Genomic DNA, 251,417 nt, shown 5'->3' with positions numbered 1-251,417 from the left:
GCTCAGCCACCACTCACCTCCTGCTGTGCAGCCCAGTTCCTAACAAGCCACCAACCAGTACCAGTCCATGGCCTGGTACCAGTTGGGGACCGCAGGCTGGGACTATGCCCAGCTTAGTTGTTTTTTTTTTTTTCCCCCCTCAGAGTCTCGCTATTGCCCCAGCTGGTCTCAAACTCCTGGCTCAAGCAATCCTCCTGCCTCAGCCTCCCAAAGTGCTAGGATTATAGGCAAGAGCCACAGTACCCAGCCTTCTCTCCATTTCTGTTTACGCAGAAGGTTCTGATCTGTCAGCCAAAGCCCCTGGGTACAAATAAGGTAGCTGGTGGGCCCAGCATTAGTACTAATAAAATATAGAAATCTCCTCTTCAGGATTCAAAGTCCTTATTCAGGCCAATAGGCTGGTCTGATTTCAGATAAAGTATTCCAAGTGCTGTACTTAGGCTCTGAGAAAGCATTTGTAGGGTCCATTTCTGCCCGGGCCCATTTTCATGCTTGGAGTCAGATTCCTAACCCTCCAAATACACACTCTGTATCACCTACCAGATATGGCTCTGTAATTTCCCTTCCATACACTTAGGAATATCATTATCAAAATTAAAAGACAAAGACATATATAGAGAAAATATTTGCAACATATATAACAAAACTTATTTGCCATGATAAATATAAAAAACTCATACAAATAAATAGGCCAAAAATATGAATAGGTAATTCACAGAAAAAGAAACATAAAAAACCAATATATGCAAAAATTTACTAATAACAAAATATAAATTAAAAAATAATTCTTTTTTTGGAAAATAACTGCTATTAAAACCTATTTCTTTCATTTTTTTAACCTATGAATTAGCAAAACTAAAAATATTGATACTACCCTAGCATAGGTATGGGGAAAAGTATAGGGCTGTATACTTTTACTAGAATACAAGCTGGCATACTTTTTGAACAGCAATTTGACAATACTTATTTAAATTTTAAAGATGTATATTCTTTGACTTAGCAATTCCACTTGTAGAAATCTACTCCACTGAAATACATAAGTATAAAAATATACACGTATAAGCATATTTTCTGCAATATTGTCCATAATAAGAAATTAAAAGTTATCTATCATCTACCAAGAAAAAAACTTAAATTATCATAATCCTTACAGGAGAATACTTTGCAGCTGTTGGAAAGAATATTTAGGTATTTTGATGTACTGATGTGGAAGCTATCTATATAATATAGGGACAAGTAAAAAAAAAACCTATAGTAAAAGGAGCTTTTTAAATACTGTAAGCAAAAAAAATAGAACTATATGTGTTCATATGTTATAATGTACATTATATGTTTATGACTGAACATGCAAAGTATGAAGAACAGAAAGAAGATGTTAACAGTGGTTCCTGTCTGGAGTATGATAAGAGGAGCTTTTCATATTTTACATTACTCATTTAATGATATTGTTGTACACTGAGCTGTGTTCCTCTACCGTCCCCATTCCTATGTTGAAGCCCTAACCCCTACTGTGACTATATTTGGAGATATGACTTTTATGGAGGTAATTAAGGTTAAATGAAGTCATAAGGGTGGGGCCTTAACTTGATAGAACTGGAATCTGGAGGCTTATAAGAAGAGGAAGAAATACTAGAGTTCAGGCTCTCTCCACACACAGGTGCATGGGAGCACACAGAGAAAAGGTCATGTCACAGCCGCCATCTGCAAGCCAGGAAGAGAGGCCTCACCAGAGCTCTGCTAGCACCTTGATCTTGGACTTCTAGTTTCCAGAACTGTGAGAAAATTAATGTCTGCACTTTAAGCCGCCCAGTCTATGACATCTTGTAATGGCAGCCTGAACAGACTGATACAAATATTAATATACACAGATTTTTATACTCCTATCCTTGGATATTCTTTGTTGGGATGGGCACACTTTTTTTTAGTAGATGCTTTGAAATGCCCACTTTAGGACACAATCTGAACCCCAAAGGCAGGAACTTTTCCCTTAATATGTCCATCAGGGCTAGGTTACAGATAACAGAAATCACTTATTAATGAGGATAATTAACACCAACTCCTGCAACAGACAAATCTTAGTGTCTTTACACCGCAAAGATTTACTTCTTGCTGATGTTACATGTCTAATGTGTTTTGGCAGAGGATCCTATACTACAGAGACACTCAGGGACCCAGGCGGACTGAGGGTTGACCCTCTTGCTACATCACTCTCTCAACATGTGGCCTCCGGGTTTGTCAAAGCGTGGGAACAGAGCTTTGAGGGTTGAGCAAGGCTTTTCCTTGACTCAACCCAGAGAGAATGCATGTCACCTCTGGTCACAGTTATTGCTGAACTAGTCACATGGCCCCAACTAAACTACAAAGGAGACTGGGAAATATGGAGACCCATATGAATATTTGATGAATTATTAAATATATCTGTCATACTCTTTGTTATGAGTTGGTCTATGGCTCTCCAAAAAGATATGTTGAAACCCTAACCCCCAGTATCTCAGAATGTGACCTTATTTGTCAGGAAGGTCTTGACAGAGGTAATCCAGGTGAAATGAGGTCATTAGAGTCAGCCCTAATCCAACATGACTGGTGTTTTTATCAAGCAGGAAATTTAGACACAGAGATAGGCATGGACAGAGAGAAAATGATGTGAACACACACGTGAAGATGCATACAGGGACTGGAGTGATGCTGCCACCAACCATGAAATGCTTGGGGTCACCAAAAGCTAGGACAGAGGCATGGAACAGATTCTCTCTTATAGCCCTCAAAAGAAACTAATCCTGCTGATGCCATGATTGTGGATTTCTAGCCTCCAGAACTAGAAGACAAGAAATTTCTGTTGTTCTAAACCAACCAGGCTGTGGCACTTTGTTGTGGCATTCAGTCCCGGGAAACAAATACATTCCTCTATTAAGTTGATTCAGAAAGAGATCTAATACAGGGAATGAGATGCTTACAAATCTGATGGAAGGACTGGGCAAACAAGCTTTAGGCTAAACATCCAAGAATTACTCCCAGAACAATGTCACAAAATTGGTGCACCAGGAGTGACTGATATGTTTGCCAGAATCAGCCGCTGGCTCTCAGGCTCTCTTCATCTCAGCCACTGGGAATCAGGAAAACATCATGGGAACCATTAACTCTAGAACCGTGTTTATGCCTACCACAATCTTGCACAAGCAAAATGGATGCGTAATTGTGTAACTCCTCTGTCCTTTAACAATTTAATGTAGAATTTGAGCCTGGAGGGGATATATCTATTTTATAAAACTACAATTATATCTGGGACATATAGTTGCAAAAATATTAGGGAAATGTAGTTTTTAGCTTCAGAAGCAAAGTAAAGCCCATACACAGGAAGTTGAAGTCCATTTTGATCACTATTTTATGGTCTCTTTCTTGAACATCCTTTTTTTTTTTTTTTTTTGAGACAGAGTCTCACTCTGTTGCTCGGGCTAGAGTGCCGTGGTGTCAGCCTAGCTTACAGCAACCTCAAACTCCTGGGCACAAGCGATCCTTCTGCCTCAGCCTCCTGAATAGCTGGGACTACAGGCATGCACCACCATGCCCAGCTAATTTTTTTTTTCTATATATTTTTAGTTGGCCAATTAATTTATTTCTATTTTTAGTAGAGACAGGGGTCTTGCTCTTGCTCAGGCTGGTTTCGAACTCCTGACCTTGAGCAATCCACCCTCCTCAGCCTCCCAGAGTGCTAGGATTACAGGCATGAGCCACTGCACCCGGCCCCAATCTATCATTTCAAAGAGTTAGAGCTTGCCACATGTTTTGATGGTGGGAGAATTAAAAGAAGGGCCACGTTACATTGGGGTGTCGGTGTGGATGTAGAGCACAGGGAAGAAAGCAAGGAGGCTGGATCTCAACTCCTAAGTTCTTTTGGCCTTTACGGTTCTTAATTGTGTTGTCACACTGCCCTCTAATGGGCTGTCAGTATCTCTCCAGATTCAATTTCTGGCTTCTGAACCATCTGGCTGACTCCACCATCTGCAGACAATTTCCTGCACCTGCTAACAGAGTATGTTAGGCTCGAGGCCTAGGGAGTAGCAAATTGATTAAATCTGTTTACTTTATTATCTTTGCAAAACTCGGGCAGTTTCCAAAATATGACAAAGAGGCTTCCCCATCAGAGTAATATATTTTATATTAATATTAGATCAGCACTCACTGCTATGATTTGAAGGCATGGATAATGATAATGGCAGCTTGGCTATGATTGGTGATCAAACGTTGGCATAAGATGATATTGGACACATGCTATAAAAATAGTCTAATTACCCTTTTCGATAACTATTAATTTCTAGTTATTAATTTAATTCAAAATAAACTTTCTCTCATTAGGGATTTTAAGTGAGAACAAAGCTAGCCTACTCTCTGGCTAAGTAATTTGGCAGCTACTCTGGTGAGGAGTGCTATGCCAAGGCAGCTTCTTGTGTGTTGGCTGGTTTTGATTGCAAATCCTGGTTGCAATTGAATCAATTAAGAGCTGCTTAAATCCTTGTTATGCCAGACTTTCCAAATAAAAGAAAGGGAAATGCAAGTCCAGTACACTGGTATTATGTAACAAGCATCCTAGTAGGTAGCTGGGAAAACCAGCTAAATAAGACCGCCACTTCTGTCCTTAGTGAGCTCACTATTGACAGAGGGGGCAGGGCATGTATGTTACTGTCATGTCTACAGCTCCCCCTTGGCTTCCAGCAAAATATAGTGGCTGGCTAAGATCAAGATACCTAATAAGGCTGGGTGTGGTGTCTCACACCTGTAATCCCAGCCACTTGAGAGGCTGAGGTGGGAGGATCACTCGAGTCCAGGAGTTTGAGACCAGCCTGGGTAACGTAGACCCTGTTTCAAAAAAAAAACCAAAAAACAAAAACCCTAATAAGTACTTCATAAATATACGTTGACTAAATGAGGAAATGAAAAAAGAAACAGGGCAATATGTGTAGAGATTGCAAGTATGGCAAATGGCCTCTTTTTTTTTTTTTTCCTGAGATGGGGTCTCACTCTGTTGCTCAGGCTGGAGTGCAGTGGTGTGATCATATTTCACTGCAGCCATGAACTCCTGGGCTCAATGATTCTTCTGCCTAAGCCTCCTATGTAGCTGGGACTATAGGCATATACCACCATGCCCAGCTAATTTTTCTCTTATTTTTTGTAGTAATGGGGTCTCGGTATGTTGCCTGGGCTGGTCTCAAACTCCTGGGCTCAAGTGATCCTCCAGTTTCAGTCTCCCTAGTAGCTGGGACTATAGGCACCACCACTAGTCTAGAAGAGTTTCTGAAAACCCCTTTTGAGATAATACCTGATAGTGGCTTACTGTGATTCCATAGCGATTCGCTGAGGAACACATTATCCTGTTTTAATGGGGAAACACTTATTGGCTAAATGGCTTTCCCACAAGCAAGTGTTCTGAACTTAAAATGTGAAAACCCAAATTGGTTTGCTTTATTTCTCTCCAGTGAAACATATTGTGCATAGAGTATCCTGCCTTATGTTTTTAAAAAAGTTATCAAATTAGAGCCACTCTTTTTCAAGGCCTTATCATTTCCTGTTTCTTTTCCTCTGTGCCCGATTAACTCAATGCTGTAAGAGTCTATAGATAGCTACTGGACAATCCTGCTTTAACCTGATAGGTGGTGGTAGTGATAGGAAGACTTTTGAGCACTGGCCATGTGATTCTTTCTCCTTCTGCTAGGAAAAGATGCACATTAATACAAGGCTCTGGATGATTCATCCTAAGAGATAACATAATTTCCATGGAAATATATGTCATGCAAAATTCTTAACATTTCACTTTCTGGAATAAATATATGCTTGCCCTTCTAATTTTGCCATTAGCAAATAAGAAAAGATCATGTCTATTGTTGCTACAAATAAGGAAAAAACAGTTGTAGTTGCCCTAGGGCACCTGGACCCTTTAAAGTAGTTACTGGTTATGCCTGTGAAGGTTCACCATGAGCCCAATCCCTCTTTTTGTCTGCCTTTCTTGTTGGAAAGAGCAGAGACTACTCATTAATTTTCTATTAATATTTAGAAGAGAACAAAGCTCCATCAACAGAGGGGTGAGAAGCAAGTGGGTAATATCTCACCATCGTGTAATATTATCTGTGGTAGAAAATAAGAGACTTGGAATTGAACTGTTTGTTTTTTGGAGATCTGGCTTTCTTTTCTATTTTATCTCTGAAATTTTGTCTCTGAAATTTTTGTTTTTAAAAATAATCAAAAGAGAAGGGGGTGTTCACAAAACTTGACAAGATGTGAAAATACCACCATTGGATCTTCGGGTTTTAGCTTATTTCATTCATATTTCATTCATTTGTTCAAAAATATTTATTAAGTGCCTAATATTTGTCCTGCTGAACAAATCAAGTCATTCCAGGGCTGCTGTGCACAGCTGTGCAGGTGAATGGTACCCACTGGAGCTGTGTAGTACACAACTTCCACTACTGTAGGTGGTCCTTGTCCTCATGGAGATTACACCTAGTAACTTCTAGGAGGTCTTTCTTCTCTTTTTTCTTTTCTTTTTTTTTTTGAGACAGAGTCTCGCTTTGTTGCCCAGGCTAGAGTGAGTGCCGTGGCGTCAGCCTAGCTCACAGCAACCTCAAACTCCTGGGCTCGAGTGATCCTTCTGCCTCAGCCTCCCGGGTAGCTGGGACTACAGGCATGCGCCACCATGCCCGGCTAATTTTTTATATATATATATCAGTTGGCCAATTAATTTCTTTCTATTTATAGTAGAGACGGGGTCTCACTCTTGCTCAGGCTGGTTTCGAACTCCTGACCTTGAGCAATCCGCCCGCCTCGGCCTCCCAAGAGCTAGGATTACAGGCGTGAGCCACTGCGCCCGGCCTAGGAGGTCTTTCTTGAACTTCTACCCCTCCCCCTCAGACTGGAAAAAAGTACTCCTATTATGCACTCCATAATACAGTCACAGCACCTACCCATTTATTTATAATGGCGACATCATCTGTCTCTTGTGTTAGATTATAAATTCTAGAGGGGACTGAGATTGTGACCATCTTGTTTGTTGTTTTCTAGGGTCTCCTTAGACCCTACATCAGTGATTAAAAGAGTCAAAAAATCCCTGTCCTCTAGGAGCTGATAATCTAGCAAGAAGAGAGAGTCCACAAATTCAATACTAGTGTGTTAGGAGGTAAGTGCTATGGAGAAAAATAAAGGCGGGAAGGGGACTTCCCCCTCATTTGCTCTAGGTCTTTGCTCAGATGTCACCATTTTTACTTTGAGATAGGAAATCTTTGAAGGTTTGGAGTAGAGAAGAGATATTATTTGTCTAAAAAGAAAAACAACATTTAGAAATAGAATACTTAGCAAAAAACAAGTAAGACAGTTATCAGATCTCTCTTTTGCCAGAATTAGGCCATAGCAAATAAAGGCTTATAAGGAATGTAGAGAATAAGGGCTCAGCCCTTCCCCTCTAAAACTCCAACACTGTACAATTTTTTCTGAACACTTTTTTTTTTTTAAACATAAATCCTGGACAATCTGCGTGTTCTAATTTGTGCTGGCTATGTAGTTTTGCAAATAGCAACCCATACATTCTAGTATCAGGGTACAGACCTTTTGCAACCAGCTGGGTGTCTGTGGCCATGTTATTCTTTGATTAAGCTTTTCCAACCTGTCCTTTTTTAAAAAGCTCCTCATAAGGAAATGACACTGGATAATCAAGAGAAATATCGCTGCACTTAACACATAATTACACCCGGCATTTTCAAATCCATCATATTTTGAGGACAAGCATGAGTGTATTTCTCCTATCCTACTCTCCTGGCCTCAATCCTAGCCTTTGGACAGGAGGCGGGGAAACATCCCCGCCCCATGCACCCCTCCATCCTTGCTCCCGGCCCGCCCGTGCCGCGCAGCCTTCTGGAAGCCGTAGGCAAGCGCGTCCCCCATGCCAGAACTACAACTCCCAGCAGGCTTTGTTCTTTCCCGCCCCCCTCATGGCGCATGGCCTGCCGGGAGGGGGCAGGTAGCGGGCGGGTCGGGTCCAATGGGTGCCGGCTCCCGAGGAGAGGGCGGAGGAGAGGAGGAAGGAGGCGAATTCTGGGCCCCGGCCCCATTCATTGCGGCGGCCGGGCGGGCGGGGGTCCCGTGTTTTCTGAGTCATGGAGGCGCTAATTCCTGTCATCAACAAGCTCCAGGACGTCTTCAACACCGTGGGCGCCGACATCATCCAGCTGCCTCAGATCGTCGTGGTGGGGACGCAGGTGAGAGACGAGGGCGGCGTTCGCCCAGGCCAGAGCCCGGGACGCAGGCCTGGTGTGGGCTGCAGTGCCCTCTTCTGGGTCAGCCTTGGCGGCCTGTGGGGGCAGGACCCTGCTGGGGCCCCGGGGCTCTCCCGGCTCCGCCGCGCCTGCCCGCCCGGGGCTGCGTTGCACCAAGGCGGAGAATCCGGGGCCCGGCCGAGCGGCGAGGGGCGGAGCCGGCGCGGCAGGCCCGGCGGGCCCCGGGGGCTGGGAGTGGGAAGGATCGGTCGGCGGGCGGAACTGGAGTCCGCTGGGACCGGGCGCGGCGTGGTCCTCGGGCTGCTGCTTCCAAGGGCACCTGGGGGACGCGCGGGGTACCGGGGCCGCGCTGGGCTCGTGGTGGGCTGGCTGGCCGGGTCTCGGCTGGCTTCTGCGCGGCGGGGTGTTTTATTTCCCTCTTTGCCTTGATCAAGGGCTGCAGAGTCGGTTTTGGAACCGCGCCGTCTAGGCTGAGAGACCACTGCTGTGCATTGCCAGAGTGTTTTCCTGCGGTATAACCCCTCCAGGTTTCGAGAACGCCGAAGCAGTGTTAAAAATAATAATAATAATAATAATAAATTCCCATGTGTACCTGGAGTTCTGTAGATATTAGGAAGGAATATCTAATTTTCGGCGTAGGCTGTAGTTTTTGTCTTCCACAGTTTTGTGATCGTGACCTAAATTGGGCATCAGGTTCTGTGGCCTTCTCATATTGGGTCTCATAGATAACCTCATAAATTTTTATGTGCATAAATGTCGAGATAATAAATGAGTGACAGAACTGTTAAGGTTCATTTTCTCTCCTGCTTTTCGTGACTGAAGAGGAGTCATAGGATTTTTATTAATATTAGAGTTCAGGGAAGCACATTTTGGAGATTACTTTAACATATCGATTTTAAGTGCTTTCATTTCTTAATAGTATCTTTTCTTTCAGAAGGTGGTGGTTTCCCTATCATTTTCTATGAGGTGCATTGCTACATCTTGCTACAAAATAAAAATGTAGGGTGTAAATGTTATAAGAAGGAGCTTACTGTTCAAAGTATTAGTGGATATCCAAACACTGCAAACCTTGTAAACCATAGACACCTGTACTTTTTTTGGCTTTTAAATAGTTAAAGCAATAAGTTATTTTAGAAACAAATTTCCTTGGTCTGCTGTAGGATTGGTACCAATAGTGTATTCTGTTATTTGTAACAATATTTGTAATGATTGGAGACTCAGAATCAAATATAATAAATTATGAGCAATATTTTTATTGAGCATATTTTGTTCAGTCTGGGGCATGTAATTGGTGCTCCATAAATATTTTGAATGAATAAATATTGCTCACTCAAACTAGGTAATATTTTAGAACACTGGGACTTTTATCATCACAACTGATCTGTTTTTGTAAATAGAAATAGAGGAGATAATATACATTAAATCATCTTTGTAGTAATTTGCAAGTGTTGCCTAGTTGCAGACCAGAAACTTTCCATATATGTTATAAAGAAATTCTCAGTGCTTTTTGAGCATGAAGCAGTACAGGAATCAGGGCTATAGTGTGTCAGCATAAATAGTTTAAGAAAGATTTTTCTTAAACAAAATAGTTTATTTCAGTCATTAGACCTGTTAGTTGGCAAAATAGAGCCAGGGGAGAAAAGTAAAGATTCCATCCTTCTGAAAGCCATTAACATGTGCTAATAAAAACCATCCTAGTAGTGACAGTTATATGCCACGTTTGCATGTTGTTTGAAATTTCTCAAGGGATCAGTTTTTTGACTTGATTTAACGAGAGTTATCTCCAGTCCATGTCCTTATAATTAAATAGCTGAAATTCAGCCCTTTATTTTTCAAGCACAGAAAAAATAAAGACTAGAAACAATTTCCTTTTTCCCATATTTTCCTCAATGCATTGAAAAAAAAATCTACTTTGAATACTACACAGTTACTTTGGAATGTCTGCCGTTTTTATTCTTTTGATGTTGTGTAACACCTCACATTTATATTTAATAGAGTAGTGTATAGTGAATGAGTTCCAGATATGCAAGTGTTTTGTACTTAGTTCTGACTAGTAAACTCAGTAATGGTCTTCATAATACAAGTGTAGTCTCTATCTTACACATTATGTATACCTAAAGTGGTGGCCCATCCTATCTTGTCGAACTTTTTAGAACAGTGATTCTTGAACTTGAGTGTGTATAAGAATCACTTTGGAAATAAACTTTTCTGGGTCCTATCCCCAGAGATTTTGATTTTATAAGTCTGAGGTGGGCAAGGCACCATAGGTGATTCTGATGCAGATGGTTCATAGTTTGTAATTTGAAAAGTACACTAGTCAGTCATTGGATTTTAAAATGTACGATACTGGGAAAAGCAGGTATAATTCAGGAAAGTTGAATCTACGGCATACCACTATCCAGTACCATGTTGATTTAGTGGCATTCTTGCTGTAAAATATCACTTCCCAGGCAACCTGTGCCAATCCCTAAATGTTTTAAACTTGATTTCTTAAATTGCCCAAATAATACTTATTTGGAGGCTAGGGACTTGGAGGAGTTAAGGAGAAGGAATCATGTTTACAGCTGTCAGTTATTTACATTTTTTATGATTTAGCTAAATAAATTGCTTTCCTCTTTCTCTAGCTGAGATCGTCTGTGTGAAAAGAACAGAGAATGGGGAGAGAGAAGGTTGATACTTTTAGACCCTGGTGTACTTTGCAGGTGGAGAAGGAGATAAGACTTAAAACAACTTTTGTGACTCAACTTGGGAAATTTAATCACTATTTCTTAAGTTGAGAATTGGAAAGGGGAGCCCTCCAGGTATGTAATCCAAACCATCCGATATAGGCATCCCAATGCAGATGACATTAACCTGAGACTCTGGCTTAGTGTTGCTAGTAATGTACTTTTCACTTTGCCTTTTATTTCAGTGATTTCCGCACTCTATCTTCTGGCAAATGTAAAAGGAAAAGCAATTTGGATTTTAATGACCAATTTGCAAACCAACTTGTTTTTTATTTTACATTTAAAAAATTCAAATATAACAAATATTTTGTTCATGTAACAAAATTCACCATTGTAAAGTGTACAATTCAGTGGTTTTTAGTATATTCACAAGATTGTGCAACCATCATCACTATGTAATTCCAGAATGTTTTCATTACTCCCCCCAAAAACCTCATACTCACTAGCAGTCACTTCCCCATTTGCTCTCTCCCAGTCCCTGGCAGTCACTAATCTACTTTCTTTCTCTATAGATTTGCTTATTGGTCATTTCGTATTAATGGAATCATGCTGTCTGTGGTCTTTTGTATCTGGCTTCTTTTGCTCAACATAATGTTTTTTTAGCTTCATCCAGCATGTAGCATGGCTGAATAATATTCCATTGTATAGATATACCACAGTTTGTTTATCCATTCATCAATTGATGGACATTTGGGTTGTTTCTGCTTTTTGGTATAATGAATAATGCTGCTGTGAACATTTGTTTACTAGCTTTTGTGTGAATTTTATGTGTTTTCAGTTCTCTTGGGGATATACCTAGGAGTGCAGTGGCTGGGTCATCTGATAATCTTATGTTTAACTTTTTGAAAAATTGCCAACATGTTTTCCACAGTTTTCCAACATTTTACATTCCCTTTGGTAGTGTACGAGGGTTCCAGTTTCTGCATACCCTTACCAGTAGTTGTTATTTATTTATTTATTCACTTGTAAAGCCTTAAATCATTCTGGAATTTTTTATTTGAAAAAAGGCACCGTTATATCCCTATCCCATTTCCTTTTCCTACCACTGACTCTTTTCATAGTTTGATGCCTCTTTTTTTCCCATGAGCACTGCTATCTGCATTTTAGCATTTACTGATTATAGTTTTATTCCTTGTGATGCATTGTTTTCTTGTGAGTGTTCTTAGATAAACTTACTCCCTTTCTTTTTTTCTGTAGTTTCTTAGTATAGATCATGAGCTGCTTTTTTTTAATTAAAAATATTGAGGTGAAATTTACATAACATAAAATTAATCATTTAAAAGTATACAATTCAGTGGCATTTAGTACATTCATAATGTGAAACCACCACCTCTATCTAGGTCTAAAACATTTTCATTACAAAAGAAAACTCTGTACCCATTAGGCAGTCACGCCCCATTCTTCCAGTCCCTCAGCCCATAGCAACCACCAATCTACTTTCTTTGTCTATAATTTTAAATGTTCTGGATTTCATAGAAGTAGAATCATACAATACATGATGATTTATGTCAGGCTTCTTTCACTTAGCATAACATGGTTGATTCACATTGTAGCATGGTACCAGGACTTCATTTAATGGCTGAGTAATATTCCATTACATGTATAAACCACATTTTGTTTATTCAGTCATCCACTGATGGGTAATTGAGTTATTTCTTCCTTTTTTGCTATTGTGAATAGTGCTGCTTTGAACAGTTGCATACAGGTATTTGTTTGAGTACCTATTGTCAGTTCTTTTGGTATATGCCTAGGAGTAAAAGAGCTAGGTTCTGTGTTAATTCTGTGTAACTTTTTGAAGAACCACCAAACTTTTCCACGGCACCTGCCCCATTTTACAGTTCCCACCAGCAATATACAAGGGTTTTGGTTTTCCTATATCCTTGTCAACCTTTGTTAAATCATGTGTCTTTTTTTTTTTTTTTTTTTTTATTTTTCTTTTCCACCCAAGTGTACAAGGCATCTCCACCCAAGTGTACAAGGCACATGTGTCTTTTTGATTATCATCATCCTAATGGCTGTGAAGTGGAATCTCATTGTGTTTTTTTTTTTTTTTTTTTTTGAGACAGAGTCTTGCTTTGTTGCCCAGGCTAGAGTGAGTGCCGTCGCATCAGCCTAGCTCACAGCAACCTCAAACTCCTGGGCTCGAGCGATCCTTCTGTCTCAGCCTCCCGAGTAGCTGGGACTACAAGCATGCGCCACCATGCCTGGCTAATTTTTATATATATATATCAGTTGGCCAATTAGTTTCTTTCTATTTATAGTAGAGACGGGGTCTCGCTCTTGCTCAGGCTGGTTTTGAACTCCTGACCTCGAGCAATCCGCCCGCCTCGGCCTCCCAGAGAGCTAGGATTACAGGCGTGAGCCACCGCGCCGGCCTCATTGTGGTTTTGCTTTGCATTTCCCTAATGATAATGATGTTGAACATCTTTTCATGTGCTTGTTGCAGTTGTTGTCTCTTTATTTTGAGTTGTAAGAGTTTTTTATATATTCTGGATACTAGACCCTTAACAAAACCTGATTTACAAATATTTTCTCCCATTCTGAACCTTGACTTTTCACTTTTTATTTATTTATTTTTTTAAGACAGAGTCTCTCCCTGTTGCTTGGGCTAGAGTGAATTGGTGTCATCATAGCTCACTGCAGCCTTATACTCGTGGGCTAAAGTGACCCTCTTGCTTCAGCACCCCCCGAGTAGCTGGGACTACAGGCTAATTTTCTCTTTTTTTTGGAGAGATGGGGTCTCACTCTTGTTTCAGAGCTGGTCTCAAACTACTGGCCTCAAGAAGTCCTCCCACCTTGGCCTCCCAAAGTGCTAGGATTATAGGAGTGAGCCACCATGCGCAGCATGTCTTTTCACTTTCTTGATACTGACGCACAAAAGTTTTTAATTCTGATCAAGTCCAATTTATCTCTCTATATTTTTTGTTGCTTGTGCTTTTGATATCTAAGGTATCACCAAATCTAAGGTCATGAAGTTTTATTATTTCATATTTTTTTCTAAGGATTTTATAGTTTTAGCTCTTACATTTAGTCTTTGATTCTTTTGAGTAAATTTTTGTATGGTATGAGGTAGGGGTCCAACTTCTTTCTTTTGCATATTCCTATCCAGTTGACCTAGCACCATTTATTGAAGAGCCTCTTCTTTCCCCATTGAATAGTCTTGGCACTATTGTTGAAAATCAGTTGACCATATAGATGTATGGGTTTATTTCTGGGCTCTCAGTTCTTTTCCATATGTCTATCCTTATGCCAATACCACACTGCTTTGATTACTGTAGCTTTGTAGTGTGCATATATATATATATATATATATATATTTTTTTTTTTTTTTGAGACAGAGTCTCACTTTGTTGCCTAGGCTAGAGTGAGTGCCGAGGCATCAGCCTAGCTCACAGCAACCTCAAACTCCTGGGCTCAAGCGATCCTTCTGCCTCAGCCTCCTGATTATCTGGGATTACAGGCATGCACCACCATGCCCGGCTAATTTTTTCTATATATATTAGTTGGCCAATTAATTTCTTTCTATTTATAGTAGAGACAGAGTCTTGCTCTTGCTCAGGCTGGTTTCAAACTCCTGACCTCGAGCAATCCGCCCACCTCAGCCTCCCAGAGTGCTAGGATTACAGGCGTGAGCCACCGCGCCCGGCTTGTAGTATATTTTGAAACTGAAAAGTGTGAATCTCCCAACTTTGTTCTATTTTTTTCAAGATTGTTTTGACTGTTTAGTGTCCCTTGCCATTCCATATGAAGTTTAGATTTGGCTTTTCCTTTTCTGTAAACAAGACCCTTGGGATTTTGATAGGGATTAGATTGAGTTTGTAGATTACTTTGGAGAGTATTGTCATCCTAACAATACTAAGACATGAATTTTTTGGTTGACAAGTTTTTTCTTTCAGCACTTTAAGCCATCCTTACTGCCTCTGGCCCCCATGGTTTCTGATGAGAAATCATTTGTATCTATTGTTAATCTTATTGAGGATCCCTTGTACATGACAAGTTGCTTTTCTGCTTCTCTCTTGCCTCTTTCAACATTTGCTTTTGTCTTTCATCAGATTGATCATAATTTGTCTCAATGTGGACCTCTTTGTGTTTATCCTGCTTTGAGTTCATTGAGCATCTTGGATGTGTAGATTTATGTCACTTACCTCATATTTCTCTGTTTTTATGGAAACAGTGGGAATTTTTATGGATATTACTTTTGCTGTTAAAGTTCATGGCCTTATCAGATATCTAAATCTCTTACTCTTTTCTTTGATCCAGAGAGCACTGTTCATATAGTTTTATAACCAAGAAAAAATTCCTCCTTAAGTATGGCTAGGTCTGTAACATTTTAGAATGTTTGGATTCTGGTTGATATGTTAATATTTTTGAGTTATATGTTCAGTATAAGAACCACATTTTAAACTGGGCAAGGTGGCAAGTATCTATAGTCCCAGCTACTTGGGAGGCTGAGGTAGAAGGTTTGCTTGAGTCCAGGAATCTGAGGCTATAATTGTTTCTGTGAATAGTCATTGTACTTGCAGGCTGGGCAACATAGCAAGACCTTGTCTCTTAAAAAAAAAAAGCATTTTAGCTCCACGGATTATAAAGTGGTTTAAACTTCAAGTTTACATTTTGTCATTAGGTTAGGGGTTTGAGCTATAGGGTAAACATTTTAGTTTAGCTATTTTAAATACCATAATGTTAACAATTCTAAGGACACTCTTAAAAATATTTTATTTAGGGAGCACTTATTCTGTTTTATAGAATGAAGTATTTCCCTGTTAGAAACATTTAAAAAGAGAGAAATATTTTATTTAAATTAAGTGAAACAGATATTAAGGAAGTGTCTTCTGTAAATCTAAAATTATTTTAAAATAAAAGTTAAAAAATTAAGAGGATGTCTTTATCTGTTATATTAATATCAAAATAAAGAATTGAGGGGTCTGTTTTATATAATGAAAAGTAGAAACTTAGAAGTTACAAAATGAATCAGCCTTGGTTAATGTGGCATAAATGAACATCTATAACTTCTCACCCCCAACTGATGCTAGATATTAGAGAAAAAGAGCTGAAAATATAACAACCTTTTCAGTGAAAGGCCACATCTCAAAATATAAGTTCAAAGCACTAAAAATCCCAATACAGTGCAACTTAGAAAAAACTGAAAAGATGACACTGAGACCAGGTACACAGATCTTTAGCTTCTAAATATAATACAGGATATTGAGTCAACTTTGGAAGTCGGTGGAGATGAAATAAGCTGGAGACCTGTGAGTGCCAATAGTGCCCTATTTTCAAAGCAAGCCAGCTCTGATTTTGCCACTTTGGAACTCCTGTGGCTACTCATCTTCCTGGAAAGAGTGTGGACACTGGGTATTTAAATTATTAATATGAGGGGAAAACAAGCGCTGATCTAATCAGTTGTTGAAGAATCCAGCACTATGATACTGAGTCTAGGTGAAAGATAAAAAATTGGGAGCTCACAGATATGTTTTATTTGTTCTGCATTGTGCTGACATATATTTAAAAGAAATGAATTAGTTGCCACTGTTTAAAAATACTGAAAGGCCTTAGATTTCTGTTTTTTCCTTTAAAAAGAAAAAACAAACAAAATATGACAACATTGGGTCCACATTCTCAATGGATGCTTTTGGTGGGTAGGCCAATATCTACTTAGCCACAGTTCCCATTGCTCCCAGTCATCTTCCCTGGCTGCCATTTATCATTATTTATGTGTTGCCCTTTCCTTTTTATATTGTGAAGAGAGAGCTTTTTAGGGGGAATTGTTAGAAATATTCTTATATTTTTAATGTGCAAAGAAAATGTCAGAAGAATGCTATCTGATGACATTTTTAAGAAAATCACTTTTTTTTTTTTTTTTTTAAAGAGGCAGGGTCTTCCTCTGTCACCCAGGCTGGAGTGCAGTGATGGAATCAGAGCTCACCGCAGCCTTGAACTCTGGGATCAAGAGATCCTCTTGCCTCAGCCTCCCTAGTAGCTGGGACTAGCAGCAGGCACCACCATGCCTGGCTAATTTTTAAATTTTTTTTGCAAAGTGCTGGGATTATAGGTGTGAACCACCTCACCTAGTGGTTATGGAATTTATTACGAGATAAGAGACTTGAAGGTGAGATCTAAGAGAGCCAAAGTCCTGATCTTCGATGACTGAGAAAGAGCACTTGGAGCAGAAGACAAAAGAAATGGTGATCAAACAAATAATAGGCAAAACTTCCCCAGAGCTGAAATAAGATATTTTCTGGTCTCAATTGCTGGACATAAATATTGAAAGAAGAGACATAACCCTGGTTAAATTTCTTAATTTTTTTTTTTGAAACAGAGTCTCACTCCGCTGCCCGGGCTAGAGTGCTGTGGTGTCAGCCTAGCTCACAGCAACCTCAAACTCCTGGGCTCAAGCAATCCTCCTGCCTCAGCCTCCCGAGTAGCTGGGACTACAGGTAGCATGTGCCACAATGCCCAGCTAATTTTTTCTATATATTTTTAGTTGTCCAGCTCATTTCTTTCTCTTTTTTTAGTAGAGACGGGGTCTCGCTCTTGCTCAGGCTGGTTTCGAACTTGTGACCTCGAGCAATCCACCCGCCTTGGCCTCCCAACGTGCTAGGATTACAGGCCTGAGCCACCATGCTCGCCCAACCATGGTTAAATTTCTGAAATCAAAGCAAAACAACAGAATACTACAAGCTTCTAACTAGAAAGAAGAGGGGAAAAAACAGGTTTCTTAAAAGAAAAGGAGAATCAGAGTGGCCTCCACCTTCCAATCTGCAACAGTAAATGTTGCATGCATGGAGAAATGTTTAATATTTACAGTTCCTAGGAAAATTGTGATTATATCAAATTCTGTCTCCATCCCTACTATAACCATTCTGTTTTTTTTTTTTTTCCTTCTTTTGGGGAGGTGATGTGTTTTTTGTTTTATTAAAAAAAAAATTTGGGCCAGGTGCCGAGGCTCACGCCTGTAATCCTAGCACTCTGGGAGGCCGAGGCGGGAAGATTGTTTGAGCTCAGGAGTTTGAGACCAGCTTGAGCAAGAGCGAGACCCTGTTTCTACTAAAAAATAGAAAGAAATTAGCTGGAGAACTAAACTATACATACATACATACATACATACATACACACACACTAAACTATACATACATACATACACACACACTAAACTATACATACATACACACACACTCACACTCACTCACTCACTCACTAGCCGGGCATGCTGGCGCATGCCTGTAGTACCAGCTACTCGGGAGACTGAGGCAGAAGGATCGCTTGAGCCCAGGAGTTTGAGGTTGCTGTGAGCTAGGCTGACGCCATGGCACTCTAGCTCAGGCAGCAAAGTGAGACTGTGTCTCAACAACAACAGAAATTTGGTCATTCCATTCTACAGATTTACATTTAAGCAAAATTAATTAAATCTGAGCAGAAAGATCAACTTAAACACAGGGACAGCCGAAAACTCCTGAAAATCTTGCTCAGATCTCAGGAATAAAGACAATGTGTTAAAGTTTTGGTTTGAATGTATTGATTTTTGGTGGGAGTATTAACTCATTTATCTATAATCTCCAAGTGTTAGCATGAGTGACCATTAGGTAGATGAGACTTAAAGTTTAACAGCAACCTAACCAACTAGGTGGGGTTTAGGAGCTATAATTACCAATAAATGACTCAGTCTCACATTTTATTCACATTAGAACTCCACTGGAGTCAGGGATGGAGGTCATTTCCTATTTCAAGAATGAAATCTTTAGGTAAGGTCTGAAGTGCTATCTGAGCTACCTAATTATCATAACAATGTAGGGTCTATAATTTCTCTAATTTATAGGTTTCTCTGGTTTCTAGAAGCATTCAGTGAATCACCATGCTGTCAAGAGTCCACACAGAACCAGTCACAGTGCTCCCATTCATCTTAATATAAGGCTTACTTTTAGATTTCAAGTATCTTTATATTTTCACAATGTAGTAGGCTGTGGCATGTTAAGTGTCAGGTGTAAGTTCTACAGCCAATCACAAAATACCTGTAACCTGGGCATTTCATTTCTGGAGTAAACTTGGTCACACAAATATCTCTTGCATTTTATTGCCTCAGAAGTGAAACCAGCATATTTTTTTTTTTTTTTGAGACAGAGTCTCACTTTGTTGCCCAGGCTAGAGTGAGTGCCGTGGCATCAGCCTGGCTCACAGCAACCTCAAACTCCTGGGCTCAGCAATCCTACTGCCTCAGCCTCCCGAGTAGCTGGGACTACAGGCATGCGCCACCATGCCCGGCTAATTTTTTGTATATATATATTTTTTAGTTGGCCAATTAATTTCTTTCTATTTTTGGTAGAGACGGGGTCTCGCTCAGGCTGGTTTCGAACTCCTGACCTTGAGCAATCTGCCCGTCTCGGCCTCCCAAAGTGCTAGGATTACAGGCGTGAGCCACTGCGCCCGGCGAAACCAGCATATTTATAGCAAACCTGGACCAGTATGATCTGCTGTGCCTGACTCCGGGTGCCTCTCTCTGGCTGCTCCTCTAACTTGCCCAGCTGTGCAGGATTGGGCATCAGGAAGCCTGGCTCCTCACCAGAATAGGGCCCTGTGCCACAGTAGTGTTCCAGGCCGCTGTGCTTCAGAGCCCCTATACCTATTTTTTTTAAATTAGTGAAACATGAACGAACAAGAGAACAGCAAAAAGTTTTTTTATGACCCCTTTATTTCCTATCCAAGATAATGTGAAACGAAATTGAAATATTACCTGAATTGGTTACAGCCCTGTATTTCAGACTTGAGTATAGTACTTTAAGCTTTCCAGCAGAGCTGCACACTAAGCTAATATAGACCACTTGTATAGACAGGGAGGGTGGACATGGGAGTTAGTCTATAAGCTATTTTCAATCTGTGTGGCTGCACCAAATGTCTCCTTGGTGTATGGGAGGGAAGGGGAAATGTTCTAATCCCTTTTATTACCTCTACAGTGTGAGATCCAATACCACATTTGAGGCATTCAAAAATTATTTTGAAACATTTTCAATAATATTATGAACACTGTTATACCTGCCTCCCAGGTTAAGAAATAAAACATTACCCAGTTGAATTTTTCTCCTTCCCAGAGAGAGAGAACCAGTTTCTTGAATTTGGTGTTTATCATTCCCAGTGTACTTCATAATATATACAATACATAAGTAGGTAATCTAAACGATCTATGATATTGTCTTAAACTTGAAGTGGTGTCATGCAATATATGTTCTTCTCCATTGTTTTTTTTAATACAGTCATTATATTAATATGTGAAATTTATTCATATACACACATATTCCTAATTTGTTCATTTACACTGTTATATAATGGTCCATTATAGGAATATATCACAATTTATCCTTTTGTTGAGGAACACTTGTGCATTCCTCATTGTTTGCTATAGAGTTTTAGTAAACAGTAGTAATGGGAAAATTTCTATAAATGTCTCATTGTACATGTTTGAAAATTTATCTAAAGTATAAAGGAGTGGAATTGCTAGACTGTAGGATATATTTATTCTTATTTTCACTGGATATTGCTACTTGCTTTTCAGGATGGTTGTAACCATTTATGTTCCCTTCAACAGAGAGGAGTTTGTTTATGTCTGTATTTGGTATTGTCACATGTTAAATTTATGATATCTCATTGTGGTTTCTATTACATCCCCCAATTATTAGTGAGTTTGAGCATCTTATGTTTTTTGGCCCTAGTAGTTCTGTTTTTGAGTTTCTGCTCATATCTCTGCACATTATTTTCTAGTAGGTTATTCATTTTTTTCTTATTTATTTTGTAGGAGTTATTTATACATTTTGGGTACTAATTCTTTGTCAGTTATATGGATCACAAATGTTTTTTCCCTGTTTTTTCTATTAATATAAGGAAAATAAAGTTTAATTTTATTATAGTTGAATTATCAATCCTTTCATCTATGGTTTGTACATTTTATGTATTTAAGAAATCATTCTCCTTTATTTTGTTTTTTGACAGCTTTATATAATTTATATGCCATAATGTTCACCTATTTGAAATGTGTAATTCATTGTTTTTTAGGATATTTGTGGAGTTGCACAACTGTTACCATAAACTAATTTTAAAATATATTATCTCCTAGAAAGAACCTTTGTATCCATTCATTCCATCCCCATTCCCCTCTGCCTCAGCCATCCACACAGCCACATAATCTACTTTGTGTCTATAGATTTGGCTATTCTGGACATTTCATATAAACAGGATCAAATAATATTTGGTCTTTTGTGACTGACTTCTTTCACTTAGCAGAAGGATTTTAGGTTCATCCATGTTATAGCATGTATCAGTACCTTATTCCTTTTTATGACCGAGTAATGTAACTTATAAGATTAAACATTAGTGTCAGTATTTCTAGGTAGGTTAAATGTCCATATTAGGGATTCTGGGAAGATAACAGCAGTGGTGGAATAGTTTCCTAAATATCTGTATGACTTTCCCCTAAAAACAGAACAAATAGGATAGGAAAACCAAAAACACATGGATAGCATGTACAAGAAAAGTAGTTGACTATATGCCAGCAGCTTGGGGACAAACCGTGAACTGCTTCAGGGCCTGTGTATTTTTACTACCTATTAATGTATTGGGGGAAGCAGTAGAAGAACATCTGAATTGAAAAATATCCAAAGACAATCAATCCTGGAAAGCTTGGAGGACCAGTTTAAGATTATCAGCTGAAATTTGGAAGGTTTTTGCACACACTGATAATGAGTGAGTGAAAGAAGTCTGTTGTAAAGTCTGAAGGGACCGGAGCCCCTTTACAAAACTTTTAAAACTAACCAACCAAAGCTTCTAGGACCACATTCTTCTAGGACCAATTCTTAGAATGAGAAAGAGCTAAGAATACAGCTGAATACTGAGTATTCCCTGAAGAATATAGACAAAGGAAACAGAAAGTCCAGCTAAAAGTAGGTGAAATAAACAGAGCCAAGATACCTCAGAAAGCAAGAAACTATATTTTGAACACTATGTGAAAACAGCAAAAATGAGTTTTAGAGTGTGGAGTTAGAATAGCTATTCTTAACCAAGCCTTCAAAAATCAGCAGTATGAAATAACTGTTGTCAAATCTCATACAAAGTTTTTAAAGAAAAACAAGACCCTTATAGAAAATGAAAGCACACAAGAAAGGCATGCCCACAAAACAGATGAAAACCATGAGATATTAGGACAAAAGACATTATGAGGATAACATGGCATTTCAAAAAATCAAATTTGCATAAGAAAAATTTAAAAATTAGGTGGTAGAACTCAGTAAGGTATTAGAAATAAAATTTATTTTGGAAATGACCCAAATTAGAAGGAACACAAGCATAAATAAATATATCAGATAATACCTTAAGAGTAAAAGAAGTTGAAAAGGAGAAAGACATTAAAAGTAAAAAAGATAAGGCCAGGCATGGTGGCTCATGCCTGTTACTTCAGCACATTAGAGGTCGAGAAGGCAGGATTGCCTGAGTCAAGGAGTTCGAGACCAGCCTGAGGAACATAGCAAGACCTTGTGTCTACAAAAAATAAAAAAAATTACTCTGGGAGGCTGAGGTGGGTGGATCGCTCAAGGTCAGGAGTTCGAGACCAGCATGAGCAAGAGCGAGACCACGTCTCTATTAAAAGTAGAAAGAAATTAATTGGATAACTAAAAATATACAGAAAAAATTAGCCGGGCATCGTGGTGCTTGCCTGTAGTCCCAGCTACTTGGGAAGCTGAGGCAGAAGGATCACTTGAGCCCAGGAGTTTGAGGTTGCTGTGAGCTAGGCTGATGCCACGGCACTCTAGCCCGGGGAACAGAGTGCGACTCTGTCTCAAAAAAAAAAAAAAAATTAGCAAGGCATGACAGTGTGTGCCTGTAGTCTCAGCTACTTGGGAAGCTGAGGTAGAAGGATCACATGAGCTCAGGAGTTTGAGGCTGAAGTGAGCTATGATTGGCCCTTGCACTTCAGCTTGGGTGACAGAGTAAGACCTTGTCTCTAAAAAACAAATGAAAAAAAAAATATGAAAGATGTGTAAAAAGAATTTGATAGAAATTGACATATTGGAAATAGGCAAGGAAGACCTAACATGTATAATAGGAGTCCCCAAAGAAGAAAACCCTAGGCAGGGAACAGAACAGATACTCAAAATTACATTTTGAGACCATTTTAATGAATTACAAACAGATTTGAAACTACATTTTGGAAGAGCACAGCACATACCTGAGAACACTGACACAAATAGCAACACTGAGACATAGTCTAGAAAAATTATTGGACTTTAAAGAAAAAATAAACATCTTTCAGACATGCAGGCAGAAGTCACAAAGTCCCTTATAAGTGAAGGACAGTCAGATTATCACCATTCTTTTCAACAGCAATACTTTGAGAGATAAGACTATGGAATATTCCATATTTAATATAGTCAAGGAGTATGGGACACACGCCTGTAATCATAGCACTTTGGGAGGCCGAGGCGGGTGGATCGCTCAAGGTCACAAGTTTGAAACCAGCCTGAGCAAGAGCGAGACCCCGTCTCTACTAAAATAGAAAGAAAATTAATTGGCCAACTAAAATACATAGAAAAAATTAGCATGGTGGTGCATGCCTGTAGTCCCAGCTACTGTGGAGGCAGAAGCAGTAGGATCGCTTGAGCCCAGGAGATTGAGGTTGCTGTGAGCTAGGCTGACGCCATGGCACTCACTCTAGCCTGGGCAACAAAGTAAGACTCTGTCTCAAAAAAAAAAGAACCACGACTCTTCATATGGAAGACAAAGATGACTGATAAGAGGTGTATGTTTGTGTATGGAGTGGGAGGGAGTGTTAGTACCTGAGTTAGAGAAATAAACTAAAAACATTCAACTCAAGGAGGTTTAAAAAAGAACAGATAAAGCATCCTTTCACCAGGAAAAAAAGAGACCCCCAGAAGAGAAGAAATTAACAATACAAAAAAATTACAAAGCAAAACTGATGAAAGACAGATTTGACTAATAAAACAATGTAATTGGAAAGTGCAGTCAGAACAAAGAACAAAAAGACAAAATATTGGGACTAAGAAAAATTAACAAGTTCTAAGAATATGTGAGTAGTTAATTCTATAAATTTGAAAATCAAAGAAAATTAGATGTTATTTTATGGATGGGTTTTGTCAAACATAAAGAACAGGAAATTTCTTTTACTTTTTTTTTTTACTCAGAGTCTTGCTCCCTTCGCCTGGGCTAGAGTGCAGTGGGATCATCATAGCTCACTGCAACCTCAAACTCCTGGGCTCAAGCGATCCTTTTTCCTCAGCCTCCCAAATAGCTCAGACTACAGGCGTGTGCTACCACGCCAGCTAATTTTTCTATTCTTTGTAGAGACAGGCTCAGTATTGCTCAGGCTGATCTTGTACTCCTGAGGCCTCAAGTGATCATTCTCCACAGCCTCTCAAAGTGCTAGGATTTATAGGAGTGAGCCACTGTGCCCAGCTAGAACAGGAAATTGCTATGTTGTTTTAATTATTTCAGAGAAACGAAATGATAGAAAGTACCTCATTTTATTTAATGAGAGGGGTAAATCTGGATATTAAAACCTAGCAATACCAAAAAGTATATTTTCACAGATGTGTCACATAATCTTCAATTTAACCCTCCAGATCCACTCAGCATTCCTGTTCATCATAGGGGACCTTTCTGAACAACATGAATGGTTCCCTATGTCCCCTGCCTTCTATTAATAATTGGATTTGGAAATGGGGATCCCTGGCAAGGAATTGGAGGAAGGAGGAGATAAAAGTCCCGATATTTATACCTTTCTGACACTTCTGTATGTGGAAGCCTTGGGCTGATTGTGTCACTTTTCTTAAAGTCTTGGCCTTCCTTAGGGGCTTATGGGTGGTAAGAGTTTCTCTCTTGTTACTAGCCTGGGTAACTGCACTATCCCTTGTGATTCCCCTAAGCCTTACCCCACAGCTTTGTAAACAGTCTCTTTGTAAATAAACCCTCCTTAAATTAACCTAATTTGAGTGGGCCATCTGCTTCCTGTACATCCTGTGTGATACAGCAGATGAAATTAGAATTTGTGCATTTGTAGAAAATATTAAATTAAAAGATGTACTAGTTTTGACTAAGAAAACAGTACAGAAAAAATATACTGTATAAAAATACAGTATTGCAAAGTTAAGAAAAACAGCAAATTTAGAAATATTTGAACTCTAATAGAGACCATATACATTAAAAATGTATAATAGGGGTTTATATATTATTGGATTACTGTATATTAGTAGTGTTAAATTTCCTTAATCTGTGTTAAATTTCCTGAATGTGATCATTGTATTGTGGTTCTATATATATAGAAGGATGCCCTTGTTCTTAGTAGATTCATGCCACAATATTTAGAGTAGACAGCAAAAGAAATTAAGTGTGTATGTGTAAGGAAAGATGTAAAGCAAATGTGTCAATATTAATAAGTGGTGACTTGGTGTTAAGATATGAATATTCACTGTTACTATTCTTGCAACTTGTTTGTAGCATCGAAAACTTCAAAATAAAGTTGGGGGAAAACACTGAAACCAAAAAATGAAATACTTATGGATAAAGAGCTTTATTAAAAATTAAGAAATACATACAATAAAATATATAGAATGCTAGTATTTGAGCAATCATTAAGGAGAAATACAGAAAGCCCTTAAACAAAAAAATGCTTGACATCAATAATAATGGAACATAAATTTAAATTAGCCGTCAATGTTCATCTATCAAAGTCGCAAAGATTTAAAAAGTGATAATGCCCAATACTGAAGGGGATGCAGCAAATTGAATAAACTTTTGACAAACTTTTGGAAGTATAACTTGGTGCCATTTTGTGTGCAATCTGGCAATATCTATGCTTTAAGTCTGTATGTTTTTTAATCAACAGCAATTTAATTTAAATGACCTAAATAAATCTAATAAGGTAATACGATAAGAGAGTAAGGCTATAGATACAGAGGTATGTTCATTGCAACATTGTTAATAATAGCAAAAACCAAAACACCACTTAACTGTCCATCAGTTGGAGGTTTGGTTTTATACACAGTAGACTACTGCTTAACTATTATTATTATTATTTTTTAAAGAGACAGGTCATGCTCTGTTGCCTAGATTGGACTACAGTGTGGATTATAGCAGTCCTGTAACTTCCTGGGCTCAAGCAATCTGCCCACCTCAGCCTCCCCAGTAGCTGGGACTACAGGCACATGCCACCACACTTGGCTAATTTTTAAATTTTTTTGTAGCGATGTTACCCAGACTGGTCTCAAACTCCTTGCTTCAAGTGATCCTCCTGCCTCAACCTCCCAAAGTGTTAGGATTACAATGTGTGAGCCACCATGCTCAAGTCTTGTTTGACTGTTAAACACAGAAGTTAATATTTTGCTATGGAATGATATTCCTGATCATTACATTAAAAATAAAAGTAGGTTAGGGAAAAATATATGCAATACTATCCCATTTAAAGCATTTGCATATAATAGGCATGATTTTATGTATATTAATATTAATGTAGTTTTTGAAACCTGGTTGGGAGAGCTTCAAAAAAGGAAAATTATGAGAGAGTGGGGCTTTTGTTTTTGTTTTTGATTTTTTCCTAAAGAAATAAAGATCATGTAATAGAAAAATATAACTAAATTTCATTTTTTAAAAGTATGCACTAATTTTTCCTTTAAATATGTAAAATTTTTTGTATGTTGCTTTGTTAGTATAGTTTACTGAGTTAACAAAAAATCTATTAAGAAACTCATTTTGCTCTTGTATATTCTGTTTTCAGAGCAGTGGAAAGAGCTCAGTGCTAGAAAGCCTAGTGGGGAGGGACCTGCTTCCCAGAGGTACTGGTATTGTCACCCGGAGACCTCTCATTCTGCAGCTGGTCCATGTTTCACCAGAGGATAAACGAAAAACAACAGGAGAAGACAATGGTAAATTTCAGAATTGGGATAAGAATTATTTTAAAACTCTGTGTTTTGCTCTATTCTTAAAAATATATTAATTGATTAGACAATTAGAAATTAGTAGCGGTAGCAAAATCAGAAGTCCTGTGAAGAGAAGTACACATCTTTCTTAATGTAAAAAAAGTAATTTTTTTCAAAGGTCATGAGTAAAGTTGTTGGGGATAGTCATTTTTGAGTAATTCTACTTAGTAAGCCATTATTAATGCTGTTTAATGGAGGATCCAGTGAAACACTCAGTAAACAGGAATCAGTTATTTTAAAGAAAGTTTTTAAGTGTCTTTTGGAGTGTTTTAAAGTCCCGTTCCCCCCGTATTTAAAATACTGATTTGCATTGATTTAGAATTTAAGTCATTTAGAATCTAGTTGAAATATTTTATTTTAAATAAAATTAAAATGACTTTGTGTTCTAGCTTAGCAATGTTATTTTACCTTCCCTTCTCCTGGTCTTCCCATATAATTTTGATTCTTTTGCCCTTCAATCTAAGCTGAATATTATTTATGGGAAGAGTTTTAATTTTAAACTTACTGTTTTTTTTTCTGAGACTGAGTCTCACTCTATTGCCCAGGGTAGAGTGCAAGGGCACCATCACAGCTCACTACAACCTCAAACTCCTGGGCTCAAGCGATCCTCCTGCCTCAGCCTCCTGAGTAGCTGGGACTACAGGCCCAGCTACAGGCCTACTACCACATCCAGCTAGTTTTTCTATTTTTTGTAGAGATGGGGTCTTGCTATGTTTCTTAGGCTGATCTCAAACTCCTGGCCTCAAGTAATCCTTCTGCCTTGTCCTCTCAAAGTGCTATAGGAGATTATAGGAGTGAGCCACTGTGCTGGGGCTTCAATTTCTAAATTATTAGATTTTTCTCCATTCTCTTGCTAGAGTTTATCTGTATAGCACATACTATTTTGATTTTTAAATACTTATATCCCCCACTTTCCACCCCCTATCATGTTCAGGATTAGTTTACAGATAAACTCAGGCTATCTCTTTAATGGACTATATCAATAGTAAATGTGTAGTATTAAAATAAGAAAATATGCATTGTCCTTTTTAGCAGTTCTTTTTTGATTAAATTGAAAATATTTTAAGGAATGCTTTTTGTGACTATCAGCAGATTTTAAGTTTCTTATTAAATGTGTATCCTATATTAATCATACTTAAATTAGTGAGGTTTGAAATGTTTGATGAGAGTAATGTATTTCATCTTCCTGTTTAGTTCCATGTTTGGCTCAGACTTTCTGTCCTATTTATGAAAGTCTGTAAAATGTCTCTGATTATTAAATTACTTTTGCAGCAGAATACCATGTCTGTTTCTTATCTGCAGAGGTCTGTTTTCAATGCAGTTTCATTCTACTTATATTCTGATTTAAGATGGGATGATAGTATTGATGAAATTGAAGTTACTTTAATTTCTGCATCTGATTTCCTCTTTATTTACTATAGGAGCTGTTCGTGGTGATGACTTAATTTTTTTTTTTTTTAAGGGGGGAAAAACATAATTATAAGCATCTACTGGTGACTCTGGAATATTAATCACTGGAACAAGTTAATGAAGTTGGAGATATAAATAAATAATATTTTTGGATAGATTGCCAGTGGATATGTGGGAACTTTTTGATTATATTAGGTAGCTCTTGGTGTGTTATTCATCATTTTGCATTTCTGTAACATTTCTTTTTATTGAAATTCTGAACCTTGAATTTAATCATCTTGGATTGACCTATGATTTAGCTTCAAATATGTAGAATAACACTTTTTAAATTTCATCCTCACTAACTGATTTCATCAAACAGATTTACCAAACACCTAAAACCAAGACTTTAAGGAACTGTATGGAATTAGGTCTCTTTATTTTAACTTGTCATTTTCTTCATTCACCTTGAAAGGGCAGATGATATCCTGTTTCTCAGAAACTATTTGTAAATGTGGGTATTGTTTCCTTAGATAAAATTTTGCTTATTAGAAAAGGATATTCCAGGCGTCCTCAAACTATGGCCTGTGGGCCACATGTGGGTGTTTTTGCCTGTTTGTTTTTTTACTTCAAAATAAGATATGTGCAGTGTTCACAGGTATTTATTCATAGTTTTTTTTAAGCTATAGTCCGGCTCTCCAACAGTCTGAGGGACAGTGAACTCCCCACCCCCCCTTAAAAAGTTTGAGGACCCCTAGGGTATATATTCAGCTATAGAAGTGTCAGCTCCTTGGTATCTCTTTGCTTTTATATCCACTATGTTTTGTTGATGTCTCTTTTTGGTGGTTGGTCAGTAAATCGGCTTATCTTTACCTGTATATATATTTTTTCCAAGCTTAGTGCTTATTTTTTATATATAAATTAAAAAACTCACTTAAAATGACAGCTCAGCTACTCAGAACACAAAAGAGATTTCATAAATTTGAGTACTAAATTTCCGGTGTCTTTTTTTTTTTTTTTGGAGACAGAATTTCACTTTGTTGCCTAGGCTAGAGTGCCGTGGCATCAGCCTAGCTCACAGCAACCTCAAACTCCTGGGCTCAAGCGATCCTTCTGCCTCAGCCTCCCAAGTAGCTGGGACTACAGGCATGCACCACCATGCCCGGCTAATTTTTTCTATATATATTAGTTGGCCAATTAATTTCTTTCTATTTAGAGTAGAGATAGGCTCTCACTCTTGCTCAGGCTGGTTTCGAACTCCTGACCTTGAGCGATCCTCCTGCCTTGGCCTCCCAGAGTGCTGGGATTACAGGCATGAGCCACCGCGCCCGGCCAAATTTTAGGTGTCTTATTCTAAGATTGTTCCTTAACCTCTCATCAGAGCCTCTTCATCCTTGGCATAAAAAGTTCTAGCTTATCATAAATCATTGTAACCCAGAGGAAAGTAGAAAGCATGAAGCAGATAAACATATATTAATAATTACCTAGAAGAGAATGAACTACCTGACAGCCTGACAATGAGAGAGGAGAAAGGGAGGAAAACATAACTAGACAGAAGAACTTTCAAAAAAGAAAAAAATCAGTCACTTCATTTTGTATAGGGATATAGCTCATGAGAGCTTTGTTATGTAAACAAAGTCCTAAATTATGAAAAATAGGTTAAGAGTAGTGCATTCTAAGATGACATGGAGAAGTGTAATCTGTTTTAGATGCAGATCCATCAAAACTGGCTAAAATAAGATATTTTAGTGTTTAATATGAGTGACTTAATTATCAGGAAAATTTATTTAGCATGTAATTTTTCATTCTGCCAACTATGTGGGATAATTGAGGTGTCAGTATGTAGATTTATGGTGTTCTTACCTTGACCCCTCCTATTTCTGCCAATGTAAAAAAAATTTCTGTTAAATTCCTATTAAAAACAAAACTGCCGGGCGCGGTGGCTCACGCCTGTAATCCTAGCACTTTGGGAGGCCGAGGCGGGCGTATTGCTCAAGGTCAGGAGTTCGAAACCAGCCTGAGCGAGACCCCGTCTCTACCAAAAATAGAAAGAAATTAATTGACCAACTAAAAATATATATACAAAAATTTAGCCGGGCATGGTGGCGAATGCCTGTAGTCCCAGCTACTCGGGAGGCTGAGGCAGGAGGATCGCTGAGCCCTGGAGATTGAGGTTGCTGTGAGCCAGGCTGACGCCACGGCACTCACTCTAGCCTGGGCAACAAAGTGAGACTCTGTCTCAAAAAAAAAAAAAAAAAAAAAAAAAAAAAAACTAAGGCTGGGCACAGTGGCTCACACCTATAATCTCAGCACTTTGGGAGGCTGAGGCAGGAGGATCGCTTGAGCACAGGAGTATAAGACCAGCCTAGCCTGGGCATTACAGTGAGACCCCCATCTCTACAAAAAAATTAGCAGGGCGTGGTGGCATACACCTGTAGTCCCAGGTACTCTGGAAGCTGAGGCAGGAAGATTGCTTGAGCCCAAGAGTTTCAGGTTATAGTGAGCTATGACCATGCCGCTGTACTCCAGCCTGGACAACAGTGAGACCCTGTCCCCCTGCAAAAGTAAATTAAGTAAAAAAAACCCCAAACTATGTTTTAGAGGGGGTAGTGGTTTAGTTTGAATTTTGAAATCTACTGTTATCTTTCATATATTTGTAAGAAATAAGTCAAGCTTTTTCTCAGATTTCTTTTTAGACAAAGTCCAAAAATAGCATGCTGATTAAAGACAAAAATTGTACTATACATTATACCTGTGGACAGTGTTAGTTGAAACCTGGAAATTTATAAGAACAGAATTTATTTTCGGGATAAAAAAGTTGTTGAACTAAAGCAAACGTGTTTTCGTTTGTTTTCTTTTTTTAAATCTATATGTTTCATAGAATAATGCTTAAAAATCTGGGTATAATTTGAATTTGTATCCCCACTTAGTTAAATTACTTGTAAAAGCATTAGTTGCTCCCAAAATGCAGTAAAATTATACATAAAATTATACATAATTATACTTAAAATTATACATAAAATTAAAAGAAAATGGTAGGATCAATCTTTCTGCATAAAGGACTGTGATACAAATAGTAGTCTCCCTTTGAATTGAGTCCATGAAGGTGTAAAGTTAACTGTCTGTGGTGTACTCTTTAATTCTATATATATTTCAAAGAAAATCTCCTTATAAAGCTCAGTCTTAGCTAATGAGACAAATACTTGTGTATATTTATTAACTCTGGAAAGATTTGAAAGATGTATTTAGTATATTTTGTAGATCCTCTTTTTTTAATCAGGCAATTTATCTTTTCCCATAGTAGGTTATCAGATATCCCAGGCAAATTTTTGAATAGTGGATTAATTGTAAACCATTTGTGTCAGAATTAGAAACAATGGTGACATAACTAATTGTAACAGGAAATTTGTTTTCTAAAAATAAATTATGGCACACAATATGCTTTGCTTCTATCATTTAAAATATTATATACATCCCTCTAATTCAAGCTGTAAATTCTAAATAATTGAATGCTATGTGCATTTGAAATGTGATCAGGTTTCTGCACATTTGATTTTTTTAAAAACGTTCAAAATTTTAGGGATAAGCACTAAACTTATTCTGTGCTGTTTCTCTTTAAATACAGACCCTGCTACATGGAAAAACTCAAGACACCTTTCTAAAGGTTTCCTTTATCCATTTGTTTTTGGCCCTTTTTCTTTTATGCCTGCATGTGTGCTTATGTACTCTTACAGGCTGTGTGCATTTTTTTTCCTTCCATTTTTATTTGCCTATCCACATTGATTGCAGGTTTTAGTGGTTCTTGTTATTTATTTATTTTTTTGGCATTGTATCAAAATACAAGCTTTTTTGGTCATGAATGTAATTTATTTTATTTTTATTTTTAAACACATGCTTGTGAAGCTAGGCCTCTTTTATATATTAAGGTAAATTAAAAACACTCCTGTAGTATGTAGTACCTGCCTTTGTGAGTTCTGTTCACCTAGATTACTCCAGTCCTCCAATGAGACTTCTTGGAAGAAGGTACTAAGCTTCAAGTAGGTGAGCATTTTTCTTGGAAAAAGGATCCAGTTTTATCTACCTTTATTCCACCAAAGATTTGATCCACCTTTTCCTCAAAAAATATTTATCTGAATATCTTAGAGTCATTTTTATTTTGATTTCAGGTGGCCAATATGTATTATTCAATAAACTTAATCATTAAATCATTGTCAAGGTCTCTGAATTTGGTAAAAGCAAAGTTAGATTACCTTTCTACAATTAAACATTTCTAGTTTCTCTGGGATAAACAGAACAAAACTTGCTGTCTAAATTTTAGACTATTTCACATAGTGCAGATAGTGAATATATTTTCCTTTTCGCAGCAAATGCAAGAGGAACAGACCTATGACTGGAAACTAATGGAGAGTAGGATAACTCCATACAATGTATACCAGGGTTTTTGGGTTTTTTTTTTTTTTTTACTGTTCCTCTATTTGCTTTCTTTTCTACCTTCAGTTCTAAGGGAAAACACAGTCTTCACTCTGGGGGGAAAATCACCTTTAAAGTGTATGTAAATTTACAAAGCAGCTAGCTACATAATACTGAAAGAGCTCTTTAAAGGAATAGCAAGTTGTGACTTTATAGGTAATAAAAGCTGAAAAATTCGCTGTTTCATTCACATATTGCAAATTTTTACCTTGAGTTATGTATGCAAATCTGTTATACAAGCTTTTTGCATTACTCAGAATTCTTAATTTTTCTTCTTAGCCATTAACTTAATTGAGTACTTCCATTAAAAAAGCTGCTTTTATGTGTATGATGTTTAAAAAGAAAGAATATACCTTTTACTGTAATATAATTACATATAAAACAGGAAGAAAAGTAAACAATTTATTTGTAAAATCTAGATTTCAAATGGTGAGAAGACCTGTGAGCATCTCTACCTAAAGTTAGTCATGTTTTTGAAATACATAATACAATATTTAAAATGTGAAAAATATAATTTAGCAGACCTTAAAACACTTGTTAACATGTAGTTAATGGCAAAATAGAAACAAATAACAATTTATTATGTTGCCTTTTTCAAATCCTAACTAAAGATAAAAAGTGATTTCCATAGTTTCCAATAAATGAGTTTTTCTTTTTCTAGGGGTGGATGCAGAAGAATGGGGTAAATTTCTTCACACCAAAAATAAGGTAATCACACACAAATATAATGAAGAAATAATATGTTAAAAATAATATTTTGTACAAGTAGTTGGTAACTTAGTTTCTTATCATTGGCAATATGTTATTTTGAAGCAACTGTTCCTTGTAAGATATTAATACATGTTATCTTAGTAACATTTCTAACCATGATAGTTTATTTGGAAAACACTTGAAGTTGAGCCCAATTCTCTCCAATTTAATTATTCTTAACTGTTGTGGGATCAGGCAGCTTTGCTCATAAAAACTACAGATTCTTAGCTCAGAAAAATATATGTATACATTATAATTTGTTTACTAATTCTCTGAAGCAAATCCATAGACATCCTTGAAATATATGGACACTCACTCAACCTAAAAACTTTTGATCTTATTTTGAATATTGTGCTTTTCATTTCAATAATTTTTAGCTTTACACAGATTTTGATGAAATTCGACAAGAAATTGAAAACGAAACAGAAAGAATTTCAGGAAATAATAAGGTAGGCATCTTTTTAGAGCTGGCATAAACATCAGTAAATGTATCATTGAAGTGTTCCGTATGTAATGTGTGAAGGGCATTGTAAAATTCATAGTCTTGGTCTTTGAAACAAATATTTTCACACATACATAGAAACTTTGCTTAAAAACTTTTGTTTCTTAGAGCTTTTATAATATATCAGATATTTAATATTTCATTTAGGTGTTTATTCTTAATCCTGTCATGTATATACAACTTTATTATATAATTATTCTACTTAATATTGCTATAATAAGTTATCTTTTTCTGATGGATTGATTGTATTCTCAGGAAGTATTATATAACTTATGAGATATATGTATTTTGAAGAGTTCTTTTTCTTGTCTGAGTAAGGCTAGATTTATTTATGAAAGCAAAGAAAGAAAAATTAGGTGTTTTTTTTTTTTTTAGTGAAAATGAAGAGTAATATGTTAGCAACTGATTACTTTCTTATTTTAAGATTGTGAGAATTTAAAATAAATTAGGTGTCCTAGATGCTGTTAATGTTGACACCAGCCACTCTCCCTGCCTTACCTAAATCCTTGTTTTTTCTCTTCTTTCTTTATTCCCATTCCTTTTCTCTTTACATGTTTAAATATACATTTCTTTCAATTTACATTTCCCTTCCTTTTCATTTTTCCCTCCATTGTTACATTATCCAGAGGCACATTTAATCCCACAAATAGGTTCTAGCCTAGTAGTAAATTTGACAACTATTTATTGAGCCCTTGTATCTGCTAGGCACTGTGCTACAGAGGTTATTTCCTGACAAATAGGCATTTTTGGAGCCATATATAAGTATTTATGCCTATTCAGGATATTTGTCACTGTTTTAGTAACTGAGCTTTGTTCATTATTGAACTCTAGGCTGGGTAACCTTTGAGTTACTGCTATTGCTGCCATACTTCCCTGAAATAACCCTGTTGTGTAGAGGGGGTAGAAAAGTGTCCAGAAACTAGATTAGCTTGTCCTCAGTCCTATAATTATATTAGGGATAGTACTGGCTTTTGTAATGTTATTAGTCATAACTCCAGTCTGAATTGTCTGTCCTGCAGTCTCCATATATTTAGTGAACGCAGCAATTGGTGGTGGTAGTTTTACACAGTACTAGAATTTAAAGAGTATGTAAGACTGATGATTCAGAAATGAGAAGTTTAGTTACACTGACTGAATGTCATTAAAGATCGAGTCTATGTACCTATAAGATGTTTAATTTATGCTAAGGATATAACTTACTTACCTAGCACCTTTTCATCCATAGCATCTAAAAGACAAAACATCCCCCAACCCCCAGTCTTTGAAAAAATCTCTTCTTTCCTAAATCATGTTTGTAATGAAGTAAATGGTACTTCAGGCTGGGTGTTGTGGCTCACGTCTGTAATCCTAGCACTCTGGGAGGCTGAGGCAGGATGATCGCTTGAAGGCAGGAGTTCAAGACCAGCCTGAGCAAGAGTGAGACCTGTCTCTACTGAAAAAAAAAAAAAAAAATTAGGTGGACAACTAAAAAGAGAAACAAAATATTAGCCGGGCGTGATGGCAAGCGCCTATAGTCTCAGCTACTTGGGAGGCTGAGGCAGGAAGATCGCTTGAGCCCAGCCAGGAGTTTGAGGTTGCTGTGAGCTAAGCTGACTCCACAGCACTCTACCCAGGGCAACAGAGTAAGACTCTGTCTCAAAAAAAAAAAAAAAAAGTAAACGGTACTTCAATCTTATGTATTAATATATATTTTTTTAATGTCTGAATGTATAAATGATTTCATATGCCTAACATAAAGCCCTGAAGGATTTAAAATATCTGAGATTGAAGTTGTAAAAGCATTTGGGCAAAGCTTTGTATTGGACATGGTAGGAGAATGCCATGGCAATAAAGATCCTGAGAAATATATTATACAATCTAGGTAGATAATGCCAGATATTGACATTTAATGGCTCTGTAACACTAGAGTGTTTAAAATGGAAAAGTAGTTCAGAGTAATTGAATATGGCAAATGTAATTATATAGAGAACGTGGAGTAAAAGATGTTCCAAAAAAGCTTCCTGGAAAATCAGAATTTTCAGTGGGTTAATGAGGGAAAATACAAGGAGGATAAATAGATGAGAGGACATATTAAGGGATAAAGAAGGGCATGTACAAAGACAAGGTATGAACATTTCCTAAGTGTCTTTTACATGTAGCTGACTAATTCCTAAGACTTTTGGGGGGCTAATGGTGAAGAGTCTATGCAACAATCTTTGTCTACAGGAGAGAAAATACATGTATCTCTCACTATCCAAATTCTTACTATTTGGATTCAGGGATCTAAAGATTCAGATAAATTTTCTGAGGAATCCCTTACTATACATACTCTTGCCACTTGATATTCAAAGATCAGGAACCAGATTGATTTGGATAGCTTGTTTTCTTTCTATGCCTCACTCTCTGAACTCAGGAGCTGCATAAATTCGGATAGTGAGGAATATATTATTTTTTTTGTTCAGCTACTAATGCTATTAAACATATTTAAGAAGTGGTATATGCTTAGACTCAAGAGAAAAGACTGTGAAATAATATAGGGGAAATAAATTATGGTATAGGGATTGGTAGGATTATAATGTGTCATATGGCTGGGTGATGTATTTCATCAGGTTTTTTTTTTTTTTTTTTTTTTGAGACAGAGTCTCGCTTTTTTGCCTAGGCTAGAGTGAGTGCCATGGCGTCAGCCTAGCTCACAGCAACCTCAAACTCCTGGGCTGAAGTGATCCTCCTGCCTCAGCCTCCCGAGTAGCTGGGACTACAGGCACGAGCCATCATGCCCGGCTGATTTTTATATATATATTAGTTGGCCAATTAATTTCTTTCTATTTTTATGGTAGAGACGGGGTCTCGCTCAGGCTGGTTTTGAACTCCTGACCTTGAGCAATCCGCCCGCCTTGGCCTCCCAGAGTGCTAGGATTACAGGCATGAGCCACCTCGCCTGGCCTTTCATCAGGTTTTGATTACTAAAAAGCTTTAGGGATCATGGATTTAAAAGCATCTAGTATCTATTTACTTGAAATGAGGTTTACTTTAGCATTTCATATTGTATTGAAATTTTAATGTGATTTTAATATTTTAAAACTTATTTTTAGGGAGTAAGCCCTGAACCAATTCATCTTAAGATTTTTTCACCCAGTGTTGTCAATTTGACCCTTGTGGATTTGCCAGGAATGACCAAGGTAAGGAACAGTTGTTAACTCATTGTGGATTTGGTCATGTTGTGTTCACTTGAACAAATGTGGTTCTTCCTTGACACCCCATATGAGAATAATCAGCTTCTTTGTGCAGTCACAGTCTATTAGCAGCATTTCATATTGTTTAGCTTTTTTCCTTGAAACACTTTCTTTACTTAGCTTCCAGGATACCACATTCTAGGTTTATCTCCAGTCTCATTGGCCACTCCTTTTCAATCTCTTTTGCTGTTTCTTCTCATCTCCCTAATGTCTAAACAGTAAGTGCCCCAGAGTTCAGTTTGTGGACCTCTTATCTTCTCTTGATGATTTCATCAGATTTTATGGCTTTAAATACATTAGTGTCTGTATACTGATGGCATTAAAATATCTTCAGTCTTGTATATCCAACTGTCTATCTGACATATACACTTAAGTGTGTAACAGGCATTTCATCTTGATATGTCTAATACCAAATTCCTAACCTGTCCCTCAGCTAGGTTTGATCTTTCTATAGTCTTTCTCCTTCTTAATAAGTGGCAACTCCATTCTACCAGTTGCTTAGCCAAAAAGTCTGTAGTCGCCCTTGACAATTGCCACTTCCTGTCAGCAAATCCTCTTGTCTTTCCTTACCTTATAGTATATTCAGAATTCTATCATGTGTTACAGTTTCATAGCTTTTATCCTGATCTACCCGCTGTCATCTCACCTGGATTACTGCAATAATAATAGATAATAGGATAAATAACAGGCCTTCTTCATTGTCTTGTCTTAGCAGCTAGCGCTATTAAAGTGAAAATTTAAATTGTATCATTCTTTGGCTCAAAACCTCTTCCATTTAACTCAGAGTAAAGGCCTCCGTTCTTACAGAATTCTAAAATGTCTACTTCATAGGTCCTTATTATTTTTCTCCTAACTCCTTCTGCTTTAGCCTCTTGGCTCTTATTATTCACTCTGCCTAGAATGTTCTGCCTCCAGATAACTGTATATATCTCTCCCTTATTGCCCTTAATTTCTGCTCGTTGTTTCAAATGTCAGTTGTCTCAGTGAGATCTTCCCTGATTACTCTATTTAAAAACATTATCTCATTAGAAATAATAATTTAAAATCACAACCCTCTCTAATCATTCCCTAGCCTGCAGATGTGCTTTATTTTACCACAGCCCTTACCACCACCTGGATACTATATATGTATATTATCTGCCTTTCATCATTAAAACATAAGCTCTGTGATGGCAAGAATTTTGGTCTTTTTAAATTCACAACTGTTAAATAATCTGTCATGACCTGAAGTCAGGTTTAGATGAGTGCCTGAAATGTAGTAAATTGCCAATAAACACTTGATAATTGAATAAATGAAATTTGTATCTAGGCAATTAACATTGCACAATCCTTAATATGGGATTGTTAAGTAAATTTTTACACAAAAGTAAACTTTTGATATTTGCAAGTTATATTTTGAGACTTCACGTACTACCAAATTCACAAATACCACTATAGTATATTGTTAATATCTTTAACTATTTGTATATGGAGAAATATCTATATTCTGTGGATTAAATGTGGGGAAAAAAAAGCTGAGTTGATTTTTATTATTAGTTCCTTGCTCATCTCTGTTTGGTTTAGGTGCCTGTAGGTGATCAACCTAAGGATATTGAACTTCAAATCAGAGAGCTTATTCTTCGGTTCATCAGTAATCCAAATTCCATTATCCTCGCTGTCACTGCTGCTAATACAGACATGGCAACATCAGAGGCACTTAAAATTTCCAGAGAGGTAGATCCAGATGGTAAGGACAGATGTTAATATTTAATGAGATACTTGATTTACAATGGTAAATCTAACCTCAAGGAAGAATTTTTACTTTTAAAAGGAATATCTCCTATTGTTAATACAAATTTAAAAATAATGCTTTCCTGTTTTGTTGATAATTTTAAATATAAATTCTGATGGAAATAAAAGTTATTAAATTGTTATACAGGCTAGGCAAAAATATTTCACATGACAGTATTTTTAATGGTTACCTAATGATTTAAAAATAATAATATGGCTTTGCAAAAAGGTTTGCTTATTTTCCTCCCCTCTCATCCCCCCCACTCCTCTTTTTGACACAGTCTTGCTCTGTTGCCTAGGCTAGAGTTCTGTGACGTCAGCCTGGCTCACAGCAACCTCAAACTCCTGGGCTCAAGTGATCCTCCTGCCTCAGCCTCCCGAGTAGCTGGGACTACAGGAATGTGCCACCACACCCAGCTAATTTTTTTCTGTTTCATTAGAGATGGGGTCTTGTTCTTGCTCAGGTTGGTCTCGAACTCCTGAGCACAAGGGATCCTCCCGCCTCTGCCTCCCAGAGTGCTAGGATTACAGGCGCGAACCACTGTGCCCTGCCTGATTTAGGTTTCTGATTGGCTGACTTTTAAGAAAAAAATAACAGGCTGTGGCTGCTGTGGCTCATACCTGTAATCCCAGCACTTTGAGAGGCTGAGGCGAGGATCATTTGAGGCCAAGAGTTTGAGACCAACCTGTGCAACATAGCAAGATCCCGTCTTTATAAAAATAAAAAAAAAATAGGTGCAGTAGCTCAAGCCTGTTTTCCTAGCTACTCAGAAGGCTGAGATAGGACCATTTCTTTCTTTTTCTTTTTTTTAATTTTAAACATACTTTTTTCTTTTTCTATCATGTTGGCTAATAGTTAAAAAAAAGGACCATTTCTTGATCCCAGGAGTTTGGGGCCAGCCTGCACTATGTAGACTCTCTTAAAAAAAATAAAGAAAAAAGAAAGAGATAACTCTCACAGTAGATAATCACTGTAGATTATTAGTGTACAGTGGAGAATTATGATATTTACATTCTGAGATAGAAAATATTTAGACATGCTCAAGGCACAGGGGATTCTGAGAAATAAAGATAAAAATCCTTTTATGAAGCATTCACAACCCCAAGGATTAGTTTATACTTTGGCGTCACTGATACCTAACTAATGATATGTGCATCTCTTAGTATATATAAAATGCTAGCTTATAAGAAGAGTGGTTACTATTGCTGCTAATAAATGTATGCTTTGCGCCATAAAGTAACTTTTTATAAGCTCTTTTACTACATGAGTAATTAATGTTCATTTCAGTTAGATTAAATATCTGAGGGTTTATTTAAATTTTTTTATTTCAAGTAAACTGTTAATGCAGTTTATATGTATTCTATTTTAAACTGACCCTTGAGAAAGCCATAAATGTGGTCATACTTTTGATCTACTAATCTTAATCTAGTCATACTTAGTCAGGAAATAATCTACCCCGGTATTATTTATAGTATCAAAAATTAAACAACTTAGTATGGCCAGCAGTAGGAATGATTAAGTAAATTAAAATAATAAAGTATGAAATAAAAAGGATTTTGTAGGTTTGGAGCAATGTAGAAAAATGCTTATAGTTGAAAAATACCATAGGCAAAATTGTGCACTATGCAGAGTAGCTGGAACTCTCCTATATCGCTGATGGGAATGGTGTTAGCCACTTTGGGAAACAATTTGGCAGTTTCTTATAAAGTTAAATAAGCAATCCCACTCCTAGGTATTTACTCATGTTAAATCAGAATCTATGTTCATATAAAAATTATATGCAAATATCTATAGCAGCTTTATTCACAATTTCCAAAAACCTTGAAACCACTCAAATATTTCTCAGATGGGGAATGAATAACCAAACCACACTACATTCCATACAATGGGACACTACTCAGCAATAAAAAAAATGAACTCTTGATGGTCATCAGCAATATGGATGACTGTTAAATGCACTATGCTAAATGAAAGAAGCTGGACTGGAAAGGCTGTGTATTGTATGATTCCATTTAAATAACATTCTAGAAAAGGCAAAACTATGAATGGCAAACAGGGTTGATTGGTTAAGCATAGGAAAGTTGGGGGGGACAATGTCTTGAGGTGGTAGCAACGTATCTCTTTATGTTTGTCAAAACTCCTAGGACTATACATCAAAAAAGAGCAAATTTAAAACAAAAATTTTTTAAACCTTATTAAATAGCCGTAGGAGCTAATAAAAAAATTACATGTGAAAACAATTTTTTAAGTTGTATTTTTAAGTTGTATACAATTTTTTAAGTTGTATACAATGTTTAAAATTATTTTTTGAAAAGTACTTGTAAACAAAGGTTAAGAGAAACATTATCAGGCTGGGCGGTGGCTCACACCTGTAATCCTAGAACTTTGGGAGCCCAAGGCAGAGAATCACTTGAGGCCAGAGTTCGAGACCATTCTGAGCAACACAGTGAGACCCTGTCTCCACACACAAAAAAGAAAAGTATTACTAAAATGATCTCAGAGGTAATGTTAGATAGGATTATTATAGATGAGGAGTTTTCTTTATTAGTACGTAATGGCTTTATTTATTTATTTATTTATTTATTTATTTATTTTGCATTTATCAGGTCGCAGAACCCTGGCCGTAATCACTAAACTTGATCTCATGGATGCGGGTACTGATGCCATGGATGTATTGATGGGAAGAGTTATTCCAGTCAAACTTGGAATAATTGGAGTAGTTAACAGGTTAGCAATAAAGAATGAAATAAGAATTGTGGCATTCTCATTTCAAAGCAAGTCTGAATTTCTTAAATGTCTGAAAGGTGATGTCCTATTTTTCCACCTTTTATAATAATCTTGGTATTGCTAAAGAATCCATTGCTCTAAAGGGAGAAAAGGGATTCACTAAAGCCTCCCATAGACATTTTTAATGGAAAATGTTTCTAAAATTATTAATAGCAGTGTCACAAAATGGAAGATAATAGCCAGGCTTTCAGAATTCTTGCCTGTTATATTAAGCTATGTATGAGGTGGCACTGGCTTAAGAAAAAAACAGTATTATCTAATTTGTACCCACTGAAGAAAGAGTTTAAGGTGGTAAGATTTTAATAGATAGGTTTATCTCTTAGCATTAGTGATTCTGTGTAATTGCCAGGATGTGACTTAGAGAAATTATAATAAAGGTATCCTAATTATAAATAGTTGGTATTAAAAGTTGGGGAAAGGAAACTATTATTGAATATCTAATTATGTTTTAGACACTCTACTGTGAGCAATTTGCAAATGGTATCTCTTGGAATCTGAGGTAGGTGGTGATGTCTATATTATAATCAGAAAACTCCAGTTACTCATTTACCAAAGTCATATGACTAATCAAAGGTAGAGTTGGATTCAAAGGAAGATCTTTCTTAGTCCAAAGCCTTTATGTGATAAGAAACATTGAAATTATCACAAGATCTGGGTTCTAGTCCCAATTCTTCCGTAAACTACATGCAATGTGGGTTATAAATGACACTTAACATCTCTGGGTTTCAAGCTTTTTTTTTTTTTTTTTTTATGTTGTTATCAGTCACACAAGGTTTCAAGCTTTTTAAAATGAAAATGTTTTACTGTGTGATACCTAAGATCCATTCCAGCTGTCTGCTTCTATTGATATGCCCTTTCATCCTACTCTTACTCCTACTTTTTTCCCCCAATTCCAACTCTCTCCTTTTTCAGGCAAGCAGGTGATATAACACTGTTGTATTTGTAGGTGATTGCTCTTCAAGTTAACTTTATTTTTGGTAGAAATTAGTTGCCTGCCCATAAATATACACTTGATTAAGATACACTTATATATTTTTGCACCTGTGTATAGGTGTTACTTAAGAGTACTGCTTTTGTCTACTACCATTAACTATGGTTAATGGTAGTTAATGGTAGTAATGAGGCTTAAACTATTCAGTCATTAATTACTTATAAGTCACATGGTTCAAATCTTGGCTGTGCCACTTAATTTGTTACCTTGGGTAAGTTAATCTCTCTGAGCTTCAGTTCCTTGCTATAAAATGGTATAATAATGCCTATCACATAGAATTATTGAGAGAATCAAATAAAACAGTCCATGTTAGCTATTAGGGGACAATGCATAGTGCTATTATCATCATAAATTTTAGGCTATCATCACTACCATCCCTGTTATCATCTAAGATAGGGAGAGAACAACAATTAACTGAATAGTTTTATTATTTTTCTACCTTAGGAGCCAGCTAGATATTAACAATAAGAAGAGTGTAGCTGATTCAATCCGTGATGAATATGCATTTCTTCAAAAGAAATATCCATCTCTGGCCAATAGAAATGGAACAAAGTATCTTGCTAGGACTCTAAACAGGTAAAATTTTTTTACCCTATAGAAATGAAATGGTTTTGTTTTGCCAATAGGTGTCTGAGATCTTTCATTTTCAGTTCCTTACCTTTTCATACTGTTCCTTACATTTACTGTTTCACTTTTGATTTCTTGTATAGTATAGTATACAAGAACATAGCATAATATTAATATGTTCTTATAAAGCAGATGTCTCTATTTTTATTGGAGTGGTTGATATTAAATTATCATGTAGACTAGAATGAATGCTCAAGTGAATTTTACAATGTTTTAATTATGAAATTTTTGACAGTCAATTTGAGGGTAGAACTAGGTGGCAGATGACTTCATTTCCACTTTGGATTTCAGGAACTGAATTAAAATGTATTATTTTCACATGATCTATTCTTAATTTAGAATGTCTTCTGTTCCTATTCATAGTAGAAATGATTTAAATTATATACTTAAATTCTGAATACCCATTGATAGAATAGGGACTAGAATTCCTTCTAGAAGATGTATAGATGACTGAAGTGAAAGCCATTCTCTCTTATTTTTTATCTTATTCTCTAAATTAAAGACGGATAAACTTGGATCTTAATAAGATTGATTTTTCACTATGCTAGATACTCATTGTAAAAGATAAGTCAGTGAAACCAAAATTATATAGGAGTGGCTTATTTCTTTTATATTCTTTGCAATAATATAAAAATAATTTGCATTTTTTTCATTTTATATTCGGTTCTTTGACATTTGTTACAATTAATGGGTTGAAAACAAATTTAAAAAGCATTGACCGAAACTGGTTCCTTCATGTCATTTTTTTCAGACTAAGTATTTACCTCTAAGATTGCATTATTTTCTGCTCTTGTAATTTAGGAAAAACCAACCAAAGTGTTTCTTTCCTATTCTCACGCAGTCAGTTACTCAATATGGCACAGAATGCTTCCGACACCAGATGTCAGATGGGGATTTTTTCCCCCATACACAAGGCAAGCAGTTCTTCAGTGGATTCTAAAGAGATGTCCTCTAATTCAATTCAGTTCTAACACCATTTACCTGCAGATAGTGTCAGCTCCCACAGATTGAGGGTTCAGTCCCACAAGACTGCCCCCTTACCTCAGAGACCAGTCACAGACACGGGTTGTAGCTTGTGCTTCTGACCAACTGGCTATTAATTGGGGTTAACCATGACTCCCTGCTCAGGTTCAATAAATTTGTTACAGTGGCTCACAGAATGCAAGGAAACACTTTACTTATGTTTGACCATTTATTATAAAAGATACTACAAAGGATAAAGATGAACAGCCAGATGGAGAGATGCATAGGGCAAGGAATGTGGGAAGGGGCTTGAAGCTTTTATGCCCTCTCTGGGCATGCAGTCCACCAGGAACCTCCATGCTTTGCTGTTGCGAAGCTTCACAAACTCTGTCCTTTTCAATTTTTATGTAAGCTTCATTACATAGGCGTGATTGATTTGGTCATTGGCCATTGGTGATCTGCTCAACCTTCAGCCTATCTCTCATCCCCAGAGATTGGAGGGTATTGCTAAAAGCCCCAACCCTTTAATCATGCCTTAGTCATTCTGGTGACCAGGCCCTATCCTACAGCTATGTTGGGGACCCCAGCTACCAGTCATCTCATTAGCATACAAAAGACACTTATTACTCTGGAGATTCCAAGGAATTTAGGAGCTGAGTGCCAGGAAAAGGAGACAAAGACCAAGTGTATATTTGACAGTATCATACCTGCCAAGACAAATTCATTGACAGGTTTCCCCCATTATTTGCGTGTTAAAAATTTGACTTGTTTGGGGCTTCAGAGTACACAATTTTACTTTAAAATCCTTCCTTTCTAACTTGTTAGGTTACTGATGCATCACATCAGAGATTGCTTACCAGAGTTGAAAACAAGAATAAATGTTCTAGCTGCTCAGTATCAGTCTCTTCTAAATAGCTACGGTGAACCTGTGGATGATAAAAGTGCTACTTTACTCCAGCTTATCACCAAATTTGCTACAGAATATTGTAACACTATTGAAGGAACTGCAAAATATATTGAAACTTCAGAGCTGTAAGTAAGAAATTAATTTTTCTGTAGATTTGGTTTCCGGGATTGCTGGGTCATTTTATCATTTAAGTAACTTTAGCTGAAGTTATCTGATTGTGACTTATTTTCTATAAAACAGGACTATCATTTTGTAGAAATGATAGGATGATGTCTGGTATGTATGTAAAAATGCTTTATAAGCTATGTAAAGCACAGTAAAAATTTCAGATATTTTAAAAACTATTTTAATTGATAAGCATTTAAAAATATTTCTTAATTCTAAAAAATGTTACTTTAATATACACAATATAATTGTTCATGAAACATAAGAAAATGCAGATGAGTAGAAATAAAACATAAGCCCTGAATTATACAGTGGTGCAAGCCTGTAGTCTCAGCTACTCAGGAAGCTGAGGCAGGAGGATCCCTTGAGTCTAGGAGTTTGAGGCCAGCCTGGGCTACATCTTGATATCCTGTCTCAAACAAAAAAAAAAGGTTGGCATTGACCTAGACATTTTTCTCTGCATCTGTAAAACAAATAAATGTCTGTTACCCATAATTCCTAAAGTTTGACATTGACCTAAACATTTTTATATGCATCTATAAAACATAAATGCCTGTATTATATACATCTTTAAAAATCAGATACTATACTTGCTATTTTGTGATAATTTTTTTACATGTCAAAATAACTTTCTAATATTATACATTACATTGTCATTCTGAATATCAGCATAGTATTTTACTTTTTGGTATACTCTCATTGGTTAAACCAGTCCCCTACTGTTGGATAGTTTGTTTTCAATTGTACACTTACATAAACAGTGTTGTATGTTGCACCTATCTCTGGGCATTGTATTACTCTGATGATAAATTCCTAGAAATAGAATTACTAGATTAAAGGGCATAAATGCTCAAAGTCTTTCATTACATATTGCATACTATTCACATTTTGTACTGTTTTACTAATAGTAGAATGTCTATTTCTCTACACCTTTATTTTTTAAAAAGGCTTTTTTTTTTTTTTTTAAATAATTATAGACTAATAGGAAGTTGCAAAAAAATGTACAGAGAGGTCCTGGGTACCCTCCAACCCACCTCCCCCACTGTTGACATCTTGTATAACTATAGTACAATAACAAAATGAAAAAAATGGATATTGGCACAATCCATAGAGCTTATTCTGATTTCGCCAATTTTACATGAACTCATTGTGTGTGTGTGTGTGTGTGTGTGTATTTGTGTAGTTCAGTGTACCTTAGCATGGCCCAGGTAGTCTTTCATATGTGTTAACTTCATAGAGAAAGTATTTAACAAACTAATTATTGAATTAGTATTATACATATGGCATATTGAGGGAAATAAAGATTACTACAATGGGCCTTTAAGGAGTTTAGTAAGTAAGGTAGGTCAAGGCAATACGAGGCATGATTAGGCGGCAAAAGTATAATTGTTTTATTTGAACACTTCTTCTTGTTAAATATAATACATATCCAGAAAAGTGCATGTAACATATATGGACCGTTTTGTAAATAGTTAATAAATTAATTATCTATGTCTACCTAATCAAGCTTTTAGGACATTGAGGAGAGACTATTTACATTTCTTTCAGGGATTGGGAGAACTTCATTCAGTTATTTAGAGAAGGGAAGGTTGGAGGCAGAGAGACCAATTACTGGTAATTTTAACCAGATTTAAGTGCATAATTCAGTGACATTAATTACATTCACAGTTTGTACAACCATCACTAGTATCTACACACAAAATTTTTTACCACCGCAACAGAAACTCTGTACCTATTAAGCAATTAATTACTCCCTGTGCTTCTCTCTCCTAGCCCCAGTAACCTCTAATTTACTTTCTGTCTCTATGAATTTGCCTATTCTAGATATTTCATGTAAGTGGAATCACACAATATTTGTCCTTTTTTGCTTATTTCAGTTAGCATAATGTTGGACTAGAACCTTTTGTCTGAACTACTATAAAAAAGTTTTGGATAGTGGTGGTAAAAATAGAGAGGAGAAGGGATGATTTGGGGAGATATCCATAAAGATATTTGTAGAATTCAACTGGACTTGAATAAAAAAAAAAAGATAGCACTAGGGTTTTCAGTTGTCAAACAAGGTAGGAAACACAAGGTACTTAGTATGTAAGTCAAGAGATTTAAGCAGGTAGAAAACAGCCCACCAGTTAAGAATGATTTTTACACTGTAAATGTAAAAATGAAAAAAAATTCAAAGAAGAGTATTTCATGACATGAAAATTATATAAAATATAAAATTCAGTATGCATAAGTTTTATTGGAACACAGCTGTGCTTATTTGTTTACATATTATCTATGGCTGCTTTTGTTGAATAGTTACAACAGAGACCATATGGCCTGCAAATATTTACTGAAATATTTGCTCTCTGGCTCTTTACAGAGAAAGTTTGCTGACCTCTACTTTAGATTGTTAATCAACAGAAATAAATAAGGCACTGTTTTCTGTCTTTAAGGGGCTCATAGTCTAGTTGAAGAAAACTAGAGCAGAGCAAAGGTGTTCAGCAATTCTTAGTTAACTGATGTTTTATGTCACTACCGTTACTGTATATGCAAATATATACTTGTACCTTTCATGAAATGACTCCTAGTTGAGAGCACATGAAATATGAATGGACTAAATGTGTTCATCTGAGGTTTTCTCAGGAAATGAGATGAGCTTAAAGCTAATAGACTTCTAACTTTTAGCTTCTTTCCCTTTTAGTAATGCTAGAAACCATATACTTCATTGCCTTTCAGATGTGGTGGTGCTAGAATTTGTTATATTTTCCATGAGACTTTTGGACGAACCTTAGAATCTGTTGACCCACTTGGTGGCCTTAACACTATTGATATTTTGACTGCCATTAGAAATGCTACTGTGAGTATGCTTAACTTTTGGACTTTTTAAAAATGAGGTTAAAGCTTCATTTTCTTACCCATATATCTTTTTAAATATAAAGTTTGTTATTTTGTTCCCATACTTGAAATTAAGCACTTTTTATGAAAATTACCAAAAATGTGACTTATGTTTTAACCTTAGAAAGAAATGAAATTACACATACCTACAGAAAGAGCTCTAAGTTTTATTTTTTCAGGGTCCTCGTCCTGCTTTGTTTGTGCCTGAGGTTTCATTTGAGTTACTGGTCAAGCGGCAAATTAAACGTCTAGAGGAGCCCAGCCTCCGTTGTGTGGAACTGGTTCATGAGGAAATGCAAAGGATCATTCAGCACTGTAGCAACTACAGTACACAGGTACTGAGAGAAGTGTAATTACAAATCTCAGATTAACTAGTAAAGGGCATGAAGTGGTTGCATAGGGTGAGAGGAAGTGGGCAAAATGGGCTAAACGTTAAAACCTTCAATTCCCTTACTAAAATAAAAGTGATTTCAGTCATCATTAAGTGCAATAAATTGACATTTTTCTTTCCTCTATCATTTATAGGAATTGTTACGGTTTCCTAAACTTCATGATGCCATAGTTGAAGTAGTGACTTGTCTTCTTCGTAAAAGGTTGCCTGTAACAAATGAAATGGTGAGCTACTATGTCACAAATCATTATTGTATTATTAGTAAAAGTTTAAATTTTTGTTTGGCTGCTATTTTATACAGCATTAAATTGATTACTTTAAAGTTTAGGCATAATGTTTCCCAGTGTATTGGGAGGATATAACTTGAGTTTCACTCTTATTTCAAAGGAAAATTTTCAATAATTCTGGTATAAAGTGTATTTTTCTTCATTTTTTTGTTTGTTTATAATTTTTTCTTTAAATTTTTTCACCTTTTTTTTTTTTACTCATCTTAGCTTCTAGATGCTTGTATTTTCTTCATATTTTAATCATTGTTAGCCTGCAGCCACAGGTTTTCACGAGATTGGAATTATTGTTAAGGGTTGTGAATAGTTTTGTTATATAGTATACTGATCTATATAGTATACTGATCTTAATCTTAGTTCTATCTTCAGCTTCGGTAAACTGAGCCTTTACAGCATGCTTTTACTTTATGAAGTACATCAGGGTAATCTGGCCACTTCTACAAAGCTTGGCTTGTTTGATGACCTAAACTATAATATAGTTGCTTGCTACTATTCTGTAAGTTGCTGCTATTCCACAGTAATAAAAATGCTGAAATTGGCAGAAATATGGGATAAGCATTTAAAATTGCCCTTATGCCTCTAATTGTTGGCTGGGTTTTTTGTTTTTTGTTTTCTTTTTTGTTTTTCTTTCTGGTCACTAAAAGTGCATTTGGGTCCTTGGCTCAGGATGTGAGCCCCAGTGGAGGTTACTAAGAGTACAAAACCATCCTTGGAAGTATAGAATGTAAGTGCTGCTGCTTGGTTGTTTCCTTGGCAAGGATAACCTTCAGATTCAGATGTCTAAGACTGAACTTAGCCTGATCTCAAACTCTACCTACTGATATCACCGAATCATTGGAACTACATTTGAATAGACCCCTCTCACCTAGTTCTGAATCTGTAAGTGGTGTTCTGATACCTGAGATTTGTCAGGACAGTGCAGAAGACATAGTAAAGGATTTAAATTTATTCTCTCTATAAGCCTTAGATATTATATAGGGGGATGGAGAAATTAATTTCAACTTTTCTTTTTGATTATCCCATTAGGATCTTGAACCACATATGATATTTTAACGAGGTGCTTCATAATTAACACTCATCAGTCACTAATTCAGGTCTTTAAAATATATCCTTTACCCAAGTAAAGTTAACATCTTTAACTTATGTCTGATTATGAACTGTTTTGTTATTGTTGATACTCAACTAAAACTTTGACATGGAATAGTGGATGATCTGAAGTTTTAATAGCAAAGTTGCATAAAGCCCTGGAACTTAGATTTTTATCAGGTAGATAACTGTTTTTTTCTTAACAGTAAAATACTTCTAGCTACCTTAATGTCATTTCCCCCCGTAGTAATGCAATTTTAGATGCTGAAATGTAAATAATTTAAAGCTAGAGCAAATTATTTTGGGCATAAGATTTATCAGTTGGAGTCCAATTGTTGAATAATTATTTAGGCATGAATTTCCTGTACTTTTTCAGTATTGTCTGTTTAGTAAATTTTATGTACAAATTTCTGGGACTACAATTAGGTTGACGTAGTTTTGAAGATAGTCTAACTCTATTTTTTTCTAGGTCCATAACTTAGTGGCAATTGAATTGGCCTATATCAACACAAAACATCCAGATTTTGCTGATGCTTGTGGGCTAATGAACAATAATATAGAGGTAAATATAATTGAAACGGTCTTTTTTCACAGGTAGAGAATCTGTTGTAATTCAGTCACATCAAATTTATTAAGCATGGGATAACTATAAAAGAGACATGCACCGTATTAGTGCCTGTTTTATGCCAGGAAATATGCTAAGGGCTTTACAATTTTTGTTAAATTCTTGCAACCACCTGGAGGCATTATTCTTACTTTTAGCTTATGAAACTGAAATTCAGAGAGAATCTGGGAATTTACTGATCAGTGTTGAAGGACTGCCTGATTCTATTTTCAGTAACTTATAGTTTATTCAGGTTCAAGTGTAAAACAAGGTGAGTGTTAAAAATTGTTTTCATTTGGCTCTGAAAGCTGTGAAGGAAATATTCAAGAATTACCCATCTTTCCATATATTTGGAAAAGCAGAGTGCTCTTTTCACCACTACTGGGTGGCTGCATTTTATTGATTTTTTTTTTCATTTGACATTAATGTAACAAATTGCATAAGATCTCGGATGGCACCAAGGTTGAGAGAGCAATTTATCCAGATACTAGTTTTTTCTCTGACACTTTTATCCAAGAACAGTAAGTTCTCTGTTATTCCTGAATCCAGTAAGACCTCAGAGTCTCCTTTATACCAAATTTCTATTTCTGCATAGGAGTAGAAAGAAAATTATAAACATGGAATTTGGAAACTGGAAGGGACCCTGGATTATTGACTTCAACCGGAAAACAGATGAGGTCCACACATGATAACAGCTATTCCTTTGGTGCATATTTTGTAGGGCACTGTTTTTTTGTTACATAGCTTGGGTCATTCTTATTATCATAAAAAATTCCAAAATGCATACATGAATAAGGCACTTTAAAGCACTCAAAGTGTACTAGGTAACAATTATGTTAAAAATTAGCATGGAGACACTTACTTAGTTTAAGGATTTAGTTCTTTTAACACTGAAATCAACTTCATGGAAAACTTGTATCTAGAGCAGTTTTGTTACACTGACAAGGTCATATGTGATGTGGTTTCAGATCAGTATTTTTCTCTGGTTTTAATGACTGCCAAAGAATTTTATGTGGGTATTCTCATTTAATCTTTATCATAAACCTGTGAGGGTAGATAATGTTAACAGATTGGAAAACCAAGGCTTAGGAGTTGGTAACCTATCCACTTAACGCAAGTCAGGTATGCTTAGGTCCAAGGCCAGCTGAAGTCCTAACTGGTTGGTAACAGCCTAGGGTGAGAATTACTATTCACTAGATTCCCTGCCTTTTGCTTTGTATACTCTTCAAAATGAACATTTATACATGCTAACTCTATTCTGAAGATTAATAGCCATATATTTTTATCATCTATATTTTTTACCACTGGCTAACCTCTCATGAACAAATAAAAATAGGTTAAATTTCTGAAAAAAAAAATCCTTACACATAGAACATCATTGTGAAGCTGCTTTGTTAACATATACATTTTGCAAGTTTGAGAGTATTCATGAACTACTTTCTACTTAGGAACAATTTTGACTGTATTTAAACTAAATGCTTTCATACTGTATTTGATGCTGCCTAAGAGAGATCCATTATTAACATCCACATCTTTCTGTACCTTTATAATCTTGAACCTACCATTGTGCTTAGATGTAGCAGGTACATACTGATTTGAATTTAAGTTTCTTTAGCTTTGTACTATAGTTACTTTGGTTAACATTAGCAAATTAGAACAGTGGGTAGTTGATCACTTTGTTAAATTAGCCAGGTTACAGAAAGGACTATCAGTTGTCAACACTATTTATTTCTTGGAAGTAGTTGGGATAAAGAAAATGGAACAGTTTTTAAGGATAACTTCAGCCACAAGATATTTCTTTTTTTCTTTTTTTTTGAGACAGAGTCTCGCTTTGTTGCCCAGGCTAGGGTGAGTGCCGTGTCGTCAGCCTAGCTCATAGGAACCTCAAACTCCTGGCCTCAAGCAATCCTGCTGCCTCAGCCTCCCAAGTAGCTGGGACTCCAGGCATACGCCACCATGCCTGGCTAATTCTTTCTATATATTTTTAGTTGTTCAATTAATTTCTTTCTATTTTTAGTAGAGACGGGGTCTGGCTCTTGCTCAGGCTGGTTTCGAACTCCTGACCTCGAGCAGTCCGCCCACCTGGGCCTCCCAGAGTGCTAGGATTACAGGTGTGAGCCACCACGCCCGGCCACACAAGGTATTTCTTTAAGTCATGGTTTTGTGTGCAGGACGTCTGTGAATTTAACACAAAACTGTGCAGGTTATAGTGATTTTTAAAGGCTTCGCTAAGTTTTCTGTGATCTGTGTGCTTCAAATTCTACATGGTATATTGAAGGCTTATGTTCCACATTTATGTGGGGACAGTTTAAATCAATATTTCTTACCTTAGTGGGAAAGGGAGAGAAGATGTCAGTCTGTTGCCCCTTATTTCAGAATCCCTAGTATAGGAAGCCACTGTTACTGACACTGTATTGTATCCCTCAGGTATGTTGGGACAGGAAAAAAAGTTGAGAAGCATTGGATTAAATGATTTCTTATTTATTTTAAAATAATGATAATTATGGCATGAGTCCTAACAGTGAGAAGATACGTTTGTAAGTTATTCTGAATTTTTTACTAGGCATATATCTCAGCGCTCTGATAATCACTTCTGTTTTGCTTGCTGGTTTTATAGGAACAAAGGAGAAATAGGCTAGCAAGAGAATTACCTTCAGCTGTATCACGAGACAAGGTAAAAAAACAATGTTTTTAAAGCATATTTCTAAATACCCAAAGGTGGATTGGTGAGCCTCAAGAATATTATTCAGTTCTAGGAGTAATTTTTTCTTCTTCTCTCTAACACTCCACTGGAACTATTTAATTGTTTGAGTAAAGGTATGCAAGTTTAAAATAGTAATTTAAAGATGATAACAGTGTTTTGAATTCACTGGAATAAATGGTTAAAGGTGGCTTTTAAACATTAAGCCGCACTTTTTAAAAATAACTCAGTGACTTTGTCAACTTTGTAAAATTAGTTGAAATGACTAATGACTTTATTATAATAGGATTTTTTGGAGAGGGAAGACAACAATATGTACATAACAGGTTTTAATTACCAAAAATACCTTTAATAGTTACATATGTTAAAATGTGTGTATAAAAATTTGTTACCTTGAATTCTTTGCCAGAAAAGAATCTTATCAAATACCAAAAATAAAAACAAAGCTTTTGGATTTTTCTTGCATATTCCTCTGAAGAACACTTCACAATGGTGATGACAGTGGTACAGGAAATAGGCAGGGTAAACAATTTTATCTCCCATGATTACTTTTGTTTTTCACATTATCTTACTATTTTGTTACAGAGGTGAAAAATTCACATTTATAGAATGTTTCTGAATGCATCTTTGGCATCCTTGATTTTTTTTTTCCCTGCATTTTTTGCCTTTAGTCTTCTAAAGTTCCAAGTGCTTTGGCACCTGCCTCCCAGGAGCCCTCCCCTGCTGCTTCTGCTGAGGCTGATGGCAAGGTCTGTTCTGATTCGTAATCTAAACTTGCATGCCTAGTTGTTTGATGCAACATAGTCTTCTGGAAACAATACACTGAATAGAAGAATATTAATATGAGATATTTGTGCTAAGGTCAAATCATTTTAGTGTAATATAAATTTTACAATTATTTAACGATGTATACTTTATAAAATATTGTTGATATGCTTTTGCTTACAATATAAAAAGTGCACATAGAAGTAATTTAAAGAGAAAATTATCCTGCACTTTTTGAATTTCAAGCCATTGGTATTTAAATTTTGCTTGTTAAATTGCATGTTTTAACATATCTTTTAACAGTTAATTCAGGACAGCAGAAGAGAAACTAAAAATGTGAGTCTCTTGCTTCAAAATGAAAATGTTAGTACCTTTGGTTCTCACTAAATCACTGTCTTTAAAACCATTGAAGAACCTGTTTGTACAGTGGCATCTATCTCTTGTTGTGTCATGTTCTTAATGTTCCTTTTATCTAACCCATGTAAGATGGCATTAATTCTAAGTTTTAACTAATAACAATAATAGTCTTTAATAACTAATAACAGTGGCATATATAGGCTTTCCCACTGTTTGCCTGTTCAAGAATAGTTTTGAATTTAGTATTTTGGTAGGGAATTAAGATTTCAGAGATGGAAATGTTACTTTTGAACATTTCCTCTTTAAAGATTTTGAGATCTGTTCAGTACTAATGGCTAATCCTCTAATGCTTCTTTCTTATGCTTCCAATTAGTTTGTACTTATCACCCTAAATGTATAACTTCACATGTGCTTCAAAAGCTTAAGCAAATTCAAAACAGGAGGACTGAGAGTTTGAGACTGTTGTCAATTCTTGATAAATCTTTCACGGGAAAATTAAATAATGTGTAAATTATTCAGACCTATTCCTATTTATCTCCTTTCCTTATTGTCCATATTTAAGGTTCTTAACCTCAAAGCCTTATATCTTATCTTCTCTCAGCCCACTGTGCTCAGATATTAAAAGAACCATCTAAATCACTGCACAAGTTTTATTTCATTCATGGCATCATACTGGATATGCTAACTTTTCTTAAGATTTCATTTGCTGTACCACTCATGTATGGTTAATAAGCATTTAAAAATGTAACTATTTGTTAATTAATGTATAATATAAATGTACTGCCTGTATTTAGATGTAGCTTACCTTAACTAACATACTAGAGACAGTTTTTGGCCAGTATTCTGATTCAGAATGATACCCTGAAACTCCCATTTTTCTAACAATTGCTATAATGCTCTTCTGTTAAATTTATATAATCCGTTTTTATTTATTTATTTATTTTTGAGACAGAGTCTCACTTTGTTGCCCAGGCTAGAGTGAGTGCTGTGGCATCAGCCTAGCTCACAGCAACCTCAATCTCCTGGTCTCAGCGACTACTGCGTTAGCCTCCCAAGTAGCTGAGACTACAGGCATGCGCCACTATGCCTGGCTAATTTTTTGTATATATATTTTTAGTTGGTCAATTAATTTCTTTCTATTTTTGGTAGATGGGGTCTCACTCAGGCTGGTTTCAAACTCCTGACCTTGAGTGATCCGCCCGCCTCGGCCTCCCAGAGTGCTAGGATTACAGGTGTGAGCCATCGCACCCGGCCTATAATCCATTTTTAGATTGTGATCTTAAAGAGCCTCTAAAAAAAAATCTCCTAAATATTGATGAGTTTTTTTTTTTTTTTTTTAAAGTCAAGACTCTTAAACATATATCCTAGAAAATAAGGTGCAAAGGCACTTGTGATTAATGGTAGCATAGGTGTCATTCAGCAGATCCTTTCTCAGGAGAATTTACATTTACGTCACATTTGACAGCAGCGTATAGTGACTGTCAGCCTAAGAATAGAAGAGTATGGTCTTATTCCAGTTCCTTTTTTTTTTTTTTTAAGAGTTTCTACTCTGACCTCATGGCATTTTTTGTTGACTATTAGGAATGTAAACCAAGTTGAAAAATATAAACGTTTACGTTTGGAGATAAGTTCATAGAACTTTTGGAGAAATGATAGTTCAATGGTGTTTAAGATTCTTTTGAAGAAACTGAATTGAATGTCAGTTCTTTTTCCTTGTATGTGCTTTTAATGAATATTGCTTTTAAGGGTAGCTTATACTTTTTTCTACAATCTAGTGTTTGTGGGGTGAGAGAAGAGGAAAAACTTTGAAGTTACCAAATGGTAAAAAAAAAAAAAAGGAATTCAATAGAACCTAAATTGACTGAGACCTTGCAAACAATTATTCAGACCTCTTATTTAGACAGCTTAGAGTTCCGGTTATGCCACCTACTGTCTCTTTCTGACCTCATTATCTGTCTGAATAAATGAAATTCCAGATGGATACTAGATGTGTGTTCTTGACTACTGTCAAAGAAAATGGGCTTTGTTTAGTTAACATCAGATATGACATGGTTAGTATAGGTTTTGGAACATTTTTTTCAGGTTGCGTCTGGAGGTGGTGGGGTTGGAGATGCTGTTCAAGAAGCAACAACAGGTAACTGGAGAGGAATGCTGAAAACTTCAAAAGCTGAAGAGTTATTAGCTGAAGAAAAATCAAAACCAATTCCAATTATGCCAGCCAGTCCACAAAAAGGCCATGCTGTGAATCTGCTCGATGTGGTAAGTCATGAGAATTTGGTTTAGGTCTAATTAGATGACCAAATTAGGAAAACATTTGCAAAGACAAAAGGAACTATAAGTCTCAAAAACTTAATTTAACTTTCGAATGTTAAGTGTTGCCATTTCAAAATGGCACCAAAGTAATACTTTTCCTCCCTATTCCACTTAGCCGGTACCTGTTGCACGAAAACTATCTGCCCGGGAACAGCGAGATTGTGAGGTTATTGAACGACTCATCAAATCATATTTTCTCATTGTCAGAAAGAATATTCAAGACAGGTTAGTACTATTTAATATAAATCACAGACTATAATACTGCTAGATGATTCCACGATCTCTTGAAAATACATGGCTTTAAAAAAATTTCAGGTTTTTATTCAATAGAATGGATTCTCTGTTAGCCTTTGGGTATCTGTCATAGCAAGTCTTGGTTTGTTAACATACAATGATTAGGACCTAATGTGTTATATTAACTAGAAAAAACTATTAGGAAATGAAAGATATTCTTTTGTTCTGTCTGGCTGCCATGTTTTCAGACATCTAAGAAAATGTTTTTCTAAATTTTAACATAGTTTCATTATTTTGGTTGATAATACCTTTTTAATTATTTGATTTGGTTCTCCAAAGTATGAAGATAAATGTCTATCACTAGGCAATATATATATTTTTTCATTCTAATTCAGAGTGGGTTTTTTTTTTATGTATCCACTGCCTCATGCTTTTTCTTCATGTTGCCTGTGATGTCATTTCATGCAGTAATAAGGAGAATAAAAATTTAGTTGTATCAAGTGATCTAACTCTATTAGAAAATATTCTGGGCCAGGCATGGTGGCTCAGGCCTGTAATCCTAGCACTCTGGGAGGCTGAGGCAGGCGGATTGCTCAAGGTCAGGAGTTCAAAACCAGCCTGAGCAAGAGCGAGACCCTGTCTCTACTATAAACAGAAAGAAATTAATTGGCCAACTAACATATATATAGAAAAAAAATTAGCCGGGCATGGTGGCGCATGCCTGTAGTCCCTTTCTACACGGGACGCTGAGGCAGAAGGATCGCTTGAGCCCAGGAGGTTGAGGTTGCTGTGAGCTAGGCTAACGCCACGGCACTCGCTCTAGCCTGGGCAACAAAGCGAGACTCTGTCTCAAAAAAAAAAAAAAAAAGAAAATATTCTGTATATAATTTGTAGTAATCTACTAGCGGGTAAAAGAAAAGTTACTACACAAAGGGATAAAAAGATAGTCTAATTTACTTCATAATGAAATCAGCAATTTTATCTGTAGAATCTTTTAACTTGTACCTGTGAGAGAAATAATTCTTTGTGTTTTACACTGTGACCTGAAGAAAAAATTCTAGGCCCTAGCTTTTGTCTCCTTCACTGCCCTTATCTTCTACAAAAGTGTTTTTTTCTAAGAAATTCATATACCACAAAGCCCACCCCTTTTTCTTTTTATTTTTATTTTTATTTTTTGAGACAGAGTCTCGCTTTGTTGCCCAGGCTAGAGTGAGTGCCGTGGCGTCAGCCTAGCTCACAGCAACCTCAAACTCCTGGCTCAAGCAATCCTCCTGCCTCAGCCTCCCAAGTAGCTGGGACTACAGGCATGCGCCACCATGCCCGGCTAATTTTTTGTATATATTAGTTGGCCAATTAATTTCTTTCTATTTATAGTAGAGACGGGGTCTCGCTCTTGCTCAGGCTGGTTTCGAACTCCTGACCTTGAGCAATCCGCCCGCCTCTGCCTCCCAGAGAGCTAGGATTACAGGCGTGAGCCACCGCGCCCGGCCCCACCCCTTTTTAAATAGTGTATGTTTATCACAACATTGTGCAACCATTATCTAATTCTGTACCATTTGCATTACCCCATAAAGAATCCCTGTAACATCAGCAATGACCTCCCTTTTTGCCCTTCTTCTCATCCTCTCATTCCTCTGATCCACTAACCTGTGGTCTCTATGGGTTTGCCTATTCTGGACATTTCATATAAGTGGGATCATTCTGATATGTGGCCTTTCGTGTCTGGCTTCCTTCTCTTATGTTTTTAAGGTTCATCCATATGGTAGCATGAATCAGTACAGTCATGTGCTCTACAAAACAATGATTCAGTCAACAATGGACCACGTATGTGACAGTGGTCCCATACAATAATACCATACCTTTTCTGTGTTCACATACACAAATACTTAGCATTGTGTTACAGTTGCCTACAGTAACATGCTGTACAGGTTTGTAGCCTAGGAATGCAGTAGGCTAGACCATTTAGGTTTGTGTAAGTACTCTATGATCACACAAAGACAAAATGGCCTAAAACATTTCTCAGAATGTGACATGTGACTATAGAGATATATAATATTCTATTTATCCATTCATTAGTTGATAGGTGTTTGGGTTTCCCCCACTTTTTGGCTATAATGAATAATGCTTATTGCAGAGTTTTGACAATAAGGGATAATCACAGATGACATGAATGAAGGTTCTAACGTTTGATTTTAATAAAGCTAAAGGGTGATTATCCCATTAAAGAAATAACCAAGTTAGAGTAGAATTTTTGCCAAAATTTCATAATTTGGTTTTGTTTTGCAGTGTGCCAAAGGCAGTAATGCATTTTTTGGTTAATCATGTGAAAGATACTCTTCAGAGTGAGCTGGTAGGACAACTGTATAAATCATCCTTATTGGATGATCTTCTGACTGAATCCGAGGACATGGCACAGCGTAGGAAAGAAGCAGCTGATATGCTAAAGGTAATATTGTGAATTTTTATATTTACCTAACAGTTTATAATGCATTCTGATCCTTGGCTGCGTATAGTTTTTATATTATAGCTAAGTTTTTTTTTCTATTGGTGCTTGATTGGTTTCAATCTACCACATGTAAATGGGAGAAATTACCCCACATAAGCCAGATTAATATAACTTAATAAGCACTAAGATTTTTCTATTTCTTTTAATACAGGCATTACAAGGAGCTGGTCAAATTATTGCTGAAATCCGAGAGACTCATCTTTGGTGATGAAAGCTATATGATACTGAGAAGACTTTGTTGACTCGAAACTTGCTAGTTACTGCCCACTTGAGTAGAATTTTATTTATGAACTCCTGTGTATTGCAATGGTATGAATCTGCTCATGTGAAGACTGGCTATAAACTGAAAAGTGTACTCTGTATTGCAGAACAAATCACATTTAATCTAAATAATAAATGGCCGTTTCTAAAGTTTCCCAGTATATATAAAATATATCAAGTCTGTCTTGTGACAGTTTCCAAAAAGAACTGTTAATGTTCTAGTTGTACAAAGCAGTCTGCCTGTGTATAAGAAGCCCTGTGTAATCTTTATTAGTAGTTGTAAACTGCTGCCATAGGCCTTCAAGAAGAAAGCACCAAGACAACATTTCATATGACTATAATGCATGTACTATGTAGACTGACCTGCCTGTAAAAGACGTGGGTTGGCAAGTTCCTCACATATGGTCAATGTATTCCACTTGTCCTTCAATTTAGTTTTTTTCTGAGCTTCTCTGCAGCCCATGATATGTTATTAAGAAAGCTGAAATGCGCGAGAGGATCTGAAACACTGACATAGATGCAGCGTGCATACTGTGTAGTTACACAGCTCTTCCACTTCTGGGTCCACGTTGCCCTAGTGCATTAAAATTTAAAATAAACCTGAAAGCATGAATTAGAATTTCCTGCATTAAAAATAACTAGACTTGATTATCTAGTAAGACTTGGTAATCATGGCCAGTTCCTTTTAGTTTTAGAGGATCCAATGGTGACCTAAATTCCCCTTAATTTGCAAATATAGTGGTAATTAAGACACCGCTCTAAAATGGGGCACCTAGAACAGGCTCCAAGATTCACTTTGAGGTGGGACTTAAGATCATTTTACTCTTTTTAAGTATTAGTTGGCAATAGCTACTTTTGCTTCATACCAACAAAATACATGAAAATACTGGTGGAGCTTTGTTACTTAAAAACATTTGAGTACACATACTCCCAAAGGCTTAAATTGCATTCAGAAGTGGAGGCGACAGTTAAAAGGTATACATATTTTACTAAAATTCCCTAGGTGATCTTGGTATGAACTACTACATTATAAATTTTAAGATATGAGTAGAAAGCCCAAAGACATCTAGTTCTATCTCTAACAGATGATACGTGTTACACATATTAAAATTTCTTTTCAGGTTATGAGCAGATATTTATGAAGGACTACTGGCAGAAAAATATGAGTACATTAACTTTAGCTTACAGGACACATTTACTAAGAAACAACAGGCTCAACAATTGATCTCAAACATAAAAATCCCTAAATTAGTCTGATATGTGGTACTACTCTGAATCTGTTAACAATACCATTTTGACAGAATACATGCTATCAAAATGTTAGCACACTTAAAAATTATTCTGTCATTATACATCGGTTTTGAAATTATAGCCATCCATGATACACTTTTTCCAGACAGTGTATCAGATGACTACCCTTCTAGTCTTTTGAATTTGTAAGGAAGAAAAAACTTACGCTGCACCTTTCTTCAGCACATCAAACATTTCAAACTGAAAATGTTAGTTTTAAAGACATGCTATCGTAATGCACTTGGTACAAAGAAAAACAGAGGCAAGAATCTTAAAATGGAAAGAAAAAAAGCACTTCCTTTGTTGGCCCTTAAACTGAGTGAAGTTCTGAAATGTAGAGATGATCTCTGACATTTATAATAGACACCTGCATGTTCTTATTGTATAAATAAAATTGCTGGTATGAAATGACATTAAAGTTTGTCAATAAATTCTTCCTAACTTTTCTCCAAGAGAAAGGTTTAGATAAACTGTAGCTTTTTAACACCTAAATCTACTTTGGAACAATACAGTCGCAGTGTCCCAAAAGTTACATGATTTTTTTCCTATTGGATCCTCACAACTGAATGAGGTATTATTATATCATCTCCATTTTTGCATATAAAAAGATTACTTGCTCCAAGTAATCCAGGTAGTAAATTGCTAGAATTCGAACACTAAAGCCATACTCTGCTGCCTGTAAGGTTTTCAGAAGAAATGATTAACCATTTTGTGTGTGATTTACTTGATTCTCAGGGAATGGGGGTGCCATCACCTTGATTTTTCAGATGTGGAAACAGTTCTGGAGAATCAACTTGCCTAATGTTTGTAGAGCTGAACTCAGTCTTGATTCTAAATCCTTTAAGTTTTGACCTAAAAACTTCCCTTTCCTGGGTACCTTTTGATATTTTCACACGATTGCACATTTGGTATAATATTTGTCTCTTTTATTTCTTTGGTTGCTTCACTTTTCAGTTACTTAAGTTGCAGTCTGCTTAGTGGCGGAAGTTGAAAGTTAAAGCCAATTAAAAAGTTTCTAAATTTATAAAATATTTCTACCTATAGAAAGTTTCTAATACTGTTTTTTCCCATTTCTAATGTGGATACTAGAGGCATTGCTGGTTTTATAACGACTATATAACACTGGTCAGGATCCAGGCTCCTTACCTGATGTAAAAACAGCCACAATTCCTTACTTATACCACCTCTTTTTCATTGCTCTTACTTTTGTCTCCCACAAAGGAGAGCAAGAAGGGTAGAGAGAGGTCAGACAGCATTTATTTCTTTCGTGAAATATAATTTTTTATAAAAAAGATTAACCCTGGGAATCATGGTTTTCTATAGTAGTCCTTAATGTTTGTGGATCAGAAATAAAATATCCCATCACTAAACAGACACCTTATTAACCAACCCATAAAAATAATGAAATTACTCACACTTGAGGCCTACTGTATACTCCACTGTTTTTCTGATTTGCATAAGCGAAGGTATAAGTTCTGGAGCCAACCTTTCATGTCTTGAGAATGAATGATGGATAAGTTCGTTTGAAAAGGATTTTTCATAGCTGAAGCCATTTTATAATGTAAAAATTCCTTTTTCCTATTTTAAGTAAAGAAAGTCCATTCTTGAGAATATGTTGTCCAACAACTAAAACACTCTCAGGATTTGTTACTTGTCTGTGATTTATACTGACTCCACCTTCTGTTATCATTCGATACCTAAAAACAGAAATGTTTAGTAACTAGAGCGATCCAGTCACTGTTGACCTTTCCTCCACAAAGATTATTTCCCTTAAATGTCAGAGGCTTTCCAACTGAGACCATTTAGCATTGAATTGTTCCCTTCAAGCTTACTCTATTAGATTCTGCCTCCTTTAAATGCTCTTCAAAAGGAGATGTAAGGCATAATAGTAATGGTAGGTTTCTTGGTTAGTAGAGAAAAAGAATTGGTCTGTCTCACAGCTCTTGCTATTAATAGAACTATTTGGTTGCTAGTTTTTAAAATGAAGTAAATAGAAATAATGGAGGTACTTTCCGGAATGTTCTCCAGAAAAAAAGTCACAGAAAAGAAACTTCCAAAAATGGAAGAACAATGTTGCTTTCAATAAGGTACCCATGAGACAAAAGTCACAATTACAGTGTTATCTATAGAAATCTTTAGGAAATTGGAAAATCTGTGCAAATTATATTCTGAGACTATGCAAATAATAGGAAATTGTTTGTTAGACTAAAATGAAGAAAATTTTTCTTTTTCTTTCACCCTGACAGGGTCTTGCTGTGTTCCTCGGGCTGGAGTGCAGTGGCTCGATTATAGCTCACTGCATCCTCAAACTCCTAAGCTCAAATGATCCTCCTTGCTCAGCCTCCTGAGTAGCTAGGACTTACAGGTGTGCACCACCTGTAAGCTTGGATAATTTTTCTTATTTGTTCTAGAGAAGAGCGTCTTGCTATGTTGTCCAGGCTGGTCTCAATTGATCCTCCTGCCTCATCCTCCCAAAGTGCTGGCATTAAAGATGTGAACCACTATGCCCAGCAAAAGAAAAATTTTCTTAAAAATGAAATTGGTTGATTTCAGAAATAGAAAATCAATAGCTGACCTAATAAATTCTAGATTAGATTATTCAAGGACAGAAAATCTTTCCTTTAGGAAGCATTATTTTAGTCTGTTTGCTACAGTTTGCAGATGATGTTTCTGTTTTATTTAAATGCATAAAGCCAACCCTATTTAGTTTATACAATATAAAAAATACAATCAGTATTACTTAGAACCCAGGCTATATCAGATGTGGTGTCATCTTAAGTAGTGGTAAAACTTACAGTATCAGCAAACACCATAAGAAAGTTCAGAAGAAATGAAAAATGCTTCCACAATGAGGAAAATCCTTAGACTCAGTGACTCACTGTAGGGAAGTATATGACACCATGGTCAAATTCAGTGTACATTAAATAAACTGGCATAGTAGGGAATCAATAAGGTGGACTGGCAGGTGACGCAAAGGGAGACAATGGGTCCTTCCTCCATAAAGAGTAATCTAGGGCTCTTCAGGATAGAGGCAAAATATCCAAAACAACTGAAAGAGAACTGCAACTATAGCAAATGTCATTCATAATCATGGCTGGGGGCTGATAACTTTGACTTATGCTAGAACTCCTGTAGATGAGGTAGCCAGGGTCTTCTGGCTAACTAAAGCTTTTCCTTCTATATCTCACTGCTCATTTAAAATGGATAAGAACCGGCCAGGCACGGTGGCTCAGGCCCGTAATCCTAGCACTCGGAGGCTGAGGCAGGTTGATCGTTTGAGCTCAGGAGTTCGAGAGCAGCCTGAGCAAAAGCGAGACCCCATCTCTACTAAAAAATAGAAAAAAATTAGCTGGGCATAGTGGCGCATGCCCGTAGTCCCATACATGGGAGGCTGAGGTAGGAGGATCGCCTGAGTCCAGGAGTTTGAGGTTACTGTGAGCTAGGTTGATGCCATGGCATTCTAGCCCGGGCAACAGAGTTAGACTGTCTCAAAAAAAAGTAGTAAAATGGATAAGAACCAATCGTATGTCCAATTACTTTTTGTGGAATATCTTATTTATTCCCTAATAATACCACATAACTGAGGAATTAAAATATTCTTACTTCTTGCATAAGAAAAATATAATTCTCAAGGGATCATTATGTAGTTCCTAATAGTCTTAAGAAATTATATCCTATATTCTCATTTTCATAAATGTAAGTTATCTTTTAAATAGGTTGGGTAACCACAGACTGAGTATGATAGAGATTGTGTGAATCCATTCCCTCAGGGCCTCTGTTTCTGTGACCTTCATGAACTGTGACCATATTTGACTGTATTTACTGAACAATGTGGTCCCTCAAACACAAGACTTTTCCAGTGTTGGAGGAAAAACTGACTGGGTTAGACTTAATAAGAGACAGTATAGAAGTGCTGTACTTTATAGAAAACTTAAGGTATTTTTAACAATTAAGTACTCTCTGTTTTCACTTTATTCTTGGACTAATCTAACTTCTATAAGGAATGAGACATCATTAAAGCATTATCAGGAAAACACCCTCTATAGAAACATGCTGTGTACAGTAACATTTAATGGTGAATTAACTATGAGTCTGAAAGTTAAATCATCTTACCCTCGGGGACCATCGGGAATGGCATTTGCTTTGCGGCATGTATCTAGGACGCTCGTTCCAGGGTCAAGAACTAATTCAGAAAATGAAGCTTCTTTAAACAGCTCTTTTAACTCTTGATCAGACATGACCTCCAGTGCATCTATGCTACTATGGTAAAGGGCCTGTGTACACCTGAAAAACATATTTTAAGGGCCATATCATGAAAGTGCTTATTCAAACACATGTTCTAATACCCATGAACCAAGTATAGAGTACCCATGTTCCAGACTGAAACTTATATAATTATAAATATAATAGACAAACATCTATTGTATTTGGTATAATTCATGAATATAATGTAAGATAATCTTTCCAATAAACAGAGGCTGTTTTAAAGCACTTAAATACTGACAATTCTTGTCAGTGATAAATGACAAGATAACCCTGAAACAGCATACCTCCTAATTTCTCATGCCTATCAACTAAATAACTTTATCAAGTATTAATTATACTAAAAGGCTACCTTTTAGCAGAATCCAGTCCTTCTCGTCCATGAACAAGCTTTGTTACTTCTGCAGCAAGTCGTTTCTGAGGACCCCGCTTTTCTGGCTCTTTGAGGTGCAGTTGCATAATGTGGTCAATCTCCGGAATAGGCAGAAAAGTGAAGAGCTTCAGGTACCTTTGGGACAAAAATATAAAGTGTTACATTTATATCACATACCTAAATTTTATCTCCAGCTCCCTTACCTTTTAAAGAATATCTTGCTTACTTTAAAATTTTTATTTTTAAAGATAAAATATAACATGCAGAAAGGTATTGAAAATAATAGATATCCATGCACACATCACTTAGGTTTAAGATTTTACGATTTTGCCATTTTTGTTTTCAATCTTTCCTTTTTCAAAGGAATAAAATAGTCCAGACATAGATGGAAGCCCTAGTCCTATAACATTCCCTTCCTTGCCCCCAAAGATAACCACTAATCTAAATTTGTGTGCATCCTTCCTAAGCATGTTTTTGTACAACCCATGTTTTGAACAACCACAAAAATCACCTAACGATGCATTTCTCAGAATGTATCCCCATTGTTAAGAGATGCATGACTAATATCCTATATGTATCCCTTTTTAACATTTTCTTTGGTGAAGCTTAACACATAGAAAAAAGTATATTAATTACAAAGATCCAGCTTAATGAATCATAAAACAAATATCTATGGAACCATCGCCTTGGTTAAGAAATACATTTACCAGCCAGGCGCGGTGGCTCACGCCTGTAATCCTAACACTCTGGGAGGCCGAGGCAGGCAGATCACTCGAGGTCAGGAATTCGAAACCCACCTGAGCGAGACCCCGTCTCTACCGAAAATAGAAAGAAATTAATCGATCAACTAAAAAAATATATACAAAAAATTAGCCGGGCATGGTGGCACATGCCTGTAGTCCCAGATACTCGGGAGGCTGAGGCCGTAGGATCTCTTGAGCCCAGGAGATTGAGGTTGCTGTGAGCTAGGCTGATGCCATGGCACTCACTCTAGCCGGGGCAACAAAGTGAGAGTCTGTCTCAAAAAAAAAAAAAAAAAAGAAATACATTTACCCCTGAGGAAGCCCAAATATATCATACACCTCCATGTCCCCTCCAAGTTAACTACTATTCTGACTTTCATGACAATCACTTGTTTTTCTTTACACTTTTAACAACTCAGTATGCCTCCCTAAAGAGTATCACTTCTTAGTTTTGCCTGATTATAAGACTTTATGTTTAGGAGATTCATCCATGATGTTGTGTGTATAGCATTCCATGCTATGAATATCCCACGGTGTTTTTTTTTGTGATGTAATGGTTTATGTGTAAACAAAGTAAAAAACCAAAGAACTATAAGGGTACATAGAGTTCCAACAGCTAAAATTACATCAGGAGTTTATGGTGTTAATTTTTCTCACTATTAAGAACTCACCTTTCCACTGAATCATCATGCTGCCTGAGGAAGAATTGATACAATTCAAATGGAGATGTCTTATCTCTGTTTAGCCAAACAGCATTGCCAGCAGACTTTCCCAGCTTTGCTCCAGTTGTACTTGTAATCAGAGGGACAGTGATTCCAAATACATCTTCTCCAGTCAACCTATGCATAAAGAAGAACTTCATTATGTGCCTCACACACACGTAGTGGTAGGTTCCACTATTCACTCTTTAGATTTCTGTGTGGTTACTTGATCCAAGAAACCTTCCTTGACCTCCTAAATGGGGATTCTTGTCCCTCATATGTACTGGTATAGCATTCTATTTTTGAATTTGCCATTCTGAACTACAATTGCATGCGTGGCTCTGGGCAAGCCAAAGGGAGGTGCTGCATAACTAGGAACTAGACTAGATTCTGAAAGGCTGCGTGGGAAGAGTAGAGAAAACGGAAGTGAAGGGGCAGCCAGGAAGAGACACTAAAACAAAGATGTTTTAAAAATGAGTCTTGGCTCTGCAGCACCTGGGCCAGTCCTCTACTTCATCTCCCTCAAGAAGATGCTATTAAAACCTACGTTACTTGTCAATATTTGGAGTTGAAAAAAATTTGGGGGTATGTCAACCAAAGAGTAACACTAAGCTTCAGGTGGGTGCAGAGCTCAGGCCGACGTGTTACTCAAGGAAGCCCAGTCACGTTCAGGTATAACCAAAGCTGAACAACAGTTTCTCAGAAACTGAGAGGGCGACTAGGGGAAGCAAAACAGACACCGAATCCTGACTAGTAGTCTATTTCCCGCGGAGTTGTAGAATACATCCCTTAATACCCTTAAATTGGCCCTTTAGTTCTCACTAGCCATTGTTACTAACGCCATTATAGATGCTTAATGGGGATAAAACCAACAAGGGCTTCAACGAATGGCAGCACTCTATAATCTTAACTGCGAAACACAGGCTACTAGTGTGTAAATTGTTTGGCCCAGTATTTCTCCTGGGTCTAAGGGCTCTTACTTGTGGATGAACTCATATCCGGACATGATGTTGCCCAACTGATCAGATCCTCCCAGCTGGACCCTGCATCCATAATGTTGGAACAGGTGATAGAAGTCATAGGCCTGGAGCACCTGGTAAAAGAACTCGGTCAAGCTCATGCCCTCGGGGCTCTTGAGCCGCGCCTGCACGCTCAGCCGGCTCAGCAGCGTGCCCATGCGGAAGTGGCCGCCCACTGACGCCAGGAAGTTCACCAGGTGCTGCTTGTGGTACCAGGCTGAGTTGTCCAGCACGGTGAAGCTGCCCCAGGGACGCCCATCATTGAAGAGCTGCTGGTGATTAGCCGCCAGGGTCTCGAGCCCTCCGTGCAGGGCGCGCGCGTTCGCTCGCACGCGCTCCGCGTCCAGCGCCTCGCGCTCCTTGGTGCGGCCGCTCGGGTCTCCCAGGCGCGCCGTGGCGCTTCCCACCAGCGCGATCACGTTGTGGCCCGCTCGCTGGAAATGAAACAGGCCCAGCAGCGCCAGCAGGTGCCCCACATGCAGCGAGTCAGCTGTGGGGTCGAAGCCGCAGTAAATGGTTTGGGGAAAGTTGCCCGCCGTGCCACGGACGAAGAGTTCTGGGAGCTCTATCTTCGTACCCCTCTCCGGGAAGAAATCCTTGAACAGACCCCGAGCCTTCTGCGCCGCCAGTAACCCCTGAGCACCCGAGTGAGCCTTACGGACCACCAGGGGCAAGACTCCTGATGAGGTTGGGGCACTAGACCAACAGCCCCTAGAAAAAAGCCGCAACATGGGCGCCGCCATTGTGGTGGCGGCACGCAAGGAATGCCGGGATCACAGCGGCCCCGGCGGCGCCCCGTCTTCTACCGCTCCTAGGGAAGTGCGTCAGTGTCTTTCTGCGCATGCCCGGGTCGTGCGCGAGGCGGTCACTTAGTAACGGAGCTTGTGTTTTAGCCAGTCCCGGGAGTTCCGACTATCCAAGTGGCGATTCCGCCTCGGGCCCAGTAGCTTTACCATTCCTAAAATTCCATTTCCTCATCCGCAGTGTAGATGTTTATGATTATAGTCCCTGCCTCATAGGGTTGTTGTGAGGATTAAGAATTAAAGCACTTGGTACATAGTGCTCTATAAATGTTAACTTTTATTTAAATTTTCACGTAAAAACATTGTGATGTGCAAGTTCTTTGAAGTCTTGGTTCTATGCAAAACCCTGTGAAGAGGGTTATAAAGGCTTAGGAATTGTCACGGAGAGATGCGGAGATGGCGTCCAGACGCAAACAATTTCGCAGTACAGACACCCCAATTGCGCCTCAATCCCCAATACTCATTACATTCATTAGCTTCTCCAGGAGGTGGCAGGCTTGTCCAAGCTATAGCGAGAGAAAGTCAAAACACTAAATGCATTAAGTCCTGTCTTATTTATTTTTAAATACAGGTAGCTAGGTTGGGACCCGGCTTGGCATGACTGGATTCAAATTAGTAATCACGTGGCCAAGCATGGCAGGTGCTTTGAATACACCACTCACCAGGGATGCGGTTCTCTTTGACAGCTGGCTGGCAGGTGATTCAGCTCCAGAATCTCATTTTAGAGTCCGATTTCCAGGACCAATCTCAATAGCAACTCTCTTAGGTCGAGTTCCCTGGATCTAAGTTGGAGATCTGTGTGCAGGAGGATAATTAGGGCGTGCTCTCGGGAACACACTGGTGATAGAGTGGGGGAAGCGGAGATGAGCAGAGGGAGAAGCTGAACTGTGAACAATTTGTAATTAGAGGCCTCTGACAATCTCATAGTGGGCTCTGGGATTTCCTTTCAGCAAATTCATCCTGAATTGCGGCAAAAGGACACACTTTTTACCCTCTTATTGACTAATTAAATTTGGAATGCACACGGGGAGGAAGCAAATTGCAGCGCAACGCTTTGGTGGAGGGAGATGTGCTGAAAGAGACTCAGGTGTGAGCCATCAGCAACTAACACTCCCAGCACCTGTGGGAGTGCATGCCTTGTTTCTGGAGCAGGGATCGGGGGTTTCATACTCCAAGCTGTTCACTGGAGGACCTTTCCATTTCTTAACATAAAGTCATTTAACAAGATGCAATCTTTTTCTTTAAATTTTTTACTTTTGAGACACAATTTTGCTCTGTTGCCTGGGCTAGAATGCCGTGGCATCAGCCTAGCTCACAGCAACCTCAAACTCCTGGGCTCAAGTGATCCTCCTGGCTCAGCCTCCTGAGTAGCTGGCATTACAGGTGCACGCCATGATGCCCAGCTAATTTTTCTGTTTTCAGTAGAGATGGGGGTCTCGCTCTTGCTTAGGCCGGTCTCGAGCTCCTGAGCTCAATCAATTCACCCACCTCGGCCTCCCAGAGTGCTAGGATTACAGCTGTGAGCCACCATGCCCAGCCTTATTTTAATAATTAGTTTCTTTGCATGTGTAATTATCAGTGAATTTAGTTTCTTATTGCCAAATAGTAACTTCAATAGGATTTTTAGATACTTATTCAGCAGCCTATATAACATAATCCCAAATGCTGAAGAAAATAATAAGGGGGTGTTCTTTCATGTTGTTATTCAAAATATATGACAATTTGCAATCATAACCTGTTGATCTGTGGTCTTACGTCCCACCACTTTGATGAGGGGCAGATTTCAGTATGCCTAGCAGGGAATTCTCCTAAGCCCACAGCAAAGGGTGCTTTCTATTTAGTACCTAACACAAAGGAAGACTTGAACCTTTTCAGAAGAGAATCTTTCATTCTTGAGGATTCTGGTCAATATGACACACAAGTATCTGGCTTTTAAGGTGTAATTTTACACCAGAAAGTATGATTTCATATTGTGGTTTAATTAGTCACTTCAAGAAACTCTACTTCTTAGAAAATTATGTCAGTGTTACTTGACGGCTTGTACTTAATGGAAAAGAATTTTTGGAGATGATGGAAAACAAAAAAATTCCTACCTGGGATCAAAATTTATTATAAAGTCTTTAAAAAATATATTTGAGTTCTGCTTTACCTCTTCTTAAAGTTTAGCTGTATTTCATGAAGGGGGGTAGCAAAGTCTGGTGTAGAAGATAGTATCAGAGCAAGTGCTATGTAAGACTTGACAGCACAATGACCTCAATAGTTTTGGAAAATACATTCAAATCAGTTATTTTCCTTTCATAATTTGTGTTGGTATAATAGAGAAAACGAGGCTTGTCCAAAAGACAGGGATAATAGAAAGTGGGATGGGACTTTCAAACCTTTGGAATTAGTGCTTCTTTCAGCAGCATATATACTAAAATTGGAATGATACAGAGAAGATTAGCATGGCCCCTGAATTAAAAAAATAAAAATAAAAAAACCTTTGGAATTACATCGATGGCTAAAATTTTATGGGACTGTACCCATGACTTGCATTTGGGTTAAGAAAAGGTGACCAAGTTGATTCTTGATGTTTTTACTGGCTTGATAAGTGAATGAATACATATTAAAAAAGTATTTTAGAAAGTAATGGTTTATCCCAACTGTAATAACTTGAGGTTAGCTGACCTTGAATTAGGGGCACATCTATTTTGCAATTACCCTTTCCTACAACAAAATGCAACATAAATATTCTCTTTGAAAGTATCCCTGTTTTATATGGTTTGGTTTTCCAAATGTAAACAATTATAACAGCATTCAATAGGCACAGAGTAAAGAGTGATAGTGTTTTAAGTGGTCTCTACTTAATTTTGAAGCGTGTCTCTGTCTTTAGCATGGTATGCACTAAGAGTACAGCAGAGATCCATCCAGGTAGGGCTGAAATATGAGCTGTCCGTCACAGCAAAATGACAGCGGAAAGGAGTTTGAGGAATTCTGATCATTATAATCACTTCTCTTGGAGACTTAAAGTATAAACAGGTTTCTTCAGGAACATGAGTGGCAACATGGGGTGCAAAAGGGAGCTGAGAGGAATAAGGAAGAGAAACTGTAGGTGACTTCAGGGATTGAGCTATGGCTTTTCTGCCAGTTGAAGTATTTCCACGACATTCCCATTTCCTACCACTTGGGAACAGGAAAAGAATTTCTAAAGGTTGCTTTCAAGCCTTTGTTGTCTTTGTGTAATAATTTATTACTCAGTCTGCCTCAAAATTGCATCTTCTCACATGACGTCCTGTTTCCATTATTCTTGAAACCCACATCTAAAGTCCTAAAGAATCCTCCCACTCTGCCCATCCTCACCTGCAAGGCAATTGCTCCCCTTTCGTTCCAAACTAGTTCCTTTCAGGAAGTTTCTCTGCATTAGATGGGATAAGGGAAAGATGCTTTTACTATTCAGGCTCATCATGCCCGTGAAATTTGTATTAAAATGTGAAATCAATAATGCTCGTCCTTCTCACAGAAAGGAAAGACCATTACATTCTATTAAAAATACAAATTCACATAAGCCAAGTGTGTTGAAACCTAGTTGATTGAAGGGGCTTTAATGTTCTTTGAGCTGGTAGTCATCATAACATCCAAACATTTTATAGAAGAGATTAGTTTCTTTTAAATGCTGGTTGTAGGAGGATAATTAGGCAAAGAAAAAAAGTTGCCAAATGTGCATTTCCTTTCCACATTAGAGTGTAGAGAAGGCTCTATACAGGTTATTTTTCTTTCTTTCTTTTAAGCCACTGCATAGCTGGTGGAATAGCCTGGAGGTCTGAGTCGCCGTAACCACGTGCACCAGGTCCTGTACTCATATGGCTGGATAATATTTTCAGATATTTATGGTGTTCTGTGTTTTAATCTTTCCCTTTCCACTTTCCGATCTATCTATCCATTTAAGTCTGTAGCAAGGTCCGTGTGTCCGTGCCTTGAGGAAGGTACGAATCTGGGAGGAATGCAGAATAATCCTGGTACTACTTGTGGCTTTTATATTTCCCAAAGTCAAAAACATAAGACAGGATAAAGTCTGAGGAAATCTGCTTAGAGAAGCAGAAAAGAAAGAGATAGAATCCTGCAGCTTAAAGAGACCCCTTCCATCCCCCCCCCCCAAACCTGGGCAAGAGAGACCTGGCTGTTGGCCACATCTGTCAGAAGAGTTGTGCATTGTTTCCTGGCCTCAAAAGAAAGACCTGATACCCTTCAGATCTGGGGCTCCTGGCTTCACTGGGGTTCCTCTGCTCCGTGAGGCAGGGAGGCACCTGAGTGTCAGTTGGAGGTCTCAGAGAACCACTGCAGGCTTGGCCAACAAGGATAGCTAGAATGACCAGAACAGATTGGAAAGTAGAGATGTTATTTCCTGAGGTACGATGATCAAATATTGATAAAACCCTGGAAGGGGGAAGAAGCCCAATAATGGGTGATTTCTTACCATCCTAGTAGGTTAAGGATGCAGAAGTTGGCTCATTCATTTAACAAATATTTGTTAAAAGTATTCTGTGAGTCAGGCATTGTTCTAAGGGCTTAGGACACATTGATGGGTCAAAGAAAAATGCCTGCCCTCATGGAGATGAAATTGTTCTATGAAGTTACGTTTCTCTGAACAGTCCTGTTCTTCACCCACATTCTCTTTCTGATCAGGGGTCCTTTCCCACCCCTAATCCTTGGAGCAGAGAGAATGACTTCTACATAATTATCGAGGAACATGCAGATTAGGATGGGACTGCGAGAGAGAAACGTTTGTTAAGAATACGACCAGGGGCCGGGTGCAGTGGCTCACACCTGTAATCCTAGCACTCTGGGAGGCAGAGGCGGGCGGATTGCTCCAGGTCAGGAGTTCGAAACCAGCCTGAGCAAGAGCGAGACCCCCGTCTCTACTATAAATAGAAAGAAATTAATTGGCCAACTAATATATATAGAAAAAAATTAGCTGGGCATGGTGGTGCATGCCTGTAGTCCCAGCTACTTGGGAGGCTGAGGCAGGAGGATTGCTTTAGCCCAGGAGTTTGAGATTGCTATGAGCTAGGCTGATGCCACGGCACTCACTCTAGCCTGGGCAACAAAGCAAGACTCTGTCTCAAAAAAAAAAAAAAAAAAAAAGAATATGACCAGGGTAGGACATCACTTGCACGAGGGTGGTGATTGACGTGTAGAGTTGAATGCAAACAGTTCCACCCCTTTCACTCTGCAGTTGTGTCTCCCTTCATAATTGCTGCACTGAAATTTTTCTCCTTGCAGAACCCTTTCCTCAACACCCTCCACTTCTGCTCTGGGCTTGGTGATGGCTGGTGCAGTCCTCACCAGCACTTTGTCTCCCAGGCTTTTTGTGAGGACCAAGGTTCAGGGCTGATTGGCAAGCAATGCAGGCTGCCTGGCTGTTGGCTAGTGTGATGAGAAAAGCAGGCTTCCCTCATAGAAAGAGGATCTCAGAGACACGGGTTGTGATTACATTTCGAAAAGCTTAGTTCAAAAGGATAATGTCTTTAGTGAAGATAAATTTTGGAATTTTCCAATTTTTTAAGTTACCTTGGTAATTTTCTGGTCTCTCTGACACAGTACAGTGTACAAGCAGATCAATCATCTCATCATTATCCTTCCAGCAAGGCCAAGTGAATTTATATCTCCATTGGAGAAGCAAAACAATAAGCAATCAGTCTGTTTTGGAGAGCATTTTCATTTTGATGAAGCCTATTTTTGTCTTTTTTCCCCCCAGTGTCTTCAATATAAGTTTTATGTGCTTCTATTGCAAGCACTGAATGGCCAATTATCTACTGAGAAGCAAGTCTGAAAACATCTCTCTAACTAACGTTCTATACCATTATAATGGGTACACATGCTTTGCATTTACTTGGCCCAAAAGGAAAAGTCAAACATCCTCAGAACAATAACGTGGTTCTGAGTTGTGTTACAAAGATCAGTGGTCCAAAGATCACTGGACTAGGACTCGTAGACATGGGTAGTTGTCTCAGCTCATCCTTAACTAGCTGTACTTCCTTAGATAAGTCACTCAACACACTAGGCCTTGGTGTTCCCCCTTTAAAAATAAATGTGTTATATAAGGTTAACTCTAAAATTTCATCCAGCTCTAATATTCTGAGATGCCTGTTTGCTATTATGTTAGACAAAGGTCACATTTATTGTTTGTTAGCTTTACCTTCATTAGTTAAGCCACCATACCAGAGAGGAGATTTAAAATGTATTCACCTTGCTTAAGTAGCAGAAGCCAGTTTAAGTCCATGTCTACATGGCTGTAAATTGTTTTGTGGCAAATTTCGAAAAATGAAGATTTAGAAAGTGACAATTAACCAGTGAAACATATATCATATTTACAGAAATGTTCAGCCTGGACCTAAGCTGTTCCGCTCTGATCCAAGCAGTTGTGGCCACCACTGATTTCATTCAAAGCTGCTCATGGGTGGGAAGGCTCTCACTAACAGAACTAGCAAATGAAACAATTCATCTGTATTCCCATAGCTACTTTTTCTAAAACCAAAGGAAATCTTAGACACCTGTGCCCCCTCCTGTCATTATGTGTCTCATCTAACTCTTCTCCAAGCACAGTTTGGAGAAGCTTTAGGGGAGCGGGAACCAGGAACACAGTGGTGTCAGATTGTGACCAAATACATAGCACATGTCACCCATTGAGACTGCTAAATACATAGCACATATCACCTTATGGACTGCTAACATTAGTCCACACTGTATACTTGAGAAAGCTCCCTCTAAGTAGGTGACCATGGCCCTGGTTTATCTGCCTCTTGTCTCAGCCTAATTCCTAGGATGACCCCTTGCACTCTCCCAAATGTCCTGTTTTGGCAATAAATTATATGGACAGTCTATCTAAAGTTTCTACTCTGGAAAACAAGTTAATAAAAATAATTTTGAATTAAGGGTTTCTAATGTTTTGTGGAGGATTCTCAAATACAGATTGATTCTCTTTAGTAATATGACCTGTTTTTTTGTTTTGTTTCATTTTGTGTTTTTGAGGTGGAGTCTCGCTCTGTTGCCTGGGCTAGAGTGCAGTGGTGTCATCATAGTTCACAGCAACCTCAAACTTCTGGGCTTAAGCAATCCTCCTGCCTCAGCTTCCCATGTAGCTGGGACTACAGGTGTATGCCACTATGCCCAGCTAATTTTTCTATTTTTTTGTAGATATGGTTGCTCTGGCTGGTCTCAATCCTTTGGCATCAAGCACTCTCCCTAACTTAGCCTCTCAGAGTGCTAGGATTACAGATGTGAGCCACCATATCCAGCCAGTATAGTCAAAATGGTAGAGTGAATGGGCATACAGAGCTGGAACATTGAAGTTATTTAGTAAGACAATGCTGGAATGGCTATATGTATAGGAACAATGAAATGTTTATAAATGTTTATAAATGTTTATATTTGATCACATGAAATATGAAAAAAGATAAGCACAAAGATGCATATCAGGTTATTATTTTAAATAGCAAGCTGTTGGAGAAACTTAAATAACCAAAGGTAGAGGACTGATTAAATTATGGTATAATTCCTGCTGGTATGTTTTATAGCCATTAAAATTGTGGTTATATTATAAAATATTAATGAAATAAAGAAACAATAGTATACATATAGGGAGGTAGGATAGAATTCTCTAAACTTAAAAAAGGGTGGGGCCATAGATGAAAGGGTTAATAACTTCTGCTTATAATTTTAGAAATGATAAAAATATTTATAATGCATGTAAGAAACAACTTATTAAGCATATCTGAAATATGCAAGGAATACTTAGGAATTAATGAGAAGTCTAATACTCCAATAGGTAAATGAACGAGCAAATCACACATCCACACAAAGCCCAATGGTGCCAATAAAATATAGAAAATACACAGCCTCCTCAGTAATTAAAGACCTGTAGTTTAAAGCCACAATTTCCTCCTATAGAGTGCTTTGGTGTTTGAGGTGACACCAGAGTTTGGTAATGATAATACCAATAATAGCAACAAACACTAGTGAAACAAGCACTAAGTGTGCTGAGCACTGTGCTAAGTGCTTTACATGCACTGTTCTATTGAATTTTCACAAAAATTCTGAGAGAAATTTCATTATTTTTGTCTAGTTCAAGACTTACCAGTACTTGAATCCAGATCATTCTGACAGCAAAGGACATTGTCTTAACTACTCTTGACAAGATCTTTAAAGCAGTTTTTCATTCAAGAGCTATTTATTACGTATTGGGCCGAGCGCAGTGGCTCACACCTGTAATCCTAGCACTCTGGGAGGCCAAGGCGGGAGGATCGCTCCAGGTCAGGAGTTCAAGACCAGCCTGAGCAAGAGACCCCGTCTCTATTTTTTTTTTTTTTTTTTTGAGACAGAGTCTCGCTTGTTGACCAGGCTAGAGTGAGTGCCGTGGCGTCAGCCTAGCTCACAGCAACCTCAAACTCCTGGGCTCCAGCAATCCTCCTGCCTCAGCCTCCTGAAGAGCTGGGACTACAGGCATGTGCCACCATGCCCGGCTAATTTTTTTCTATATATATTAGTTGGCCAATTAATTTCTTTCTATTTATAGTAGAGACGGGGTCTCGCTCTTGCTCAGGCTGGTCTCGAACTCCTGACCTTGAGCAATCCGCCCGCCTGGGCCTCCTAGAGTGCTAGGATTACAGGCGTGAGCCACCTCGCCCGGCCTGTACTTGACTTTTGTGAGTGATGTTCCAGCCATCTGGAACCATCGCTGTCAGTCCAAATCCTTCTTTTAGGGTGAGTTTGGGAGCAGGCTTTTCCCGTTCCAATTTCTGTAGCACTCCAGGCTAAACAGCAAATGAATGGCTTAGCGGCTGGTGCATATGTGTGCAATTGTCTTTCCAGCTACAGCTGCCTGTTTCTTCAGGTAGAAACTGAGAACAGTACTAGGCCCATTTTCCAGGTCTAATAGATGGGTTTTCATGGGAAATAGTTTTAGAACAAATGTTCAGAGTGACTTATAAATGTAACTTTTTCTTTACCATTCAGTGTTATATGGAGATAGCCAATTTTCAGTGAAGCCACAGACCCTATGAAGTGTAAGCTCCACAAGGGCAGGGATCACGTTTATCTTGCTCATCTAGTGTCAAGCACTGTGTCTGACACGCCACAGGTACCAAATAAGTTGTTGTTGAATGAATGAAGGGATGAATACTATTGAAAAGGTCTAGGTTTGTTCAAAGATGGCAGAGGCTTAATATAATCCAAGGGAAAGTTGATTATTTTGGAGGTATGTTGGCTTCTTTATGTCTACATTGAGGTAATAACTGTCATACTATCCCCACTAAATGTTCCTTAGTGCCATTTTTAGAAAGAGATTTCACTAGAGGAATCCCTGAGCCGATGGAGTGGCCAGAAATTCCAGGTGGGTAGACTTCTTGGGTTCACACCCGAATGGACGTTGTTACTCAAAAAGACTGAAGGAAGGAAACAAAATAATAGCGAGGGTTACATTCCTCTTGTAAGATGAAACTCAGGAGCTCTCAGATGATTTTTGTACTCATTTCCATTTCAGCCAAAATAGATACTTTCCACTTCTCCCAAAATTCCTCGTTTGTTGCATAACTTAGGAGTCCCCCTCAGAGCTCCCTTTGTTGTTAAGCAGAACTGACCAAAGTGTGATATTTTCTATTGAACGCAGAGCTTGGAAGTTACCACTTGCTTCTCAAACATGACTGAAAGATAAATGCTGGCAAAGGTGTTTTGTCCCTTTGACTTCGAATTCCTTATCTCCACATATCAGCCCTTAAACAGCAGTCTCATCACAACAAACTGAAGTGGGAGCATTTGCATATTTCTTTAAAAGGCATAACCTGGGCTTGTATATTTTGTTTTCATTACATCTATGAAAGAATGCCTCACATCCTCAAAAACAAAACTGAAAATTCCATCATGGACTTTTGTATTCTGAACATGAAAACACTTTTGTGTGTAAGAGGACTGGTGGAAAACATCTCAACAAGTTGAAGAGGTTCTTGACAACATACAATTTTGATAATAATGTGTCATGTTATAGTGATATCTGTTTTCAGTGATATCTATCCAGCTGGCATTTTTTTCAATTAACCCCAGATATTACTATTATTTTGCGTGTTTATGTCATCACATCTGAATCTTATTAGGGGTCAAGGGCTGGACCTTTTTATTCTCACTTTGACTGCTCTGTGGACATGGGCTCTCCCCAGGAAGCAAGCATGAACTCAGGCTATGGCACTTTTTGCCCAAAGGTTGGTCCCCGAGAGAGACTCAGCTGAGAGATGGTGGCCATTGACACTCCCAGGAGCCAGGGATGTGTGCTGCAAACCAAGAACGGGGATCACGGTGGTGCACCATGGCCTCCGGTAGAGATAGGGGTGGGGAAAGGGGTGGTGTAGGGGGCCTGCCTCAAGCTCTTCTCCCCTCCACTTTTTAATCAGGGAAGCTCATCTTTAAATTTTTTAAAATTTTACATCAGGGCAAAGATGAATCATCTTTAAGTTTTGGTGCAGGGGGAGGAAGTGGGGAAATGTTGGCCAGAGGACACAAGTTAGCAGATATGTAGGATGAACAAGGTTAGAGGTCTTGAGGACTATAGGTAATACAACTGTGTTGTATTTGGGATTCTCACCAAATGAGTTTTTATCAGCTCTTGTCAAAACAGCAACAACAACAACAACAACAAATGGGTAACTATATGAGACGATGGATATGTTAATTTGCTTCACTGTAGTAACCATTTTACTATCTGTATGTATCCCATAGCATGTTGTATACTTTAAATATAAGAATAAAATAAAATTAGTTTTAAAGTTTTAAATCATGTCATATACTAGAGAATTTATAATACATGCATTAAGAAATAGACCATTTTTAATACCTTGGAAGGCCCCATATGAATTTCCCCAACTGTACCCTCCTCCCCAGAGGTTATTGCTGACCTAAGTTTGGCATAAATCTTTTACTGGCTATTCTTTGTTCAATTTATTATTATTATTGGTGTTGTTATTTATTTTTAGAGACAGGTTTGGCTCTGTCATCTCAGCTAGAGTGCAGTGTCGTCATCCATAGCCCACAGCAACCAGCAACCTCAAACTCCTGGGCTCAAGTGAGCCTCCTGCCTCAGTCTCCTGAGTGGCCGAACTACTGGCATGCACCACTATGCCTGGCTAATTTAAAAATTCTTTGTAAAGACAGGGTCTTGCTATGTTGCCCAGGCTGGTCTTGAACTCCTGGCCTCAAGTCATCCTCTTGCTGTGGCCTCCTAAAGTGCTGAGATTATAGGCATGAGCCACTGCTCCTGGTCACTGGCTACTCTTTATAGCTTTTTAAAGCCACATAAATATTATATCTATTATTAACTCTTTTTAGTTTAGTTTTTAAACTTTAAATAACTGGAATCATACCCATTTTATATTGTCTTTTTCTGTATAACATAATCTTATTTAGGTTTATTTTCATCGATGCCTATAGTTGCAACTCATTCTTTTTCTTTAGCGTATATTATTCTATTGTATCATAATTTATTATGTAATGTCACTGATTTATTTTATATGGTCTTCTGATGATGGGTGAACTTTTGGTGTAACTTGTCTAAGAGAGTTTGCAATTTAAAAGAGGTTTCTATTTAACTGAAGCCTTAATCTCTAATTATTGAATTTCAGGCACTATGACATACCAGACATAAATATCTTACTCAAACAAGAACTTTTGTTGGGGGGATAGAAATGTCTTTCTTAGGCCGGGTGCGGTGGCTCACGTCTGTAATCCCAGCACTCTGGGAGGCCGAGGCAGGCAGATTGCTCAAGGTCAGGAGTTCAAAACCAGCTTGGGGAAGAGAGAGACCCCCGTCTCTACTAAAAATAGAAATAAATTAATTGGCCAACTAAAAGTATATAGAAAAAATTAGCCGGGCATGGTGGTGCATGCCTGTAGTCCCAGCTGCTCGGGAGGCTGAGGCAGGAGGATCGCCTGAGTCCAGGACTTTGAGGTTGCTGTGAGGTAGGCTGATGTCATGGCACTCTAGCTCAGGTAAAACAGAGTGGGACTCTGCCTCAAAAAAAGAAATGTCTTTCTTATACCACTTAGATTCCATTTACCCACAAAAGATGGTTGGTTTTTGTTAGAACACAGTAACATCAAAAGAGTCAACATTTTGGCCAGGCGCATTGGCTCACACCTGTAATGCCAGCACTTTGGGAAGCTGAGGTGGAAGGATTGTTTGAGGCCAGGAGTCTGAGACCAGCCTGAGCAACAAAGCAAGACCCCGTCTCTACAAAGAATTTAAAAAATCAGCCAGACATGGTGGTGCATGGCTGTAGTCCCAGCTACTTGGGAGACTGAGGCAGGAGGATCGCTTGAGCCCAGGAGTTTGAGGTTGCAGTGCTGATGCCATTGCACTCTAGCCCAAGCAACACAGCTAGACCCTGTCTCAAAAACAAAAAACAAATTTAAAAAAGCCACGACAAATTCAAATATTTTATAATTGTTTGATAAACTGTGAGTCTGTAGCTGTAAGACTATATAATGGAATGCATTCTTAAAACAATGAGTTCAAAAGGATAAGCAAGTATCAATGAATAATTGTGGAATATAGAAACAAATGTTGTATATAGGCACTGCATCAATAACTTTGACCATCATTTTTGAGTTTTATTGCTGTGATTATCAAAGGCAGAGTCTGAGTCCTGAACACACCTTTTCAAAATAATGAGTCACGGGGCAGTGAGTCAAGAAATGTTGAACTTTAGCCTAAAACTCTAAGAATGAAGAGTTAGACTAATTGCTTGAGTTTTTGTATTGCACTAATGTCGTGAATAGTTTTTCAGAAAAGATTAATTTGCCAAGCATAGCATTACTGGAAATGACCTTTCTCTAATTGTTTTCCTGATACAGAAGAAATTCCTACAAGAAAGCTCAGACTTCAGTATAATTTACAGCAGCTAAAGACAGAACAAATCAATGGCTTTAATTATCTGCTTGCCAAAATTTAAGGAAAGCTCTTGAAAGCAGAGGCCCCAGTAGGGGCTTGTTCAAAAATGATTTTAAAATATCTCAAACTGCTCTGTATTCTTGATCCAAGAAAATCTCTTTGAAGTAGGATGTGAATTCTAGACCTGGAAGTGCCTTTCATTTCCCATGAGCTCAAATCTATTAAGCTCTCAGGGACAACAGTTTGTTTCTAGGAGGAAAAAAGGAAGTTTTCTTTTTTTCTTTTTTCCTTTTTAAGGGAATATTGTTCTCTAAATTTTCATTTTCTTTAGACTTTTAAAATCTTGGCCAAAAGTCAGCAATATCCACATAATGTTCTTAAAAAAATGACTGATGAGATTGGTAATAAAGCATAAAAAAACATTAACTGCCGTGTGTGTGTGTGTGTGTGTGTGTGTGTGTGTGTGCACGTGCTTGCAGAATTCAATTAACTCTAGAAAGGCAGGAAAGAGATTAGTTGCACTCTAAGTTTTCGTGTGTGTGTGTGTGTGTGTGTGTGTGTGTGTGTGTGTGTGTGTACAGCAAGGAATTCATCCCAACTAAGATAATAAAATGTTGAAAGATGTTGGGTAAGGGGACTGGGTAATTGGAAAAAACATGTGCTTCAAAAGTCCCATAACTCTAAGAAAGATAATCTGCAGGAAAGAGCAGAGAGAGATCATCTGTGGCTTAGGTAGAATGGAATGAAACCAGCACCCAAAACCCTTGTCCAGGTCTGGAATCTCTGACTATACCCAGATCTCAGATGCCTTTTTGGTCCTTGATTTCATACCAAATGGACTCAGCTACCCTGAGATTATAAATCTGCTTTCCTTAGTTATAAGTAACTTTGTAATCATGCAAAGACTTAGAAACTACCATAGAAGTTAGGACAGAAATCAAAATAATAATTTTAATACTTCTATGTACACTTAGTGTTTTAAAATCATCATTATAATCTGCCTACATTTGTTCTTTAACACATTTAGTCCATTCAGGACGATCTGACATTTTGTACTCGTGATTTTAATTTGAAATGTTTAATTAATATCACTCTTGTGACTTTTATCAGGAAGGTATTTATTTGGTTTATAAATAATATTTGAATGTTTAAAGGAACTAGAAGTATTAAATCCCTATGCTCAGGTTTCTCAGGTGTTTAAGCACTATTTAACTGCTAAGGAAATTTTGGTTTGTTAAGTGTCTGAGTCTACCCTGTTAGGTGTATGAAGGCCTTGAGTTACACTGAAATTTTGTAATTATAGTTTAACATGCTTAACTGAATTTAATTAATTAAGGTATTAATTATTTGGGGTCAAATCACTCTGTTAAACACATCAGTTATTAGAATATTAACCTAAGATCAAGTAAAAGTTCTATAGAAACAATTAGATTCATATGTGAAAATGACCAGATATATAAGTTGAGCCTAATATTTAAGAAACATAAACCTTTATGATATACCAAAGATCCGGTTTTAACAATAAAAAACTCAATTGGCAAACAAAATTAGGCCTTTCTGGGAAGCTAATGTTCCCAAATTCCTAGAAAATAAAAACAGAATACTGTATCAAGTGTTCATGGAGAAAACAGTTCACTCTAGATACCTGAGCAGAAAGCAGATCCCTATTGAATGCAGGGACTCGGAGTTTACACAATTGCAGGAAGAGTTGGAGGAGCAGAAGTTGGGGTACCAGCTGTTGCAGTTACTGCCACCACATCTGCCACTGTCACGGCTGCCAGCACTAACCAAGCTGGTGACTGGTGAACTAGATACTGATATAGTTAACACCTGCTTGCCAACCACGACAGTCCCTGGAAAATGGTCCCCATCATCCTCCCAACTGCATCGTATTGGCGGAACCTAAGCTGAATCCATAAGAACCCTGGCTGTAAGAGAGGCTGGAAAATGTAGTTGTTTTTTGTCTTCTAGCCCCTATGAGACGGCAGGGGCTGTAGAAGTCAGGCTGGGTGCTGAGTGCTCAAAGATCCATAAAGCAAAAAACTTCGCAAGTCAATATAGGACTATTCATTATGACTGGGTAACATTTCCTAAACACCACAACATGCACTCAAAAAGGGGGTGGCTTTTGTTAAGCAGAGCCCTTGTCAGAGATGTTATATTGGGCAACTGTAGGTGGTTTTCCTGCAGGCCTCCAAAAAAATGTTTTGTGATCTAAGTTAGGTGTCTACTTAAAGGTTCTTTTCATTGTACAGAAACTATTCCCTCTTGACATTAGCCAGCAAATACACTGTAGAAAACAGATTTTTCTGGTCACATAGTTATCTGTTTCTAGCTTTATTGAGGTGTAATTGACAAATAAAAATGATACACATTCAAGGTATACAATGTGGGCTGGGCGCGGTGGCTCACGCCTGTAATCTTAGCACTCTGGGAGGCCAAGGCGGAGGGATCATTTGAGCTCAGGAGTTCAAGACCAGCCTGAGCAAGAGCGAGATGCCGTCTCTACTAAAAATAGAAAGAAATTACTTGGACAGCTAAAAATATATAGAAAACATTAGCCAGGCATGGTGGTACATGCCTATAGTCCCAGCTACTCGGGAGGCTGAGGCAGGAGGATCACTCGAGCCCAGGAGTTTGAGGTTGCTGTGAGCGAGGCTGACGCCATGGCATTCTAGCCTGGGCAACAGAGGGAGACTCTGTCTCAAAAAAAAAAAAAAAAAAAAAAAAAAGGTATACAATGTGATGTTTTCACGTATGTATTCATTGTGAACTGATTGCCACGATCAAGCCAATTAACATATTCATAACCTTTCACTGCTTTTTTTATGGTAAGAATATTTAAGATCCACTCTTTTAGTAAATTTCAAGTATACCATATAGTGTTATTAACCACAGTCTCCATGTCACACATCGGGTCTCCAGAACTTACTCATCTTGTACCTGCAAGTTTGTACTTTTTGACCAACATCTCCCCATTTCCTTTACTTGTTGACCCCCCATAACCACCTTCTACTCTGTTTCTGTAAGTATGATTTTTTAGATTCCACATATAAGTGAGATCACTCAGTATTTGTCTTTTCGTGACTGGCTTATTTCACTTAGCCTAATGTCCTTAAGCTTCATCCATGTTGTAGCATATGACAGGGCTTTCTTCTTTTTAAAGGCTAACCAGTATTCTCTCTCTCTATATATATTCCATATATACATCTCCCATATATATTAATATATGTCCCATATATATATCCCACATATATATACACATTTTCTTTATCCATTCATCTGTCGACAAACACTTAGGTTGTTTCCCTATCTTGGCTATTGGCTAGTCACTTAGTTTTGCAGGTTGTGTTTCGGGTACCAGTTTTTTCTCTTATAGGTGTGTTTCCCAAGGGAAATTCTACACCATTAGGTCAGATGCGTGCCTTCCAGTTTCCTCTTGGAATGGTATTGTCTGGTTAGTGGAATTAATTTCAGAACATGGCTAAAGACTGCTTTGTAAAGAGGATTATCAACACGATAAAGGGATCTGAAGTCCAAAATTAACTCACTGAATTCAGTTCTCGCTCAGTGGCTTATTGCTAGCAATTTAATCTTGTGGTCGGTATCCTGATCTAGGACAGAGGTGTTGCATCTTCTGGGTTTGGAAATTCTTTTTAATTTGATTCTGCTCTAGATAATGGCGTCAAGAAGCAATAGTTACTAGTTTGCTAGAGCTGCCATAAAAAAAAAAGTCGTGGTTACAATTAAGTTTGATTGTGAGTTATAAAAAACCACCTAGCTTACACCCAATAAGAGTTTATTCCTTTCATGTGTGCAATGTCTGAAGTATGGAGTCCAAAATTGGTGTGACCATGCTCCTCTCAGATCACTGTACTGCCATACAAGAGTGTGGCCTTCATCCTTGTGGCTCAGCAAGGCAGAATCAGAATTCCAGGCAGGATGGACAAAGGGGGAAAAAACAAGGCAAAGGCACGTGTCCACTGTCTCCTAAGAAAGGTTTTGAGACACTGATTACGTGTCGCTTACATCCTCCTGGCCAGGTCTCAGTCATATGCCTTTACTCAGCTGCAAGTGAGGCAGGAAAGGTAGTCTTTACTGTCTTCATTCCGGGTACCATGCGTCCTGTTAAAATTTCTACTGTTGGAAAAAAGGAGAGAAAGGATATGGCGGGGGCAATGAGCAGTCTGCACCACATGTAACTTTCACACAAACATAAAACATTTGCTGGCTCCAAATACTCTTAAAAAAACAAATCGGTCTTTTTTTTTTTTTGAGACACAGTTGCTTTATTGCCCAGGCTAAAGTGAGTGCCATGGTGTCAGCCTGGCTCACAACAACCTCAAACTCCTGGTCTCAAGCGATCCTCCTGCCTCAGCCTCCCGAGTAGCTGGGACTACAGGCATGCGCCACCATGCCCGGCTAATTTTTTGTATATATATATTAGTTGGCCAATTAAATTCTTTCTATTTATAGTAGAGACGGGGGTCTCACTCTTGCTCAGGCTGGTTTCGAACTCCTGACCTCTAGCAATCCGCTCACCTCGGCCTCTCCGAGTGCTAGGATTACAGGCGTGAGCCACCGCACCGGCCACAAATCAGTCTTTTTTTCAGAAAAAGGAAATTAATCATTACTGTTGGGCTGACCTAACCCATAATTTACCCTGTGTAGCACAAGTGATTTTTTTTTAGAAAGAACACATTCAGTATTTCCACCTGGGTTAGCAAGAACACATTGTCTCCTGTGAGAACCCTAGCAGCAATAGGAGTTGTTTTGCTTTGTGTCCCTGGAAGGTTCCCCTGATTCGAGTTCTCCAGAAGGATGGGGTTTGGTGTAGAAACAGGTAGGTCTAGGATCTGTGTTGCAGAGAACACAGGAGCAGAAGCAAAGTGATCAAAACCTGGGAACACAAGGAGGGGTTGGCTGGAACGAGGAGATCTGACAGGTAAATTTTCCCTCCTTGCTCTTCTCACTTCCTGTTTTACCACGGTGGAGTTTGCTTTCTGCTCTAAGATAATCCCTGGAGCACTGGGAAAAGCAGGGGAATCAAATGGGGGTGGGGGCGGGAGGCAGAAGCTGAAGACTGGGGATCCCTGCGGGGCAGCCAGAGCTACAAGAGGAAGGAAGCAATCACCACCTTTTGCTGAGTGCGAGGTGCCACTGTGAATACACCCTCTCATTTTGTTCCCTCAGTCCTATGAAGCAACAGGTCAACTCGACACCCAGAAAGCTTAAGCAACTCCCCCAGTCACAGAGCCAGAGGTAAAGCCAGAATTCAAATCCACGTCCCTTTCAACCAAACTGCCTCCCCCAGATGTCTCGGCAAGGAATCTCAGACACCCACAGGCATGGACCAACTTTCTCCCAAGAGGATTCTGTCACTGAAGTTACAACTGGTTTCCATAGTTACTTCTCAAAGGTGAGGAATGGTAGATGTCGAGAAAAGGAGAGAATGAAAAAGAGGCACAGTGGCGTCTCAAACTATTTTATTTTACGCACTTGTTGTTCAGCTGAGCATCCCTTTTACTATCCTGTTACTATTCTCCTTGAAATCGTGATTATTGGGCTGCCATTCCTAGCTCTCCTGCCACTCTTTACCACAAATTTTCATGAACTTTGTCCTAAATACAAAACGCAACAACCATAGTAGAGGAACTTGCAGTAGAAACAAGTATTTGAAAAAACAAGATGGCATAAATTTGCAAAAAAATGTTGAGTTCTTTCTTTTTTGTGTCTCCACGTACAGCGAACAATGCTGGTTGACGACTCTGTAGCCTTTTTTCCTTGCTTAATATTATAATACTCTGATTTTGTTTAAGTGTTTAACATCCATGAGCCTCAGGAGAGGTAGACCCAGCCTTGGGTGAAACGTGATTGGCTTAAAAGAGTGGTTTTTGGCCGGGCGCGGTGGCTCATGCCTGTAATCCCAGCTCTCTGGGAGGCCAAGGCAGGAGGATCACTCAAGGTCAGGAGTTCGAAGCCAGCCTGAGCAAGACTGAGACCCCGTCTCTACTGAAAATAGAAAGAAATTAATTGGCCAACTAAAAATATATAGAAAAATTTAGCAGGGCATCATGGCGCATGCCTGTAGTCCCACCTACTTGGAAGGCTGAGGCAGGAGGATTGCTTAAGCCCAGGAGTTTGAGGTTGCTGTAAGCTAGGCTGATGCCATAGCACTCTAGCCCAGGCAACAGAGGGAGACTCTGTCTCAAAAAAAAAATTAAAAAAAAAAGAGTGGTTTTACTCTTCTCACTAGAAGCTGGCTTAGGAATGGACACGTAATATAATTCTGGGCAATAAGAAATGAAAGATATCTGCTGGAGGCTTCTAGAAAAATGTTCCTTATTTATATATATATATATATATAAAAAAAGGATGCAAGAAAGGAATGTTTATTCTTCTGGCCTTTGGACATGGCCCTATGAGGATGGGATGTGTAGTGCTGCTGCAATCATTTTGTAAATATGAAGAGATCAGCTGCAGAGCAAAAGCCAAGATGTCAAAGACAGCAGAACTGAAAGACAGAAGGAAACTGGATGCTTGATGTTATCAATGAGTTGCAGAAATAACTAAGCCTGAGCCTAAACCTGGCCTCCCTGTTCCATGAGATAAAAACATTTATCACTTAAGCCATTTTGAACTTTTTTGTTACTCAAATGCAAACGAAGCATCCCAAGTGATAAACTCAAGAGGGAGGAATAGAACATGAGATAAAGAATTGGGTCACTTTAGGTATGAAAGTTCCCACCCAATGAAAAGGGAATGTGTTACTTAACATGTTCACACATAATTCTTATATAAAGCTGTTAAGGCAATACCACTAAAATAGATTACTTCTACTTTTTAAATTAAGAAGTGCAATTGCCAATTAGAACAAGGGACAAAAGAAAATTTTCTAAGGGGAAAATTTTGTCAATTTTCTGAATATTATAATTTTCTCCACTCTTATTACAGGTTGTCTAGGCTGTTTTTGTTGCTTGTCATTAATTCAGATTTAACTCCTGGCTAAAAATAAAGGTACCTTCTTAATAATTCTCTGCTTCTCACTCCAACCATTTCTTGTTTTATGAAAAAAGACACAGGTTATCTGTATGGATCTAGAGCTCCTTAACCCTCACCATGCAGCATGACTTTTTGTTGCTCAGGTGAAGCAAAGGATACTGTGAACTGTGAAAGTGTCCATCATGGTGCAGTAAGTCTCACTAATTCACAAAGTTCCATCTCACCAGTCCTTAGCACCACGAGTAGGTGTTCAATGCATGTATATAAAAAATGGAACGCCCTGACTTCCTTCTAAAAAAAAAACAAAACCATTTCTTTCAGCTCTTTCATTGCTATAAAAAAAAAAAAAAAAGAAAAAAGAGAAAAAATTATTAATGTAAAAAATAAAAATAAATAAAAAACCCAAAGCACTCAAAGGATTAGATGCTATTGGGAAGATCATTCCTTGGCAGATTTACTGTGGGTCAGCAGCTTACAGGTGAAATTCAGGCTTCTGAGAGATTAACTGCTTCTTGATGTAAGATGTAGTTATCTGAGCAGCCAGATGCAGGAATGCCCACCACTGCCTCAACCTGCTTTTCTGGACTAATAAATACCTTCTGAGTTATCTACCTGTCTGTAGATTAGTAGCACTCCAGGTGGACATGACACAAAATGTTCAGTAAATGGTCCTCAATCTATTGAAGTCACTGACCTTCAGATTTTACTAAGATTGTTCAGGACTAACCCCAAGCAACGTTTATCAGTAGCTGATGTTTTAGCCTGATGACCTTGACTGTGAACCAGATAAACACCTTTTGTCTCCTTGCCTATGGCTTAGATCCCTTTTGCTCAAAGTGTTTTACAACAGAGGCATAGTTGCAAGAGTCTTCTAAGAAATAGGGCTTACTGAGTCAAAGAAAAGGTTTGTGACATGCAGCACACTCTGTCTCCCCTTGGCGATTTCACAACACACACTGGCATACTAGGGACTCTGAGAAGTCGTGCAGTCAAGAACCTTTTGATTTTTGTATAACTCTGCCTTTCTTAAACTTCTTTAAGTATGGATATTACACATAACACTCAACTACACACAAAGGACTCATGTTCTAAGGAATACACATTCAGAATCACTTGCTTTGGCCATAATTTGTTTTCTAAGCAATATGGAGATATCTTAAGGAGATACAAGTGGATCTGTCATTTGATCCAGCAATCCCATTATTGGGCATCTATTCAAAAGAACAAGAGACACTCTATAAAAAGGACATCTGCACTCGAATGTTTATAGCGGCACAATACACAATTGCAAAGATGTGGAAACAACCCAAGTGCCCATCAATACATGAGTGGATTAATAAAATGTGGTGTATGCATATCATGGAGTACTACTCAGCTATAAGAAACAATGGTGATATAGCACCTCTTGTATTTTCCTGGATCAAGCTGGAATCCATTCTACTAAGTGAAGTATCCCAAGAATGGAAAAATAAGCACCACATGTACTCACCAGCAAATTGGTTTCACTGATCAACACCTAAATGCACACATAGGAATAACATTTATTGGGGGTTTGGCAGATGGGAGGGGGAGGAGGGGATGGGTATATACATACATAATAAGCGCGCTGTGCATCATCTGGGGGATGGACACGCTTGTAGCTCTGACGGGAGGGGGGTAGGGGGGGAAGGGAGGGCAAGGGCAATATACATAACCTAAACATTTGTACCCCCATAATATGCAGAAATAAAAAAGTTTGTTTTCCACATTTCTACCTGGCCTTCTAAGGGATAGATCTGTGTGTGTGTGTGCGCGTGTGTGTATAAAATGGGGGGGGGGAGGGAGTTGGGGCTTTTTAATTGAACCAGTCATATCTGTAAAGAGAAATTCAAAAGAGATGAATTATAAAGGAAAAGTAAAATCTCCCCAAACCAGGGAACTCTAAATAATTTAGTTAGCATTTGAGTATATACTGTCAGACACTGTTCTAAATGCTTTGTATTTTTTAAACCAGTTAATCCTCAAAACAACCCAATGAGATAAATACTACCATTACTCACATATTATATATAAGGAAGGCTGAGCCTCAGTGGAGAATAAGAAACTTACCCCGGTTCATAAGTGGAGAAGCCACAAGTTTGAGTTCAGGCTGGCTGGTGCTAGAATCAGCCCTCTTAACTGCAATGCCACACTGTACTCTTTACTCTCCAAAGAGAGTCAAGCCAAAGAGATCCCCACAGTTCACCAGCATGTAGACACGCATCGATTACTCTTGGTTTGTAGGGGACCCCCAGGGGGGAGCCAGACCACCTGTGCTACTCTGCACTTTCCAACTATGTGACTTTAGGAATGTGACTTAACTTCTCTCTGCTTCAAGTTTTTTGCATGGATAAAATTAAAAAAAGAAAAGGAAGAAAGGAAGGAAGGAAGGGAGGGAGGGAGGGGAAAAAGGGGAGGGGAAAAAGGTGCAGACTTGCTGAGGAGGCTGTGAAGAGCATTCAATCTATGTCCCCTGCTACAAAGTCAAACCTGTTCTCTCAATAGCCTCTACCTACTGACCTTGATTCTGTCCTCTGTCAGAACAAGTCTGTCCACTTGGATACAGTGGGCTTCCAACTACGCAGAGATAGGGAACACAGGCGAACACAGCCCACTCTAGGCTAAAGATCACTAGATTCTTTGCCTGCGTCTCCCAGACTATGGCTTTCTGGATGCTTTCCCTTCATATTTTAAACAGTTCTTATGCCAATGGGTGGCATTTTGATCTCTTTTTCCTAAATGCGACGTCACAAAGAGTTTTTCTTACAGTCCTTAGAAAGTTAAAGTTGATTTCATAAATGATGAAACTGTCAGTACCACTACAAACCAAAGTAGTACACTTAAAGCAGAATTTCATTTTGAAAAGTTTGTTTCTTTTTCTAAATCTATTTTCCCTCCCACAACAAATACTTCAATGCAACAGTTATGGAGTCTTAAAACAAGCCAGTTGTAGGGTCATGTTGGGCATTAGTTGAATGAATGATTGCATGTTTTCCTTCTCTGCCACCTTAATAAGAACTGAGTCTTTTTTTCACCTCAGAAGATACTTTAAGGAGGACTTGACCAGATGTTTTCTAAATTCCCTCCTAATCCTGAGATTATGAGATTTGAGGCTTCCACAATTTTATTCTAAGTATCCACATACGTAAGTTTTCCTCATTCCAATGCAGTAAGTCCAACAGAAATTTTATTTAGGGGAAATCTCACTTGTGACTATAGTACATATACATGTACGTGTGTATATATATATGTGTGTGTGTGTGTGTATCTATCTATCATCTATCTATCTATCTATCTATCTATCTATCTATCTATCTATCTATCTATCTATCATCTCCCATCTCCTGTTTTCGTCTAAGGAATTGCTTCTTCAGAGGGTGATTAAATTGGTTTATCTATTCCTGCTGCTGCTTCTCCCACTTGACATGTTAATCCCCTCTCTATCTTATCAGATAACCCCTTGGTTATTGTCAGTGATGAAAGTCTAGGACAGCAACCTCTTATATTGCAGAAGATCGTTAAGAATTCTCAACATGACAGCCGTCCTTGAGAACCTTTCACAGAAAATAAACGAAAAGGCCCAGGATGGCCTGTCAGTTCCTTTGATGACATGGGCAGAGTCTGGGACACAAAAGGAAACAAAGCTTTCTGTAAAGACCTGTGATCAAAACTGTTCATCTACACGAGGACCTCTGCCAGAGGTGTCACAAAATAGTAAAGTAGTGAGGTGTTTGCAAACAGAGTGACAAAGCAGGACATGGAGCTCAAACATAGCCTGCCTTTTCATGGTCACAGACCCACTCCATATACTAAATCTAACCATAGCTGACACATTTGTGTGTCTCCCCATTTTTATATGCCTTGGTCACTGGCTAGTCCCATTTTTATTATAGGAAATGTTTCTTGGTAAAGAATGTAGGATGTTAGGGAGGAAAGTATAAGTAGTGACAATGTATTAAACCCTTAGTGATTGAAGTTGAAGTTTACAAGATCAAATCCTCAAGTTTCATATCAATCACACCACATATACCAAGATACACAAATAAATCAGATATACACAGATACCAGTGCAACCAATGCTACGTTTACCTCATTTTGTGTTTAATATTATTGAAGGCTCTATTTATGCCTTAAAAAAACACAGAAGGTTCTTGAACATACATCTATTCTCTGGTAGCATAAACATACTTCAAATGTTTATCATCAGAACTCTGAAAAAGGAGTAGAAATTCTCTCTTCAGTATTTTAAAAATTGGTATCTAAATAATGTAGGTTACTAATCTAGATTTCATTTTGACCTAGGTTAGTAACCTAAATTGTCTTCATTGAGCTTTTAAAATTGAAAACAATGTTAAGTCCCAAAGACAATAAAGACTGAAGTATACATTCAAAATTTATGTTCTGTTACACTTTTCTGACCAAAAAGGAGCTGAAGGATTTTTCCTTACCTTACTTTCTTATGACAATCGTCATCAGATTTTTTTTTAAAAAAGCAAAATACCACTACAGAATTGTAGTTGAGAAGACTAATTCTATACAGATGATTTTAATCATAGCCTCATTAAAATAACACTTAATATGGAATCATTTCGCTAGATGACGGTGACTTAAATGTCAGTGTTTCTCGTATCATCCTGGATGGCTTTGATGCTTCTTGCATCTTCCTCAACATGACTCCTTCACTTTTCTTCTCTACAGTTTCCTTGACTTAATCATGAGATTCCTTCCTTAATCATGAGCTTTAGTGGCTCCGTGTTATTTTTTGTATGCTGGGCAAAGATGGCTGGTTGATGATGTAACTCATTAAAATGAGCTGTGGTTTTAGTTCCCTGGGCTGGCCGAGAAGTCTGCCGTGGCCTTGGTTCCTCTTGCAGCTAAAGATTAGAGTCTATTCTTCCACTAGCTCAGTGCAATAGCTGAAAAAGCCCAGGGAACATGTTACACTGCATTAGGCTGTTTAGGAGACATTTGCAATTAAAGGTATTGTTATAGGCAAAGCGTTTCCTTGAGGAACAATCCCATTTACTCAGTGTTTACAGGAAATATTGAATTTTATAACCATAATTGCCTTTCTCTGTGTAAAAGATTTTTTAATTTGCTATGATCATGTCCTCTCATTTCTTTTTCTTATAGTTATGCATGCTCTGTAATCTAAATTTCTTAAGTTCATTTAAAATCAGAGAAAAAAAAAAACCCAAGGGGATTAAAAACAAACACAAAGTAAACCAACACACAGTTTTTGCCATTAGACTTTTTCCTGGATAACCCTGCAAATATTTCTTGTCATTTCCATTCTGTTTCAACACTGTGGAACAATACACTTGTGGCTCCATGGTGAAGCAACATGCACGTGAGAGACAAAACATGGAAACCAAAAAGGAATATAAATGTCCATCAAACTTTTTAAAATCCTAGTAATACAACAGCCTCTTTCCTTATTTATTCTGTTAATAGTGTTCATTCTACGTGAGTTCACATTTTGGTTCCAGGAGGCCGTGCGCCATAAGCCCTGATAACAAAGACCACTATTGGCAGAGAGTAAAATAGAGTCTGTTGCCAGTATCGTGGCAAACTTGCAAAAGTCTTCTGGAAGACTCATAAAAGTATATTCTGATTATTTGTTTTCTGGATGCTGGGGACCATGGCAATAGAAAAGGATAGAAACAAGGCATGCTTTTTGAGGTTTCTTGGGGTGGGGAGTAGAAAAATAGGTGTTTTCCTTTGGGGCTTTTTGTAGCTGAGACCGGTGAGGCCCATACTTCTGCGGGTACTTTTTCATTTTCCTCAGTCTTTAAGGGAGTGGTAGGCTTTGGCAGTCCGGCTGTTGACAAAATCTGTCTTCTTAAACTGAGCCTTCAGAATAAGCAAACAGAAATGTGAAAGGTAGTAAAATTCTCACACAAGAAAATGCAGTTTTGTGGTGATTTCTCACCATGGGTCAAGTCCCATGGGCCATTATTCTTGGGCTCTGTAAACTACCACACACTCTGTGTTTGTGTTCTTACCTTCTTGTAGGCGTTGTGGAGTTCTGTGTGCGCCCACAGAGAATACAGGAGGACGGAAGCAGCTTTGCTTGCTTTGTTGGAGGCATAACTGAAAAGAAAAGGACATTTTGAGATCAGGGAGAACATGGGAGGCTTCTGGAAGTTGCCTTTCGGGATTCTGTAAATCTTTAACTGCTGTTCCTGCGTAGCCCTCTCGGGCCACTCACGATGACGAGACAATCAGATGGCGAGCTTTGGAAACCAGGGACCACATGTGCTTTTGTTTTAATCTTTTTAAGCCACAAACACAGTGCTAATAAACTGTTTATAGAGCAAATCCCGGATATTTATAAGGAGCACATCCTTAGACATGCTGCAAATCCTTGAATTTATTTATAGAATACAATCTATATTTGTATATTTATGATGTATATTTATAGAAGACAAATGCAGGAAAGCATGACAGAAAAATATATATGACTTTGTGACTATGAATGTAAGAGTAAAGGAAATCTTAAAGTTAATAAAAGAAATTCTTGCGGCAGCCCTCGTTAAAACAGTTTTGAAATCGCTTTATGTTTTAGTGTAGAGCAAATAATGGAAAACTGATTCCTGTTGTAAATCCAACTTGCTACTGAATTTGACGCTGTAGCTAGTTTTTAGCAGTCTGTTTTTAAATTTGTCCTAAACTTCTCATTTCTAGCTAAAGATGAGTGCCTTCCGAGATCTCTTTTTCTTCCATCATCTGACTAGCATATGGCTGAATCGTTTTTTTAAACAAAGAAACAAAGAGCAGAATTTTTCCCCCCTCATATCATAGGCGTTTGTAAACATGCAACCACGAACAAAGCATGCAATGCTATATGAAGAGCGCAGTGGGTTCATTCACCAGCTGAAAGTGTTTCTCTCCCCTACCTGCCTTGCAGGGAGGGTAAGACAAATTAGCACCTCACAGATTTTTGAATACCTCATGGACTTTTCAGAGTCACCTGGTAATAACCAAAGTACAAAGAAATCCATGAAAGCTACAGGTCTCTAATATTCAAGATTGTAAAAAGTTCTTAAATTGCTGTAAATGATAATTAGTTCTCAGGCTAGCCCATAAATTATAGGTCAGATATACAACACTCTAGTAAGGAAAGAGCAGCAGGCACAACTGATAGAAGCTTCTTGTTGACTTTTTTTTTTTGAATAGGGCATGTAAGGACGAACTCACATAAAGATACTTGGGACAACAAACAAACAACAGAGTGGTAGCATATCGCTCTATCTTGCTAAGCTATAAGAAATTTCCAAACATGAGGGCATAATCCTCTGTGTGACAATTATTATGTCTAAATACTCAAATAATTAAAATCATACTATCTTTTTTTTTTTTTTTTTTGAGACAGGGTCTCACTCTGTTGCCTGGGCCAGAGTGCCGTGGCGTCAGCCTAGCTCACAGCAACCTCAAACTCCTGGGCTCAAGCAATCCTCCTGCCTCAGCCTCCCGAGTAGCTAGGACTACAGGCACATGCCACCGTGCCTGGGTAATTTTTTCTATTTTTAGTCGTTTGGCTAATTTTCTTTCTATTTACAGGAGAGATGGGGTCTCGCTCTTACTCAGGCTGGTCTTGAACTCCTGAGCTCAAGCAATCCTCCCACTTCATCCTCTCACAGTGTTAGAATTACAGGCGTGAGCCATCATGCCTGGCCTAAAATCATACTATCTTACGGTGATTTGCTTAGACGTTTAGATGATTACTTTGGAGAGTCGTTTCAGTTTTGCAGCAATAATTCATTCTTTCCACGGAGAATGACCAACTGCTCTGCTATCTGCCAGGCTTTGGGGAACAGGTGGATTACTTTGGAACACTGACATTTTAGCCAGTGTTTGAGGCTCTTTTTAATCACCTGACTCTGAATGTAGTTTTTCTTCCTTATGTGCTTTGCAGAGGGGGCTGCGGGCACAAGGGACAAGGTGGAGGCGATGTGTGCTCATTCCAGGACACCACGGGCCCCACTCAGCCCTGGACAGCCAAGTGCACCTTTCTCCACGACAGGTGAAGCCTGCTTGCTTTGCAACTCTTCACAGCTAGGCTACAATGGCATTTCTTTTCCGGTTATCTATAAAAGTAACTTGTATTTGTAACAAGTCAAACGATTCAGAGTTGTATCAAGAGAAAAAAATAATCTTCAAGCCCCCTTCTAATCGGTCACTCTAAATTAACCACAGGCAATGCTTAGGTTACACAAGGGTTTTCATTCTCTTCCCCACTTTTTTTTTTTTTTTTGAATGGGGAAAAGTTAAAAACACAGGAACAGGGAAGTGGGATGACTTACGTTCATTAGAACTTTTATTGTCACAAGGAATAAGAGGTGGAAGAGATAGGATAGAGAAAACTGAGAGAGCAAGAGGTTTCTCGCCAGGCTACATCCTGCTGCCCCTCCTGAGCTGCCACGGTGTCATCTGTCCCCCAGATGTGAGACCCTTCCCTGGCCAGAGGACTCCCAATTTGCCTGTGTTCTGCTATTCTTAAATCACAGTGGTGGCTCTGGAAAACTAATTCACCAGGTCAATAAAATGCAAGCACAGGCACCTCGAGAAGGTATGGAATTTGACTCTCTTGATATTTCAGAAGAGAAGGGACAGCTATGGCCTGGCCGATTCAGTTTTTGCCTCGATCAGCAAGGACTGACTAGATGATCTGGCTCAGCTTGTTCATGGCCACGTGGCCCGTGGTACTCATGACTGCATGTTCGTAGCTAGATCATTACACACAGGAGTGGTGGTGGGGGAAGGGAGACAGCCGATGGGCAGATGCTAAAGGACTTACGCGTCGCCGGCACTGATGGTCATGATTTTCTGCAGGCCCCCAGTGTGCAGAAGGTCCCGTGCATTCTGGTAACTGTTCTGGACTATGTTGTTCAACGTGTAACAGGCAGAGGCAGTAGTTTCAATGAGCAGGTCAGTACTTGGGATTGTGTCAGGAATTATGGAAACCAAATCGGGCAGAGTTTCTTTGGCTACAAGATGAAAGAGAACACTTGATTAAAATGTTTGTTTCTTAATCCCAAGATCCCAATACATTTTTGGGGTAAAAAACTTTTTTTTTTTTAAAAGAAACACAGTTGGTTAACAAATATATGGGAAGATATAACTTCTGTAATAATCAAATGAAAAATACGATTTTTTAAAAAGAGGATACTCAGGCTGGGTGCAGTGGCTTACATCTGTAATCCTAGCACTTTGGGAGGCCGGGGTGGGAGGATCACATGAGCTCAGGAGTTTGAGCTCTACAAAAAAGAGAAAAATTAGCTGGGTGTGGTGGCATGAGCCTGTTGTCCCAGCTACTCAGGAGGCTGGGGCAGGAGGATTGCTTGAGTCCAGGAATCTGAGGTTGCAGTGAGCAATAATGATGCCACTGTGTTCTACCAGGAGCAACAGAGCAAGACCCTGTCTCAAAAAAAAAAAAAAAAAAAAAAAGAAAAAGAAAAAAAGATATTCTTTGCTCAGTACATTGAAAATCTTTTCAAAATGCAATTTGATAGAAATATCAAGAATTTAAAACATTTTCATATTCTTCAATTCAGTAATTCCACTTCTGGGAATACACCTTAAAGACATCACTTTAAAAATGGAAAAGCTTTTTGTAGAGATCTTTATAATAGAGTGATATATAAATGAAATGCCTAAATATCCCAATAAGAATATGATTAACTAAAACACACCTGTAAAGACAATTGTGCATCTGAACACATATCTATGAAGCATGTATAATAACAAATATTTGTTAATAGCCTATGTGAAAAATGAGTATATTTATTTATAGAAAGAACATAATATTGTAATGTGATAAAAGAAAATACACATAAGAAACATGAAGAGAAATAAACTAAAATGTTAATGTTAACAGGAGCTATTTTTCTACATTAGTATTGATGGTAAACTAAAAACACTTAAAAAATTATCTGTACTTCCCCAATTTTTTTCAATACATAAATACTACTACTATTGAAAAAAGAGATAAACTATTTTAAATGTATTTTTCCACTACATATGTAAATACTTGGTTATAGGTTTGAGTTTGGCTTGTTTTTGTACCAATAAGAAAGGTATTAATATTTGATGGTTCCACTTTAACTTGTCCTGTGGTATATACACTTGACTTCTTGTAATAATTCTTTTCATGCATGTTTTATTTTTCCTTGATGTAACTACTTTGGACTCTTCTTAAAATTAAAAGACAGAGAGCATGCTTCTGTTGCCCCCTTGCAGCTTCTTAATACGTGCTGTGTTCATAATGGATGTGTAACAAATACTGATTACTTTTATTGTTCCTTCATCTGGATTCAGGTGGTAGGTACCCTGAACCACACTTACCTCCCTCTGACACTGGATTGCAATTAGTTATCTGCTGGTCTAAATTTCTGAATTTCTGTGATGAGTTCCCTGAAGCTAATTATCCTACTTATTTCTGTGTTTCTAACATCCATCATTACTCTTGAAACAGAGAAGTACTCAGTAAAAGGCACTGGATGATATATCATCCTTTGATAATACCTGGGCCTGATTCACAGGTTGCACATACCTTCTGCTCACAGGTCTGAACACTTTGTTTCTTTATTGTTGTTCAAGTACCACAGCATAGTGTTAGAGCTCAGCGCTCAGCCTCTGAAGATCCTTTAGCTTCTTTTTTTTTTTTGAGACAGAGTTTCATTTTGTGCCCAGGCTAGAGTGAGTGCCGTGGCGTCAGCCTAGCTCACAGCAACCTCAAACTCCTGGGCTCACGTGATCCTCCTGCCTCAGCCTCCCGAGTAGCTGGGACTATAGGCATGCGCCACCAGGCCCGGCTAATTTTTTCTATATATGTTTTTAGTTGGCCAATTAATTTCTTTCTATTTTTAGTAGAGGCGGGGTCTCACTCAGGCTGGTTTCGAACTTCTGAGCTTGAGTGATCTGCCCGCCTCGGCCTCCCAGAGTGCTAGGATTACAGGCGTGAGCCACCGCTCCTGGCCCCTTTAGCTTCTTAATGGCCTGGATGAGCTACTTAATCGCTCTATGCCGCATTTCCCTAATTTGCAAATTTGCAACATGCAATGATAGCACCTACTTCACGGGGTTGTTTTGAGGGAATAAAGGAGTCAATGCATATTAAATGCATCATAGCACCCTGCATGTAGTAAGCGCTCAACAGATGCTTATTATTATCAGAAGGGTTCCTCTTTTTACTAAGATAGACCATAGAAAGAAAGGCCTTGAGAACATGGGTTGGCAAAGTAGCATTATGGGATGCAGACCCATATCTTTCATGTGAGATCTGCTATTTTGTCACCATGCCAGACTGCCTGTCTTTACGTTTTTGAGAAAATTTAAGTTTCAAGTTTATTTCTCTAAATGCAGGTAAAATGTGATGACTTTATTCCAGGTGAGCACATGGAAAGTTACTCGGCCTAGAAGTCACTCACAAAGCATGTGTTCAAACTGGATTTTAATTTATTCTTGGCTGTTAAAATTCTGAATCAAGATGAGTCCTTTCACTTAAATTATATATTTGGCATGAAGCCAAATTTAGAATTTTAAAATTGCATTTACCTTGCTGATGCCCTTCTCTCTATTGTCCTTAAACCTCAGCAGAATAATCTAATAGAAACCATGGGGTCACAGCTATACCTTCCCAATATTTAGGGGGCCACAAAACCGGACACTGGCAGTATTTCTGCACTGGCAGTATTTCTGCATGCATGATGTGTGCAGTGCAGTTATTTACCTTGGCAATGTTTTAAAGATGGAACCAATGCTTTATTTGGGAAAAGAAACAAAAGTTAAAGGATAATAGGCCTCTATTGAAGTTCAGCACAAAAGCCGACAGAAGAACATGGGGAGAACATTTTAATAATTTTGAAAGTGCCTATGGCAAGGTTTCTGTTAGATTTCACTAAACATTTTCCAAGCTCTCTCTAAATTTATAATGGGCATGAAACCATTGTATGAAACCTCCTGTCAAATATGCTGCTGGCTATGTTTGAAAATGACATTACTAAACTGTAAATGCAGACTTCAATATCCCTCACGCTGTGTGTACGCAGACCCCCAAAATCTAATCCACTAAAAACAATAATTTGTTTGTAACTTCAGTGGGATTTTGTGAAAAACTGAATTTAGGTTGTTAAAAATGATCAATTTATGGAGCATTAGAAAACATGTCCAATTTTAGCATCATCTCCCTATTATCTCATTTTAAAGTTTTCTACTTGATTCAATAAACATTTATCAGGTACTTCTTGGTATAATCAAATAAATGAAAAATTATGTTATCTGATAATGTAACACAGCTATGTTCTCTGTCGATAATATAGAGCCCCTCCCAAAAGGCACATGTGTTTCATCGTATTTACTCTAGAAACTATGTCAAAGCTATATTCAGTGACTCCTTTTTGTCTTTTTCTTGTGATTATCTGTTTACCCATCTTTTTCCTAGTCCAACACACTGCCAAGCTTCTAAAGTAAACAAGTGCTGCATGAGTATTTCCGATGTCCTAGGGAGCGTGCTGGCCTAGGCCACAGAGAGCATTCTGCAAGACAACGATATGCATTAGGAGGGCTTCGCTGGCTGGAGTGGCTGAGGGCTCAAACATGCCTACACATTACTTATCTTGCTAATTCAGTACGGTCTGAAATTTGTCCTCTGTAGAAATTTTTTTAAATGCTGGATATGAAAAACGTCCTATTTGAGATCCAGTTGCAAAGCCTGCACTTTATTTCCGGCTGCACAAAAGCCACGCCTGTGTTTGTCACCTTCTGTTCTTTACTCACATTTCCAGTTTATTGTTGTGAAAAGAATATGATATGGACAACGTTTCTTGCATTTGTAATTTTAATAGGTACATATCACACGTAGCTACTGTGACGGACTCACCGATTTCATTCTGCAGAGAAAGATTCCGAGACAAATTCCTCAGCAGGGAGACTGCAGTCTTTCTCACGCTTGGATCACCAACATGCAGCATCTTTCGGGCATGCTGAAGGCCATTTTCCTTCTGGACAACTGTCTGAGCTACTGATGTCGGCATCTGTTTTGTGAGACAATGTCCTATAAGTGCTATTGCATTTGGTTTCACGGTAACATTAAGTTTTCTGTAGATCACTACAGGTTGAGGAAGATGTTTTAATAACTAGAACTGTGATGAAACCAGTCTAATAATATTTTTTAAAGTTTCTTATTCAGTTTTCAATTTGATTACTAGATAAAAACAGTTTATTCAGTATTTTTTTTTTTTTTGAGACAGAGTCTTGCTTTGTTGCCCAGGCTAGAGTGAGTGCCGTGGCGTCAGCCTAGCTGCCTCAGCCTCCCAAGTAGCTGGGACTACAGGCATGCGCCACCATGCCCGGCTAATTTTTTCTATATATATTAGTTGGCCAATTAATTTCTTTCTATTTATAGAAGAGATGGGGTCTCGCTCTTGCTCAGGCTGGTTTTGAACTCCTGACCTCGAGCAATCCACCCGCCTGGGCCTCCCAGAGTGCTAGGATTACAGGCGTGAGCCACAGCACCCGGCCACAAATCAGTCTTTTTTTCAGAATTGTGCCAAGCATGCAAACTGTGACTTTAGTCACTCTGTTGCAAGCATTGGCAACAGCACATATGACATCCTTCATGCTAAACTCATTTTGTGAACCTTCCAAACACAGTTCTCTGTTCACTGCTGCTAGCATGCTATTCAAGAAATAGTTTTTAAAATTTATGATACCCTGGGCCAGGCACGGTGGCTCACGCCTGTAATCCTAGCACTCTGGGAGGCCAAGGTGGGCGGATCGCTCAAGGTCTCGAGTTCAAAACCAGCCTGAGCAAGAGTGAGACTCCATCTCTACTAAAAATAGAAAGAAATTAATTGGCCAACTAAAAAAATATACATAGAAAAAATTAGCTGGGCATGGTGGTGCATGCCTGTAGTCCCAGGTACTTGGGAGGCTGAGGCAGGAGGATTGCTTGAGCTCAGGGGTTTGAGGTTGCCATGAGCTAGGCTGACGTCACAGCACTCTAGCTGAGCAACACAGTGAGATTCTGTCTCAAAAAAAAATAAATAAATAAATAAAAAATTATGATACCTTGGTCATATGGCAAAATGAAATTATATTTTGGGAGAAAGTACATGGCACACACATTATTTTGATGAGAATTTCAGCTGGAAGATGAGCAGAACAGCTACCAAGGAATAACAAAGTCTTTTTTCTTTTCATTTGATAACTTCAGATTTATAAAAAGTTGCCCCAAAAAAGTACAAAGAACAAAATATATTTGACTCAGATTTACCTGTTAACAGTTACCCTGTTTTAGAGCCCACGCCCTCCTGTTAAGCCACTTCCTCACAAAGACAGTCCATCATTTATTTTTAGAGTCCTGGATTTTTGATCTCACAATCAGCCCAGTGTGACTCACCTTGTTGAATGCCCTAGTGAAATTCTAAAGTTTAAATATCTTTGAAATATTAATAGATGAATCTGTGTCACATTGTAGTTACATAAAGACTATACGTGAGACTAACGCATAAATCTAGCTGGGCTGGGGAAATGACCACATTTCGCAAACGGTTCCCCTAAGGAGCTTCGTTTTGGGTTCTGCTGATTATTTTCCAAATGATTTTTTTTTCCTTTTATATTTTTAATTGATATACAACCACATAATGGTTGTATATGTTTAGAGGGTACATGTAACGTTTGGATACAGGCAGTACAATGTAAATTCATCAAATCAGGGTAATCGGAGTATCCATCACCTCAGGCATTTAACATTTTCTCGTGTTAGGAACATTCCAATTTCACTCTTTTAGTTAAAGAATACCCTAACTTTGTTGATTATAGTCACTTTGTTGTGCTGTCAAATATTGTTCATTCTATCTAACTGTCTAACTATATTTTTGTACCCATTTTCATCTCCAAAATGCCCCCATACCCCCACCTTGCTACCCTTCCCAGCCTCTGGTAACTGTCATTCTATTCTGTCTCCATGAGATCAATTGTTTTTAAAATTCAGCTCCCACATAAGAATGAGAACATGGGAGATTTGTCTTTCTGTGCTTGGCTTATTTCACTTAACATAATGTTCTCCAGTTCCCTCCATGTTGTTGCGAATGGCAGCATTTCATTCTTTTTGTGGCTCTATAATATTGCATTATGTGTATGTACTGCAACCTCTTTATCCATTCCTTTGTTGATGGACACTTCGGCTGATTCCAAATCTTGGCTAACGTGAATGAATAGGGCTACAATAAACATGAGAGTGCAGATATCTTTTCAACATACTGATTTCCTATACTTTGATATACTGATTTCCTTCCTATCCAGCAGTGGGATTGCTGGGTCATATGGTAGTTCCATTTTAAGTTCTTTGAGGAATCTCCATACTGTTTTCCATAGTGGTTGCACTAATTTACATTCATACCATCAGTATACAAGGGGTTCCCCTTTCTCCACATCCTTGCCAGCATGGGTGACGGCCTTTTTGATAAAAACCATTCTAACTGGGATGAAATGATATCTCACTGTAGTTGTGATCTGCATTTCTCTGATGACTAATAATGTTGAGCATTTTTTCATGGACCTATTGGCTACTTCTATGTTTTCTTTTGAGAAATGTCTATTTAGGTCCTTTGCCCATTTTTAATTGGATTATTTGAGATTTTTCCTATTGAGTTGTTGGAGCTCCTTATGTATTCTAGTTATGAATCCCTTGTCAGACAGGTAGTTTGCAAATATTTTCTCCCATTGTGTGGGTTGTCTCTTCACTTTGTTGATAGCTTCTTCTGCTGTACAGAAGCGTTTTAGCTTGATGTGAACCTGTTTGTCCAATTTTGTTTGGTTGCCTATGCTTTGGGGGTATTACTCAAGAAGTCCTTGCCCAGACCAATTTCCTGAAGTGTTTCCCCAGTGTTTTCTTTTAGTAGTTTCATGTCTTAGATTTAAGTCTTTAGATTTGATTTTTGTATATGGCAAGAGATAAGGGTCTAGTTTCATTCTTCTGCATTGACTGATTTGTGTATGTTGAACCATCCTTGCATACCTGTGATGAATCCCACTTGATCATGATGAATAATCTTTTCAATGAGTTGTTCAATTCAGTTTGCTAGTATTTTGTTGAGGATTTTTGCATCTGTGTTCATCAAAGATATTGGCCTATCATTTTCTTTTTTTGCTGTGTCTTTACCTGGTTTTGGTATCAGGGTGATACAGGCCTTGTAGAATGAGTTTGGGAGTATTCCCTCCTCCTTGATATTTTGGAATAGTTTAAGGAGGATTGGTATTCATTCTTCTTTGAATACTCAGTAGAATTCAGCAGTAAAGCCATTGGGTTCCTAGGCTTTTCTTTGATGGGAGACTTTTTATTATTGCTTCTATCTCATTACTTGTTATTGGTTTATTCAGATTTTGGATTTCTTCCTGATTCAATTTTGGTAGGCTATATGTATCTAGGAATTTATCCATTTTTTGTAGGTTTTTCAATTTATTGGCATGTCTTTGCTTATAGTAATCCCTAATGATCCTTTGAATTTCTACAGTATCAGTTGTAATGTGTCCTTTTTCATCTCTGCTTTTATTTATTTGGGTCTTCTCTCTTTTTTTCTTAATCTGGCTAAAGGTGTGTCAATTTTGTTTATCCGCTTGAAAAAATAATTTTTGTTTCATTGATCTTTTGTATTTTATTTCAAATTCATTTATTTCTGCTCTGATCTTTTTTTGAATGTGGAAATTCCAGATTTGAACAATCTGCTCTAATCTTTTTTTTTTTTTTTTTTTGAGACAGAGTCTCGCTTTGTTGCCCAGGCTAGAGTGAGTGCCGTGGCGTCAGCCTAGCTCACAGCAACCTCAAACTCCTGGGCTCGAGCGATCCTTCTGCCTCAGCCTCCCTGGTAGCTGGGATTACAGGCATGTGCCACCATGCCCGGCTAATTTTTTATATATATATCAGTTGGCCAATTGATTTCTTTCTATTTATAGTAGAGACGGGGTCTCGCTCTTGCTCAGGCTGGTTTTGAACTCCTGACCTTGAGCAATCCGCCCGCCTCGGCCTCCCAAGAGCTAGGATTACAGGCGTGAGCCACAGCGCCCGGCCTGCTCTAATCTTTATTATTTCTTTTCTTTTATTAATTTTGGGTTTGGTCTGGTCTTGTTTTTCTAGTTCCTTAAGATGCACTGTTAGGTTGTTTATTTGAAGTGTTTCTACTTTTTTTATGTAGGTACTTATTGCTATTAATATAAACTTTCCTCTTACTACTGTTTTCGCTATATCCCATAGGTTTTGATATGTTGTATTTTCATTTTCATTTGTTTCAAGAATTTTTTATATTTCTTTCTTAATCTCTTTGTTGACCCACTGGTCAGAATAACAAAGTCTTGCAGTCATCATCCAGTCGAGCTTCCCTGCAGTGCACATGAGCCACTAGTACAAAATGTTTGTGAAAACTATCAGAAAAGATGTCCCTGGTGTTCCATGCCTTTTTGTTAGCCTAATAATGGACTGGTAAGAAATTCACTCCTTGAAAACAATGGGGATGCAAACTTTTGCCTATCACAGCAAGTTTACACTGATTGCGTGTCTGTTGCATTAGCACATGCCTGCACAGTTTTTCCATCTGTGGCATTCTGAATTCCTGTAGGGGCTGTCTTATCAACTGAAGTCAGTGTCTTTCTAGGGCAATGACAACAAAACAGTGATGTTTCATTACCATTATAGACTTGTTCTGGCATTAGATTTTCATCAGTGATGACTCTGGCAAACTCGCCAAAGATTTTCTTCACCGCTTCACGATCAGTAGATAGTTTATCATCACAAATCTTTAAAAATTTACTGCTATATGTTTTCTTAAATTTCTACAACCAGCCTGTTGAAAATTCATAGTTCTCAATTTTCAGTTCATTATAATAGATATTTGCTTGTTTCATGATGCGCATACCATCAAGCGGCATGTGTTCACAGTTATGCTGACAGATCCACTTTTTCTTTTCTTTTCTTTTCTTTTTTGAGACAAAGTCTTGCTTTGTTGCCCGGGCTAGAGTGCCGTGGCATCAGCCTAGCTCACAGCAACCTCAAACTCCTGGGCTCAAGCGATCCTCCTGCCTCAGCCTCCCGAGTAGCTGGGACTACAGGCATGCGCCACTATGCCCGGCTAATTTTTTCTATATATATTAGTTGGCCAATTAATTTCTTTCTATTTATAGTAGAGACAGTATCTCACTCTTGCTCAGGCTAGTTTCAAACTCCTGACTTGGAGCAATTACCCCGCCTTGGACTCCCAGAGTGCCAGGATTACAGGTATGAGCCACCTCGCCCAGCCAGATCCACTTTTTCAATATATGACTGAGATCTTCAAGTTTAGCTTTATGGAGTGTTTTTCTAATTTTTATTAACTTCTGTTCATAAATTTTAGCACAGAACTATGATAGTTTATTCCTTCTCTTTCTTCAGGTCATGCATGGTGATCATTCCAACACCGTAATATTCTGTAATATGTTTCACATTTACACTGCTGTCCAGTTTCTCCGACAGCTTGACTTTCTGTGCTATAAACATAAATATTCCCTCTTTTTCTTATTACTGTTACCATTAGACTAACTGCATATGTTTTTGACATATTCAATAATATCTTTACAACACAGAATAGATAATAAGCAAAAAACCCATAGTAAATAACACATGTAGGTCTTGGCCTCCTTGTGGGGGGCATTGTGGGGAATCTGCCATAGGTGCATCTGGCTGCAATCCTTCTGCCTCAGCCTCCTGAATAGCTGGGACTACAGGTGTGCACCACCATGCTGGCTAATTTTTCTGTTTTTTTGTAGAGACGGGGGTCTCACTCTTGCTCAGACTGGTCTGGAACTCCTGAGCTTGAGTGATCCTCCTGCCTTGGCCTCCCAGAGTGCTAGGATTACAGGCCTGAGCCACCGCACCTGGCCCTTATCCATCCTTTTACTACCTTCATGGTGCCTTGCACATGATGTGTCCTATATAAATATTTATTGAACTGAACTGTATGAATAATGTTCTATCAAGTTTCCCTGAAGATTTAGAATCTCAGAAGGTGCTTGATGACAAGATGAGGAATCAAGATAAATTAAAAAGTCACAAGATATTTCTTAAAATTCTTGCTTTCTTTTAAAACATGAGATGCTTTAAGAATTAAAATCTTGCTTTATATATCATACTATATGCCATTTAATGATGTATGCCTGGATATTATAAAGAGCTTTAAAGTTATTTTGCAAAAATGGTCATTGAAAACCTGGGATTCTGGATGAGTGACATGCTTGCTCAGCTCGGGGAAAGCATAGCAAAGTTTTATTAATTGTGATTCATTGAGGGAAATGAGAAAGTTCGATGTGGGATGTTCTTTAGAATTTGCTCAATAAGGAAAATAAACTATCAGATTTACTAAATAGATTCTATATTCCAGCTTTGGGAGTATATGAGAATGACTGCTAATTAGTTAACTACAAATAACACTTCTAATTTATATTGCCCTGATTACTAACGAGGTTGAGCAAATGTTTTCAAATGTTTATTGGTCATTTCAATATTTTTTGTGAAGTATCTGTTCAAGTCTCTCATCCATTTTTCTACTGGGTTGTCTGGCTTTTTATTGTTAACTTGATGTCTCTCCTATATTTTCTGGATATCTAACTTTGTTACTTAAACATGTTATAAAAATCTGTTCCTACTCTGGTTTGACCTTTTACTGTCTTAGCAATATTTTTTGATATCATAAGTCATTAATTTTATATAGCCAACTTATCAAATATCCACTTTATGGCTAATAGTTTTTGTATTCATTTTTAAAACTTTTTCCCTATTCCAGGTCATGAAGCTATTCTTCCAAGTTATTATATATTCCATAAATCTTTATTGTTTTACCTTTTATATTTAGATCTCATTCCTGATGGCATTGATTTTGGGATAAGGAGTGAGGTAGGAGATACATTTCATTTTTTCCAGTGGATATAAAATTAAGCACTTTTAAAGTGTTTTAGAAACTTGAAAACTGTTTATTTTAGTGACTTACTTTCACTATGCAATGCTTAATCTTTTAATTTATACTGTACTTGAAGAGCTTGCTACACAGGCAAATTTTATCAATCCATCCTCTTTCCTTGTTATTAAAAAGACTTTTATCTGAACTAATAACATTTAAAAATTACTAGTTAGTAAATAATTTTATACTTAAATTATGTAATCTGTCTTTTAGGAAGCTATTTATTTCAGTTTAGGCTCTTAACCATGTAAGGCACATGGTCATTAATTGCTTAGCCCTATCTCAGTTATAATGACATGGTCAATGGACTGGGTATTTTCTGGAACTATGTTTAATGACCTACTTCTCATGTTTTTCTATTCAGTGATTCCTTTTAGAAATTGTAAAAATAAGGATCTTTATCACATCACCTAAGCATGAAAAATTAGGAAAGTAATGAAGTATTAGTAATAATTAGGAAGGATATATATATCAAAATTTTAATAAAAAGCATATTATAACTTAAAAGAATAAAGGGGTCCTCAAATCATTATCCCATAGTGTTAATGATTTTTTCCTATAAATCTCCAGTCAAGTTCAATTCTAGCAAACTTGAGTATGGATCAATACCAGTTTAGTGTAGGCCTCCCTTTATTTTTCTTTTGAGACAAGGTCTCACTTTGCCACCCAGACTGGAGTGCGGTGGTGAAATAGCTCACTGCAAGCTCAAACTCTCAGGCTCAAGTGATTCTCCTGGCTTAGTCTCCCAGGTAGCTAGGACTATAGCCACAAATCATCATGCCCGGCTAATTTTTCATTTTTATGTTTTTTGAAGAGATGGGGCCTATGTTGCCCAGGCTGGTCTTGAGCTCCTGGGCTCAAGTGATCCTCCTGCCTTAGCCTCCCAAAGTGCTGAGATTATGGGTGTGAGCCACTGTGCCCGACTCTTTAAGGGACTGGATTAGTCTAAGGTTATGTAGGATTCTAAATGCCTTAACATAATTAAGACAGTTATAAAGATACCTTCCTTGATTGGGCCCTTTTTGGACTTAGTACCTTAAATTTTTTCTAGCATTTTTATATTTCTGGGTTTTTAAAAAAATCCCAGTTAGATTATTACATGAACACAGGAATTCTGTCTTATTACCACTGTGTAATAGGTGCTCAAAAGAATGTTTGCTCAGTAAATGAATGAAGGAACTTAGGATCTATGTAATAAACTCCATAGTCAGAGCTTAAGCAGCGCATACATCCCTGTATCCTCAGGAACATGAAAGCACCCCTGGCCTATTCCACACGAGGCTCTTGGAATAGAAGAGACCAAAATCTAAACTTAAAGGGTTGACTCATATTGAACCATAGTCAGAGCACAGCAAGCTTAAACACACCCTCCCCAATTTAATTTCTGGTATTTAATATTTTCTTTTAAGTCCGCTGAGTATTAAGTCAGCTGAGGGTTTCTGTAGTTTAGCAAAGGAAAAGAAAAGGTTTGGGGAAACCAAGCATGGGAAAAGGAGACATAAGATGATAAATTAAAGTCCTCATGTCATTAAGGGCTCCCTGGTAGTTCCCACTTTGTTTCTCTTTGTGCACATGTACATTTTGCAGAAAGTCAAAGAGATGAAAGTTTGGTTATATTCTTAAACACAGTGCTAAGATAAGAGAAATATTGATTTTAGTACTTTGCAATTTTCTTCAAAACAGAGAGCAAGCTTTTGTGCAAGCACACTTACATTAAAGAATAAATATGGATTCTTGAGTAAAGAATAAATAATATTTCTGTTACCTACAAGAGTGCTTTTCTTATGGGGCCACATAATTGGAGACTGGCCATATAACAGGCAATTTGGGGGGAGTTTATTCTAATGATTTTATGATCCAGGCAAAGAATACAAGCTTAGTTGAAATAATTAAGGATTTATAGAACACCTAAATATGTAGCATGGTATGAAATACATGGGGAATGGAATAAACTTTTTAGTGTTTTATACATTTTGACTTTGCTGGTATAATTCAGCGCGTCTAGAAAGAGAATCAGCTCAACTATTTTGTAGCTGAATTTCTAGGACACAAAGGCACAGATGTCCTTTCCTACTCCACATTGCTGTAGACATCTGCTGTTTTTGCCTGCCCAGCATTTATTCCCCCTTCCTCTGGTGATAGCACTCTGATTTTCCATCGGGGAACTGCTCCTTCACCATTTTAGTGCATGTGGTACAAGTGGCGTGAGTGGCCCTCGCCCAATCAAACCCAAGTCCCTGAAGTTTACATGTGGGCATGTTACCCAGACCTGGCCAGTTTGAGCATCACAGCCGCACAGCCACAGGTAATGGTTCAAAATGGGCAAGAGACCCAAATCAGGCCAGTGAGGCACATTCTGTGAGTTCTTCACAGCACTACTGGGAAAACAGTAGTTTTTTTCTTGTGGGGGACATTGGACTGGTAAAAACGTAAGCCTGAAACAGTTCATGGCTCCTCTCTTTGTTACCATTTGGGCAGAGCCTTTGAGAACAATGGTCATAAAATCATTAGAATAAACTCCCCCGAAATTGCCTGCTATATGGCCAATCTCCAATTATTATTATTTCCAGCAGGGGAAAACAAGAGCCCAGAGATGGAAACCGTCATAATGACAGTCACTGCAGCACCTACGTACAGTCATGACAGAAAGACGATCCACCCTGGATTCTTCAGTTCCACAAGCTAAGACATTCCCTTTTGCTTAAACCAGTGTGCGGCAGGATTCTGAAACTTGTAACTGACAGTGTACTGACCCATACAAATATCCGTGAGTCTTTCATTTGCAGGATGACTTGGCTTTGGAGAAACTGAGGCCAAAAGTCCTGGAAAGCTGAATCATGCTATGGTAATTTTTGGGAACTGCCTTGACTGAAGTAAAAAAAAAAAAAAAAAAAAAAAAAGTTTGCCCTTACCTCACTGTTTCATCTCTGAACCTAATGTACTTTATCTACAATGTCACTATTTTAAAAGGTGGAAAGACAGGCAGGATACTTACTGGTCCACTTCCTGCTGTGAGATTCTGCAGAGCTCCTAGAGATGCTTCCTGTGTATAGTTTCGGACGCTCTTGGCGATCAAGGACAAATACATCCTTATCACGATGGAGTGCCACAGCCACTCCACGCCCTTGGGGTTGCTCTTCTCCTCGGGCATCGGCACGTCCTGGTATTGCTGACCCCACATGCAAACAGAATCCAGAATTAAGGCACTGCAAGTGATGTCTGTCGTTCCACACTCAAACCAAGAGACCAGAAATACTGTCTAGAAAGACTAATAATTTGCATGAGAAGCCCTTGAAATAGAAATTTAAAAAGCAAATACGTATAATTTCCAATTAACTTTTAGCCCACGATGATCATTTCTTCCTAATAACACTCTCCCTCCCCTCGCACCACCAACTTGACATTTCACAGTGAGAGAGAATTCAGAGAATTATGCATAGGCCACTCTAGAGTGCTTTTCGGGCTGCTGTTAAGTTATTATAAAAGCTAAATTAGTCACAACCGTCCTGAAGATAAGAAAAGCAGGCCTGTTCCTTCTGAGTCTAGGGAGGGTGTCCAGGATAACATCAGGGTTCTAAATTTACCAGTTGTTCTCCAAGTTCACAAACACCGTGATGCTCAGAGGAGTAGGGGAAGTCACATTCTTTCATTTTCACGTCAGTATGGAAATAAATGGGTATTCTTTACTTTAGGATTTGCTTTTAGTATGTCCAAAGTTTGTTTTTAGAATGCCCAAAGCCAACTATCAGGGCTGCTTTTAATGTTACAACATTTTCTATACTACTGGCCATGTTGCATTAAGCTTATTTCCTAACCTACAGGGCATGCAACAGCCCTATAGTTCAGTAATTTAACAGAGCAAATCTGGAGCCAGATCGCCTGGGACTGACTTTGATCCCCTCCACTTATTTGCTGAATTATTCTGGGGAAAATTAATTAACCTTTCTGTACCTTTGTTTCCTCATTGATAAATGAGAATATTAATAATACACACTTGAAAAGGATGACATAAGGACTAAAAGAACTTAAAATAGTGGCCAACATACACTAAGTACTCAGAAACACACACACATACACTCTCTCTCTATTGAAGACCTCCCAATATACCTCTTTTACTTTCCTGCTGCGACTGCCAAAACACCCAATGCTTTTGTTGTTGTCAGTCTGGATATTCCGGTTTTGAATATAGATACTCTGGGAGTATTTCTCTGGGAGCTCTGCCTCCAGCTGGTAGGAGAGGTTATGAAGAATGCACACACAGTTCTCTGTGGCCTGAGACAACAGGACATGCACATTGATCATAGACATATAGGTAACTTTTGCAGGTATGTTATCACATTGTTTAGCTCTTGCAAGGATTACTGGATGCAATTGGATATGCTTGGACTGTGGGTTGCCTGGGAGAAGTGGAATGAGTGTGGCTAGAAAGGCTAAGGTTAGATCATGAACGGTGAGGAATACAATGCTAAGAAGCAGAGGCTGAATTTCTTAAAGCAATGGAGAGCCTTTCTAGTTTACTTTATAGAGAGTGTGTCCAGAATGACTCTGTGTTTTAGATATGTAACTTGGGGTAGCCATGTCGGGTTGGAGAAGAGAAAGAGATAATTGTTTGCAGGAACCAATGAAGAAGCTACTGCAATAATCAGTGTGAAAGATGCACAGATTGGGACCACAGCAGTAGCACTAGAGTGGAGTGAATGAACTGAAAGTCTTTCTAGAGGCAGCATGAATATGGTTTATACAGAGAAGGAGCAAGTTTAGGGAAGAGGAAAGAGATCAATTTAAGTTTACCGCTAACTATGTAGCATTTGGGCTTGTACAAATATCCACAGAATTGTTAAACAACAGGTAATTTGAAATTTGGGTCTAGAAAATAGAAAAATAAGGCTAAGGTAGGCCAGGCATGGTGGCTCACTCCTGTAATCCAAGCACTCTGGGAGGCCGAGGTGAGCGGATCGCTCAAGGTCAGGAGTTTGAAACCAGCCTGAGCAAGAGCAAGACCCAATCTCTACTAAAAATAGAAAGAAATTATGTGGCCAACTAAAAATATATAGAAAAATTTAGCCAGGCATGGTAGCGCATGCCTGTAGTCTCAGTTACTCGGGAAGCTGAGGCAGGAGGACTGGTTGAGCCCAGGAGTTTGAGGTTGCTATAAGCTAAGCTGATGGCACGGCACTCTAGCTCGGGCAACAAAGTGAGACTCTGTCTCAAAAAAAAAAAAAAAGAGAGAGACTAAGGTAGATTTTAATATTTCTAAGCATGTATGGGAAATCTTACACACAGCAAATGAGTCAGTGAATAAATCCAAACCCAAGCAGCTACTTTAAGAATATTCTGAAGCATCTTAATAAGACAAAATAGGTAACTCAATATGTGAGATATTTCACTCTTGGGTTACCTTGTCATCTGGCTGGTAATCTGCAATGGTTCCTCTGACATAATGGACCAGCGAGTCAATGAGTCCATCGCATCTTCTTATCACTTTCCTCCCATCAGGGCCAGCTGAACTCATGTTTCTATCAGGAAAAACAAACAAAAAACTCATAATCTAGGCCGGGCGCTGTGGCTCACGCCTGTAATCCTAGCTCTTGGGAGGCCGAGGCGGGTGGATTGCTCAAGGTCAGGAGTTCAAAACCAGCCTGAGCAAGAGCGAGACCCCGTCTCTACTATAAATAGAAAGAAATTAATTGGCCAACTGATATATATATAAAAAAAATTAGCCGGGCATGGTGGCGCATGCCTGTAGTCCCAGCTACTCGGGAGGCTGAGGCAGAAGGATCGCTCGAGCCCAGGAGTTTGAGGTTGCTGTGAGCCAGGCTGACGCCACGGCACTCACTCTAGCCTGGAAAACAAAGCGAGACTCTGTCTCAAAAAAAAACAAAACAAAAAAAAAAAAAAAAACTCATAATCTTAAGCCATGTATCCAACTGGCCTTTGATTTGGAGATTTCTTCCAGGTGTTTGGAAATTGGCAAACTTATAAAAGTGTGACAGACTTGTCCTGCGATCAACAAATCAACTGCCCAATGGTTACCAAATCTGGATGCAACTTGTAAATATATCCATACAACATGTAACCATGTCATAGGAGTCTTCCGTCTACTTCACTCCAAGCACCAAAGTCAGCGTATTATTCACTTAATCTTCACCCCATTTTTGAAATGTAGATATGAGAAGATAGATATGAGTCAGTTTGCAACTAACAGGAGAATAAATGGTACATCAATCATAGCAATATACTGGATGTCCAAGTCCCAATTTGCTCCATGTCTTAACTCTAAATAACTTAAAGTGTCTCTGGGCCTCAGTTTCTTCATTTTTAAAGACAGTGTATTAGACTACATTATTTGGGGGTTTTGTAGGTTTTGGTATAAACTGTTATTGACAAATATTAAACCAGATGCTCTAAAATGTGATGATTCTATAATTAAAATGGCAGGGAGATGTTACAGAAACAGTTTCTAGCGTGTAAGACCTAAGTCAAAAGCCTGACCTATAAGTATCTCTGCACTTAGTCTGTTTCTAATTTTGTTAAGCCATGACACCTTTCTATAAACAGTAACTGAATCTATAATTGGACGTTGCTTCCTTACAGAGAAATGAAGCTTATCAAATATAACAATGTAATGTATTTGAGGTTTACATTGCAAATTCAGATCATGTTTAGGTTCAGCTATTATTATCTTCCTTTAGATTAAGTTTTTCTTGTTAGCATTAACCATTTTAAAATATTTTTTTCCCCAAAAATGTTAACAAATCAGTCAACAAGAGTGGCAAAAGAATACCTTCATCATTTTAGAACTTGTGAACTTGCCCCTATTCCCTTTTGCCAACTTCAGTTGCTAAGAAATGTTCTTATGAAATGTATCAGACCAGTTTCTTTTACTGGTAGGTAGACTACCCAAAGTGTATTCAAGACTTTTTGTTTATAATGTCTCAGTGTCATTCTGAACATCAAAAATAACTATAACTTCCGAGACCTTTTTGGATCTTATTTTTTTCATCTTTAAATAATATAATTGTAGTGATTTCAAAATGGATTTCTGCCCCAAAATATTGCTTTTAATGCATACCTGTCAAAGAAATGAACATGCCCAGTATTAGCTAAAGGAATGGGGGGAGTACATAATATTGTACCCTGTTTCCATGGAGATCACATCTATAGGTTGAACTCTGGGAAACAGCCAATATGTGACTGTTTTTAACCCACAAAAATGGCAGTTTCACTATTCAACGTAATAGTTGAGGAGATAATACTAATACACCTAAAACCAAGAATATTAACAATTTAATAGTTGCTGAATTGACATAATGAAATTTTTTATTTTAACAAAATCCATTCTGTGACTTTGGTTCTCATTTTACTCTTCTAATTCAAGAATATCATCCTTATTTTATTTTTATTATACCTGAAAAAGTTCGAAACTTTGTCCATTACAAAAACGATAATGAGTGTGTTTATAAACTGGAAATAAAACCATTTTTACTATCGCTTTTTCACAAGAAATGATCATTTAAACAAAGAGTCTCTGTCTACTCAGTGAGACCTTTAAGAATCATGGAATATAAGCAGCTTGGTGGAAACTGAAAAAGCATCTTTTACACATGAGGAAAATGAAGTCTGAAGAATTTAAATTACTTTTTCCTAGTGACAGCAAATTAGTGGTGAATTCAGGAAGGGATGGCTGATCTTTATTCTGTACCCAGGTGGCTCCAGAACAGACCAAAGTCCATCTCACAAGCGCTCAGCCTGCCATTTGCTTAGCAAATACCATATTTCCCCAACGACAAGACACTGTTATCATGTTTTAAAGCTCCCCTTTGACCTTTTCAACCTCTGGCCTGGAGAAATGGCAGGACTTTAGAACTGCTTTGACAAATCAAAAGGTCTGTCTTTCTTAGGAGTTAAGCCCACCACATACCTTGCAGATGGATGACTTAGCTTTGTTTAACTTCAGGGTGTTTATTTTGGGTCAGAATGGTAATTCAGTTTGGCAGCACTGCCAGTTCACATGCACTAACTGTTGTCTTGTCATTTGGTATTATCCAGACTCTACTTGCTGGAAATGGGACTTATCAGGGGTTTCTGGCAGTTGATACCTTTGTTGACAGAAAGTACATGGAACCCCATTGCTTCAGTATTTGCTCCTGCATATCAAAAATAGTTCCCACCTTACTCAACTACACAGAAATACGAATAAGGGTAGATTATTTTATGCCACTACACCCATGAAAAGAAATCATTAGACAGAAAGCAATTTGTTATTGTACCACTCTGAAAACAATATTTATAGAAAATGGTACATATATCCATCTTAAAGTCTTTTTTTTCAACAGCTATACTTAAGCTTGTAGGAATTAGAAAATTAACATGGCTACACTTAGACAGAATTGATCTTTTTACAAGGATCTCCTGAATACTGAGAAATATTACTGTTTTTTATATGTAACCCAAAGGAGGTTTAATAGAAAAATATCTCAAACCTAGAAATAAAATATACTGAAACAATTATCTTATTGAAAATTAAAAGACAATAAGCACACAAACATAGTATTCAATAAAAACTGATTATCAAAGTTACCAATAGCCTATATTGACAATGTTTAATACAGTGCCTATGGTTTGAATTTGACTAAATGATGGTTTTATTTCCCTGGTATAATCTAGCCCACATCTGAGGAAACACATGAGTATATTTAAGTATTCTAAAACTGTATACTGTTGTATATTGAAAACCAGGTCCTTGGACTGGGATTGAAGACAAGGAAGGGGCCAGGAGAGGGGAGGTGAAGGAGATGAGCCCCCTTTCACATCCAGGCAGGACTGTTTTGGCTTCTTTACCTACACTGGGCCCAGATGGGAGGACACCAGCCCAATCTGTAGCCAGTACTTGCAAATTAGGGAGAATTTTTTTTTTTAGCAATATGATTGGTACTGGGGGTGGGGGAAAAGAAATAGAATCTGAACCTCTGTAAGTCTCTAAAATGGTAACAGAGCTTCACATATTTAGAAGGATTCAGGTGTTTTTTATCTGAAAGCAAATCTGTGGCTCTTGACTCTCTCTGAGACCACTTATCTCACACATTCCTGAGTGTCACAATGAAAAAGAGAAAAGAAAATAAAACGCCCCTGGCCTTTGCTAAAACTGAAAGGAAGAATGGTATGTCTTTAGTTAAGATTAATGACAGTATGACTAGCCCTTAAATTCATATGGTAAACCAAAGAATGGGCAACATTAAATGATAAAAACTGCTGCAATTTAGTGTTTGTACTAGACATTATGATAGGCAATTTACAAATATCATGATCTGTAATTTTCATAAAATTCCTGATATCGGGGTACCTTGGAATTGCACTCTGGGAAATTCTGACCTGTGCCTCTCATTTAAAATCAGAATTAAGGGGGGGGGTCCTTAAAAAAAAAAAAATAAATAAAAAATAAAAAAAAAAATAAAATCAGAATTAACTGCTTCTAGTAGGATTTTTACTGGCCCTTCCACATATAGTTGTCTGTGTGTGGCTACATGCAGACCTGCTGTCAAATAGGCCTAGTTTACCTGCTGAAAGGAAATTCACTACAAGGTCAGTGTATAGCTTATGCTCAACTGGCCTTTAAAACAATGAGCTGATTGGGAATATTTATAGTAAAAGGCTACAGTTAAGTTACCAGGACACAAGAATGGCAGGTAACAATAGGGTTGTAGTGTATCTTTTCAAGATACTTCCCTCAATAAAACAAGTAATTCTAAGAAGCATAATTTTTTTTTTAATGGGGACTATTCCTACTTGATAATGGGTATGGTTTCCTAACATATAGTTTATAGTACACATCCTATACCAGGCCTGGTGGCTGTGGAACTAGTCTTAAAGGTCTAACCAGCATACTGAGCTAGTGATCATCTCATTCCAGTGGTTTTAAAAAATTGTGGATTCACCTTTGTGTTCACCAACAATTAAAGGCTTCCTAATACTGTGTGATGTAAATTGTGGGGTAAGGCCTCAAGTGATACCAGTCAATTAAGAATTTGGTAGGCAGAGTCAGAATTCATTCCACGACTGAGTAGGTACTTGATAAGACACTGGGTGATAAGGAGACATCCTTCTTCCTTTTGGTATTTGAGATTTAGGTCTGGGCTTTTGTCAAACCCTCAACTGATACGTATCAAACAGTTGGGTCTTGTCTGTGATTAACCAAGAGAAGCAGCAAAGAAGCCTGTGGTTGCACACAACAAAAGAGGAACCTCATTTGAACTGGCAGAGGAACAAAAACTCTATGCCAAAAGAAGGGCCTGCTTGTTACTCTGAAGTCGACATAAGTTCCTGAAGGTATCAGCAAACACCAGCCAAAGTCGACTGCTCAGTCTGCAAACAGAGCAACGATGGGAGGTCGAACAAGATGCTACAAACTACGCATCTTGTTCCTTTCAGGGCAAGCAAAATTAGACGAACAAAGATACATCAGCATCTATTACACATTGAGAAACTAGAAGGTGGTGGAGAAAAATCTAACCTTAAAAATCCTTTAGCTCTGCTTTCCTGCATTTTTGGGTCTTTCAAAAGCATCCTGAATAAGCAATTCAGGAAGTAATCATCTGGTTGGTAGGCTACACTCATTTCCTCTTAATTTAGCCAGAACAGGTTGTTCAAGGCAGGGTGCCAAATTTCATTTAACATCAATTACAAACAGCAAACTGTAATTTTAAAAACACATCTAGGAGCCACTGCAACTTGAATAAGCATTCTTGACAATTCTACAGAAGATGTCTGGAATGACAGACTAGGATTAATGAAGATGTTTAAGGCTTAGACTAGAATAATATATTGCTCAGATAGTTTGTACCTCTAAGATAGGCACAGATTCAACCACACGATAGTAAAAAAACGTCATCAGTTGCTTTACCCAGACATATCAACCCACTCACTTTTTTATAATAATTAATTTAAAAATTTTAGTAGTAATTCTATAATGACAGCCTTAACTTTTTTGGAAAAAGACTTTCAGTGTCATAAGATATAGGTTATAAAATACCACCTCTAATTTGAGCTATAGACAGAATATTTTTTTTAAAAACATGAGGGTTGCTATTAAAAATCTCAGACAAAGAGATTTTTGAGAATTTCTTTTTCTGGGCCTCAACTCATAAACTAACTGATGTAGGAAGATCAGCAAAAACAGTTCTCTTGATATAATAAATAAAAATTATTCCTTTGTTTCCTTTGCTGATTCTTCTTCCTTCATATTGTCCCTATTTTTAGGCAGTATTTATGCACTGATGGATAAGAATAAAGAGTGTCTTTAGCTTAGAGAAATGTTACATAATTTCTGTGAAGTACAACTTTTAATCTCGGCCGATCTGGTAAAGACATAAATAGGATAGTGGACAATTTTAGTGGGAAGAGTAGAGACCTTTGCCAGGGGGTTGTTTGGTTGCAGATGTGCTGCTTGACAATTTCCATAAGATATTTATTCTCATACACACTGAGTTCAAGGAGACCAGAGAGGAGTGGTCAGGTAAGCATGGCCATTATTTGTTTTGATTGATTGTTTCACTTGTTTGCTTTAACAACTTAAGTCTTGTTGAGAGATTTCAAAATAATGACCTACCCACCCACACACAACCAGCTTAGTTTATAAAAAAAAAAATCAGGACCTTATTTACCCATTAAATATCATTTATACCAGGGGTCCTCAAACTTTTTAAATAGGGGGCCAGTTCATTGTCCCTCAGGTCGTTGGAGGGCTGGACTATAGTTTAAAAAAAAACTATGAACAAATTCCTATGCACACTGCACATATCTTATTTTGAAGTAAAAAAACAAATGGGCAAAAACACTCGCATGTGGCCTGCAGGCCGTAGTTTGAGGACACCTGATTTATACCTTTTAAATTTACTAAAAGAAAAATTTACAAGGTAATTTAACTCATGAAACCACATATTTGTTTGTATACCTAAAATAACCAACATAAAAGGTGGCAGTATAATATTGGAAGTATTGCCAGTTCCATTATTTATGAACTTCATATTGCTTATGTTTACACATCAAACATGAAGAGTTTAAATAATTAGGCAAATAACTGTGGTTGAAGTTTCCCTATTTCTAGAAAAGTCAATCCCTGGGTTGAACTTTCTAGAGCAGCCTTCTGATTTCAAGATTTTTTTAGGCACCAGAAGAGGCAGGAAAAGCTTCATCTTTCTCTGCTGCACTGCTTTTAATAGAAGGATTTGTTCTATAAAATTTGGATTCAGTCAAAAGGCTGCACTTAAGGACCTAGAAAGCCACATGTGTCCTTAAGGCTGTAGGTTCCCCACTCCCGATTCTAGAGACTTCTATGAAGTTTCTATTTTGCTTATACTGTCTCAGTTTTATGAAATAACTACATTGAGATTATATTAAAAAGTAAGTTCTGGTCTGTTTTGGGATCTATACTCTCATAGAAAAGTAGTTATTTTACACTTGTGTTTATGTATGTAAAAAAAAAAAAAAAAAAAAAAAAAAAGAAAAGTAGTTATTTGATAGTCAAGAAAATTAGACCCTGGCTGGAAGCCATGGCTCACACCTGTAATCCTAGCACTCTGGGAGGCCAAGACAGGAGGATCGCTCATGGTCAGGAGTTTAAAACCAGTCTGAGCAAGAGCGAGACCCTGTCTCTACTAAAAATAGAAAAATTAGCTGGGTGTGGTGGTTTGCCCCTGTAATCCAAGATATTTGTGGGGCTGAGGGAGGAGAATCACTTGAGCCCAGGAGTTTGAGGTTGCAGTGAGCTGAGCCAGGTGGCAGAGCAAGACTCCGTCTCAAAAAAATAAATAAAAACAAAAACAAAAAACAAAACGCCCCCCCAAAATTATACCCTCATTTAATTAAGAATCTTCTAAATTACCTGGGATTATACACAAGGCTAGACCAAATAAGTCCTTTTCTGTCATGAGTATTCAGAATAAGGGATAGAATGAAAATGCAAGATTTAAAAAATGTAGATGCAGTAAATTTCTAACGTTTGGTATTTAGACATATATAAAAATTAAATTCAGTATATTGGTATGTGTGTGTGCTGGAGAAGATAGATATGATCGGCTATATTAAAAATTTACATGGAGACATACTTTGTCCAGAGAGTGGCTGGTATTGATATTCCCCAAAAAATTGCCCTTAACCCTGTGGCTAATAAGGAACAAGACTAATAGTCATAGCCTTTCTTTCTAAAGGTACAGTTTGCTTCCTCTGACCACTGCCCACCCCAGTTAGAGTTCCAGTGATAAGTGACAATGCAAGTTTCTTTTAAGATAGTTATAAATGTTAGTACATAAAAGGGTATCATACAATCATCAAAACACATTTACTACACACATTGTGACTCATGGGAAAAAGTGAAGTTTAAGTCATCTGTAGGAGAAATGCATTACCAATTGCTTCTTCTCTTTAAGTGGCATATATAGGCATAAAATATAAATGAGAAAAAGGAATATATTTTATAATGTGTAATGACAAATTCTGGGGTGGCCTTCGCAATGCAGAAACAGATTATGTCAATAAGATTAAGGTGGCAATTTTATAAGACTTTTTCATAATTAAACAGTTAACAAACTATAATAAATCAGGAAAATGACTTTTCTAGGCTTCATGAATGCATTTTTTTTTTTTTTTTTTTTTTTTGAGACACAGTCTCACTCTGTTGCCTGGGCTAGAGTGCCGTGGCGTCAGCATAGCTCACAGCAACCTCAAACTCCTGGGCTCAAGCAATCCTCCTGCCTCAGCCTCCCGAGTAGCTGGGACTGCAGGCATGCGCCACCATGCCTGGCTAATTTTTTCTATATATTTTTAGTTGTCCGACTAATTTCTTTCTATTTTTAGTAGAGATGGGGTCTTGCTCTTGCTCAGGCTGGTCTCGAACTCCTGACCTCGAGCGATCCTTCAGCCTTGGCCTCCCATAGTGCTAGGATTACAGGCATGAGCCACCCGCCTGGCCAGAATGAGTATTTTTTAATATGACTAAGGTATTTAAAAATGGTGAAGAACTAGTGATAGAATGATGAGCTACAGACTAAGATGGACGTTCAAACACCTAGTAATCCTTTAGCAGCTCCTTAAGTGTGACTTTCTCCAGAAAAATTTCCCAACTCCCCAGGCAATGTTAGGTAAGGGCACCTCTACAACACTCTCCTCATACCTCTCACACATTCTCATCAAATGTATTGTCCTTATCTCTTCAGGTGCTTATTTTCTCCACTAAACCCTGAGATTCCCCAGGGCAAAGGTAGGTCCCATTCTCTTTTCACATCTCAGAAATGTAAACAGGGGTTTGTCTAGAGCAGGCATTCAATAAGCACTCAAGAAATCACCCAGGGTTGCACAAGAGCAAGAATAAGGACAGATCATCAGTAAACCCAAGGAGGCCAGACTAGCTGCTATTTTCAAATTTCTGATAACTGGCTCTATAACTGTAGAAGAGTTTCTGGCACCCAATTCCTTCACCTGAAGAATGAGACTGCTAGCTATCCCGATGGGTTTTTGTTTGGCTTGAGGTTTTTCTAAAACACTGCCTCTCACTGCTCACTGCTCTTGGGTAAGCATTTTTTCCATTCCCTCCTCTGACAGAGCCCTGACCATTTCCCAAGGTCTTACACTTGGGCACTTAAGTATCTGCCTGAGCCCCGGGGCATTTTAACTCCTTACCTCTAAATTCTTCCCACCTCTAGTCCTTTAAGAGAATAAGAAGACTAGAGGAGGGAAGAAAGGAAAGAAAGAAACAAGGAAAGAGGCCGTGGCTCACACCTATAATCCTAGCACTCTGGGAGGCCAAGACCTGCGCATCATTTGAGCTAGGGAGTTCGAGACCAGCCTGAGCAAGAGCGAGACCCCCGTCTCTACTAAAAAAGTAGAAAGAAATTAGCTGGAGAACTAAAAATATATAGAAAAAATTAGCTGGGCATGGTGGTGCATGCCTGTAGTCCCAGCTACTCGGGAGGCTGAGGCAGGAGGATTGCTTGAGCCCAGGAGTTTGAGGTTGCTGTGAGCTAGACTAATGCCATGGCACTCTAGCCGGGGCAACAGAGTGAGGCTCTGTCTCAAGAAAAAAACAAACAAACAAAAAAACCAAAAAAAAAAAAAAAAAAAAAAACAAGGGAAGAAAGGAAGGGGAGGAAAGAAGGTATAAGAATGATATGGAAAAATGGAGGAATAACGATAAATCTTTGGCAAGAATTTCAGACTTATCCCTAACAATAACCATTGGTTTAAATTATGCTACATCCCAAGGTTTTCCAATTAGTAACGTGGAACATACGGATTTAACAGGCCATGCCAATTCCCAGGGAACTGGTACTATGAGCCATAGTATGAATTCATGCTAAATAGAAAAAAGGGCTCAAAATCGGTGGTGGGGGTGGGCAGGAATGGGGGTATAGATTCAAAGAAGGCAGGTATTGCTGTTTCAGTAATTTACAGTTCTAAGATTGTCACACAAATCTTTTGGAATTTGAAATATTTGGAAGAGTATCCCACTAATTGTGATAAATATTTTAACTAAGTTATATTTCTTACTCCAAGTAAATAAAGACAATATTAATAAAAAAGAATGGTATATTTTGGCAGGTTTTCTCCACTTAAAAAAAAAACAGAAAGAAAAATGTTGAAGTTTCATAATAGCTTCCAAGAAAACAAAGTAACGAAGTGACTGTTTCTGCTTTGAAAAGGGATGTTCATGGGGAATTATGCCTATCTAATTATCTACATTTTGATGTTAAAGTAATCAACTAGTGGAAATTCAGTGCCAGTGGTGTGCTGGTAAATGTTTAATGACCAGTCTTCCGGGGCTAGGGGTAAAGGAAGATATCTGATTTGTAGTGTTTGCCAATTTCTTTCTTCTTCTTTCTGTTTTTAGAGATAGGTCTCACTATGTTGCTCAGGCTGGACTCCTGGGCTCAAGCAATCCTCCTGCTTCAGGCTCCCAAGTAGCTGAGATTACTGGTGCACACCACCATGCCTGGCTTGCATTTACTGATTTCTTAGTGAAAATACTCCTATTGTGGCTGGTTTCAAGCTACTCACATGATGTCACTGAATATGGAGTTATGATGAGATTCCAACAATCATGTTGCTTGCTCCAGGACACACTGGATTGTGCAATTTATCTTTCCCCTCCTAACTTGGATTTTACTACTCATTACACTAGTATAGTATTACTTAAGAAAAAACTTTGAAACTTGCATGAGCACATTGTTATCTCGATTACAAAATTTTTAGCATCTTTCAGTGAGGGATTTGAATCATGAAAAGAATATAATTCCAGGCCGGGCGCTGTGGCTCACGCCTGTAATCCTAGCTCTTGGGAGGCCGAGGCGGGCAGATTGCTCAAGGTCAGGAGTTCAAAACCAGCCTGAGCAAGAGCGAGACCCCGTCTCTACTATAAATAGAAAGAAATTAATTGGCCAACTGATATATATATAAAAAATTAGCCGGGCATGGTGGCGCATGCCTGTAGTCCCAGCTACTCGGGAGGCTGAGGCAGAAGGATCACTCAAGCCCAGGAGTTTGAGGTTGCTGTGAGCTAGGCTGATGCCACGGCACTCACTCTAGCCTGGACAACAAAGCGAGACTCTGTCTCAAAAAAAAAAAAAAAAAAAAAAAAAAAAAAAAGAATATAATTCCAAAGGCACCTAAAGAAACCACCAAGGCCCAAGGTAAATGCTGCTGCAGGCAGAGGCTAATCCTGCAGATAAATGATCTGATACCCGACAAAGACGGCATACCCAACAAGTGTTGGTTTTCTTGAAGGGTAAGCTGTACATATTCTCTTATATGAATCTGATCTCATGGTAGCAGCCCCATGTGGGCAGAACTGGCATCCCTGCCACAAGTTCATTACTAAAGCAAATAATGCACCTGCAGAGCAGATTTACTCAGCACCACTGCCATATGCAGACCAGAAATGATCCCAACTGTCAACTCTAGTAAAAGGGAAAAGTCAGCTCTAGTAAAGGAGAAAACTATACAGAAGTTTTTCCCCAAAGTAGATTAAAAGAATTCATTGCAGTAATCCAAGTCAAATACAATGTCAAAAATACTACACTATTCATATTGCCAATTCAGTTCATTATTGGCTCTGAACCCATTAGGAGAGAAAATACCCCAAATGAATTTGTATCAAATAAGATATGTGCTAACATTTATGATCATTTCATTCAGCTAAGATGAACTCTTACGAACCAGTCAATAATCTATTTTAAAACTTTCCTAGAGAAAGCTGGAGACATAAATAAGCAACTACTGAGCAAATACCTCTATTGGAAATGGACACTATTTGATTGTAGGTTCCCTAGAGGTCTTTTCTTACATTCTGACTCACATCCTGAATATTCACCTGGTGGCCTTTATACACATTGTGACATCTAGCCTGACGTCTGCACTGCCATCTCCTCTCTCAGAAAGACATCCCACTTCATATGGTGCTTCTTTGTGTCTTCCCTGATAATATGAAATGTGGCACAGAGTTCCACATGCACACAACTTCCAGAACAAAAGCATTGAGATGCAGATGCAATGCCCATAATGAGAAATCAATATGGCTGTAGATTGTTTTTTGTTTTTTTGAGACATAGTCTCACTCTGTTACCTAGGCTAGAGTGCTGTGGTGTCAGCCTAGCTCATCACAGCAACCTCAAACTCCTGGGCTCAAGCAATCTTTCTGCTTCAGCCTCCCGAGTAGCTGGGACTACAGGCATGTGCCACCATGCCCGGCTAATTTCTTCTATATATTTTTAGTTGTCCAGCTAATTGTCTTCTATTTTTGGTAGAGACGGGGTCTCACTCTTGCTCAGGCTGGTCTTGAATTCCTGAGCTCAAACGATCCTCCTGTCTTGGCCTCCCATAGTGCTAGGATTACAGGTGTGAGCCACTGTGCCCAGCCTAGACTAGTCTTTCTGACTCTCTGATGCCAGGAGATTGTGAAGGGCAGAGGTTTTACGCACGTGAGCACAGTTTGTGGACTTGTGACAAACACTAACGTATCCAGCATGCTGATATATTAAGAGAGCTTTGGCTTTGAAGACAGGGTTCCTGGATTGGAATTCTAGCTCTATTACTAGCTACATGACTGTGGGGAAAATCACTCAACCTTCTGAGCCAGTTTTCTCATCAATAAAGTGGGGAAAACCTACTTTAAAAGGTTGCTGCTGAGAAGAAACTGAGTAAATCCTCATAAAGCATTTAGAACAGTTTCTAGAACATAATACACAATAAATGTTAAGTAGTATTATTATGGATATACAGATGAAATAAGAATGGATATTTTAGTAAGTATATACACTATGGCATGCAGTTTCCCAGTTTTTTGCTATATTCTGCTTTTGAAAGCAGTTCAAGTGAGTGGTTTGGATTGTTTTGGAAACGGTTTAGAATGGTGTCATTCTGACTGGCTGAATGAGTGTATTCAGCTATTACATGTTCTGAAAAATATGTGCCAACCAGGGCATTGCTTCACTCAAACTGAGTATCTTTTTCTCCTTGATGTAAGGGGAGACTACAGGAAGAGACTGTAACTAACATCTGTGCCTTCAGGTTTTCACCTTTACAATACGCCTTTCCCATTGATACTATACTTCTTCTTCACACAAAAATGATCATATTTCTTTCCTCCACACTAGCTAATTTTGCTTATAGGAGAAAAAAATTAATTCTTCAACATGACCCTCAAGGCCCCCACAATCTGGCCTTAGCCTATGTTTCCAATTTCTGTTTGATGATTTTCTCCCTGAAACTCCATACTCTTGCCAGACTTGATTATACACCTAATTCAACATGTATTTTCATTTACTCACTCATTCATTTATTCGTTTCATTCAAATCCTTTATGCTTACTTCCTATATGCCAGAGACTTTGCTAGGTGTTAAAGATTTTTTAAAAAATGCACAGATTTAGCTTTAAAGGAGCTCACAATCTAGTAGAAAAGGTATGTAAACAACTCATCATAAATCAGCAATGTGATAAAATCTGTAACAACGGTGACTCGTCTATAAATTCCTGTTTTAACCCTTAGGAAGAAGCAATGATTTCTGCTGGGGAATCTGCACAATCTTTCACAAAAAAGGTGAATTTTATCTTTGGTGTTAAACAATTAGGAGAGTAAGTATTCAATAGGCAGATAATAGAAAAATGTTCACCAGGCAAATAAAATTAAATAAAACCTTGACTACAGGCCGGGCGCGGTGGCTCACGCCTATAATCCTAGCACTCTGGGAGGCTGAGGCGGGCGGATTGCTCGAGGTCAGGAGTTCAAAACCAGCCTGAGCAAGAGCGAGACCCCGTCTCTACTATAAATAAAAAGAAATTAATTGGCCAACTAATATATATAGAAAAAATTAGCCGGGCATGGTGGCACATGCCTGTAGTTCCAGCTACTTGGGAGGCTGAGGTAGAAGGATTGCTTGAGCCCAGGAGTTTGAGGTTGCTGTGAGCTAGGCTGATGCCACGGCACTCACTCTAGCCAGGGCAACAAAGTGAGACTCTGTCTCAAAAAAAAAAACAAAAAAAAAACCTTGACTAAATGAAAGTACCTATAACATCTAAGGAAAAGCAAGTACTTTAGTGGGTATGAAGTACGCCTGTGGGAAAAAAGGTGGTAAAAAGGTTGTGGGTAGACTGAAAACAGCATGTATGCTGTGATGGACCAAGATGTCTTCCATTTTTGTTTTGTTTGCCCAGTAAGTGTTTCCACTCCTCTTGTTTTCAAACAGACCTTTCCATCCTTGCTATAAAGCAGGCATCTGATCCAGGCTTGGCCAATCTAGGCAACGGTGGCTCAAATCATGTGCACCTTTATGAAGCAGACCAGGAATAAACCTTCCCTGAGATTGGCACAGTCATTTGAAGAAAGATGTGCACTTCTTCTGTTCATGGCTAAGCAGGGCTGCCTGTGATGAGGTTGTCTGCTCAATAGAGAAGGCTAGTTTGCATTTGTAGAGAATGAGCCCAACATGCAAAAGAGCAAGCAGAGATGAGATAAAAATAGAAAAAGAGTGAGTCCCAGAGATGCTGGATTTCTATTCCAGAAAGAGGCTGAGGCCATGGTACGCTTCCTTCACTTCCACAAGTGACCTTCAACATCTCAGACACATTGGCCAATGAGTCTCTACTTAGTTCAAATTCAGTTTTTGCTATTTTCAATGGAAAGAGTCCTGATTGACACATCAGGCATATTAAGAACTCTGTTTAAGACTGGCATGGTGGCTCATGCCTGTAATCCTAACACTTCAGGAGGCCGAGGTGGGAAAATCACTTGAGGTCAGGAGTTCGAGACCAGCCTGAACATGAGTGAGACCCCCATCTCTACCAAAGATAAAAAAAATTAGCTGGGTGTGGTGGTGCACACCTGTAGTCCAAGCTACTTGGGAGGCTTAGGTAGAAGGATCACTTGAGACCAGGAGTTTGAGGTTGCGGTGAGCTATGATCACGCCATTGCACTCTACCTGGGGTGACAGAGTGAGATTCTGTCTCCAAAAAAACCACAAACAAACAAACAAGAAACCTCTGTTTAACATGGTAAGGCAATAGGAGCCACTACAGAAAAATTTTAAGACACAAAATGTTTATAAGCAAGTGAGTGATAGATCAAAGTACACTGGAAAAAAAGACATTCTATAAAAAAGACACCTGCACTCAAATGTTTTTAGCAGCATAATTCATAATTGCAATGATGTGGGCACCCAAGTGCCCACCTGAGTGGACTAATAAAATGTGATCTATGTATACCATGGAGTGCTACTCAGCCACAAAACACAATGGTGGGCCGGGCGCGGTGGCTCACGCCTGTAATCCTAGCACTCTGGGAGGCCGAGGCGGGCGGATTGCTCAAGGGCAGGAGTTCAAAACCAGCCTGAGCAAGAGCGAGACCCCGTCTCTACTATAAATAGAAAGAAATTAATTGGCCAACTGATATATATATAAAAAAAAAAACAAAATTAGCCGGGCATGGTGGCTCATGCCTGTAGTCCCAGCTACTCGGGAGGCTGAGGCAGAAGGATTGCTCGAGCCCAGGAGTTTGAGGTTGCTGTGAGCTAGGCTGACGCCACGGCACTCACTCTAGCCTGGACAACAAAGCGAGACTCTGTCTCAAAAAAAAAAAAAAAAAAAAAAAAAAAAAAAAACACAATGGTGAACTAATACCTCTTGTATTAACTTGGATGGAGCTGGAGCCCATTCTTCTAAGTGAAGCATCATGAGAATGGAAAAACAAACACATGTTCTCACCATTAAATTGCAACTAATCGATCAACACCTATGTGCACATATGTAAATAACATTCAATGGAAATCAAGCAGGTAGGAGAGGGGAGGAAGGGATGGGTAAAATCACACCTAACAAATACAATGTACACTATCTGGGGGATGGGCATGGTACAAAAGCAATTTATATAACCAAACCATTTGTATACCAGTAATAATCTGAAATAAATTTAAAAAAAAACTACACCAATATTAAAAAAATCTAACTGCACTAGAAAAGCAGTTCCCATGAGCAGTACAGAAGATGGACTCAAGGGAGTCCATTTAGGCACTTCTTATGCATTTCAAGAATTTGGTCTTTTACCTTTAGAGAATTTCCGACTACCAAAATAGTCCGACAAGGCCCAGTTCACTTGGCACCTCTTGTCTAGTGCCTTCTGATCTCACTCAGATGGCATGAATAGCCCTTTGTTCTGCATTTCCGCAGTGCTGCACTTGTGCCTCTGACATCCTGGTTCTCAAACTTCAGTGTCCATCAGAATCACCTCCATGGCTTGTTAAAACTAGATTGCTAGGCCCTACCCTTAGAATTTCTGATTCAGCAGGTCTGGGCCTGGGACCTGAGAATTCTAACAAGTTCCAGGTGATGCTGACGCCGCTGGTCTAGTGGCCACGCTTTGAGAACCACTGCTCTCACCTGTTTCTTGTAGCTGTGTTCCAGTTTGTTTGCTCACGTGTATCCCTTGCTAGATTAAATATTCCTTAAATCACGCCTGTAATCCTAGCACTCTGGGAGGCCAAGGCGGGCGCATTGCTTGAGGTTAGGAGTTTGAAACCAGCCTGAGCAAGAGTGAGACCCTGTCTCTACTATAAATAGAAAGAAATTAATTGGCCAACTGATATATACAGAAAAAATAGCCGGGCATGGTGGTGCATGCCTGTAGTCCCAGTTACTTGGGAGGCTGAGGCAGAAAGATTGCTTGAGCCCAGGAGTTTGAGGTTGCTGTGAGCTAGGCTGACGCCACGGCATTCACTCTAGTCTGGACAACAATGCAAGACTCTGTCTCAAAAAATATATATATATTCCTTAAGGATTTTCTTGTTTATCTTTCTCTGTACAACCCTCAATAGCTAACACGATGCTTTACACTGTGTGATTAAGTGTGGAGATAAAATAAACACCTTATTGTAATAAATTCTTTCAGTTACCATCCAAACAGAGCTCCTCAAAAAAATGAACCATGCAGCTAGAGAAAGGATCCAAATACAGAATATATCCTGCTTTATTCTGGGCTGCATAATTTTGATGACATCTTCTACCTGGGCGAAGTATAGGGTGGCGTTACCTTAGGCATCCGGTGACGTTGTAGAATATATCAAAATCGAGCAAACCATTTGCTTTGGGGTAATCTCCTTCAGGCCAACCCGAGTAGGGGATGATGATATTCTCATTCAGGGTAAGCAAGGCTTCTGTGATCATGAGATTCTTGAGTTTGTCGTTAGAGGACAAATTCCACAACAAACCTAGAAAAGCACAGAGTTACCATGAAAACAGTGCAGGGTGGGGTCAAAACGATGGCTAAAATGTCCATTTTAGGCCATCACCTCCACAACTACAACTAGTTATAAAAAAGGGAGGGATGGTGGAGATGGCTCCTTTATCAACTGAAAGAACCTACCTGGAGCTCATTAGATGGCAGTGCAGGCTGGTCCATAAAAGTGGTAAATATATAGCTTATGCTACAAAATCGTGCAGGCTTATGTGAATCAGGAATGTCAACGAAAGCCAGAAATACTTTAACATTTATGGCTGTTTCTCTCAAAAAGCCCTTCCACAAAGCTGACCACGCTGGGATAATAAACTCTGGGTTTACCAACAGGAAGCCTTGCAATGGTCCTATTGTAACTAAGACATCAGCATTTTACAAGTCATATTTTTTTCTCCTCTAGAAATATCTTCTCCCCCACCTTTTCCCTCACTACCTGGAATTTTCAGCTGACATTTTTTTTCCTCCCAATAACAGCAGAAAGGGCCAGCAGGAAAGCCTTTGCTAGGTCTGTCACCAGGAGGCGGATCAACATCACCCATTAATGTTTATTGAGTCCTACCCAAAGACAGAGCTTACGCCCTCCAGCCAGTTCTTGTTTTATAGCTTGGCAGTGAAGGCCAGACAAAAGTATTTTATCTATCTGCCAACTTGCATGATCTAAGTACTAATCTAAGACGAGTACCACGTTTACTCATTTCATTTTCCCTTTCCTCTTGAAGTTCCTTACATTAAAGAGAAAGACCACATAAGCCAATGTGGAAGAAATCAAGATAATGGCATACTGTACTCTCCAGGACATTTGTGACACAGAGAGTGAAGCTGGGCACTGAAGGGAAAACAGGAAGTGGCATATACATTCAGTATTTGTTTTTCCTTCAATTACTTCTGATTCAGTGGAAGAAAGGCCATATAGAGTTCCTCAAAAAATGAACTATCGCTTGCTATTCCAGTGACTCCCAGCAGGTATGAAGTCACCTTGCCATCTTTCCTACCTCAGTGAGTTACCCTAACTCACTATCACCCAGCACATGGGAAAACAGGACAGACAGAAAAAAGGGATGACTCTTCCCTTTCTACCCTTTCCTCCCCACTGCCAGGTGGATAATTCCCACTTCTGAAACTGACTGCGTTGTCTGTACAAAGGAAAGAGGACACGTAGATACACAGGGAAGTCTACTTTATGAAAAAAGCAAACATGGCGGTCTTGGTGGAACTATGTGGTGATTATTATTATCTCTTCTGATTTTAATGACTGAAATAGTAGTCTGTACTGTTAGAGCTTGGTAATTATTCAATCATGTTTATGTTTCGCCCAATCAATTAGAACACGTCAGGCCTAAAGCAGTCTTCTGGGCTTCAATGGTTTGCTTTGGCTGTGTGTAAGTAGCTTATTTCTGAAACAGTAACCAGTCTCTACTGCAGTGTACACATAGCTTCCATTATATAGAGTGACACTGGGTCTGGTATCTTGTGAGGACTAGATTTCTGGCTTATGGGGAGGTCTTTTCCTGATCAAACTAGCATGTGGGGTTAGTCATGAGCAGCCTCCCTTAGCTATGGGTTTTGCAACACAATGACTTCATTCCTCCCACTTCTGAAGAGGCCCTGGAAGCCGGACAGAGAGAATAAAACTCAGAAGGTGGTTGAAAACAATTTAAAGGCAGGTCTGAGGTTGAGTTGTGTGGTTATTAAGCTACAAAAGAAAGTTAGAAAGAAAAGCTTCCTGAGTTCTAAATAAGCAAACAAATTAACAGTCTCTGCCTTCCAGAAGCTTAAAAATGTGAAGCATAATGATGTTTCCTCTTTTTAAAAAGGACCACACAGGGCACTCAAAGGAAAAGTACACCTTACAATAAAAACCAGAGAGGATTAATTTGAACAAAGGGAGTGGAATTTTTTCTGTGAACAACCAATATCCTTTAGAGCTTGGCATGCTATATTATTTCTGCATAAGTATATGGTTGGGGTAGTTTTACCATAATTTTTGAATTTTTTAATGTAGGATATTATATAGAAATGTCATGCCTGTTAAACTTCTGGGTGGCAAGGATCTGAGAAAAAAACTAAAATGTTCAATAGAGATTTGGGATTATATATGGTATATATACATACACCCTCACATACTTATATAAAATCAGTAGTAACCAACTATAAATTGGGAAAATGTGTACAATAATATGAGACAAAGGGTTAATATTCTTAATATAGAGTTCTTATACATCATTAAAAAAATGAAACATCAGTAGAAAAATTGGGAAAGTACTTAATACAAAACCAAAAGATATTAGGGGCTAAAAGGTACATAGGAATGCATGTTCTCTAGTAACTTAGAAACACAAACTTAAACAGCTGGATATAAGTTTCGGTGACTATAGGAAGCAAAACCAGAACCAACAAGTGAAAATTACAAGGAAGGAGATTTTGGCTCACTGAAAGGATAAACTTCTAAGACAGCTTTGAAGAAAACTGAGACTTAACTTGTAAGATCCAGCTCTATCACTGAAGCGAATAAAAATTAGCTTATCCTTTATCAAAATGTTGACAGGGGGTTTTATCCTAAAATCAGAGCGTTAGACTAGATGAGCAGTTTCCAAATGAGCCCAGTGACAAATTAGAGTCACACAGTCTTGGGCCACACCTGAAATTTACTGAGCCAGAATCTTAGGTTGGATTCCAGGAATTTATATTTTAAAAAATGATTCCAATTTCTGACATCAGGAAACCAAGGGACTAGATGACTCTGAATAGATGTCTCTTTCAATGATCAGATTTCTACATTCCCTAAATATTAGGTTTTCATTTCTCACCTTTAACTTTTTTAGTCAATTTATTCATAGTACCTAAATACCTATTATTATAGTTCTTTGTTGCAGCTGGTCTGCCTGTAATTGTCTACCATGAGGCTCTCATTCTAGCCGAAACGAGAGGGAACTGGGTTCTGTTAAGGCAGGGGCCTCCAACCTATGGTGAATTGTATAATTATTTCATTATATATTACGATGTGATAATAATAGAAATAAAGTGCACAATAAAAGTAATGTGCTTGAATCATCCCCCAAACCATCCCCCACCTCACCTCCCACCCCTGCCCCCGTGGAAAAATTGTCTTCCATGAAAACAGTCCCTGGTGCAAAAAAAGTTTGGGACCACTGCGTAAAGGGATATAATTTGAATAATTATCAATTCTTACAGAAATAATGATAACTACATTGTCTAGAAATATGTTGCCAAATGTGATGCTTGCAAAAAACAGCTAACTAGTAAAGGGGTCTTAGCTATTAAAACCCACATTTAATAATATTGCCCTTTAGAACAGGAAACATGGTCGTTTAACTAAATCTGCATTAACACATAGGTAGCAAAAGTTACAAATTTTATGACTAAAGAAATCCCTATCTTCAGTGAAAAAGAATGAGGAGGGGAAGGAAAAAATGACGGCAATGACAAATACAACAAGGACAACAAGACAGAGAACTGGTTCTTTTTAACCTTGTTTTTCAAAGCCATCACAGAGCAGGAGGAATATGTTTTTACAACTTCCTTCCACGGATATAGTCGCTCTTTCACCTAAATTTTGCAGATCTTACTTAGAATATCAGATTACCGAGAAGGTTATTTATTCCAAGTTATATATAAACCCAGAATATCTTGTTACACATTATGAATGCAAAATAAAATAATATACAATTGCTCAAAGAAGATGCATAATGAATATTTTATAGTAAAATACTTTAAATATTTTATTAAAACGCAGCAATCCAATTAAGTGTTTCCATAAAATATGCAGAGGTCAATATGCATTTTAAACAAATTTCACTGACAATCACCCCATGACTCTTATGCAATCTGCCTAGGAGGGACAAGAACCCCTGCTTCTTTCTTATAATGACCAGTTTTAACCCAAGGCATAGCCCTGCTCACTCCAGCAAATGCTAACCATTCAGTGACCTTGAAGAAGAACTTCTGAGACTAGGATGTGCCGTTCTCATTTCAATTAAAGTGACACTACCACACTCACTTGGTAAAAGAGAGAGAACAATTTCATCGGGGAAAGTCTTTGATCCTGAAGTCCTTTCATTGGAAGAGGGAAGAGCTTCCCTTTTAGGCTGGTACTGAAAATCCCAGAACGCTCAGTGAGTTTACATTCTTTCCCAGTGAACAAAGTTCTGATGCTGCACTTCTTACTTATACATAGAAACAGAAGGTTCATTTTTTTATGTTTTGGCCAGAAATATCAGGGTTTTATCTTAAAACATACCTGATTCTCTTATTTGTGTGTAATCTAGATAATCTCAGGATGCAAGGCTCTTTTTTACATTCGGTTAGACATCTGCAGTTGTTGAGAAACTTACATGAACACCACAGTTGGTACTGCAATTAAATATACAGGCAGCACATGAATAGCAACCTAATATTAATGGATGTAAAAGTAATTTAGAGGACTGGGCACAGTAGCTAATGCCTATAATCCTAGCACTCTGGGAGGCCAAGGTGGGAGGATTGCTTGAGGTCAGGAGAAAAATTAGTTGGGTGTGGTGGTGTGCACCTGTAGTCCCAGCTATTTGGGAGGCTGAGGCAGGAGTTTGAGGTTGCTGTGAACTAGGCTGATGCCATGGCACTCTAGCCCAGGTAACAGAGCGAGACTCCGTCTCAAATTTTAAAAAAGTAGTTTAGAGAAGCCCCTTCCTTCAAAACTCTGCTGATGGGAAAGAGGAAGACAGCATTGGAAATGCTATATTCAGAGAAGTGAAGCTGAGTCAGCTATTGAAGAATGAGCAGGTTCACCAAGCAGTCTAGATGTGGAAAAGGATCCCAGTCCAAAATAATAGCAGAGACAAAGATACCAAGACAGAAAATAGACATGGGGCAAACTGGCAGGTCTTCAGGATTTCAGAAACCTGGGCTAGAAGGGTATGAGGAGACTCTGCTGTCAGTGGTCATCGGGCTCACATCATAACGTCTTTGTGTGGGACACTACAGGGTACAGACTTCATCTTACAGGTAACAGGGAGCATACTGAGACGGTATTTATTATAAAGAAATCACTAGAAGCAGAGCAGAGGACTGGCAATGTGCCATGCTGAATCACAGAGGCCAGGCAAGGGCTACTACTGCAGGAGTGAGCAGAGCACAGAGATAAAGATGGCTTGAATCAAGGCAGAGGCAAGGAGAGAGAGAGGAAGGGTCAAAAACAGAGTGAGGCAGAGCTTTCTGGTCAGACTCCCAAAGACAAGCCCCTTCCCAAAGATGTACACAGATGAGTCACCATGTGCCCCAACAGGAGTGGGTGGGAGGATATAGCAAAACACCCAGATAAAACCGGGTTCCAACCTGGGCTTTGTTCTTTACTGGCAGTGTGACCTTGGACAATTTACTTGCCCCTGCGAGCCTCACACTGATTACATATAAATCGTCAATTATGTTCCCACTCCTCATGGAGTTGTCAGGAGAAACAGATATGAAAAACAGAAGGCCCTAGCTTAGTGACTGACACATAGTAGGGCTCCAAAAAAGTCTAAGAAATAGACCAATAAGAACAGATTCACATATATGCTTACTTGCTTTGTGTTTCTAAGCAAAGATATAAATATGTCTATATTAGATCAACAATTTAAACCTCTGAAACCCAGAAAGCACTTATTTAGTTCTTCTATTAGCAGAGCCAAAGGGAGTAATTTAGAAGGATTTGTATCACGTGTTCAAGTGTCAGTTCAGTTTAGTTGGCATGTAATGAACACCCTGCAGTAGGGATGTTTGGCTTGCACTAGAAATCCTGGGTATTATACAATCAACTTCCATTTATCAGCTCTATAGATTATCTAATGATGCCCAGATGGTTTCTATGGCATTAATCTCACAGAATGTTCCCGGACTTTGGTCTCCTGTTGCCTATGCAAGAGAAGGGACAGCGTGGCTCAATGGATCATTCCCTTGACACCCTCCCACACACAGTCTCCCAAGCTTTCTAACCACCATGCACCCAACTCTAACCATTCTAATTTCCACATCTCCTCTAAAGGACCAGCAGCTTCTCTCTGCCTCTCTGCTTGTTAGTGATGCTCACTTTGCCAGGAATAACTTTCATTGTTTCTTTCAAAACACCAATCCCACGCCATCCCTCTTTTAAGGCCCACTGCAAAATATACCTCCTTCATGAAGTCTTTTCTGGCTGTAAAACAAGACAATCTGTTTCTCTCTTGTGGTTCATTACTACCTCTTAATGAAGAAAATGTTAGGTTTAGCCCTTTATTTTAATGCCAAGCATCACATAATCTTTCACGTTTTTAGTAGATGGAAGAACAAAATCCACACCCCTCCTATGTTGTGATTCTCAGTGCCTGACACCTGAAAGTTGCTCTGCAAAAGTTGGTTGAATGAATGCTCAACTCTCAATTTTTGCAGGTATTCTAATATAAGTCAAGTATATGAAAGGAAATCTCTCATGGGACATGACAGCATGCTGGCAGAAGGGTAGCATGACACAACCCTTCATATAGTTTCATTAAATTAAAATGTATCCAAATATAAAATGTGGTATTTTAAGGTATAAATGGGTAGAGATGATATGACAAAATTTTTATAGAAAAAATGAAAACTATCGTATAACAAAGTAAGGAAGGCAGAAATGCAAGGTACATTCAATTCAAAACAATACTCTTTTTAAAGTATTTACCAGAAAACAGTCAACTATTATTATTATTAAAAAAAAACTTTCATATGCAATATTGGAAAAGTGCTACCTTCTCTGAGCCTTGGTTTCCTTATCCATAAAATTCCGATTTAATATCCTATAGTACCCAGAAACCTAAGATTTTTGTGATAATTTAATAATGTATGTACATCACCTGAGACATTGACAATATTTAATAAAAGCTTCTTCTTAATTGCACTTGTAATGCTTCCTGCACCCTTTGTCTTGCATCCAGAGGACATGAGCAGAGAGCTGACAGTAATGAAGGGAGGGTTTCTCCTCTACCTCAATACTATGCGCTACTCATTTAAACAAAACTAGTCCCCTTTCTTCACGCTTTGAGGACATACTACTAAAACTGTTGTTTTAATTCTACCTGTTTATTTCATCTTTCCAGTTCATTGGGCAGAGAAGATATATTTGTTCAAATCAGTATTTGAACAGAAACATGAAGTAGAGAACTAAAAATATATATCCAGCCACTCTTTTTTCTCTTTTTGGGGAGGGCTATTGAGGGGCAGGTAGGTGGTACTGAGTGGAATCCAGGTAGTGAAAATGTTAAGAAAAATAGTTTCTGATATTTTAACTAATTTGACCAAATTGATCCTCTACATTGGGAAACTAACTATTTGACTCTCCATTTCACTTTCTTTGCATAGATCTGCCAAGCTGACTGTTGAGTAAATAATAAAAAGAACTGGGTGAGGCTCTTTGGACACCTGGCATGATATTGAAACCTCACATGTTCTCAAACTACAAAGCGGGCTGTTAGTGAATTTATGTAGAATTTGCATGCAGTTAGTCTTGTCAAGAAGTTGTTTTAAAGACATTTAGTCAAAGGTGCATAGAGTTTCTTGTTAAAAAATATTAAGCAAAAGCCTCAGAATATTCTCCTGTTTGAAAAAGGAACTCAAACATGGCTCAAATCTGGGGTCTAAGCCAGCAGCAGATAACAATGTTCTTTTAAAGCCATCTCTTGGTTAACAATGAGCCCATCAATCATTCCTCCCAGGAAACTTAAGAAGAGCAGATGACATAACATCTGGCTGGGGTGCACCAGGGTACGCCCTCTGACGTTCTGTATGCACTACCTGTTATTTGTTTCTTAGTCTCCAAGTCTCTGGTTTGCTTCAGCACCTGGAGCAGCCGAGGGACCCCATTTAGTTCAGCCACCTCCAACTTGTTGTCATTGTCTTCAAACACCAAATTTCTCAAGGCCCCACACACGGACCGCTGAACATCTTCATTCTGGACTTTTAGGAGCTGCAGAAGCTTGGGGATGCCACGAAGCTGATTCACCTAGGGAAGACGTAGATGCACATTTCAGATATCTATTAATTCTGATGTGGCATCAGGACATTCAACATAATAAGAACAGATGAAGTTCACCGTGCTAATTATAACTCTTCTCAGTCAACAACTATGTGTGACACAACTGAGACTCATGGTGTAGAATATACCCCTGCTATAAGGCAGTAGTTGTCATCAAGAAACATACAATAAATTTGGGAAGACTGAAACCTATGAAATAATTGAAGGGGAAAATTAAGTGATAAAGGTGCCAGCTAAGTGGCGAGAGTTAAGTGATAAAAGCCTGGAGCACAATAAAGAGAGAGCTGGGAATCTGGGGAGTAAGCAAAGTGGGAGAGCCCCACTTTCTTGGGAGAACCCCAAGTTATTTAATACATAAGTTTTTTTTTCTAGGACAAAACTTTATAGTCAATATAAAATAAATATTATAGAAATCACCTTCATCAATACTAGAAATAAAAATTCATTTACCATGGCAACCTCAGTAGCAATGCAAACTAATCATAGATGAGACAGGCGGATTATTTGAGCTCAGGAGCTCGAGACCAGCCTGAGCAAGAGCAAGACCCCATCTGTATTAAAAAAATAGAAAGAAATTAGCTGGACAGCTAAAAACATATAGAAAAAATTAGCCGGGCATGATGGCACATGCCTGTAGTCCCAGCTACTCAGGTGGCTGAGGCAGGAGGATTGCTTGAGCCCACGAGTCTGCGGTTGCTGTGAGCTAGGCTGACGCCACGGCACTCACTCTAGCCTGGGCAACAGAGTGAGACTTTGTCTCAAAAAAAAAAAAATCATAAATGAGGCTATTTTTATAATCAATTGCTTTGAGTATTTAAATAGATCTATGTAAATTATGCATCTTAGTTTAAGTAAATAATGTAATTTTGCAATATTTTTTTTTGAGATAGAGTCTCGCTCTGTCACCCAGGCTAGAGTGCAGTGGCATCATCGTAGCTCACTGCAACCTCAAACTCCTGGGCTCAAGTAATCCTCTTGCCTCAGCTTCCCAAGTAGATGGGACTATAGGCACACACCACCATGCCCCGCTAATTTTTTCTTATTTTTAGTAGATACAGGGTCGCACTCTTGCTACAGGCACACGCCACCATTCTTGGCTAATTTTTCTATTTTTAGTAGAGACAGCGTCTCACTCTTGCTCAGGCTGGTCTTAAAGTCCTGAGCTCAAGAAATCCTCCCACCTTGGACTCCCAGAGTGCTAGGATTACAGATGTGAGTCACCTCGCCCAGCCAATTTTGTACCTTTTAATGTGCTATTTAAAAAATATTTCTTCTATTCAAATGTGCAAGAAAGAACATGCTATCAGACAAATGGCAGAATTAGGAATGGGGGAAAAAAACAGACGGTTTAGATTCTAAAACTTATGGTTATGTAAGAAGAGGCCAAATAATGCCAATCTGTTTTAGGCTGCAAATGTGAACTCAGTAAATTAAGAGGTAGACACAGGGTTGGGGAAATGAAATCTTAAGTTGTGAACTGAGGGATTTCCTTGCATTTGCATGTGATTTTGGAATTTTGAAGCTGGCAAGAACTTTTGAGAAAGATCTCAGTTATTTTCACCATCTTAATGCAGACATTTTGAGGAAACAGCTTTTCATGGGTGGGCAGGAGCTTCCCTCTCAGGTGAAGTCCCTCAGTCATGAAGGACTCCCTAATGGGCAGCAGCATATGCGACAGCTGCACACCCGGCCCCCAGGACACCGTGCACATTTTCTATGTATTAAGCTCAGCTTCTCTTTCACAGACAGACAAGTGGAATTGAGAACAGAGACTTCCAACCCTAAATCTTTCCTTTGTTAGAACTGGGGAGAAGACTAGCAAGGGAGGAATAAAAGTCAAGGTTGTAAAGTTGGCCAACTAATATATATATATAGAAAAAATTAGCCAGGTGCGGTGGCTCATGCCTGTAGTCCCAGCTACTCGGGAGGCTGAGGCAGCAGGATTGCTCGAGGTCAGGAGTTCGAAACCAGCCTGAGCAAGAGCGAGACCCCCGTCTCTACTATAAATAGAAAGAAATTAATTGGCCAATTAATATATATATAGAAAAAATTAGCCAGGCATGGTGGTGCATGCCTGTAGTCCCAGCTACTCGGGAGGCTGAGGCAGCAGGATTGCTTGAACCCAGGAGATTGAGGTTGGTGTGAGCTAGGCTGACGCCAGGGCACTCACTCTAGCCTGGGCAACAAAGCAAGACTCTGTCTCAAAAAAAAAAAAAAAAAAAAGGTTGTAAAATTACAGGTTGTAATTTTAAATTTTTTTTTTTTTTTTTTTTGAGACAGAGTCTCGCTTTGTTGCCCAGGCTAGAGTGAGTGCCATGGCGTCAGCCTAGCTCACAGCAACCTCAAACTCCTGGGCTCGAGTGATCCTTCTGCCTCAGCCTCCCGGGTAGCTGGGACTACAGGCATGCGCCACCATGCCCGGCTAATTTTTATATATATATCAGTTGGCCAATTAATTTCTTTCTATTTTATAGTAGAGACGGGGTCTCGCTCTTGCTCAGGCTGGTTTCGAACTCCTGACCTTGAGCAATCCGCCCGCCTCGGCCTCCCAAGAGCTAGGATTACAGGCGTGAGCCACAGCGCCCGGCCTAAATTTTTTAAAAATTTAATTAAAAAAATTTTTTTTTAAAAAAGGTTGTAAAATAAATAAAAATAATAACCATAACAACAACCCATAATAATAATAACAAAGCAAAAATAAGCACTCTTCCTCCCCCTACTTCTGTCATTAAGAAGTGCCAGCACAGGGTTAAGAGTTTTACATACATTATCGAATAGCTTGCAAGAACCTTAGGGATAAAATACTCTTTTGATAACGTTAAGGCTTCACTGGTAGCACTGAGGAGTGAAGCTTCCATATACTGGCTCCCTTCTGAGGAGACACTTGCAGAACAAGAGACAGATGGCAGACTGGCCACAGCAATTTTGTTGGACTATGTCTAAAGCCATTTGAATGTACTTGTATGACAACAGCAATGATAAAGATTTCTTAGCTATCGATTAAATGTGGTTCAACAGATCATCTATTCCCATTAAAGGTTGAGTATCCCTACTCTGAAAATCTGAAGTCTGAAATGCTCTAAAATCCAAAATTTTTTGAGTGCTAACATGATGCTCCTAGGGAGCATTTCAGATTTTCAGATTGAGCAAGCTCAACCAGTATAATGCAAATATTCCAAAATCTGAAAAAAGTCCAAAATCTGGAAAAACCTGAAATTCAAAACACTTTTGGACCCAAGCATTGCAGATAAGGAATATTCAAACTGTATTAACCTTCCTTAAAAGCAAAAAACCACCACAGTTATGTTAAAACAACCAGTCACTCATGTTTCCCTAATTCCTTCAATTTTTATTTCATACTTAGGTTTCAAGGTGCTTAAATTCATACTTTATAAACTTCATGAATTCCCGCTAGACCAAATCTTCATACTAGCAGTAAACACATCAGATGCAAAAAGAGAATTCAATTTGTCCTGGGGTACTTTGGCAGCTCTAGAAATATTTTATTCACTTAATTTCTAATATAATTTATGAGTTGTCTCGTTCAGAATCTGATGTGAAATGGCTCAGTGGTCATACTGCATTTTGAGCTGCAATGATAGGATTAGCGTGAAGTGGCATGAGGAAGCCTTCCTGGCTCTGCCTGGCTCTTCTACCCTGTGTCCCTTTTATCCCCTTGGCTTTCAGCACTTGCTGCAGCCCGGAAACAGGGAACTGCAGACACACCAGTTCCAGATAAAGGCTGAAATCTGGCTACAGCTCTCCTTACTCTATAACTTGACTCCCTAGTGTCTGGCACTTGTCCTAAATTTAAGAATAGGCTTTAGTTACTTCTATCCATTCTATCAAGCAAATGGCTAAAAATCCTGTTCCATGTAAGAAATTGAAAGCACTCTTACTTGCATTTAACTAGAAGATGGTAAGTGATGAATCCTGTATACATTAGGACCAATATGAAATGTGCTGCTCCTGTCCTTTAAAATCCAGGAAAGCAGTTGGGACCAGAGAGGTCTGATGGGTTTCCCAATTATACTGAATCCTCACCAGATTTTTCCCCACTTAGGGGAAAGGAAAAAAAAAAAAAAGACTAATATGACTATCTCAGAACTTCAAAAAAGCTTTCATTTGAGATGGTTTCTAAATATACGCAAGGGCAGAATCACATGTTAGAATTCTTTCTCTCTGGCTTTATTATGATTCTCTTCCCTGCTAACTATAAACCAAGGAAATGATGAGGATTTCTGGTTGCAAATAAGCACAGGGAACAAACTGACTCTGATGATGCAAAAGCTCTCTCATGCCACAGAGCCTTTGCTCTCACTCCCTCCCCTGTCTGGAAGGTTCTGCCTCTCTTCTGACAAAGCCTTTATGCATCCTGTGTGATCCAGCTCAAATGTCAACTCCTCTGTGAAATGTCACTCCCTTTCTCTCCTTTCCCTCCCATTAGAATTAATCACTCCCTGTAAATTGGCATAACCTTTCAGGAAGGCAAGTGGCACTATGTGTCAAAACTTTTAAAATATTCACTTCTAATAACCTTTCTTAGGAAACAATTTGGAATGCAGACACAGACAAACATATAAAAATAGTAACTATCATGTATAATAGTGAAAAATAAGAAACCATAAATATCCAACAAGGGGGAAAAATTCGTGGATGGTTAATTGTCACATATCCACACATTAAGGTATCCATGGAAGAGGCAGAGCAGTGTTTGAATGCATAGACATTCTATTAGTCATGCAGTTCCCTCATCAGTCGAATGGGAATTATTGTCTAATATTAGCAATTACATGCCAGGCATATAGTAGTTACTCAACACACATGGTAGCTACTATTATCACCATTAACATGTTACCATTAAGCTGAAATTGACAAAACATTGTCAACGTTATGAGAAAATTCTTATGATTTGTTTTTGGAATAGTGGAATGAAATATCTATGCATTTCTACTCATAAACACAGCCATAAAGAGAATGAGGTTAGGGGATTTGGGAGAAGTAGTAAAGGTCTGAGTCATGAATAGGACCTGTCATTTTCTATATTTTTAGATAACAAGCCTATATTTCCTCATGCTTTTAAAAATGCAAACAAAAAAAATACCCACAAACCTGAATATTCAATTTGATTGCACATATGTCAATGTATGCATTAAAAAATAGAGAACAGGCAGAGCACAGTGGCTCACACCTGTAATCCTAGCACTCTGGGTGGGAGGCTAGGGCAGGAGGATTGCTTGAGCTCAAAGGTTCGAGACAAGCCTGAGCAAGAGCCAGACCCTGTCTCTATTAAAAAAAAAATACAAGGAAATTAGCCAGGCAAATAAAAAAGTAGAAAAAATTAGCCGGGCATGGTGGTGCATGTCTGTAGTCCCAGCTACTTGGGAGGCTGAGGAAAGAGGATAGTTTGAACTTAGGAGTTTGAGGTTTCTGTGAACTAGGCTAACACCACGGCACTCTAGCCCAGGCAACAGAGACTCCGTCTCAAAAAAAAAAAACAAAAAAACAAAAAAAACAAAAAACAACAATAAGAAAAAAAAAAAAACATTAAAGAACAATGCCAAGTATGCTGGCTTACAACTATAATCCCAGCACTTTGGGAGGCTGAGGTGAGAGGGTTGCTTGCTTGAGACCAGGAGTTCAAGACCAGCCTGGGCAACACAGTGAGACCCCATCTCTAAAAATAAAAAAAATTAGCTGGGTACAGTGGCATGCACCTGTAGTCCCAGCTACAAAGGAGGTTGAGGCAGGAGGATCACCGGACCAGGAGTTCAAGGCTGCAGTGAGCTATGACTGCACCACTGAACTCCAGTTTGGGCAACAGAGCAAAACCCCCGTTTCTTTTAAAAAAATAAAATTAGAGAACACCACCAAAATGCTGCAATGGCGGGATCATGAATTATGGGCACATTTTCTTTTTGTTTCTTAATTTCTCAAATTTCTTATAATGAACTTAGTTTGTTTTTTAGAGATGGGGTCTTGCGATGTTGCCCAGGCTGGATTCAAACTCCTAGGCTCAAGTGATTCTCTCGCCTTAGCCTCCTGAGTAGCTGGGACCACACCACACCCAGTTTGAATGAGTTTTATAATGAGATTCTGCAAGACATCTATTTATGGCACTCATTACTTTGGTGACGAGATACGAAGCAGACTCAGAAATGAGACCATTTTAAGAAGGGTCTTAAAGACCAAATTAAGGAACTTGTCTTTTATCCTGCAGGCAAGAGAGGCAGTAATTGAAAAGTTCTCCCTGGGGGCTGTATTAGGAATGGATAAGAGTGGAGTCAGGGATATTAATCAGGGGACAGCGGTATTAACAGATGAAGGTGACAGGACCCAGATAGTGGCACTGAGTACAAAGGGGAAGACGTGGGTAGATTCAAGATACTTTTAGGAATAGCATTAATAGGACTTGAAGACTGAGTGAATATGAGAGATAAGAAAAAAAGAAAGTTCAAAGACTGTTCGAGTTTTGGCATCAAACTACCTGGGTGAACTACCATTTGCTGACAGAGGGAATAATACGCTCTGAGTTATTACCTTGGGGCAGGCGGTGTACAATTATCTGATTGCATTCTTACAACTCTTTGCAGTAGGACTACCATTTCCACTTTATAGGTAAGAAAGCGGAGGCTGAGAGAGGTAAAATATCTTGCCCAAGGGCACTCATATAATTAGGGTGCTCAGATTCAAACTCAGCTCCAAGTGACTTTTGAGTCTGTGCTCAAACCACCAGTGTCCTGCCTCCCAACTCAGCAGGAAGAACAAGCTTAGAAGAAAGGTTGGAGAGTAGAGAATAAAAGAAGACAATGTGTTTGTTTTTCGATAAGCTGATGTTAAGCTCAGTGGAGACATCCAGGAAATTGACGGGCATGTGGTTTGGAACCCAGGGGGGAGGTGTGGGCTGGAGATTGTGAGTCATCAGTATCTAGATCATAAAGCAAACCAGGGGAGTAGATGAGGCAGGTCAGGAGACAGTATCACATAAGAAAAGTCCTGGAGAAAGCGTCCAAGGAATGTGAATGTTTAAGGGACAGGTAGAGGGGACAAGGGCGTGTGCAGAAGGTGCAGAAGGTCAGGGTGCAGGTGCAGAAGGTCAGGTCCAGGACTCTTTCTCTTTGCTGTTCAGGAAATGTCTTCACTTTCAGAATATGTCTTGTGCATGTCTCGTCTGAGTGCCCGGCTATTTGGTGAAGTTGCCAGGTCTACTGATTCCAAGTCCTTGAAAGTGGTGAAACTGTTTAGTGAACGGCCTTTGGCCAAGAGGAAGGAGACTTACGACTGGTATCCAAATCACAACGCTTATTTTGCACTCATGGGAATGCTCAGATTTCTTGGCCTCTATAGAGATGAGCATCAGGATTTTAGGGATGAGCAAACTCATCTAAAGAAGGTTCGTGGAAAGGGGAAACCAAGGAAAGGAGAAGGGAAAAGAGCAGCAAAAAAGAAATAATGTTGGCCCATCGAGAAAGAAAATTTCTTCCTCAGTGACAGGCAGAAGAAATCGTATTTATCATCTTTTGACATGTTGGAAGAATGTAGTCTTCCTAAGTGAAGGTTATTTGGAAGAATACATCATCTGCATATTGACGTCTAACCCAGTTAAATTGTGACTGATTTCTTGAACACATTTTAATGCAAAATTATTTTGGCCTTGGCTTTATAATCTGAGGTTTACCTAATTCTCTAATGAAATGAAAACGTTAAAAAAAAAAAAAGGGGGGGGACAGATAGAGGATAAATTGTTCACAGAGAAAACTTGGAGGAGCCGTAGAGATGGACAAAGAACCAGGAGACTGTGGGCAAAGAGAAGAAAGTGTTTAAAAAAAATAGAGGGATCAACAGTGTCAAACACTAAGAGTTCTAATCAAATAAAATGAGAACTGAAAATTTGCCACTGGCTTTATGATTTAAAGTTTCGATCTTCATGTGTAAATTATAATTGTCTTTCATATGTAATTCAAAACATGTAATTCAAAAACTATAACACCATGCTTAATATAAGTGGAATTTTGTGAATGTTCTTGGGTTACAATATAATTCTTATATTCTCTATGAAGCATATCTGTCTTTAGCTTTGTATATAATTTTCATGTTTCATTATCCTCAAAACCAGTCTTTGTCTAACTTATCTCTGAATAAAAGTCGGCAAGCACAGCTTCATTTCTATGTATAAGCAAAATGATATTTGTAATCAAATTAGTAATTTAAGATGTAGTGGAAATCTAGCCCAACTCGGGTAACAAAAGAAAGATTCAAGTAATTCCATATTACAAAATGGAAAGTGCACATAATAACACCAAGTTTTTGAAAACTGGGAATAAAAATAAGATTTCAACTTTTATCTCATTAGCTCTAAAGGTCCAATTTTTAGCCCAGTTCACTTCACCTATATGTACAAAAAGAAGGTTCATTATTAGCAAATATCTTTTAAAAATCCTTACTTATTCTTCCCAGGGAACAAACATGGGGAAAGGATCAGGGAAAAATACTCAGTAATTATATAACTTTTGAAACCAAAAGCAATCTAGATGAGGGGGTAGGTCTTTCAAAGCAACACTTCCAATACAGATGCCATGAAGAAAAATATTGACAAATTTGACTCTGTAAGAATTTTTAAATCCTTCAAGATGAAAGACACCATAAGCAAAGTTAAAGAACAACAGCAAAAATAAAGCAGGTGAAAAATATTTGCCACACACTTAACAATGGATTAATATGCATAATAGGTAAAAAAATTCCTATAAATCATTAAGAATTAGACACACATCTTAGTAGAAAAAATACACAATGGATAAAAAAATGACAATTAACTGATGAAATACAAGGTCAAAAAATAAATCAAAAGGTGCTCAACTTCATGATTAATTGAAGAAATAGAAGTGAAAAAAAAGCAGTACAAGCTCTTTTGTTTGACCTCTACTTAACTGATCTGTAGGGTTAACCAACCCCTTTCTCTTTTTTTTTTTTTTTTGAGACAGAGTCTCACTTTGTTGCCCAGGCTAGAGTGAGTGCCATGGCGTCAGCCTGGCTCACAGCAACCTCAATCTCCGGGGCTCAGCGATCCTACTGCCTCAGCCTCCCGAGTAGCTGGGACTACAGGCATGCGCCACCATGCCCGGCTAATTTTTTGTATATATATTTTTAGTTGGTCAATTAATTTATTTCTATTTTTGGTAGAGACGGGGTCTCGCTCAGGCTGGTTTCGAACTCCTGACCTTGAGCAATCCGCCCGCCTCGGCCTCCCAAAGTGCTAGGATTACAGGCGTGAGCCACCACGCCCGGCCCCTTTCTCTTTATCCTCTGTGAAACCTACTTGATTCCCAGAGCACTGTTAAAGCTGGTAGGTTAGTCTATGTGGGTCTCTGAACCCCTATTTCTACTAGTTGAGTTACATGTTTACCAACAGTAACTTAGGTTGGTTTCCCAATGCATTTATGTCAACTGCATTTGCTGTTATAATTATGTAATGTATTTACCTATTCTGCAAATGGATAAAATATCAGTATGGAAAGAGTTTGTATTTCTCTAGAAATTAATCTGAAAGCTTTGGAAAAAACTAGATAAAGGTGAAAAGCTTAAAAACACTCTGTACTTAGTTGTGGATGAAAATAATGTAAGAGACTAAGGAAAATGTAAAATCTAGAATCATTTAATCCAATTAGTGCCATTACATTCTCATTCTACTTTAAATAAACTAAAATGGCAGATGATATATAATGCGCATAGTTTATGCATGAAAGACAATGAAAAACTTTATAAAAGTGTGTATATGTGTATTTACATAATTTTTAAAAAGATTTTTCTCTGTAACTGTTTGATTAAACTAAACAACTAATGGCCTTGATTTCAAAATATAAGAAAATTTCTACTATTATGAGATGCCATTTTTTGCTTATCAGAAAAATAAAAACAAAAAACAAAAGAATAATATCTTGTGGTAGTAATGGTACATAGAAATGGGCACTTTGATATTAGCAGTGTAAATTTGAACAATTTGGGGGAGGATTTATCAGGAAGTTATTTATTAAAATTAAAAAAGACTCAATAGTAATAAGTAGTTAACTTGCCTACTGCCTGAAACAATTAAAAAACTGAACAAAACATACAATGGTTTCAAGAACTGGATATGAGTAAATGATGGATAGTGATCCCTCAGAGATAGAACAAGCAAGGTGAGTCCTCCTACGACCTCAGATCACTGACTCGAGAGAGTTCCCAGGCTACAGGGCAGAGAGAGAAAATCTAAGTGGAATTCAACAGTCAGAGTTGAGGACACAGAGCTCAGAGAGACCAAAGGGGCCAGTGTCTGCAAAAAAGAGTACCAAAGAGAAGAGCTGCATAGAAAGAGAACACCTGAGATCTGTAGAGGGTCTCTCTAGTATTCAGTAGAGTATTAATTAGTGCATGTGTGTAAGGAAACTGCCTGAGGCCCAGGAAATAACCGTCCAAAAGGATTTAAGACAACAGCTCCTCATGTTCACATAGGTCCAGGAATAGTTACAATTCTCACCAGTCAGTCTGAAGAGCCAGAAAAAGCTCAAAATTCATAGTTCATTAGGGTAGAGTTCTCAGAAGTATCTTGCTTTAAAAAATAGATACTGACAGGCGCCGTGGCTCATGCCTGTAATCCTAGCACTCTGGGAGGCCCAGGTGGCAGGATCGCTCAAGGGCAGGAGTTTGAAACCAGCCTGAGCAAGAGTGAGACCCCGTCTCTACTAAAAATAGAAAGAAATTAATTGGTCAACTAAAAATATATAGAAAAAATATTAGCCAGGCATAGTGGCGCATGCCTGTAGTCCCAGGTACTCGGGAGGCTGAGGCAGAAGAATTGCTTAAACCCAGGAGTTTGAGGCTATTGGGAGCTAGGCTGACGCCATGGCACTCTAGCCTGGGCAACAGAGACTCTGTCTCAAAAAAATAAATAAATAAATAAATAAAAAGTAGGCACTAACTAACTCTAGAATACTTGATGTTCTGATCCCACCTAACAAATTTTCAAAGTAGGATTTGAAAACATCAAACTGTTTCCAAGTAACTCAACTGCATCCCAGAACAAAGCACAATATTAACACAAACATATCATGCTGTATCACACATGATATCATATCATGTTGTATGATATTCAGCATACAAGATAAAATTCACAATGCCTAGGATCCAATAAAAACTGCCAAAGAAGAAGAAAAATATCACCCATGATGTGGAGAAACACCAATCAATCACAAACTACCCAGAATAGACACAGATATTAGAATTAGTAGACGAGGACATTAAGGCAGCAATTTTAACTGTCTTCCATATGTTCAAAAATCTTGAGCAAAAATGGAACATGTTAAGTAGAAACACAGAAGATATATACAAAAAATACTCCAATCTAACTTTTAATGATGAAAACTATAATGTATGAAATTAAAAAATACACTGAATGAGACTGATATATTAAACATTGCTGAAGAAAAGATTACCCTCATCCCTAAACCATACAAAGACACTACAGAAAAAGAAAATCATAGATTATATCTTTTATAAATATAGGTGCAAAATTTCTTAACAAAATTTTGCAAATGTAATTTAAAAATAAAAATGTTATGGTACATCATAATCAAGTGAGGTTTATCCCAGGAACAATATTTTAAAATCAATCGAGGTTATTTACCATAATAGCAAAATTAAAATAAAAAACTACAGAAATATTTCAGTGCATAAAAAGCAAGTGACAAAATCCACATCCATTCCTGATTTTTTTAAAAAACTCCATTAAATTAAAAGTAGAAGGGAAATTCTTCAACTTGATATGATCATTATAAAAAACCTATAGGTAGCACCATATTTAAAGGCGAAAGAAAGACTAAATACTTTCTCCTTAAGATCAGGAACAGGATAACATGCCCACCCTCACCACTTCTTTTCAAGATTGAAGGGGAGGTGCTAGTCAGTACAAAAAGAAAAAGAAAAAGAAAAAGATACATAAGGCATCCAGATTTGGAAGGAAGAAACCAAATGTCTTTATTTACAGATGGCATGATCTTTTGTGCAGAAAATCTAATGGAATCTTCAAAAATGCTACTAGAGCTAATAAGTGAATTTAGTAATATCTTAGGATGCAAGATCAATATATAAAAATCAATTGTCTTTCTAAATACTTGTGATGAACAATTAAAAATTGAAAGTAAAAAGTACCATTTATAAAAGCATCTAGAAACATAAACAGGGATAAATCTGACAAAAGACATAAAAAACCTCAAGAGTAAAAACTACAAATACTGCTGAGAGAAATTAAAGACCACCTAAATAAATGGTGAACTATACCATGGTCATGGGTCAGAAGATTTGACATTGTTAAGGTGTCAACTCTCTCTATATTGACTTATAGATTCAATGCAATCTCACTCAAACATCCTAGCAGTCTCTCTCTCATTTTTTCTTTTTTTAGAAATTGATGGGCTAATTCTAAAATTCAAATGTAACTGCAAAAGTCATAGAAGAGCCAAAACACTTTGAAAAAGAATAAAATAGAAGAACTAATATTACCTACTTTCAGGACTTATTATAAAACTATAGTAATCAAGACAGTGTGTTATTTTCATAAAAATAGACAAACAGATCAATGGAACAGAATAAACAGTCCTGAAATAGACTCACACATACACAATCAATTCCTTTTCAACAAAGGTACAAAGACAATTGAGTAGTGAAAGTAAAGTCTATTTAACAAATGGAACCTGAACAATGGAATTTACATATACAAAAAAAGGAAACTTCAGTCCACATCTCATAATATATAAAAAATTAACCCCAAATGGACCATAGACCAACTACAACACTTATAAAACTTCTAGAAGAAAATATAGGAGATTATCTTCTAACTCTGGAATTGGGAAAGATTTCTTGGATACACCATGAAAAACATGATTCATAAAGATAAAAAGTAAAAAATTAAGACTTCATTAAAATGAAAAACTATTAAGAGAATAAAAAGAAAAAGCACAAGTGGAAGAAAATATTTCCAAATCATATGTGTGAAAAAGGGTTTGAACCCAGAATATATAAAGAACTTTCACAATTCAATAATAAAAAATGAAATGAAAAATGGGCAAAAGAATTGAACACACATTTTACCAAAGACAACAAATACATGGCAAGTAAGCACATAAAAAGATGTTCAACTTTCATAAGTCACTGAGGAAATGCAAATTAAAACAACAATGAAATATCACTACAAACTTATAGGCTAAAATTAAAGCTGATCATATCAAGTATTAAGATGTGGAGGGGGATGGGTGCGGTGGCTCACACCTGTAATCCTAGCACTCTGGGAGGCTGAGGTGGGAGGATCACTCAAGGGCAGGAGTTCGAGACCAGCCTGAGCAAGAGCAAGACCCCGTCTCTACTAAAAATAGAAAGAAATTAATTGGCCAACTAAAAATATATAGAAAACAAAAAAAAATTAGCCAGGCATGGTGGTGCATGCCAGTAGTCCCAGCTACTCAGGAGGCTGAGGCAGAAGGATTGCTTGAGCCCACGAGTTTGAGGTTGCTGTGAGCTAGGCTGACACCACAGCACTCTAGCCTGGGCAACAGAGAGAGACACTGTCTCAAAAAAAAAAAATAAATAAATAAAAAGATGTGGAGGGACTGGAACTCTCATAAATTGCTGGTGGGGATGTAAAATGGCATAGCTAATGCATAAAATGATTTGGCAGTTTCTTAAGAAAACAAATGTACACCTACCATATCATCCAGTTATTCCATGCCTAGGTATTTACCCAAAAGAAATGAAAGTATATGTCTACACAAAGACTTGTACACAAATGTTCACTTGCTTTATTTGTAAGAGCCGAAACTTTTGATACACACAATATGGATGAATCTCAAAAGAGTTAAGCTGAGTAAAAGAGACAGACAAAAAAAGCATACATACTATATGATTCCACATACATAAAATTCTAGAAAATTCAGCAGAGTGTGATGGCTCACACATGCGATCTCAGCACTTTAGGAGGTCAAGCAGGAGAATTGCTTGATGCCAGGAGTTTGAGAACAGCCTAGACCCCATCTCTACAAATAATAAAAAGCTAGCTGGGTATGGCAGTGTGTGCCTGTAGTCCCAGCTGCTCCGGCTGTGGCAGGAGGATCGCCTGAGCCCAGGAGTTCAAGGCTGCAGTGCGCTATGATCTGCGCACCAGCCTGCACAGCAGAGCAACACTTTGTCTCTGAAAAAAGAAAATCTAGAAAATTCAACGTAATACACAGTGAAAGAAAGCAGATCACTGGTGGTGCTGGGAGGATGAAAGTAGACTGGGGACAGGTGTATATATACAGATTACCAAGGGGCACAAGAAAACTTTGAGTAATGGATCTGCTCGTTATCTTGACGATTTTGCAATGTCAAAACATATGTTAAAACTGTCATATTTTCCCTCAATAAAGCTGTTAAAAACTGAACCAACAAGCTGGTACATTTAGATATCAGAAATCTAATCTAATCTAATCTCATTTTAAAGAATGAGATAGGGCTAATATATATTAACCCTTTGCACTCGGATGTCGAGTGTGACTCGACACGGCTAGCATCAGTAGCAGCTGGTATGTTGAGGCACACTCGACACATAGTTCATCACGGGGTGGGGGGGAGGGCATGGGGGGGGTGGTGGTATATTTTTGTCTATTTTCCCAGTATCTTTTCTTGTTTTCATTAGCATGAAAGGACAAGTAAAATGTAAATTCAGAGATGGTACACTAACTTCCAGGGGTAGATTATTATCCACTAACTTAGAGCAACGTTTAGATGGAAAGCTCCATATAATCACACCTCACCCCAACAAAAAACACAAAGATTGTGTTGTTTGTTCTAACAGAAAAATCAAAGGAGGAAGAAGAGAGACAATTTATATTCGGGAAACATGTGAATGTAAACCAGGTCTTCATGTGGGTGACTGTTTCAAAAAATATCACACCATGAAAAATTATAGAGATTAAAATTACTCTTTGAATGTATCAATAATTTGAAATATAAAAAAATCCAAATAAATAAGTTTGTATGAAAAGAATCTCCAGTTTTTTATTCTACTGCCACGCTTTGTAAAATCTGGGGTATTTAAAAAATTAAATCCTGAGTCGAATAAAGGAATCGAGAGAAAAGCAAGCGAGTGCAAAGGGTTAAAGATTTCCAAGATACAATGTTAAAAAATAAAATACTATAAGCAATATACTACCATTTGTGATTTTGTTTTAAACAAAAAAGGACACTCAACCAACTCTTCAATAATTACTTCTATGTGCATGCAGAAAGATACCCCAAAAGTGACTGCAGGGGAGGGAGAGAGGGAAGGTATAGGCTAGAGTGTAGGGTGGGACAGACTTACTTTTCACTGAACACCTTTTGGAACTACGATTCCCCACTACACAAATACCAAACGTATCATTTTAAAAACAAATGTAATCTATTGATTCCACCTCTAGGGATCTGTCCTACAGGAACACTTGGGGAAGTGTCAAAAGATATATGTACAAAACTATTCACTGAACAATTGTTACTACACGTTAATGAAATAATTTGATGGAAAAAAAGTTGTAAAACATTGCTATACTTAATATGTTTTTGTAAATATAGAAAACAACAGCCTAAAACTAATTCATTCTCTTTCAAAAAAATTGCAAAGTACATAGACTATTGACAACAATTGCCTCTGGGGTGGTTCTAAAAGGAGAGTTGGGGGACAGGCAATGAAGGAGAGGTGTGTGTAGTGACTTACTTTCTAAATTTCTGAACTGCAGGAAATATTTTTGGCAATGAGTGTATATTTCCTTTTAAATGAAAAAAGTCAATGAAGTTTTTTTTTTTTTTTTGAGACAGTCTTGCTCTGTTGCCCAGGCGAGAGTGCCATGGCATCAGCCTAGCTCACAGCAACCTCAAACTCCTGGGCTAAAGCCATCCTCCTGACTCCTGACCCTCCTGTGGCTGGGACTACAGGCATGCGCCACCATGCCCGGCTAATTCAATGAAGATTTTTAAATATTCACATTATTGGTGTCAGTTTGCAGGGTGACCACAATGGACGTGAAAGCGTACTGGGTTTTACACTGGACTGCAGAAGACACTCACCCTTTTCCGAGCTTCCGATTTCTGGAAGCACTCGTGCTGGATGAAAGTCGCTGCAGCACAAATCCTGGACGGCGGCGTGTGGTCTGCATCAAGCATATTTACCGCTCGCTCCAGGGTCATCTCCACGTCTGCATTCCTGGACAAATAGTCACAGATTCAGCAAGATGCCAGACCTGCTCCCCCCTGCCTCCCAACAATCATTTCTGATCCTCCAGAGATGACTCAGCTCACATTGGGCAGCACCGAGAACATCTGAGCTTTGGCTTTCCTTCAGCCAAAAGAGAAATCAGCACCTGAGGTCAGAAGGGATAGGAAGACGGTGGCAGAAACACTCCAGCTCTGATCAGACTAGCCTCTGAAGATGTCACTGAACAAAACAGAATGGTAACATATACCAAAGAAAAATACTGAACTCTTTTTTTTTTTTTAGGATAAATGTGTATAGCATGATAATTACACCTTAAAAAGTGTCTTTAAAAGAACAATAAAACTTTTTAGATGGAATTTAAAAGAAATTTGTGCGCAGAAACTAAAAATTATTTCTACCCTGATAATGTCGCACCTATAGAGTAAACATCTCCTCTCAAAAGTCATTAGCTTTTTCTCAAAGCTTCTCAGAATCTGTTATTTCGCCTGCAAATGAGTTAAAAATGTAAACATTCTAAAATGTTCTTATTTAATACATGTAATAGCATGTAAACAGTGAAAGCCAGGAAAACTGGAGTTTTGATTTGTTAATATAAGTCATGCTGGCTTGATAGAATACATTAGAAAAAATAATAATTAAATGCAATTATAAATATGCTTTTTCTTAAGGAAAACAAATTTATACATATGTTACCATTTATTTGCTTTGCCGCTATAATGACATTCAGTTTGTCTATCCTAATAGCAGACTTTTTTTGATCTTTTACTAATTGGAAGTGATGATGAAGTCTCATGCAGTTTGACACAGAGGGGATCATTTATGGAAGACAAATAAAATTGCCACTTGTAAAAAAATGGTAATTCCCAAATGCTTCATTGGACTATGTTTTTTCCTACCCTTTCATTTCTATGGGGAAGGTGACCGAATTAGGCAATCTTTTGTCAAGGTGGATGCTAGCACATTAGTGCTCAGGGAAGCCTAATCAGGATAGCTACATCTTAAGATCATGGTTAAAAAGTAATCTAGACGTATTTTTGGCTCAAAGAGGGTTACCTTTGATTCATTCCAATTAATGGAGACACTGAAGACATCCTGGGAAGGTGTTTTCTTATATTTGCTAGCAAGCACAGTGAGTAAATTAAATTCTCTTTTCTATCAGGCAAACCCACTAACATATGCATACGTGCACAGATGTCAGTAGTGTTGTGAAGGGTGTGTTTGCGTGTGGGTGGGTGTGACACAGGTGACGGGACAAGGAGAAATGGGACTCATGACTAAAAACTAATACCTACTCCTTCTGAAACACTTGTTCAAACACAGAAGTGTTAGCTCATGCGTATAAGGGTATTTAAAAAGGAAACAGAACACTTGTGTCATCTATACTGTGAATTACATAATGCTCTCATATTTTAAAATGTTGTGCCTCAGGAGTTAATTTTAGCTGGTAAAAAAATGCAGGCTATTAGCCATTAAAACTAGAATTTGAGTCATTTTAATTTATATATTACAAACATGTTTTTTAAGAGAGATGGGAATACTTTGTATGCATGACTCTGATGCCTTGGAGAGAAATCAAAACTCTCCAAGTCTCAAGCTCAGTGGCAAAGTTAAGTCATTACCAACCATCACTTACAGGTGTTTTAACTGATGAGAGATTGTTCATAATGTAAGAATGGCCTTCTGTTCAATGCAGCTCTAAAAAAATGATTCGGCTATTAATCCATCTTATAAGCCATAAATGACTCAGGAAAGTTTGAATTTCCTGTCTCTAACACCCACAAATAATTCCATTACTCTAATCCTTTATTTTCCTGAATGTGATTCACAAAGAAGCACTGCATTCACTCCCAGATGACCCAAAGCTACTTCACTTTATCACTAAAAACAATTCTAAACTAAATGACAACTTACTTCCTCAATAAGGTTTGCTATAGCTGTCTGGGCATAAATTTTATTTTATTACTGTCTATAAATCCAACTCCAGGCCAGGGATGGTGGCTCACACCTGTAATCCTAACACTCTGGGAGACCAAGGCAGGAGGACTGCTTGAGCTCAGGAGTTTGAGACCAGCCTAAGCAAGAGTGAGATGCTGTCTCTACTAAAAATAGAAAAATTAGCCAAGAATCATGGCATGCACCTGTAGTCCCAGCTACTCGGGAGGCTGAGGCAGAAGCATCGCTTGAGCCCAGGAGTTTGAGGTTGCTGTGAGCTAGGCTGATGCCACAGCACTCTAGCCCAGGCAACAGAGCAAGAGTCTGTCTTGAAAAAAAAATCCAACTCCATAACACGGCATACATTCTGACCCCAGTCTGGTCCCATTTCCTGCCACCCTCAACCCCTTTCTTCCCCTTCCCAGATCATCTGCACCACCCTCCAATCACATGGGACTTTTTTTTTTTTTTTTTGAGACAGAGTCTCACTTTGTTGTCCAGGCTAGAGTGAGTCCATGGCATCAGCCTAGCTCATGGCAACCTCAAACTCCTGGGCTCAAGCAATCCTCCTGCCTCAGCCTCCTGAGTAGCTGGGACTACAGGCATGTGCCACCATTCCCAGCTAATTTTTTCTATATATATTAGTTGGCCAATTAATTTCTTTCTATTTATAGTAGAGATGGGGTCTTGCTCTTGCTCAGGTTGGTCTCGAACTCCTGAGCTCAAACAATCCACCCGCCTCGGCCTCCCAGAGAGCTAGTATTACAGGCGTGAGCCACCGCGCCCAGCCCACATGGGACTTTTAATCCTTCTTAAACACTACCCCCTTTTCACAAGCCATTTTCTTGCATTTTTCTAGGAAGCTTATCATTCTACCTAATTCTTACCCATTCTTCACGACTCAATTCAAGTATCATGACTTCTGTAAAAATTTCTCTGTGTCCCATCCCCAGCTAGTGCTATTCCTTTCCTCCTCTGACCTCTTGCAGTAATCCTCTCCTCCATCCCTTTCTCTCTCTATCTTTTCTCCTTTTCTTCCCTCTCCCTCCTCCTCCCTTCCTGCTTCCTTTCCCACTCACTTTATAAAACACTTCGTGAAGCCTGCATGAATGTGGCCTGAGAGACAGGGCTGGGGCTGGAGCTGGAGGATAAGGAAGAACATTTGTTCCCTGGCCTCATTGTCCCCTGAACATATACTCCAGAATGAATCTTTTTAACTTCAGTTATTAAATAATATGTTAAACTGATATTCAAGTAAATGAAAATAAGCTAAGAAGCAGCAGTGTAAAATACCATTGGTCAGATAATGGTGTTTGATATTACCATGTCTTATAATGAGACATTACAAAAAAGGTAAAAAATAGATAGAAAACAGTAGTTTTTTCTGTGTGTACAATCCCCTGGTAACTAGCATTCCTGCTACTAACAACACAGCCCCGCCCCAGGCAGGTTCCCCTGATGTTAGAATTCAGCTACACCTCTGAAGGCCAAGCAAACATAAAGTAATAAATGGAGAGCTCCCGCAAGTGTCAGATGCTTGGTAAGGTCAAATTCCCTTACACTTATGATGGTTTTAAAGTGTGGTGAAAGCGCTACTGCAGTGGGCTAATGAGAGATTGGGAAGTGACAGGGTAGTTTAAGAAGCATGGGGATAGCCGGGTACAATGGCTCATGCCTATAATCCTAGCACTCTGAAAAGCTGAGGTGGGAGGATTACTTGAGGTGAGGAGTTTGAGACCAGCCTCAGCAAGAGTGAGACCCTGTCTCTAAAAAAAAAAAAAAAAAAAAAATAGAAAAATTAGCGGGGCATGGTGATGCATTCCTGTAGTCCCAGCTACTTGGGAGGCTGAGGCAGGAGGATCGCTGGAGCTCAGGAGTTTGAGGTTGCTGTGAGATAGGCTGACACCATTGCACTCCAGCCAAGTGACAGAATCAGATCTTGTCTCAAAAAAAAAAAAAAAAAAAAAAAGCATGGGGCACAGAGATGGAGGAAGAGAAGAATTCCAGATCGTTGGAGGATATGGGATGCCAGTTTTGTTACTGTTAAAATCATTTTGCTCAAACTGTGCCTCACAAATCCTAGACAATGTAGGCATTCCGTAAATTTTTAATTATCCATTTAAAAGCCTTTATCAGCTATTTCCTCTGTAAATACTTACAGCACAGTGAGTAAATTAAATTCTCTTTTCTACTGGGCAAACCCACTAACATATGCATACGTGTACATATTGCCAAAGATCTTAGTACAAGAAATATTAGAAGTCTCACGCTTCAAGACTAGGTTAGCCCTAACATTTTTAGAAGTATCTTATCACCAGTGCCTGCCTAGTCAATGGGCTCGCTGCACAATTTCACTTAAAGGGATAATTAGAGGTACAAGTACCATTAAGAAACTTTAGCAATCAAACAATGATGACATATTTAACGTTTCACACTAATGACACTAGATCATTATTTCAAGAGTTACTGATTTAATCATTCATCCATTTCTCAACCTTTCTCTTAGTAACCTCCTCAGTTCACAAAATTTGCACTCTAGCACTAAACTTGAATAAAGGCTAAGTTCCAAAACTAATTTAATCAAGCCATAAAGTAAATAGGAAAGGCAAAGGAATGGCTTCAAAAATTATTTTTATCATTCAATATTGTCAAAAAATACCATCCAAATCACCGATGATGGAAATCAAAAAGTAAAGGTACCAAGTATCAAAGGAAGGAAAGAGACTTCTAGAAATCACTGCCTTTCCATAGTTTCTCAGTCTTTTTATGGCAGTAGTTATCAAAGCAGTATCTGACATCCACGCTTAGCACTAAGAATAAGCATTTTCACCTTTTCCTTTCTTTATTTCAAGGAATGAATGACAAAGAACATGCACATTCTTGGTCTACTTTGGAGTGTGCCCTTGTTCAGAGCAGATTTTCACATAGCAGAGGGATCCCTTCAGCCAGCATCTAATCTGGAACAGATGGACTAAATGTCACATTTCCCCACAAAGCTGCCATGTGAGCAGGTAGCTTGGCCCCTGTGCCCGAGGTAAATAGGCTGATCTGTCAATTAGGCAGCTGCCTGAAAAGTCATTATTTTAATCACTTATCTCTGGAAGCCTTTCTCTGCAGCCCCAGAAGCGCCAGCTCACGCGGCCAGGGCTGTGGGAACAGAATGTGCTGGCACTGACCAAGCTGCGGATTCGGAAAGGGACTCACCCGAGCTGGGAGTCGGTGAAAGTGCCTCTCTCCGCTGCGAGCATATTCCCACTCGCCCCTGCCGCCGCCTGGGCCACCGTCATGTGCGCTCTCCTCCCGCCCGAGTCCACGGCGACACTGGGCCCGGCTTCCCTGAGCGTGCGCGTGCTGTGGAAGGAGCTCTGATGCCAGGAGGACCGGGCGGCCCGGTTCTGGGTGACGGGCTGCAGGGGCACCAGGGGCCTCACCTGCCCGGCCGCAGGCCCTGACGTCAGGTAGTTCTCCTTCTCCAAGAGGTTGCCCAGGCTGTGGCTGGTCCCCGGCCTGGGGTACGTGAGCACCGCTGGGTTGGCAGGGACGCTGTCGAAAACGGTGTCACTAACAGACCCATACTGGTACTGTCTGTGGTAAGTGTCATAGTGGCGCTGCCTGCTGGCGCCGCCGCCGTGACTGAACCCCACGATCTCTGAGCGGGCGTATCTCGGTGGCATGAGCAGGGTGGCCCGCCGGCTGTCTTGGTGACGCAGGGCAGGCCCAGCCTGGCTCCTCTGGCTGTAATGGTAATCGCTGAGCGAGTAATGAGCCCTCTCCGGGCTGCTGTCCGGGGAAATCTCAAGTCTCCTCAGAGGCTGCCTCAAGGACCTTTCTTCCACCGACTTCTGTGAGCTGTACTGTGCCTTTCCTCTCCCCCAGCGACTTTCGTAAGTGGCGGCCGTGCCGGCCTGCATAGCAGAGAAATAAAGTTTCAGTGAGGTACAAATCAGTTTTCATCTTTTCTTTTTTTTTTTAATTTATTTTTTCTTGAGACAGAGTCTCGCTTTGTTGCCCAGGCTAGAGTGAGTGTCATGGCATCAGCCTAGCTCACAGCAACCTCAAACTCCTGGGCTCAAGCAATCCTTCTGCCTCAGCCTCCCGGGTAGCTGGGACTACAGGCATGCGCCACCATGCCCGGCTAATTTTTTCTATATATATTAGTTGGCCAACTAATTTCTTTCTATTTATAGTAGAGATGGGGTCTCGCTCTTGCTCAGGCTGGTTTCGAACTCCTGACCTCGAGCAATCCGCCCGCCTGGGCCTCCCAGAGTGCTAGGATTACAGGCGTGAGCCACCGTGCCTGGCCTCAGTTTTCATCTTTGTTGAAAACTGTTACACGAGGTGTCCGTTTCTCTGAATCAGACAAGAAGGTGGCCCCTTTCTGGGTAGTCACTTTTCAAACAAGACTTGCTTGACTTGAGTCATATTTATTTGCACTAAGGATGTGGCCCTGGGGACTGTGTTTAAAGTCCCCAGATTTCCATGGTGTCCTTACAAAATCAATTTTCTCAAAATTCACTTAGGAAATATAATACTTTGGGAAAGGTAAACACTGAAAAAACAATCTAAGGATGTCTGGAAATGTTTTCATGGTAATCTGATAACTAGGGTGACATTCGTTGATCTCCTACCTTTAGCACGTCATAGGTTTTAGTGACAGGGGAACGTCCTCCAACAAAATCGTTTTCAACCAAGTGTAGGTTGTAGACATACTCAGGAACACTACTGGTTCGGTGAAGATTTCCTGCAATCAAGCAAATATGAAAACAACTCAGAATATAAGTGGGCCCATCCATACTTACAGACTGTATAACAACTATGTATTGAACTTTCAAATTTAAGCAATTAAGGCCAATAACAAGTATTACATTTATATTAACATTTTTTAAATGCTGGTTTGCCACCACCCTTGGATATGGCAAATGACCAAAGGTTACCAAAACATTCTCTACACGTTTTTCAAAACGAAAGTTGAATTAAAAAACAAAAATTTAAAAAATAAATAAATAAATATCCACATGTTCTGGTTAACAAAAGAAAAGAAAAATAAATAAATAAATAAATAAATAAAGGGAGAGGGGATTCACAAAAATCCAGAAATGTTTGGCTAGAAAGTTCAGTTTCTCAAGTCAGAGAACTCTGTTCCTGGGGCAGGAACTCAGAAGCTTTTTGTAATGAGTAGGTGTAGGCAATAAATATAATGGTGACTCAACATTGCTAGATAAGACTGCTTGTGCAAACAACAAGGTGGATCAGCGTAGTCAATGAAAACATGAATCCACTTATGGCCAAGGCTCGGGTTGAGGTATCTGGCAATCAACCTCTATCCTACAAATGACTGCTTTTGTGGAATTACCTGGCTCATCCTTTGTTTGGGGGTCTAGCAGCCAGCCCACTCTCCCGAAAACATGGCCACTGCCATGAGGAAACCCTTAGCGCTCAGCTCTGTGGAGCCCACAGACACTCTCAGTCAATGCATGTCTCATACATCTTAAAATACATCGCTTTGAGGGGAGGGCCATGGAAGATAGCATCGTGTCCCTCTTCTGCCTCTTTTATCCTCTCTCAGCCCCCCCACCTTTGGTGATCTCTTACTGCCTTATCCAAACAACAACAAAAAAGGCTAATCAAAATAATCAAAGATCTCCAAAACCTAGGTAATTTCTAGTTCCCTAATCCTAACCCAAATTCCTTTTTCTGTCATGTAGCATTCTTTTAGAAATCTGAGGGAAGAAGAATAATGAACTCTTCTAGGCTTCAGAGACTCAAGAAAGATGCTGAAAATAAAACATGGGCAGTCCCTTTTCAATACAATGGGAACATAACATACTTTTCCAACAAATTGTTACAAAGTAAAAATTTCAAAAGACTAACAATATATTCACAAGATATTCTGAGGAGGAGGAAGAATGGAAATTGTTGTTGCCAGAGAGCTAAAAAGTCTGAATCCATCCCAAATTTTGTTTGTACATGTGTCCTTATTTCCTGCAGCCAAACAATCTGGCTGATAAACAATTTCCAAGCCTCCAAGACTTTGGGGAGGCAGTGGCAGGGTTATAACTGTCACCCTAAAGACAAGGGAAGTTGAGATAAGCCAAGCTTCTCCTGTTTTCTCCATAAGGGTTGGCAAAAGGTCAGGCAGCCCCTTAATTTTTAACCTCTATGACAAAGAATTCTTGGAAACCTGGACCTTGAATGAGGGAAAGGAAATTTTTTTTTAAATTCTTTTTGTAGAGATGGGGGTCTCTATGTTGCCCAGGCTGGACTCCAACTCCTGGGCTCAAGGGATCCTTCTGAGTAGCTGGGGCTACTGGTGTGCACCATAGCACCCAGCTTAAAAGATTCTTTGCCATGATTCCAGGCAGCAAATGTTACGTGATAACTTACCATTTGATCCAATGATGCCACTATTAGGCATCTACCCAAAGGAACAAAAGATATTCTATAATAGAGACATCTGCACTCGAATGATGATGGCAGCACAATTCACAATTGCAAAGATGTGGAAACAACCCAAGAACTTAGGACTCAACTCTTAATGCCAGGCTGAGGCTTGGGCACATGCTAACCCTTGATCCTTAACTCTGCACCCAATGTTCCTTCTCTCTTCCCCAGTCCACATCCCCAGGCTACCAAAGGCCCTGCTGGTGTGGGAAAGGAGGCTAGCAAGACAGGTACAGGGACAAAAAGGTTCTAAACCTGAAGGTTCTGGGGACCAAGGTGCCCTCAGCCCTGGGAATGAGGAGAAAGGAGAAATGGGGTGGAGGGAGAATGTTCAAACTACCCCACCCCCAATAAAGCAAGCCTTCTGTACAGAGGCTGTGGCCAGGCAGAAAATTGTTAGCTGACACATAAGAAACCAAATTTACCGTCTTTTTAAAAATTAGTTTAGGAGTATCCATGTTCATAATTTTAGACCACTTGAAAACTGAATATATGAAAGTCAGGGACAATCTAGAATGGGAAAATACTAATGGTCACATATGGATAGAGGCTGGAACCCTTGATTCCTGTTACGCTACCAAAAAATGGCTGAGGATGAAAGCATGCAATTTTAGAAATCCAAAAAAAATTTTTGCAAATGGGATCCTGGTAGCCCATCATCGCTTGCAATATTACCCTTGCCTTACTGCCAGGAGTAGGTAGATATCCAGAAACAGTTAACATGGGACTACTTCCATCTTTATGCTGACATTCTTGCAAAGATTTTTAAAATATATAAATCTTTGGACAGGACCCAGTGAAACAGTATATCCTATCAAATAGCTAATTAATCAGTGAGTTTTATAATCAGGCTTGTTGAATTAATATGTGTAACTCACATATTAAACATTCACACTGTTGCTGTGAGTTATAAGGTTTTTCAAAGCAATTTATATGAATTCCTCACATGTCAATACTTTTCCTTTAAGTAGCTCTAATTATTTTATGTTTCTTTACGATATTCTGTGATGCAGAGCCAGCTATTATCATCTCTATTTATAAATAGGGAAACTTAAATTACTTTCTTTAAATTGCAAAGAGATTTAGTAGTCAGGTTTGAACTCCAGCTTCCACCCTGGAGGGATTATTATCATAGTTTTTTACACGAGGATCAAAAACAATTATTCTCTTTTTCCTTTAGAATCTTCACCTGGATAACTCCAAATACTCTGTAAATATTACTCTGTAAATATTAATCCTTTACATTTGCCAACATAAGTTCTTATAAAGCTGCTTCTTTAGTTTTCAGATGAATGAACTGAGACCGGATTGATGATTCTCAAAATAACTACAAGGCAGATGGAAACAGGGAAATAAATGAGATTGATTTTTTTTTTTAAACCATAGACTCTCCTGTGGAATACACATACAAGATGTGTCTCCTGACATTCAATCTGCAGGCTGGCACAATCGATGGTTTCTCTGGTTAAACAGCCAATCTCAAACAAATGATGCCGATTAATTTGCCTGGGCAGTCATGAGTCTGAGATCAGTATGGTGGATTAAAGGTGAATTAACAGCTAAGATTTTAAAGAAATTTTAGGCTAGATGGAACTTAAAATGGTAAATATTAATGAGGATGGAAACTAACTTCTTTAAGGGAAGCCATTATTTTCTGTTCAATCACAGAATAATATGTCTGTTGAGCATATAAAATAACTTGGCCATGTCCTTTCAGAAAACAGAAGAAAGCAAACAAAAACATATTATACATACATAAATAAATCTAACATGAAAATCCAGATTTTTCTTACACTGAAAATTAAGGTGTGACTCTATTTCAAAGAATTTGTCGACTTCATAAAAGGTGGTATCTTCCCTAAATGGAAGAAATCTGTAGACTTGCTCTGGAATCTCCACCCCACTACTTTTTGTGTGTCTGGACAGATCACTTAGATGCCTGTTTCCCATAATTCCAGCTACTAACAAAATTTCTGAGAAAGAGGTTTGCCTGAGAAAGCATACATTCATATACTCTCAGAATGGTAAAGGGATGGGTTTTAGGATAGGCCATCCCAAAATATGGCACCTTGGCATTTGAGGAAACAGAAGCAGGAAGTTCACCCTCACCTTGCTCTCTCACCCCTTTCCCCCTAAAGCAGACCACACAAAGTCAAGCCACTTTCCCTTGAATTAGGTCATAAAACTCTCATTCCAGAGGGCTCCTCCCTGTACCTGGAGGAAAGGAATGTCACACTAGGGAAGAATCTGAACAAACAGGCCTTGCTAAGTTCCCCCAGTTTATTACTATTAGATCACGCCCCCTCCCCTTTGTCCAATCATACTTCTGTATGACTGTCCGTAAAAATGTACAGCTTTCTTTGTTTCGTTGGGTCTTCATTTCTGGAGGATCCCGTGTCATGTAAAACTTAAATAAATTTGTATGCTTTTCTGTTGTTAATCTGTCTTTTGTTATAGGGGTCTCAGCCATAAACCTAGAGATGAATGAGCAAAGAAATCTTTTCTCCTCTATAAAAGCAACATGCTAAAATGAGATACAGTTTTTAAATAGAATCTGAGTCACAAAAATTTCTTTTTCACAATTTTTCATGAATTGATCTGTTCTAGAAAGAGGGATAAACTAGTGTGCATGCTTTAGTTTACACTGTGTTGGAGCCCAGAGGTCTTTTTCCTGCTAAGATTACCATCGGTGCCGAATGTGACTTTTTCTGGTTGTTTCTGATTGACCTGGCCACTGAGGATCACAACGGACATGACTGTGAGTTTTCCAGCCAATTCGTTTCACTTGTACACTGCATAATGTGCTTTTGATGTTTCTTAAAGGTGATGATGGTTTACTAGGGAATATTTCAAAATAATAATGACTCAGGCAAAATTATCCAAATCTTTTCTCCTAAACACCATAGACATTTTATGGAGCTCTAAGGGAAATAAAGTAGGTAGTTGCAGAGGAACTCCACCCTTCTCAAATAAACAAGCAGTTCAGGTCAAAGCTATTGTGGGGGTGAGGATAATGGTGAGGGGGCTGAGTTGTGATGGTGGAAGGATTGCAAATTCCTCAAAAGATTGCAGAGATGTAGATCTCACAGGAGATCAATGGAATTTTCTCTCTTTGCTGTTCTGAATGTTTATCTGACTGATATGATCCCTAAGCAGTTGTTAACGGAAAAATATCTTTGTTTTTGGCCATCTATGCTAATATTGACAAAATAATGGAGGATTATTGTTAGGGTTAAAAACACTAAACTGATTTCCATAATCACAGTTTTGTGAACAACTTTATACCTAATTGGTTAAATACATTTATGAAATCAAATTGACAAGCCTCTACCGTGGCTCCATTACCTGTATCTGGGAATATTTTTTAAAAATTCAACTCTAGCTTCCCTTATGGTAAGCAGGTACCTAGAGAATTGCTAAACAAACAAGACCTATAATTATATATATATAACCTGCTTCTATTAGAGAGAGGAGAAGAAAACTCATATTCAGGAAAGCATCTTTTTTTTTTTCAACCTTCTAGCACTCTCTGAGCTTGGTTAAAAAAGTGATTTGGTTCACACTGAGCTCTAAAAGAAGACTTCTGGAGATAAAGGTATGTGAAGAGGCTCCCAGAAAAACAGGTGTGAATAAACGTACCCATAGGAATCAGCAGGTGTTCACTACTGGTATTGATTTAAATGCTACATTTAATAGTGCTAACAGCTACAAGCAACTGTCCTCACAGTATGGATTCACGATGGTATTTTGGATGGAAAGAGAGCCTAAAAGTCTGAAAGCTTATCATCTTCCTTATTTGGTCTTTCTACAGTAATCTCTGGATAGGAATAGCTCTTCTCTGTAAACCTTAAGAAGATTTAACTTCTTCCATTAAAGTTGTGGGCATGTTATTATCAGGTGAGACATGGCGTCTTGAAACTTAATAGGAGGCATTTTTATAGCAATTCATATTTGTTTTTTTGTTTTATTTATTTATTTATTTTATTTCAGCGTATTATGGGGGTACAAGTGTTAAGGTTAAGTATATTGCCCATGCCTCCCCTCCCCCCTTGAGTCTGAGCCTCAAGCGTGACCATCTGCCAAACGTTGCACATCTCACTTATTGTGCAAACGCAATTCATATTTGAATGGCTCCTTAAAGTCATTTACTAACAAAAGCAGGAGTTTAAAAGAAAGCATGAAATATGTCAAGATTCATCAAGGTTCATGCATATATTAGTACCCCTCTCCCAGCTGGTGAAGGATTTTTTGCATGTGCTTGCATATAACATAGGATTCATTTACCTGGATTTTTATATATATATATATATTTTTTTTTGACTACTTCATTTATCTTTTATTCCTTACTTTCCAAGAAAGACGACCAGATATTTATAAAAACCACAAATGAATATTTTTGCATACAGCCCAGGTAAGCATTTGCTTAGGCTGAAAAAATGAGTAGACTTTGTTGGTTTAGAAAACTATAGTGAAGAACTGTTTTAAAGCAGATCAAAGTCAGATAATGTTTTGTATTATTGAAACGTTAACAAAAAGTTGCGCAGTGCTGTGCTCGGTGATGAGTTAACACAGTTCATATCATCGAGGAGGAGAGAAACAACTCAGTGTTGAGGTACATGCTGGAAAGTACAGCTATGGGTGCTTACAGAGTTGAACAGCTCTCCTAGAAGAGTGGGCCACGCACTCTATGTGCCAGTGTGTGGCTGACTGCTCACTGTTGTCACTCACATCATATATACCAGCCACTAGAAGTCCTCATTTTCCAGATGCTCCCTAAGCAGTCTGAGAACTATCCTTTAGATATACCAGCTTATGGCATTTTGGGGATAATCCTCAAAATACTGCTCTAGATAACCACCAAAATACATTTTTAAAAGGTCCTTTTATAGCACGGGTGTCTATGTCATATTTTGTTTCAGATGTCAGAATTGGTGATTATAAACTGGCAATTTAGCATCCTGGTGAAGTATTAAGTAGATATATCCTGGAAGTGTCCAAATCTATTAATTCCTATAACATTGTCTCCTTGTTTTGGCATTCCTGCCAATTCATTTGCTGAGCCCATAATGATTAACTTAGAAGACTTTAGAACTGCAATGGCAAACATCACATTATATTCAAAACGATGTCAAAAAGATAAATCTATAGAACACACAAATTACTTTTTTGCTTTAAAAAACTCACAATGGGGCTGGGCGTGGTGGCTCACACCTGTAATCCTGGATCGCTCAAGGTCAGGAGTTTGAAACCACCCTGAGCAAGAGTGAGACCCTGTCTCTACTATAAATATTAAGAAATTAATTGGCTAACTAAAAATATATAGAAAAAATTAGCCAGGCATGGTGGCGCATGCCTGTAGTACCAGCTACTCAGGAGGCTGAGGTAGGAGGATCACTTGAGCCTAGGAGTTTGAGGTTGCTGTGGGCTAGGCTGCCACCAGGGCACTCTAGCCGGGGGAAGAGAGTGAGACTCTGTCTCAAAAAAAAAAAAAAAACAAACAAACTCAGAACAGGCTTTCTTTGTAATGACTCTCAAGTCATTTTATTCCCCCAGCAACCACGGGTGGGGAACCTGTGGCCTTAAAGCCACATGTGGCCCTCTAGATCCCCAAGGGCAGCCCCTCAACCGAATCCCAACTTCACAGAACAAATCCCTTTATTAAAAGGATTTGTTATTAAAAGGATTTGTTCAGTGAAGTTTGGATTCAGTCAAAAGGCTGCACTCAAGGATCCAGAAGGCCACAAGGGGCCCAGTCTCTTACTTGCCAGGGCTAACCCACTCCCAACTGATTCAAACTACTGTCCCTACTTTAACTCCACAAAATGCACCAAATTTTCACAAAACCTCTGCACTTTTCACGTTTCTCCCGTGCTGAAACATCTGTGACTTAACAGTTATCAAATTCTTTAACTTGCATTGAAGATCTCCCTCTACAATATGAGGCAGAGGAGAGGGGTGGGGGAAGGCTGCCTTGCCTCTAAGGTGACACAACTGAACTGAGTTTTGAGGGGCATATTAAGAGTTAACAGGTCAAAGAGGAGGGCGTGAACGGGGAGGGGAGGAGAGGAGAACCGAGCAAGATAAACTGCAGCCTGTGTTTGCCAGAACAGGGGGAGCTGAGATAGGGATGAAGTTTGAGAAGCTGCAGGCATCAGATCACGCAGGACTTGGAATGCCATGCTGAATCAGAATTTTACTCCTGCAGATAACATCGAGGAACTGAAGGAATTTTAATTGGGAAATGATGCGATGAGATTTTCGAAAGTTCATTCTCTAGGAGCTCTGTGGAGAAGGGACTGGAGTGGGGCCAGATGAAAGCAGGAAGAGGCTATATCATCTTCCATGGAGATGTTTACCTGTTTGACAGAGAGAACCCTATCTTACATTGCCACTTCTGGCATAAGCCAGCTTCAGCACTTGACAAGTTAATTGTTGATTAGTCAGAATGCTTAACATTCGAAATACCCTAGTCACACAGATTCAGTTTGCACTGGATCCTGTAGGCAGACATCTATTCTGTGGCTCACCAGAGTGGAGCCAAAATGTGAAGATGGTAGTGGCATATTTGCTTTTATCTTGCGGTGGAAGGTGCTCAAATATTTTCTATCGTTCCTCTGTCATTCTGGGTATATGAAGAGGAAGAAAAGTTGCTTCCCCTAAAATACAGGCAGACTTTCTATGTTATTTGAGAAGCTGAATTTGTTCATTTTGGCAAGGTTGATTTTATATTTGGATAATACATATTTACTACCATTCTTTTATCTGTATGGCTTGTACGTTTATCTGTAATATTTTGGTGGTCTATAATAAGTTCATATTCTCTCTCAAGGAAAGTTGCCATTTGTTTTTGTCCTTCAATGAAAAAACATAATCAAGATCCAATAATCGGCCGGGCGCGGTGGCTCACGCCTGTAATCCTAGCTCTCTGGGAGGCCGAGGCGGGTGGATTGCTCGAGGTCAGGAGTTCCAAACCAGCCTGAGCAAGAGCGAGACCCCGTCTCTACTATAAATAGAAAGAAATTAATTGGCCAACTAATATATATATATAAAAAAATTAGCCGGGCATGGTGGCTCATGCCTGTAGTCCCAGCTACTCGGGCGGCTGAGGCAGCAGGATTGCTTGAGCCCAGGAGTTTGAGGTTGCTGTGAGCTAGGCTGACGCCACGGCACTCACTCTAGCCTAGGCAACAAAGTGAGACTCTGTCTCAAAAAAAAAAAAAAAAAAAAAAAAAAGATCCAATAATCTTAATGTGATCCTCCCCTCCCCCAGCCCATGGTTGTATTAGTGAGATTTAAGATTCATGGGAAATAATCTATCGAACTTCTAATGAGCAATGTTTTCTTCTGGAAATTCTGGAAATCAAGGAATTGCAGAACTTTGATTATGAGCATGTTGGCCTAACTAATACTGTTAAGCCTACTAAAGATGATTATTCCCATGATATAAATATGTGGATTCTTTTAATCGTAATGGTGAATTAATTGTGTTTTCAAATGCTCAAGGTTCTCTTTTCCAAGTGTGCATTTTCATCTAGGTCTACATATCAAGTTGCCAAGCTTGTCTTTAAGAACTTTACTGCAAGAACATTACAACTGTTTTTATGTACCGTATCTAATCACCACTAACAGCATTACGTAGAAGATACACGATAGATTTTTAATATATCTATTATATGAGAAATTGATACTTTATTATTCTTACTCTAATGAGTCGAGGGAGCGAGGTGGCTTACTCTAGTAGAAAAATTAAGTTTTCTCCTAATTTATTGTCTATTCCCAATTGCTGAGCTCCCTTTTACTGCTTATTTACTTCCCTAGGAGGAATATGGTATTTGTCTTCATGCATTTGTATACATGTACAAAATAGCTAGAGTCTAACATTTGTCTCAGATTGTATAATTTAAAATTCTTGAGTATCATCTGAAATGGAACCAAATGATCTGATGATAGGTCATATTAATCAAGTCTGATTTATAAACTCCAGAGGTTTCAGCAACATATTTTATTTCATTACTATCATAGATAGGTTGCCAATAATATGCTTATTCTTTAAGAAAAATAAATACTTTTAATAATTTTTATTGATCAGACCAGAAATTCAATTTTAGTGTAAAATCAGTGTTAAATTTATGTGAAGATAAAATAATGTAAGTATGTATAGCCTTATTTTAATAAGTGAGAAAAAAATTTAAAGCTGATATCTAAAGTGACACTTTAGGAGAATGAGCCAGTGTGAACAATAAATATTCAGAATATCTAATTCTAGTGAGCTACCCTCTGCTCCCACCATTGTGAAACTAATAGCACAAGGCATCTATAATATTAACAGTCTTTAAAAAAATCTAAGCGAACAGTCTTATTTTCTTTAAGGTAATTTCCTGCATCTTATCTGTGACGCATAGAACAATATACTTTTACAATCAAACTGTCTCTCTGGCTCTTTGTGGTTTCTTACAGTTTCACTGATTCTGAAGCATCCTTACCACACCCTCACTCAAAACTTCACCCATAAAAGATGTGTCCTCACCCTTTCTAGGTATGTGAAGTTTACTTTTTTGCAATCACCATTTTGTTGGCATTCTATTTCATTCGACTAATTATAATCAGAAGTATTAAAAAAAAACTCACTTTTTTTTTCTCACTACACTCAATCTGCTAAACACCGAACAAAAAGTGGTCCACGTGCTACATCAGGCAGATGTGGAGGTACATTAGATCCAATCGTGCTACTGACACCGTACATTCAGAGCAGCAGGGCCATATCCCTGCCATCTCACTCTCCTGCCCTCCCCCGCCCTTTTCTGATCCCTCCTACTTTCTGAATAACTAGTCACCTTGCTCCCAGAATTGCTCCATTCCAAGGAGTAACTTTTTGGCAAACAAAGAATTCATACAGAATTTAAACAATGTCTAACTTTTTTTTTTTTTTTTTACAGTAGCACCTATAACTGCCTTTTTTTTTGCTATCCTGAGCCAATTTTCAGTCCCCTCTTCTGAATTCACTCTGATCACAGATATTCAGAACAACTTTACCAGGGAAATCGTCTAGATAAATTATATGCCCCAAGTTTTTACGGTAGATTTCCAAAGATGCTGTAAATTGCATTAGGAGACTGTTCATTGCACTTTATAAGTAGGACATATGACAGTTTAAAACATGACTTTCTTCCTACTTAGGCAGTCAAGAGAAACCGTGTAACAAGTAAAGTCGTATTTACTTTCATGGCAAGCATAATAAATAGGATAGGGACACTTAATTTTTCCCTTTGCTAATACATGCAATTTTTAAATGTCTTCTCTGTGACTTTTAGAAAAGGATTTTAAATATTAGCTATAATACAGACTTATTTCACAACGATGCTATGTACTTCTGACTGCCCCCCACAAAGAGTTACAGCCAACTTTAAAATGTTCACCACAGTTTAAAATAACACCAAAAGTCTCTGAGTAATTTACAGTGACAACTACCTAACTATATTATATTAAGGCACTAGAAAGAAGTCAAAGAGTTAAAGACCCTTGTAAGGTATTTTATCAACAAAACAGCCAAATTGAGCTCATCTCTGTTTTCAGCAGATTATCTGCTGCCTCAACCTTATAGGTTTGTCAACAATTCAGAATTCTCCAGAGCTCTGGCACTAATAGCAGTTAACATCAGGGGCTTTTCTTTCTGGAATTTCTTGTGTTGATACAGGATTCTTTCCAGACTAGAACTGTTTCAACAATTGCTTGTCTGTTTCAACTTTAGAGACAGGGTAGTAATAAGGAAATAATAAAAATAATACCAGCATCATGAACCCCCAGACCTATTCAAAGAACTTTAATTAAACAACTTATATGAACCACCCCTGGTAATTGTTCCATGGCATGCTAATGTTACATTCCTTTGAAGTCGATTTCCTTTTTGAGACTCAGAAAGCTGAGGCTTTAAAGTAAGTAGGTGTTGTTTGCTGCCTTATCTCTCTGCTTGATTTGCACTTCTGTGTAGGCTGCAGAGTGTATTTCAGCTTGCTGGGAAGCTGCAGTTGTAATCAAAATATTTCCAAGGCTTTGTTCCTTAGTTGGAAGAGCCACTCAAGTAGGTGCCCTAAGTATTATTGCAGAAGCATCAAGATAGTTCCCTTTGTTCTACCGTATCAACTCTGTGAACTATGAAATATTCATTCTGCTCCCTCCTAGAATGCTCTTTCTCCAATCACCTCCGTATGCCAATCCTACTGAATTTTTGAGATCTAAAAATCCCAATTCCTCCATGAAGCTTTTCAACATTTCCTTCAGCTGGTAGCAACCTACACTTCTAAACACCATAACGTGTTAATTGTTCTTCTTGAGGGTCGCTTACTACTTTTTATTTGGTAATATATTTTTCTAGAGGTAGGCTTCCTTCTTCAGACATTACATTTCATGCTTTAAAGCAAGTAGAGTCTGTGTGTTTCATTTAGCACCTGCACAGTGACCTGCACAAAGTACATACTCATTTGATGGTTGCTGAATTCACCAAGCATTTGATGTACTATGCTGTAGAGAAGACAGATCATATGTGGGGTTGAGACTAAACTTTCAACAAATGTTGACAGACAGAACCATACTTCATAGGTGAAATGGATTCTCAGATCTACTTATTTTAAGAATATAATGAAACACAAACCACATGAAGATTCTAGAACAGGGTCAGGTACATAGTAGATGCTTAGTAATGCCTCTTCCTTATGTTCATGGATTTATTGCTCTTTCTGGCTGGCCATTCTCATAGGATAAGAAAAAATATCTAATATGCATCCAGTGCATCCTGCAAACAGAGGAGGTTTTTTTGGTTTCAATTTAGCACTGGACCTATGGGTACACAGAATGAAAGGGGATGATTCTGCTGGTCAAAGAATTATCGTAGTTATCCTGGAGTCTTTGGTCAGACTCCTAAATCAAAACTTAATCCTAGCACTTTGGAGGATGAGGTGGAAGGATCGCTTGAGCTCAGGAGTTCAAGACCAGCCTGAGCAAAAGCGAGACCCATCTCTACTAAAATACAAAAAATTAGCAGGGCATGGTGGTATGCGGCTATAGTCTCAGCTTCTTGGGAGGCTGAGGCAGGAGGACAGCTTGAGCCTAGGACTTTGAGGTTGCTGTGAGCTAGGCTGATGCCAAGGCACTCTACCCAGGGCAACAGAGTGAGACTCTCTCAAAACAAAAAAAAAAAAATTAAGGTATTTTTCCTACTTAGGCACTCAAGAGAAACTGTGTACTGTGTAATGTACTGTGGCAGTTCTGTGTTGTCTAGACCTCCCCACACTCTCTGAATTCCTCAATTTTATCTAGAGAAAAACAGGAGGGGGCCACAGAGAGACTTAGGGTCTAATAAATCCCACTTTGTATTAATAAGCAAAAAACTTAATGATAAAACTGATGAGAGGTTTATAAAATCAGGTTTTGGAGATTGTAAGCTCTGCCACTTACTATCTGTGAGAACTCAAGAGTTACTTAACTGCTTACTTTCCTCATTTATAAAATGATGATTAAAATGCTTAGCTCAGAAGTTTCTAAAAATATATATATAAGTAATATAATGAATGCAAACGACATTGCCCAATTTTCAGCACACACTAGGTACTCAGTTACATTAGATACAATCATTGAACATCTCTTTACCTTTCGAGTATATAAACACTGACTGCCTGATCTTTTAGGATTCTTTTACACAAATCAAAAACAGTACAGCCTCCTAGACTCTGCTGTTTTAAATCTGTGGTCTGGCCTGTTAGCATTTTCCTATTTTCCTAATGGGTTCTACGTTGAACATTGCACAAATCACTTCCTCCAGAAACAGATCAACATTGCAGGAACCACACTGCAATCCCAATGTAATTGCTCATTTTCTTTCCACTTCTTTTTGCTCTAATCAGCCTACAGTACTTTCATAATGGAAACACACACATGCACAAACACACACTAAACAACTAATACAAGAGTTATTGTGTAGTTCTGATCACCCAGGGGAGAAAAGGATACATCATGTTCTCTAATTTTCACATCTGGTTTGTCATCATCTTCCCCTTTCAATCACTAATATAATATGCGTGTGTGTGCATGTGTGTGTGTTAAGGTCTCTTTCATCTCGGAATTTAATTTTTTGCACCCAGCTTAGCACCCACGCCTGCACTGGGGGATGGGAGAGCGCAGCCAGAGCTCAAGAGCCTGAAGCAGCTAGGCGGCAGGACTATTGCCAGCCCGGCCAAAGTCCCCTTCCTCTTCCTCCTCCTCGGCTGGTGGTTGTTCTCTGGACCAAAGCCTCCTACCCAATTTGTTCACTTCCTAGATCAACCCCTCCTCTCGTGTACACTGGCCGGGTGGAGGGCTCCAAATCAGTTGGGCGAGGCAGCATAATCTCAATTTACAGGGTGTAGGAGCCCCAGCGCTTTCAGGTTTTCTTTTTTTTCAAAGTATTTATGGAGGTCATAGGCTCTTTACAATATCTAATAAAAGCTAAGGGCACTTTCTCCCAGAAAAGTGATCGTGTACACCAAAATTCTGATGGACTCTCAAAGTGTTCACAGACTCTCTGGACCCCCGGAGTAAGTCCCTTGTACCGTTGGGGGTGGGGGTGGGCATGGGCGGAATAAGCAAAAGAAGGGGCGAAATTTTGGACTAAATTCTTTAACATAGATAACATGTGTATTTAGTATACACAGATACGTATATGACAAAGCTGAGTAAGAGGCTGTGGCTAAAAGAGTGCTTTCCCCAAGAAAGCTGGTCTGAGTGCAGAGGCGCGGACAGGTCACACAAAGGGACTGCGAGCAACAGGTGGGCAGAACACCAGGTCCTGCACGCCCGGGCGAGCCGGGCGACGGGGGTGAAGGAGGGGCAGGAGAGGGGCCGGGGAGGCAGGGTCGGGCGGTGCAGGCGAGAGGCGGGGCTCCACTCACCGTTGCCCACGAAGCTCCGGCCCTTCCGGGCCAGGGTCTGCTGCACCTGCTCCTGGATCCGCAGGCTCTTGGCCGCCTGGCTGCCGCGGCCGCTGCTCCCCGCCAGCCTCAGCTTGGCCTCGGAGGGCAGAGCCAGGCTGGAGCTGTCTAGCTGTCCCAGGATCTGCTGGCCCAGGACGGTCCGGATGTAGCCGCACTCAGCTGAGGAGCCGGGGTCTGCCATGGGGCCGGTGGGGGCGACCGAGCCGCTCGCCTGCCGCGGGACCTGCGGGCGAAGCCGCTGCGGAGCTGGGGGCGCTAGCGCGAGCCCCGCCCCCGCCCTAGGCCCCGCCCCCGGCCCCGCCCCCGCGCCGGTGCGAGGCCCGGACCCGGGGGAGCGCGGCCTCCCCGGGGGCGGGGGCGCAGCTCCGGCCGGGCACGCGCACTCAGACCCAGAGGCGGGGGCGGGGCCCGACCCGTGCGCGCGGACACCTGGCGAGCTGGGCCCGCCCACCGGGAAGTGCGGGCAGGTGCGCGGGCCGCCTGGGGCCTCTCGCTTAGTCGGAGTCACCCGGGGTGCTGCCTCGCGGGGCAGAGCCCACCTCGGGTGCCTTGCTGTGCCCAGCGCTCGGGAAGGGTGTGATTTCCGCTCGGCCGCGGGAGGGGCTGCCCTCCAGGCAGGTGCGCCCGGGAGTCACTTCTGCTCCTGGACTGAGGTTCGCCTCTGGAATCCCCGAGTGAGTAGTATATCTGGTTAGTCAGGCTCTGTCGGACTGTTCCCAACGTTCTGTGGTTTTCTGGGTCCCGAGGGTGAGAAAGGTCAGGCTTTCATACTTGGCAGTGTGAGGGACAAGTGCCAAGGAGATGACATGCGCGAAATAAAAGACTTCTGGAAAGAGCTTTATTTCTTAGTACAACTTCAGGACTGTGTACTTTTTTGCACAGATGCAGTCCCAGAAACATATGTTCTTCCTCATTGAGAGCTTCTGTTTTCTCTTGCAGACACACAAATTGTACCCAGGACAGGCGTGCTCACCCACTCTCTTACGAACACACCCACACAGAGAAACTCCAGTAAGAGGCGCTAGAGAAGAGCTGGATTTTAATAGGTGATACTTTTTTTTTTTTTAATAGTCCTGCTAACGTTGATTAAGTCCTCTTTATGACAGACTGTTTGTAGGGGGACTCATGGAAGGGGACTCCGACTTTCAATCGAATCGTCCACAACTTGTATTTATCCTGCTATTAATTATATTTCACACGCAGTTGCCTACTGAGAACCTGAGGGCTAAGCTCAACACAAAGGATTCTTCACCCTAAAGTTTACAACCTAAGCCGCTTGTCCCGATTTTCCTCTTTGAACTTGAGAGGCAGAAAGAAAAACATCTGTCCCTGGTATTAAGCAAGATAATCTTCCCTTTGATGGCCTGGGTTTGCATGTTCACTTTCCCTCAAATCAGTCCATTGCTGCAAAACCCTACTTATTCCTAGGTCTGGAGTGACTGGAGAACACAGCCTCCCTCTTTCCCATTTTCCTACCAATACCCTTCTGCCCTTACACACACACTTCATGCACAGGCATATGGCCTTCCTGTTTACTTGAGCATCCAGGGAGTGGGGAGGAAATCAAAAGACTGAAAGCCTGGACAACACAGTGGTGATAGTTCTGCCGCCCTGTGTCAGCAGGCCACATGGCTAAGGCCTTGTGGAATCTAGTGCTTAATTGGGAGCCATATGGAGGTAGGTTCCTGGAAGCAATTCCTCCCACCCCAGCAAGACCAATCTTGAGGTAAATTACACCTTGTGTAAAGCTCAGTTATGTAGCCAGATAGAAACAACCAACCCTAATCCTGAGAGTTAATTTAAAAGAGAGGGGTAAACTGAAGGTGAAATGAGGATAGAGACTTCCAACAACAAACTCCATTCCTGGTCCCTCCATCCTCTCCGTCTTTCCCTTTTCATGGCCTCTTCTGGCAGATCAGAGTCTGCTGCTTTGAAAGACAATTGCAGTATCTGGTGCTACAGGGTCAGCTGGGGCAACCCTTGTTTTTTTGTGCCTGGAGAACCATGACTTAAAGTTCCAGGTCTGCCTCCACCTAGAGCACTTACCAGGGTAGTGGAGAAGCATGTTTCTCATTTATTTATTTCAATGAGACAAACTTCAAATACATTTTTCCTCTCAAATTAATTTTTTTTTTCTTTTTAAGTGTGATGTTGTAATTGATTATCCTGTTGGGGAGGTACCAGTAATTGGGCACATAGAAATCTTGTTATTGGACAGTTGCATGACTTGATAAGAGAAAGGTGATTGAAAGCACAACTCGTGAGTGAGGAAGATCTAGGTGCAAACCTTAGTTTGCTCTTTGTAAGTAGTGTGGCCGTCAGCAAGTTTCTTTATATTTTTATACCTCTTTACATTCTCTTATCTGTAAAATCAAAGCAATAAATGTATCTACCACATAGTGTTGTTGTAAAGATTAAACAATGAGTAGTACTTAAGAAATATTCAGCTTCTCCCAGAGATCTAGTTTTGGACCCCCTCACTTCCTTCAAGTCTCTGCTCATATATCAACTTATCATTTACGTGAGACCCTTTCCACCCCCCCCCCCAGAGTCACTCACTATTTCACTTCTCTCCTTAATTTTTCTCCATAGCACTTACCTTCCTCACACATACTTCATGTTTTACTTATTTATTTATTTATTTTTTGAGACAGAGTCTCCCTTTGTTGCCCAGGCTAGAGTGAGTGCCATGGCGTCAGCCTAGCTCACAGCAACCTCAAACTCCTGGGCTCAAGCAATCCTGCTGCCTCAGCCTCCCGAGTAGCTGGGACTACACGCATGTGCCACCATGCCCGGCTAATTTTTTGTATGTATTTTTAGTTGACCAATTAATTTCTTTCCATTTATAGTAGAGACGGGGTCTTGCTCGTGCTCAGGCTGGTTTGGAACTCCTGACCTCGAGCAATCCGCCCGCCTGGGCCTCCCAGAGTGCTAGGATTACAGGCGTGAGCCACCGCGCCAGGCCATGTTTTACTTATTTAATTGTTGATTGTTTCCCTAGTGGAATATCAACACCACAAAAGCAGGGATTTTTGTTTTGTTCACAGCTGTTCTCCAGGCAGCAACTAGAATAGGTAGACAATAGCAATATATTGAACGAATGAATGGATGAATGAATGAATCATGCATAAAAGCACTTAGGACATTACATGGCACTGAAATAAAAAAATATATATAAAAAGAATGTTATGTGGTATATAATGAGTGCTCAACAACTGTTAGTAATAATGAGGCTTTCAAACTCTTTCGATAACTTACCTTTTAACAAGTCACATAGACGTTATGTATTATAGGTAGTCTACTCATTAGCCTTGTGATATTCCTTATAAATGAAAACCAAACTAAACCAAGATAAAGTTGTTGATTTTTGAATACTCACAGAATTTAATGGTTCGGTAGAATAATCCCTTTGAAAATAAGATAAACACATAAACTCCTTAAAAGGGTCCTTTTGGAGGCGAGACTCCTCTTGCAAAAGTTAATTACAGGGTGAGGAAGTGTGCAGACTCTGGCACTCTGGCATTGTGCCCCCAAAGGTAGTCTAGATATGCTTATATTCCAACAGAGTGCAGGTCCTGTCACGTTCTTCTTGTTTCTTGGGCAAGCTGCCTACCTAACTTCCTAAATTGTGGGTAAATCCTGAGGTAGCTTCTAGCTAGCAAATTGAAGCATGGAAATAAAATGCTATGAATCCTTTTGTGGTATTTGGCTGTTCTGTGATCTGTTACCTTTTAGTATTTGGGTTCAGTTTTTAAAACATGTCCATATGTTTTGTTTTTCATTTACCAACAGAATCTGATCAGAGAAGAAAGCAAAAGCAGAGGAACGTTGAAGTGAAATGTAAATAACAGATAACCAAATTATAAGGCTACAGTACCTTTTGCTGTGAACCTTCGAAAAGGATTCAGAAATTCTTGTGTTTTAAACTTGCATTTTTATCTGATTTGCACACTATGTTGCCTTGAAGCACTAATCATTTATTTTCATATCTACAGTTAAGTCTTCCTCAGAGTAATCTTTATTTAACCACATATACATTCCTATGTGGGAAATTCCAATATGCAAAAATTCAGGATATTACTAGGAGACTAAATATAGTATAAGTGTTAGAGCAGAAATAATATTTTAATGAAGAATATTAAAGAACATTGATGGCACCAAGACTCTTTGATTCATATTAAAAAAATTAACATCTTCATAAAGGTCGACTCCCATGAAATATCTTCTGCTACTATTTCTAGGCTATTGATATCTATTGCTTTTTAGAAATATTTACCAAATTAGTATAAGGAAACTGGCAGATAGAAAATCTAAACTAAAGCTCAGAATTTATTTCCTCTTTTAGCAAATAGATATGTTGCCAAGGCAATCAGTAGCAATTTTATCATTAGGCACATATAATGAAACCGGATCTGGATGAGAAAGAGAAGCTATGAGCATGTAGGTGCTATAAACAACTCTCTGATGGGGACTTTAGCAGCTGTGAGGGCTAAGGTATTTATCTCTAATTCAGATGTTCATTTTGCCTGCAATTTTGGATACATTGTGAGTGCGTGAAACCTATTCTTTTAAAAATCCCCCAAATACGGTGTGGGAGGTAGAAATCAGGTGGGCAGCTCCGAGGGCTGGCAATGAGCAATTTGCTCATAGTCACGGGAAGGCTTCAAAACAGTCCCTTTAATCATGACCCATGGGCATGTAGGAGCATGGTCTGTCAGTTAAAGCGATTACCTTCTGGATGGATGACCACAGCTGCTACCTTAATGGTTGTCAGATCTTTCACCTGATGTCTACAGAAGCTGAAGGGAGGGAACGTGGCTGAGTCTTGTCACACATTCTTGGCTTTATTAGAGACCATGGTCCACACTTGTCTCTGCTGTAGAACCGAGCACTGAGATAGCTACTAGGTGCTCAAGAGGTAGTGGATTGAGTGTAACCTCTCACCTATAGGTATTCAATTAATTCATTTGCCTGAGTGGGCCCAGGTGTAGCCAAGCAAAAGGAACCATTCTGAAGGAGGTCACCTGGCTTGAAATAAAATGCCAAAGTGACTTGAGTGCCTATGGGAGCACAATGTTTAGTGATTTCTAAGTTTGTGAAGGTATCAGAGAAATTCAGTAGGATGGATTTTTATAACTTTGTAGAGAATCTTGTATCTCAGTATCATGCATTGTTTAAAAAAATATTGCACTATGTTTTTTGAATTGTTTGGGTATTATCTGAATGTAAGCTATTGATTGATATACCTGTATATTAATTCACAAATAAATTATTTGCATTTTAAATTTGCCTCTTTTTTTCCCTGTATACACTGTTATTTCCTTGAAATTCTAAAAACTAAAGTAGGCTGGGTGCCATGGCTCACACATGTAATCCTAGCACTCTGGGAGGCCGAGGCAGGAGGATTGCTAGAGGTCAGAAGTTCAAAACCAGCCTGGGCAAGAGCGAGTCCCCGTCTCTACTATGAATAGAAAGAAATTAATTAACCAACTAATATATATAGAAAAAATTAGGTGGGCATGGTGGCGCATGCCTGTAGTCTCAGCTACTCGGGAGGCTGAGGCAGCAGGATTGCTTGAGCCCAGGAGTTTGAGGTTGCTGTGAGCTAGGCTGACGCCACGGCACTCACTCTAGCCTGGGCAACAAAGGGAGACTCTGTCTCAAAAATAAATAAATAAACAAAAAGAAATAAAAACTAAAGTATTATATTTCATATAGAAAAATAACACTATTAATCTGGATTAGATGTTAAAAGCCCCATCTGCACACACACACACAACTTCCTTTTTTCTTTTTTTCTGAGACAGGGTTTCTCACTGTTGCCTGGGCTAGAATGCAGTGGCATCATCATAGCTCACTGCAACCTCAAACTCTTGGGCTCATGTGATCCTCTAATCTCAGCCTCCTGAGTAGCTGGGACTACAGGCACATGCTACCACACCCAGCTAATTTTTCTATTTTTTATAGAGATGGGGTCTCACTCTTGCTCAGGTTGGTCTTGAACTCCTGACTTCAAGCAGTCCCCCTACCTTGGCCTCCCAAAGTGCTAGGATTAAAGGCATGAGTCACCGTGCCCAGCCCCCCTCTTTTCTTTCACATATTTAAAACATCATCATAGAATGAAAGTGATATAAGGCCGGGCGCGGTGGCTCACGCCTGTAATCCTAGCTCTCTGGGAGGCCGAGGCAGGAGGATCGCTTGAGTCCAGGAGTTTGAGGTTGCTGTGAGCAAGGCTGACGCCATGGCACTCACTCTAGCCTGGGCAACAAAGTGAGACTCTGTCTCAAAAAAAAAAAAAAAAAAAAAAAAAAAGAAAGTGATATAAATATATTCTGGAGGCCAGACAGAACTGGGTTTAATTTGTTGTTTTGGTAGGTGACCTTGGGCAAGTTACATAAATTCACTGAGCTTCAAGTTCTTTATTTGCAATGTGTCATTAATAGTATTGGCCTCATAGGACTGGTAGAAGATTCACCTAGATATGAAATATAAGTCACTTAGATCTCCTAGTTAATACTTAATATATCAGTTATCTAAAGTTGTCAAAAACAAAAACCCATTCCAACATTTAAGAGCTTGAACACTATTTCCTTTTCATGATTTTGTGGTTGACCCAGTTCTTTTTTGGGTCTGATCTCAATTCACTCATGTGGCTAAGGTCAGCTGGTGGCTTGGCTAGGCCTGAATAGTCTAAGACAACCACGTGCAAGACTGTAGCTGGTGTGGGTGGAACAGCTAGGGTGATTGAGCTTCTCTTTCCATGCGGCCTCTCATGTTCAGTAGGCTAGTTTGGGCTTCTTTTTTTTTTTTTTTTTTTTTGAGACAGAGTCTCACTTTTGTTGCCCAGGCTAGAGTAAGTGCCCTGGTGTCAGCCTAGCTCACAGCAACCTCAACCTCCTGGGTTCAAGCAATCCTTCTGCCTCAGCCTCCCAAGTAGCTGGGACTACAGGCATGCACCATCATGCCCGGCTAATTTTTTCTATAGATATTAGTTGGCCAATTAATTTCTTTCTATTTATAGTAGAGATGGGGTCTCGCTCTTGCTCAGGATGGTTTTGAACTACTGACCTCGAGCAATCTGCCCGCCCCGGCCTGTCAGAGTGCTAGAATTACAGGCGTGAGCCACTGTGCCCAGCCTGAGACTATGTCTTAAAAATAAATAAATAAATAAATAAAATAATAATAATTGTCCAGGTGAGTTTGGGGGGCAGGGGTGGCCTTTCTTATTTCTTCATGGAATATACCTGTGCATTAATTATTTCCTCTTTGTGGTATATGCTTTCCCCATACCTTCATGGGATTGACTTCCTCCTGTCATTTAGATTTGTCTAAGTATCTCTTCCTCAGAAAGAATTTCCCTGGCCAACAAGTTTGAAGTAGGCACCTTGTCACACTCTGCAAAGTACTTACCACAACCTGATAATTTTCTTGTTTACAGAGGTATAGAAGTTCATGTTATCTCTTGTTCTAGAATGTAAGATCCATACAAGCAGAAACTGTGTCTTTTTCATCTGTTGTGTTTAGAATCCACACATATGGTAAGCTCACAAGATTTGTTAAATAACAGAAAAACATTTTAATTTTAGCTCTCTCTTATTATTATTATTTTGAGACAGGGTCTCACTCTGTCTTCCTGGCTAGAGTAGCATCATCATAGCTCACTGCAACCTCAAACTCCTGGGCTCAAGCAATCTTCCTGCCTCAGCCTCCCAAGTAGCTGCGACTACAGGCATGTACCACCATGCCCAGCTAACTTTTTCTATTAATATTTTTAGTAGAGACAGGGTCTTGCTCTTGCTCAGGCTGGTCTCCTTAGCTCAAGCGATCCTTCCGCCTCGGCCTCCCAGGGTGCTAGGATTACAAACATGAGCCACTGCACCGGCCTAGTTCTCTCATTTTGAATAGAGTTTAAATGTGAGGACAGATCTTTTTCTATTTTTCTGAAAGATGGTTTATAATGAAAGATGAGATTCTGAGACTTATTTATTTTATTTCGTTATTATTATTTTTTAACTTAATGCTGTGGGTAACAGTGTGTTAGGCGAAGGTAAGGTTAGGCAATTGCTTGTTTTCACAATTCGTTTTGATCCTGGAACCTGAAACCTAGAGCTTACTGCTGAGTTCTGGCAAATCTCCCTGAGCCACCCCCCTTTAGTTCAGGCGTCTGTGGCAATCCTTTAAGGGGCAAAGGCCTTTTGGAAAGCTTTGAGTTTTCATGGTTTCAGGGATAGGTCTAGACAAGGCATAATTCTCAACCTCTGAAGTCACTCGTTTCATCTGTACAGCTCAAGCTTTCCTGCACAACTGGAATTCCTCAGTATCATCACTGGATTGAACTAAACTAGTTCACATTTAGAACCTGTTCAGTTCTGCTCATTTTAAGCTTAAAGTGTTCTAACTCAGGAAGCAGGACACTTTTTGAAGAAATGCTCTGGCCATAGACCCAAAGTGAAGAAGGAATTCTAGTGGGTTTGTCTTGTGATACAGAAGAGGATGTAAGAAAGTTCTTCCGAAGTTGTAACTGTGGCAATAGCATCTCTGAAAATGGTTCAGATGATTTGCTAGGTATTTTTATTAACCCTGATAATATTTCAGTTTTGTAGATTTCAGCAGGGAAAGAAAATCAAGCGTTTGGGCCATGAATAACAAGGCAGTTATTGACTCAATAAACCAAATTTCAAGGATGTTATCGGGGAAAGTACTTAAATGAGGAAATGACCCCATTAATTCTCCATTGCCTGAGGGATCAAGTCGGCATTAATTATCCTGGCATTCCAAGATCTTCCTCCTCGACTCACCCTACCAAGCTGATTTTATCTCACAGTATGGAACTCTTTAGCATAAACATTCTGAAGGGCTAGGCCAAAATTCTTATCATAACCTTAATTGTTTGTGCTCTCTTCTTTTTATTTTCTGTGGCTTCCTAGTGTATTTTGACCTTTCTTTTAAGGTTGGATTCATGCTTCCTCTGCTTAGCAGGGCTACTTCACCTGCCCTCACGGGTTCCTCCTTCTCCCACTCCCTAAACTTCTTAGGATCATTTGCTTCTGCCTCCTGATAATCAGATGAGATAATATTTTTACAGTGTTCAGCTTTGTGTCCTGAAAAAAGATGGCTCTTTTATGTTTGCTTGCATATATAATGTACTGAAAATAAAAACTGAGGGATTTAAAATAAATGCTAAATGCATGATATATAAAGAAATACAGCATAATAATTAAAAACATAAACTCTGGGGTTAGATAAACCTGAATTATTTTCCTTATTCTGCTACTTAATACTTGTTTAACCTTGGTCATGTTGTTAAACTTATCTATGCCTTATTTTCTTGATTTGTACATAGGGGATACTACATAGCACACATTTAATAGGGCTAATGTGACAAACAAGTGAAGTCACAGATGTGAAAATTCTTTATAAGTCATAAAGCACTCTGTGAACATTAAATCTTATCTTGCATCTTTTAGAACTTTTATATATGTGCCATCAAAGGAGTAGATTATTTTAAAGCCAGCAATATGCAACACAGTAGCTAGGAACTTGTCCTCCAAAGAGAGTAAGGCACATTGTTGCCCTGGGGGAACTCTCTTTGTAGTTAGGGAGACAAAAATCTGTCTTCCTATCAAATAAAAATACGACAAAAATTAAATAACAATAGCATGTCAAAAATGATTCAAAGCAACAATAAAGAAAGGTACAGAATGATGTGCCAAATAAATTGGAAAGATAAATAGCATTTCTGAAGTCCCAGAAGTAAGAGGCTGCTGTCAGGTTATTGTGGTTGGGGAGAATATTTGTAGAGACCGGTTGGGTGTTTAATGAGCTGGGTCTTGAGGGTGGGTAGGATTTGATCAGATGGAAAGTGGGTACAGGGTATATGCAGGTGGACAGCAGAGATGTGGAGGTGAAAGAGTGTGATAGTTGGAAAGCTAATAAGGAAACCAATCTGACTGTAGTAATTCAGCCTGGCATTTCCAGGCTCAGTTGAACATGAGAATCAAAGAAGAAACTTTAAAACATTCTACAGATTCCTGAGCTCCATTATAGACCAATTAAATCAGAATCTCTAAGGGGTGGGGTCTGGAATATGTAGCTTGAAAAAGCTTTCAAGGTGACTCTAATGAACAGCCCACTTTGGGAACCTTTTTTGGGAATCCTTTTTCCTAGTGGTTCATAAATAAGAAATTTAATCAAGGTCCGATCTCCAAAGGCCTTGGATGTTAAGAGTTTGGACTTTATCCAGCAGCATTTCTCAAACTTTAGTAATGTATGGATATTATTTAAAGGGAAAAATGTCTCTAGGGACCCTATGAGAAAATTGCAGAAGTCAGTAGAGAGTCATAGAAAATGTTGATACCAATCTTTATAATCTCTGGAATGGCCTGGAAGAGAAAAGAAAGTGGCTGATAAACTAAGAGGCCACAGGTGCCATGTAGGAATTATGGGATCATAAAGAAAATTCAGAGCTTTAGAGCATGTGTTTTCTCAGCCAGATGCAGAAGAAGGAATGGTAGCAGAAACATCTGTTACGTAGTGTGGATGTTCTGCACCATTCAAAAGAACATTGAAAAGTGATTGTTTAGGACAGGGGTCCTCAAATTTTTTAAACAGGGGGCCAGCTTATTGTCCCTCAGACCGTTGGAGGGCTGGATGATAGTTTTAAAAAAACTATGAACAGGCCGGGCGCTGTGGCTCACGCCTGTAATCCTAGCTCTTGGGAGGCCGAGGCGGGCGGATTGCTCAAGGTCAGGAGTTCAAAACCAGCCTGAGCAAGAGCGAGACCCCGTCTCTACTATAAATAGAAAGAAATTAATTGGCCAACTGATATATATATAAAAAATTAGCCGGGCATGGTGGCGCATGCCTGTAGTCCCAGCTACCTGGGAGGCTGAGGCAGAAGGATCACTCGAGCCCAGGAGTTTGAGGTTGCTGTGAGCTAGGCTGACTCCATGGCACTCACTCTAGCCTGGGCAACAAAAGTGAGACTCTGTCTCAAAAAAAAAAAAAAAAAAAAAAAAAAAAAAAAACTATGAACAAATTCCTATGCACACTGCACATATCTTATTTTGAAGCAAAAAAACAAACGGGCAAAAACACCCGTATGTGGCCTGCGGGCCATAGTTTGAGGACGCCTGGTTTAGGAGGTCAGGACTGCTTTTCTTTTCTCTGTCTCCTATGGCTCTTACTACAAGCAACTCTTGCAACACTTAAGAACTGTGGATATACTTAATGGATGTAAATTAACTGAAACAGGACACTTTTTCAACCCATTTGCTTGGGAAAGCCAAATTTCTAGTCCTGTCCTTAAAAAGCTATTCCTGTATACTTTTCTCTGCTAGCCTATAAGTTTAACTTATTTTTTTTTAAGCATGGTCCACAAACACTTAGGGGTTCCAGAGACCCTTTCAGAGAGTTCTGCAAAATAAAACTATTTTCACAATATTATTGGAATGTCATCAGCCTTTTGCACTATGTTGGCATTTGCACTGAGAGTGAGAAGCAAAGGTGGGTAAAATTGCCGGCAAGGTAGTCGTCCTGCAATGGACCAGTAGTCATTGTAGTCTTCATTGCCACATCCTTTCAGTAAAAAAAGAAACTACTGGTTTCATTTAGAAATGTCCATTTCATTTAGAAATGGAAAAGTAAAAACTATTAATTTTATTAAATTTTGACCCTTGAGCATATACCTTTTTAAAATTTTGTATGACAAATTTAGAGGTACACATAAAGGCTGGGTGGTAGCTCATGCCTATAATCCTAGTACTTTGGGAGACTTAGGTGGGAGGATTGCTTGAGGCCAACAGTTCAAAACCAGCCTGGGTAACATAGAACCTGAGTCTCTAAAAAAAAACAAGAAAGAAGAAAAAAAAGAAAGGAAAAGAAAGAAAGAAAGAAAGAAAGAAAGAAAGAAAGAAAGAAAGAAAGAAAGAAAGAAAGAAAGAAAGAAAGACTAGCTGGGTGTGGTGGCACGCCTGTAGTCCTAGCTACTTGAAAGGCTGAGGCAGGAGGATTGCTTGAGCCCAGGAGTTTGAGGTTGCTGTGAATTAGGCTGACACTCACGGCACTCTAGCCTAGGCAACAGAACGAGACTCTGTCTCAAAAAAAAAAAAAAAAAAGGACCTTCTTCTGTATATAGAAGTGTGAAGGTTGTCTTGAGAAAAAAACAATTGTGCAGCTGTTTGAGCTGTGAGTGAAACTAGCCTCTTTTTTCATATGGTATCAATTTTTACTTGTATGAATGACTGACAAAATATAATTATTCAGACTTGGGTAATTGGCAGGTATATTCTTGAAAATAAATGAAGTAAACATGCCAATTCAAGTATACCAACTACAAGTATTTGTTGCAAATGACAAGATTCAAGCTTTTAAGTAAACAATTAGAATTTTGGAAAACAAGTATCTTAGTCCATTTTAGGTTGCTATAAAAGACTACCTGGAACCTGGGCAATCCATAAAGAAAAGAGGTTTATTCAGTTCAGGGATCTGCAGGCTGAGAAGTCCAAGGCATGGTCCTGGCTTCTGGCAAGGGCTTTCATGTTGCATCACAACATGGCAGAGAAGGCCAAAGAGGAAGCAGACATTTTTGAGAAGGGGAAAACCTGAGTGGTGTCCTGGCTTTATAACAACCCACTCTCGGTGGGGGGTGGGGGGGAGCATTAATCCAATCCTGAGAGAAGTAATCTAATCTCTCAAGAATGAGAACAAGCTACCTCAAGAACAGCACCAAGCCATTCGTAAGGTAGCCTTTTCCATGACCCAAGCACCTCCCACTAGGCCCCACCTCCCAACACCACCACACTGGGGGATAAATTTCAACATGAGGTTTTTTTTTTTTTTTGAGACAGAGTCTCACTCTGTTGCCCTGGCTAGAGTGAGTGCCATGGTGTCAGCCTAGCTCACAGCAATCTCAAACTCCTGGGCTCAAGCAATCCTCCTACCTCAGCCTCCAGAGTAGCTGGGACTACAGGCATGCGCCACCATGCCCGGCTAATTTTTTCTGTATGTATTACTTGGCCAATTAATTTTTTCCTATTTATAGTAGAGACGGGGTCTCGCTCTTGCTCAGGCTGGTTTCGAACTCCTGACCTCGAGCAATCCGCCCACCTCGGCCTCCCAGAGTGCTAGGATTACAGGCGTGAGCCACCGCGCCCGGCCTCAACATGAGTTTTTTTTGTGTGTGTGTTTTTTTGAGACAGAGTCTCACTCTGTTGCCCTGGCTAGAGTGCCGAGGCGTCAGCCTAGCTCACAACAACCTTCAACTCCTGGGCTCAAGCGATCCTCCTGCCTCAGTCTCCCTAGTAGCTGGGACTACAGGCATGTGCCACCATGCCCGGCTAATATTTTCTATATGTCTTTCATTGGCCAATTAATTTCTTTCTATTTTTAGTAGAGATGGGGTCTTGCTCTTGCTCAGGATGGTTTCAAACTCCTGACCTTGAGCAATCCTCCCTCCTCGGCCTCCCAGAGTGCTAGGATTACATGTGTGAGCCACCACACCCGGCCTCAATATGAGTTTTTATGGAAACAAACAAACCATAGCAATATCTATCCATCCCTTGGGTATGTTCACACCTAATGGGTGCAACGTACACCGTCTGGGGGATGGACACACTTGAAGCTCTGACTCAGGCAGGGCAAAGTCAATATATGTAACCTAAACAGTCCTAATATGCTGAAATTAAATAAATAAATAAATTAATTAATTAAAAAAGTTAGCTTCCCATAGTTTTCTAATGACACTGATGGTGATATTAACAAATATGATTTTTTGTTATTGTATAATAAGATGTGTCAACATGTGGATAAGTCACATAACTTAAGGAACCAACATTTATATAATGTTACAGTCATGCATGGTTGAAAGAGCTATTCAAAGTGCAAATACACAAATGGATTTTAATATAACTGAGTAAGAGAAATTAATTAATATAGTTTCAGATTCCAACTAACCCTTTTAAGATGCTGCCATTTGTTGAATTTTCTTGTAATATGAAAGCAAATGCCAACATTATCTCAAAAGGCTACTGCTTTCTTTTCCAACTACCTCTCATACTGTCACACTGGGGATGATCACACATATGAATTTTGAGGGCACACAAACATTTGGACTGTAGTGGGTATGTAACAAAAAGAATTGAAAACTGATCAAATATATATCCACCCATGTTCGTAGCAACACTATTCGCTATAGCCAAAAGGTGGAAATAATCCAAATGTCCATCAACAGATGAATAAATAAACAAATTGTGATATATAAATATATTAGAATATTATTCAGCCATAAAAAGGAACAAGGTACTGATATATGCTATAACATGGTTGAACCTTGAAAACTTTATGCTAAGTGAATAAGCCAGACACAAAAGTTCACATATATGATTTCATGTATATGAAATATCCAGGATAGGTAAATCCATAGACACAGAAAGCACATTGGTGGTTGCCAGGGGCTGGGGGAGAAGGAACTGAGGAATAAGGTTTCCTTTTGGGGTGATGAAAATATTTTGGAACTAGTTAGCTGTGGTGGTTGTACAACATTGTGAGTATAATTAATGCCACTGAATCGTTCACTTTGAAATTGTTAATTTTATGTGAATTTCACTTCAATTAAAAAAATATCACAGCTGGATGATCACCAGATACAGGCGCTGGCACTCGGCAGGGATTCAGAATTTCTTTTTTGATTTTACTAAAGTAAGCAAAATGAACAATATCCGTTTTCTTTCTGTTGGCAGGGTTTCGAGTATCTGGTGCTAGTATAATCATTATTTTGGCTATTATCAGACTTAGCAATGCAATTTTTGCTTTGATATTCTTCCCAGTTGTTGTGTCAGGAAGAAGGCAGAATTAGGCAGTATGCTCAAATCAAATCAGTGTTTCTTACACAAATGATTGGTTAGGTGAGTCTGTTTTTAGTCATAAATCTCCTTTGAAGTCTAAAAGCAAGCAAGAAACTTGAGATTGTTGATGTTTCTTACAGAAGAGCTGAAATGTACTGAAAGAACACAGATTTATCCACCAAATACATACACACACACACACACACACATATATATATATATATATTTTTTTTTTTTTTTTGAGACAGAGTCTCACTCTGTTGCCTGGGCTAGAGTGCCGTGGTGTCAGCCTAGCTCACAGCAACCTCAAACTCCTGGGTTCAAGCAATCCTCCTGCCTCAGCCTCCCGAGTAGCTGGGACTACAGGCATGTGCTTCCATGCCTGGCTAATTTTTTCTATATTTTTTTTAGTTGGCCAATTAATTTCTTTTTTTCTGTAGAGACGAGGTATCACTCTTGCTTAGGCTAGTTTGGAACTCCTGACCTTGAGCGATCTTCCTGCCTCAGAACCAAAAATATATTAACATCCTCAATTTACCAACCAAAGATGGGGGTCACTAACTGGGTTCTTTGCTCAAAGGTAAAAGTTGTTCTTTCCCTCACTTCCAGCAAAATTTTGGGAAATGTCCTAAGTTTATTGCATTATGGAAGAGCAGTTGGCTCTCAGTTCTGTGGTTTGTCATTGGTTTTTCTTCCCTGGTAACCAAAAACAATATGACTCATCCATCAAGAAGTCATATTATGTCATCATGTAGAGTTTTTTATATTTAGCTTTTAGTCTAATTTTCCTTGAAATTTGTGCATTAGACTCTTAAGAAATTGGTCAGTAGCAAGGTGATATTTCTGATAAGACAAAGCAGCATCTAAAGGGGAGAGCAAAAACCAGACAAGGTATTTGTGTAAGTACTAATATTTCCAACTTTGAGACTGAGTTGTAAGGGTGGAAAGGAAATATTTTGGCTTCAATTTCTTCATCTGTAAAGGTATGTTAATGGTACTATTCACATAGGGTTTTGTGAAAGAGAGAATGAGAATGAGAAATGAGAGATGAGAAATGAGAGAAAGAGAATGAGAAATGTATTGTATGAGATTAGGCATATAATTGGCTAACAAAAGGAGTTTTTTTTTTCTTTTTTAAATTTTTTTAAAAATTAGGAATAATGCTGGAAGCAAGACAGTGCCCCTCATAGAAGACAGGACCAAACAGTAAAGGGAGGTGGGACCAGCTCAGCTCTCCTTGGAAAGGAAAGAATTGGAAGATATATAAGTAAAGCAAAACTTATAATTATGGCTATTAATAGAGTGTACACCGTATAATATTTAGAGAAGAGAAAAATAAAGAGGTGACATGAAGGAAAGAAGGGTCAAGTGAGAGAGTACAATGCAAAAAAAATCATTTTGCGTGACATATGAAGATGTGAAATGTTAAATTGTTGAATTATATAGAATGTCAGATCAGCTTAAGTTCTCTAACATTATAAATTAGGAGACACACAGCGCAAAGTAGAACAGAGATTTCTAAACCTAACTATTAATAATTTCGGAATCACTTTGAGAACCTTATGAAAGTAGAAGGGCCTGTACCGCACTCAGAGATTCTGCAGTTCTGGGAGGAGTCCAGGGATGTGTGTTTTTAGATCTCCGGATGAATTCTGAAGCACATCTACATTTGAGATGGCAGAAATGGACATTAAATATTTGCCTTTGTCCAGAAGTATCTGCTTAGTCCCTTCATGTAATTGCCTTCTCTCTGCAGAGCGAGAAAAAGAAACATGATGGAATAACTCAATTTAAAACTGAAACATCATTACCTGTTAAAAAATGTCAAGTATTGAACATAATTGTATTCATCTCATTTTTCTTTTCCAGTGACTGACTTAGGAAGGGGCCAACTTCTTTTCTTCTCCAGAGCAGGATGTGAGACACAGCAGTGACACCAAGTGGTTATTTAGGGCATTTTCCTTTTAAATTGGGACTTGGATATTAATATATACCTTAACTTAAATAAAATGTTATTTTCCTTCTTCCCCTTTCCCATCAGTTAGACAATGTATTCCTTTGTTCTTGTACACCTCACTTGCCAGAAATGCTAAAAGCATGAAAAACAACAAACAAAATTTGACCCTGACATGTGATCCTTTGAAAGCTCTCCAATGTAAACACCTTTGTTTCGTTGTTTCCAGAACCAGGTGGTTCCAGTGAAGTGAAAGAAAGCCTAAGTTATACTCTACATGCAAAAACTATGATAATGATGATGAAACTGTCAGTGCATTTAAAGTGATATGACTCATAAACAGGCACTATGAATTTAACAAAAGGTAGAATCCCAAGGGCTGGTGCCAAGGAAACTCAGTGAGACTAAGATAAAGGTCAAGACTCCTTCATCTGTGGTGAGCTAAACTTAAGTATCCAAAGAATAACAACGTTCAAAATGTCTTTTTATTTTTTTTCTGAGACAGAGTCTCACTCTGTTGCCTGGGCTAGAGTACCATGGTGTCAGCTTAGCTCACAGCAACCTCAAACTCGTGGGCTCAAGAAATGAGCCTCAGCCTTCCGAGTAGCTAGGACAACAGGCATGCGCCACCATGCCCAGCTCATTTTTTTTTAAATATATATTAGTTGGCCAATTAATTTATTTCTATTTATAGTAGAGACGGGGTCTCGATCTTGCTCAGGTTGGTTTCAAACTCCTGACCTTGAGCAATCCGCCCACCTTGGCCTCCCAGAGAGCTAGGATTACAGGCGTGAGCCACTGTGCCCAACCCAAAATGTCTTGTTTTTTAAAAAAACCAACAAAGTAAAAGTAGATTTGGAAAGTTTGTGTCTTAGTTGGTTCAGACTGCTATAATCAATTGCTGTAGACTGAGTGGCATATAAAAAGCAGAAATTTATTTCTAACAGCTCTGGAGGCCGAAAGTCTGAGATCAAAGGACTGGTGTCTGGTGAGGACCCACTTCCTTATAGACAGAGCAGACAGGGTGACGATTTCTCTGGGATCTCTCTTATGACAGCACTCATCCCAATTCCTAATACTATCACCTTGTTAGGATTTCAACATATCAAGTTTGGAGGGTCATATCCGTTCAGTCCATTGCAGCTTGTTTACTCCAAACACCAAAAATGTTTATAGATACATCCCACTTTATGTAACTCAGTAAGTGGAAATCAGATTTTATAGGAGAGAAATTAAGAGGTTACTTTCAGGATTTTTATCTTGTAATAGCTTTCATGAAAGATTTCCTTAAACAGTGACCTCAAAAGTACATTTATACTACAACTAAATTTATAAACATTTGATATACAAACTTTTTAGGAATGCATTTGCTAAGTACAGTAAGACACACCCAAATGACAAACAAAAGAAAGAAGAGGAAGTTAGGCAATTAATTGGCACGTAGACAAGAGAAATATATTTAGTTACTCTGGGCTGTGGCACCCCAAAACACCAGCACAGGAACAACACTCAATTATAAACAAACAAACAAACAAACAAAATAGAGGAAATGGGATTATTCTGGGTCCCAGGGACCATCATGTTTAGATGGAACCAACGGATCTGGTTAAAGACTGTCTGTATGCAACTAGATTAGCTACAATTAGCCAGCTAAGCTAGCGTGAGAACTCAGAACAAATTCACCAGGAAGTCTTCTTTGCTTTTCCTCCTTGTGTTTCTCAAATGTCATTTTACTTATCTTTTATTCATTATATCTGTCCTATGCTTCTGAAATCTGAAAATAAAAGGAAATATGTTTCATTTTAAGTTGTAGTTTTTACCACCTCCTATGTGGGGGTAAAGAACTGGTCTTCATTTAGCTCCTTAATGCTTACTAATTTTAAGTCACCTATAGTTTGCAGGTACATTTAGAAATTGTGAGGAGGAAAATTCACATTAAAACTAAAAACAGCAGCCAGCTGATCTGATGGGTCACAGACTTGCTGCCATAGACAATTTAATGATCGGAAATAATAAACAGGGAAAGAACTTTTATGAGTTATCATCTATTTTAGAGCTAAATGTTCTAACATTTATGAGTGACTAAGTGATGAGGCATCAATCTATAATGCCTCAGCATTGCAAATTCATATGTGAATAATTGGGAGGGGTTAATGAGTATTTTTCTTTAACTTCTGAGTAATAAACAGTTCCAAGATGAGGAAAGAATGCTTTGCCTTAAACTGAGAGTGTCCCCGGATCAAAACTCTGGGAACTTTATAAATCCCTATGAAATTGTCTAAAGGCCCAGGTGAGAAGAGTGAGTCTACACTTTTATCCACTTACATGCTAAAATGGATTGAAGACAATTATGTCTTCTTGGACTACAGACTGGAGCATAATGATTTATTTTGTAGCCAATAATAATGACTTTGCCAAGTCATTCTATACACCCCATCCACCAAATGCATATATATTAAGCATCCACTAAGCAAGAGATAAAGCAGGAAGAATAGACTAGGGGCACAGCATGGATGGCTTCATATTTTCCTCAGCAATAAATGGACGTTGTTGAGAAAAGAAAAGACATGATCAGGTCTGTGCTTTGGGAAGATATAATTGGCAGTGCTGTGTAAGATGTACCAATGGAGGATGAGACCCAAGGTAGGGAGACCGTCATTGCCATGGCTGATGAAATTGAGAGGAGGGTAGAATTAACAGAGTTGGCTTATGAGAACCACTACTGTGTCTTTTTATTTTTTTAATTTGGAAAAAAATGAATGCTCAAAAAAAAGTTGAATGCATGCTGGTGGTTTGTTGAGGAAACAGTCAAAGATGAGGGTGAAGGCCGGGCGCAGTGGCTCATGCCTGTAATCCTAGCACTCTGGGAGGCCGGGGCGGGTGGATTGCTCGAGGTCAGGAGTTCAAAACCAGCCTGAGCAAGAGTGAGACCCTGTCTCTACTATAAATAGAAAGAAATTAATTGGCCAACTAATATATATAGAAAAAATTAGCCGGGCATGGTGGCGCATGTCTGTAGTCCCAGCTACTCGGGAGGCTGAGGTAGGAGGATCGCATTTGAGGTTGCTGTGAGCTAGGCTGACGCCATGGCACTCACTCTAGCCTGGGCAACAAAGTGAGACTGTCTCAAAAAAAAAAAAAAAAAAAAATGAGGGTGAAGTTTCAAGTCCTGATTGCTTAAGACTGACCTTATTCTGTTTCCATTGGGGTTTGGTCCTTCTCTTGATTTTGCTAAAATCGTCCATGGTTCATGCTTCCCTCGGTTTCTCAGGGAAACTCAGGCTCAAAATCTTGGTGCAATGCTTCATTTCTTTCCTCCCTTTCTTGTCTTCTGCGACCACTTCCTGAGTTTTTTTCTCTTGCTTGGGCAATCGCAATGGCCTTCTAATGATTAGAGCGAACAAGGTTTTATCTTGCCTTCAACTTTTCTCACACAGGTACATTTATAATATTAAAATTACAACTTGAGGCAAAATTTTAAAAGCTCTGTTTAAATAGCTTCATTGGTTCCTCATTTGCTTAATAGATTAAATATAAACTCGTTGACTAGCCTAAAGGCTTCCCTGATTTCAACCTCATTTCTGATAACTCCTTAACACTTGTGATTCTCATGTATCCAAACATACATCATTGGGGACCCATTGAGTGACAGATGAGTTGTGGATGCAGCAGCACAAGCAAGAATGAGCCTTGCTGCCATTGCTACTGCCAGTCTATGAGATCCTTTGTGAGAATTATGCAAGGTTATCAAGGACAAGTTTCTTGCAGTGGAAAAGTTTTATAGTAAATGCATAAATGTGATGGCTTTGATTTCAAGAGTGCTTAAAATCAGTGCTTCGGATGTGGTGGGTTAGGCAGTGGCCACCCTGCTGTACCATATGCAGTGGTCTTAAGCATTGCTTGCTCCTGAGGAAATCTCATTTAAGTCAAGGGAAGGAAGAAAACGTGGTAAAGAGTGCCAAATGCTGCAGAGGCAAAGAAAAATGAAAAGAGACTAAAGGATATGCTACATGTAACAAAAGTGTCATTGGTGATTTTTTTTGAGACAGACATTTTCATGAAATTATAAACCTGTGGGGCTGAAAAATCCCACAGAGATCTTTGAACTCTCTTTCTCCTTCCAGTTTTAAATGTGGGAAAACTGAAACTCGGGAATTTGAGGGATTTGCCCAAACTCTAGGAACATTAATAGTCTGCATTTCTTTTGGTCTCAGGCTTGTGTCTTGTATTCTTCTCTTTTTATTATTATTTTTTGTGAAGACTCTTCCGAGTTAATCTGTTCTCCTATTCACATCAATTTAGGGAAAGAGAAAGTCTACTGGGCTAATTTTGATAAGCAAAAGTGGCACTGAGGGATGAAGGAAAACAACATTACTCACAGTATGGTTTTGGATATAACAAGGTCTGCATTTTTTAGAGCTCAGAATTCCTTCCTTCATCCAGAGGAAGTTTCTTCTGTACACCTTATCACTGGGATGAGGTTCCATGTTCTGAGATAGACGAGTGGGAGGGGAAGAGATGGCTTATAGACTCGGTAACTTCCAAGGGTGTTTCCATTTTAATCTTTGTCTAGTAGAATAATGAGGGTAAAAGCTAAATTCCCCAGGGTTGTATATCCACTACGGGGGAGGAGTGGAGGTAGTGCTGTGTTGATTATTTGTGAAGTAAGTTTGGCAGAGAATGCCAGAGGTCGCTAGGAGTGGAAGATGATGCAATTAAGGAGGAAAAATAGAAGGGGTAAAAAACACAATCTTTAACTGGACATTTCTTATTCTAGTCCAGTTCCCTCCTAACTCATTTTCTTTTCTTTTCTTTTTTTTTTTTTTAGGACACACAGTGATTAAAGGCATTTTTAAAATTTTTATTTCTTTTTCTTTTTCTTTTTTTTTTAGGTAACTCATTTTCTTATTTGTTGTTTCCTTCCTTAAGACTCCCTTTGAAAACTTACTACCCTTATGAAGTTTTTTCTAAAAAATAACCATCATCTCATGTATTACTGTGTATACCATATATGACTTTTTATTTTTATTTATTTATTTTTTTGAGAAAGAGTCTCGCTTTATTGCCCGGGCTAGAGTGAGTGCCGTGGCGTCAGCCTAGCTCACAGCAACCTCAAACTCCTGGGTTCAAGCGATCCTCCTGCCTCAGCCTCCCAAGTAGCTGGGACTACAGGCATGCGCCACCATGCCTGGCTAATTTTTTTTTTCTATATATATTAGTTGGTCAATTCATTTCTTTCTATTTATAGTAGAGATGGGGTCTTGCTCTTGCTCAGCCTGGTTTTGAACTCCTGACCTCGAGCAATCCTCCCGCCTCTGCCTCCCAGAGTGCTAGGATTACAGGCGTGAGCCACCAAGCCCGGCCCATATATGACTTTTTAGACTTTTTAGTAGTAATTATTATATATCTGGTATGCTTTATGTACTTTTGTTCAGCTTTTAAAAATTCAGTCTTTCAGAGATCAGTGTGACTCATGTTTACTGCATCCAACCCTAATACCTCTTGCTACACATACACCCCCATACCCGACTCTTCACCTCCATACATGGGCACTAAAACAGTGTCCTTGTTTTTTGCCATGCTTTTCAAGGCATCTTTAAGGCTTTCATCCATTTGAAAGACGACTGAGCATCCCATATGACAAAGTGATGGAAACTCACTGAGTCAGATGTGACTCTGGCTGGCGTGGGGCCGATTTCTGCTCCTGGAGGCTCAGACAGCTTTGCAGCAGGTGTCGGGGCGCTATTCATCTGCCTAACAGCTGTCGCCTCTCTGCCTTTTTGCTAACTGAACCTTGCTTTTGTTGGGGTATTGGACGGGGAGCAATGCGCTCAGGGAAGTTAGGCCGGCCTTTGGGTGCAAGAGCTAACTTGTAACTTATTAAGCAGGTCACATTGATCTCATTCTTCTTTGGCGGTAGGAGAAAGGTGGGCTTGTTTCCAGTTGTGGCAATGGAATAGAAGGCAAGCCTCTTGCGAGTGTGTGAGAAACCTTTTCTCCCCTTGCTAACAGAGAAAACATTTGGGGGAGGTACTGTCTGCCTCCCTCTCCTCTTTGCTAAGTATATCAGCAGGAGGAAATGCTGCTTGGCTCTGTGGTAGCAATCTTGTGAATCTCTGCGACTGTACCCTGGAATACTGACAACTTTGAGTCCCTAAACTGCCTGGGGCCACTTACCTCTAGACGTTTTGGTTAACCATAAGTTATGCCTTTGTGGTTTAAGCCTCTGTTAATTAGATTTTTTTTCTTTTTTTTGGTTATTTGCGCCTGAAACTATCCTAATTGAAGCCCTGTCTGAGGGAACTGTATCTAGGTGGGGAAAAGAGAGTTCCAAAGCTGAGTCAGTTGAGAGAGGTTCTTTTTTTTTTGAGTCAGAGTCTCACTCTGTTGCCTGGGCTAGAGTGCCATGGCGTCAGCCTAGCTCACAGCAACCTCAAACTCCTGGGCTCAGGCGATCCTGCTGCCTCAGCCTCCCGAGTAGCTGGGACTACAGGCATGCGCCACCATGCCTGGCTAATTTTTTCTATATATTTTCAGTTGGCCGATTAGTTTCTTTCTATTAATAGTAGAGGGTCTATTAATAGAAAGAGCGAGCAAGGGTCTTGCTTTTGCTCAGGCTGGTTTTGAACTCCTGACCTTGAGTGATCCGCGGGCCTCGGCCTCCCAGAGTGCTAGGATTACAGGTGTGAGCCACCATGCCTGGCCTGAGAGAGGTTGTTTACTGGGGAAAATTTGAAATAGTGCAGATAGGGGAAGGATATGAATTATTATTGGGGGCTAAGAGTGAAGGGACAGAGCGAATGCCCCTAAGGTCTAGCTAATGTCTAGCATGCAGGATCATAATAAATCCTTATTACATGATGATTGACAGTACTGAGTGTCAATATTACCATATTTGACAAGGGTAAGGAAAGTCAGAGGCTAGGAGGATAAAGTGCTGGATGAAATGTTTTTTTAAAAATGGTCACGGTAGGAATTAAGGTTTTACATGGACTCTGGCTGTTAGGTCTGGTGGAGGGTGAACAGGTAGCAAGGAAGTGGCCAAGGGTGGAGAGTGAGAGCCAAATTGTAGCTAGGAACTAAATTGCAGAACTGTTCCCTGGTGGGAACATATATAGTAAAAAGCTAGTAAACTTTAACTGACCTAGAGCTCATTAACATCTCATTAGCATAACATGGATGGAGTTTAGTGAAGGATTCTGGGGAAGAGCATGTGCAAAAATGGAAACTGGTAAGTGACCTGTTATGTCACTTGTTATATAACTTGTTATATGACCCCAGGCTGTCAATCACCCCAAAAGGTGGGAAATGACCACCAATCTTGCCAGAAGAAAGGCAGAATCATAAAAAGCAGTGTGTGCCCAGACTTCAGGGTCTTTCTGCACTTGTGGGCACTGACCCTTTCTACTCTCTCTGGAACATATTTTCACTTTGTATAGCTTTCTTCTTTACTCTCATTCTTTCTTCTTTTATGTGATACACCATTTGTATAAAATTGTTCTGTGGGCTGGGTGCAGTGGCTCACGCCTGTAATCCTAGCTCTCTGGGAGGCCGAGGCGGGCGGATTGCTCGAGTTCAGGAGTTCGAAACCAGCCTGAGCAAGAGTGAGACCCCGTCTCTACTATAAATGGAAAGAAATTAATTGGCCAACTAAAAATATATACAAAAAATTAGCCAGGCATGGTGGCGCATGCCTGTAGTCCCAGCTACTCAGGAGGCTGAGGCAGGAGGATCACTTGAGCCCAGGAGTTTGAGGTTGCTGTGAGCTAGGCTGACGCCATGGCACTCCCTCTAGCCTGGGCAACAAAGTGAGACTCTGTCTCAAAAAAAAAAAATTGTTCTGTGTTTGTGATCACTCCATCACTGGCTCGACTTAGTGCCAGCACTCATTCTTGACACTGGGAACCGGAGGACCAGGAAACATCCAGACAGACCTAACATGGTGTGAGGTATTGAGGAAGCCATGGGACTGTGGTCCCCAACCCTTGGGCTGTGCGGGTACCAGTCCATGGCCTGTTAGTCCATGGCCTGGGCTGCACATCACTGCCTGAGCTCCACCTCCCTCCCCCACCCTCCTGGATAAATTGTCTTCCATGAAACTACTTAGGAATTGGGCTGCACGGCAGGAGGTGAGCAGAGAGCAAGCGAGGCTTCATCTGTATTTACAGCTGCTCCCAATCGCTTGCATCACCACCTGAACTCTGCTTCCCTTCCCTTCCTCAGAAAAACTGTCTTCCGTGAAACTGGTCCCTGGTGTCCAAAAGGTTGGGGTCGGCTGGCATAGGATACTAAAGTAACCACACAGGGTTGGACAATCAAAGAATATCTCATCTTTTAGGGGAGATAAAACACGTTTTAAATATAATGTACTATAGAAGATAAATAAGAGGTAGAGATAAAGGAATATAGAAATTCAGAAATGGGAAAGGTTTTTATTTGGGTGAATCAAGAAATTAAGAGGTGGTGACATTTGAAATGGATTTGTTTTTTTGAGACAAAGTTTTGATCTGTCACCCAGGCTGGAGTGCAGTAGCCTCATCATAGCTTACTACAACCTCAAACTTCTGGGCTCAGGCAATCCTCCAGCTTTATCCTCCAGAATAGCTGGGACTACAGGTGTGTGCCACCACACCTGGCTAATTTTTCTATTTTTTGTACATATGGGGTCTTGCTCTTGCTCAGGCTGGTCTTAAAATCCTGACCTCAAGCAATCCTCCTGCCTCAGCCTCCCAGAGTGCTAGGATTATAGGCATGAGCCACTGCACCTGACCTTAGCTAAGTCTTTTGAACTCTCTAAGTTTTGATTTTCACATCTCTAGAAAGAGGAAGCAAATAATAACTATCTCACAAGATGTTTTTAAGAATTCATGAGGGCCAGGCGCGGTGGCTCACACCTGTAATCCTAGCACTCTGGGAGGCTGAGGAAGGAGGATTGCTTGAGGTCAGGATTTTAAGACCAGCCTGAGCAAGAGCGAGACCCTGTCTCTACTTTAAATAGAAAGAAATTAATTGGCCAACTGATATACATATAGAAGAAATTAGCCGGGCATGGTGGTGCATGCCCGTAGTCCCAGCTACTCGGGAGGCTGAGGCAGAAGGATTGCTTGAGCCCAGGAGTTTGAGGTTGCTGTGAACTAGGCTGATGCCACAGCACTCACTCTAGCCTGGGCAACAGAGTGAGACTCTGTCTCAAAAAATGAGGTAATAATGTATAAAAAGGCCCAGCACAATAGTAAGCAGCAGTATTGTGTGTCTACATGCCTTTGATCAGGTCCGTATGTGTCTGCCCTGTGTGTGTGTGTTTCTCCCAGTGTGCCTTTGTTTCCCTGTGTCTATTTGAGTGTGTGTGTGCACACGTGCACGTAAGTCTGTCTGCATATGTTTCTATTTGTCCTGCGATGGTGTCTGTACACCTATAGAGAGGGGACCAGATTTGTTGCTTTTTTTTTTTTTTTGGAGACAGAGTCTCACTCTGTTGCCTGGGCTAGAGTGCTGTGGCGTCTGCCTAGCTCACAGCAACCTCAAACTCCTGGGCTCAAGCGATCCTCCTGCCTCAGCCTCCCAAGTAGCTGGGACTACAGGCATGTGCCACTGTGCCCGGCTAATTTTTCTATTTTTAGTAGTTTGGCTAATTTCTTTCTATTTGTAGTAGAGATGGGGGTCTCACTCTTGCTCAGGCTGATCTCGAACTCCTGACCTCGAGCAAGTCTCTTGCCTCGGCCTCCCAGAGTGCTAGGATTACAGGCGTGAGCCACCGCGCCCGGCCGAAGGTGCTTCTTTATAGTAAAATGAAGGGTGGGGAACATGACCTTTTGCAGGACATGGATCTAGTGTGGGAGGCTGGGCCAAAAGGCATATGCATGGTCCTCCTGGGTTAGAGGGAGAGCGAAGTAGGAGGACTTCACACTTAACAGGTGCTCCTTTGTCTGTCTAGGAGCAGAAGAGGAGAATGGCACAATGGCTGTCATCATTTGATAAATAGAGCCCAAGATTCAGCTGTGCCTTAGTAAAAGTTTCGGGAATATCGAGGCGAGGATCTGTAAACATGAAGTGTGTGTGCATGCATGCATGTGTGTGTTTATGTTGGATAAAGGCCATTTCTTAGTGATCTGATCATTTTAAGTTTGTGGTTTTTCAGGTTTTCCCCCCAGATTTTAATGCAAGTTTTAGGGCTTATGTAATTTTGAAAAGACAGACATGAGCCTGTCCCCTGCCCACTTTCTTCCACCTACATTGACAAAATGGATTTTCCTGGATGTAGAAGTGCTTTGCTTATAAATCGACTAATTCTTGAAATATTTATGATGTTGCATTCTACTGTGTTCTTTTTTTTATTTCAGAGTCTGACGGAGGTACAAATGTTTTGGTTACATGAATTGCTTTTGTGCCATTTGAGTCAAAGTTTTAAGTGTGCACATCACCAAGATAGAGTGCCTTGTACCTGTTAGGTGTGAATTTACCCATCCTCTCCTTCCCCTCGCACCTGCTTGGTTTCTGCTGAGTTTTACTACCATATGTGCTTATGAGTGTTGAACTACCGTGTTCTTTGTGTTTAGAAAATATCTATAACTGCAGAGTGGGGGCCCTGGAGAACTTCTTGTATATACTGGTGATCATAGTCTTTAGCTCAAGTATATTACTCTTTGGTTATTTTACAGGATAGAGGACATTTGAAATTTCCTCTTTCCCACCTGCTAACAGCTGAGGTACTGAAGTCACCTGCAATGGTTTCTGGTCGTCCTGCATGTTAATTAGGTCTCTAATTTAATGCAATCTCGGCACTGAGGGTCATTGCAGGAGATATTAGAGTACAAGACACCAACATAAGTTTCTTAGCTCTTTCTCAATGCAGCACTCTGCTTCTGATACTAAAAGGAAATTTACTCAGGACTTTTTCTCCCAATATTTTTATTCTATACTCTGAGCCTAAATTATGTTTATCATATGCACAGGTAATTAAAAAACAATGATAATCATAAACTGGATTGTTTTATCTCCCTTATCAAAGGAAGATTATTTCTCAGATGGAATAAGTCAAATACTTCCTCAGGCGTTTTTCCCTTTTGCTCACAGGAAAAGACTGAAACCAGTGGGTCAGTGACCCCACTGTGACAGAAAGTGAGGCTCCCACCAGCTCAAACGTGCCTTTGAGCTCTGTCCCTGTCATTAGCTTTTGCAGGTTAGGTGTTTAAAATTGTTCACACCAAGGTTAATAAATGAGAATAATTCCTGAGTTAAAGAATTCAGGTGAGTGGGATATTAATCTGCACCTTGATTGTTATGCAGGCAGTTGGTGTTTTGGAAATCAATGTGGAAATTATGCAAAGAGAAATTACTCCCCAGTAGGTACTTTATGAAAAGGTTGTGCCATATCAGATGGCATGGGTAATAGATACTGCATAAATTGAAGATGCAATTGAGGCTTGAGTCTCACTGGGAAATGGAAATGCCTGGATGACAGAATGATAAGTGGCTGCATTAAGCATTTTTAAAATACTTCATTTTTATCAAGTGTAGAAAGTTGGATGATCATGTCTCCTCAACTGCTATTGGCTTGCATTAATGCCATCATTTTCTGACAGTAATTTAACATGGTAGATAACTATGTTTTCCAGTAAGCATCCATTCTGATAAACAGAAGTATAGAGGAGCAGTAAACCCAAATGGAAAAGCAGAAATACATTAAACATGAATACATTAAGCAAAATCATCTCTGTCTCTGCCTATAACTGGAAATGAAATGAATGAAAAAAATTAATTGGCCAACTAATATATATAGAAAAAATTAGCCGGGCATGGTGGCGCATGCCTGTAGTCCCAGCTACTTGGGAGGCTGAGGCAGCAGGATCTCTTGAGCCCAGGAGTTTGAGGTTGGTATGAGCTAGGCTGACGCCATGGCACTCACTTTAGCCTGGGCAACAAAGTGAGACTCTATCTCAAAAAAAAAATAAAAATAAAAATCATAGAATTACTTGTCATCTCATTACATTGACATGAGGCACACATTCATGAGTATCTCATAAAGTAATAGAAAAAATAATAATGTTATCTTATGTTTGACAAAACAGACAAAAACATACACTGGGGAAAAGAATCCTTATTCATTAAATGGTGCTGGGAAAATCTGATAGCCACATGTAGAAGACTGAGACAGTTTCCACACCTCTCACCTCTCACAAAAATCCACTCACAGTGGATAACAGACTTAAACTTAAGGTATGAAACCATAAGAATCTAGAAGAAAATGTTGGAGAAACTCTCATAGACATCGGCCCAGGCAAAGAATTTTTGAACAATACCCCCAAAGCAATCACAGCAACAACAAAAATAAATAAATGGGCCTTGATTAAATTAAAAAGCTTCTGCACAGCCCAGGAAACAATCACTAGGGTAAACAGACAAACTACAAAATGGGAGAAAATATTTGCATGTCACACATCTGATAAAGGGCTAATAACTAGGATCTGTATAGAACTCAGGGAAATTAACAAGAAAAAAACCCAAACAACCTTATTAAAAAGTGGGCAAGGACATGAATAGGAACTTTTCAAAAGAAGATAGACTAATGGTCAACAAACATAAGAAAAATTGCTCAACATCTCTAATCATCAGGGAAATGCCAATCAAAACCACAATGAGATATCACTCAACTCCAGTGGGGATGGCTTTTATTTTCCAATTTATGTATGGCGACTCTTTGTTTATAACTTGTGCTAACTTTGTCATAAAATGTTTAAGGAGGAACATCCAGAAGACACCACTCTGGGGGATGGTGGTGTGGAGATGAGCCAATATTCAAATGAAGGTGTAAAATCTGCATATTACTAAATCCTTAATAAAAGCGAAATTAATTATAAGTCTTGCCATTGATTTAATAGCTTTTGGAGCAAAGCCTATTGGTTCATTAAATATACGCATTAATTATAAGACAAATCCTGATTCCCAAAAGATTACAAGATGAATGAAGTATGCCATAGATTCGAGACTGTCTTCAATATCCTCTTTCTTTTTTTTTTTTTTTTTTTTTTTTTTTTTTGAGACAGAGTCTCGCTTTGTTGCCCAGGCTAGTGTGAGTGCCGTGGCGTCAGCCTAGCTCACAGCAACCTCAAACTCCTGGGCTCGAGCGATCCTTCTGTCTCAGCCTCCCGAGTAGCTGGGACTACAGGCATGCGCCACCATGCCCGGCTAATTTTTTTTTATATATATATCAGTTGGCCAATTAGTTTCTTTCTATTTATAGTAGAGACGGTGTCTCGCTCTTGCTCAGGCTGGTTTTGAACTCCTGACCTTGAGCAATCCGCCCGCCTCGGCCTCCCAGAGAGCTAGGATTACAGGCGTGAGCCACCTCGCCCGGCCAATATCCTCTTTCTTGGAGAGTCAAAGTGCAAATTATGATATTAAATCCTTTGAGAACCCCCCCCATTAAAACAAGGTTTATTTATTTTTGTTTTATTATCCTTTGGATTATCAAAAATTACTTGACTACAATGTCTTTTTTCATGTCATCTATGCATATAGTGTGACTCCATTGATCATACTATAAGAAATGCTGGCTTATCATTTGGTTGTTTAAAGATGTATCCATGACATTTGATTTCACAGGTGTTTAAAAGAACGTTTTTAGGAACATCTTGAATTTTTTTCCTGATCAGATTTCCCACTAGGTGGTAGTGTTACAACATCAAAATCCTTCACTATACTGGCCTACCAGCTCCAATCCAATTCCGTAGGCATTTACTTGAGTGCCCACTATGTATGTGTAAGATACTGTTTAACACTGCGTAGGCTAGTGACTTTGCTGAAACAAGGACGCAGGCCTTTTCCTTCCCAGGCAAATGCTCTTTCCCTTGCACACAGCATATGTACTTAAGGAAGCACTGCCCAGTTTTCTTAGCCAAGAGTCTTTGCAAAGTTATATACTTGTACGCTTGCAAAAGAAAATTTTCTAAGGAGTTTATACAAGAAGGCACATTTCTTTTCTTTTCTTTTTTGAGACAGAGTTTCGCTTTTTTTTGAGACAGAGTCTCTCAGTGGCGTCAGCCTAGCTCACAGCAACTTCAAACTCCTGGGCTAAAGTGATCCTGCTGCCTCAGCCTCCCGAGTAGCTGGGACTACAGTCATGCGCCACCATGCCCAGCTAATTTTTTCTATATATATTAGTTGGCCAATTAATTTCTTTCTATTTATAGTAGAGACGGGGTCTTGCTGTTGCTCAGGCTGGTTTCCAACTCCTGACCTCGAGCTATCCACTCGCCTCGGCCTCCCAGAGTGCTAGGATTACAGGCGTGAGCCACCGCGCCTGGCCAAGAAGGCACATTTCTTTATGGGAATGCAAAAGTGGTAGCATAAAAGATCCATGAAACCTTATGAAAAATTTTTGTGAGTTCCTGGATCCCAGGAAGGTGAGAGAGAGAGTCTATGCTAGAAACAGTTTAGCTGCAGGAGAAACAGAGCAGACCTAAAGCAGCTGTAGCACACATGATTAATACATACATTGTAGGACACAGTGTGATCCATGGCCTGGATGTCTGTCTTGTGATTCTGAAGCTGCTCGAAAGGCTGGTATGTAATGTTCTTGCAACAAGAAGCAACCTCAAGGATTCACTAGTTTGAGACCTTTATAAATGAGGCAACTGAGGTTAAGGCAAAACAAGTAATTTTCAGGATCCCAGAAAGATCTCTAGAATATACATGAACAGGGTAAAATCTAAGCATATGTGTCTTTAGATTATTATTCTGGTTTTCACCATTTCATAGACCTCTGATCTATATTTTCTTCCCCAAAGTAGAACCCAATTTCAAGGCTGGTACAGTGTGATTTTTGCTGCCTGTCCACCACTTGTTGCCTCTATGCTGCCTGTATTATGAACAGCTATCTATCCTATTCACAAAACTCTAAGTTCCTGCGTTGTGAAATGGAATCATCTCTGCATACACAGAGCCTGGCATGGTGCCTAGCACATGGTCAGTAACCTCATGAATCTCTTCTGACCCATCCCCTCATCATCATACAAACTAGAGACAAGTAGCTATGCTGATGTGCTGGAGGGGGAAAGGATTAGTCTGATAGAATCTTCAGAGCCCTCTCCTTCATTGTCTTAACATCTGCTTTTAACAGTAAACTTTTGTAGACAACATTGCTGCTCCCCTCCACCATCTCATATCTCATATGGCTTCTGTATGTTTATAAACTTCTTCTTCACTCTGCTATTTACAAACATTTCCTTATATTTTCCCATAGTACTGTTTTTTTTCATATTGGCATTTGAATTTTTAATCATGCTAGGTTTTATTTTTAGGTAGTTTTTGAACACCAGTTATTGACTTATCTATCTTTTCCCCACTGATTTGACATGTTATATTTGTCATGATTTTTAAAAAATATATGATTGGATCTGTTTATAAAATTTTATTATATTTTGCATAATTATCTGTTTATTTCTCTGACTTTTTATTGTGGAAAGAATAGAATGTCTTCATTTTTTCCCTTGGGAACAGATGGGTAAGCACATTTAATAAATATTGTCAATATTTAATATGGCGATTGTTAGCTAAGTGAACAGTGTACTTCATATCAATATTGTATGAATTGCCAGACTTATGAAGAACTAGTTTTTATTTCTGTAAAAGCTTGGGATTATGAGAGGTGACCAGGGACTGTGTGGTGACAAAATCTCTGAGCTGAGTAGGTGTTTGCAAATTTTCCACTCCACACTTACAGATATCTCAGGTAGGTCTCCCCAATGTTTGAGAAACATAGTCATCAAGAATTATTCTAGAGAACACATTGTCTCCTTTCCTGGAGTAATAACCATTACATATTTTAAAACTGTTGAAGGCAAGACCAGAATAATCCTCAAGAACAAGATCAAAATGTTCTCATTCTCAAGTTTCTGAAATGGAACAAGAAAAAAAAATTAAGCATGGATAATAGTAAATAGTATGAGGTTATTATGATGATTAAATGAGATACCAAGAAGTTATCCAGCCCAAATTAGATGACTAATGTCATGTTAGTGAGGCAATCATAGCTCACTGCAGCCTGGAGCTCCTGGGTTCAAGCAATCCTCCTGCTTTAGGCTCCTGTATAGCTGGGACTATAGGCACACACCACCATCTGTGTGCTAATTAAGAATTCTTTTTTTGTAGAGGCGGCATCTTGCTATGCTGCCCAGGCTGGTCTCCAACTCCTGGTTTCAGGTGATCCCCCTCCCTCAGCCTCCCAATGGACTAGAATTACAGGCGTGAGCCACTGTGCCTGCCCTTCATCTTCCCTAAAAGAAGTTCTTCGTGATCTTTGTTGCAATAGAGACTTTAGTAAGAATATAGAAAAGAAGAAATTCCTCTTTCTCATGGAGCTGGTCAGACTTTTTTCCATTTGATAAAATACAACTGGATGGATCAAAATGAATATTACATTTAAATATATATATATTTTTGAGATAGAGTCTTGCTCTGTTACCTGGGCTAGAGTACTGTGGCATCAGCCTAGCTCACAGCAACTTCAAACTCCTGGGCTCAAGCAATCCTCCTGCCTCAGCCTCCCAAGTAGCTGGGACTACAGGTGTGTGCCACCACACCCAGCTAATTTTTTCTGTTTATTTTGTTTTCCCCAGTTGTCCAGCTCTTTACCAGGTAGCTGCATGCCCTCCTGCTCTGACTCTGGGTTTGGCCAAGTGACTTACATTGTCCAATGGGATGGTGTAAAGCGATGGACTGCCCTGGTTTGCCTGGAGTCGAGGATGTTTCCTGGATATGGGATAGACCAGGAAAACCTGGACTGGTAGGTTACCCTAAGACTTAGCAAAGTGTGACCAAGCAGAGGCTGAAAATACACTTTCACTTGCTTCTGTTGCCCTCATCTTGAGGAGGATGCCAGGCTAGCCTGCCGGATGATGAGACACACTTGGAACAGAGCTGTTTTCTCCCAATTCTCCTAGCCAGGGAGTTCTAGATCAGCTGATCCTCAGTGGAACACGCAGGTACACATGAGCTCAGCCGGATCAGCTGAAATCCACAGATTCCTGAGCTAGATTAATGTCTATTGTTGCATGCCATTGAGGTTTTGTGTGTGTGTGTGTGGTTTTTTTTGCAGCATTATTGTGCAATAGATACATTTATTTAACACACAGAGATATTATTTAGATTTATTGACAAATTAGGACATAAAGAACAGAGCAGTCAATCTGCAATATCTGACCATTCTAAGTTTTCATGTTTGAAATTGTTTTGTAATTTAGAATCATCATCATCAGATCCCAGATGATTGAACCGGATGTGGCTGGAAAGTCAGAGAAGTGACTTAGCAGAACTCAGTGCACAGAGATTTGGTAAACATTTCCCGGTGAAGTCTGTGCCCATTGCTTCATGGCTATCGGCAGTTCTATGTGAATTGCTCCTCAATATTCTGGATAAGGTGCCCTGGTCCTTCTGTTTCTCTTACTTCTCAGCTGCTTCTCTTCATTATTTAAAGTCATGTTTCAATTTTCTGGAAATGCGTCTGTTGCAGCTCTTACAAGAGCACCTGTTTGAATAGTCCATTGCCATTTGCTTTCTGGATTACATGCAGTTTATGAAAAGCAAAATTTTGTGGTTGTAAGAAACTGCATAAATAAGCATTCTCTCAGTTTTCTGATGAGGAAACTGAGCTTTGCAGAGGTTATGTTACTTCACTCCCAGAGCACTCAGCAAGTTAATTGGGGAAGCAGGGTTGGAATTTGAGACCATCCACTGCTGGTCTAAATGTGCTTTAATCAACACAGGGGCATTTCCTCAGGGGCAGTGAGGCATTCCCGCCCCACTGCATTCTCAACTATAGAGGACTCTTCCCTCCCCTAAGCAGAAAGGTTTGGCATTGCCAAACAGAGGAAGGGGAAGGCAATTTGCTTGTGTAGGAGAGCATGTAAAACGGAAAAGAAACAAAAATTTTTCCCTGGTGCAAAAGGGACAGAATATCCCACCTTTTTTTTTTTTTCGGAGCATTTTCTTTAGAAAATTTGTAATTGTAAATTCTATCTCTGTCCCTTTTAGACATATATACCTCTAACCCTTGATAGGGAGAGGCAAAGATATAAAATGTAACCAAAATGTTTGTACTCTCATAAATTCCTGAAATAAAAACAATTTTTAAAAATCTAAATAAGCCTCTTGCCTGCTTTATAATGCAGAATTTTTTTTTTTTTTTTTTTTTTTTTTTTGAGACAGAGTCTTGCTTTGTTGCCCAGGCTAGAGTGAGTGCCGTGGCATCAGCCTAGCTCACAGCAACCTCACACTCCTGGGCTCAAGCAATCCTCCTGCCTCAGCCTCCTGAGTAGCTGGGACTACAGGCATACGCCACCATGCCCGGCTAATTTGTTCTATATATATTAGTTGGCCAATTAATTTCTTTCTATTTATAGAAGAGACGGGGTCTCTCTCTTGCTCAGGCTGGTTTCGAACTCCTGACCTCAAGCGATCCACCCTCCTCGGCCTCCCAGAGTGCTAGGATTACAGGCGTGAGCCATTGTGCCCGACCTATATATATATATATATTTTTTTTTTTTTTTTAAAGGACCTGGGAAATGAAATCATCAGGGAATAAAGTCTCCATCTCCCAGTTTCTTTGAGATGCTAGGAGCCTAGCTTCATGGATGCCTTTACTCCCAAACTACTTCTGGTTACAGAGGTATAATAAATTTATTTTTTCTTTAAATAAAGTCAGTTTGCAAACACAAATGGCCAGCCCAGTTGCCAGGTAAAACTAAGACGTATGTAACAAACGATGCTGTCAAGTGTTCTTACTCGAGTAGTTACTGTTTATCCTGAGAACATGTATGTAATGGAGTGTGTCTGCCTAGTTTTATAAAAGGATGAGAATCCTTTCTATTTTTGCAATCTCTTAGTAGGATGTTTGTCACATTCTGCTTTAATGCTTTTTTGATTATCAAACTGTTTTCTTTCTCTTCTACTTTTGTGGAGAAGTTCTGTGAGGTAGCAGGAGTTTTTTATTTTTTATTTTTTGAGACAGAGTCTTGCTCTGTCATCCAGGCTACAGTGCAGTGGTGTGATCATAGTTCACTGCAACCTCCCACTCCTGGCCTACTCAGTAGCTGGGACTACAGGCACGTGCCACCATGCCTGGCTAATTTTTCTTTTATTTTTTGTAGAGATGGGATCTCGCTATATTGCCCAGGCTGGTCTCTCCTGGCTTCAAGCAATCTTCCTACCTCAGCCTCCCACAGTGCTGGGATTACAGGTGTGAGCCACTGCACCTGGCCAGATTTTGTTTTTAATTATATTTTCCCAACACATGATACATAGTAGTGAGACAGAGGGAGTGGATAAGAATGAAAGTTGCCTGGACTAGGAGAAGAGTTTTTAGTTGGCTTTGAAGAGAGAAATAGGCTCAAGAGGTTCTTAAGTCAGAGCATTGGTGGGAAAGGAAAAGAGGGTACCCAATGAGTATTGTTAGGCACTATCTGTATCCTCCTTTCTTCACAGCATTCAAGAATATAGAAGAAAAGGACTTGGATTAAAAATTGAAATTATTTTAGCCTACATGAATCGTGATTATGACTACATTGAGTTGAAAATTAAAATTACTTTGGTTGTATTGTTCTTCTTTTTTTTTTTTTTGAGACAGAGTCTCGCTTTGTTGCCCAGGCTAGAGTGAGTGCCGTGGCGTCAGCCTAGCTCACAGCAACCTCAAACTCCTGGGCCCAAGCAATCCTCCTGCCTCAGCCTCCTGAGTAGCTGGGACTACAGGCATGCGCCACCATGCCCAGCTAATTTTATATATATATATATTAGTTGGCCAATTAATTTCTTTCTATTTTTTTTATAGTAGAGACGGGGTCTCGCTCAGGCTGGTTTTTTTTTTTTTTTTTTTTTTTTTGAGACAGAATCTCACTTTGTTGCCCAGGCTAGAGTGAGTGCCGTGGCGTCAGCCTAGCTCACAGCAACCTCAATCTCCAGGGCTCAGCGATCCTACTGCCTCAGCCTCCCAAGTAGCTGGGACTACAGGCATGCGCCACCATGCCAGGCTAATTTTTTGTTGGTCAATATATTTTTAGTTGGTCAATTAATTTCTTTCTATTTTTGGTAGAGACGGGGTCTCGCTCAGGCTGGTTTTGAACTCCTGACCTCGAGCAATTCCCCCGCCTCGGCCTCCCGGAGTGCTAGGATTACAAGGGTGAGCCACCGCTCCCGGCTGATTGTATTGTTCTTTGACCATAACATCGCTCTGGGCCTAAACAAAACAAGCCACAGTTCATAGCATTACAAATAAAATGCAGATTTATGTTCTGAAATCTTATCTTCGTTCAGTTGCATTCAGACAGTACACATGCCTCAATCTATTTTGCATATCCCAACTAGATTAATCTTTCAAAAACACTTGAACAAACATATCAACGGGAAAATGGGCAAAGGATCCAAATAGGCAATTAAAAAATTCATACTGTGAGTACATGTATACCAAATTGTTGAAATGTGCTAGTAATTAAGGAAATGCAGTATAAGATTACCATGAGTTACCAATTTTTACTTGACAAAGACATAACATAATTTGCAATTTAGACAAATATGTGTGAAAAGGGGGATTTTTAGAATTTAAGTTGCTATAACTTTTTTCATAATGTATGTTAAAATATATGTTTCCTTTAATCCACAATTTTTCTTCTAGAACTATACCCAGTAGAAATAATCTGACCATATTCTTACATCATTGCTTTTAACATCAAAAATTTGAAAATGGCCGGGCGTGGTGGCTCACGCCTGTAATCCTAGCTCTCTGGGAGGCCGAGGCGGGCGGATTGCTCGAGGTCAGGAGTTCGAAACCAGCCTGAGCAAGAGCGAGACTCCGTCTCTACTATAAATAGAAAGAAATTAATTGGCCAATTAATATATATATATATATATATATATATATATATAAATTAGCCGGGCATGGTGGCGTGTGCCTGTAGTCCCAGCTACTTGGGAGGCTGAGGCAGAAGGATTGCTTGAGCCAGGAGATTGAGGTTGCTGTGAGCTAGGCTGACGCCATGGCACTCACTCTAGCCTGGGCAACAAAGCGAGACTGTCTCAAAAAAAAAAAAAAAATTTGAAAATGCCATAAATGCCCAGAAACAGATTTAATAAATTATGATGTATTATATAAAGAAATATCATTTAACCATTAATTAATTAATTTTTCTTTTTGAGACAAGGTCTCACTGTCACCCAGACTGGAGTATACTGGTGCTATCATAGCCCACTGCAGCCTTGGGCTACAGGGCTCAAGCCATCCTCCCGTCTCAGCCTCCGGAGTAGCTGAGACTACAGGCACACACCACCATGAGTGGCTGTTTTTTAAAAATTTTTACAGAGGCAAGGTCTCACTTTTTTGCACAGGCTAGTCTTGAACTCAAGCGATCCCCCTGCATCAGTCTCCCAAAGTGCTATAAATAGGATTACAAGTGTTAGCCTGGAATTAATATGACTGTTAATGTTCATTGATTTGAAAAATAGTCTTAATAGTCGGTAGTCTTAATATCTTTTTTGAGACAGAGTCTCACTCTGTTGCCTGGGCTAGAGTGCCATGGCATCAGCCTAGCTCACAGCAACCTCAAACTCCTGGGCCCAAGCAATTGTTCTGTCTCAGCCACCTGAGTAGCTGGGACTACAGGCACTCACCACCATGCCTGGCTTAATTTTTCTATATATTTTTAGTTGGCCAATTAATTTATTTCTATTTATGGTAGAGAAGGGGTCTCGCTCATGCTCAGGCTGGTTTCGAACTTCTGACTTTGAGCGATCAACCCATCTCAGCCTCCCAGAGTGCTAGGATTACAGGCATAAGCCACTGCGCCTGGCCTATAGTCTTAATATCTTAATAGCTTAATATCACGTCAAAACAAAAAAAGCAGATTAAATATTGCATACGTAATGTAATTCTATTTTATTTAAAAATATCTTGAAGGACGTATATCAAAATATTACATTATTTCTAAATTTACATTTACATCTAAATATTACATTATTTCTAAATCTATCTATTTTTTGTATTAATTTTTTTGGTTAAGAGCTTTATTGAATATAATTCTCATACCTGTGTTACTTTTATATTTCTTTTGTTAGGTTTAGTCATAGGTATTATAAAGCTATTATTGGTTGAGTGCAGTATTTTTGTTGCTGTGATTGCCCATGGGATTTTCTTCATAAATTCCTTGCTTAGGCTGATTTCTAAAAGAGTTTTTCTTTTCTTTTTTTTTTTTTTTTGAGACAGAGTCTCACTTTGTTGTCCAGGCTAGAGTGAGTGCCATGGCGTCAGCCTAGCTCACAGCAACCTCAATCTCCTGGGCTCAAACAATCCTACTGCCTCAGCCTCCCGAGTAGCTGGGACTACAGGCATGCGCCACCAGGCCTGGCTAATTTTTTCTATATGTATTAGTTGGCCAATTAATTTCCTTCTATTTATAGTAGAGACGGGGTCTCGATCTTGCTCAGGCTGGTTTTGAACTCTTGACCTCGAGCAATCTGCCTGCCTTGGCCTCCCAGAGAGCTAGGATTACAGGCGTGAGCCACTGCACCAGGCCTCTTCTAGAATTCTTATGGTTTCATGTCTTAAATTTAAGTCTGTTATCCATCTTGAATTAATTTTTGTGAGTGGTGAGAGGTATGGATTCTGTTTCAATCTTCTATTAATACATGTGGGTATCCAATTGTCCCAGCACCATTTATTGAATAGGGCTACTTTTCCCCACTGTATATTGCTGTCTAGTTTGTCAAAGATCAGATGGCATTATGTAGATGGTTTTATATCTGGGTTCTCTGTTCTGTTCCATTGGTCTCTGTCTTTTTTTTTTTTGAGACAGAGTCTCACTTTGTTGCCCAGGCTAGAGTGAGTGCCGTGGTGTCAGCCTAGCTCACAGCAACCTCAATCTCCTGGGCTCAAGCGATCCTCCTGCCTCAGCCTCTGGAGTTAGCTGGGACTATAGGCATGTGCTACTATGGCCGGCTAATTTTTTGTATATATATTTTTAGTTGGTCAATTAGTTTCTTTCTATTTTTAGTAGAGATGGGGTCTCACTCTTGCTCAGGTTGGCTTTGAACTCCTGACCTTGAGGGATCCACCTGACTCGGCTTTCCAGAGTGCTAGGATTACAGGCGTGAGCCACCATGCCTGGCCTGGTCTCTGTCTTTATTTTTGTACCAGTACCATGCTGTTTTGGTTGCTATTGCCTTGTAATATAGTTTAAAGTCTGGGAAAGTGATGCTTCCAGATTTGTTCCTTTTGATTATTCAAGTTCTTTTCTGGCTGCAAATGAAGCATAGAATGATCTTTTCTAGATCTGTGAAAAATGACGTTGGTATTTTGAGGGGAATTGCATTAAATCTGTAAGTCACTTTGGGTAGTATGTACCTTTTATCAATGTTGATTCTGCTGATCCATGAGCATAATATGTTTTTTCCATTTGTTTACATTATCTGCAATTTCCTTCCTCCATGATTCCTAGTTCTCTTTGTAGAGATCTTTCACCTCCTTTGTTAAATATATTCTTAGGTATTTTATTTTCTTTCTAGCTATTGTGAAAGGTATTAAGTCTTTGATTTGATTGTCAGCTTGACTGCTGTTGGTGTGTAACAATGCTACTGATTTGTGTACATTGGTTTTGTAACTTGAGACATTACTGAATTCATTTATTTTCTCTGACCCTCCATAATCTTTGCTGCCATTTGAACATGTTCTGTACTTCACTGTCTCTCTGTCTATGGAGTTTCTCATAATTTGAAGTCCATTTATTCAACACCTACCATCCATTAAGGCACACTTATGAATTAATTTTTTTCAAATATTTGAATTCATCTTTTTTCCATTCGAAATAATTCAATTTCCTACTATTTACTCTAAATAGACTATAAGGTGTGAGATTTCAAGCTACCAGGTTTAGGATGAAGGCTGATTGAGGAATTCGGATGATGACACCTGTCCCCAGTTGAGGATGGAGTTGTTCATCTGATCTTGTTGCCTGTATAGTAAACTCTTTCTTTGTTTCCTATTTTTTTGTTAATTTAAATTTTTATCTTTTAAGAAATGGAGTCCATGCCGGGTGCAGTGGCTCATGCCTGTAATCCTAGCACTGTGGGAGGCTGAGGTCGGAGGATTGCTTGAGTTCTGGAGTTTGAGACCAGCCTGAGCAAGAGTGAGACTCCGTCTCTACTATAAATAGAAAGAAATTAACCAAACAACTAAAAATAGAAAAAATTAGCCAGGCATGGTGGTGCATGCCTGTAGTCCTAGCTACTCAGGAGGCTGAGGCAGGAAGATTGCTTGAGCCCAGGAGTTTGAGGTTGCTGTGAGCTAGGCTGATGCCATGGCACTCTAGCCCAGGCAACAGAGTGAGACTCTATCTCAAAAAAAAAAAAAAAAAAAAAAAAAAAAAAAAAAGAGAGAGAGAGAGAATCAATAAATTTGATTTTAATAAATTAGAAAAAAAAGAAAGAAATGAAGTCTTGCTATGTTATCCAGGATGGACTCAAACTCCTAGGCTCAAATGATTCTCCTGCCTCAGCCTCCCTAGTAGCTGGGACTACAGGTGCACACCACCATACCTGGCTTTATGCCTTCCTGTCTTGTTAGCCTAGAGGGCTCCCTTGATGTGTATTTAACTGAGGAAAGTTTACAATTGAATTTAATATGCAACAGAATGTTGTATTCCAATCCTAAGGTAAAACATTATGGCCCTGCAGGATCTAAATTTAGATTGTAATATTTTCAAATCTGTTTGCAATCACCCTGAATGCATTTCTCAATGTGTCCCTTTAGAGCTGATTGGAATTTTATGGCTTGCCCCCATATTTTAGAATTAGTTCTAAGAAAAAGCCCATAAGAAGCATCTATGTCCTGCTTACTACCCTTTTCACTTTTTTCCAGAAAAATCCTATTATAACCACACCTGTCTTCTGATCATTTCCTTCCTGTCTCTTTGCTTGTATAGTGCCTTCAGCCTCTATTGCTTTCCCCGTCCTTTCTATTCATCAAAATGCCATTAAATCTTATAGGTTTGGCTCAAGACCCATTTATATCACTATTACTAATTAAATTTGCTCTAAATTGATCTTTTTCCATTTTTATTTCTGCAATTTTTTTTTTACCTAGTTGGTTATGCATATTACATACTTGGTTTGTCTCAGAATTATTGCTTCATGTTTTAAAAATTTAGTCTGGTTGGGCGCGGTGGCTCACGCCTGTAATCCTAGCACCCTGGGAGGCTGAGGCGGGCGGATTGCTCCAGGTCAGGAGTTCGAAACCAGCCTGAGCAAGAGCAAGACCCCGTCTCTACTAAAAGAATAGAAAGAAATTAATTGGCCAACTAATATATATAGAAAAAATTAGCTGGGCATGGTGGCGCATGCCTGTAGTCCCAGCTACTCAGGAGGCTGAGACAGGGTTGGATTGCTTGAGCCCAGGAGTTTGAGGTTGCTGTGAGCTAGGCTGACACCATGGCACTCACTCTAGCCTGGGCAACAAAGCGAGACTCAGTCTCAAAAAAAAAAAAAATTTAGTCTGACTGGAATCTAACTTCCTCAAGGGCAGGCTGCATAGATGGTAGAAAGAGCATGGATTCAGAAACCGCTTTTATTTGTGGCTCTGCCATTTTTCAACTACTTGGCCTTGGAAAGTTTACTTGATCACTCAGGTACCCAATTTCCACCTCTGTTAAATGGTGGTAAAGATACCTTTATCATGGGGTTGTGGTGCAGACTAAATGTGATAATATATAATGTGCCATGCATATACTTAGTGCTCTAAAATGCTACTATCTTTTTTCTTACCTGATAGAAAAGACTAGATTATACTGTGTCAACTCTTAACACAGAAGTTTATCTGTTACATTTCATGTCCAACATGGGGCAGCAGGAGGGATGGCTCAATGGAGTGACTTAAGGACCGAGGGTGATGAAGACTTTTTATATGTGCTTCCTTGATCACAGAAACAGTGGGAAGATAACATGCACATTGACTCTTAAAACTTCCACTTGGAAATGATGTACTTCCCTTCTACTCACATTCCATTGGTCAAAACAAGTCACATGTCCATGCTTAAATTCAGAAGGGGGCAGGAAGTACAATCACCATGTATACTGAAAGCAGACAGCCAGAAAAATTTGGTGAATAATAACGAGATATATCTTTCACAGCACTTGTAATGCTACACATGGAACAAATTCTCAATAAAAAGGTGCTTGTTGAGTGAATATTGGCAAATTTAGGAATGAATTAGACCTCACAGTTCAATAAAACCTTCTCTATTTGAATAAGTTTACAAAACTATAAATGGTTTCCTTTTGAAGGGTAGATAGAAAATTATCATTACCTTTATTTAGGAGGTGTTCAGCTGCAATGCTGTGAAACCTTGTGACTGTATAGCAGAAGCATTGCATTTTAACCTGGGGAGGGGATTGATAGATCATCTCGTCCAAGGTCTCATCAATCTCAGCCCCATATTTCCCCAAAGTGGATATTCAGCCTCTGCTTGAGCATCTCTGTTGGCTAAATAGACTAAAAGTTTGGCAAGAGTTTCTTACTGAAATAATTAAATTTCAGTAGAGTTTTTTTTATGCAGGTTTGTGATTTACAGATTTATAGTTCTCTATTTTACTTTTAGAGTGCTTTGAATTTTGGCTGTGCTCATAAATCTTGCTATGGTGCTAACATCTGGTAGCACAAAGGACATTATTTGGGGAAAAAAATTGATGCATCCTAATCCAACCTGTGGGTGAATTGTTGCTTTAATGTGATTGTTCTGTTTTATGCTTAGGCTTTGTCCCACCTTGGTGAGTACTGAGACATAATATTGCAATTCAGTCAGGAGAGCACCAGGTGGTACATAATGTCATCACTGAAGATGCCGTTACTATGGCATCCAGAACCCTATTCCAGCTCTTGCTTTCACCATCTTTCTCTGTTTTCACAGAGGGACAGAAGCTGCTGCAAACCAGATTTTAATATTTTAAGCATAGCTAAAAGGTTTTGTTCTTTATCAGGATAGATGTTCTTTTCCATCGTTCTTTTTTGTCAAACAAAAGTCTCACTGTGCATAATCCACAGCTTCCCTTGGTGTGAATAGATTCATTATCGAATAGAATATTTCAAAATATTACCATTGTGACCTAACAGTTGAAACAGAGAAAAGAATGAACCTCTGGGAAACATATTAACAAATGAAAAGTTGACAGCCTTCTATACACTGCAGAGTCTCACTGGGAAATGTAATGTTTGTTCTTGTTTCTAAGAACCTTAAAATATATGGATTGTTTATTTGGTTCTCCAGACACGGAAGGACAATCTTGTGCATGGAAAATCTTTAAGGAGAACTTTGGACACAACAAAGGCTTATGATGTTCAGATTCCTGTTTATTAATTCTAATAAACTTTATGGTGATGACTCAATGATAATGTACGATCTTTTGACATGGCCTTTAAGAAAGGGGAAATTCTGAATCTCACAACCAGCATTTTCCCAAAGCCTGTTCTGCAGGATATTATTGAATATTATATAATAGGAGACTTCATTGAAAAATGCTGGACCAAAGCAAATTAAGCAGGAGCCTTAGTATGCTAATGCATAGTGTGATTTTCTAATAGCTGGCTAATATATGCAGTGTTTTCATTCTTGTTTCACCATTACTCCCCACCCCCCTTTTAAAAAGAGTATTTTAATGGCTTCATATTCCCCAAAGCAAATTTTGGGAAGACCTGCCCTAAATTCATTCTTTGAATAAAGTTTTGACTGTCATAAGTACTACCTATATGAAGCATTTCTCACTTAATTAAGCAATATGTGTATGGTCAGATGAAGACATAGTTACTGTAAACAACAATGGATTATACAAATTGGAATCACTGTCAGACATGCTCCAGCATAATCTTCTGTAAGAGATCACTGAAAGGACTTACTGATTTAGCTGCAGTTGCTGGGAGTTTATCAGAAACTTGGACCTCTTACGGTTGAGGGCAATTGAGCAAGCACCATTGTGAAGACACTATCCTTCCATGAATGGGAAACCTACATACTGACCAGCTGAGTACATAACACTGTGTTGCACTCAGGTAGGGTACAGTCTTGTTCTTAGTTTGCTCATATTCCCATTGGAAAGGGAAGTCTTACACATACAAAAAGTGAAATTCCAACGTAATTCAATACTGAATTGAGTTCTAAATGTGTTGTATAGACAAAATTCTGTTAAGAATTTAGAGGAGGGAGAGGTTAGTGGATTGGTTAGAAAGCTTCAGTAGTAGGTGAAATTTGGACTCGCTTGGAAGAATAGCATGATTTTAAGAGGCTGAATTGGACTATGAACTCAGTATGTCTCCCTTCTCTCCCCTCAAATCCCCAATGATCTTAGTGATAATTTGAGATATGATTTATTGCATTATAGAGTATGTCTAAAAATAATCCAGACATTTCCATGCTGTCAAGGTCATCTCTTATAATCCAACAAAATATTTGCTCCATCTAAAAAATGGCATGTACTCTTATTCCTGAAAAGAATGGGGAAAAGGCAGAAAAATACTCAGGGCAAGGGAGAAACTTGGTTATTTGATTTAAAACAGCTTTGCTGCCTCTTTGACAGTAATCTGTTGTAGCAGGTTTCTGTATCTTAACCATAGCAAAAGAAAAATTGGTGCTATTTTAAGACATATGGATTTGCAAAATCCTTTGCTATTTTTTCACAATTATTATTCTTGATATAAAAACAGAAAATAAAAATAAAGGAATAAAAAAACTGAAACAGACATTTTAAAATCACCCAGAATTTTAAGCCCAGAGATAAACAGCAAACTCATGGAAAATTATATATGTAATTATAAATATATTTCATGTATTCATGTATTTATCCATATCTACATATATATAGAAGACTATAATATATATGAAAGATTATATATGCTTATATTTGGTATATAACTATTAATATATATTTACAAATACATATAAATTATTGCATTTATGCTAAATTGAAACCTGATTTTTTTGTATAACAGTATTGGTCTACTTTAATATATGTGTGTCTTTTTTTTTTTTTTTTTTTTGAGACAGTCTCGCTTTGTTGTCCAGGCTAGAGTGAGTGCTGTGGCATCAGCCTAGCTCACGGCAACCTCAATTTCCTGGGCTCAAGCAATCCTCCTGCCTCAGCCTCCCGAGTAGCTGGGACTACAGGCGTGCGCCACCATGCCTGGCTCATTTTTTCTATATATATTAGTTGGTCAATTAATTTCTTTCTATTTATAATAGAGACAGGGTCTCACTCTTGGTCAGGTTGCTTTTGAACTCCTGAGCTCAAACGATCCGCCCGCCTCGGCCTCCCAGAAAGCTAGGATTACAGGTGTGAGCCACCGCGCCCAGCCTTGTGTGTCTTTTTTTTAACCTGTGATGTAATGAACCAATCCCTTATTGTCAGTTTTTTATATTGTTTCTTCTACAGACTTGACAAATTCTTATTTTGAAATAAATGATTCAGATGATTGAGTCATAACTGAGTTCTTAAAATGAAAATCATTGAAGATGTAAAAAAGCGTCATTGTTATTATTTTTATTACTAACCAGTGTTGGTGCTATGGCGTAACCTACCATCAGACAGGGCACAGTGACACAGCAGGATTTTCCAAATTACGGTCTACTTCTTTCTCAACTGCGTTTTGTAAAAACAGAACACAACAATCTCCAAACTTTGAATTAGGATATTTTATTTTCAGCCTAGTTTAGACAAGGTAATATTTCTTTATCTTCATTTCTCCATGTGGAAGGAGAAAAACTCCTTTTGGAAGTTAAGAATTGCCACTCTGTCCTCTTTGGGCACTCAAAATGTTCTCATTGCACCTGCGTCTCAGTTATTGGTGTGGAGTCAGTCACATGCAGAGAAACTCTGACTGTTTTTGATATTGTTTTTAAGTTCCACCGGTGCCAGAGAGAGAGTGAGAGAGATGGGGAGAGAGTACAACATACAAATATAACTGGTCCTCAATTCTTGGTGCACATTAAAAACAACTGGAAACTTTACCAAATACTCTTACCCAGGCTCTTTATAGCTTCGGAGAGTCTGATTTAATTGGTCTCAGGTGAAGCTGGGCATCACTGTTTTAAAACTTTCCAGGCAATTATAATGAACAGCCAGACTGAGGTCCATTAAGGTAGAGAAGCCAAATATTTATATTTCATCTCTAATGGAATAAAACACTATATTCTTTCCTTAGGCCATTGTAAACATGTTTTTGTAAGATATTTACAAATCTTTGGTCAAGACTTTATTAGTACCTTTAAATTCACTTTGTTCAAAGAAGTATGGAGACAATAGAAATGAGTTCTTAATTTTCCCTCAGTGGTAAGAAACAAGCAATTGTACAACAAGTAGAATAACACAATGTTTCACTTTACAGTGTAAGTAGTGAACTGATAGAATGCACCATTTGGAAAGGTAATGCAGGTAGAAAATAGAATAGGTTCCACAGGGTTTAGACAAAATGATGCGTGATAGAGTGTGTAAGAGGAAGTTGGGGCTATTCAGAACACATTTAGCTTTTGAGTTTGAAATCATGAAAATAATTATATTTTTCTTTTCCAAATATCTTTTTGATTCAGCTTGATTCAGCTTGATATTGTAAGAAATATCAAGCTGAAGGAACCACTGATTTTACTCATGTGGAAACTTGTAATACTGTTTATCTTATGGGGTCGCATCACAGAGTTCTAGAGTTGGAAAGGGGCTCTGGACTAATAGAATTCAAGCTCCTCTTGTACTTTTCCCCCCAATTTTAAAAATTGTGGTAAAATACCCATAACATAAAATGTATCATCTTAACCATTTTCAACTCCTCTTATACTTTTCAATTCCTGCTATGACGTCCACAGCAAGTGGGAAACATCTTTTGCTTAAACACTTCTAGTGACAGAGAAATCACTATCTCACATTTAAAGAACATCTCTAGTTGTTATAGAATTCTTCCTTATACTTCATAAAAACATGGTGTCTTATAACTTCCACCCCTTCATTCTATGTGGCTACCTGAAGAAAAAAAAATCTGTAGAGGTAATTACTCTAAGAAAATCAAATAAAATAATTGGCCATTCTTTTCTGTATAGATAAAAAGCATAAACACAATAAAAATTACAAAATACTGTAAACTTTCTGATATTTACCTTGTATGTGAAATGAGTTACTCTAATTAATCATATTTTTAAGTTAATAAGACAGTCATCCCTCGGTATCTGAGGGGAATTGGTTCCAGGACTTCCCATAGATACCAAAATCCATGGATGTTCAAGTTCCTGATATGCAATGGCTGTAGTATATGCCTATAACCCACACACATCCTCCTGTATACTTTAAATCAACTCCAGATTACTTATAATAATAATACAATGTAAATGCATTGTAAATAGTTGTTATGCTGCATTGTTTAGGATATAATGACAAGGAAAAGATATAATGGGTATAAGGATATAATGACAAGGAAAACTGTACCTGTTCAGTACAGACAACTATCCTTTTTTTGCCTGAATATTTTTGATCCAAGGTTGATTGAATCCATGGATGCAGAGTGCATGGATGTGGAGGGCTGACTACAATTCAATTTACTAAATAATGAGTGGCTTCTAGGTACAGAAATATAAAGATAAGAAATGTGAAACAAATGAGCACAAGAACGTGAATTTTTAGTTGTGTGAACAATTTTCAAACTAGAACAAACTCTCTCAATCAGAGAACTAGCGTTTATACTTGAACTTCTCAGATCAATATATTTATCAGTGCCTTATACAAAGATCCAAAAAGCACGTTTATCAAATTTCCAGACAATGTAAGTCTGGGGATGAGATAGGGATAGAGGCAAATGGGTATTGCAGTGCTAGGCATTGGAGTCTAAGATGAGAGGAAAAATGTAGGCTCCTATATATACTTACTGAATTACCCTCCTGTATTATGAACCAAGTAAAAAAGGTAATAAAATCTCAACAATCAAAAACTGTGGCTATATATAAAGCTTTACTTTGTCCAGTATGTTTTTACGTCATTGCCAGCCCTCAGAAACCCTGGGGTGGGAAGCCTCACTAGCCCCTGTTCTGGGAACCACTGGGTGCTTGGAAATAACTACTTCCATTGCACAATAATGCTGGGTCATAAAACAAACAAAAACATGAAAAGAACAGTCAATCTGGCTGGGTGTGGTGGCTCACACCTGTAATCCTAGCACTCAGAGAGGCTGAGGCTGGAGGATTGCTTGAGCTTAGGAGTTCAAGACCTGCCTGAGCAAGACTGAGACCCCCATCTCTACAAAAGATAGAAAAATTAGCCAGGCATGGTGGTGCACACCTGTAGTCTCAGCTACTTGGGAGGCTGAGGCAAGAGGATTGCTTGAGCCCAGGAGTTTGAGGTTGCAGTGAGCTACAATGATGCCACTGCACTCTACCCATTGTGACAGAGCAAGCCTCTGTCTCAAAAAAAAAAAAAAAAAACACAAACAAACAAACAAAAACCCCAGTCTTTATTTAAAATTTTGATATTTTATCATGGATTTTTTTGCATTGATTTTGATGTTTTAAAATATTGTGTTCAAGAGTTGTCTTGTCCTTAGAGTTTTGTTGTCCCTTAAATTTCGTGCTGAAGGTGAGCACCTTACTCGCCTCACCTTAATCCTGGTCCAGATATTTTTTAATATATTGAATAATTGAATTATGATTCATTTAAATATCAGTAAGCTAGAATCAATGAAAGTAAACTAACAAGATGAAATTTATTTGGGGATAAAAGTAAATCTGAAAATTCAGAAAATCAACTTTGAACCTTCAGGTTTGGGAGTCATGGTTTAGCATCAGTTCATGTGAGAAGGAATAAGGAGCTTTAGTTGACTGTGGGCTCACTATGTGCTACCAGTATCACATAGTTATTCAAACTGTAATGAAATTTAATGTGTAAAGAGTAAGAAATTACAAAAGCAACTTTATTCTTCACTGGTCAGGACATTGGAGTACTTCTAGGTTCTGAATTTAAAGATAGACTTCAGCTAAGTAAAGTGCATTTCAGGGACTAAGATGAAGGAATCTGGAAATGTTGTTATATGAGGAATAATAGGAGGAAAAGGGAAAGATTAGTGTGAAGAGAAGATTAAAAGAAGAGAAGAGATTGATGTGTAACTTCCATCACAGTTACAGTTCAAACAGAGGTTGGATAATATGGAGGGAACTTCTGCTTTGGCTGGGAGGGTGATTAGATAATTTCTAATATTCTTTCCATTTTAATGATTCTATTAACCCTGTGCCCAAAAATTATTTAGCAATCCACTTCGAAATGAACATCCTTTTGCCTACTTTGATCTTAGAGGTTCATTTACTGACCGACCTACCCATATCTGCTCTCCTACTCAATTAAGATGGATTAAAGCTAGAATAATTACATTTGCAATGAGAGCTATTAGTCTGAGCAGATTATCTCTATGATAACCTAATTGCATGGGTGCAAATGACTTTGCGTAAATGAGCATTTGACAGACCATTTCTAATAGCTCTTTGTGCAGAGTATAAATCAGTGCAGCATTTTAGATGAACCTTCAGTATTAGGTTTTGACTTTGACTGTGTTCTTCTTAGCAGGGAAGGGACAAGTTGTAATTTTATCTCCTAGAGATGTGCAGGGGAGAAAGCAGGGTCAGTAGAGAGAATTATCATTTACCTATTTAAAATAAGCATACTTCTTTTCTCTGTGTTTCGGTGGCAAAATGACAGACGATGTGTATGTACATCAGGTACTGAGATAATAATTAAGCTCCAAGAACCAGAAGTAATGGTAACGGTATTTAATGAGATTAAGCCTCTTCCAAGATTAACATCTCCTTTCATCTACATTTATTTCCAAATATTCTTTCCTGATATCTTACTGTTTCTTATTATACTTAAATATTTAAAATCATTTGCTTTGTCTCATAATACATATGGAATTAAAATATTTCACAAATCCTAGAAATTTTCCTGAGAAAGGAAAAAGTCATTCATATTGAATAATGAAAACTTTAATTATTAACAAACACTATAATTCACTTAAAAATAATATCACTAATGGAGCTCTAGTCTTATGATTTGTCATCCTTCAGGCTACTGCTGATATTTTTGTTCATGTGAAGTTGCAAAACTGTGAAAGAACACAAAGAACTGAGTGTAAATTCATTACCACTGCATTAAAAGCCCATTCATGCATTCAAAAATTATTTACTGAGTACTCACTTTGTGCTGGGCACTGTGCTTAGTTATTGGCTTGCATTGTGAACAGGTAAACAAGGTGAAGTTTGGGGAATAGATGATAAAATATTGAAACACATAGGTGAATAAATAATATAATTCTGGGCATTGATAAGTGCTATAAAAGCAATGTAGGGGAATGATAGGGCAAGGATAACCTAAGTTAGACAAGTAGAAAGATCTTTTCAAGAGAAGGTCAACTTTCAGCAAAGACCTGAATTAGGTGAGCTAAGGAAAAGTATTAATGAAAAGCTCTGAGAGCCGGGCACGGTGGCTCACGCCTGTAATCCTAGCACTTTGGGAGGCCGAGGCGGGCGGATTGCTCAAGGTCAGGAGTTCGAAACCAGCCTGAGCGAGACCCCGTCTCTACCAAAAATAGAAAGAAATTAATTGACCAACTAAAAATATATATACAAAAAAAAAAAATTAGCCGGGCATGGTGGCACATGCCTGTAGTCCCAGCTACTCGGGAGGCTGAGGCAGTAGGATCGCTGAGCCCAGGAGATTGAGGTTGCTGTGAGCCAGGCTGACACCACGGCACTCACTCTAGCCTGGGGCAACAAAGTGAGACTCTGTCTCAAAAAAAAAAAAAAAAAAAAGCTCTGAGAGAAGAAGGGGTGTAGGGGCCAGACTCCAAGATGACCTCAGGGGTCTTTGCCTCCTGGTATTTCTACCCCTATGGAGTCCCCTTCCACAATGCGTCAGGATTGGTCGACATGACAAGCAGAATACAGTGGAAGTAGTGGTGTGGAAATGCTGAGTGAGGACATAAAAAACATTGCCATTTTCTCCTTGATCTCCTGGAATATTCTCTGGGGGAAACCAGCTGCCATACTTGAGCACACTCAAGCAACTTTATGGAGATGGCCACACGGTAAGGAACTGACACCTCCTGCCAACAGCCAGTACCCATTTGCTAGCCAGCCCTGTGAGTGATCCATGCTGGAGGGTCTACCTCAGTCAAGCCTTCAGATGATGAAAGCCCTGGATGATACCTTCTTGCAACCTCATAAGAGACTCTAGCTAGAGCACTTAGCTAAGCCCCTCCTAAAATTCTGACCCACAGGAACTTCAGGATAATACATATTGTTTTAAATCATGAAGTTTGGGAGTTATTTTGTTGTGCAGGAATGTGTAACTAATACAAGGAGAAAGAACAAGAGCAAAATCTTTCATGCAGGAGCAACCTTGGCATGTTTGAGGAATGGCAAAGAAGCCAGTGTGGCTGGAGATTTGCGGCGAGGGTGAGAGTCATCAGAGATTTCTATTTATGACTTTTTTTTTTTATTAATTAATAGAAGATAACCAAAATTTCAGAAGTACTCAGTGTATATTGCATGCTCATAGTTCTTTCATTTATCTTCTTGGGTTTTACGACTTATGGTAAATCATGCATTTAACCTTCATTTGAAGCTGTGGGATGTAAAATATATTTCAGCTGTGGTCCAGTTTCTGATCATTCCAGCAGATATGTAATGCTTTTTTTTGTTGTTTTTTTTTGTAAAACAGAGAAATACTTTGGATAGGTTAGCCATCCTAAAGCATGACAAAGCAACTTAAATCCTCCAAAGATTAATATTACATAGAATGGAAAATAAATATTAAAAATAAGTCAGGCCATGTAGTAATATTTGATTATCACTAATGATCAGACACAGATGAAGTCTTTGAGGATAAAATAAAAATATAGCAAATAAGGGAATCTGCACTTTTTGACTCATAATTAAACCAAATATTATGGAGGAAATGTCATTGTTAAAATAGCTTTTGGATCAAGCAAATGTCTGTGGAAGATAAGAATAATTAGAAAATGAATTTTCATGTATTAGGGTTTAGTTTATACTAATAATAATCAATCATTTGCTAGGTTGTATCACCTGGGGAGGAAAAATAATACCTCAAAGCAATATTTTTTTTTTTTTTTTTTTTTTTTTTTTTTTTTTTTTTTTTTGAGACAGAGTCTCGCTTTCTTGCCTAGGCTAGAGTGAGTGCCGTGGCGTCAGCCTAGCTCACAGCAACCTCAAACTCCTGGGCTCAAGCGATCCTCCTGCCTCAGCCTCCCGAGTAGCTGGGACTACAGGCACGAGCCACCATGCCCGGCTGATTTTTTTTTTATATTATATATATTAGTTGGCCAATTAATTTCTTTCTATTTTTATGGTAGAGACGGGGTCTCGCTCAGGCTGGTTTTGAACTCCTGACCTTGAGCAATCCGCCCGCCTCGGCCTCCCAGAGTGCTAGGATTACAGGCGTGAGCCACCGCGCCCGGCCTCAAAGCAATATTTTTTATGGCTTTTCTTACATCTCTGTGGGAACACTAGTCCTACTTTAAATTCTTTACAAAGAATATTGGGTTTTCTCTAGAAGTGATTTCTCATGTTCTTCATGAATTAGCCCTTTGATTACCTCTTACTATCCGCCGTTTCCGTTTTCCTACTCTGGATCAAATGGAGAGCCTCTTGGGTACCCCGTAAGCAGCTCTGTTGCTGATGCATACTGATTGCTCTGCTGCTAATATTACTGATGATTCATGAAGCTGATTCCAAGGAGCATAATGTCCAAAGTTGAGACTGCTGATGTTTGTTCCAGGGCTAATGACTAATACAAAATATCCTTGTCAAAGTGACACCTCTTCCTTTTTTTTTTTTTTTTTGAGACAAGGTCTTACTCTATCACCTGGGCTAGAGTGTTATGGTGTCATCACAGCTCACCGCAACCTCCAGCTCCTGGGCTCAAGTGATTCTCCTGCCTCAGCCTCCTGAGTAGCTGGGACTAGAGGTATGTGCCACCATGTCTGGTTAATTTTTCTATTTTTTGTAGAGACGGGGTCTCGCTCTTGCTCAGGCTGGTCTTGAACTCCTAACCTCAAGTGATCTTCCTGCGTCAGTCTCTCAGAGTGCTAGGATTACAAGCTTGGGCCACCGCTGGCCCATGCCACCTCTTCTGTAATGTCTCAGTCAGGTTTGCCAATTGATGTCAAGAATCCTATTTTGCCATGAAGGCACCATCTCTCGTCGCTGTTGCAGTCCTGGACTCCATTGTAGCTGGAATCTTTTATTATTTATGTCTAGATGAGCATTTAGTGAAACACATCTTTTAAGTATTTCTAGATTTATAATTGCAATTCCCTCAATCTAGTAGTCAGTCATAGATCCATGGAAAGCTGGTTTGGATGATAATTTGAGTGATCAATTCCTCTATTCTCAGAATCACTGTCTCTAAATGAAATATTTCCCCCGAGTCTCTATTCTCTCAGGAAAAATTATTTTTTGGAGGTGTCTCTAAAACTTCACATAAATAGGCTCATTGTTACAGCTTTCTTTTGTTCCTGATGTTGATAAGAGGAAGTTAGCCATCTTCAGCCGAGATTGATTCCTCCTTCGGTATTCTCACATATATTTCATCACCAAATCCTATGCATGCTACTAAAATATTTCTTTTCTATATAGCCCTGCTTTTCCACTTTTACTCAGTGGTGCATAAAAATGTTTATCCTGCACACAAATTAAGACAATGGTACCAAACTGTACTAGTAGCTATTTTATTCTTTGTTGACACATACTTACAATAAAAAGAAAAATGAATTTCACTTAAGAATATCTTTGATGAAGCAGTAAAAATTATAAATTTTATTAAATCTCTACCTGTGAGTACAATTTTTTTTGTTTTGTTTTATTATTTTAAGCTCCTCAAGTGATTCTAAAACTTATATCCAAATGAGAGCCCCGGTCTCCTGTATCTTTTTTTTTTTTTTTTAAGAGAGCAATAAAACAAGGACAAAAACTGTGATATTTAATTACAATTTTATGTTATTAATTATATTTTATGTGATTAAAATTCAGTTGCAGTTAAAATGACTATATCAAATCTTAGGTTTCCCCAAAGTATCATCAAAATTAAAATATTATATACTTACAATGATGAAAAGTAAAACATTGTTTGAAAAGTAGGTGATGGTATAGGTGTGTGTTTATATATATATATATATATTTTCTTTCTTTTTTTTGCATAAGCCTTTTTTTTGCACTTAACAGAGTTTAACTGAGCAAAGAATGATTTGCAAATCTGGCATTTAAGTTTTTTATTGGGCAAACATAAGTTTAAGTGATATTTTAGAATATGTACTATTTTGTTCTCTAGGTATTGAAAAATTCCATTTTACACATATTTTTAATATTCTGTGTGACAAAATAGGCTATACAAAGCCCTTCTGTACATACTGAAGTGTGATGGTTGTATTGAGAGAAAGCCCTTGTGTGACTGTTTGATTTGTGAGCCCAACTAACTGCTTTTACAAAAAACATTTTTACTTGAAAAAAATGTCTGGTAGACAAATTACGGTTGTTCGAATTTGGTTATTTGCCAGACAGTTTCTCAAAAATGAACAAAGTGAACCTGTTCCTTCAAGGAACACGACTGACCGTATTTGTTGCCAATGATAAAATTTGAGCTTTTAAAGTTTACAAATTTTGGAATTTGTACATGGCACTATGAGCATGACAGCTTCCAAAGACTTGAAAGATTTTTCTGGTACGGTCAGTGGTAATATTAACGAAAATGTGGCCGAGTCAGGATTCACACCCAGACCTTCCGGCTCCAGTGTCTGGGCTCTTAAGAGAGTTTACTCTTTGTCCTCCCCATGCTTGTCTGCAGAACCAACGAAGCCTGAACCCTTAGCATGACACTGGCAATCTCTACATGTGATACAATTTTCCTTTCTTGCCTTACGTGGGTTCCCTTATTGAGCCCACTCATTCTCCTCAAGTTACATTGTGTGCTGTTCCCAGAAAAACAAAGTCGACTTTCAGAAAACAGAACATGAGCGCTCGCGGGGCGGTCCCTGGGGCGGTCCCTACGGCGGCGGGTTGTGCTTCCGGTTCCGGTTTCGCGGAGACACGTGAAGGTCGGTGAGGCGGTGCAGAGTTCGTCTCGCGCTGGGATGGATTCCTCTTCGTCTTCCTCCGAGGCGGGTCTGGGCGCGGTGGACCCGCAGTTGCAGCATTTCATCGAGGTGGAGACTCAGAAGCAGCGCTTCCAGCAGCTGGTGCACCAGATGACCGACCTTTGCTGGGAGAAGTGCATGGACAAGCCCGGGCCGAAGTTGGACGGTCGGGCTGAGGCCTGTCTGGTGAACTGCGTCGAGCGCTTCATTGATACAAGCCAATTCATCTTGAATCGACTGGAACAGACCCGGAAATCCAAGCCGTTCTTCTCAGAGAGCCTTTCTGACTGACCTCAGCATTACGTTTTTTGGAAAAAAGAAGGTAGTTCAAGAAATGAAGAGCTGTTGATGGGGTGATTGAAGAAATGGCTATGGGGGAATGGGCCCCCATCTTTTGTCACTCTTGGGACATCGTGTCATCCGAGAAAGAACAAAAGACCAATTTGTGGGTGTGAGGGGGCTTGAGGGTTATATGTGTATTTGGTTGTGTTTTTTAATGCTAATCTTGTGAAAATGATTGGCAGAGGAATGGAAAACTAAAAAAAATAAAATAAAAAGAAAATAGAACATGAATCTCTTAGTACAGTGAAATATAGCCATCTTTATATGAGGAGTGGGGAAGCTGATAGTGGGATAAACAGAAGGAATGAGTGGGCTATGTCTATCTGCAAAACATCAAGGGGACCCCGGGGAGCATTTGGGACTATAAATGTGTCTGTATATTTAAGTCAGCGCAGGCAGGCAGAAGGTAAGCTGTGGGTGTTGACAGTCTACAAGAATGAAAGGAAATAGTAAATCCTGGATTTAGGTAGATAAAGGTTGATCTGACAGATGATTCTGAAATCAGGCAGACAATTTGGGTAGCAGGGATCAGAACCCTAACTGGCCAATGCTATAGTTTGGATATGGTTTGTTTGTCCCCACCAAATCTCAAGTTGAAATTTGATCTCCAATGTTGGAGGTGGGGCCTAAGGGGAGGTGTTTGGGTCATAGGGGCAGATCCCTCATGAATAGATTTTTTCTTTTCATATTATTATAATTTTCAGATAGAGTATTGCTCTGTTGCCTGGGCTAGAATGCCCTGATGTCAGCCTAGCTCACAGCAACCTCGAACTGCCGGGCTTAAGCTATCCTCCTGCCTCAGCCTCTTGAGTAGCTGAGATTATAGGCATGGGCCACCACACCTGGCTAATTTTTGCTATTTTTAGTTGCTGAGCTAATTTCTTTCTCTTTTTAGTAGAGATGGGGTCTTACTTTTGCTGAGGTTGGTCCCGAACTCCTGACCTCAAGCAATCCTCCTGCTTTGGCCTCCCAGAGTGCTAGGATTACAGGTATGAGCCACCATGCCCGGCCTCATATTATGTTTTTGAGATATTTCCATATTAGTGCATAAAGAGAGTCCTTATTAGTTTTTTATGGCTGCATAGTTTTACAATGTATACATGTTCCTTACCATGCCCAATCGATCCTATACATTTTTTCAAACATAACTGTCAATTACAGCACTGTGGACAAGATAGCTAATTTGACTTTCCTACTGCCAAATAATTAGTCTCAAATTAGGCTTTTGTTTGGTAGCAGTCTTTTGCCTCCTTTAATTTCTGAGTGATTGCACTTTATATCACAGGGATTCCATCGCTCTTTATGCAGATAATTCTCTGTTAAATGTCGATACCCTGATAATTACCTGATTTTACATTGCTCATAAGATAATCTTTTTGCTTTTTTATTGCAGGTACTGAACACGTCCTCCAAGAGTTTCAAGGTTATCATAGTTATCCCCTGAAATTGGGCAAGGACCTTCAAGTCTTGCCAGAGAAAACTCAAGATGTTTCTATATGAAGAAAATGCTTCCAAACATTTGACTTTGTTATATTTTGTTTCCTCTTCGTGATGGTCATTAGCAAAGACCTAGAATGGTTGTTCGCAAAGGCTGAGTATAAACTGATGCTGGCTCAGTTTGAAAACTATGATATTCGATGTTTTGATTCAAATTTGGAAACAGAGATATTTAAAAGGATGGTATAAAATTGGGGGCAGTTTAAGACTTTGTAGAGCTTACCTGCGTAGTTATATGTTTTCTGCCAAAATAGTTGCTTGTTATGATGTTGACATCTGCTTGGCATGTTTCTCTCTGTATTTCCTTTGGTTTAAAGTTTATTCTAATTAAAACTCTAATTAGCAATATTTGTATTTACCAGGAATGGCGTTTAGCTTTGCAGTATGAGCATAATCTCATTTTGTTTGTTAATTGGTTTGCACTATTAGCTCATTTTAAAATGCCAAGGAAAATTCTGAAGACAAATGAACATAATTAAATTGGAGCATTGGTCACTTCTTATTGCCTCTTTTTCCAATGGGCAGATATTTGTATAGACAGAAACAAGGTCTACTTTAAAGAGAAGTAATTAAGGTTTTAATTTATATTGAATATAAATTGATGAATCCTTTTGTATTTAAGATGATCATTGTGAAATTTGATCATTATGAAATATGAAATGGGAAAAGTGAAACTTATTTGAAGATCCATGTAATAATGCTCTTATCTGAGCAACATTTAAGACTGCATAGGGGTGGCTTATGGTGTAGAAGCGCAAACTTTGAAGTTAGATAGACCTGGGTTTGGGTCTTGGATTTGACATTTACTATATGTCAGATTTTGTCAAGTTATAGGGTGATAGTTCCTTATCTGAAATGCTTGGGACCAGAAGTGTTTCGAACTCTGGATTTTTTCAGTTTGAAATATTTGCATATACATAATGAACTATCTTGGGGATGGGACCCAAGTCTAACCACAAAATTCATTTTATGGTTCATACACACCTTGTACACATAGCCTGAAGGTAATTTTATACAATATTTTAAATAATTTTATGCATGAAACACGTTTTTGACTGTGACCCATTACACATGATGAGGTGTTGAATTCTCCACTTGTGGCATTGTGTCAATGCTCAAAGAGTTTCAGATTTTGGGGCATTTCAGATTTCAAGTGGTCAATCTGTGTTACCCTTTCTAAGCTTCAGTTTCTGCATCTTTAGAATGGATGTAATAAGAGCAGCTTAATAGTGTGTTTTAAGAATTACATGACAGCACATATCAAGTAGCTCATACACTTACTCAATATTAGGCACTTACTCAATATTAGTTTAGTTTTCCTTCTAGTCTTTAGATAATTTAGGTAGAGTAATTAGAAACAATAAACAACAACAATAACAAAACCCATCTATGAAAAATTTCTCCCTGCAGGTCACTTAAATAAAGACAGCTGGATTTTTCTGGAGAGAAGCATAAAACAATCTTTATTATTAGTTTGATTGGGGGTTCGTCATAAGCCAAATAGATTAGTCTGGACTTAAGAAGTAGGGGCTTTAGATAGACTGTGAATAAAAACCATTTTGACCATCACTGTAGAAAATCTGCTTGATGTGCAGATTTGCTTGTTTTAACATAATTTTTTTTTTTAAACTATGGGAATGTAATTCTGTATTTTCACAACTAAATTAATCTTTTTGCTCTCTGGTTAATTGGGGAATTATTTTTTACCTAGAATAATAAAACAGGATATGATTGAGTCCAGTAATTTATTTTTCAAATTGAAGAAACAGTTCTTCAAATCATCTCACATTATTCCTCATGTTTGAAAAAATATTCATTTCTAATAATATGACATTTAAATCAGTGATTATAAATGAGTACATAGACAGAATATGCCAACAAATGCATGCTTTCCAGTTGGGGGTGGATGAGGAGAGGAAGGCAGTAGGAGGAAGAAGGGAACTGAGAGGTAGCTAAATCCCTACAACAATGCAAGTAATTTTTAAAAAAATCTTAAACAACTCGATGAATAATAAGCACTAACAGGCTCAATGGAAATCAAAACTAGTTATTGTACTTAGGAGGAAAAAGAGGCTCACAGATAGATAAAAGAGAATGTCTGGTAATTAATTCATTTATTCAACAAATATTTATTTGGTGACTATGATGAAAAATAGAGCTACAAACTGAAGAATATGTGGATAAATTGAAAAAATGTTATGTTTATTGTAGGAAGAAGTGAACATAATTTAAAATTGAGTATTTTATTCAGTTTACAAATGAAAGACACATAGATGTAACTAAAATTACCATTCTAATTAAAGTAAAAATTACTATTTTTGAGATCAACATATATAAAGAAATAAACAAAGTTCTTCCATTCAACTCCATTTCCACAGTACCTATTTGTGTCTGTCTTTCCCAACATTTTTATGATTTTATATAGACCCAGGTACAGATAAATATCACACACACACACACACACACACACACACACACTCACACACACACACGTATTGCATTTGTATACATATGTTTCTTCACAAAAATGGAATTATGCTATAAAAATTTTTTATGGCCAGGCGTGGTGGCTCACACCTGTAATTCTAGCACTCTGGGAGGCTGAGGCTGGAGGATCACTCAAGGTCAGGAGTTCGAACCAGCCTGAGCAAGAGTGAGACCCCGTCTCTACTAAAAATAGAAAGAAATTAATCGGCCAACTAAAAATATATAGAAAAATATTAGCCAGACATGCTGGCAAATGCCTATAGTCCCAGCTACTTAGGAGGCTGAGGCAGGAGGATCTCTTGAGCCCAGGAGTTTGAGGTTGCTGTGAGTTAGGCTGATTCCATGGTACTCTGGCCTGGGCAACAGAGTAAGACTCTTGTCTCAAAAAAAAAAAAAAAAAAGAAAAAAGAGAATTTTTAAATAATTCATGTTATTATATCTGTAGGCTAGTGTCCTAGGGAAAAAAAATACTGGGTTAAAGGGAATGTACATTTTACAATTTCATGGACAAATTACTTTCCCGTAGGGTATATGAATTCAGGTTGGGAGAGTGCCAGGTTGCCCAACACTCCTGCTAGCATTGAATGCTTTCTTTTTAAGTCTTCCTATTTCCATGGGCAAGAATTATGTTCTTATTTCAATTTTAATTATAGCCTCCTTGTGTTTTTCTTTTTAAATTTGAGATGGAGTCTCACTCTGTTGCCCGGGCTAGAGTGCCGTGGTGTCAGCCTAGCTCACAGCAACCTCAAACTCCTGGGCTCAAGTGATCCTCCTGCCTCAGCCTCCCAAGTAGCTGGGACTACAGGTGCTTGCTGCCACACCCAGAAAATTTTTTTGCTTCTATTTTTAGTTGTCCTGTTAATTTCTTTCTATTTTTAGTAGAGATGGGGTCTCCCTCTTGCTCAGGCTGATCTTGAACTCCTGTCCTCAAAGCATCCTCCCGCCTCAGCCTCCCAGAGTCCTAGGATTACAGGTGTGAGCCACCATTCCCAGCCAGCCTCCTTGTGTTAATAAGCTTATTTTTGTATTTGTTCTTCAGTGAATTGCCTACCATTACCCTTTGCCCATTTTTCCATTTACTTATTTCTCTTTTTAAAATTATTTATATATTAGGGATATTCTTACATGTGTTATATTTTTTTCTTTGACATTAGGTAGCTTTCCTTTTTTTTTCTTTTCTTTTTTTCCTTTCTTTTTATAACAGCGGACAGGAAGGTAGCTTTCTTAATGATGTCTTTCATATATAAAAGTTTAAACTTTTAATGTAATATAATCTGGTAGATTTTTTAAAAAATTAATTCTGGGTTTCCCGTCTCACTTAAAAACCTTCTCCTCACTTTGTACCAAATAGTTATTAAGCAGTGTTCTATTATTATGTATTAATATTTTAAAAGATACATTGCTTACATTGAGCCTTTTAATATTTAACTTCATGTATGTCAAGAGGTTATTAATTCACTTAAATGTCTTTCAAATTCATAACTACTTGTCCTAATATAATTTATTAGACTGTAGTCCATCTTTTCCCAAATTATTTGTAATGTCAGCATCATCATATATTACTTTGGCATGTATACCTAGATCTGTCTATATCTATTGTAGTACTATGAGGTTTTGATTCACAGTAGCTTTTATACTATTTTTCATATTTTGTAGGACAAGTACCCACTTGTGCCCACTTGTGATTCTGTTTTATCAAAAATTCCTCAGTAATTCATTCATATTTATTTGGTTATATGACATTTGGATTTTTTTTGTTGTTTCAAAATCCTGATTTGATATCTGATTAGGATTTTTTGTGTTTACGTGTCTATTTAGATGAGATTAACATCTTAAGGCATTCTCTCTTCTCATTGTGAGTAATGGATGTTCTCTTCATTTATTTAGGTCTTCTATTATGTCCTATATTGAGATTTCATTGTTTTATTCATAGAGCTCTTATAGTTTTCTTGTTAAATTTATTTCTAGATATTTAGTACTTTTTGTCACAAATGTGAATACTTGTCCCATTTTAATTTCTAGCTGGTAATTTTAATATATATAAAAGTGTTGATTTTTTTTACATGCTTTTATCTTGAGGACTCTAATTTAATTTCTAATATGTTTTAGTCGAATGTTTTATATTTTGTGGCTACTAAATCAAATTTCATGGAATAATGATAATTTTGTCTCTTCTCCAATATTTATGCAATATATATCATTTTCTTGTCCTGTTACATAAGCTTGAACCTCAAGGCAATGTTAAATAATATGGTGACATTGGAATCCCAGTCTAATTCCTGATTGTAATAAAAGTGTTTTGATAGCTCATCAATTACTCTGTGATTGGTTTTTTTGTTTGTTTGTTTTTGAGATAGAGTCTCACTTTGTTGCCCAGGCTAAAGTATTGTGGTATCAGGCTAGCTCACAGCAACCTCAAACTCCTGGGCTCAAGCGATCCTTCTGCCTCAGCCTCCCGAGTAGCTGGGACTACAGGCATGTGCCACCATGCCTGGCTAATTTTTTCTATATATTTTTAGTTGGCCAATTAATTTCTTTCTATTTATATTAGAAACGGGGTCTCGCTCTTGCTCAGGCTGGTTTTGAACTCCTGACCTTGAGCGATCCACCTGCCTCGGCCTCCCAAAGTGCTAGTGTGATTGGTTTTTGAAAGAAATCTTCTTTACTGAAAGATTTTGTTTTAGTTTGTAGGAAATACTGAATTGTGAGAAAAATGTATCGATACATCCAGTATCAGCAATAACATTTAGGGGAATAATGGCCTAAATCACTGAATCAGGAAACGTATTGGAATTACAAACACATCAAAGGCAAAGAATTATTTGATTCAACACCAAAATCATTGCAGCAAAGCAGGTGCTAACATTCTCCACGTAGGAGGAGTATGGCTTGGTTGAAGCATGGATTATGAATCTGGCAACCTCGAAAAATATTTCTTCTGAACATCTCTTAAATGTGTACCTCCCCAAATTAATTCTGGACAAAAGCTAGTTCATGTGGAATTCTTCAATTAGAAAGAAAAGGAAACAAAAACAATAAAAAATAGCCCAGAAACAAAACAAAACGAATAATAACAAACCCCCAATCTCTAAAATTTGTCCATGTGCTGTAATGCTTCACTTAATACCTTCAGAATTAAAAAGATTTTTCTCAATCTCTACGTCTCCTTGATTCTAGTTTTGTTCTTTTATTTTGCTTTTGTGTACTCTTTCCCTCTGTCTCTTCTCTCATCTCTCCCACTCCCTCATTTTCAGGTCATCCGTGTTTGTGTGTGCTCAGGTGCGTGCCTGTGTTTCACAGTGTGTGTCGGGGGGTGTTCGTGTGTCTGTTTTTGTCTCTCTGGATCTTTCTGGATCTTTATGTTTTTTATGTCTAAGTGCCTTAAAGGTCCTTATGACTCTGTCATTTTCTCTATTTTCTCTATTTTTCTCTCCTTCTCCTCTGCCTCTTCCCAGATAGATGCTACCTGACATCTCTTGGTCTCTGTCATAGCCACATCCAAAGGACAAACCAAGTAACCACTTTAGTAAGTACTGTGCACTACAAACAGCAGCTGGGCCATAAATCCAGCCAAAGTAGCATTGTCTTCATAACTCCTCAGGCAGCCCTGCTCCTGGCCGCGTGGATATTTTATGCTTGTATCATCAAACCTTTAGAAAATAACTTCATGTGCTGCTTTGAAAATGCATGAATACATTGATTATTAACAGAGATGCAGGGCACAAACCATTTACCTCTTCATCACCTTTGCCTTCTCATTAGAAACAGAATTGGGATCAGCCATTAACAATGAGTGGAAAAAATAAATAGTCCCGGGTCAGACGGCCCAGAGTTCACTCAGGCAGTCTTGAAGAGAGTTGGGAAATCTCAATACTTCACATTTCCTAGTGGTCTAAAAGAACAGAGACTTATTTTCCAGTGTGGAATCAGGGGAGGTAGCCCAGTATAGTAGATTATGGTGGCTGCTTATATTGGTTCTCTGAACCTGCATTTCATCCTTCTTTGCAGAGAGGATGGAAAACCATCAATAATATTTCCAGACTCAGTTGCAGGTGGGTTCTGGATGTGCATCACATTGTGCTGATTTGAAACGCTCAGACAGAGAGGGGAGGCAGAAGAAGAGAGGCCGTTTTCTGGACAAGCACGCTCAGCCTGGAGGTTGGCAGGGGCTGGCCTCGGCTTTTCCCTTTCTAGCCTCTGGCTTTGCAGTGCGGGCTTTCAGGTATGTGGCTGTAGCAGTGGCAGCAGCAGCTTCAAAACTGAGTACCAGCTAACTGATGTGACTTTGACACAGTAGTGGCTGCCTGGCTTTAGGTCGATCATATATTCCATGTACTTAGAAGGGTCTTGAATTCTACCCATTGCACCAGCATGTCTATTAACAGAGCCCTCTTCACTCTAAAAATGCTCCGAGTTTGGACAGTGAATCCAGTAATCCTACCTCTAATTCTTCCAATGATTTTGCCAGTACCTAATTACCTGTATTTGCATTCTTTCTGTTTGAAATGTCTAGAGTGGTTACTGTTGCCTTCCTTGAATCCTGACTGGTGTTAAAGATAAACAAAGCCGGACAGCAAAGTTGATAGAGATATATTTTATTCAGTAATAACTATTGTCACAGGGTAGAATAGCCAGTGTAACTTGAGCTCAACTCTGTCGAAACAAACAAATACTGGGATATGTGAAAGGAAAGTCATTGAAAGGTGTTAAGAGGGCATTTGGTCCGTGTCACTAGGCCATGCCACTAGGTTTGCTGATTGGTGTTACGTGGAGGAGAAGCAAACTTGTGTCTTCATGACAGGCGTAGTTGTGCACCTTGGAGCAAGGGTGCTGCAGAAGTTAGGCCTTACCCTGCCACAGGGACTAAGAGTTCATTTCCTTAATGTTTGCATTTCAGAGAGATGGCTCCCAGGTCCTTGAAGAGACACTTTTGGGTTTTGGGACAGAGACAGGATTTATAATTCTCAGCTGGGCATTTTAAGGGGGAGATGGGGTCATGATAGGGACACAGTCTTAATCTGCTAGAAGTCACGCTAGAGTCTGGTCAAGACGAGAGTCTTTGTCACTGATACACCTGGGATCGTGGAATTTTGCTTAAATTACTTTGAGACTGGCATTTGATGCTCAAAAGATATGGTGCATAGAACTTGATCTCAGCATTCACCTTTTTTCAAAAATGACTACAAGAGGATCAGTGTGACCCCATCTCCAAGACCAACAGACACCTGGATGAGAAGCTTTGGAGTGTATGTTTACAAATATAAAATAGCTTTTCTTTTCCTATTGCTAACTTGGGTTTTAAAAAGATATTTACTTTAATCTTTATCACCTCAATTTCTATCCCTGCATTCCCACCAGGCAGAGAAGGAAACAAAGGGAAGATTAAAATATTATAACATGTGACTAATGCAAACTGTGACGAATGCAAACTGTGAGGGATCTAGTTTATGACCTGAACATTGAAAAGAGACCTGGAGGCACTGCTGTCCCTGTGCAACCAAGCAGCTGTACCGAGCTTTCTGGCACTCGCTCTGAGTCTGGGCTGCGGGGCATCGCCAGTCCTGTCTGCATTTCTGATCAAGACAGTCAATGTTTCAAGACCAAGAATTTGGGGACGGAGGTGCAGTGTACTCCAAATCTCGAAATCAATTGCATATGGAGGGAAAAATTTATCTGTTCCTCAGAAAGAGGCACAAAAACACAGCATTTGATTATACCACTTTGCCTGCTGACACTTGATTTATTTTACCAGTAGATCTGTTTTTAAAAATAGAAAGCAGATTATTGTGCCTGAGTGATTTCAAAGGCTTCCCATCATTCCAATTTCAACCACGTTGCTCCCATGGAGGATAGAGAGGGGCTGACAGCGCCGTGTGTGGGAGTGAAGAGGAGAAAGGGAGGAGGGGAGAAAGATTCAGAGAAATGATGAGGAGGGGCAGGTTGCCAGAAGCTCAGCAGTTTGAAATTATAGCCTGGGCGCATTACTTATTGTCTGTCCTCAATTTAACTAAAGCTTGCTTGTCTTGGAAAGAAAATCAAGAAGTTACATTCTTGAGGTAGGAAGGAAAACATTCCAAGGTTGGACTAGAATCTACAGAGAATATTTTCATAAAACATTTTCCACATCCAGGCCCTTTGTCAAAACATGATTTGGAGAGAGTGATATAAACAAATAAAAAATGGCAAGCCTTTCAACATTGATTATTTTCTTTATTTTGGTTTCATTTTGAGGAGGATGGAGAATGAAATAACTTATTTTTTTTTTTTTTTGAGACAGAGTCTTGCTTTGTTGCCCAGGCTACAGTGAGTGCCGTGGCGTCAGCCTAGCTCACAGCAACCTCAAACTCCTGGGCTCAAGCAATCCTCCTGCCTCAGCCTCCCGAGTAGCTGGGACTACAGGCATGCGCCACCATGCCCGGCTAGTTTTTTTTTCTATATATATTAGTTGGCCAATTAATTTCTTTCTATTTTTAGTAGAGACGGGGTCTCACTCTTGCTCAGGCTGGTTTCGAACTCCTGACCTTGAGCAATCCACCCGCCTCGGCCTCCCAGAGTGCTAGGATTACAGGTGTGAGCCACTGCGCCCAGCCGTGAAATAACTTCTTAAGAAAGGTCTTAAACAAGTCAATTTAAGATAATACCTGGTGAGAACTAAATTATTTACTACTTTAATCTTCATAAAATTTCTCTTCATTAGTTTTGTCTTCCTATAGATAAAGTTGTATTATGTTCTTGAGGGACCATAAAATGTATGCACTTTGTTTTCCTTTATGCACATTTGATTTCTGAATTCCTTGTTCTTCTAAGGAAGGGAGTAAAAATCCCTACACTAAGCCATTCTGCTAAAAACTGGGAATGCCTTGTTTTGACTCCCTCTCCTGAACTCTGTTTTAATGCTCAGACTTTAATTTCCTTTGAAGAATGCTCCTCAGACTCTGGTGGTTTTTCTGAGTTTCTGGTATGTCAAACTTCTTAACTCATGTATCAAGCTTGTTGTTAGGAATTACAGATAACCCAGGAATTTGCAAATACTACAATTTACAGATGCAGAATGAAGCAAACCTGCCCTTTACAACTACATGGCTTAGTATCCAATGTATTTCAAAACTGTGTTGTATTTCCTTCTTCCTTCCTTCCCCTCTCTCCTTTCCTTCCTTCATTTATTCATTCATATATTTCATAGTTACTATAGGCCAGACTGATAATAGCTAGAGAAAGCGAAAGGTAAAGCAGTGTGGAAATCTAACCAGTAAATCTCTAAGCTTTGGCTGATAAGACAAATGGTGAAGTCCACAGACATAGCTAGTGACTGAAAACCAAGCATCATAAGGAAAATATGTTGGTAGAGCTATAGCCCCAGAAACAGCCACAATTTGCAAATGGAGAATATGCCCTGTATAAGGTATTCTTAGCATAATGGCACTTTGATGAATATTATGACTGGAACATATTTTTTTTTTTTTTTTTTTTTTGAGACAGAGTCTCACTCTGTTGCCTGGGCTAGAGTGCCATGGAGTCAGCCTAGCTCACAGCAACCTCAAACTCTTGGCTCAAGCAATCCTCCTGCCTCAGCCTCCTGAGTAGCTGGGACTACAGGCATGTGCCACCATGCCCGGCTAATTTGTTTTATATATTTTTAGTTGGCCAATTAATTTCTTTCTACTTTTAGTAGAGATGGGATCTTGCTCTTGCTCAGGCTGGTCTCGAACTCCTGACCTTGAGCCATCTGCCCGCCTCAGCCTCCCAGAGTACTAGGATTACAGGCATGAGCCACCGTGCCCAGCCAAGTGGAACACATTTTGAGCTAAGTAAAAGGTGACATTTCTTTTCTCCTCTGCTTCCCTATCAACTATCCTTGCTATCTTAGATTTGTTCTTCACTACTGACTTTGTTTGAAGGAAGGTTTTGTCTTGGTTGTGATCCCACAAAAGCGAAATCTGAAAAAGGACTTGGGGGTAGGTAGATTTTCTGGGTGGACTCGGTGAGAAAGGAAGGGGAGAGAAGCCACTGGAGAGAGCATATTAATTGAAATGGTTAGCTCCGTAGGCTGTGGGCGTCCCCAGGTGGACACACCCTCAGGAACTTAGAATTGTTCTGCTGAGGCACAAGGAAAATTGTGGCATTTATCTACCACTCCCTTCCGTTATTGGTTGAGGGTTGCACTTCTAGATTGCCTACAGGTATGGATAAAAAGAGGCTTGCTTATGGTAGCTTTGCACCGTATTAGCAAGAGCAGGAAATGCAAAGCATGTCCAAAGCAGGGAAACCTTAAGATTTTTACACAGCCAGCTATGCATGCCAGCAGCCTGAGCAGCCTCAGAGAGAGCCCAAAGGTGGAGAAACAGACAGGGAAGTTTGTCCTAGATGGGAACTTGTCAAGGTGCCCAGAAATTGTCCGAGACATCTTCAGGAACTCAGAGTTGGGGCTAAGGAGATAAGGGAGAGAGTAGGGCAACAGTGTCCGCTATGGTCCTTAAAATATTTAGATTTTTACTTGGTAAAACTTGAGCTATATTAAGAGTGATGCTTCAAAAGCCTCCTCAGTGGTTGCTTTTTTGCTGGAACTCGGTCTGTACATGAAGGTGCAGTATATCTTTATATATTATACATGCATGCGCTAAGTCTGCTTATGCTAGAAGTATACTCTCACATATCGAACATGAATGTACTCAGTCTGCACATGCTAGGCGAAATGTGCCTTTCTACATGGAACATATATGTGCCAAATCTGCACATGCTAGGTGGAGTGTGCCTTCACGTATTGGGACACCCAAGGTCATACTACCCATATCCACAGACTGCCTTTTGCTGAAAAATAAAGTTTCTTTTTACTTCCTCTGTAGATCTCATGATCGTTTTGATAACACTATAGATTACATTTTATCTTGGTTTGTTGGGTTAATTATTGACAGCTTATTGTAGTTAAGACAGAAATAATAGCTTTGACCACACCATTTTGTAGGCCCATTCTGACATGTGTTTTTATGCTGAAAGTTTAAAAACGCTACCCAACTGAGTGATTGTATATATGTATCTCATGTTATTATTATTATATATAGAAGTCAATCTACTTATGTCAACAAGTAGTTTCCAACTCTTTGTGAAACTATCAAAAAACATCATTTAAAAAAATGTTTTTCATTTGGTATTTATTTATTTATTTGTTTATTTAGAAACAGAGTCTCACTTGGTTGCCCTGAGTAGAGTGCCATGGTGTCAGCCTAGCTCATAGCAACCTAAAATTCCTGGGCTCAATTGATCCTGAGTAGCTGGGACTACAGGTGTGTGCCACCATGTCTGGCTAATTTCTATATATATATATTTTTTAGTAGAGACGGGGACAAAGGGGTCTCACTCTTGCTCAGGCTGGTCTTGAACTTCTGACCTCAAGTGATCCTCCCACCTCAGCCTCCCTTACAGAGGGCTAGGATTACAAGTGTGAGCCACCGCGCCTGGCCTTCATTTGTTTTTTAAAAGGTAAAATATTTCATGTAAGAATCTCTAAGCAGTTTTACAGAGAATAATTTCACTAACCATTGCAGTATGTGTTTCTGATAAAGAAATTCTTAAAGGAGCAAGATACTCCATGGAAAAGAAGGAGAAGCTAGCTGGCTTTTATGCTTTGCAGGATTTGTTTCACATACATACTTATAGAGGAGTGGAGAGCCTTATGAATATTTATGAAGTGAGCAAACACATAGCAGTGAGCAAAGGTATATGTAACACACATCCTATGTTCACTTTGGGGTGGAGTTTTAACTTTAGAATGAGGTGGAACTCAACTCTTTATGCCAGGTCTTTTACAGGCACGAGGAAAGTCTGTGAGCAGACTCTGGGAGCCGTCCAAAACCGGTCTTTGAGTCTGTGTTGTTTATCAGGAAAACGTTACTGAAATCAGTGTCTTGTCCAATCAAAGCTGTAGTTGTGGCTTGTGGAGCACTGGGATGGGGAGTCAGTCTGCATCTGGCTGTGGGTGAGCTGCAATTGTTTCAAAACTGCTTATCTGGGGCCAGTGATTGTTCAGCTGCTAGAGAGAGAGAGAGAGAGAGAGAGAGAGAGAGAGAGAGAGAGAGAGAAAACTGTTGTGGTAGTTGAAACATAATTTATTCAGTAAGTGTAAGGGGTGCATGACTTAACCCTTTCCTGGCATGGTCTTTGGTCCTGTTTATACTTTGGTCTGTTATTGCCACAAAGAAACTTTTCCATCAGCCTTATGATCTCTATTTTAACAATAGGCCAAAAATGATAATGCCTACAATTTAGGATGCTTTTCCATAATTAGTGCACAAGAACTGAGATAATGATTTTATTATGATGAAGAATAAGATAAACACAAATTCCAAGATCTTTATGCATTCAGAGAATATTCTTTTTAAAGAGAATTATTTTATGTGCAATACCCATAGTTAGGCATTTATAAATAAATGTGAATATTTTTCAATTCTATGCTGTCTTCTGTACACACTCTTTGTGCGCAGGAAGAAATTACAGCCATTTAAGACCATCAACTAGGTGTGTAGTGGTCTGTGCTACTGAAAATAGTTGTGCAGTATTTAGTTTACATGTAATATTTGGCATCTGCCACTGACACAATCCATAACTGGGAAAATTATGTGGAAGATCTGACAAGTCTTTCTAGAAATAGGGTGAGGAAGAGGAATATTTGGTATATCTCACATGTTGGATAGTTTATTCTTTTCATGTTTAGTTAATGTTTATTATGTACAATTTTTTTTTTTTTTGGTTTACTTCACATTTTATTCTCATTACATTGGGCTGGGAGAGGAAAGAATCATGCACCAATAAATAGATTGTTCTATTGTTTGTCTTCTAGATAGATCGAGATCCAGGATCTAATTGTCTCTAAATACAGGATCTGGATCAGAATCAGAAAAAGGTGGGCCACTGCTGTGGGGACATGGGGACTGGCAGGAATGGGGGGGGGCGGACAGGCATGGAGCTGACCGTGGACTGTCATCTGGGTACCCGAGGGTCCTGCATGGAGGAGGACCTCCATGGAGCTCCTGGGTGGAGGAGCCCACAGAGGCTGCTCGAAGTGAATGGGGTTGGCACAGGCTCGGGGCTGGCACTTGGGAGGCAGGTCAGCCACGTCTGCAGAGGAAGGACCTGAAAAGATGCTGGCCTTTCATCTGTGTCCCAGAATCCTGTGTAGGGACCTCTTCATGAGGACACATCTGGTGTTGGCTCCTTGGCCTCTGCTTGGCCTCAGGAGTAGTGCAGTATTAATACAAACTTTGCAAACTCTCCCCCAGATGCAGATGTTCCTGCCAGCTCCTTTTTATACCCTTCTGCTCGAGATGCTGGGAGGCAGCTTTTGACTGATTTTTCTCACTCAACACTTCAAATTCAAGAGATGTCTTTTCATGCAGGAAACTCTGGATTTCCTGGTCACTCCATGGTTTAATTAACTGGTCTGATGGTGTTTCTGGTTTCTTGGTTTCTTTTACCTTCTCTTCCTCCTGAGGGTTTCCATTAAGAGTAATTTTAGTCTGATGTCCCTCTTTCTCCATCTTTATCCCTGAGTTTCCTCCTGGGATTCTTCTCACTGCAGCTACAGAGCCTAATCCTGGGTTGACAGAGCAAGCACTTACTCTTCCCTGTGGAATCCTGGAGTCAGGAGGTGCCTGAGTGTGGAAATGTGTCTGCTCCTCTCTGCTTCTGGGGCAGATCTATTATGTGCATTGTTAAAGATGTAAAGGTAAATAGAACACAGTACTTTAAAAAAAATTTTTTTTTATTATGGGGGTACAGATTTTAAGGTTTCAATAAATGCCCATTTCCCTACTCCCCCCACAAGACTGAGTCTCTGCATGGCCATCCCCCAGATGGTGCACATCTCACTCATTATGTATGTATATACCCGCCCCCTCCCCCCTGCCCAATACCCTATTACTGTAGTACCTATGTGTCCACTTAGGTGCTGCTCATGAACACAGTACTTTTGGTTGAAGAATTCTCTTAGTGGAGAAAAACACACAACTTTTGCACCATATTTGCTGTTGCTTGGTGATGAAAATGCATTCTCTTACAAGTCTCTGAGATTAGACATAAATGAAGAGATCACTTAAAAACATTCTCTTGGACTAGGATTTTAAACTATCTTTTCAGAAAGATTTAATCTAAAAAGAGTGCTTTATTGAGTTTTATTTCTCATCTTTAAAATGAGTGAACTATGTAGAATCCTACACTGTAACATGAATGGGTCAGGGGAGAGTGAAAAAGTGTCATGAGAAAAAGAAATTGAGGCTCACAACCTGAAGATCTTTTAAGACCACATGCATAGAACTGTGTACATCAGAGAACTTTTACTCAGGCCTAATAAGAATTTTCTATGACTGAGTACACAGCTAGGAAGTTTCACATTTGAATCATTCATCCAACTGAATTGCCCTGAATTGTTAATATTTTAATTTACACTCATTTTAATAAATTTGTTACTCAGAAAGTCTACATAATCGCACATTGAAATCTGGGAAAAACAAAGGCAGTAGATTTTACTTCCTATTTGTCAGATATAATGCATTCCTAGTATGCATATGATTAAATAATTTGGGGCAATTTTGCTTCTGATGCAATCAGGACAACATAAAATTTGTCAGCAGTAGGTGAGCTGTCAGAACCAGCTGTGGCAGACCCCCCGGGGAGAAATAAGTATTTTATTTTGTCATGTTTGGTATGCAGCCTCATTTGGACTTTGATTAGATTAAGCTTTTCATTTTCACTTACTTTCCTACAGCCCCTTTGTGAGGGGAACATGATAGGAGCTTTAAAAACAGCATATTTAATGAAGGGAAACTGCTAAGACACCACTGTGGGATTGTGATTTGGCTATAAAATTCTCTGAGCCAGGTGATATGTTTATGTTTAACTAACTTCATTCAGACTTATTTAATGTTGGCACTACTTCAAGTCAAAAAACATTATCTCATTCCTATCTTTCAAAGGATATTGGTAATTTATCAGTGACCCTTAAAAGATGAAAGTGAGGCTGAGGACAAAAGCAGGTGGTGTATTCCAATGTGGGTGTCTGTTCCCCTTCATGGAATGGGCAATGGAAGTCCAGGTTGTTATTTGTGCAGGGTATAAAAAGCTATTGGACACCATCTTGAACAACCACCTAGACCCTGGAGCCATTGTAGTTTTGGTAAAGATGCTTAAGTAAGGGGTTAGTGGATACTGGAAGGGGAAGGGTATTCTTCCTGCACTTTTGCATTCAGGTACCTAGGAAACCTGTATGACTGATACATTTATCCAGTACTGTGACTGCACCAGACCAATCTGGCTCAATTTTTATGTAACACAGTTGTAAGTTGTTTTTCAGTTACTATTGACCAAACAGGTTTAAGGTCACTTAACCTGATTATAACCTGATGAACCAAGTGTGCAACCAGGGACAGAACTTAAGTGCTTGGGCTGAGGAGTGGGGACCGAATTAAGAAGCAGACACTGCATGGCAGGATCCAGTCAGATCATGTCTCCTGGTGTCACCTCATTGTAAGATCCAATCAGATTAAGCCTCATTACCCTATGCTCATAAATCTAGCCCAACCCTTCTGAGGGAGCTGTTTTGGGAACTATTCCCAATGTGCTCCTTACTTGTGCCAAGTAACAAAAACCCTTTTGCTATAAGTGACTTGGTTGTGTTTACTGGCCTGACACCTGCCAAGCCAATGAACCCTTCTGTTTGGGAGGTAACAGTACCCTTCGTGTCAAAGTGCTGTGC

The 251,417-nt window shown here is 38.8% G+C and overlaps 3 protein-coding genes, 1 long non-coding RNA gene and 3 pseudogenes across 14 annotated transcripts; 5 read left to right on the top strand and 2 right to left on the bottom strand.

Moving 5' to 3' along the window:
* The first annotated feature begins 8,008 nt into the window (after window positions 1–8,008).
* On the top strand, window positions 8,009–61,573 carry DNM1L (dynamin 1 like). Of its 9 annotated transcripts, none has more exons than XM_012789238.3 (21): window positions 8,009–8,240; window positions 26,754–26,901; window positions 31,970–32,008; window positions 33,476–33,522; window positions 33,942–34,013; window positions 37,138–37,224; window positions 38,842–39,004; window positions 41,656–41,776; window positions 43,272–43,403; window positions 45,243–45,449; window positions 48,205–48,325; window positions 48,543–48,698; window positions 48,889–48,978; window positions 50,594–50,686; window positions 53,346–53,402; window positions 54,101–54,178; window positions 54,498–54,530; window positions 56,634–56,810; window positions 56,980–57,089; window positions 59,385–59,544; window positions 59,756–61,573. In XM_012789238.3, exons 1-21 carry the CDS (start codon window positions 8,139–8,141, stop codon window positions 59,810–59,812), a joined length of 2,250 nt encoding a protein of 749 aa, XP_012644692.1. In that variant the 5' UTR covers window positions 8,009–8,138; the 3' UTR covers window positions 59,813–61,573. The 9 variants fall into 9 exon arrangements, with proteins under 9 accessions (XP_012644692.1, XP_012644691.1, XP_012644696.1 ...); XM_012789237.3 differs by having other exon boundaries at window positions 54,498–54,557; XM_012789242.3 differs by lacking the exon at window positions 31,970–32,008.
* Window positions 53,757–69,108, bottom strand: YARS2 (tyrosyl-tRNA synthetase 2). 2 transcript variants are annotated; one of them, XR_012921465.1, is made up of 6 exons: window positions 68,216–69,108; window positions 67,206–67,373; window positions 65,771–65,926; window positions 65,269–65,439; window positions 62,571–62,852; window positions 53,757–54,251 (listed from the first exon to the last, which is right to left on the bottom strand). XR_012921465.1 is itself a non-coding variant. In XM_012789250.3 (5 exons), the coding sequence occupies exons 1-5, from the start codon at window positions 68,995–68,997 to the stop codon at window positions 62,693–62,695; spliced, it is 1,437 nt and encodes a 478-aa protein (XP_012644704.2). In that variant the 5' UTR covers window positions 68,998–69,108; the 3' UTR covers window positions 62,396–62,692. The 2 variants fall into 2 exon arrangements, 1 of the variants encoding a protein (XP_012644704.2); XM_012789250.3 differs by lacking the exon at window positions 53,757–54,251 and having other exon boundaries at window positions 62,396–62,852.
* Window positions 69,109–71,446: 2,338 nt separating this feature from the next.
* Window positions 71,447–71,541, top strand: LOC142873559 (uncharacterized; annotated as a pseudogene).
* Window positions 71,542–85,749: 14,208 nt separating this feature from the next.
* Window positions 85,750–177,599, bottom strand: PKP2 (plakophilin 2). Of its 2 annotated transcripts, none has more exons than XM_076007488.1 (13): window positions 177,316–177,599; window positions 162,583–162,695; window positions 161,159–161,859; window positions 155,875–156,010; window positions 139,527–139,734; window positions 131,541–131,718; window positions 114,374–114,491; window positions 113,083–113,247; window positions 111,971–112,144; window positions 101,871–102,024; window positions 97,788–97,977; window positions 94,993–95,080; window positions 85,750–86,107 (listed from the first exon to the last, which is right to left on the bottom strand). In XM_076007488.1, the coding sequence occupies exons 1-13, from the start codon at window positions 177,536–177,538 to the stop codon at window positions 86,105–86,107; spliced, it is 2,451 nt and encodes an 816-aa protein (XP_075863603.1). In that variant the 5' UTR covers window positions 177,539–177,599; the 3' UTR covers window positions 85,750–86,104. The 2 variants fall into 2 exon arrangements, with proteins under 2 accessions (XP_075863603.1, XP_012644690.3); XM_012789236.3 differs by lacking the exon at window positions 85,750–86,107 and adding an exon at window positions 93,067–94,840.
* On the top strand, window positions 146,900–147,220 carry LOC142873291 (small ribosomal subunit protein mS33 pseudogene; annotated as a pseudogene).
* A 246-nt stretch (window positions 177,600–177,845) lies between the features above and the next one.
* Window positions 177,846–182,628, top strand: LOC105884878 (uncharacterized). Its single transcript, XR_001160405.3, has 3 exons — window positions 177,846–178,031; window positions 178,297–178,403; window positions 181,150–182,628. It is a non-coding gene; the product is annotated as an uncharacterized LOC105884878 (long non-coding RNA).
* A 50,674-nt stretch (window positions 182,629–233,302) lies between these two features.
* Window positions 233,303–233,846, top strand: LOC105884813 (mitochondrial import inner membrane translocase subunit Tim8 A pseudogene; annotated as a pseudogene).
* The last annotated feature ends 17,571 nt before the right edge of the window (window positions 233,847–251,417 follow it).

Source organism: Microcebus murinus, chromosome 10 (genome assembly GCF_040939455.1).
Source record: "Microcebus murinus isolate Inina chromosome 10, M.murinus_Inina_mat1.0, whole genome shotgun sequence".
Taxonomy (NCBI): domain Eukaryota; kingdom Metazoa; phylum Chordata; class Mammalia; order Primates; family Cheirogaleidae; genus Microcebus; species Microcebus murinus.
This window is presented reverse-complemented; position numbering and strand designations above follow the sequence as displayed.

What these genes read in the sequence shown, in the direction of transcription:
- DNM1L (XM_012789237.3), top strand. Translation starts at nt 8,139, where the DNA reads ATGGAGGCGCTAATTCCTGTCATCAACAAGCTCCAGGACGTCTTCAAC. An exon ending in TATATTGAAACTTCAGAGCT is followed by an intron (nt 45,450 to 48,204) that starts GTAAGTAAGAAA and finishes ATTGCCTTTCAG; the next exon opens with ATGTGGTGGTGCTAGAATTT. An exon ending in TCTTGCTTCAAAATGAAAAT is followed by an intron (nt 54,558 to 56,633) that starts GTTAGTACCTTT and finishes CATTTTTTTCAG; the next exon opens with GTTGCGTCTGGAGGTGGTGG.
- YARS2 (XM_012789250.3), bottom strand. Translation starts at nt 68,997, where the DNA reads ATGGCGGCGCCCATGTTGCGGCTTTTTTCTAGGGGCTGTTGGTCTAGT. An exon ending in GGATATGAGTTCATCCACAA is followed by an intron (nt 67,374 to 68,215) that starts GTAAGAGCCCTT and finishes CTTTATGCATAG; the next exon opens with GTTGACTGGAGAAGATGTAT. An exon ending in ATTCCCGATGGTCCCCGAGG is followed by an intron (nt 62,853 to 65,268) that starts GTAAGATGATTT and finishes TTCTGTTTTTAG; the next exon opens with GTATCGAATGATAACAGAAG.
- PKP2 (XM_012789236.3), bottom strand. Translation starts at nt 177,538, where the DNA reads ATGGCAGACCCCGGCTCCTCAGCTGAGTGCGGCTACATCCGGACCGTC. An exon ending in TCACAGCAGGAAGTGGACCA is followed by an intron (nt 102,025 to 111,970) that starts GTAAGTATCCTG and finishes CTCACAAAACAG; the next exon opens with ATGCCGACATCAGTAGCTCA. An exon ending in TCCACAACGCCTACAAGAAG is followed by an intron (nt 94,841 to 94,992) that starts GTAAGAACACAA and finishes CTTATTCTGAAG; the next exon opens with GCTCAGTTTAAGAAGACAGA.